Source organism: Corythoichthys intestinalis, chromosome 8, assembly GCF_030265065.1.
Source record: "Corythoichthys intestinalis isolate RoL2023-P3 chromosome 8, ASM3026506v1, whole genome shotgun sequence".
Lineage (NCBI taxonomy): Eukaryota > Metazoa > Chordata > Actinopteri > Syngnathiformes > Syngnathidae > Corythoichthys > Corythoichthys intestinalis.
In genome coordinates, this window is record NC_080402.1 from 22278116 (window position 1) to 22492723 (window position 214608).

General features: G+C 38.9%; 4 protein-coding genes across 14 annotated transcripts; 2 read left to right on the forward strand and 2 right to left on the reverse strand.

The window, feature by feature from the left end:
- Nucleotides 1-9648: 9648 nt before the first annotated feature.
- On the forward strand, nucleotides 9649-71444 carry LOC130920176 (sphingosine kinase 1-like). Its single transcript, XM_057843155.1, has 5 exons — nucleotides 9649-10174; nucleotides 32315-32464; nucleotides 42959-43053; nucleotides 43133-43248; nucleotides 65987-71444. The coding sequence occupies exons 1-5, from the start codon at nucleotides 9661-9663 to the stop codon at nucleotides 66819-66821; spliced, it is 1710 nt and encodes a 569-aa protein (XP_057699138.1). The 5' UTR covers nucleotides 9649-9660; the 3' UTR covers nucleotides 66822-71444.
- A 20626-nt stretch (nucleotides 71445-92070) lies between these two features.
- Nucleotides 92071-137143, reverse strand: ube2o (ubiquitin-conjugating enzyme E2O). 3 transcript variants are annotated; one of them, XM_057842741.1, is made up of 23 exons: nucleotides 136584-137143; nucleotides 123232-123291; nucleotides 123028-123138; nucleotides 122538-122635; nucleotides 122408-122471; nucleotides 122040-122180; nucleotides 121479-121588; nucleotides 116754-116904; nucleotides 116567-116624; nucleotides 113114-113243; nucleotides 112592-112747; nucleotides 110683-110837; nucleotides 110380-110492; nucleotides 110166-110294; nucleotides 108880-108969; nucleotides 108494-108806; nucleotides 107951-108309; nucleotides 105918-106086; nucleotides 104363-104499; nucleotides 104069-104272; nucleotides 103893-103950; nucleotides 97659-98364; nucleotides 92071-93694 (listed from the first exon to the last, which is right to left on the reverse strand). In XM_057842741.1, the coding sequence occupies exons 1-23, from the start codon at nucleotides 137016-137018 to the stop codon at nucleotides 93685-93687; spliced, it is 3957 nt and encodes a 1318-aa protein (XP_057698724.1). In that variant the 5' UTR covers nucleotides 137019-137143; the 3' UTR covers nucleotides 92071-93684. The 3 variants fall into 3 exon arrangements, with proteins under 3 accessions (XP_057698724.1, XP_057698723.1, XP_057698725.1); XM_057842740.1 differs by having other exon boundaries at nucleotides 92075-93694; nucleotides 107951-108312; nucleotides 136584-137142; XM_057842742.1 differs by lacking the exon at nucleotides 92071-93694 and having other exon boundaries at nucleotides 97655-98364; nucleotides 107951-108312; nucleotides 136584-137142.
- Nucleotides 137144-148157: 11014 nt separating this feature from the next.
- On the forward strand, nucleotides 148158-158743 carry aanat1 (arylalkylamine N-acetyltransferase 1). Its single transcript, XM_057842748.1, has 3 exons — nucleotides 148158-148461; nucleotides 155847-156001; nucleotides 157718-158743. The coding sequence occupies exons 1-3, from the start codon at nucleotides 148314-148316 to the stop codon at nucleotides 158021-158023; spliced, it is 609 nt and encodes a 202-aa protein (XP_057698731.1). The 5' UTR covers nucleotides 148158-148313; the 3' UTR covers nucleotides 158024-158743.
- Nucleotides 151159-214288, reverse strand: LOC130920009 (inactive rhomboid protein 2-like). Of its 9 annotated transcripts, XR_009064073.1 has the most exons (20): nucleotides 214126-214288; nucleotides 192201-192350; nucleotides 187796-187947; nucleotides 187523-187706; nucleotides 186514-186714; nucleotides 184769-184897; nucleotides 184511-184620; nucleotides 176952-177170; nucleotides 176721-176832; nucleotides 176505-176579; nucleotides 176262-176423; nucleotides 175922-176007; nucleotides 174599-174662; nucleotides 174395-174489; nucleotides 171961-172036; nucleotides 171774-171874; nucleotides 171263-171416; nucleotides 159392-160389; nucleotides 158473-158513; nucleotides 155397-158390 (listed from the first exon to the last, which is right to left on the reverse strand). XR_009064073.1 is itself a non-coding variant. In XM_057842746.1 (19 exons), the coding sequence occupies exons 2-19, from the start codon at nucleotides 192336-192338 to the stop codon at nucleotides 158387-158389; spliced, it is 2103 nt and encodes a 700-aa protein (XP_057698729.1). In that variant the 5' UTR covers nucleotides 192339-192350; nucleotides 214126-214288; the 3' UTR covers nucleotides 155341-158386. The 9 variants fall into 9 exon arrangements, 4 of the variants coding, with proteins under 4 accessions (XP_057698730.1, XP_057698729.1, XP_057698726.1 ...); XR_009064072.1 differs by adding an exon at nucleotides 151159-152934 and having other exon boundaries at nucleotides 157610-160389; XM_057842746.1 differs by lacking the exon at nucleotides 159392-160389 and having other exon boundaries at nucleotides 155341-158390.
- Nucleotides 214289-214608: the final 320 nt, after the last annotated feature.

Consider the following 214608-nt stretch of genomic DNA (forward strand, 5'->3'; position numbering starts at 1 on the left):
AAGGCTTTGTCAGGCTGTTGCTTACCTTTGCAAAATAGGAAAAAGTACACTAAACCCTAGTAGACAATAGTTGAATAAACCTTCCGCTCTCAAAGGCCAAAATAGTGCTAAATTTGTGAAATTAATAAAACGTGTAATACTAGCCCAACAGTAAGAAAGTAAAAATAAATTCATAATAATAAACTCTGAATGAACTGAATAAACTTTTTTAAACCTCTCAAAGTCCAAACAGTGCAACTTTCATGAAATTGTCACATTCTGCTGCTGGTTAGATTGTGTTTTGTTGCTGGGCGTGGGGGCGTGGCACTTGAATCCAATGCAGGCTCATCAACGCAGCATTTAAGCACGGGTGATCTCAGAGAAGGCTGCCGAGATATTTGCCTTGCTGATCGCTATTTGACATCTGGCACAATAATCTCGCTACATTTGCTTGTTATGCCCCTGCATTGGGTTTTTCTGTTAGTGTGCTGCTCTCGTTTGTAACCGCTGCCTATCGTCTTAGTTTGTCCGTCGACCTGCTGTCACAGACTCCTTTTGTTATTTCTACTGTCCCGCGATCGCGTGTTATTTTTTTGTTTGCAATCATTAAACCCTTTTATGTATCCCCCGCTTGTTGTCTGCTTCGAGATTCAACCTTGTTTCCGCATTTGCGGACGCTAACAATTATAAGTAATAATAATTGACCACAGCATCCCGTCTCTCCTTTTTTTCGGGAGGTGGGAGTCCCTTATTTCTATTTCTGAAAGGTGGCAACAATACTTTGGAAACACTTCCCAAATTACTGCAGCATTTCTTTCAGTAAAAGACAATAAAAGTAAAGTAGACGAAGTGAACTGACCAGAAAGTGTTGCTCCGGTCCAGCGGCCTTCTTCCTCTGGATAGCAGTCCTGCTCTTGCAGGCTCAAACTCGTTGTGTTCGTTCACATTTCGTCTTCAAATCTTTTATCAAGTTCGAGGTATTGAAACTGGCCAATTTAACTCCACATCTCCAAACTTTCAGGCCGCAAATCTTGCATGCAGCCATTGATTTTAATCGACGGGATTTCTATTTGGAAATATTTCCCAACCGCCGCGGCGCCGCCATATTTCCTGGTTTGTTTTTCGTCCATATGAAAAAGCCCCCTTTTGATTGGTCAGGAGTGGCTATTGGCCCGCTCTCATTGGTCTGGAGCAGGCCAATAGCGATAGCTGCTTAGTGTTCACGTGTCATCACACAAAGCAGAGACAGAGTGTAGTGAGCGCCAGGAGGAGAAAAAGGCTGTGGTCAAATGTTATAATAATGGACCGGTAAATGGTATCGGCGCCGTCTTTGTTGGTACTCGCCGATACCGATACCACCATTTCGGGCTGGATCGGCGCCCCCTGCCGATACTAGTATCGGTATCGGTGCATCTTTAATTAGAACCAATGTGTTTTTATGCCATTTTGGTACAGAATAATCATTCGTATATTAATTAGTATTATATTTAGGGCCACACAAGAATGATTTCATGCTTCAAATATCTTACATTTTTTGAAAAAAATAAAGAAAAAAACCGAACAGCAATAGACTTTATCCTTCCTTGTATTTCATCATCAATGATGCTCCCATGCATCTTGTTGGTGGGACAGTGGTGCTAAGCCCTTGTGGAGGCACTGACCGATTTCTGAGGATATTGTGGTTCTGTGTTCTGCCCTGGGTGGGAGGTAACTCTCTCTAGTAAGAGCCCTACCAACTCATTCTGTTGGCCATGATTTGGACACTTTCTTCTTCAGAGGACACATAAGTGGAATCTTATGAGTCAGATTGATCCTGTTCAGTTGGATTTCCAGGTGGACAACAACCACTGCCACCTGAACAATAGTCTGGGTCCTCATCATTAGAAATTTTGGACACTTGAGTCTAACCCCGTCTCTGCCTCTCTATCATCCAACATCTGTAGGACCATTTCAGCTGTAAATCTAGCAGCTATGACATTTTGGATAAGGAAACATAAGAGTAGTGTTTTCAATAGATCAAAATGTAGCTGTATAAATAAATATGCACACACACTATACATATACAGTAATGTTAGCTAACCTAGGCTAGGTTTGAATCCGATTTTTTCGTGTTTTTCCGACTCGACTGAACGGGAAAAGTCGCATAAAAGTGGACCATTTCAAATTCGATCAAAGTCACTTTCGTATGTGGTTAAAATCCCATCCGGGCCACATTTTTACAGAATGTGGCTGCGGTCCGAGCTGTCGAGTCCCCCAAATTGGAATTAATGCAGCAATTAACATCAACAAAGAGCGAGTGAGACCGGGTGTTACGGTAGCGGTGCAGCTGTGCATTAGCGTTAGCGCCTAGCTTGAAGGCAGCTTTTGAGGAAGAAGCGGGCTTGACAACAGTCATAAAAAATAAAATGGGTTGAGGATAAGCCTGACAATGCTCGATTTTCTCTCTGCTCCAATGCTCCTGCGCATGCGGGCCAGTTTGCTCAGCGCAATTTGGACTGCGAACTAGAGCGCATATGTGACACTTGGAACAGGCTCAATGGACAAAGGCAGTCTGAACGGGTACGCTAAAAAAACATATGACAAAAAATTGGAATTGTGCATTAGGACCTGCGGTATGAACCTAGCCTTAGTTAGCTAGCTAGTTATGAAGTAGATTGATTTGTTGATAATAATAAAAAGTCATGAAAGACACACACACAAAATACTATATGGACATAATACTTACAGTACATGCATCAGCTCTTGCTATGTAAAATATTTTTCTTAAGGGATGTCACTTTTTACATACCTAGTCTGTGTGGTCAACGGTAAATTCATTCCTGACAGCCAAAGTTGATAATGAGATTCCCATTGGATTCCATAGAAAATGCATGTGGGTCATTTTTGACCCACTTGTGGAAGCTTAGGGTAGTAATACAAAAATGACAATTTCTCCAAATGTATAAAAAATTCATCGATAATAACAATTTTTCATTCCGAAGATATTTCAAGATAACAACCTCACCGGGTCATTTTTGACCCACTTATGCATCTAAGGGTTAATAAGACCAAACAGATTGGGTGAACAGGGGCCAGGGCTACATTTCTCATGAATATTAGCTTAATTATGGTAATTGATAGGCTAAATAATCCATGCAAAATAAATCTGTATTGACTTATACTAATTTATACGTGTATTGTTTCAGGTGATATACCGTTTGATTTAAACCTTTGTTTTCAAAAACTACTAAATCTACATTTTGAAAACTTCCAGAATAAATGTCTGAATTTTTATAATATAATAGCAAACTTTTTAATCAAATTGAAATTGCAATATTTGAACATAAATTATTTTAACATACACAATAATTACAAACTTCTTAATAATCTCTTAACTATCCAGGAATGCAAAAAAAATAAACATTTGTCTTAAGACCACTCAACAATGTCAGTCTAAATAAATACAGTGGTATGAAAAAGTATCTGAATCTTTAGGAATTTCTCACATTTCTGCACAAAATCATCAAATGTGATCTGATCTTTGGCAGAATCACACAGATGAAAAAAACAGTGTCTGCTTTAACTAAATCCACCCAAACATTTGTAGGTTTTCATATTTTAGCATCAATAACAACCAGACGCTTCCTGTAGCTGCAGATCAGTCTGGCACATCGATCATCAATCACTGTCTTTAGGTCATGCCACAGCATCTCAAAGGGGGTCAAGCCTGGACTTTGACTTGGTCATTCCAGAACGTGTATTTTGTTCTTCTGAAACTATTCTGAAGTTGATTTACTTCTGTGTTTTAGATCATTGTCTTGTTGCAGCATCCATCCTCTTTTTAGTTTCAACTGACTGACAGACGGCCTCAGGTTTTCCTGTAAAACATCCTGATAAACTTTTGAATTAATTCTTCCAATAATGATTGCAAGTTTTCCAGGCCCTGAGGCAGCTAAACAGCCCCAAATCATGATGCTCCCTCCACCATGCTTAACGGTGGGGATGAGGTGTTAATGTTGGTGAGCTGTTCTATTTTTACTCCACACATGACATTGTGTGTTACTCTCAAACAATTCAACTTTGGCTTCATTAGTCCACAAAATATTTTGCCAAAACCTCTGTGAAGTGTCCAGGTGCCTTTTTCCGAACAATAAAGGAGCAACATTGTTTTTTTAGACAGCAGTGGCTTCCTCTGTGAAGTCCTCCCATGAACATCATTCTTGGCCATAGTTTTACATATAGTTGATGTGTGCACAGACTTATTGGACTGTGCCAGTGATTTCTGTAAGTCTTTAGCAGACACTTTAGGGTTCTTTAATTATCTGAGTATTCTGCGCTGAACTCCTGGCGTCATCTTTGGTGGACGGCCACTCCTTGGGAGAGAAGCAGCAGTGCCAAACTCTCCATTTGTAGACAGCTTCTCTGACTGTCGATTGATAAACATCCAGATTTTTAGAGATGGCTTTGTATCCTTTCACAGCATTATACAAATCAACAATCCATGATCACAGGTCTTCAGACAGCTCTTTTGTCTGAGCCAAGATGCACATCAGACAATGCTTCTCATCAAGACAATTCTTACCATGTATGTGTTTTATATTGGGCAGGGCAGCTTTAAACCACTCATCAGTGATTGGGCACACACCTGACTTAAAGAGCGTACGACAGGAGAAAAAAAGTCTTAAATAACATTATTATGTGTATTAGAATCATATTTTGAGACGATTCGACTATATACAACAATTTAGCAAAGCGCAGATGACGATAAATTACTTTTAATCTGCCGGTTAGGCACGCCTACCGTTGTAGGGCTCTAGCGTCCCCAACAGGTGGATGACGTCAGCGAGAGAATGGGCTCATCAGTTTTACTATTCAGCCCATTGAGGGGGAATTATGCAGAACGAGGAAAACGCGACGAAGAGAGCCGCAAAATGTCATTGTTTCAGTCTCTCTGCTCCAATATTTTGACAGGATATTCTTTTTATCCAAGTATTTTTCCCCAATAGCTAAATAAATGGCTTGAGAAGGACCAGTGAGCCCGTCGAGGGGGAACTATTCACAACGAGGAAAACGCGACGAAGAGAGCTGCAAAATGTCATTGTTTCTGTCTCTTTACTTCAATATTTTTACAGGATATTCTTTTTGTCCATGTATTTTCCCCAATTGCTAAATAAATGGCATGGTCACGACAAATAAGTCTTGTGCTAAATGGAATATGAAATAATAAAAATGCACCTATTCAGGACGACATGGCAAAATTACTCCATAATGGTCAAAACTGTCGACTTCACCTTTACTGTCGCACCTCCCGAACGATCTTTTATGACACCTAAATTGGGTTTATGTCATTTTCCTTCCCCGGCTTAGGAGAATGTAAACAAGCCAAGAGGCGTGACAGCTAGCCGACATGCTAACCCGAACCGAGTGATGTTTCAAAGTCTTTGAAGTGGAAAATCACACATAACTAGCCCGGATGTTTTGACATGATGACTGGGTTGTCGATTGTCTTCGCCGGAGAGCAATTTACAGACCGTTCCCCGGTGGAGGGCGGCTGCAGTTGTTGTGCAGCTAACGTGCAGCTAATGTGCATGAGGAGAGCTTTTTACATGCCTATCAATGATCAAACGTAAGTAGTCCTTAATTTAAAGAAAGTTTGTAGTGTTTACTTTGTAATCGCTGTATTCGCGGCTATTTTTAACTCAAAGTTGCAATTTCTGATCGGTCGGAAAATTTGGCAGAACACCAGGCACATGAGCACAATAAGCCCAACATATTGCGCTCCCGGCGGGTGGATGTGCAACAAGCCGCCGGTGTTGTGCCGAAAAATAGCCGTCCCACATGCATGTCAGCCACAAAATGCAAGCCACCTACATATTAATATGATCCCAGTATTTGACATAATACAAAACACAGTGTTTACTCACTTCCTCGTAAGTCCAATGGTCCCACAGTAGTAGGGCTTGTTTTGGCCAATATCAACGTTGAATGGGAACCTTTTGAAACTCCAAAAAGGCGCACATGCCTCTCCCTCATGCAGCAAGATTTTTCTGCAGCCATTTGGCTGGCGTGAGGCGAAAAATAAACATATTAATCCGCAAAATCTACTGAATCCTTAGTCCTCATACACAACAGTACTACTGTAAAGTGAAGAGGACTCCTTCTTTCGTACATGTCACAGCGCCGTCCTCCTCAATGCAAGACCGAAGCCGGAAGTAACTCATTTTCATGGCGTGGGATTTAAAAAACTAAATAAGTATAGCTATCGCTTCCACACACATCCAAGCGGTCAATATCATTCAGGAGCATAAAATACCGCGTGTATTATGAAATAAACATGCTTTTTCACAGGCACTTTAAAATTTTTGGTAAAATTTGGTTTCAATGTCTCTTTAAGTCTCTTTAGGCAGAGGGTTCACTTACTTATTTCCCCCTTCTGTCATTGTTTGCATGCCATCCTCATTAAAATATGAAAACCTATAAATGTTTGAGTGGTTTTAGTTAAAGCAGACACTGTATTTTCATCTGTGTGATTTTGACAAAGATCAGATCATATTTGATGGTGATTTTACGCAGAAATGTGAGAAATTCCAAAAAGTTCAGATAATTTTTCATACCACTGTAAGTTAAATACTGTATTACTGAAACTGGAAAAAAAAAAATCTTAATCAGAGTATAACAAAAATTAAAAAAAATAATGGGGCCTTCCTTCAGGTAAAACACAACTGCTTTTGTCCACAAGCACAGCCAAATTCAACAAAAAATGAAAACCTTTTACTTAGATGATGATTAATGTATGATTATCTGAAAAAAATGTCTGCATTGGCTGCAAATAACATTTTTAAGTAAATAATGTAGAAAATAAATAAATACATTTTAAATAAATATAAGTCATCAGCCAATCAAATGTGCGTTTGAGGGGAAAACAGTAGACCGGCACATTCAGCAAGTTAAAAGAGGTAAATGTAAGTCTGAACATAATGAAAATAATTCACTTAGTAATGGTGGAGTCAATTCTACATATGGGAAGACAATCTAAATTGCCTATCTAACTGAACTCATTATGTAATGCAAATTAGGATGCTTTAAAGTTGGTGGGGACTATTTGATCATTCTGAAAAGTTGGTAGTGTTATGTCCTTGTGCAAACTTACGCCCTTGTGTGCGTTTGAATTTATTGCATTTATGGGGAGCAGAATTTTGTTATATTACAGTCACGATTTTTGTTTGACTTCACAGGGGTTTTAATATGTACTGTTGTTAACTTCTTTTACACTTATATGACAGTTTTAAAATGTTACATAATAGTAGCAGTAGTAGATGTCGTTTTTTTATTTTTTTTATTTTTTTAATTATCATTATTATTATTAAGGGCTAAATAAATAAATGTGACCGATTTCTGTTATTTTTACCTGTACTGCTCCTGTTGAGCATGTAGGGTTTAGTTTATTTTTTACTGTGTGGAAATTGTTTTAATTTCTGAAAATGTGTGTTTTTCAGCTGCTGTCTTGGCCAGGCATCGAGTGAAAAATAGATCTTGTTTAATAATGGAACTAAGCAAGTCAAATAAAGAAAACTAAAGCAACAGTTAAGAAAAACGTTAAATGGTGAACCATAGAACGTAAAGGAATATCAAATTATTGGTCTACTCTCACTTTACCGCCAATCTCCTTTCTAACATTGCCATCTGTCGGTGTGAGAAAATAATACGGTACGCATACGCTATTAAAAAACACCCATTTTTATCAATAGGTCAAATAAAAGAGCGTATGTTTGATCTCTTTGGTAGGGACGATATGACAGCATAACCTGCATGTGCATTTTTTGCTGGGGACGGGACATTAATAAGACTAAATATTAGGTGAATGGGGGTCAGGGCTTCATTTCTCACAAATATGGATATAATTAATTGATAGGCTAAACGATCAATGCAAAAATTGACTTGTACTAATTTTCATGTGTATTGGGTCACCGTTCATTTCAAACCTTTGTTTTCAAAAACTACTAAAGAAACATTTTTTAGAAAACTTCCAGAATAAATGTCTAGATTTTATTAGCAAATTCAAATTGCAATATTTGAACATAAATTATATTAACATACACAATAAATACAAACTTAACTATCCAGGAATGAAAGATGTCCCTACCGTCCCTATGCCCTTGGCCCAATGTATAAGGGAAACACACAATCTGAAATGTCAATAAGTGTTATTCGAAAAATTCTGCGTCCTATGGTATACTGGGGGCGGGATTCAATAATCCTCGGCTTCTCCCGTCTGCCCTTTTCTTTTCAGGTTGAATTATGTGTAAACTAGGGCTGTTAAACGATTAAAATTTTTAATCAAGTTAATCACAGCTTTAAAATTAATTGTAATTAATCGCAATTCAAACCATCTATTAAATATGCCATATTTTTCTGTAAATTATTGTTGGAATGGAGAGATAAGACACAAGATGGATATATACATTCAACATACTGTACATAAGTCAAGTTATGGAAATTTTATATTAAAACCCCTCTTAATGTTTTCGTTTTAATAAAATTTGTAATATTTTCAATCATAAAATAAACTAGTAGCTCGCCATTGTTGATGTCAACCCATAAAATCAGTCGCACCAAAGCGCCAGCAGAGGGAGACAAAAAACACAAGTAACAAGTGGACATGACACTGCTGTCATTTTAATCTGTTTGAGTGGGGCATGTGCGTTAATTGCGTCAAATATTTTAATGTGATTAATTTTTAAAAATAATTAACGGCCGTTAACGCGATTATTTTGACAGCCCTAGTGTAAACAGATATAAATGCTGTATGCTTTGGATCTGTCATGCCTGAAGGGGAAATGAAAGAAAGAAAGAAAGAAAGAAAGAAAGTGCAAGAATGACATAAATAAATGTTGGAATAAGTAAATGAAAATTGAAATGAATAAGTGAATGTTAAAATAAGTAAATATATATTGGAATACATAAATGTTGAAATAAAAAAATATAAGTGGAATATATAAAAATTGAAATAAATATTCAAATAAATATTGAAATAAATCTTGAAACAAATGAATAAATATTGGAATCGAAGCATTTTAATGACACATTTAATAATGGATTTAATTTTGTATTTATTCATTTATTTTTTGCACTCCAGGTCCTCCATATAAAACTACTCTTACAAATAACACCACTGCATTGATCAAAACATGAAGAATTGCTCAAAACAATGAATTTATTACAGAAGCTGTCAAATTGGTTTCAATTTGTTGGATCATAGCCAATGTATCCATCCCTTGCCTCGTATGTATGCATTTAATTGTATTAATTGTCATCTTGGGAAAACGTCGTTTGGCCTAAATGTAATGTTTTATAGAGGGACCATTTGTAGATATCAACCGCAAGAGGACGCCAAATTACCTCTTTTACGCACAACTAGCAACGAAAGTTCCGCGTGGAGCGTGACGAGTGAAGTTCACAAAATTCACCTACTACACTTAAAAATGTTTTTCAAGTCTTCGCGAATAAAAGCACGCTAACCATTGTGTTCTACGAAGAATACGTTGCTATATTTATTAATATATTTGAGGCAACGGTTTTAGTCACAGTTTGATTCTCTTAAAGTACTCTTTTTACACACGTATTACTCGGTTGACTACTGCAAGACTAGTTTGCTTTTATTTTGAAGTATAAGCGGATACAGTTGGTAGTTACTCTAGTGATATGACACAGGTCCGACGAGTGGCTGCTGTCAGACGTCCCAAAGTGTTCCTTCGTCTCGCAGCGATGTTCCCGGACCACCACGTTCAGGTCAGGATGGACATAAAGGAAGCAGAACATCCTGGCTTCAACCTGAACACGAACACGCTATACGGGGAATTCACGACCACCGGTAACCGGAAAGTCAGGTGCGCCGTGAACCTGACTGACAGAGAGCTCGTCGTCCAGCGGCTCAACTCGGTACCTGCGGGTCGGAGCCGAGTGGTCCTCAGTCTCAAAGACTGCGTCGGCTGTCGGGCGTACCGAAAAGATGACAACGCCGACCCGGCAGCTTACCTGGTGGCCTATTTTTACCCGCTCAAGCGGCGCCTGGTGCGCTCCGGGCTCTCGCGCCAAAGAGTGGAGCAGTGCTTCCGTCTCTCCGCGCTCCAAGACCCGCGAGCCAACCTCGACGAGGCGGAGAAGTGGGCTCGGACAGTCCGGGAGCGCTCCAACCGCTGGCACCACCTTCGTGACGGTAAGAGTGGCTGTGTCTCAACGTGTGTCTCAAAGTTTATTTCGATTTGACTTGTAAATATGATTGCAGTCAACTTCTAAGAGGTCACACAGTCTATTTGACTAAGGTTGTAACATCGACCTGGATCAATCAATATATTGATTGGATAAACACGATCGAATGGTTCAGAACTGATCAAAAGCCAGTAATACCTCGATAAAAATCATCGTTTAGATATGAGATATTATTGTTAAAAAGTATTAATGTTCATTCCATGATGTGAAATGTTGCAGCAACACAGTTGTCCAAAACATCACAGTCGCTTTATAGTTTTTAATTGCTTTAGTGCTTTGAAATGTGATTGTGTTGAATGTATGATGATGATGATGACATCATATTTTAATCAAAGGCCTTTGAATCAAATTGACTCAAACCGTGGCAGACTTAGTAATATTGACAAATATCGTTTCAGTGTACCAGAAGTGGGTAAAGTAGCCAAAAATTCTACTCAAGAGTAGCGTTACTTCAAAATAATATTACTCAAGTAATAGTAATAAAAAATGTACTCAAGTACAAGTTTAAAAAAATCCAGTGAAAAGAATACGCAAGTAATGAGTAACATTGTGAGTAACTTTTTTAAACAATAGTTTTTTTTGTTTTTTTTAAAATGTTTTTTCACTGAACTGTTGTTATAATGACACAGTGCAATAACCCATTACACAACCACATTAAGCCAAAAGAGAGAAAAAAAATTAAATCATTGGATTCCGGCTAGAGAGAGAGAGAAAAAAAGAAATAAAACATTATTCGTCCAAAGAGCATGAGTGCCCACTTGTGGAGAAAATAATTCCTAGTTTGAATAGCGTACCGCACGCTACACGTCACTTCCGCTCATCAATATTCATGACGTTAGCAACTGTTGCTGGGGGGGGGCACGCTCGCGTTTGTCCCTCATGCTAGATGCATGTAAATAGTGTACGAACAAGATGTTTACTGAGCTAAACCTACCAATTCTGTCCGAAAATGATGTCCCTGGTGCCACGTTCCCTGTTAAAGATGTGGAAGAACATACAAAGGTTCAGTTAAAGAGATGGCTTGAGTGTCGAGGGCTGAAAAACAACCGACCTGATCCACACCTTTTCCCTTACACAACTGACAATGCCGTTCTCCTGTTTCAACAAGCTATCCTTTTCCACCATATGCCCTGTCTTATATATATATATTAAATCCTTTGCTCTCTCACCGTTCTTGGGGGCAATTTACATTGCTATTTTTGTGTAACGATCGCAAATGCTACTCAGTTACAGTGAACGAACACTTTTAATTTTTTCATTAATAAGAAACATAATTCTATACTTTATTTACACTTCCCCTTTACAAAAGTTGTTTTATTTTCACAACAGAATAGGTAACAGTGGCAGTCAGATACCATTTTAATTTTTTCTGGTCATTCATTGTCAGACCAGCAGCACGGCAAAACGCCACTCTAAAAAATAAGTCAAAATATCAAAATGGCTTACCTCTTTGTCCTCTGAAGGACCATGGCCCCCAACAAAATGTTTACTTTATATGAAATGTGAATGGCTTCACCCTGATGGTGTTAAACTGGTCTTTTGGACATCTGCGCAAGTTGATCCATTCACATTTTTCCCACTGAGTTTTTGGTTTCAGGAAACTTATGAAGAAAACATCCTTCATATGTCGTAATGTCTAGAGTCTTTACTACAAGTTCCATAGCAGCAGTGTTTTATCGGCATGTTCTTTTTTGAAAGATTTCCATAGAAAATAAGCAGAAATATAATGGAATGTATGCAAGGGCGTGTGTATAATGTCCCACTTCGGCGTTACGATGGCGATGTCACGGTCTAAAAATAACATTCGTGTGGTACGCATTGTTCCTTCATAGTTATTATGAAATTAAAAGGACCATATCTCCAGTTTTCCGTGGCCAGTCGGTGCCAGATAAAAATTGGGAGAGAGGTTTAAATCGGTGCGCTTGATGTCAAATACTTTTAATTTTTACGGTGCTTTAAAGACACGTTATGTGATTGAACAGGATGGCGTGATCATAGAACGGCAAGTTTGCGTCTGATTGGTTTAACGGAGTCATGTGATTATTCTTGCAACGTCTCATTGGTGAAATTAGTCAAGCTAAGATTGGCATCGCTGGCAAAATAAATAAATCTAATATATGGACTATAATGACTCTTGTTCAGCCCAAAGTAGCGGAGTAAGCGTTTTTTTCTTCACAAATCCACTTAAGTATAAGTAAAAAGTATGGCTTAGTAAAACTACTCTTAGAAGTACGTTTTTCTCATAACGCGTTACTTCCCACCTCTGCATCGTTGAAATAATCGCTATTGTAGCTAGGAGTGGGAACCTCTTGGTACCTCACGATATGATACGATTTGCGATACAAAGCTCACGATAACGACGATCTGACGATATGGCGATACAACAATTATCGATACATTGGTAAGGAAATCATTATAGGACATTCTACAAAAAACTAACAGAAAAACAGGCTTCTAGTGTAAATTGGAATTAGTTTATCACTAGTAGACGTCCAATCCATTTGAACTAGGAGTGTGGCAGCGAATGAACGAATGCCATCCCTCCCACTTCAAACGGATTGAACGTCTATGGCTGTGAATGGCAGTCAATGCCATTTATGTAATTTTGGGCCATTTAAGGTCTCACTGGAACAGCACCAAACAAAAGTTCCAGCAACATCACCTTGTCCAATGCAGATTCTTGACTCTTGACACCTTTTCCAATGCAGATTCTCTCTTGACTTTTGACAAGGTGATGATGATGGAACTTTAGTTTGATGCTATTCCAGTGAGATTTACAAAGATGACTGCCTGAAGAAGACATCAAAATTCCCTCAGTCCTTGATGATATGGGGCTGCATGTCAGGCAAATGCACTGGGGTTAAATCTTCAATAAATGCACAAATTTACATTGAAATTATATACAGCTTTCTTATCCCTTCAATTGAAAATATGTTTGTCATTTTCCAAGATGACAATGCGTCATGCCACAGAGCTAAAACTGTTAAAGCATTCCTTGGAGAAAGACTCATCAAGTCAATGTCATGGCTTGCAAATAGCCCAGATCCCAACCCTATTGATAACCTGTGGTGGAAATTGAAAAAAAAAAAAAAGGTCCACATCAAGGCTCCAACCTGCATGGATGATCTGGCAACTGCAATCAAAGAGAGTTGGCACCAAATTGATGAAGAATACTGTTTGTCACTCATCAAGTCCATGCCTCAGAGACTGCAAGCTGTCATAAAAGCCAGAGGTGGTGCTACTAAATACTAGAGATGTGTTTTGATTGTTATTTCTTTGTTTCTCATGATTCCATATTTTCCTCAGAATGGAGTGATTCCCATAAATATTTCCCTGCACTTGCTCTATAAAATTAACATTTACTGACCACCACAATGTTTTTTATTCATTTCTTTTAGTGTTTCTGAATGAATTGTACTTTTGAACTAATTCATTATTTTTTCAAGCTTTTTATCTGAGTTTGTTGTACATGATAAAATGTCTGATTGCATACTTTTTGCTAGGGGTTGTATTATGGTGGAAGATTTTGATAACAACTTGTTGGTTCCCTTTTTTTATTATTATTATTATTACTTTTTTTTAAAAAAAAACATTGACACCTTTTTAAAACGATATCTCGATTCTTGGCAGGAGCATATCGATAACCTTTTGGGATACAAAGTATCACGATATATCACCATTTCGATATTTTGTCACACCCCTAATTGTAGCGTAATGTCAGGAAATCGGTGATTTACACCCCTAGTTTTTACCTGTTTCGTATATCAAACAGTGGTGGGAATTATTGAATTTGGCTGAAAAGGACAGTTAAACACATTTTACATGTGTATGAATTTTGAAAAAAAAAAAACAACAACAAAAAACAATGGTAATCCTAAAATTGTATAAAATGCTGTCCGTTTTGCAATGTCTTTGTACATGCATGCACCTTCAAAAATGAGCACCTATGAATAAGTCTCTGGTTATGATTACTGTCCTATGACACACTCTTCGCTTTGATGTACTTTTCTGTTGGCCCAAAGCGTCATTGTCGTCAATTGCTTCTCTATCTTATGATTTGGTAATCTCCAAAGTAAATATAGACTGTCTGGTGACGACAAGTGAGTAACCGGAGGTAATTAGTGTTCTTAAATTCCTGACATACTAACAAGAAGTAGTGCAGAATGCTAAAGATTTGCAAAGATATGCAACTGAAGCCAAAGTCTCTTATAGTAAAACCATGTTTTCTGAAAGCAAAATAAAAGTATCACAGGCACATCACTGGTGACCTAGATAGCATGTCAGTTTGAGTAGATTTTTTTCCCCCAACAAAACATACTGCAACAAAATACAGCTCATCATTGTCAGAGGAGGAAATAGCAAACGTGTGAGACTTAAATGATATGGAGCTGCAGTAATCGGACAGGTTTTGTACCCTGGGAAACTCAAGAGCCTTCAACCGGCTTTGTTGTCAAGTAATGCACTCCACCCACTTAATTCACATTAGGCCTCTTTGAAACTGCAGCTTTAACCTTCTCTGCAGAATTCAGATGAGAGAAGCTGGATACTTGTGAGAATTGATTTTAGCACTGACATCTTTGTGGTATGTAAAAGTGCAAATCATTGATGGGTTTTTTTCTTGCTGGGAAAAGAATTTGATGAGAATATAATTGTATCCACATTATCCATTCTATCTGAGAAATTACAGGCTGAAAAGGAACTAGCTGTTGGTTCAAAGTCATCAAAGTCCACGCATAGTTTAAATTCAGTACACATTGGACACACATTTGTAAACCACCAAACGTGGATCAGAATTTAAAAAGACGTATTCAACATTCCTTACTGATTTTTTTACAAACTTTTCCTAAATTGCAAAGGCATTTAAAATCCATTCACAGTTGGTGAGGTGGAAATCACCTTCAAATTTGAGGAAATTCCAGATCATAATAAATGACAAAATGGCCAGAACAGCCATTAGCTGAACTTGCCTTAGCAAGTATACTTTAGTCAAATAATTGAACTTCTGACCCTCATTTTGTAGGCCTGAACGATATTGGAAAAAACTATCATTGCAATTTTTGGGGAACGTTCGATATATTGCGATATTATATTGCGATATTAAAACTAGAACATTTTTCACCAGATAACTTGAACAACTCAGTTATAGGCCTGAACAATATTGGAAAAAATTAACATTGTGATAATATATTGCCAAGACTCCACGCTCACTCTTTTTTGTACTAGCACAAAATGTAGGTGCACCCACATTTTTCATTGCATCATCTTTAACGCCATACTTTTAATCACTCTTTATAACATTCATATAATTTCTTCATTCATTCATCTTCTGAACCGCATACCCTCACGAGGGTTGCGAGGGCGCTGGAGCTTATCACAGCTAACTCCAGGCAGAAAGTGGGGTACACCCTGAACAGGTTGCCAACCAGTCACAGGGCAAATATAGACACATAACCATTCACGCACACACTTGCACCTACGGACAGTTTGGTGTGTTCAGTCACCTGAATTCTTTATACATATGGACGTAAAACAGTCTCGATTCTTGGTTAAAAGCAAAAAAAAAAAAACACACAAAAAAAAAAAACATGCAGTTAGCATTTATTTTACACAAATATGTCGAAGTACGATGCTAGTCAGTCAACTTGGCGGCAGCCACATGTAATCAGAGCGTTTCTGGGGAAAATTCTTGTGAATAAATGTTTAAATCCCTGAATTCTTTATAGATATGGATGTAAAACAGTCTCGATTCTTGGTTAAAAGCAACAATAAAAAAACACGCAATTAGCATTTATTTTATGTGAATACGTCAAAGTACAATGCTAGTCTGTCAGTCAATGTGGCGGCCGCGATATGTAAACAGAGCTTTTCCGGTGAAAATTCTTGTGAATAAATGCTTAATAGAATAGAATAGAACTTTATCCCTGAATTCTTTACAGATGTGGACGTAAAACAGTCTCGATTCTTGGTTAAAAGCACCAAAAAAACCGTGCAGTTGCATTTATTTTATGTAAATATGTCGAATTACGATGCTAGTCTGTTAGTCAATGTGGCGGCCGCCATATTTAAACAAAGCTTTTCCGTTGAAAATTCTTGTAAATAAATGCTTAAATCCCTGAATTCTTCATAGATATGGACGTAAAACAGTCTCGATTCTTGGTCAAAAGCAAAAAAAACGTGCGGGTAGCATTTATTTTACGCAAAAATTGCGATCTATGAGGCTAGTCAGTAAGGAAATTAGCGGCCGCCATATGTAAACAAAAAGCTTTTTCTGTTGAAAATTCTTTTGAATAAATGCTTAAATCCCTGAATTCTTTATAGATATGGAGGCAAAAGAGTCTCGATTCTTGGTGAAAAGCAAAAAAAACGTGCAGGTAGCATTTATTTTACGTAAATGTTGTGAAGTATAATGCTAGTACTGTAGCGGCTAATTTCTCCCATTGATTTATTCCACAACGTTTCAAAATGCATGCATGGTACGAAAAATATATCCTCGAACTTGAATTCGTGAACAAATCACTCCTGAGACAATCTTTCCTGTTTGTATGCGGTACAGCTTTAGTACTTTTTAACACAAATCCAGTGTTGGATCGCAGCATTTGTCGCTGCAACCGACTGCAAATAACTGAAGCGGATTGTAGGATGGCCCCCTACTTCAAGACGTGGCGCACTGAACGTCGAATCTGACCCGTCAATATGATTATGAAGTCTATGGTTCTCTCAAATTCAATCACGCTGCCAAGAACAGCCTGTCACTTACTGTCAGGGGAGAAAATCGTTCTCCCTTTGTTTTTAAAAGAAAAAGGCTCTCACTCCAGAAGTCCTTTAAAAGTTTACTTATGATCGTAAGAAAAACATACACGGAGTACAAAGATGCTCTGACGTGGCAAATCTCAGAGGAATGTTATAATACTGGAAGGCTGGGTTAACTGGTTAAACAATATTTCCATGATAGGACAAAATACCGTATTGGCCGAATATAAGACGGCCCTGATTGTAAGATGACCCCCTCTTTTTCAAGACTCAAGTTTGAAAAAAGACTTTTTGAACACCATATTAATTTTTATACAGAAAACAATTACAGTACATCTGAAACAAATGATTATAACAATATATTTGAGAGAAAAATCATGTTATTTTGCTTCATTCAAATCTTAATATTTGAACATTTAAATATGTAAACTAAAGTGCAATCACATTTGTAAATGAATGGCTTCTGTTTTTTAAATGCAAACAAACCAATCTATTGTGATAAAACAACAAAATTGCAATAACTGCATTAACCATCAAAGTGAGGTCTAAGTGGGGTAATCTAAAATAGACCGGAAGTGACCCATAAATGTGCCAAAATCAACTCGACGTGACCTGTAAATGGACTAAAATGTACTTTGTGTTTATTTTGGGGCATTTACAGGTCACTTCCTATTTAATTTGAGTCGCTACTTATTCGTTCCCGGGTTACTTCATGATCCGTAACCCAAAATCAACATTAAGGGACCTATAAATGAACCAGAATCAGCAGGAAGTGACTGAAAATGAACAGCAAATTAAGTGAACTGCTCAAAAATAAAATCCTACTGGCTTGTTTTTCTGTTTATTAGTTGTATCGTAGAATAATTTCCTTACCGATGTATCGATAATGGTTGTAGCGCCATATCGTGAGATCATCGTTATCGTGAGCCTTCTATCTCAAATCGCAACCCTACTGCCTATAATGAGACCGTGGAGATGTACGAGGATGAAGCAGAAAAACATTAATATATAGTTTTAAATCAAAAACCTGATCCTTGTCACCTGATTCTTTCGATGAATGCCACAATCAGTCCGATTTCCGATAACGAGATAGGATTGGGGACATCCATAATTTACATAATGCCGTTTAATCCAGGTTTAATGTATAAGAAAGGGATGCAGGATCTGCACACTTGCTGCTTTTATGAAGTAAAACAAAAGTTTAAAAAAAACCAAAAACACTTGCACATCCTGCAATTTGATTATTGTGCATGCACACATTACGATGGCGATGTTTAAACAATATATTGTGCAGGCATACATTGGTGTCACCACCCTTCCATCCAGGGTATTGAATTGAAGACACTAATTGTTGAAGCTTTGTATGTAGCTTTGTTTGTTGTACAGCTTCAGCTGGTCAATAGTCCAGGGTCTCCGTTGCTGTATTTTATTCGCCATAATGCGCCACATTTTTGCAATGGGAGACCGATCTGAATTATTAGCTAATCTAGTAACACGTGCAGAATGTTGTTCGTCATTGTCTTGCTGAAATAGGCAGGGGCGTATATTATAAAGACATCGCTTGAATGGGAGCATATGTTGCTCCAAAACCTTTATGTACCGTTCAGCATTAATAGTGCCTCCACAGATGTGTAAGTTTTCAGTGCCATTGGCTCAACACAGCTCCTTACCATCACAGGTGCTAGCTGTTGAACTCTGGATCCATAACAGTCCAGATGGTTCTTTGTCTTTGGCCCGAAGGACAGGACGTCCCTTTCCAAACTTCCAAATTTGAAATATGGACTTCTTAGAACACAGAACACTTCCCCACTTTGCATCAGCCCATCTTAAGATTAGTTTGGGGCGAGAGAATCTAGCGGCGTTTCTGCATGTAGTTAAGTAACGAGTTTTAGGTTGCACTTATGGATGTAGCACCAAACTGTATTTACTGACATTGGTTTTCTGAAGTGTTTATGTGTGTATATATACAGTGGGGCAAATAAGTATTTAGTCAACCACCAATTGTGCAAGTTCTCCTACTTGAAAAGATTAGGGAGGCCTGTAATATTCAACATTGGTAAACCTCAACAGACAGAATGTGGGGGGAAAAAAAACAGAAAATCACATTGTTTGATTTTTAAAGAGTTTATTTCCAAATTCTAGTGGAAAATAAGTATTTGGTCACCTACAAACAAGCAAGATTTCTGGCTGTCAAAGAGGTTTAACTTCTTACGAGGTCTAACGAGGCTCCACTCGTTACCTGTATTAATGGCACCTATATTAACTCATTATCGGTATAAAAGACACCTGTCCACAATCTCAGTCAGTCACACTCCAAACTCCACTATGGCCAAGACCAAAGAGAAAAAAATTGTAGACCTGCACCAGGCTGGGAAGACTGAATCTGCAATAGGTAAAACGCTTGGTGTAAAGAAATCAACTGTGGGAACAATTATTAGAAAATGGAAGACATACAAGACCACTGATAATCTCCCTCGATCTGGGGCTCCATACAAGATCTCACCCCGTGCCGTCAAAATGATAACAAGCACGGTGAGCAAAAATCCCACAAACACACGGAGGGACCGAGATAATGACCTACAGAGAGCTGGGACCACAGTAACAAAGGCTACTATCAGTAACACAATGCACCGCCAGGGACTCAAATCCTTCACTGCCAGACGTGTCCCCCTGCTGAAGCCAGTACACGTCCAGGCTGCTCTGCGGTCCACTAGAGAGCATTTGGATGATCCAGAAGTGGAATGGGAGAATGTGTTATGGTCAGATGAAACCAAAATAGAACTTTTTGGTAGAAACACGGGTTCTCGTGTTTGGAGGAGAAAGAATACTGAATTGCAACCGAAGAACACCATACCCACTGTGAAGCATGGGGGTGGAAACATCATGCTTTGGGGCTGTTTTTCTGCAAAGGGACCAGGACGACTGATCTGTTTAAAGGAAAGAATGAATGGGGCCCTGTATCGTGAGATTTTGAGTGAAAATCTCCTTCCATCAGCAAGGGCATTGAAGATGAGACGTGGCTGGGTCTTTCAGCATGACAATGATCCCAAACACACAGCCAGGGCAACAAAGGAGTGGCTTCGTAAGAAGCATTTCAAGGTCCTGGAGTACCTAGCCAGTCTCCAGATTTCATCCCCATAGAAAATCTGTGGAGGGAGTTGAAAGTCCGTGTTGCCCAACGATAGCCCCAAACATCACTGCTCTATGGAGGAATGGGCCAAAATACCAACAACAATGTGTGAAAAGCTTGTGAAGAGTTACAGTAAACATTTGGTCTCCGTTATTGCCAACAAAGGGTACATTACAAAGTATTGAGATGAACTTTTGGTATTGACCAAATACTTATTTTCCACCATGATTTGCAAATAAATTCTTTAAAAATCAAACAAAGTGATTTTATGCTGTTTTTTTCACATTCTGTCTCTCATGGTTGAGGTTTACCCATGTTGACAATTACAAGCCTCTCTAATATTTTCAAGTGGGAGAACTTGCACAATTAGTGGTTGACTAAATACTTTTTTGCCCCACTGTATCTTTTACACAGTGATGATGGTATATAATGCAGTGAAGGATCAAATGTTAGGCATTCAACGTTGGTTTTTGGCTTTGCAGTTTTCATTCAGTGATTTCTCCAGATTCTCTGAATTCCCTAAATTCCTTGCAATTGTACGTTGAGAAACATTGTCCTTAAACTGTTTGACTATTTTCTCACGCACTTGTTCACAAAGGGATGGGCCTTGTCTCATCTTTGCTTGTTAATGACTGGGCAATTAAGAAAAGCTCCTTATACCCAGTCATGGCACTAAACTGTACCCAATTAGCCTCTTTACCAATGGGATGTTCCAGACAAGTGTTTCATGAGCATTCCTTCATTTTCTCAATCTGTTTTGTCACCCATCCCAGCTCTTTTGGAACATATTGCAGATATAAAACTCTGAGATTATGTTCTAAAAACAACCAAGTTTATCTATTTGAACATTAAATAGATTTTCTTTGTAGTTTATCCAATTAAATATAGGTTGAACATTGTATTCTTTTGTCAATTATGTTTAACATAACGTATGAACGTCACTGGAGTTGGGGTCCCACATCAATTGGAAAATATGAACAAAAATGTAAAATGTACACATGCCCTTTAGGGTGTCACTGTGAGAAGCATCTGGTTTTAGTGGAACACTTCACCTTTGAGTGACTGATTGAACAACTGCTGCTGCCGCTGCTTTGCCAAATATTGTCTCACTGCAATTGATTCTATTTCGTCAATAGAGGGATTTATCTGTGGACACCATAATCAATCAAACAATTGTTCTGATCCTGACTATAGCAGTGGGCCCAAGATGTTACTGATCAAATCAATTACTGAAGCTGGTGCACTTGACCTATTATGGTCAAAAAGCAAGAAATGAACAGCATGATATCAGCTGATGTGATTCAAGTGGCGGTGTAGTGTGTAAGTGAATACTGATTAGAACATCTTCCTGACAGTTTTGAGGTTGTCATTCCTGTGCCAGAAAAAAAGATAGACAACACCATGAACTGGTCACCAGTAGGGTTGGGCATCGAGCATCGATGGGATCCAGGACTCACACTCCGATTCTCCCGGAACCGTTCGAATTTTTAAATTTCGATTCCATGTTTCGATGCCCTAACCGCCGATCGGAAAAAAATAGCTGCCAAACACCGCGAAGAAGAAGCCACATGAAGCGTGTGTTTGTGCCTTTCAAATTGATTTCAACTATGGACACGGTGCAACAGTGCCCAAAAGTTTGGCTCAACTTCACTAAGAAAAATGACCAGTCAGATCAGTGCAACATTTGCAACACAGCTATAACATGCAAAGGTTGCTGAATGACCAATATGATTAAACACCTCCGGCTTCATGGAATACAAGGGCCAAGTAGTGCATAGCTGAGTGCCGTGTATTTGACATGCGGTGCTGGTCCTCTAACCAGTGAAAACCAGGTAAGTAAAACAATAAATTAGGTCTGTCTTCTGCTGCTCCCACGACCTGACCCTGGATTAAGGGGTAGATGATGGATGGATGGAAGAGTACGAGAATAAGTCGTATTACTGCAAGAGACACTATCCGTCCAGAATGCTCACGCTTACTGCCTGAGAAGGCAGATATGATTATTTTCCTTCACAAAAACTGTTTCTGATCTTATACCCGCTGCAAATCTGGACTGGGTTTTACAAGTTGTTTTTTTTTGTTTGTTTGATTTTCTGCACCCGGTTAGCCCTTTAGCAGGAGCTCAACAACATGTAAAAATGCCTGCAGCATAAGACACTCTAAACATAGGCAAAAGAATATGTGTAAATGTTTTCTCCGTGAGCTTTTGAAAAGTAAACACCTTGTGAAAGTGCACTCCTGTGGAAAGAAACATTGATCATATCAAGTCAAAAATAGACCTTTACAGAAATTCATAACTAATTGAAAGTTCATATAATTTAAAAACTAATCAAGAAGTTAAGAAATTAATATAAACTATGCAATTGTTTTTGACCGTCTATTGTAAAACAATCGGAATCGAGAATCGTTTGGAACCGGAATCGAAATGTGGAACCGGAAACGTTCAAATTCAAACGATGCCCAACCCTAGTCACCAGTCAGTCACTTGGAACATACAGAGATGGACCCGTGCTTCCGCACACATTTGCACCATCATCTAATAAGAACTCAATCCATGTTGCCTGTAATGAAGTGCAGAGATGTACTACTACATCACCAATGTCATGATGCAGACAATATAAATAAAATGAATACAAGCTCATGGTCACCCCCACAACTGCCTTTTCAGAACTTCACCACACACAGGGTAATGTCTGGTTGTGTGTAAAGACTTGTATACTGTATGGTATGTACTGTATGTCTTAGTGTTGTTGTAAAAATAAATTAACATGTAATCATTTGGTTTAAAAAAAAAAAAAACAAAAAAACAATAGAACAAAAACTACATACTTGTGCGAGTAGGGAAAATAGTTTATAGAGGAAAAAGACCATTATTTGTGTGTAGGGCTGCAGCTATCGATTTTTTTAGTAGTCGATTAATCTATCAACTTGTTAGTTCGAATAATCGCATAATCGGATGAGGAATATTTAATGGTTTTCATAATAGATTTAAGGAGATGTGAAACAAAGGCTTGCTAAGATTGCACTTTAAAAAGAGCATTAAATGTGAATAAAAAATAAAATTCCAGAGTGTTTCTTTAAACGATGCACTTTCATTTAAAAATAAATTAAAATACCTGAAGTTAGCCTCAAACGGTATAAAAAAAAATAAAATGAGGATCTAAGTACAACAAAAGAACAATTGGCTAACTTGCATAGCAAACGTCCGCTAGCTTAAATGCTATAAAATTAGGGCTTCAACTAACGATTATTGTCATAATCGATTAATCGGGTGATTAATTAAAAGATTAATCGATTAGTCGGAGAAATGTCACTTATTTCAATTACCTTCACAGTTGATGTTGTTTTAGTCATGTTGTAAGTAACGAAGACAAAATGGATGACTATTTCCTTGAAAAATAATATTTTATTACAGCTTCCTGACTTAATTGTTGTCTACAACTGTATCGATTCTCAAATTCGTTGGCGATTTTAATCGATTAGTTGTTGCAGCCTTATTAAGAAGCTAGTTTATGTCCGAAAATTGGCGAAAATGGGAATTGTGGTTTTCCAAACTAAAAGCAGATTTTTGTTCGTCCAAAATATAACGAAGAAATCTGTTATTTACAACTGAGAACTTATATATATGTCATAATTTCAAGAGTTTAGACAAGTTTAAGGTGAAGAAGGTCCTAAACTATTAATTGGCTAACAAAATTGTTGTCGAGTAATTTGCTAATCGATTAGTTGTTGCACCTCTACTTTATGATGAGAAGGAGTGACATTGCGTTAGACTTCATTTTGACCTGAAAGAGTTCTTCAAAGAAACCTATGAAAAGTACAAAAAAATGTTTTATGAACCTTTTTAAAAGGGCTTACCCCACTTGTAAATAAAAAAGTATACGACAACAGGCTTCTCATATGTTGCAGGATTTTGTTAATTTTAATTTACAGTTGCCTCAAGCTACTCTCATGGTTGCAGGAGTGAAAAGAATTTCTGGCTGCACAGATTCTTCAGTTGACTAATATCTGTCACTTATGTGCCTTCATTCCAGATGCTGCTCTGGGTTGAGCTATCCTAGAATACTGTATGTTTCCCTGTCAAATATGTACTGTATATTGTTGCACACTATAGACTACAGACAGTCAGCTATTCCAGTGTTTCAACAGTGACTAGAATAAGTGGATTTACGCATTTTTTTCTGTTTAAGTAAAAAATGACTACCGTAATTTCCCGAATAGAAGGCGCACCCGTGTATAACGTGCATCCCAAATTTACTTGTAAAATCTAGGGGAAATTATCGTACACGTGTATAACACGCACCCTAATTTTAGCACCAATAAATAGAAGAATACAGGAAAACAGAGCTCGTGTACAAATACAGAAATGTCATTTTACTGACTGGTGAAACACAGCACAAGCATAGCACATCGGTAGTTCAAAACATTACCGTAAACTGACAGTATGTATGGTAATAATATGATTTGACAACTTCTCCAACTTACCAGAATCCAGGAGAAAACTAAACAGATGTGACTTTTCTTTTAGGAGGTGGCGTGGCTCAGTGGTAGAGTAGTTGTCCCCCAACCCAGGGGTTGTGGGTTCAATTCTCCACCCTGATGACCTTGCCTAAGTGTCCTTGAGCAAGATACTGAACCCCACGTTGCTCCTGGTGCTGCGTCACCAGTAGGTAGATGGCGAGATAGTGTAAAGCGCTTTGAGCGCCTTGAAAGGTGGAAAAGCGCTATATAAGTATAACACCATAACACCATTTAAAGGCTGCTGTATAACTTGCTCGTTTTATCATGATGAATAAATGTTTCTTCCATGGATTGATACGGTAAAATAAAAGTGAGGACTAAAGTTGGAAATCGGAAAGAGCGCATCGCTGTACACTGTAACAAGAGGAACTATTGTTATTTGGGTTTGCGTTTCCCGAGGGACAGATATAGTTGACGGACACAGGAAGTCTGTGTTTTGTTAAGTTTGTTATGGTCCGAGTTGCCGAGTTGCAATAAACGTTGACTCAAATGAGTTCAAGAAACTAGATTCTGTGCTTTATGAAGAGTGAAAAAAGCATAATTTAACACGGACAAAATCATTCGACCAATCAGAGTGAAGTATTACCGAAACAAAATGGTGACATCATGTACCGTAATGGTTGGCAACGGATCGCCGCATACGTTTTCTTCAACACAACATGGCCGTGTCAATAAAAAAAAAACTTTCTTCATATATATATATATATATATATAATATATATATTTGTCTCCATCCCTGTACCCGTGTATAATGCGCAACCATGATTTTACAAGTTAGTTTTGGGGGAAAAAAGTGCGCGTTATATTTGGGAAATTATGGTAAGTCCATTATTTTACTCTGATAGAGTTGAATTTTACCACTTGCATTCAATGGGTAAATAAAACCCATCCAAGTTAGAAAAAAAAGCTTTGGGCGTGGGTTGGTGGTTTGGGCTAAAATAACATATATCAATATAATAAATACATCACAACAGTTGTTCATAAATACAATCCAAATCCAATTTCAAAGCACACTCTCTTGTATGACAATTTACAATTTGAATGTGAAATTGTGTTGAAAGGAGGGACTAAGCTATTATATGAATGGTTCCATGAGTGTGGTTTCTTTTATAAAAAGAAATGAGACAACTTTACGATCTAAAAATAACTCATGTGCAAATATGCTTCTCCAAAACACAATACAAACGGACACTTAAGACACTGATCATCATAATTGCTCAGCTGCTAAGTAGTAACAGCTCATCAACAAAGAATGCAAACAACACAATTGGCTTCATTTACTCATCTCTGATAGAGGCACACTGGATCCAACCGCACAAAAGACAATCTAACTCTCGACACTTGGTAATATTATTGATTCAGCAACCCAACTTGAGTGTAGCAGTGAACTCTCTCTCTCTCTCTCGCTCGCTCTATTCACTGGCATGGGCACACAGCCTCACATTACACACAAACAAGAACCCAAATGTGACTGCTCATAGCTGCCACCTTTTTTGTTGCAGTCCTCTCTCATGCTTTCTGGCCGTCTCTTCGATCATTAGTGGTTACATGTCTACTGAACAAAGCCTCGAGTTCGAAAGCAAGAGCTAAACACAACGCTATCGGATTTGGAAACAAACCTCAATGCCGTCAACTCTTAGCCTCTCTTAAAATAGAGCTGCTGCCAGCTAACCACCAGCACCTCCTCCTCTTCTTCCTCCTCCTCCTCCTCCAGCCCCCACTACACACCCTTTGAGGTCTCATTCTCCAGAAATGGTGCCTCCAAAGCGTTCACTTATTTTACAAGTGACATTATGGAAAGGCATATCTATTTGCTACTGTGGTTGGGCCACAAATGGGATTTGTCAATCATTGCAGCCAGCAATAAAACTGTAAATAAAAAAGGGGTGACTGAAATTATATGTTCAGGAAAGAACATTTTAGGAAGCTTTTACAAATGTTGGCTCACCTTCAGTATTTGCAGGTGTTACATAAAGATTATGATGAAATAATGAGAAAGACAAGAGGAACATAATGTAACCTCTTGGAAAAAAAATAAATATTCAGTCCACACAATTTGCAAATTTTCTACTGTGGAATGTGATTTTGGCTTTAATGTTGATGTGTGGTGACGTGCAATGAATTACATTCATGCTTCAGAAGCTCGGAAAGCTGCCCCATTTAGTTTTCAGCAGATTGAAATTGGGTCTATATGTCATATTATAGAAAGGATATATTCGCACCAGGTCAAATTGATGTTAATCCGGTAATCCCTTTAATGTGGAAACTGGATTCCCTCCTAATGGGTGTTTGCTAGGGCTTAAGAGTCCTCATCACCAAAGGTAGGTACAGGCCACACTGAAACACATTAGGGTTTTTAAAAAGTGATTCACATACCGTAATTTTTGGACGATAAACCGCTACTTTTTTCTTTTGTAATCCTGCGGTCTATAGTCCAGTGTGTCTTATTTGTTGATTTATTTGGGTTATAGGTAACACTTTATTTGACACTATCATGGATATTACTGAATGCTTAGGACAGATGTCATGAAGTGTCATCCGGCAAATTATGTCACTAACTCCATTTATGTCCATTTATGTATTTTACTTCCATTCAAAAGTGAGATAATTTGCCGGATAACACTAAATGATATCTGTTATAAGCATTCATTAATGCTCATGACAGTGTCATATCATAATTATGATTGTCTAATGACAGTCTTATGGCACCACTGTCAAATAAAGTGTTACCAAATACCATAACTAGCAATTAATGAAACAACTAGAACATTAACTGAAGAAATAATTAGCACAGAACATGAATTTTGATTGTTTACATCTGTAGCGCTGCAATGCATGCTAGGAGGCATGTCAGACAACAACAGTGTTGACAGCAGGTGGCAGTAGAGGTTGACTGTCTCCCCCAGGGGTGCATTGATGGCTAAATGAAGCTTCTTGAAGCAATGAAGCTTTGCAGCCATTCGGTTCAAGGCTTCATAGTGGTTCATTTTTCTTATGACAGCCGCTGTCAAATCAAGTGTTACCATTTAATATCTTTTGGTGTTAATATCCCATAATACAGCTGCGGCTTATAGCCCGGTGCAGCTTATCTATGGACAAATGTCATTTGCGTGTCAAATTTGGTGGGTGGCGGCATAGGCGGAGTTCAGCAATAAAATAATTTACAAGAATATTTATAATAAGTTGACAATGAGCGTTTTTTTTTTTGGTTTCACCTCATTCTCGAGGGGAATTCTAAATCAGGCTGTTTAGGCAATACGTTTCACCAAGATCATCATCCATTGAATATGGTACACCCCCCGGTGTCGTGCCAATGTAGTTACCCCATTCAAAAATTGTATCCCTTGGGCAGATCAATATGGAGGTAGAATTGTGTCTTTATTATTCAATCAAAAAAAGTTGCATCAATAAAAAAAAAACTTCAATCAAAATATATATATTTTCAACCCCCCCAAAAAAGTTACTTCAGTCAAAAAAAAAATGTGTTTGAATGCAAAAATAAATTTGAAACTCAAATAACTAAAAAAAAATGTGAAAGCTATTTTTCTTTGAATTTTTTTTTTTTTTTTTTGAATGAAGTCGTTTTTTTTTTTTTTTATTGAGGCAACTTTTTTGATTGAAGTAATGTTGATTTGTGTTTGGGCCACACATTGACTAGGACATTTTTGTCTTTATTATTCATTCGAAAAATAAGTTGCTTCAAAAAATACATATTTTCAAAAAGAAAAATCACTTCAATCAAAAAAAGAAACATTTCAATCATAGACAAAGTTTTTGAATGCGAAAAAATACATGAGATTGAAAAAATTGCATTTGCCCACTTAATTTTTCATTGAAAAAGTTTTCTTTGATTGAAGCAATCCTTTTTGTGTTTGGGCCATATTATGGATAGGACACTTGTGTCTAAATCATTCAATCCCCCCCAAAAGTTGCCTAAATCAAAAAAAAAAAAAAATTCTAAGAAAAAAATCATTTGAAAAATACAATTGCCCTCCCCTAATTTTATTTTGAAAATTATATGCAAAGCAAATGACCGTCTAAGGTGGTAGTCACGTGATGTTCGAAAAATCATTTTGACCCATTATTAAAAAAATGTTTTTGTTCATTTCATTCATTTTTATTTCAGTTTTATTGCTTTGCAACTATATATATATATATATATATATAGGAAAGTCAATTACATGCAATTACACTTTTCGGCCACCTGGCCCCCCCTTAAAATCTGCTTATGGGTGGCTGCTTATAATCAGGTGTGCCATATAGTGCGAAAATTACAGTAATTGGAATGTCATAGTGAGATGTTCTTGTCTCAAATGCTAATTTATGACTGGAACTCTTATGTTAAGATCAGGAAACGTTGCTGAATATTGGTAGTCTACTTCAAACTCTGTTTATTCTCAGACTCGCAGACTACTTGCGCCTTAGATTGCTATTATAAGATGGCTTTTCCGGCAGACTCTCGGGTTTCCCCCCACTTTTAATTAGAACATAGGAAATACTATGGTGGTTATCTCAATATAGTGATTACTCCTTTAAGATTTGGGCTACTTTCTATGGTCTTGGTTTGATTCCGAAAGCAGAGTAGACATCTGTAATCACACAACAGAAGTTTGGTTCATAGCTTGAGCACAGCAGTTTGGAATGTTGTGTTCTCCACGCGAAGTGGAGTGAGAACTACCAAAGTTGTAAATAGTGATATTCGAGGTATAACAATTGTATAAGATATAGTTTTGCACATCTCTAGGCAATCAGGGCTACACCCGTTGTCATACAAACAAACAAGGCCCATTATCATCTGCCATAGATTCGTCAGTACATTTCTGGTAATGCATGATGGGTAAATAAATATACAACACGTGTCACAGTTTGGGCCTGTGCCATAGTGCCACTGCTGCTAATGACAAAAGAGGAAACTGGAAGCAGACAGAGGCGAAGAGATAATTCCCTCCGGAATTTCTTGGGGAGGGAGGAATGGCACGCAGGAAGTGGACAGAATTTGAATGCGGCCAGCCAGGACAACCAGGCAGGAGCGTCACAGACTCCGGCGCCAAAGGTCCCGCCCCCTGATTCACATCCACTGTCACTGTTAGTTACATTCCATAGAAGTTGTCATTGTCATTCTCTTAGTCATCTTCATTAAGAAAAATATGTCTACTCAGTCTTCTAAAAATAGATGCGTGTATGTTATTTCTTGTCATTCATCATATATACTGTACTTATTTTTCTGAGAATGTTTGCATTAAATATAGTGATTATTATCAAATTTCTATGATTAAAAACCATAACTATAGTATATGTCGGTAAAAAACAAATTGCACCAGTGTTAGTTGTAAGTAACTCAAACATGAATTATTTAACGATACTAATCCCTTCATTATCATATTTTATATCCAGAAGCAGTATTTCAACATGTCAAAATGAGAAAATTCAGGTTTTTTTTTTTTTTAATGTTGTCTTTAGTGGAGTTTTATTCTTTTTGAAACCTGCACCTAGGAAATACTACACCGGGGGTCATGAATTAAAAATCCTCTGGGTACGAAATTAAAAAATTACATCAGTCTCGGGTCCGGAAATATTTTTAATGCTTCTTTTTTTTTCCCAAAAATACAAATGTATCTTTACGTGGCCATGCTGATAATTACAACATTCAAAAATGTAAATAAAATATAAAAAATAAATTTATAGTAAGTAATAAATAATATTTAATAATAATGAATTAATAGATAATAAAACGATCATATTGAGCCCTTAATTCCGCTATTTTTGAGAACGGATGGCAGAGTTCATAGGGAAACTTTGCGAAAAAGCTGCATGCTTCGTCTCATAGTGCCTTTTCAAATTGCTGCTTTTTACAAGCGCTACCATTGTTCGGCCATTCCTTACTACGCGGCGAAACGTCTACACAACGCTCAGCGCGCTTGCGCAAGCATCCGCACGCATGCACACATCGGTACTCACTATTTTTGTTTTTATTTAGTTTTTTTAGAACCTTTTCATTGCCTCAAAAATACTTTTTGCATGTATTACCTTCTCATACTTTTAACCATTGTGGTTTTTTGTGTTAGCTTTGAAACAGTTAGTGACGAAGCGTATTTAAACTGTCCTTATAATGTATAACTGCATTTAAGTATTTTCTTAAGGCATGTTTAGTACGTTCTGCTTGTATGCATCCAAACAAAACAAGTTTAGCGCGCACGGTAGTACTTTGGGTGTCAAATTCGACTAATGTAGGACGTTTCGCCGATGTAGCAGATTTTGGCAGAACACCGTCTCTGAACAGATGAGGCTTAGCGGTCTTGTGCTGCCACCAGGTAAAATGAACAAAAATGTGTTGGTCTACTCCTCCTTAAACACTGTTTTCTGCATCAATCTTGCGTAGTTATGAGCACGCCATTTGCCGTACCTTTTCGCCTCTTCCTCCAACTTCATTCGGCTCAGTTTTTGGCTGTCACTCCGCGAAGTCTGGAAAGCGAGCGTGAGACATGCTGTTCTAAAAATCACTTTCAAATGCTTCACTCCCATTGGCTGGCTCACACGCGTCACCGCTAAGGTTTTTGTTTGTTGCCCAACTCCGCTCTGCAAACCCGCGGGAAAAAAATGATTTTTGTTGTTGCAACGTGTATTAGTCCGGACAGCTTGAGATCCGGTCCAGATGGCTTGGGGGTCCGGAACCGGACCGAGGTCCGCGGTTCCGTGACCTCTGTACTACACCAAAGTATTATATACTACCGTAATTTTCGGACTACAAGCCACTACTTTTTTCCCCTCATTTTGAATCTTATAGTCCAGTGTGGCTTATTTGTCGATTTATTTGGGTTTATAAATAACATCTAATTTGACAGCAGCCTCATAAGACTGCTGTAAGACCATCATAATTACGAAATGACACTATCATGGGCATTAATGAATGCTTTTGACGGTTGTCATGTAGTGTATCCGGCAAATTATGTCACTTACTCCATTTATGTCCAGCTTGGATCTTTTACATCCATTCAAAAGTGAGATAATTTGCCGAATGACACATTGACATCTATCATAAGCATTCATTATTGCTCATGGCAGTGTCATGTATAGTTATGATGTTCTTATGACAGCCTTATGGTGCCACTGTCAAATAGTGTTACCAAATACCATAACTAGCAATTTATGAAACAACTACAACAATAATTGAAGAAGTAATTAGCACAGAACATGAATTTAGATTGTAATTGACATCTGTAGCACTGTCTAATAAAGTGTTACCGGTTAATATCTTTTGGTTTAAATATCCCATGATACAGTGAGGACAGCTGCAGCTTATATACCAGTGCGGCTAATCTTTGAACAAATACTGTTTTCGTGTCAAATTTGGTCAGTGGCGGCTTATAATCAGGTGCGCCTTATAGTCTGAAAATTACGGTAATACTGAAACCAATCAAAATTCAACTAATACGTTCAATTAAAATGAAATCTAATAAAAACTAGCAAATACAGTCCAAAAACTAATCAATTAAAACTGTTCTAGAGAAAAAAAATAAAAACAAACTTGTTTCATATTCTTCACATTGACAAAAAGCCTGATGACGTGTCTACAAGAGTAGGTTAAAACTCTACTGTACATTGTGTCTGCAGACTGCAATTGACATGTAAGACATGCTTATTTAGTGGCAGTCATCACATGAATGTACTGTATTTCCATCCTTGCAGGGGTTCTGCTTGGTGAGCTGTCCCACCCGAGCCGAATTATGCTGCTGGTGAATCCACAGAGCGGGAAAGGACAGGCGCTCACGCTCTACAACAACCATATCCAGCGCATGCTCAACGAGGCCGGGGTCCTGCACACGCTGGTCATCACCGGTGAGTCAGCAAAATGCCAATACGTCCTTGCTCTGGCATTAAAGACTCCTGTACACCAACCTGCGCCATCACCGTGTCAGTCCAGCAATCTGACTGCCAAGCCAATAGCCCAGGCTGATTTCCGCCAACAGAATGCCTTATTGTGTTTTTAGGAAGTAAGGTGTTCCTAACCTTCTACACACACAGCATGTGAGGTTTTCCTTACTTTCTACACAGATAGCAATTGTTTTTAGTAGCTCAGCCTCAGTGGTAAGCAGACTCAACTGTCAAGATGATGGTGTTGGTTTGAATCCAGGTTGAGAGGTGTAAAATGGGAATAGGAGCACAGTTAAATCACCACCACCATTAAAACTGATTACATATGGATCACAGTACAAATATTTTTTTAAATGTTCTACCGTGATTTTAACCCTTTCAGGGACAGTGCTCACGACAGTGGACAGCTGTTCGAAAGTTGACACACTTAAAGGGGAAGTTCTGGATTTTTTACATGTTGACACACTTAAAGGGGAAGTTCTGGATTTTTTACATCAGGCTTAATCTTAGCGTGGGTTTAATTAGTCGGCCAAATTTATTTCAACAAATTCCGTGTAGTTTGTTAGTTTCAGGGCTCCAGAGTGGCTAAGCTTGTGTGAATCAATTGGGCCGTCTTAGCATGCTAATAACATAACAAAAACAACATACGCACACATGTGAATCATCGATGACCCATGCAATCAATAGTGTTGGCTATGGTGTCAGGATAAAGTTATTAAACCTTACCATTGCATGTCAATAATTGCAGTATGAACAGCAACATTTGTAATACAGAAGCTCTGCAGAGGAGCAGGGCGGATTGGTATCACATCGTTTTTTTTTTTAACCGCTGATTTTTTATGTGATAGCCAGCAGCAAGTAACCAGTTTATATTGTTCCTCGTTCTTCATAGGGAATATGCGGAAACTTTCCTTTGGCCATTTCTTGTTTCCACAGCCTCTAAATCAGTGGTTCTTAACCTGGGTTTAGTCTAAGGGGTTCGGCAAATCTAAAGAAACACAGAGAACTATTTTCATACGCTGATTAAATCTAGGCAAAGTGGCTTTTTAGACTAGGTTTTGGACTGGTTTGCTCCCAATTTACAGGCTTAATCCATTTCTTTTAAATGCTATTCCTCGATCTGATGGGAGAAGGAACTGGTTTGCTCAGTAGAAGGTTGACTCGCACTTGGTACGAGGTAAAACAACAGACCGATGGGCAGCGTGGTCTCAAATTTTGACCCGTTTATTTATATATAATTCGGTGGGACAGTAATGTGTTTAAAACTTATCATAATTACTTATTACATTTGAAGTGCTTAAAAAACAGTTATTAAAACGTATATACATAAAGTAAAAAAAAAACATGTCATATACCGTATGTATTTCTTTTCAATGCTAAAACTGACGAAAAACATTGAAAACACACAAAAACAAACAACTTTTTTTGGGGGGGCTACTTCACGGATTTTCACTTATAGCGGCGGGTTCTGGTCCCCATTAATTGCGAAAAACAAGGGATCAGTGTATTTTTCATTCCGTTGTTATTATAATACCTAACCGCTGTTGGTACTGGTGCGACTTATCTTTTTTTTTTCCTTTTTCCTGATAGTTTTTTTTTTCCTCCACTGGTGTGACTTTTAGTCCGAACAATGCCGTATGTTGATGTAATTTCGTCAGAATCTCAGTGATGTAATTCCTAAAAGCTGTTTTGTACCAACTTGGATCAGGGAAACTCACTGACATACTTGAGCGGCTTGATTCTTTTGTTGTTGAAATCTCACTGATCTTCTCCCTAGTGTCCCGAACCACACCGCTACACACAAAGCGTGCCCCTAAACAACTTTACCAAGTGAAATCCTCATGTTTTCATGCTGTCACTGTGCTGATAAACTGCCTCTCATCCACGTGCGTGCACATGTTATGTAACCCATGTGCATGCACAAATTCATACACATACTGTATGGCTAAAGACACAGGAATGAAAAACACACACATTCTCTGTAAATCCCTTTCACTATGATTTGATTTTCTTATCATCACTAGCATCCATATCGGCTGGTGACGGTTATGCAGCACAAAGATTTATGAAGAGCTAGTGTTTGTAATTTTACTGACAAAAAATAAGATCATGATAAGTCATACATCTGTTTGGGATAGAAAATAGAGCAAAACTGCATTGCAGTTGAGTTACTGTTGGGAAACACACTTTTAGGGGGATGGCAGGGATGTACTTTTTGCCATGTTAATCGTAAAGAAGATGGCAGACAATTAGTCGACTTCAGTCGCAAATTTGACTTGCAACTCGACTCGGACTTGAACGGAAAAAAAACGCAGCCTCGGATTTGACTCGCTTGAGCGGGGGGGGGGGGGTCGAGACTCAACTCGATTAGTCAGGCAATAACTCTCGACTCACGAAACAATGACTTGAGACTCGACAAGCTGACGCAAAAAACTTCATTGATTGTTTACGACTTGTGAATGCTGGTTTATTTCCTGTAGACTTTACGTGCATAGTTTGACACGACTAGACATCTGCCGATTACCGGTTTCAAGGAATGAAAACGTCAAGGTTTCAAAACCGCAAAAAAATTTCCATCATACCGTCCCTACGGTATTAGTTATTTTTTATATCCCAAAAATGCATGGAGAAATCCCTCGCATGCAGCTGCAAGGCTCAACCCTCCCCCACAAGTTGTTGCTCAGTGTCAGTGAGTCAGCTGTGCTACACGATGACAGGAGGAGGTGAAACTCCTGAACTTTTTTCCTCCATCGAAGAAAACGAAATCGCTGGTATGGGTATACTTCGGCTACAGAAAAGTTAGACTGCTGCGACTTAGAGGAGAAGGGCCAACCGAAATGTAAAACATGTTTGCAGAGGGTGGCTGCCGAGGAGGCAATACCTCCAATACGAGTTCGCATTTATAAAAAATTAATAGTAAACACTGTCATGATTAGTACTGGTCTTCATCTTGAAATCTATGACTACAGACAAAATACATGTTTACCTTTAATCCAAGGAAAATATTTGGAGTTAATGAAAAAAATTAGCATTTATTCTCAAACTACTAGGCTGAATTAAATTCACACCATTTGTTCAATTAATGTTATTTTCAGTGGCGGTGGTGACTACTGTAAAGTAGGGGTGTATCGAAATGGTGATATATCGTGATACTTTGTATCCCAAAAGGTTATCGATAGGTTATCGATATGCTCCTGCCAAGAATCGAGATATCGTTTTAAAAAAGGTGTCAATGTCTAAAAAAAAAAAGGAACCAACAAGTTGCTACCAAAATCTTCCACCATAATAGTGTCTCTTAACTCCAAGGCTGCATTGATGGTGCACGACGCCCAATCCATTTAGACTGGGAACTACAGCTGCAGCTATCAATTATTTTAGTCGTCGATTAATCGAACCATTAGTTCGAATAATCGGTTAATCGGATAAGGAACATTAGAAATTAAATTACCTGAGCTGAGCCTCAAACGGTGTAAAAAATAAATAAATGTGGATTATGTTCAACAAAAGAACAATTGGCTAACTTACATGGCAAAAGTCCACTAGTTTAAATGCTATAAAATGCTAACTTTTTTACAATGCTCTTAACAAATGTTTCATACACATATTCCAACAAAAAATAGGCTAAATATACCTAAACTAAATTATGAATGCATGAAAAAAAAAAAAAATCAGCTCAAACAAAAACAAAAACAGCTCATGTTGGTCTGTTTTACGAAATTTCCAGGTCACACTTTTGCGAAAGAAATTTTGTTTACGGGTTCGCAGTGAGTCAGTAACAGGCCCATTTTTGCGAAATATACAATGTTAAATGTAGAAAAAGGAAGAAAGCAAGAACAACAACGCCAGATATAGATTGTCACTTCTAAAATCCCCGCGCTACTGTTAAAGTACACAAGATATTCCTTTGAGCAATCAAAACTCTTACCGTTGACAAGCGGGCGGAGAGCCGACACCCCGGTTGAGCTGCAGAGGAATATTAGCTAGGCGTCCGTATACTAACCGTAGCAGACTCTAACGACTCTAAAGACTCTAACCGAAGAGGGAAATATCCCCAGCTCTTATAGTGGTGCATCACGTGAGGTTTTAGATGTCAGTCCCATATCTCAGATGAGGACGAGCCAATCGCCCCTTGTTACACGTGTTTTGACACATGCTTTGCAATCACACATCACAAAGACGTCGAAGGGCAAGGAAAACAAGGCTACGGTCATAAAAGGGAATCATCTGATTCAAGGTTACAGTCACTAAGGGAATCATCTTCAAGGTTACCGTCACGAAGGGAATCATCACGATATGACGATTCACTCCAGGTCACATTATATTTCTCCCATCATGGTCTTAACAGGCAGCACCTGGATTCAGCCATGTGAAATGAGGCAGACGAGAAGGCAGTGTGTCCACCCAAATCAATAAAACTAAATGCCAACACTTTAAATATAAACCATTAAAACGCCACTTAAATTAAACGAATACTCAAAGCAGCAAAATTTAAATTAGAATCTTTTTTTTCTAATCGAATCCTCGAGTTAATCGATTAATCGTTGCAGCACAACTGGGAATATTCATTCATTCGAAACCAGAGCATTCACATTCATTGTCCGATTTTCAGGGCATTTAGAGGTCACTTGCGGTTCATTTTAGAACATTTATAGGTCATTTCCTGTTGAGTTTGAGTCACTGCCTATAGACCCTACTCACCTACGTCACAAAATGGGCGTGTCGCTGTTTCCGGCCGCCATATTGTACCTCTTTTTCAGACCTATTCTCATTGTTTTCTATTAGTCGAGCAAGTTATAGAGCAATTCATGGAAGCCCCGGTGTTATCTGACGCTGTAAACTCATTGGATCCGTTGCATAAAAGGCGTTACGTGGAAAAGCTTCAGTTTATCCATTCGCCAGATCCGTATTTGATGCCTAAATCGATGTTTTTCGACCCGCTGGCTTCGCCTGACATCTGATACCCACACAAAATCAGCCTATTCTCACGAAAGTTTGAAAAACTTTAAGAGCTTGGAGGCTTATAAATGCTACGTTGCTGGTTAGGTGAAACACGTCCTCGTACACGAAAATTCGGCAGGAATCTTGTGCTCGGAAGGTGAGTTACGAAATTTTCAATTGAAAATCTTTTGTTCTTGCTAACATCCACTGTCAAGTCTAATGTATTTCATGTCATTTGTCAATGGAGCTAGGGCTTTTAATGTTTATATGGTTTAGCGATAGCACTAACTACATACATACGTGTATGTTGTCGGCGATTAGCCTAGCAATGATCTTAATTGTGGTTGTCAGCCCGAAACCCTCTAAATATATATTAAATGCATCTTACCAGATATAAAATGACTACTACATAATCTGTGGTAGTCGTTTGGAGCCCAGTTGTCTCGTCGAATTGCAGCAGTCAATCGCGGCCTCCTCTTCGTGTCTCTCGGAATACGGTAAAAATTCAAGTCTCTCCGTCTATCTTCTCTGTTTTTGCAACCGACCGCCACACACGACTTCACCATTTTGAGTATTAATGTTGACGAGCAGTAAAACGTGCAATAATAGGAAGAATTTACGAAGCGCTAATGCATTTCTATGGCGAGTATGCGGACATCATGGCGCGGGGGCGTGGCTGTGACGTCACGTGAGTAGGGTCTATTCATTTGGGTGATTCCCAGGTCACTTCCTGTTCTGTAACTTCCTGTTCTGTAACTCAAAATTGACAGGAAGTGACCCATAAAATACCCCAAAATCAACAGGAAGTGACTGAAAATCAATAGGTAAATCACCTTCAATGGCTCAAAATTAACCTCATTGCCTGGCACCTATGGCCATAGACGTTCAAACGATTGGACGTCTACTAGTAATAAATGCATTCCAATTCACAGCAGAAGTTTGTTTTCTGTTTATTAGTTGTTTGTAGAATATCCTAGAACGATTTCCTGACCAATGTAACGATAATCGTTGTATCGCCATATCGTCAGGTCATCGTTATCGTGAGCTTTGTATCGCAAATCGTATCGTATCGTGAGGTGACAAGAGTTTCCCACTCCTACAGTAAAGCGTTCAGTACTATACTATGTTCAGTAACGATTATTCCCCAAATAACTCCTTTAAACATTATCCTTAAACTGAGGCTTTATCCTGAGTAAAGTCACTAGAGGTGTTGTTATCTCTGGCTCTGCAAACAGCCAGTGCCTGTCTTCACAATAACCTTTGGGGAATGTATCTTGCAAAAATGATATTCCAGTCACAACTCGAGCATGCCCTGACTTGTCGAGAATAACACAATGAGTTTTTGAATTTATATGAATGCAAATGTGTGCTGCAGCCGTCCCTTGGCATCTGATTAAGATATTAGAGCGGATGGTGTGGTAGTGAGACAGTCATCAGCAGCTGCTGTTATTTGGGAGGTGCATTACTGCAGCTATTAGACAGCTCCTTGCTGCAGAGTGCAAATTCATCCGGAGACTCCAATGATTGATGCGCAATCAGCACCTAAGCACTGAAACGTCTCTGAATGGAAACATTTCACATCTGTTAACGGTGAAGAAAAGAGAAGCCGTTGAGGGATTTTTTTATTTTTTGGGATCTTCTGTTCAATTTGACCACAATTTAAGCCATTTGTATCATCAAAAGTCAGTAGTACAATTTTTTCAACTTTGTCTCTGTGGATGGTAGATATTAAAAATAAGACTTAAAAATTAGTAATTACTATATACATGCTGTTTTTCGCAGTTAATGGGGAACAGAACCCGAAGCGATAAGTGAAAAACTGTGAAATAGTGCAGTTTTTTGCGTGTTCAACGCATTTATTCAGATTTAGCATTGGAAAGATATACATATAAGACATGTTTTTCACTTTTTTTCCTAAAGTATAATTTAAAAATAACTTTTATATGTAAATATGTATTTTAATAAATGTTTTTTAAGCACTTCAAATGTATTAATTATGATAAGTTTTAAACATGTTACTGTCCTATTGATTTATTTTTAAACAAAAATAAAGTAGAAAAATTCTTGTCTTTATTAACTCATTCACTCCCAGCCATTTTCACCAGAGCAAGGCCCTTCGCTCCCAGCCGTTATACTGGATTTTGACTGATTTTGCAAGGCCCACAGAAAATTCTGTTCTATTGCTATATAAACATGGAACCCACCAAAAGAGAAATTAGACTCTTCTTTTAGCAGAAAAAAAGTAAGTTCATATCTTTTTCCATTCTTTAGACATCAGCATTAGAAAATAGCTTAGTTTGAGCAATTTTTCAATTTCTGATTAAAAAAAAAAACGTAGAAATTTAGCTTTTTGTTAAAGCATACATTTCAAACATAACTTTAACACAGCTATGTTTTGCTTTAGTTACATCCCAAACATCTGAATATTTTTTTCCTTTTACAAAATAACAGAAACAACAAGACAAATAGAGCTTTTTTGATAGCAAAGTAACAATTTATTTACACATAACGAACTGAAAGATGACGCTATTGTGGCCGCGACAGCATGTTAAACTTTTACCTCATCATTGCCTGTCTCAAAAAGTTGAATTTTTTTGAGTCTCTGCGGGCTCTGCTCGTGAGCAGCACAGACTCAACGGCATCTAGTGGTCCCGGTCGTTCTGCTCGGCCGTCCAGCGCCTGGCATCCCGGGTGTCCAACCGGTTGTTCTGCTTGGTCGTCCGCTGGCTGGCATCCATTCGGCCGTCTTCCACCGGCGCCCCGGCTTTGCGGCTTGCCGGTTTGTTGCCGTTGAATAGGGTTGCGGGTCTTACCAAATGCGCTACTGCTCTCCAGTGGCCAGTTTTATTGCTTTAAAATGGATTTTCAACTTTGTGCTTTGGGGATAAATTGAGTCACAACCCAGAGATGTTTCTTTTGAAAAACAAGGTAAAAGACGTATAAATAGGTGTTTGGGACACTGAAACAATTAAAAATAGAACGTATTTATACGTTTTTGGGAGCAAATGAGTTAAATGCTTCATTGAATGAGTCCATCCAATGAGCTCAAGCTGCTCACTTACACCCAATGAGTTGCCACAGCAACTGTTTAACAAGTTAAACGATGATTTATGCATGTGGCGCTCTGAAGTTTCACTGGCAAGATCAAACCATAACATCTGTCAATCTTCGTTAACTTTAATTAGCAACTCCAGTGGACTGCCTGACCGAGAAAAGAGCGAGAGTGAGACTCCATGATCGGATCGGGACAGCTCATCTGTGTTTATTTATGTATTTTTTTAATTGATAAAAAAATAAAAATTCCGGAATGGACTGAGGGCACGAAGTTTATTTGTATATCATTTTATATAATTATAAATGCATTTAAAAATGAATACAATGTTAATAAATTCAAAAAACTGAAATGAATAAAGACAGAATTGCCCTCCGGTTAAGGCCCGGAGCTACACTGTAAAGTACATTTCTTTCTTATAATGCAGTATTTAACAAGTGGCATGCTATTGATGGCGCTAGTTGTCCAATTCATTTAAACTGGGAAAATTTAAACTGTATATGGCGGAAAACACGCAGGTGACTTGAAGTTCCCCTCTGAGACTCCCAATTTGTCCAACTTTCAAAATTGTCCGATATGCATGTGTTATACATCGTTGGAAAGCTTAAAATGTCAATTTTCTGGGGGAAGAAAACATTTGAACAGGAGGGCTTTTTTTTTTTTTTTATGTTTTTTAAACAGCAAAACCCTATCTGGAGGTGAGAGCACACGAGAGCAGAATTACAGACGCCATGACTTTAAAGAGACATTATCACGTACTTACCTTGTTTCGATCCAAAAACTCCATGCAGCATGTATAATTGACTGTCAAGACACAGATGTGAATGGCCACAGACGGATTTTATGGGTGAAACACGGTAATATACAGTGCCCTCCATCTCACACAAAAATACACACGGTCCCAGGCTTCAACTGGGACCATGTGCTTTGGTCAGATGAGACCAAGATTGAGCTTTTTGGCATCAAACACTCTAAGTGGGTCTGGCGTGCAACGAAAGATGCGCATGCTGAAAAGCACCTCATACCCACTGTGAAGTATGGAGGGTGGGTCAGTGATGCTGTGGGGCTGTTTCACTTCCAAAGGCCCTGGGAACCTTGTTAGGGTGCATGGCATCATGAATGCTTTGAAATACCAGGACATTTTAAATCAAAATCTGTTGCCCTCTGCCCGAAGCTGAAGATGGGTTGTCACTGGGTCTTTCAGCAAGACAATGACCCTAAACATATGGCCAAATCTACACAGAAATGGTTCACCAGACACAAAATCAAGCTCCTCCCATGGCCATCTCAGTCCCCAGACCTTGTTTTGTTGGCAAAAGGGGGTTGTACAAAGTATTAACACCAGGGGTGCTAATAATTGTGACACACATTATTTGATGTCAAATAATTTTTTCTTATGTGGGATTTTTTTCCCCACTGAATGAATGCACTTGTATTGAAGGTTGGATTTTTCTCTTTTTTTTCCATTAAGGTCCCATATTATTTGAATTAAAAAATATATATTAGAAGCTAAAAAACACATCTTTTTTAGGGGTGCCAATAATTATGGAGGGCACTTTAACAAGGGTCCCGATGCAGAAATCGCAGACATCAAGGAGTGGTCGAGATTCTTTTTCATATATTTACCCTTTTAACCGTTTCTTTTCAATTTTTCTTTGTTTGAAACGATTATTTATCATGTAACATATCAGAGAAAATGTGATAGTAACAAAAAAAATACAATTAAGCGATAGTTATGTGGTAGATAACCGTGACTTTTTTACAGACGCCATTTTTTTCATTGTGACATAATTTGTTTAAAAGTTTAAAATATGTGAGTGAATAATTTTTTAAAAGTCGTTTTTTTTTTGTTTTGTTTTAAATGAAATATGAGACATCAACTAAAGATTCTAAGCTAAAAACAAAAGACATTTTGAATAATAAATATAAATAATTACCTTTGTTTTATGGCTGGGTTGAAACAAAAGCGGTTACGCGACGTCTGTAAACGGGGGTTTCCAGGGTAGAAATAGTTCGGGGGCTTAATGCGCCATGAATCTGCTATGGCAGCATATAGATATGTTGTTCTATCAAACACAACAGTTTTTTTGGCTTAAAATACACCGTTTTCTTTTAAAGAGGAGTGCAAGAGCAGAAACTGCTTTTTCAGTCTTGTCTGTGTTTTCCACCATATGCACATCTTTCAGTAGCATTGACGACGCTCGACGTCCGTTCCATTTTTGACTGGGAGGGACCCCGCTCAGTCAAAAATGGAATGGACGTCTAGCGCCGTCAATGGCAGCCAATGAGTGCCCTTTAGGGGTAAAAAAAAAAAAGTCATAATTTGTGCATAAAAGGATTAAGTACTTGCTTGCTCTTTCCTTGCTTCAGATCTGTATTTCAACCAACTGTGTGAAAATGTGAGATATAATAAGTGCCAACAGCAGTACATAATTTTAGTGTACAAATTGCTACTTATCTTTTTACAGAACGTCAAAACCATGCCCGCGAACTAGTGAGGGAGGCTGACCTATCGCAGTGGGACGCTCTCGTCATCATGTCAGGAGACGGGCTTCTGTTTGAGGTAATGCAAGGCTAAATTCAAATGAAATACCTTATGAGTAAAATAAAAGTGCCTTTTGGTGTATGTGTCTATGTGTTAGGTAATCAACGGTCTACTGGAAAGATCAGACTGGGAGAATGCTATCCGTACACCTCTTGGTATACTTCCTGGTGGCTCAGGCAATGCCTTGGCTGCATCCATACATTATTACGCTGGGTGAGTCATACATGCCGCAACGTTCCTAACCCAGTAATAAATGTATGTTCACGTAAACATAAATTGAGTAAAACGGGACTGTTTTTGAAAGATTTTACTGACAATGAGGTACAAAATTATGTAAAAATCAACTAAAACAACGCTCGCCTTGTCGCCTTTTGTCAATGTGTGTGTAATAATTGTTATCCCCTAAACTGAGTCAATATCCTGTGACCTAAGAGTTCTGAACGGGTGCTGTTGCAAGACCTTCTTAAACTTTCACTTTCTAATACGGCAGCCCATTTTTCTCTAGAATACCTTGATAGTCATTCATTGTATGCTGCAGAAACTCAAAACACCCTGCGCCAGATATAGCAAAGCAGCCCATTACCATAACAGAGCCTCCTGCAAGTTTTACAGTAGGTTTTCACAGTGGGGCACTTACAGTTTTGAACAACTTCACGGGGATTAATTCCAAGGGGATACATTTTTTGATTAGATTTGAACAACCGTCATTTTTAGACTATAATGTGCACCTGACTGAAGGAATCTGACCTTTTAGCCAGATTGCCGGAATCACGCCAGCCGAACCGCCGGAACCGCGCTAGCGCAATTCCAACGACCCCTGCTGGCGGATATCCGACAACCTGGCCAAAAGGCCAAACCCCTTGTACTGACTCGATTTTAAAAGCTGGAAAAATGCTTAGAAACACGATTTGACAATTTATTACAAGTCGGCAGCAATCATACAGCACAGAGACACCCAGGCGAGGAGGCAAATTGGATCCAGGGTCACCATATCACAAGTCAACAAAAGATTCCCGAGAAAAATGACAACGATAAGTTAAACATTCAGTCTTTTAAAGGCTCTGGTGAGGCGGGCTGTGGTCCGGAAGAAGGGTGTGTTTGAGCATTGTTGAGGATTATTGTCTATTGTGGGTTGGACAGGAGAATCCGGGTGTTACTGTTGTCAGGGCAACGATAGTTAAGGATTTTGTTATCCTCAGCGCTGTGTGAGTGCTGAGTGTTCACTTCTCGGTCGCGGGTTCTTCCGTATCAGATGTTCCTTGTGGCAAGACAAGATGTCCCGCCATTTGTTGTTGACTGTCCAGAAGAGCTGATTGCGGGATTTGGTAGTGCAGATGTGGACTTGTAGATGTCTTGCCCATTACCTGCTTGAAAGCGTCAATCTTGCTCAATCAGCTACATGACACGCGCGTTGGTCAGAAGATGTCCTGTGTCTGTTCTGCCCTTACAGTATCTGGCCGTTTGTTTTGACTGCAAATTCTAATCATTTCAAGTCCAACTGCTCATAATATCAAATATATTCTGCTTGTTTTTCTTAAACTATTAGATAAATGTTTATTTTATATTGAGTGTGTTAGAGTAATACAAACAGTCAAACAGTTAATATGAGAAAAAATACTATTCCTTTTTGATTATATTGTGTTGGAGAAATACAAACAGTCAAACAGTAAATACGAGAAAAAATACTATACCCTTCATTACTATAAGCCGCACCGCATAAATTTCATAAAATGTCAAAATAAAAATATATATATACACCGTACCTGACTATAGGCCACAGGTGTCTATGTCATGGGAGAGTTACATAGAGAGATGTTAGACAGAAATATTTGATCATATTTGGTCAAAAATAACTTTATTAGTCAAAAGAAACACACATCAAATCGCTGAGTTTCGTTCTCATTCATGTGCTGCGGCATGTCCCTCGGGAGCCAGACACCAGAAGTCTCATTTATGGTTTCTGCAATGTTAACAAAAAAAAAACTTAACTTAAAAAACAGGCCACTACATTTACCAGAAGAAAGACTTACCTTGCTTTCTGAACTTGAACTGGACAAAGTCCTTTTAAATATCCCTGCCATAGCATCTGATATAGGCCTACTTAGGCCAGGCCTAACAGCTAGAGCTACCACTTAGTGTAGCAGCTTTGTTGTAGAAACACTGTGGCAATCTGTCCTTTTTAAATCAAAACAAGTCAAATCAGGGCTAGCCTTAAACTGCTCTTCTGTAATGGGATCAAGCATCGGACGGAGCCTCCCTGGGCAGTTAAGTCTTTTGAGTGCTGGCTGAAAACGGCTAATCAGCGCGAACATAGCGTCCTCTTGTAGAAAACAGTGGATGGCCATCCTTTTAGAATTGTTCTTCTGTAGAGGAATATAGCATCAGATGGAGCCTTATTATACACAATATTATTATTAGGACCCGAGCACTAAGTGTGCGAAGGTCATGTTCAGGCCTCCAAATGTAAACTATAGAACAAATGGATAAAAATTTCACATTCGATCCAAAATACCCGATTTTCTGTTGGGTTTGGAAAATGGGTGTAAGAGACTTTTTGGAAAAGTTTTGCGTAAGGTATGGACTCCCCGAATTTCATTGCTCTATGTTGAAAAAACCCAATAGGAAAGGCCTGTTTTAAAACTCCTTTCTGTCGCCACTAGTTGGCACTGTAGAGTTGATGCAAATGACCCCTACAATACCTGTAGAGGCCTTGAATTTTTCAAAAAGGCGTTTCCTATTAGGTTTTTTTAACGTAGAGGAATGAAATTTGGGGAGTCGATACCTTGTGCAAAACTGCTTCAAAAAGTCTCTTGAACCCATATTCCAAACCCAACAGGAAATCGGGTATTTTGATCGAATGTGAAATTTGTATCAATTAACAGGGTGCACATTTGAGACTTTGTTACAGAGGGAGTTAGTTGGATCATCTTCAAAATTGGTGAGACTATTCAGGAGACATAGGATATCTAAAATTTTCAAAATGGTGCGTTTTCATTCATGGGTCTGACCTGGGCGTGGTGCCAAAGTCGGCCATTTTTTCGGTAAAATGACAAATTCAGTAAAAGACTAATAGCTCCTTGACACAACGTTCAATCTTTTTCATATCTGACATTTATGTGCGGGATCCCACCCTTAACACGAGTGCATTGAAACATTACCCATTAGGCCTAGCGCCCCCTAGTGGAAACAGGAAATGCCTTTTTTTACTAAACAGGCTCCTCCTCCAAGGAAAAAAATATACTCAGCTGAAACCTGAATCAGGGGAGCCATAAGACATGTGTTCAGGTGCCTGATGAAAAATACTGAGGTTTGGTTAAAGCAGAGGAGTCCAACAGGAGTTCGTCTCACCACAAGTTTTGAACAGTCATAACTTCTACAACATATCTGCGCCAAACATCTCGTGCTTGTTGAGTCATACTCTGAAGGGTCCTGTAGGGGTCATTTGCATCAACCCTACAGCGTCAACTAGTGGCAATAGAAAGTCACTCATTTTTCTATTATATGTCCAGTTCTTTTCAGGTCGGTCATTGTAGTTTCAAGACCTTTTGAAATACTTATTTTGCGGCCCATGTCCACATGTCTCTGTCTGTTGCCGTGACGACCCTTTATTCGCTCCTTTTTTGTAGTACTCTCTCCAATAGGGGTTTTTTTCTCTTAGGTGTGTGAATGTAAAGAGGCGACTTTCGAGCATGTTAGGTTCTAATGAGATTAGAGAGGACGATCTGCCACCACCCTGACCTGCACACTGTCCGAGTTGTGTGACGTCCGAGTTGCGCTAGATTGCGAGGGCCCGTTCAGTCCTGCTTGCAGGCCTAGTTCTTATTTATTCTTTTGACTATTTGCACGCGCAATGGTGCCATTGCAGGACATGCGATTGTACAGACAAAATCAGTCGGCATCAGTGTTGTTTTCGTCAATGATGACGAAAACATTTCATTGGCGAACAATTTTTTCATGACGATAACGTGATGATGATGAGCTAAAAAAACGTGTCTTGGGAGACCAAAACATAACAAGATGAATGCCAGTTTTGCTGCATGATAAATTCTTTCAGCAAACATAAAAAATAATAATGGGAAGCCCGGATTTTGAGGTTTCTTATGTGTCGATTTAACAAACCTTGGCCCCAAAAACTCTGACAAGTAGTATAGCATCCGCAATAAAACCTTTTCGACATTCCTGATAACGCTTATACGTGTAGTCCCCGGGTTACGAACGAATTCCGTTCCTGCGCTGGCGACGTAACCAGAATTTCCGCATCAGTCGGGATTAACTCTTTAAGTACCCAAAAATAACTATCCAAAATGTCCAAAAGTATTGTATTTTGTTTAATGGTGGAGGATACACTGCCCCCTGGTGGCAGCGTTGGGTCTGGCTGGACTGTCGCCTTGTATGAGAGAAGAAGACTCAGATGTCTAACATGGATAAAGGATAGCTGCACTCTCGTTTGGCCCACATAAGGCTATAAGTTGTCTCAGCTAATACATGTTTGTGCATAGACATCATAATTGTATTCATGGGTCACATCTGTCAGCCACTGTGCATCGCCTTCAAGTAGGGGGCTGTCCTGCAGTCCACTTCAGTTATTCGCAGTCAGTCGCAGTTAGTCAACACATGCAGGGATCCAATGCCGGATTTAGGTTGAAAAAGTACGAAAGCTGTACCGCATACAAATAGGCATACCATGCATACCTTTTGAAACGCGAAAGAAATCAGTGGGAGAAATTAGCTGCTATAGCATTAAAATAACTACTAACTGCACGTTTTTGTTTTTTTTTTTTACTTTTAACCAAGAATCAAAAGTGTTTTACGTCCATATCTATAAAGAACTCAGGGATTTAAGCATTCGTCACAAGAATTTTCAATGGAAAAAGGTCATTGTTTACATATGGCGGTGGCTAATTTCCTTACTGACGAGCCTCATAGTTCGCAATATTTATGCAAAATAAATGCTACCTGCACATTTTTTTTGCTTTTAACCAAGGATCAAGACTCTTTTACATCCACATCTATGAAGAATTCAGGGATTTAAGCATTTATTCACAAGAATCTTCACCGGAAAACTCTGTGTATATATATGGCGGCCGACACGTTGACTAACAGACTAGCATCGTACTTCGACATATTTACGTAAAATAAATGCTAACTGCCTTTTTTGCTTTTAACCAAGAATCGCGATTGTTTTGTGTCCATATCTTTAAAGAATTCAGGGATTTAAACATTTATTCACAATAATTTTCACTGGAAAAGCTCTGTTTACATATGGCGGCCGCCACATTTACTGACAGACTAGCATCGTACTTCATGAATGCTTAACTGCACACGTTTTCATTTGCTTTTAACCAAGAATCAAGCCTGTTTTACGTCGATATCTATAAAGAATTCAGGGATTTAAGCATTTATTCAAAAGAATTTTCACCGGAAAAGCTCTGTTTACATATGGCTGCTGCCACAAAATTTTAAAATTAAAATTAACATTAACTGCACGTTTTTTTGCTTTTAACCAAGACTCGAGACTGTTTTACGTCCATATCTATAAAGAATTCATTGATCTAAGCATTTATTCACAAGAATCTTCACCGGAAAAGCTCTGTTTACATATGGCGGCCGCCACATTGACTGACAGACTAGCATCGTACTTCGACATATATGCGTAAAATTAATGCTAATTGCATTTTTTTTTTTTGCTTATAATCAAGAATCGAGACTGTTTACGTCCAAATCTTTAAAGAATTCAGGGATTTAAGCATTTATTCACAAGAATTTTCAACGAAAAAAGCTCTTTGTGTTTCCACTCGGTCAACTTTGACGGCCACGCCAAGAATGCAGGCCCCCTATTAATCGGCCCCGCGCCCCGTGTCCTGTCAATATCAGACTCAATATCAAACAAGATGGACTTTTAAACACCAATTGTTTTGTGTCAAGTGTTTTGTTAAAATGTATGTCGTTTTGACCATAAGTGTATATATGTGTGGTACAGCTTTGCAAATTGTTAAAAGTGAAGGAAGTAAAAAGCTCCAAAAAGTAAAATTGCCTTTTTTGCTATCCGTAAAGCTGAACAACTTCACATTTAGTACAGACAGAACATGTCATATTAATAAAGTAAAGTAAAAAATAAGATACTGTGAGGTACAATAAGGTACTCTTTATGCGAGGTACAATAAGGTACTGTTCATGCAACTAAACAAAAAAAAAAAAAACACGACTGGAGACAAAAGGGCAGACGAGACTCCGGCATTGTAAAGTTGAAATCGCGTGAGTCGAGTACGTTGTAACTTGTGGACTACCTGTAGTTACACTATATAAATAATATTGGAGCGTTTCTATTTAATTTCACATTTAAAAAAATATTTTATCCTTTCAAAAATTCCCTTGCGCAAATGCAAAGTGCCAAACACATGCACAAGCCCTTTAACTGCCAACTCATATAAAAGCAGTGTAGTCAGTAGCCACATTCTTGCCTTGTATCTGCATCACTGGACTGCAGCATAGGACATGTCAAGAATCTTCTCAGAATGATTTAACACAACCAAAGACTACACTGGAAAAAATGGCACTTGAGTTTAAAAAAAAAATTTTTCTTTTATAACATGTGAGAAAATGCCAATGGGACAAGTTGAAATTGTCACATAATAAGCCTTTACATCATACCGAAATTAGGCTTTTCAAAGGATTTCATCTTATTTCAAGTGTGATGAAATATTTTTTTTATACTTGAAACCAGTCACATTTTCTTGATTCTGCTGCAGTGTAGATTTCTTAATGGAACTTGACAGAAACAAGTCTAACCAGCCTGGGAGCATGCTAATTTACATCACGCTGCTGTGCTGTACACATTGCAGGGGAATACAGTTTAGCTCATGATCCATTGTGCAGTTTAGGCAAAACAGCAATTCAACAGAAACTTAACATGAGTTAGATTTAGACCAAAGATACCCTGATAACAATGACTGTACCTTAAAATAGTGGCATTAGAATATGCTTTTAGCGCCAAAACCCTTCTTATTGTCATATTTTTCCATTAGCTCTGATTTGAAATTTAATTTGTTTTCAAATACCGGTACATTTTAGCACCACAAAGATGGTGAATATAGAATTATGATTATGTTTGTGATTACAGTGATCCCTCGTTTTCGCGGTTAATGGGGAAAGCAATAATCGAAATCCGCGAAGTAGAGATGTAACTTATTAGGGCCCAAGCACTAAGCGTGCGAAGGCCATATTGTTTTGCAAAGGATTATTATTTATTTATTTATTTATTTATTCAGGACAAATGAAAACAGCCAATTTGGAGGCCTGATCATGCACGAAAAGTCACCAAAATTTGCACATACATGCGGCTTCGCGTAAATTTTGATAATCTTGCATCGTTACGAAAAAATGTCAAAAAATGGCTCAGTGGCGCCTAGGCATGTGCCGGTATGAGATTTTCACGGTACGATAACCGTGAGCAAAAATACCGCGGTTTCACGGTATCACGGTATTGCAATTATAGCTCCAAAATTTTGAAATGTATGGGTTTAAAAACAAAAAAAATCCATTGAACAGGATTTTTTCAAAACATTTTTGCAAATTGGAACATGACTATAATGTGAAAATAAATAAATTAACAAAAAATAACAAATATTATATAAAATTAAAATAAATAGAACCTAGACTATACCCACAGCCACAGCTCAAGTTGCTCAATATTAGAGTAAGAACAAAATAATTGCTATAAAAAGTAAAAACACTTCTAAATAAAATTAAAAATATATACTGTATGACTTTTTTTTTGAGGGGGGAAGCTCAAGTGAAGTTTCGCCATTTTCAGCCACTGTGTCAACTCTAGTCTACATGATGCCATGCCTTTGTGTTAAAAAGAACAAAGAATTCATATGTTAATAAGTTAGTTAAAAATGTATAAGTTAGTTTTATAAATTAGTTAAAATGTAAATATTGTTGAGGAAAGGTTTCATCTAAAAAAAGTGAGGAGTGGGACCTCCTCTCTCAATTAGCGATCTTTGGCGCTATTCTTTTTCTTTCCCCCCTTCATTCAAGCTTTTCTCTCACTCAGCGGCTGTGAGACATAAACGAAGCTGCTCTCCCAGTTTAGCCAAGGCTAACATTCGTCTTTGTAAGTTTTAGTTAGTTTGTATATTGAATTTGAAAGGAAAATGTGTGTTTTGTTTTTGGCGAACATTTTAATGGTGCTACTGCTATCCTGTTGAACCTAATCACACGTGGAAAAATACAATTGTACAACGTTTCAAATGTATTTATTTGTATATTTCACCACGATTTGAGAGCTCAATAAATTGAAGAAAAGTACGCCTTGTGTTTGGAGGATTTGTTTTTGGGTTTGCTGGCTGTTTAGTGACACTCGCGGCAACAAACGGGAAGGGGTGAGCGGTGCCGCACCAAGCCACTTCGGCTGCATTTTGGCACATGAAAAATAGCGAATACCGTACTAAGGTATGACGGAAAATTTTAGTGGTTTTGAAACCGCGACGTTTTCACACCACGGTAAACCGTGAAACCGGTAACCGGCACATGTCTAGTGGCTCCCCCTTGACCCTTAAAATTTTCAAAAAGGCCTCTCCTCTCAGGTTTTCAACGTAGAGCGATGAAATTTGAGGAGTAGATACCTTATGCCTAACTGCTCAAAAAAGCCTCTTGCACCAATATTCCAAATCCAACAGGAAATCAGGTATTTTGGATCAATTTTTTTTTTTTTTTTACCTCAAACTTATATAGCGCTTTTTTGGACACTCAAAGACGCTTTACATAACATAACACAAAGACAGAATTAAGAATTAAGAGGTGGGAAAAGCTAGTTTGAACAGGTGGGTTTTTAGGAGTGATTTGAAGTTTTGTAATGAGTCCGAGTTCCTGATGGGTTTTGGGAGTGAGTTCCAGAGTGAGGGAGCAGCAGCGGCGAAGGCTCGGTCCCCCAAGGTTCGGAGCTTAGTGCGAGTGATGGGTGTGAGGAGATTAGAGTCGGCAGAACGTAGGCGGCGGGAGGGACAGTGCTGTTGTAGGAGGTCAGTGAGGTAGGAAGGGGCCAGGTTATGGAGGGACTTGTAGGAGAGGAGGAGGAGTTTGTACTGAATCCGGTATGAGATTGGAAGCCAGTGAAGCTGTTTGAGGATGGGGGTGATGTGCTCTCTGGAGCGGGTGTGGGTGAGGAGGCGGGAGGCAGAGTTCTGGACGTATTGCAGCTTTTGGAGATGAGAAGATGGAAGACCATAGAGGAGGCTATTGCAGTAGTCGAGTCTGGATGTGATGAAGGCGTGAATGAGTATTTCAGCTGTGGCTTGGGAGAGGGAGGGACGGATGCGGGCGATGTTGCGGAGATGAAAGAAGGAGATTTTAGTGAGGTGGCTGATGTGTGATTGGTATGACAGTGTTGAGTCCATTATGATGCCAAGATTGCGTATGGAGGTGGAGGGGGTGACAGGGTGACCATCAATGAGGAGAGTGAGGTTCTGTACAGAGGGGAGGAGAGCTTTGGGTCCGGTGATGAGAAGTTCTGTTTTGTTACTGTTGAGTTTGAGAAAGTTATTGTCCATCCAGGTTTTTATGTCGGACAGGCAGTTTGAGATGTGAGAGAGAATGACAGGAGTTATGGATTTAGATGAAATGTAAAGTTGAGTGTCATCTGCATAGCAGTGGAAATTGAGTCCATGGTGGCGAATGATTTGACCGAGGGGAAGCATATAGATTATGAAGAGGAAGGGGCCGAGGACCGAACCTTGGGGGACACCATGGGTGACTGGAGAGGTGTGGGATTTATGGTTATTGATGGAAACGAAGTGGTGACGATCGGAGAGATAGGAGGTGAACCAGAGGAGTGCAGTGCCAGATATCCCTATTGACTGAAGACGGTGGAGGAGGATGTTGTGGTCAATGGTGTCAAATGCGGCAGAAAGGTCGAGGAGGAGGAGGATGGAGATGGAACCAGAGTCTACCCGGGAAATTTCACAAATATGGCCTGTCTGTTTAAATCCCGGGATTTAAACGGTGTTCAGGTGTATGTAAAAGGGGCTAAAGTTTAACAAGTTAAACGAGTCGGCGCCTTTGAAAGGTAGTACTCTCAAGCTTCTCCGGCAAGTTCAAAGCAGCTCCCTTGTCACTCATTGTTAACTTTAACAAGCTGAAGCTGCCTGGTGCGAAAGAAAAGCATCATGTGGGAGAGTGAGAGGCTGTGCGTGATCAGATGAGACATCTCTATAAAATCCTGCATTCATTTATTTATTTTTTAAATTAAAAAAAAAAAATCTGAAATGGACTGAGGGTGCAATGTTTGAAGCGCGAAGTAGCAAGGGATCACTGTATACACTGCTACCCAAAAGTATTGGCACCCCAGCAATTCTGTCAGATATTGCTCAATTTCTCCCAGAAAATGATTGCAATTACAAATGCTTTGGTATTAATATCTTCATTTATTTTGCTTGCAATTAAAAAACACAAAAGAGAATGGGGGGAAAAATCATTATAATTTTACACAAAACTCCAAAAATGGGCCAGACAAAAGTATTGGCACTCTTTGAAAAATCACGAGATGCTTCTCTAATTTGTGTAATTAACAGCACCTGTTACTTACCTGTGGCACATTACAGGTGGTGGCGATAACTAAATCACACTTGCAGACATTTAAAATGAATTAAAGTTGACTCAACCTCTGTCCTGTGTCCTTGTGTATACCACATTGAGCATGGAGAAAATAAAGAAGACCAAAGAACTGTCTGAGGACTTCAGAAGCAAAATTGTGAGGAAGCATGGGCAATCTCAAGGTTACAATTCCATCTCAAAGACCTGAATTTTCCTGTGTCTACCGTGCGCAGTGTCATCAATAAGTGTAAAGCCCATGGCACTGTGGCTAACCTCCTTAGATGTGGACGGAAAAGAAAAATTGACAAGAGATTTCAACGAAAGATTGTGTGGATGGTGGATAAAGAACCTCTGCTAACATCCAAACAAGTTTAAGCTGTCCTGCAGTCCAATGATACAACAGTGTCAACCCGTACCATCCGTCGGCATCTGAATGAAAAGGGACTCAATGGTAGGCAGTGACGTGCGGTCAGGGGAGGCAGGTGAGGCAGAGCCTCACCTGTCATCATGACAAAAAAATAATTATAGCATCAAATTTATATTAATATTTGTCCATTGCTCTTAATGTATGACTCATTTCAAACATTTTTTATAGTCAAAATCGCTGAATTTGCCCATTTCCTGTTCAAATAACGAAATGAAACGAGAGGTGCAGCAGCAACGAGTAAAGCCTCACCTCTGATTGCGCAATCCATAACAAACTGGGTTGATACATGGAATTGGAGCGTGCTGGTTGCCGTACATCTGCATGTCGCCATTATAATGTTTCCAGATACGTTTATTTGACCTGATTTTCCACAGTCTGGCTAATGTCTTTAACCCTTAAAGTTTAATGTTTGTTAGCGACATATTTAGTTTTGCTGATGGGAAATAAAACCGCAGTGAAAAGGCACAGGTTGCGGCAGATAGTACGCTGCCGCACAGAAAGGGGGCGAACGTGAGCCAACAGGTAATGGCGCCAGGCGAATCAAGTGCACTGCGGCGAGCCGTTTTGTATTGTTTACTACGTCGACATCGGACTCCCAAAATGGAAGAGGATTATATATCCAAACTTTAAAAATTCTCAAAACTGGACTTTCAGTCAAAAGTGGACCTGATTAACAGAGGAAGACCAACGCCGGAGCTAAAAGGTTTGCTTCAAACTACGGGACAGTCTAAGATAACTCGCTCTTTTCAAACGGAGTGGTACACCCGTAGAAAAACTACTGGCTGTGTGGCTGTCCTTCGAAAAACTGCCTTTACTGCTTCCCATGCCTTTTGTTCTCAACTTGTGCCAATGTCTGGACTATCACGGGATATTGTGACATGAAAAATTTACCACGAAGTCTCAGCAAACATGAGAGATCGTACACTCACATTCAAAGCCAGACTGCTTTAAAATTTTTTGGAACTCAAGGATCGATTTGGCTTTGAACGAACAGCGGCGGCTCAACGTTAGCACCCACAATGCTAAGGTAAAGGAGAACCGCGAGATTTTGAAAGACCTCATTAATGCAACCTGCTTCTTAGCTAAGCAGGAGTTAGCATTTCGCGGTAATGATGAGAGGGCAAGCTCTACTAATCGTGGCAATTATGTCGAACTTTTATACGCTTTTGCTGAGAAAGATGAGAGGTTAGCTAGACATTTGGACACATCCACTGTGTTTTCTGGCTTGTCAAATAGAATACAGAATGATCTAATTGTAGCAATCGGTGATGTGATACAGTCAGAATAGGACCGATTCAGGACAACTTTCCTCCCTGGCGATCATCTCCATTGAGGCGGAGAGACTTTAAAAACTAAAGGAAAATAAGGAGGACTTTTACAACAAAGTAACTGAGGTTTTTGTGGCGAAGGGCAGGCGCATGGACTTCATCTATAAATAAAGGTAAGACCACAGTTTTCATTTTAATCTTAATATTTTAAAACTAAATTTTGGCCTTAAATAAAATATACTTTTTCTTTTCATGCTTTTTGTTGAGCAATCTGTATTAAATTGATTTAAGTATCAGATTCAAGTTTTAAAAACAACTGAATATTTCACAAAAGGTCAAAATTGAAATCTGTGGTTTTGTACACCACTCTGTACTCATTTATGTTGTATGAACTAAATACTTGCGATGGAAATTCCAACACATGGAGAGTGTAGCGCAAATGCACGTTATTTTCTACCTTTACGTATCTGTAATATGTACCATGTGTGTGTGTTTTGTGAAGAATGCTGATGAGATATGAAATAACCAGTAGTTAACTGAATAAGCTACCCTTTTTGGTTATATATTTGTAAATCTGACACTTAAGGAGTCAGTGCCTCACCAACCACGAACCTCACCGCACGTCACTGATGGTAGGATACCCAGAAAGACCCCATTTCTGACCCAGAGACATAAAAAAGCCAGGCTGGAGTTTGCCAAAACTTAGCTGAGAAAGCCAAAAATGTTTTGGAAGAATGTTCTCTGGTTAGATGAGACAAAAGTAGAGCTTTTTGGGAAAACGCATCAACATAGAGTTTACAGGAAAAAGAACTAGGCCTTTGAAGAAAAGAACACGGTCCCCACAGTCAAACATGGTGGAGGTTCCCTGATGTTTTGGGGTTGCTTTGCTGCCTCTGGCATTGGACTGCTTGCCCATGTACATGGCATAAGTCTGAAGACTACCGACAAAATTTGCAGCATAATGTAGGGCCCAGTGTGAAAAAGCTGGGTCTCCCCCAGAGGTCATTGGTCTTCCAGCATGACAATGACCCAAAACACACTTCAAAAAGAACTAGAATGGTTTGAGAGAAAGCACTGGAAACTTCTAAAATGGCCAGGAATGAGTCCTGACCTTAATCCCATAGGACACCTGTGGAAAGTTCTGAAAGTGGCAGTTTGGGGAAGGCACCCTTCAAATCTCAGAGACCTGGAGCAGTTGGCCGAATAAGAATGGTCCAAAATTTCAGCAAAGCATTGTAAGAAACTCATTGATGGATACCGGAAGCGATTGTGTGCAGTTATTTTGTCTAAAGGTTGTGCTACCAAGTATTAGGCTGAGGGTGCCAATACTTTTGTCCGGCCCATTTTTTGGAGTTTTGTTTAAAATGATAATGATTTAATTTTATTTTCATTCTCTTTTGTGTTTTTTCATTGCAAGCAAAATAAATGAAGATATTACCACCAAAGCATTTGTAATTGCAATCATTTTCGGCGAGAAATTGAGCATTATCTGACAGAATTGCAGGGGTGCCAATACTTTTGGCCATCAGTGTACATGTATGATTTTTTTTAAATAACAAACTTATAAGGAAAAGTATAACTATGAGATAGAAATGAATTTGATTTGTAGAATTTAAACTATAATATTTAAGATGAGAATATTGTAATTACTGTATGTGCCTTTAGAGGTCGATAACTGAAAGGCAAATGTGCGGCTTCTGGTTGCAATTCAGAAGAACAATGCACTTAACACAATTTCATCATTGTTAATGATTAATGATCATCTCGTTGGAATGGATGCGCTTCATTTAGCCAAAAACAAAGACAGAAGGAAACGATGGAACATCTTTCATGTGTCATATTTGCAGTAAGATTACCAGCAAAAGCAGCCGGCCCTTTGTATTTTAAATGCTCCTCACTGAGACTCGCTCATCAGCTGCCATGTATCACCTCAATCTATTTCTCTGACAAACACTCCCATTATATTGTCTTGTGCGCTATTCTTTATGATGAATCCCTCGACCTATGCCTGTCAATCACTTTCACATATGGCAGTGCACTAGCGACGGTAACAATAGAGGAAGGGTCCAGACCCAGTATTGTTAACACTCTTCACACACTCCCGCTGCATCCAGAAGCCCGGCTCGCTGAAGGGCAGGCTGCTCACCAGCAGGCAGTGCGTTTGGGATTATTCCCAGGTGAATAGAGGAAGCTTCACTGATGCTGCGTTCTGTGCTTTCTATGTAATCTGATTGGACACTTGCTTTAACACGCTATGTTACAAACAGAAGAATAACAAACTGAACTAGAAAATGCCATTTCTGCAGGAAATGTGTGGGGATGCTTTTCTCTGTTAGTCGGTGAAATAAACAACAGACATAATAATAGTAGATATAATAATAATCGTGAAGAATCAATCTCATTTAGAGTTATCAGATATTATTGAGTAGCTGATATCGGCCGATAAAAGCATTTTTAAATGAAAATGGAAAATATATATGGTGGAAAACACTCAGGTGACTTGAAGTTGCGCTCGCAGACCCCCAATTTGGCCAAATTTCAAAATTGTCCTATATGCATGTGTGATACATTATTGGAAAGCTTAAAATTTCAATTTTCTCAGGGGGAAGAAATTTTATGAACAGGAGGGCATTTTTAAAGAAAAAAAAAATTAAACAGCAAAACGCTAACTGGACGTGAGAGCACGCGAGAGCATCATTAAAGACACCATGATTTTAAAGAGGTATTATCGTGTACTTACCTCTTTTCAATCCAAAAACTCCGGATTTTGGGGGATTTTATGGGTGAAACGTGGTAATATAACAAGGGTCGCGATGCAGAAATCGCAGACATCAAGGAGTGGTCAAGATTTTCCTTTTCATATATTTGCCCTTTAAAAAAATTTTTTTTTTCAATTTTTCTTTGTTTAGATCCATTATTTATCATCTAAAATATTGGGGAAAATGGGACAGTCACGAAAACAATACAATTAAGTGATAGTTAAGAGGTAAATATCCATGACTTATTTACAGACGCTAATTTTTTCATTTTGACGTAATTTGTTTAAAAGTTTTGAAATACAGTGTGCGAGTGAAGAATTTTTTGAAGTTGTTTTATTTAAAAAATTCTAAATCTAAATGTTAGACATCAATGAATGATTCTAAGCTAAAAATGACAGGCATTTCAAACAACAAATATTTAATTATCTTCTTTTTAGCAGCAGTTTATTTTTAAAAAGGCGTGCAAGAGCAGAAACTGCTTTGTCAGCCTTGTTTGTGTTTTCTGCCATATATAACATATTTTTGGGTTTATTTGTACGTTGCCTTCAAAGTGAATGTAGCAGACCATAAGCATTCATGATGCAAAAATTAAATTAACAATAAATGATTGAAAAATAGTGAATTATAAACTCATTACATATAACTACTGCATTACTAGAAAGAAATAGTCACTAAGAAAACTGGAAAAGTAATTAAAATACAGAAATCTGTGCAAAAGCCCAGCAAAATTGTCAATGCATTGGCATGTCACATAATTGCATGCCTGTATTTGTATTGCTTTGGTCGCCCCCTAGTGCCTCACTCTGGTAACTACTCTGAACTTGATTTAATTGAGAATAATTCCTTTTATTTAATTATGGAAATTTTGGCTCATTTCAATTTATATTACTATTAGTGGACATTTATTCTCTCTTTGTTCTCTTATACTTCACAGAATTTTTATTTTATTGGGAAAACCTTGAAGTTGTTACATTTATCATCATTAAAGCATCCAGTGGGGCATCACAATACAATTAGCAATAACACATTGAGTGCACGACCGCATATATCTGTGTCGAATTTTTGGGGTTGAACAATATGAGGATTAGGAGTGGGAAACTCAGGGCACCTCACGATACGATACGATTCGCGATACAAGGCTCACGATAACGATTATCTCACGATATCACAATACAGCAACTATCAATATATTGGTCAGAAATTTGATACATGATATTCTACGATATAACTGTTGAAACGAAAAAAAGATATTTCAAAATAGAAAGAGTACTGTTTAAGTCATTTATTAAACAGTGACACCTTTTCTGTGCAACATTGCTGTAAAATATGAATCTACTGCAAATTGTGTACCTGCATATATACAGGAAACAAACCACAACCACTGATATCTCTTGGAGAGATCATGATGAATGGCACCCTTCATTTCTTTAAAGTTTTAAATCTTACAAAAAAATGTAAAAAAAAAAAAAAAAAAAAGATGTCGGACTCCGTCACAATTTTCCTCACCTTAAAAACAACAAAATAAAACAAAAAATATTAGTTACTTAATAGCTTTTGAGTTGAAATCCTCATTTTTTTGTGTTGGAAGTATTGAGTGAATTAAAACATTTTGAATTGAATGTGTAGAAATTAAAAATGCAATAATTACCTACTTTTAATATGTAGGCTACATTAACTATCATGCACATCACCTTATATATCTTGGAAGCTAGTCAAACCATTTTTATAGCTTATTGCATCAAATGGCAGTAATAACAGTTTGTGTTGTAAACTAGATGGAAAGTGGTTCTAAAATAATATCAAATAAATCAGTAAGTTCATGTAGGCTTGTTTGATATTCATTTTCATCCAGTTTAGGGTCCTGGTCTATTTTATATCACTCAACACCAAATGTCATCAAAATAAAATAAATGTAAAATAAAAAATCAATTACATTGCAAAGCTTTCTTACCTCAAGTGATGAAAGTGAAGCAGTGAAGAAATCCGTGTCCACTTCGTCACAAGCTGGCAGTGAGCCTTATTTTTGTTAGACAATTCTTGCATACAGCAAAGTCCTTGTTCACCTTACTTCCTTTCTTGTTGGTGTAAAATCTAAAGTGTGTGATTTGTAGCAATATTTTTTCACTTTTTCCTCCACCGTTCGCACGAAGCTTTTTTATTTTTTTCAACCCACTTGGAGCTTCCTTTCTTCTTCGCTAGACGGCTTTTGCGCACTTTACCTTCACCGCCACTCTTGAGCGCCCCTAGCGGACTGTCAAGGAATTGCTCAACAAACAGCAGTTTACAGCATCCAATGGCCAATATGTCAAATAAAAGTATCGATACTTGGCGGGCGCATATCGATAACCAATCGGATTGCAAAATATCGTGATATATCGCTGTATCGAGATATTGTCACACTCTTAATGAGGATATCGGTTAAAAAGTCAGTACCTCTCAGTATCTCATTGCAAAAAATCGAATCTTAATGAAAAAAATCGAAAAATGGTGAAAAAAATAATCATTAAAAAATCGAACAATTTTGAAAAATTCCAATGATTAAAAATAATTTAATAACGGCAAAAAAAAAATTTGAAAAAAAAAGTCACAGAAACTGAACACTTGTGAAAAAATAGTATAATCGCTGAATTTCCAGGCCAGTTCCTGTTGTTTTCAAGTTTGTTCTTAGGGAAATTGCTGCATTTTAATAAAACCAACCCATGTTCTACTGCTGAATATCAAAAAAACAGAAATATAGGTAAAAAAGATGCAGATTTCTCATTTGGTAAATTTGTTGTTTATACTGTATAGTCATAGAGCACAATCAATTTTTGGGTCTTTAAAAATCAGGCCAAAAATGCTCTAAAATAGCTGGCAGTGAAAGGGACAAAAGAGATTGCTGAAAACTATTATTGTCGAATAAATCTTCCTGACGTTTTACTATTTGACTGTAATAGAAAGAAAAACAATTTTGAATTGGTGGTGACCTTTCAAGATGAAAATGATAGAAAAGGATAAGAGCAGTAAAAATGGAGATGAGGCTGTTTGCATGCATCACTAGGGATGCCCTGAAGTTGTGTGTGTGGGTGGGTGCGTGTGTGTTTGTTTGAAAGAGGAAAGATAGATGGAGATTATGACCTTCTACCCTATCCTTGTCTCCCTTTCCCCAGATGGGATTGTCTTTGTTGTCTCACTGGCCTGTCATGTCTGGAATCACTGCCGTAGACACACAGAAACCAAAGCATCATCATCCATCTGTTTTCAAGGCTTTATCAAGCTGCTCTCTCTCAACATTGGGGGCCAAAACAATAAAGATTTATTCAATAATGATTTTTGTTGTACGAACACATTCCCTTAACAGCCTTGACCCACATGCAAATCCCCTAAAATATGAAGGACACCTTCATATTTTCAGCATATTTATTAAGGGGATTTAATAATTTATGCATGTTTAATCCCAGAAGATCGGCACCAATTTGAAAAACATTTCTACTTACATTCATAATTTATTGGAAAAAAATGTGTATGACTGATTTTCCAAATTTCAAGAACTCTTTTGACTCTTTACTGTGAATGTTTGCATATGTTTTCGTCAACAGTGACGGCGGCGAATATATTTTGTCGACAGTTTTTTCATGACGATGGCGAGCTAGAAAATGTGTTTTGGAAGACTAAAATATAACAAGTCGAATGCCAATTTTCGAAAATGTGACAGTTTCTATCAGCGTGCCCATGTGATGTCATCGCCGTGCGACGTCAACAACAATGGCGACTTACCGGAAACTTTGGCCAATTTCCATCTTGTTTTCGTCTCGTCAGACAACTGGCATCCATCTTTTTATGTGTTAGTCTCTCAAGACCCGTTTTTAGTAGGGTTGGGAATCTGGCATGAAGCCAATTCGATACAGGGTGACCCAAAAAAAAGTTTACACTGCCATAATACAACTTAAATGCCATGTTTATTCATCTTAGAATTAGAATTTAATCACAAATTTATACATTATTGTAAAGAACATGTACAGTACACTCTTATTTTTCAATGTGTCTTCCCTTAAGTGTCACAACAGCCTCCAGGCGCCTGCGGAACGCTTGACAGGTCTTCTTTATGTAGGATGCTGTCATCTTTTCCCAAGATCTAACAATGGACCTCTCCAAGGCTGCCACAGAAGGGTGTGGCTTCTTACAGGCACTGTCCTCCACAGTTGCCCATATGCTATAATCCAGGGGATTGAGATCTGGACTCTGGGGTGGCCACATATCACCTTGTCAATCAACTTTTTGGTCCGCACAGATCTTCACTTCCAGACCCAGGTTTTCGTGAGGCTGTTCCAGTATCTTTCAGCTTCTTTTTAATTTTGTAGACTGCACATCTGGATATTCCCAGATTTGCTGCAATTCAGTAGGTGTCAGACCGGCACGCAGCAATTCAGGTACAGCTAAAGTTTTCTTCATTTTCAGCAGAAGCACAGGAATTGTAGAGACGAGAGATTACCAGCTGCATTGAGTGACCTTAATGAATCACTTAAGCATGACAACCTATTTAGATATGTTTCAATGGCTTTTAAACAAGCAGTCAACTGAGTGTAAACTTTTTTTTGGGTCACCCTGTATGTACATTGGGGAGAACAAGTATTTGATACACTGCCGATTTTGCTGGTTTTCCCACATGCAAAGCATGTAGAGGTCTGTCATTTGTATCATAAGTTCTCTTCAACTGTGAGGGACGGAATCTAACACAAAAAAACAGAAAATCACGGTGTATGATTTTTAAATAATAAATTTGCATTTAATTGCATGCAATAAGTATTTGATACATCACAAAAATCGAACTTAATATTTGGTACAGAAACCTTTGTTTGCTATTACAGATACCAAACGTTTCCTGTAGTCCTTGACCAGGTTTGCACACACTGCAGCAGGGATTTTGGCCCACACCTCCATGCAGATCTTCTCCAGAGCCTTCAGGTTTCGGGGCTGCTGCCGGGCAACACAGACTTTCAGCTCCCTCCATAGATTTTCTATCTGGTTCAGATCTGGTGACTGGCTAGGCCACTCCAGGAGCCACTCTTTAGTTGCCTTGGCTGTGTGCTTTGGGTCTTTGTCATGCTGGAAGACCCAGCCACGACCCATCTTCAGGGCTCTCACTGAAGGAAGGAGGTTGTCAGCCAAGCGATACATAGCCCCATCCATCCTCCCTTCAATACGGTGCAGTCGTCCTGTACCCTTGGCAGAGAAGCAGCCCCAAAAAATGATGTTTCCTCCTCCATGTTGCACGGTTGGAATGGTGTTCTTGGGGTTGTACTCATCCTTCTTTTTCCTCCAAACACGACGAGCCGAGTTTAGACCAAAAAGTTCAATTTTGGTCTCATCCGACCACATGACCTTCTCCTATTGCTCCTCTCGATCATCCAGATGGTCAGTGGCAAACTTCAGACGTGTCTGGACATGCACTGGCTTCAGCAGCGGGACCTTGCGTGCACTGTAGGATTTTAATCCATGACGGCGTAATTTGTTTCCGATGGTTTTCTTCGAGACTGTGGTTCCAGCTCTCTTCGGGTCATTGACCAGGTCCTGCCGTGTAGTTCTGGGCTGATCCCTCACATTCCTCATGATCAGTGATGCCCCACGAGGTGAGATCTTGCATGGAGCCCCAGAACGAGGCAGATTGAGCGTCAACTTGAACTTTTTCTAATAATCGCTCCAACAGTTGTTACCTTCATACCAAGCTGCTTGCTTATTTTCCTGTAGCCCATCCCAGCCTTGTGCAGGTCTATTATTTCATCCCTGATGTCCTTACACAGCTCTTTGGTCTTGGCCATTGTGGAGAGGTTGGAGTTTGTTTGAGCATGTGAACAGGTGTCTTTTATACAGGTAACAAGTTCAAACAGGTGAAGTTACTTACGGTAATGAGTGGAGAACAGGAGGGGTTCTTAAAAAAGACCTGAGAGCCGAAATATTTACTAGTTGGTAATGTATCAAATACTTATTTCATGCAGTTAGATACAAAATTATTATATAAAAATTATACAATGATATATTCTGGATTTTTGTATTAGATTCCGTCCCTCACAGTTGAAGAGAACTTATGATACAAATTACAGACCTCTACATGGCTTGCAAGTGGGAAAACTAGCAAAATTGGCACTGTATCAAATACTTGTTTTCTCCATAGTTGTATAGAGTTCATTTTGCCTACACTTATAAATTCGTCAAACCCTTTCTTTTATCCCAGGTAATTGTAGGTCGTTTTATTTACCTGACAAGTGCCCGCCGAAACATGTCAGGTAAATAAAACGACCTACAATTGCCTGGGATAAAAGAAATGGTTTGACGAACTTGTTCTCTCCATTGTATATCTGAAAGTATTTTCATTTGACTTCAACCAGGAGTGACACAAGAGCCAATAAAAAGTTGTTTAACCCTTTAAGGTCTGGGGCCTATTTTGTCTGATTTTGCATGCCTTTGAAGTTGCCTTTATATTTCAAAAAAAGAACTGTTTACGATGGCCTGTTTTGGTCCCTTTTTTTGTGACACCTTGAACTTTATGTCCAAACTGTTGTTTCCTTCACTGACCAATTATAAATCATCATTTGGGGCCCAAAAAGACCAAAAATTCCAAAATCGTTTTGTAAAAATGTTTAATATTGATGACCAATTGACAACCAAACATGCGTAACGAACCGTTTTGAAACTTGTAATATTTATTCAACATGTTAGGATGAACATTCAACCAAAAAAAAATTAGAATAAATAGTCTTATATTTGACAATTCAACATAAACAACAGGTATAGCCATTGGCGTTTTTTGCCTTTATACATGCTCTAGTCAAAACAGGTTATATACAGCAGACCAAACAGTGAAGAACAGTGAAAAAATATATACCATCTAACACAAAAAGTGTTTAGAGGCCATCTCTTTATGAGGTTAGGTATTGCGGCCCATCACCTGATGAAAACTATGTACACACAATCAAGCTTCTTGAACACACATTTATATACACAAATTGAGAAGACTAATTGTGGGGAAAAAATGAGTTGGCTTACCTCTGCTCGTCGATGGCGTCACCCACATGTTCAAATCCGTCACTATCTTCACTCGAGGACTCTCCCGAAGAAGACGATGATGACGAATTTGGACCATCCTCTTCCTCAAGTTGATCAAAAAGCGCAATTGCTTGCGCTAAATTTAGTTTTCCGTTCATTCTCAAAGTCGCTCGCTCGATCCAAACGGCCGTTGCTCGCCACCTCGCTGCTTCAGAACACTCGGTGGAACCTTGCACGGCAGTTATATTTATTAAAAAAAAACGCATTTTGTGCTTCCACTGTGACTTCGAAAGGGTTCGTTTGATTTGTGTTTTTTTCATGGAGCTTCCGTTTTGAAAAAGGACAAGAAATTATGGAAAAATAGACATAAACAAATGATCCATGCAGCGTTTTAATGTTTTTTTGAGAGGACAATAAAACTATAAAACTTAATGACAATATCTCACGTTTTAGTTGGTCGATTGACTTCAAATAATAACGAGAGTAAACCGCAACTTCCGCACTTTAAAACGAGACCAACCAACGGCATGTGGGTGACGTAATTAAAACGTGAGGGCGCTTCAAAGACGATGTGCGCTGAGGACGCGCCGGCGCGTCCTTCGACTCTCAAGGGTTAATGTCTGACCGCTTGTGTTGCCTCATGATTCACGAAAAATATGCTTTGCTTTAGAATTTTAATGAATCCCAGGCTTTAATGCATCGCGATGCATTGCCGAATCGAATCGTGACCCTCTGAATCGAATAGAATCAAATCGCGGCTCCTCCGAATTGTAATCGAATCGAATCGTGTGGGCAGTGCCGATGCACACCTCTAGTATTCGTACCACATTTTGAAAACCACTGCTATTGGCAATTATGAACTTTTTTTTTCTTCCTCATAGTGCTTCGATGGTGTCTGGTGAGGAACTCCTTGTCAGCTGCGGCTTCCTTCTCTGTAAAGGAGTGGTGTCCCGCATGGATCTGGTCTCGGTCCACCTCTCCTCCGGCACTCGTCTCTTCTCCTTTCTTTCCCTGGCATGGGGCTTCGTCGCTGACGTGGACGTCGAAAGTGAGAAGTACCGCCATGTTGGGGCGGCTCGCTTTACCCTGGGCACGTTGGTGAAGTTGGCATCTCTGCGGGTCTACAAGGGAAAGCTTGCCTACCTGCCCGCTACAGGCGAGCACAGCCGAGCTATATCCGGACATATCGACAATCATGAATTGCCCTCGCGGAACTCTTTCCGAAACACCTGTCAGTCCAACAACTCTCTCACGGCGAGGAGAACGGAGCATTTGCGGCGCTCCATCAAATCCCGGAAGAACCCGTTGGAATCGCCGCTCCCCCGAATGGAGGAGCCTCTTCCCGGAAGCTGGGTGCAGGTCCCCGAAGAAGACTTTGTCCTGGTGTTAGCAATGTACCAGTCCCACCTCGCCGAGGATCTGCTGGCCGCACCGGGCGCCAACTTGGACGACGGCATTATTCATCTGTTCTACGTCAAAGCGGGAATATCGCGCGCCGCGTTGCTTAGGCTCTTTCTAGCCATGGAGAAGGGCACCCACGTGGCCTGCAGCTGTCCTCACCTGGTGCACACCAAGGTGCGTGCGCTCCGGATGGAGCCCTATTCACCCAAAGGGATTATAACGGTGGACGGCGAGGTGGTGGAATACGGGCCGGTGCAAGCGGAGGTGCACCGCGGCGTTGCGAGGCTCATCAGCGCGGGAACTTCAAGCTGTTGATATCTATACATGGTCCAAAACACACACTAAGCATCCCCTATGTGTAAAATGGGGACATCATTCTTGAAGCTTTCAATAGCGCTTCATTAATTTATTGACTGGCATTGACAGTGCTTGACGTCCAATCGAACGCTGGCTACGATTTACATGGACACATTTATTTGGATTAAAGTACGGATGCAGCTATCGATGATTTAACTAAGGCTAGGTTCATACTACAGGTCTTAATGCACGAATCCGATTTTTTCGTGGTTTTCCGACTCGAGTCAGGCATTAACTTGACGGTCTGAACGAGACAAGTAGCATAGAAGTGGACCATTTCAAATCCGATCTGAGTCACTTTCGTATGTGGTTCAAATCCGATCTGGGCCACATTTTTTCAGAACGTGACTGGCGGTCTGAACTGTCAACACTCCCGAATCGGAATTCATGCAGCAATTACGTCCTCAAAGAGCAAGAGGCAGGGAGGACGGCAGCCATGTAGGCATTAGCGCCTAGCTTGAACTCTGCTTATAAGAACGAAGTGTGCTTGACCACAGTCATAAAAAAATAAAATAAAGAAAATAATAAGCCTTACAATTTTCGATTTTCATTCTGTGCGCCGAATGAGCAATATTTCATTATTGCACACATGGCCGAGTCGGGGCAAACTGACGCAGCCACGTCATTTCACGCACACACGTGAACCTTGACGTGTGTGCGTGTATGCGTTCTGTCAGTCCATATAAACTTTGAATATAAGACTAAACGGGGATAATTAATGTCATTTGTGTCCTCTTTTTGGAAATCAAAATATGATCAGCCTGGAAAGACATACAGCTAGCATGTGTAATTTGTTTTGATGCTTCTGCGCATGCGGGTCTCTTTGCTGAGCGCATCTCGGACTGCGAATTAGAGCGCATGCGTGATACTTGAACGGTCTCAATGGACAAAGGCAGTCTGAACGGGCACGCCAAAAAAACAGATATGGCAAAAAAATCGGATTTCTGCATTAAGACCTGTAGTATGAACCTAGCCTAATTGATTAATCCATCGATTACTTTGGGGCCGTTTACATGGTGACTGGCCGAGAAGACGAAAAATTTCATGTTTGCATTTATATGGTTCCGTCTCCATTCGAACAATGCCGCAATCCCCCATGAAAACAATGTAGTACTCATGCCAGGCCCTAGGGGGCAGTGCAGATTTACAAGGCGACAGCAAATGATGCACTTTGACCTCCTCAGCCCGGAACATTCCCGCCCACTCCAAACAATGGCATTTTCTTTTGTTCAAAAAGGCACAAAAATGGAAACATTCAACATATATAAATTAAAAATATTATTAAAAACAGTAAATTAAAGCCGACTTTCCGCCATATTTGCTGTTTTTAATGTTTAGTAGCACTGCTGCGCACGCCCAATGTGACGTGTACGAGTGCTGACGTTATTGGCGCGGTCCCGCGTTGCAGGAGCTTTTGATATGCATGCGGAGCAAGCCCCCCTCAAGCCCCGCAATCGAATTCTTCCACTTTGGAGGCAGGATTCCAAGGTTTGCGTCTTTGCCTTCCGTCTCCGCCGACACCATACGAACGCGAGGCCACTCCGCAACATCGTCATTGCGTCTTCGAGTCGCCATGTAAACTGCCCCTTAGTTTGATTAATCGGATAACAAACACTAAATGCTTAGCAGAACTATTTTTGAGACAAAGTTGATGCTTGCAATAACAATAATTTTGACCTGCGCATCCATTGGCGCCAGGATTGCACTTTTAAAAGAGCATTAAATGTGACTGTTTTCTCAAACTCTATAGAATTACCCTTTAATTTCACAAGAGCAATAAATGCATTCAAAAACAAAAAATCCGTCCTCACTAAATGTGACAATATTCATCTAGCCCACATCAAACAAGACAATATGTGGTTCTTTAAAGTTCTTTGACTTTCAATTTTTTTTTTTTTTTTTTTTTGTAAATTTGTAACACAAACACTTGTACAACTATGAGCAAAAAAGACATTTTCACAATAAAGCATTTGGAGTTTAAATGTCCAATTGGTCGAATTGATAGGTTAATTTGATCTCGTAAATTTACATAACTTGCATAGCAACAGTCCGCTAGCTTGAATGCTATTAAATGCTCATGTTTTCTTCATTTTTTTGGTCACAAATCTCTCAACAAATCGTTCAAACACATATTTCCGCCAAAAAAATGCTCGATATACTAGTACTTCTAAACTAAATTACGAATGCATAAAAAACATTTTAGCTCAAACACAGCCTTATTTTGGCCTTAACAGGGAGCTGCTGCTCTTCAGCTAGACAAGAGTTATGTCATATTCACAGTGTATCCTCCCAAAATCAATAAAACTAAATACAACACTTTCAAAACAAACAACTGCAACACCAGTCTAATTAAACGATTAATCGAAGCAGCAAAAATAAATTAGAAGCTTCTTCCACTTCGGAATATGAATGATTCATGTACACACCCTATTTGGAATACAAGAAGTCCCCAAGTAACGACGGACTCGACTTACGCGATTTCGACTTTACGACGCCGAAGTCTCGTCCGCCATTGTTTCAACAGTATTGTACTACACTAATTTTATTAACTTGACGTGTTGTGTCCTCACTAAACGTGACGTCGTTCAGCTTGACAGACAGCAAACAAGGCAATTGTGGTTTTTGAAGCCATTTCCTTTCACTTTTGACAATTTGTAAAGCTGCAACACACATGTCCACTTATGTTCAAAACGACACACATTTTAGCAATAAAACACCCGACATAAAACAATTGGTGTTCAAACGTCCATCCCGTCTGATCAAATAAGCCTATATTGCCTAGCAAAAGTCGGCAAGCTTAAATGCTACAAAACGTATTTACAATTTTCATAGCAAATCGCTCACACGTAACTCCACAAACTGTAGCTCAAAACTTAATTACAGATGCATACACAAACGTTTATTAGCTGAAAAAACTTACCGCCTTATGTGGGCCAAACGAGAGGGCAGCTGTCCCTATATCCATGTCACAAGAGTCATTAAAGCCACCCAACGCTGTCATGGATTGCGGGCAGTCAGGCGGTGTGGACCCAAATGCAGGGAAACAAAAAACTCAAGTCAGGTGACGGTGAACTCAAAAAAACGTTTTGAAAATAACTAACAAAAACACAAAGTACAACCAAAAGGACTGGGGACCAAAAAGACATTGTTCGAACAAAACTAACTTAATCCGAGAGACTGGTACACGAGGGCTTGGACAGGATTTGACATGGACAATGACGCAACAAGGAGTGAACAGAAACTTGGGAGTTTTTATACACACAGAGACAAGGGGTAACGAGACAATGAGGAACAGATGGGTGACCCAGGAGGATGCAGATTGGAGGATACACAAGGAGCAGGCACAACAGGTGAAATCAATGGGCAATCACAGGAACACACTAGGAGGGAACCAACACAAAACCTAACACAACGCTGCCACCAGAGGGCAGTGTATCCTCCATCATTAAAATGAAATACTTTTGGACTTTTTGGATAGTTATTTTTAAAAGGGTTAATTCCGATTTACGCAGGGTTACGTTGCCAGAGTAGGACCGGAACTCGTTCGTAACCCGGGGACTACCTGTATTGTGACCCACATCAAGCCTTATCCGATAAAGATTTGATTCCGAACCAGAGGGTTGGGGCGCTCGTGTCATTCCCGGAAGCTAGTAGAAGCAGTATTGGCATTGGACCAAACTGCCTGTATCGAAGACAGAACACCCTGCTGCAGATAGTAAAATAGATTACAGTTGCTAAATGACCTGACGTTAGAAAAACTGGAAAAATATGTGAAACAACGCTTAAGTTTAAAGTAGAAATGAGCTGAGTCACTACAGCTTCTTCTTCTACGATTTCTGGAATATTTGGTCCATCTGCAAATTTCAAAATAATTTGTTCAGACCAAAAGTGTCTAAAAATGAACACGCAAAGCTCTGTGTTCATTTTTAGTGTCCATGAAAACCGTCCAGCCAAACATAATTTTAATCCGCACTCTAATCGAATTAAAGAAATGTTGTCCATGTAAATGGAGCCACTGTAAATGGCAGTGAATGAGTCAAACTAGAACGAGGCATCACATAAAGCTTTTGTTCATGCTTTGCAGCTTCTTCTCATGTTGCAAAATCAGGCACGTTCAGAAATGGTGTGTTGACATTACTAAGAAGATATGAACAGTTTAGAAGTGTTTCAAAGTCCTTTCTTGTCTCTCATTTATTTATGAACACTTAGTGAGATTCAAGTTCTTATTTGAGTGAATTCAACTCACCAGCATAATTCGGAATGTTTTGCAGAACTACAGTGGTATGAAAAAGTATCGGAACTTTTTGAAATTTCCCACGTTTCTGCATAAAATCACCATCAAATGTGAGCTGATCTTAGTCAAAATCGCACAGATGAAAAAACAGCGTCTGCTTTAACTAAAACTGCCCAGACATTTATAGGTTTTCATATTTTATTGAAGATAGTGTGCAAACAATGACAGAAATAAAATTAAAAATAAAGAAAACAAAATCATAAGAAAATTAAAAAGAAAAATAATATAAAATAGAACAATAATAGGAAAAAAATAACATATGTCAACCATCACATTTAATATTTTGTAGCCCCCCCCCCCCCCCCCCCCCCACTTTGCAGCAATAACTTCAACCAGACACTTTCTGTAGCTGCAGATCAGTCTGGCACATCGATCAGGACTAATCTTGGCCTATTCTTCTCAACAAAATTGCTGTAGTTCCATCAGATTCCTGGGATGTTGAAATGAATCGCTGTCTTTAGGTCAGGTCTGGACTTTTGACGTGGCCACTCAAGAACGTGGATTTTGTTCTTCTGAAACTATTCTGAAGTTGATTTACTTGTGCGTTTTGGATAATTGTCTTGTTGCCGTATCCATCCTCTTTTTAGCTTTAACTGTTTGACGGACGGCCTCAGGTTTTCCTGCAAAACATCCTAATAAACTTTTGAATTCATTCTTCCATTAATGATTGCAAGTTGTCCAGGCTCTGAGGAAGCAAAACAGCCCCAAATCATGATGCTCCCTCCTCCATGCTTCACGGTGGGGATGAGGTGTTGATGTTGGTGAGCTGTTCGAATTTTCCTCCACACATGACGTTGCGTGCTACTCCCAAACAATTCAACTTTGGTTTCATCAGTCCACAAAATTTTTTGACAAAACGTCTGTGGAGTGTCCAAGTGCCTTTTTGCGAACATTAAACGAGCAACAGTGTTGTATTTTTTAGACAGCAGTGGCTTCCTCCGTGGAGTCCTCCCAATAACACCTTTCTTGGCCATAGTTTTACATATAGTTGATGCGTGCACAGAGTTATTGGACTATGCCAGTGATTTCTGTAAGTCTTTAGCAGACAATTTAAGGTTCTTTTTTACCTCTGCGTATTCTGCGCTGAACTCTTGGCGTCATCTTTGGTGGACGGCCACTCCTTAGGAGAGAAGCAACAGTGCCAAATACTCTCCATTTGTAGACAGTTTCTCTGACTGTCAATCGATCAACATCCAGACTTTTAGCGATGTTTTGTATCCTTTCCCAGTTTTATACAAATCAACAATTCTTGATCGCAGGGTTTCAGACAGCTATTTTGACAGAGCCATGATGCTCATGAAACAATGACTCTCCTCAAGACAAATCTTACCAGGTGTGTGTTTTATAGTGGGCAGGGCAGCTTTGAAGCACTCATCAGTGATTTGGCACACACCTGACTTAAAAGACAAGAAATGGCAAATTTATTTATATAGCACAATTCAACACAAGGCAATTCAAAGTGCTTTACATCACATGAAGATAAAAATCACATATCAGTAGAACGTAAAAACAAAGACAATCGAAACAGGAAATAAAATTATACATAAAAATTGCATTTAATCACAAATAGAATTAGATTTTTTTAATTTTTTTTTTAAATACTACTACTACTAATAATAATTAAAATCAGCAATGGAGATAAAGCACAAGAGGAATAGAAAGCAAATAGATTGAAATATACAGATAGTTATGGATATGCTGTGCTAAACAAGAGCGTTTTTAGCCCTGATTTAAAGGAGCTAACAGTTAGAGCATACTTCAGACCTTCAGGTAACCTGTTCCAGAGGTGAGGAGGATAATAACTAAATGCTGCCTCACCCTGCTTGTTTGTTGTTCTTGGAACATACAGGAGACCGGTTCCAGATGACCTTAGGGGTCTAGATGTTTCATAGGAATCTAACAAATCAAGCATGTATTTTAGGCCAAGGCCATTATGCGTTTTGTAGACGAGCAGTAGTATTTTATAGTCTATCCTTTGACTCCCTGGAAGCCAGTGTAACGATTTCAAAACGGGAGTAATGTGGTCCACTTCTTGTATTTGTGAGTCAGGAAACGGGCAGCCAGGTGGTGTGTGGACCCAAATGCAGGGAAAGGAGGCGAGGCAGATTGACGGTGCAAAAATGAAATAATTAAAAAACACGGCAGCAAACAAAACTCAGATTACTAACAAAAGGCTGGGTATCAAAAACTGAGGGGAACACGAGGGCTTAGAGAAAACTGGTGAGAACAGGTTCGGACTTGCACATGGTCATTGACAATGACGCAACAAGGAGTGAAAAGAAACTGGGAGCTTATATACACACACACAGACAAGGGGTAACGACACAACGAGGAACAGGTGAGCACAGGAGGATGCAGGTTGGAGGATACACTCGGAGGAGGTACAACAGGTGAGATCAATGGGCAATCACAGGGACAAGTCACACTAGGAGAAAACCAACACAAAACCTAACAGTGAGGACTCTGGCTGCAGCATTCTGTACTAGCTGCAGCTTCCTGACTGATTTTTTACCAAGACCTGTAAATATACCGTTACAATAGTTCCAATCTGCTAAAAACAAATGTATGCTTAAGTTTTTCCATGTCTTGTGTTTGGTAAAAATTGGTTTGAATTGCTTTTTACGTCTCCTTAGGCAGAGGGTTCACTTATTTTTTCCCCCTATTGTCATTGTTTGCATGCTATCCTCTGTAAAATACGAAAACCCATAAATGTTTGGGTGTATTTAGTTAAAGCAGACACTGTTTTTTAGAGGCGTGCGAAATTTCCGATTCTTGGATTATTCGCGATTCGGCCGTGGAAGATTCGAGAACGATTCACAAACATCCAAATTCCGATTATTGAATTATACCAGGCAAAACAGAAGTAAAACACAGTCAGTGCGGTCTTTGGGACGCAATGAGGAACGGACCGAGAGTAAATATCATGTTCAACTCAAGCCGCTAGATAAAAAAAACAATCATACCTGACTGCGGCCGACAGCCACTACAAACAACGCCCAGTTGCTAGTTGCTACAAACATACAGCTACAGTAGATATCATATATATATGTAGAACTAGATGCAAAATGCCAGACGACAACTTCGGCGTTAGTAAACAGCCGCCATCTTTAAGCAGTACTAAAGCAGTGACTTCTCTAGAAGGCTCTGTTGTAGCGAACCTAATTAACTTTTTATCTAAAATACTCCTAAATCGGCAGAATCTTGTCTTGAATCTAACTTTAAATGATGAAATAGTTTTAAAACTTTGACAAAAGTAGACAGATGGGAAATTATGGAATAACGGGAGCAATTTTAACAACTGTAACAGTTGATTCACAACATTAAATTAATTGAATGTGGTTTAAAGCTGCTGATACAGAATGGGGACTGGAGTATTTTATTTACTGTTATTTTTGTATATTTGTTTACTGTTATATGTTAACTTGATACTGAAATAGTAGTTTGGTATAGCCTGAGAGGATTTTTGAACAATTTTGGAACTAATGTACAAAACATTAAAAAAAAAAAAATCAATAATCGTTTTATAATCGAATCGAAACCTGAATCGTAATCGCAATCGAATCGTTAGGTGCCCAAAGATTCCCAGCTCTACTGTTTTTTCATCTGTGCGATTTTGACAAAGATAACATTTGATGGTGATTTTTAATGCAGAAATGTGAGAAATTCCAAAAGGTTCAGATAATTTTTCATACCACTGTATACTTTCCAGCTTGTTGCTGTCACATTGCTAAATACTTCCTACCGGTTAAGCAGGGTTATTCTCTTTATTGATCTGATTTCAGAATGCTTCTATGTCACTACCCTGCAAACAACTATTAGATGAAGAATAGAAGCACCAAAATAACCCAGAAACACACGTTAACTGTCACCAGGGTGTCCTTAATACTCAACGAATGATTGTCAAACTGACTGTTAATTGTGGCTTTTGCCTGTTTTATTTGATTCCAAAGATTGCATTAGGACACGGTTCATTTCCAGTTGTGTGTTAGGGGTTGTATTGACTTGTTAAATGCTGCATAAAGATAGTGGTTGTCCCAAGAGGCACACTAAACTCATTGCTGCAAGAGGTGCTTTACGAGCACTTGCAAAGGTTCATTAGAAGAGGAGGAGTGTGTCACGTCACCACACTCACACATGCACGCAAATGGAAAGGTGGACTCAACGTGTTTGCCTTCCTCGTAAAACAAAAACATGTCCTCGTGCTGCTGTATTATGGTCCTGTCTTCTGTGCGCAGTGAAAAGCCTGCTTTTACCATAATATTAAAGTGTCAGGAATTTATTAGAATTTAGTACATTATTTTTCTACAGGCAATGTAGGTGTTGGCTCCCTCGAATAGGATGTCACAAAATATGCTACTTATCTCAAAGAAGCTTTACAGGACATACGTTTTTAAATAATTGCAGTTTATAATATTTCAAACTGGATTACATAGGTTGTGTTGCATCCAAATGGCCAAATTCTTTAACACTACAACAGAGCAAAGGCCTTAAAGGGAACCACGGATAGAAAGACTTGTAGTTCCTAAAAGATAAACGTTAAAATAATTTTATATTAAAACCCCTCATGATGTTTTTGCTTTAATACAATTTGTAAAATTAGTTTAACTAGCAGGTCGCCATTGTTGATGTTGCAGTGCGGTGACGTCACTGGGCTATGCCGGGCTTCCAGAGTATGACTAGCGACATAAACATGTCATCTGTTCAGCTCTTTCAATTTGAACCCGAGAGGAACGTTAATGACCACGACAGCACTGTCGATATTTCACAAAACAAGCAGCAAAAGCAAAATAAACAGGAAAGACTAGACGAGAGTAGGACAAAACCGGCTTTCTGCCAAAAGTACTATGCCGGCGAAACGGCTACAAGATGCGAATTTGACACCCAAAGTACATATTACATGTAATTACATGTTATATGCATACATGCAGAACATACTATACATACCTTAAGAAAATACTTAAATGTAGTAATATCAAATAAGGGTGGCCATAGACTTCATAATGTATTGACGTGACACATTCGCCATTCACTGCGTCACACCTTCCCGAAGGGGGCCGTCCCACATTCCGCTTCATTTATTAGCAGTCGGTCACATGCAGCGATCTAACGCCGGATTTAGGTTGAAAAAGTACGAAAGCTGTACTGCATGCAAACAGGAAGGATTGTCTCAGAAGTGATTTGTTCGAGGATTCAAGGTAATATATTTTTCGTACCATGCATGCATTTTGAAACGTTGTGAAAAAAATCAATGGGAGAAATTAGCCATTACAGCATTGGCATTATACTTCGCAATATTTACATAAAATAACTGCTAAATGCCCGTTTTTTGCTTTTAACCAAGAATCGAGACTGTTTTACGTCCATATAAAGAATACAGGAATTTAAGCATTTATTCACAAGAATTTTCAACTGAAAAAGCTCTTTGTTTACATATGGCGGCCGCTAATTTGCTTACGGACAAGCATCTTAGTTCGCAATATTTACGTAAAGTAAATGCTAACTGCACGATTTTTTTTTTGTTTTGTTTTTGCTTTTAACCAAGAATCGAGACTGTTTTACGTCCATATCTATAAAGAATTCAGGAATTAAAATCTTAATTCCCAAGAATTTTCAACAGAAAAAGCTCTTTGTTTACATATGGCGGCTGCTAATTTGCTTACTGACTAGCATCTGAGTTCTTAATATTTACATAAAATAAATTCTAACTGCACGGTTTTTTTTGTTTTTGTTTTTTTGCTTTTAACCAAGAATCGAGACTGTTTTACGTCCATATAAAGAATTCAGGAAATTAGGCATTTATTCACAAGAATTTTCAACGGAAAAAGCTCTTTGTTTACGTATGGCGGCCACTAATTTGCTTACTGACTAGCATCTTAGTTCTTAATATTTACGTAAAATAACTGCTAAATGCCCGTTTTTTGCTTTTAACCAAGAATCGAGACTTGTTTTACGTCCATATAAAGAATACAGGAATTTAAGCATTTATTCACAAGAATTTTCAACTGAAAAAGCTCTTTGTTTACATATGGCGGCCGCTAATTTGCTTACTGACAAGCATCTTAGTTCGCAATATTTACGTAAAGTAAATGCTAACTGCACGCTTTTTTTTTGTTTGTTTGTTTTTGCTTTTAACCAAGAATCGAGACTGTTTTACGTCCATATCTATAAAGAATTCAGGAATTAAAATCTTAATTCCCAAGAATTTTCAACAGAAAAAGCTCTTTGTTTACATATGGCGGCCGCTAATTTGCTTACTGACAAGCATCTTAGTTCGCAATATTTACGTAAAGCAGCGCTTCTCAATTATTTTCTGTTACGCCCCCCCAAGGAAGACGTAAATGTTTCGCGCCCCCCCAAACTCTACCGCCACTGTAAATAATATCATTTGTCTATAATATTACTATTATAAGTACGCCTCTGCCTCACATTGCATCCTTTTTTTCTATTAGAGAAAATAACAGAGATCAACTTAAAAGTATAACTTTATTAACATCGTTTTGTTTGTAACAGAAAAGACTTAACGCGCATCAATTTGCCTGAATTAAAAAAAAAAAGTCACATCCAAACTGTAAAAATACACTCAAGGTACATTTTTGACCATTTGATACTGAAAAATAAAATCAGTAAATAATAACAAATTCAAACTGATAAGAAACATTAACTCCTGAGGACAATATGCCAACAAATTTGACCGAAAAAACAAAACTGAATAGAAGGGGGAAAAAAAGGAGAAAAAAGTGTCTTTGGACAGAAGGACAGTTTTTATTTTCGCTGCTCGCTGCTCACAGTATCACCTCCAGTTTGCAATGGTATGAGGTTATTTTGCACTGAGCATGCTAACAGTGCTCACTGGTTTACTGATATAACATTGACAAACCGGGACGATTGTTGGCAATATTTGTCACGTTTTCGCTGAAAAACAACCAAGTGGCTTATCAATGAGATTGGGGTCTCATGTCTTAAAGTGGCGTCTTAATTGATTTGGCTTCCGGCTGTCCGCTATAATCATTTTTAGACACAGTAAACGGTCTTTCCTCATCTACCACTGTATTAAATGTCAAAGCCAAAAGGCAAACAGCCCGCAAAAAGCGCATTCTCGGCGGCCGAGGGAGAACCGTAGGTGAGGGCGGCCATCGTGACGATCCCAAGCCGAAAATGGCACTTCTCGGGCGGACACGTGAGAACTGGAGAAGACAGTGGGTCGCTGCGTGAGTCCGGCCGGAAAACGGCTTTCGAAAATGGCGCACAGCTCTCCAGCTCCTCATGAGTCTCTTCCGTGTGCTCTTGCTTACTTCAAAAATACTGCGCGCAATTTGAAAATGAGAGCACCACTGCCACCCACTGAGTGGATGTGCAAGTACACTTTATTCTAGTACGGCAAAAAAAAAAAAACATGTTCCCCGAGGTCACACGCGCCACCCCTGGCATCGCCCCACTATTTGAGAAGTACTGCCCTAAGTGAACGTGTACATTCAGACAAGTGTGATAGTTGTAATACAGGGACAGAACTAGTTTAGTCTTGTCATGATTACAAACTACTGTACACCATAGGCGGAGTTTAAGGGGGGGGCCAATATATAAAAGTTGTAAAGCAAGAAAACAAACAACAAAAATGAATGAAATGAACAAAAAATATTTTTATAATGGTCAAAATTTTCAAACAGATCATGTCACTAGCACCTTTGCTTTGCATATCATTTAAAAATAAATAAATAAATAATGGGGAGAGCAATTTTATTTTTTATAAAAAAAAAAATTTCTTTGATTTTTTAAAAAAAATTTTTAATCATTATTTAGCAACTTTTTGGGGATTGAATAATTTAAACACAAATGCCCTACCCATAATATGGCCCAAACACAAAAAGGATTGCTAAAATCAAAGAAAACTTTTTCAATTAAAAATTAAGTGTTCAAATGCAAAATTTTTCAATCTCAAATATTTTTTCGCATTCAAAAACGTTTTTCTATGATTACAATTTTTCTTTTTCTGATTGAAGTGATTTTTCTTTTGAATTTTTTTTTTTTTTTTAATGTATGAAGCAACTTTATTTGATTAATAATGACACAAATGTCCTAGCCAAAATGTGGCCCAAAACAACATTACTTGAATTAAAAAAAATTGACATCAAATAAAAATAGCTTTCAAATGCATTTTTTTTTTATTTCAAATTTATTTTTGCATTCAAATGCTTTTTTTTTTTTTTTTATTGAAGTGACTTTTTTTTTTATTGAAAATATATATTTTGATAGAAGCAACTTTTTTTTTTTAATCGAATAACAAAGACACAAATCTACCTCCATATGGCTCCGCCCAGGGGATACAATTTTTGACTGAGGTAACTACTTTGGCACGACACTGGCGGGCGTACCATATTCAGTGGATGATGATCTTGGTGAAAAGTATAGCTTTCCTGCCAGCAGCCTGATTTACAATTCACCTTAAGAATGATGGGAAACAAAATAACGCTCATTTTCAACTTATTATCATAAATATTCTTGTAAGTTAATTTTATTGCTGACACTGCGTTTCGGTGTCATCAAGATGTTGTGCCCCCCCAGCCCCAAAAGTCAAACTCCGCCTATGCTGTTTTTTGCTCCAAATGGTTTGTTTGCCAGCTAACTGCTCATTCAGGTTTCTTCGCCTTAGCTAATTCGTTAACAAATGGCTTCTTAGGAAGCGCCCGTGAAAGCAATGTGAACTAGTAGCAAACTTTGCCAAGTAGTGCAAAATTGCCCGTTTTGCCCAATTGTTTTTAAGGAGCTTGTAACAGAAGTGGAATAGAGACGATTCTATTCGGCACTTAAAAATACAGCAAGATGTCAGACTGGATTAGCATTGAGGCATCTGGTTTAGGTGAAAACGGAGCGTCTCATTTGAGTGGCGTGGCGGAGCTCTAGCGCCCTCTTGTGAGCATAGCAAACTGACTACTGCTTTTTTTTATTATCTGCTTGTACAGAGTCTAGTACGGTGGCCCTGAAGTGCAAAACACAACGGCAAATCAAAAAACACAACGCCAAATTAAAAAACACAACTGCAAATCAAAAAACAAAAAAACAAATTAAAAAACAAAACGCCAAATTAAAAAACACAACTGCAAATCACAAAACAAAAAAACAAATTAAAAAACAAAACGCCAAATTAAAAAACACAACTGCAAATCACAAAACAAAAAAACAAATTAAAAAACAAAACGCCAAATTAAAAAACACAACTGCAAATCACAAAACAAAAAAACAAATTAAAAAACAAAACGCCAAATTAAAAAACACAACTGCAAATCACAAAACAAAAAAACAAATTAAAAAACAAAACGCCAAATTAAAAAACACAACTGCAAATCACAAAACAAAAAAACAAATTAAAAAACAAAACGCCAAATTAAAAAACACAACTGCAAATCAGATAACAAAATAACATTAAGAAAAACACAACGACATTTCAAGTACCGGAAAAGGTAGGGACCAGTCAAAATGTTAATTCATCGCTGATTAGACGAATCCACCGGAAACAGTACGCTCCAGACGGAAGACTCGACTGCAAGACGGCGCCGACCAGCAGGGATAGTTACTTCTCGCTTTTGGTTCAACATTTGGCCAAAAATACGTAAAACACAACTGAATTCTTGAAGTATAATGTATTGCCAGACCTGTGGAAAGCAGTTGGTGGAATCTTCACCTAATTTTTGCAGCGGCTGTGACAAGAGGCTTCGAGAAGTTTCTAATGTCAATGACGCAGAACGTCCTTCGAGTAAGTAAAACATTGCAGTATGACTTTCTTTACCTCTGTAAAACGATACATACGTTTACCGGAGAAAGCTAACATTATTCATTCGGATACCAGGCCTTAATAAGATTTCCTTGACATGTCCTAATTATATATTTTTATTTTGGGAATGAAAGCATTGCGTAATGCATGCCAATCAAATGATCTACTGCACTGTTGCCATTCTTATTTCAGAGAAAGTTGCAGCCGTTTCCCTGGAAGAAGTTCTGATGTTCACTACAGGGATAGCAGCATTTCCACCAGCCCTTCCACGCATCGAGTTCTTGACACTCACGTTCCACTCGCCAACACTTGTGCCAATACATTGTCAGCTTTATTTTAAGACATATATGGTGTCTTCAAGCAAAACATGGACTTTGGAATCCAGAATTCACCTGGATTTGGGTATTTTTAATGTACTGTATTTACAATGTTTTTTGTATTACGTTTTGAGAAACATCCTATGAAAGTTTTAAAGTAACAATTAACTCAATGCCATTGACGACGCTAGACCACGTGGCTCTTTTCAAACTTCAGCTGTGAATTTAAATATCACCAGCAGACATACAATCCATTTAAAATAGGTGGGGTGACAGAATGAACATCCATTCCTTTGCTAACCCTCCCATTTCAATAGATTTGACATCTAGCGTCGTCAATGGCATTGAGTTAATTGCGATTGTCCCATTTTCCGTTCGAGGTCTGTTCGCATTCTCATTGGGATGGCACAAAGACCCGTGACGCAATTAATATAATCGGTTGTTGTCACCTACGTCATCACGACCACCTGAGCCGCCATCTTTCGTGTATCTCAGTGACCTGGATTACATCCGCCCCGGTCACGTTTGTTTTGTTGACAATTTTGCGGGTAAGCAGCCACGCGAATATCACATCGAAATGGGAAAAAGCCAGAAGAACGACAAGACTCCTTATGTGGAGAAGCTTGAAAAGGAAGCGGGAGATCGGTATTTGTCAGTTATGGTGCCTCTGCTGTGGTCTGGAGACCAAAGATGACATGGTTGCGTGTGATAATGAGATCTGCCCCATTATTATTTAACCTGTGGTCTACACCGCATGAAACAGATAAAGACGTGTTGGTTCTGCTCTCTGTGCTCCACTTAAGTTAGTGGTGGTTGGTAGTTTGTGATTTGTTTTAATTGACAATTTGGCAACATTAAAAGTACCTGGCCAAAATAGTTAACTGTTGTCCTTTGTATAAACATTATTATGCGTGTGTGTGTATATATATATATGTGTATATATATATAATACAGTATTGACACATGCTGTACTTACAAAGAATAGGATTCAAGATGACAATGTTTTATTAAATACAATCAAGTCACAACAAAATACAAAATATCAATAACAGCTAAGTTTGAAAGGCTGAAACGGTTAGCATAGTAAATGGTATAACAGTACAAACTACACAACAGTTGGGCAAAGGTTTGTAAGGGCACCGCATACATAAACAATCTTATCCAACAATGTGCAATCTTCGCCGTCACATGGCAGAACCAAGTTAATAGGTATAGTTCCTGTTGGATCTTGGATACTTCTGGCAAAGATTACCAATTACCTGTTCAACATGGATCCTCAAATGTGCTATATTCCTAGTCTCCTCCACATTTCTACCAGATAACTGACAGCGACCGTTTGTGAAAGCAGGGAGTTTGACCTCTGCACATAACATACCCACATGTTCTTGAATATCAAAGCCTCTGTCAGTCAAGACAATGTCCCCGGGCAAAAGGTTATTAAAAAAAGCACTGTTCAAGGTGATATGTTTGTCACTTGTGCGACCACCCCAACCTTTTGACATAAAAAAAATTCCCCCCTTTGGTGTGATTCCAGTTAGGTATTTCATGGTGTAGTTATGCTTGTAATTAGAAAACATTTGCGCACACGCCTTAAGATTTGATGGTTTCTCTGTAAAAATTTCAAAAAACTCAATAATCACTGCAACTCTGCGTCTGAAGGACTCAACAAACTCGTGAGGCATTGTTTTATAGAGTGTTTCTCTGTTGGGCCAAACAATTGCTCAAGTTAGGATGTAAAAAGGGCACCATGCCACTGAACACTCAATACACAGTCTTACGGGAAACATGGAATATGTGTGCAATGTGTAGTGTAGGCAGGTCCAAACGCAGGCGCATGAAGGTCAGAAGGAGCATCTAAAGGGCGCTGACGGCTCCTCCTGTAGCTCACCAACGTCTTCCTCCATCCTCAATTTCTCACGCCTACTTCGCCTAGAAGAGCGGTCCACGTTGGTGGGCTGAACACATGTGTGTCCCAGGCGTAAGGATGGTGCCCAGTCAGGGTCTGCCTCATTTATTTCATATGCTGGTTTTCCTGAAATTATAAAAGTCATATCAGTCATACAACAGGTTAACATTAGTAACTTAAAATGGATTTTAAAGCTTTGTAGTGTGTCTAAACTGGTGGGACCTGACATCATATGGCACTGATTTGTATGCAACAGACTTTTTTTTTTTTAAGTTTAACTGATCATTAGGCATAACAAACAAGCAGAAGATTCTTCTGGTGATTTAGTAGATCTGTAGTCTCCTCCACAGAGTGCTTGGTCAAGCATATCAGTAGCCTAAGCGGGAGGTAAATATTGCATTTTTTTCTAACACATCTCCCATACTTATAATCATTCATTGTGTGCTGTTACATCTTCATTACTACCCTTACTTTGTTACCTTTGAACTGTTTTTTGTGTACTAGTACCATACGGTGAACGCCTGTTGCTTATGCACAGTTAGCCAGTAGGGCTACAGTTAGCCTCTCTTAGACACTAGCGTGGTTAGCCAAAGTAAACAACACAACCACACGCCATAAGCGTTTAAATGCAGTCAGTATCAGCATCCGAAGAATATTAACACTTCCAGTTACTTACCTTTATGGAAATGTAGGGAACAGACCGACATGTTTTCAGTTGATGAATAAAAAGTGATGGCCTTTCTTCTCACCGCTGCAACCATTCGAAGCCTCTTGGTCAACTCGTCTGAGTTCCATATCTTCTCTTCCAGGCGGGAATGCTAAAAAAAAAAAAACTATCCCATCCTTTTTGCATTCGTTTCTATCATGGGACCTAGAATGGCAGTCTTTCACACAACACGAGTGTACCATTTTCAACGATTACCACGCAGAATGGATGCCTAGCAAAGGATCACGTCGCGGGCTTGTTGTTGTTCTGCAATACACGAAAACCCACAATGCATTGCGCCAGAAACGTCACGAGACAAGAACCGATAGGACTTCATACGTATGCCCCGAATTTAAATATTCTTTTATAGCGGCAGCCATGTTCGCATCTTCGGTAAGGCTCATTTTGAAATTCCACGACAGAAGCGGAGAAACTTTCTTGTTCATCAGTACTACGCTTTCCGGTGGATTCGTCCAATCAGCGATGAGTTAACATTTTGACTGGTCCCTACCTTTTCCGGTACTTGAAATGTCGTTGTGTTTTTCTTAATTTTATTTTGTTATCTGATTTGCAGTTGTGTTTTTTAATTTGGCGTTTTGTTTTTTAATTTGTTTTTTTGTTTTGTGATTTGCAGTTGTGTTTTTTAATTTGGCGTTTTGTTTTTTAATTTGTTTTTTTGTTTTGTGATTTGCAGTTGTGTTTTTTAATTTGGCGTTTTGTTTTTTAATTTGTTTTTTTGTTTTGTGATTTGCAGTTGTGTTTTTTAATTTGGCGTTTTGTTTTTTAATTTGTTTTTTTGTTTTTTGATTTGCAGTTGTGTTTTTTGATTTGGCGTTTTGTTTTTTAATTTGTTTTTTTGTTTTGTGATTTGCAATTGTGTTTTTTAATTTGGCGTTTTGTTTTTTAATTTGTTTTTTTTGTTTTTTTTATTTGCAGTTGTGTTTTTTAATTTGGCGTTTTGTTTTTTAATTTGTTTTTTTGTTTTTTGATTTGCAGTTGTGTTTTTTAATTTGGCGTTTTGTTTTTTAATTTGTTTTTTTGTTTTGTGATTTGCAATTGTGTTTTTTAATTTGGCGTTTTGTTTTTTAATTTGTTTTTTTGTTTTTTTATTTGCAGTTGTGTTTTTTAATTTGGCGTTTTGTTTTTTAATTTGTTTTTTTGTTTTGTGATTTGCAATTGTGTTTTTTAATTTGGCGTTTTGTTTTTTAATTTGTTTTTTTGTTTTTTGATTTGCAGTTGTGTTTTTTAATTTGGCGTTTTGTTTTTTAATTTGTTTTTTTGTTTTGTGATTTGCAGTTGTGTTTTTTAATTTGGCGTTTTGTTTTTTAATTTGTTTTTTTGTTTTTTGATTTGCAGTTGTGTTTTTTGATTTGCCGTTGTGTTTTGCACTTCAGGGCCACCGTAGTCTAGGCATGTGCCGGTATGATATTGTGACGGTATGATAACCTTAAGCCGAAATATCGCGGTTTCGCGCAAGGGCGTAGGTTTGCATAGGGACGGTAGGGACATAACACTACCAACATTTCAGGACACTCAAATTGTCCCCACCAACTTTTAAGCAACCTTATTCAGGGTCCCCCCAGGATTGATCAATCTAAATTCAAGACTTTTAAGACCTTTTTTAATGCCATTTCAACTGAAAATGAATACTTTTCTCGCACCCAAAAAATAGAAATTAAAGAACAAATTCTCAACAAGGCTCATCCCTGTCCTTTGAAACCATTCTCTCTCCCTATATAAAACATACATACATACACACACACATACCGTATTTTTCGGACTATACGTCGCACCTAAGTATAAGTCGCACCAGCCAAAAAAAAGTGCAATGAAAAGGAAAAACTAAAAAATAAATAATAAAATAATAATATATAAAATATGTAATTCGCACCGGCGTATACAGTAAGTCGCATTTTTGGGGGGAAATTTATTTGATAGAATCCAGCACTAAGAACAGACATGTTATCTTGAAAGGCAATTTAAAATACAATAGAGAACAACAGGTTGTATGCTAACATTACATGACGCTAGAAGTTAGATCGGCGCTAAAAAATCCAGCCCGACCCAGCCGGCCCATGGATATTATACCCCGACGCGGCCCGAGCCCGATCAATTAACTTGATTTGCTTGCCTGAGCCCAAGCCCCCCCCCCCCCCCAAATTTTATGTTTTATTTAGGGCTGTCAAACGATTAAATTTTTAATCGAGTTAATTACAGCTTAAAAATTAATTAATCGTAATTAATCACAATTAATCGCAATTCAAACCATCTATAAAATATGCCATATTTTTCTGTAAATTATTGTTGGAATGGAAAGATAAGACAAGATGGATATATACATTCAACATACGGTACATAAGGACTGTATTTGTTTATTATAACAATAAATCAATAAGATGGCATTAACATTATTTACATTCTGTTAAAGTGATCCAAGGATAGAAAGACTTGTAGTTCTTAAAAGATGAATATTAGTACAAGTTATAGAAATGTTGTATTAAAACGCCTCTTAATGTTTTCGTTTTAATAAAATTTGTAAAAATTTCAATCAAAAAAATAAGCTAGTAGCCCTATTCTGTCCTCAATGTGTGTGAGTACACAAATTGACAGATAGCGAACATAAGTTCCAAAAAGAAATCGGACGGTGTGGCAAAGCTGCATGGGCTTTACTGAAGTCATCTCTTTTTGACAGGAGCACGTTTCTTGTATTTTTGTAAAACTAAAAATAACAAGGCAATGTGTCAATAACTTGCATAAATCACAAAATAACATAAAATGTACACACACGTGTCCATTTGAGCAGTAGCACTAGCCAATTAGCTCACAAGCATCTAACAATGTGACTGCATTTCACCATATATGTGAACAAATTTAAATACACATCATCAATAACTATCTAATGTTTATGAATATAAACAAAGGAGGAATATAACTCACAAGCGATGCATGTATTAGACACAAACAGTGTGATGGGGCTATGAGAACTGCCACTGAATACGGGATGCGGACGTTAGCTGGTCTGAATAGCACTGTCTATTAGTGTGAGTTCGCACGTCAGAAAAGCGAGCCGAAACCCAAATAATCAGCTGCACTGAATCGCCAGCAGAGGGCGACATTACGCCACATAACATATGCAAGTCACACCCAAGCGCCAGCAGAGGGCGGAAAAACTCCATAAAACACAATTAACAAGTTGGCCTTTCACTGTACTGACATTTAAATCTGTCTAAGCGGGCCTAGTGCGTTAATTGCGTCAAATATTTTAACGTGATTAATTTAAAAAATTAATTAACGCCCGTTAACGCGATAATTTTGACAGCCCTAGTTTTATTTGTAGGCACGAGCCCGAAAAATACGAAATGTTTTATTTGTGAGGACTCAGGAGAAGGAGGAAATGTGGGGATGCGATGCGCGGTTGGGTTTTGTGTGTTCACGTTTGTGACGATGCCGGTTCTTATATGCAAAATGATAACAAATGAAAGCCTCTTTTGTAACGAATTCTCCCAGCTAAACAAGACTGTAAGATGCATGTTCAATAAACATTTATATCTTTTATAATTGTGTGTCTGTTCTAACAGGCGGATAGTTGATTTGACATTTATTTTAATCTCGAGTTAGCAGAAAATAAACACAAGTTTTCACAATATTTAAATAGTCTACATATTTTTACGATCATTATAAATGCATTTACACAACAAAATAACGCTGGAAAAGTTTGTTACATATATTTCCCATATAAGACCAAAGCGCCACGTTCGTTTACATTCAGCTAAACCGACACAGGCTTCCTATAGCATCTTCAACAATCAATTTGAATCCTTTCCATATCCCACTCCTACCGCAGTCGTTTGCTTTTCAATTCCCCTGTCTTTGGTTTCTTTTTCACTACTATAGCTGCTCCATATCGAAAAGGAAATACCAGGATGCTCGCGGAGAGCGCCAGGGTGCGAAAGGGGAAGATTGAAAAGAGAGCAACTGCGTTCTTGTGCGTAGGCATGCACAGCGCCTTTTCTGTTTTATCCAAATGATTTATTTTATTTAACATCCATACATCGTTTTAGTATAAATATTTGAATATATATTTATTTTTAAAAAGTTAGCAAGAGACAAGTCGGCCCGACCTGACCGTAAATAGTCACACATAAGTCGCTCCAGAGTATAACACACCCTCTGCCAAACTATGAAAAAACTGCGACTTATAGTCTGAAAAATACGGTTTGAAGATATGATATGCGAATTTAATTCGTTCCAGGACCTAGTTTGGATGTCGAAATGGTTGAATGTTGAGATGGATTTCCCCATAGAACATTATAATTCATTTAATTCGTTCCATCATTTCTTTTTTCATTTCAATTAATGTTGTTCCAATACAGACACCAGTATCGGCGGGGGGGTGATACAGCACTAAAATGGTGGTATCGGTATCGGCGAGTACCAACAAATAGGGCGCCTATACAATTTACTGGTATCACTTGAACATAGCCTTCTTTCTCCAGACACTCACTACACTGTGTTGTGAGATGACACATGATCACCTTCCATGCCAAGCAATTATCACTATTGGCCTGCTCCAGACCAATGAGAGCAGGCCCATAGCCACTCTTATCCAATACCGGGACAGCTTTTTCATATGGAGGAAAAACAAACCAGGAGAAGAAATGTCTGTAGACTGGAAATAATTCAGCGTAGAAACTTCATATAGTATAATGGCTGCATACAAGATTTACAGCCTTATTTAGATAATATTGAATTATATTTTAAAAAAAATAAAGCACTGAACATCAAATTTAACCTCAATTACTAAGTGTGTTTGACAAAAGAATGCACATTTATTGAAGATACAATTAAAACACATTTAAATATAAGGTCTTTCAGAATTTTTTCCCCAGGATAAAATGGATTTTACACTATTATTGTAAAGCAACTTCAGAAATTACATTTGCAATGCAACAGGTTTCCCTTTTAAGAGGACCAAGTCAAGGTGGTAGGTAGGTGATTGTCAAGTTGGCCACCTTAACTGTAAAGTGCTTGCAAATGGCAGTGAAAGTTTAAAAAAAACAGCCACTAAATGGCAGTAGTTTACCATTAATTACCACAAAATAAAAAAGCTACACATGACCTTTCCCTTGGTAAATGTTTTTTTCTAATCACATTACAATAAGTATAAAAAACACATGTTAATCCTTTGTTAGCTATTGAAGACATTTCATTTAAATATACTTAATTATAATTAAATTATTATTAAATTATAATTAAACATTTAAATATACCAGGGGCAGAGGTTGCGCTAGACTTTTTCGTTGTCTGTCATTTTGACTGACAGGGTCATAAAAATCCGGTCATAATCTATTTTTACCCGTCACTTAAATTTTTTAAATGATGATAATGACATTGTGGTGACCCTTTGTGTGGCATAATTCACCTTCCGTACTTGTGTGTCCATTTGGCCGAGCGCGTTATCGGCTACGACACCGTCACGTGACAGTTCTGTCCGAACAAGCTTAACAGAGAATCCACACCGTGCCATCACACATCAAGCAGATGAATATGTAACTTTTTCTCCGCAGTGACAAAAACAGCTGACTGTGGCCCCAGTAGGTAAGGCTACATATGGAACAATGAAATTAACAGTTCACCTGCTGTGGCCTGAACGGAGTCTTACATCTTCCTCCTGGTGCGCATGGACTTGAATTGCGTGCCCGCTTGTGCAGTCCCTGTTTTTTCACCTTTTATCAACACCATCGTCGTTTTGGGGCTTTTTGAAGAAACTTCGGACACTCAGTTGCCTTGACATTTTTCAGAGTAAGGCCAACGACGTCATGCATCACGAGAGACAATAGCTAATTAATTAACGGAAATTATTTTTTTCCGTCACCGTTTTTAAAAATCGGTCAACGACGGAAAATATTCGGTTAACGCGACCCCTGACCAGGAGGTGTTTTACTATCACCTACATTATAATTTGCCTATCACCATGCTATGTTATTCAGATTAACGTTAGTACGTTACGCCGCACTCGTTCCAATAATAGACAGTGTCAACCGTGTTGTGTATCTGAGAGTGATGGTGACTCTACGACTCCGGTTTATCCATGCTAAGGCTAGTGCACCTGCCAATACCCCATTGAACATGGCTAACTCGAGTTAAAACTGCGAAATTCACATTCATTCGAAAGGCAAACCCTGCAGAAATACATTATTGCATCTAACACATTTTAATTGGAGAAATTGGCAACTTACTTTGAAATGTTAATCAGGACCAGTGCCTTGGCATGCCCCATAAACTGCGACCCAAAGTATCTGGATGCGACTTGGTCGCCGATCCAATACCTCACATGCTGATCCAACTGTTTGGACTTGGTTGTCTTGTTGAGGCTTTCGTCAAACATAACAACTAAGGCATCTGAGCAGTTCCTTGCGTTAGCACACAGTACTGTGCGATTGCCTGCTGTTGATGCTAATGATGCTAACGGCACAAACGCACAAGGTGCAGCGCATCGTAAAAATTCTACGCGTCATCTTGGATTTAAAAAAAAACAAACTTTGTCACGGATATAATTTAGGTTGCACTGAGATGTTCTTGGAAATTAAAACCACTGTGAAAAAATTCTAGACTTACGACAGCTAATTTGATGCTTTTAATACCTTTAATAATGGAAAACTAAACTCAATGCTTTTTTAAATACTTTTAATAACCCGCGGGTACCCTGTTATTTGCATTATATAATGACTTTAGTTATACAGGTAATTTAGAATGTCTTCCCAAATGTTGTAAGGATAGAGATGACCCTATCATTGTGCATTATGTTCGAAATTACATTTACATCTTTTGATTTACTGATTGTGCCAGTCCACGTTTTTCCCTCAAACGCACGTTTGATTGGCTGATGACATGACCCCCCCACCTCCCAACATACGCACTCACAGCCCTCACAAAAATGCAACATGTCGACAACATGCCACCTCCTCCGCCCCCTTTGATTTTTTTTTTTCGACCACTAGCAGTAGCAGCCACTGTAAGTATTGTAAAAAGAAATCAGTGTTGTGGAGGTGGGCAACACACTACTCATTTTGCTACTAAAAGTCCGACCACAGAGTTAACATTAATTAAAATTACCCAATTACATTTGGGAATGGAAATGTTGAAAAAGTATACGCACACCCACGAGAGTTGTCATATCAGGTCCTAACTGACGGACGGGCGTTACCGAGGGGGGCAGTGCCCAACCACGGACACGCTCTGCCCACCCAAAGAAAACTGGATGTAATACTAACGGCAGTCTGGTATCCAATTCATATAGTACTGATGTGTTCTATGCATAGGCGGAGTTTGACTTTTGGCGCTGGGGGGGCACAATATGTTGATGACCCAAAAATGCAGTGCCAGCAATATTAATTTACAAGAGTATTTGAAATAAGTTGACAATGAGCGTTTTTCGTTTCCCATCATTCTTGAGGGGAATTCTAAATCAGGCTGTTTAGGCAAAACTTTTCACCAAGATCGTCATCCATTGAATTTGATACACCCGCCGGTGTCAATGTAGTTACCCCCGTCAAAATTTGTATCCCCTGGGCAGAGCCATATGGAGGTTGATTTGTGTCTTTATTATTCAATCAAAAAAAGTTGCTTCAATAAAAAAACAAGTTGCTTCAATCAAAAAATATATTTTCAACCCCCCAATTTTTTTTTTTTTTTTTTTTTGATTGAAGTCAAGTTTTTTTTTGATTGAAGTAACTCTTTAATTGAAGAAATGTTGATTTGTGTTTGGGCCACATTTTGGCTAGGACATTTTTCTCTTTATTACTCTCTATTATCTTTATTATTTATTATATATAAAATAAGTTGCTCCAAAAAAAAAAAAAAAAAAAAAAAAAAAAAAAAAAAAAAAAAAACATTTTCAAAAACAAAAATCACTTTAATCAAAAAAAGAAACATTTCGATCATAGAAAAAAGTTTTTGAATGCGAAAAAATATTCGAGATTGAAAAATTTGCATTTGAACACTTAATTTTTCATTGAAAAAGTTTACTTTGACTGAAGCAATCCTTTTTGTGTTTGGGCCATATTATGATAAGGACAAGGAGAAAGCAAAACATGTTTTCAGGTAGCATTGTAGCTTTTTTTTTTTTTTTTTTTTTTTTAAGACTAATGCCCACCCACACCTGGCATCCTGGTAACACCACTGCTGACGGACGAGACTTTACTTGCTGCATGAGAGCAATTTCTAGTTTTATGTGGGTGACAATATATTGAGGGATGATTAACATCATCATTACAGAGATTTTTTTTTTTCATGAGGCAAATGTCTGTATTTTTGTTTTATGCAATAAAAGAGAAATAAAAGCACACTTGAGAAAGTCTTGGTCCCTTTAATGGACTTGCGAGTAGCACAACTGGTACCCAAATAAGACACATCACTACAGTACTGCTTGCAAAGTTTAATACGTTGGTATTATACATCTGTCTCAACACAACAAATGCAATTTGAAAAAGAAAAAAAAGAATTTACTTTATACATATCAGGCTACTAATCATATATATATAATTTGTATATATATATACTGTATATATATATATATATTTATAAATTAAAACAGGCCACTGTGAAAATGAGATGATACAGTCAAGTCTTGCCTCTCCGATAGGCTAAAACGAAAGCAAAACGTTCCATGCTTTGGCTTTGTGGGAGGATAGAAAAAAAAAAATACACCAAATATTTTTCAAAAGCGAAAAGTGCTCTGTCGGGTCTTCGACAGCTTCGCAAGCGACGGCGTCAACTTTAGGCTGGAGCTCGTTTGCTCGTGATAGAAGAGGACTGAAATTTACAGACCGCTTAGTAAGGAAGAAGAGTAGGAAGGGCTAAGCGCTACAGTGACAACTTCTTCCTCTACAGCGTTCAAGGCAGCAAAATAATGACGTGGCGATGTCAAAGATTGCTTCATCCAATGAAGAAAGCGTGTCATAACTAACTCCACGTGGTCCAACAGTACAGGAGAGCCCATGTTACAAGCAAAGCATCCGTTTACTCAGCAAAAAAAAAAGTATTTAAAATTTAAGATGTAAACAAAGACTGCTCTCCCTAGGAAGCACAAGTTTGTCACAGTAGAATACAGCATCACCTGTCGCTAGGCAAAATAAAACCCGGAATGGAGACTTAGTGGAGGAAGGGCTGTACTCATCTTTTTACTTAGTTTTAATATTTTTAAATCAGTCGCTCGAGGCCAGGGAGAAGCAGTCGTGCAGAAGTTGATCTGTAGTTCGTTGCCATTCATGCAATGAGTGGTGAAGAAGCTGCCAAGTGCTAACCAACCAAGCAGCTCTGTACAAGTTTTTTTGTTTTGTTTCAAGTAAGGCAACATTTTGACATGAAGGTGAAATGGACGTGTTTGCGTGTATGCGTGTTGAATTTAAGGTCGACTTAAGTGCAGGTTGAATTTAAATCAAGACCTCACAAGTACCATTTAACAAGCTTTTGGCAGCGTGACGGAATCTTTGAGTGTTGGCGTAAAGTGGCAGAAAACATACAAAAAGTGATTTGGATTAACAAGAGTTCCCGGATGGCTGATCGATGCATTCGAATGAAGTCATCAGTGCGCGGTGTTATCGGCGGTGCTACAAAGTGACAGCAGAACGGGCTAATTCAACAGAGGCCCGTTGGTCCTTCTTCAGTCGAGAGATTTTCAAGCAAAAAGGTGGTCATTGGGGTCCATGGCACGGTTCGTTCCATAATTTCGATCCACACCGCTGACAAAAAATGGGGGTGGTGGACGTTTGCCTGCTTAAAGTGCAGATGGGGGTCTCTGGGACGCATAGCAGCTGAGGTCCTTTTGTCTTTATGGGTCACTGGAGAGGAACAGAGGGGGAAAAAAGATCAGGTAAGCATTACTCAAAGCTTCAACACTTCATATTATTAGACAATGTTGGCAAAATCAGATTGTTGAAAGAGTGGCCATGAATAGAAAAAGATTGCACTCTCTTCAAACTGCAAAATGAATGACCCATCACAACACTTTGTCGAATTCAACATGGCGGTGACATTTACAGATGATTCAGGGACAAAGTGGGGTTTATTAGTTCGGATCCCGCTGCCGCTTGATTATATCCAAAATAAAAATGACTTATTTGGATCCATATTGCAACGTTATTAATAATTATTCATCATGTTGGCATTACCATTAGCATTTTTACTTTTCAACAAACGGTACGTACAATAGGGGTATGACAAAATATCGAAATGGTGATACATTTTGATACTTTGCGTCCCAAAAGGTTATTGATATGCTCATGCCAAGAATTGAGATATCGTTTTAAAAAGGTGCCTATGTTTAAAAAATAATAATAATAATAAGGAACCAACATGTTGCTACCAAAATCATCCACCATAATAGTATCTTAGTTTACTCTACGGCTGGCATTGACGACGCTCGACGCCAGTGGTGTTACCACGATGCCAGTAGTGGGTGGGCTTTAGTCTTACCTGGGAGGGCTTAAAAAAAAAAAAAAAAAAAAGGTAACTTTTTAATAACTATCCATTTTACTAGTTAATAGATCATTAATAAACTGTTGATAAATGATTTATTGTTGATTTGTGAAGTATTTGTTAACAGTTTGTTAGCATTTACAGGGTTTTCTTAACCTGAAAGTTTGTGTAGAAAGGTTTCAAGTTTTTGTGTGTAACGTTTGGCATTTCTATCTTTTCAGGTTAAGAAATGGCGTTCACTTCAAAAGAAAAGGCATTTTGATAAGGGATTTGCAGGCAGCACTCATGTTGCACATTTATGAAAATCTGCCATAGAACCAACAAATATTTGTACTAGTGTTGCACTGATACCATTTTTTAGCCCCGATACCGATACCTGGCTGTGCAGTATCGGCCGATACCGATACCATACCGATACCACCCCATTTATATATATATATATATATATATATATATATATATATATATATATATATATATATATATATATATAATTTTTTTCCCCCAAAGAGCTACATAATTGGATGTGAAATCATTGCTATCAAGGCTTTGTCAGTCTGTTACTTACCTTTGCAAAATAGGAAAAAGACTAGTACAAAGTATAATACTAGCCCAACAGTAAGAAAGTAAAAATAAATTCATAACAATAAACTCTGAATGAACTGAGTAAACTTTTTTAAACCTCTCAAAGGCCAAACAGTGCAACTTTCGTGAAATTATTGTCACATTCTGCTGCTGGTTAGATTGTGTTTTGTTGCTGGGCTGTTAGTGGGGGCGTTCCTGACGTCGCACCTGAATCCAATGCAGGCTCATCAACGCAGCATTAAACACGGGTGATCTCAGAGAAGGCTGCAGAGATACACAACCCTTATTTCTATTTATGAAAGGTGGCAACCCTACTTTGGGAACAGTTCCCAAATTACTGCAGCATTTCTTTAAGTAAAAGACAAAGTAAAGTTGACGTAGTGAACTGACCAGAGATTGTTGCACCGGTCCAGCGCCCTTCCTCTGGATAGCAGTCCTGCTCTTGCAGGCTCAAACTCGTTGTGTTCGTTCACGTTTCATCTTCAAATGTTTTATCAGGTTCGAGGTATTGAAACTGGCCGATTTAACTCCACATCTCGAAACTTTCAGGCCGCAAATCTTGCATGCAGCCATTGATTTTAATCGACAGGATTTGTATTTTGAAATATTTCCCGACCGCCGCCATGTCGGCACCGCCAAGCGGTCTTGTCGTTGGTCAAGAGTGGCTATTGGCCCGTTGTCATTGGTCTGGAGCAGGCCAATAGCGATAGCTGCTTGGTGTTCGCCGTCTTTGTTGGTACTCGCCGATACCGATACCACCATTTCGGGCCGGATCGGCGCCCCCTGCCGATACTAGTATCGGTATCGGTGCATCTTTAATTTGTACTTTACTTTGTATATTTAACCAATAAAACTTATGACCTTCAATATAAAGTGTATATAGTTTTATTAAGATCCATCAACTAGCATGGGCATTGAGAATGGGGTCAACCATATTGGAACATCCTGTAAATGATTAGCAAACTGTCAACAAATACTTCACAAATCAACAATAAATCATTTTCAACAGTTTACTAATGATCTATTAACTAGTAAAACGGATAGTTATTATAAAGTGTTACCAAAAAAAAAAAAATCTACAATGCTCAGATAGGTCGAAATCCAGCATAGGGTTACTGTACCTTAAAACATGTTTTGTTTTCTCCTTGGTCTAAACAAATAAAAGTTGATTTGATTTTATTTGACTTAGAACACATCCATAACTGAACAGTATGGACATGCAGGTGATTTTTTTTTTTTTTAGGTAACCTATTGTGGTTCCTCGGTTTTATTATTATTATTATTATTATTATTGTTATTCTTTGTTCAGCAGCCCCTTTGAGCTCAATTTGACCCCCTTAGAATGCTTCAAAATGCACCAAAATCTGCAGGCAGGTGAAGACAGGTGCAATCGTTGACACCGTGTAATTCCAAATACACTATGTAGCGCCCCCCAGCAGTCATTCCTTGTCCCGCCGACGCTTTGAGCCCTATTTTGACCCCCTCCAGAATGCTTCAAAACTCACCAAACTCAACAGCCAGGTAAACACTGGTGAAAACTTTAATAAAATGTAAAAATAAAAAAATGCGTAAATGTGTGTAGCGCGCCCTAGGAACAAACATTTCATTTCTTCATTCCATTCCATTTCATTCAATACCAAAGCATTCACAGCCACTCTTTCCGATTTTGGGGGCATTTACAGGTGTCTCGTGTTAATTTTAGGGCATTAACTGGTCACTTCCTGTTGAATTTGAGTCACTGCCTATTCATTCCCGGGTCACTTCCTGTTCTGTAACTCATATCAACAGAAAGTGACCCATAAAATGCCCCCAAATCAACAGGAAGTGACTGAAAATCCATCAGGTAATGACCTGAAATGACCGCAAAATGACATTGCCTGGCATTGGCTGCCACTGACGGCCATAGAAGTGGGAGGGGCCCGTTTGAAGTGGGAGGGGTTAATTCGCTGCCACCCTCCCATTTCAAATGGATTGGACGTCTACTAGTGATAAACTTACAGCAGAGGAATGAATATCGCTTGTTTTTGTGTTTATCAGTTTTGTAGAACGATTTCCTGACCAATGCATTGATAATCGTATCACTATATTGTGAGCTTTGTATCGCAAATCGTATCTTATATACCAAGAGGTTCCTACTTCTAACGTACAAGTTTTCAAGTTTTAAGTTTTGCAGCCAGCCGTTGCTCTCTGTGGGGCGTACACACCTCGTACGCTCGCTCCCGAGCAGCAGATTTATTGTCAGTATCTCATTACCTACATAACGTTATACTGCAAGACGACATGTTTATGAAACCCCCAGCACCCGGCCAAGCACCGGGGGAAAACACCACTCAAGAAAGAGAACGTCACTAGAGGAGTTGAGGGAAAGGGAAATCCAATATGAAAAGGGAGAAAACATTTTACTGGAACCTCAGACTTAAAAGACCTGTAGGCTCTAATAAGCCACAATTGTTCTGTTTTACTAAAATGTTATTCGAAACACATAAAATATTGCCATTGATTTAAAAATCTATAATATTTACCTAGTACATGTTGTGACCTACAGAGGTTGCCATGTTTTATGCACGCAATGGACACTCAGGGTGGTGACGTAGTTTGACACATGTGTGCCTTTTTAAAACGATATATCGATTCTTGGAGGGTGCATACCTATAACCTTTTGGGATACAAAGTATCACGACTTATCACCGTAAAGGCTCTTTAGCTGTTCAATGAAAAAAAAGACAGCGAGGAGGCACTTACTTGTCCTCGGCCCGCTCCGGGATGCCGGCGGCCTCCAGCGCGGCTCGATACTGCAGCAAAACGCAGCGGACGCTCTTTACGAAGCCTTTTGAGAGCGGGAAGAGAGGAAAGCCAATGTCCGGGTAGCCGCCGCCCTCGGGCAGGAAGCTCCTATAGCTCTTTCTCCGTTTCTTGGGTCGCACCACTGGCTGGCTGAGTGCTCCGTCGCCAGCTGCGGTGGGTGAAACTGTTTCCGACGTGACTGAAGTGGCGCCTTTGCCATCGCCGCGCCCTCGAGAGCCGTCGCAGTCTGATATGTGTCCGGTCTCTGGCTGTGAGGCGGCCTTGGCAGACGCCCCGAGTCCCGAATCCTCCGGCTCCTCCTCCAAAATACTGTCTCCCACCTTCAGCTTTGCAGCACGCTCGTCCGGAGCCTCGGCACCGGAAGACTTCGCTCGATGAGCCGCAACGCTCCTCTCGGCGGAATCGTGCAGCTCCAGCCAAGCTTCTAATCGGCGGACGAGACGCCAGCCGTTGGTGACAAAGTGGTCCCGGATCTCCTGCTTGAACACCTCCACGGGGTTCTGGAGGAGCTGGGTCATGGACTGGACCATTTTGATGAGGGCCATCTCATTGTAGCAGCGGCTGTTCTCGTAACCCTCCTGGAGGCCGCGGTCGCTGTCGAAGCCCGCCTCGTTGTAGTAAGGCTCATTAACAAGGATCAGACCTGTGCACACACAAGATAGCATTACTTAGCTTTTATCTCAATGAGTTTACATGAGAAATCAATTTTCCCCATATTTAATTTAAATTAGGGCTGCAGCTATCGAATATTTTAGTAATCGAGTAATCGACTGAAAATTCTATCGATTAATCGAGTAATCGGATAAAACAAATATATTTTTAGGTGAAGAGCAATTATAAATATACATGAGAAAACAAGACATTTCATCTAATCTTGATCCATTTTCAATCAATCAATGTTTTTATTTTCGATGTATATTGTTGAAAACGGTCAACAATTGCATCTCAGATGTAACTAGAATAAAAAAGACTAATTCACTGTTTTCACTCAAAAAACTTTTAGATCTTATTAAAGAAAAAATATATATATATATATATCTTACCTAAAAATGCCGTTACGCTTGATAACACACATCACTTAAAAGTTAGGATTTTTTCCCCACGTGTTTCAATTGAATTTCTCTTTGTGTCAAGCCATTTTTAAGTTCTAGTTAAGTTTTAAGTTAGTCTAAACTGTAAGTCCTGATAGGATTTGGAGTTTTTGCAGTGTTCAAAATAAATGTATGATACAGGCTGTATTGGAGAACATTAGGGACCAGTGCTACTTGGTGTTTTATCCAGCAATGACTACTGAGCTAAAATTGATAGTTAGCATGATTAAGTTTTTATTTTACACCCTCATCACTCCACAATGCTATGTTATGTTAAAACCTGAATGTAAGACACGTTAGCCACGCATCGACAGTGGTCATAATTAATTGTAACCTAGCCCTCCCCAGGGGTAACGTTACGTGAGCTAGTAGCGACAGTAACGTTAATCTTATTTATTAGCGCTTAGCGCTCTTTATTAGCGCTTAGCGCTCTACTGCTTTAAGATGGCGGCGGTTTAACTAACGCTGCCCAGACGCGGCCGAGTCTGTCAAATCGCATCTAGTTCAACATACATGTGATCTCTATGAGACTCAGACGCTACCTGTACCAACGTAGCATCGTGCGGGCTAGTATTTAGCAACGTCGGCGTCGTTTGTGTCGGCTGCAGTAAGTTTTTTTCCCCTTCTTCCTCTCCGCACGTGACAGCGCGTTGTCCCGCATTAAAAGTAGTCCGAGCAAAACGTGATGCTTAGAGCTGTCAAAATAAACGATTACTCGAGGTGAATAAAATTACTCGGATCAGTTTTTAAACTCGAGTTACTCGAGTTGCTCGAGTACTCGTTTCAGCTCTAATTTAAATACAGTAGTTTTCAGACTGTATTTTGCAGTTTTGTTTTGTTTTTTGCCCCCCCACCATAATTTGGCTGGGGGTGCGACTTATACTCTGGAGCACCTTATGTGTAAAATTATTAACATATTATTATATAATTTTACATGTTATTTTGGTGTTTTGGAGTGACACTGATGGTTTAGTAAACTTGTTAGCATGTTCTTTATTCTTTAGTTATCTGAATCACTCTTAATAGCTACGTTACATTAACATACAGGGAACATTCTCTGTTCGTTGTTTATATGTCATGTAACATTAACATACCGTACGCTTATTCAGCTTGTTGTTCTCTATTCTATTTTTATTTTAAATTGCCTTTCAAGATGACATGTCTGTTCTTGGTGTTGGATTTTATCAATTAAATTTCCCCCTAAAATATGACTTATACTCCTGTGTGACTTACAGTGCCCTCCATAATTATTGGCAACCCTGAAAAAGATGTGTTTTTTAGCTTCTAATATTTTTTCCTTAATTCAAATAATATGGGACCTTAATGGAAAAAAAGAAAAATCCAACCTTCATTACAAGTGCATTCATTCAGTGGGGAAAAAATCCCACATAAAGAAAAAATTATTTGACATCAAATAATGTTTGTCACAATTATTAGCACCCCTGGTGTTAATACTTTGTACACCCCCCTTTTGCCAACAAAACAAGGTCTGGGGACTGAGATGGCCACTGGAGGAGCTTGATTTTGTGTCTGGTGAACCATTTCTGTGTAGATTTGGCCATACGTTTAGGGTCATTGTCTTGCTGAAAGACCCAGTGATGACCTATCTTCAGCTTTCGGGCAGAAGGCAACAGATTTTGATTCAAAATGTCATGGTATTTCAAAGCATTCATGATGCCATGCACCTTAAGTTTCCCAGGGCCTATGGAAGCGAAACAGCCCCACAGCATCACTGACCCACCCCCATACTTCACAGTGGGTATGAGGTGCTTTTCAGCATGCGCATCTTTCGTGGCACGCCAGACCCACTTAGTGTTTGTTGCCAAAAAGCTCAATCTTGGTCTCATCTGACCAAAGCACAAGGTCCCAGTTGAAGCCTGGGACCGTGTGTATTTTTGTGTGAGTTGTCTACTCAGCTCCCATTTCAGTTTGTGCATAAAAGCATAATTATAAAATAATTAATTGCAATACTATGAAAGCCTACGAGCCCACCAGTCAAAAACACACGTTGCCCTTTTTTAATTCAGAGAAATATCAATAAAAGGAAAAAATAAGGGTATTAGTAATTAATATATACAGTGAGGCAAATAAGTATTTAGTCAACCACCAATTGTGCAAGTTCGCCTACTTGAAAAGATTACAGAGGCCTGTTATTGTCAACATGAGTAAACCTCAACCATGAGAGACAGAATGGAAAAAAAACAGAAAATCACATTGTTTGATTTTTAAAGAATTTTATTTCCAAATTAGAGTGGAAAATAAGTATTTGGTCACCTACAAACAAGCAAGATTTCTGGCTGTCAAAGAGGTTTAACTTCTTCTAACGAGGTCTAACGAGGCTCCACTCGTTACCTGTATCAATGGCACCTGTATTAACTCATTATCGGTATAAAAGACACCTGTCCACAACCTCAATCAGTCACACTCCAAACTCCACTATGGCCGAGACCAAAGAGCTGTCGAAGGACACGAGAGACAAAATTGTAGACCTGCACCAGGCTGGGAAGACAATCTGCAATAGGTAAAACGCTTGGTGTAAAGAAATCAACTGTGGAAGCAATTATTAGAAAATAGAAGACATACAAGACCACTGATAATCTCCCTCGATCTGGGGCTCCATGCAAGATTTCACCCCATGGCGTCAAAATGATAACAAGAACAGTGAGCAAAAATCCCAGAACCACACGGGGGGAGCTAGTGAATGACCTACAGAGAGCTGAGACCACAGTAACAAAGGCTACTATCAGTAAAACAATGCGCCGCCAGGGACTCAAATCCTGCACTGCCAGACGTGTCCCTCTGCTGAAGAAAGTTAACGTCCAGGCCCGTCTGCGGTTCGCTAGAGAGCATTTGGATGATCCAGAAGAAGACTGGGAAAATGTGTTATGGTCAGATGAAACCAAAATAGAACTTTTTGGTAGAAACACAGGTTCTCGTGTTGGAGGAGAAAGAATACTGAATTGCATCCGAAGAACACCGTACCCACTGTGAAGAATGCATGCTGTGAGGCTGTTTTTCTGCAAAGGGACCAGGACGACTGATCTGTGTAAAGGAAAGAATGAATGGGGCCATGTATCGAGAGATTTTGATTGAAAATCTCCTTCCATCAGCAAGGGCATTGAAGACGAGACGTGGCTGGGTCTTTCAGCATTAAAATGATCCCAAACACACAGCCAGAGCAACAAAGGAGTGGCTTCGTAAGAAGCATTTCAAGGTCCTGGAGTGGTTTAGCCAGTCTCCAGATCTCAACCCCATAGAAAATCTGTGGAGGGAGTTGAAAGTCCGTGTTGCCCAACGACAGCCCCAAAACATCACTGCTCTAAAGGAGATCTGCATGGAGGAATGGGCCAAAATACCAGCAACAGTGTGTGAAAAGCTTGTGAAGAGCTCCAGTAAACGTTTAGCCTCCGTTATTGCCAACAAATGGTACATAACAAAGTATTGAGATGAACTTTTGGTATTGACCAAATACTTATTTTCCACCATGATTTGCTAATATTCTCTAAAAAAAAAATTAAAAATCAAACTGTGTGATTTTCTGGGTTTTTTTTTCCCACATTCTGTCTCTCATGGTTGAAGTTTTACACATGTTGACAATTACAGGCCTCTCAAATATTTTCAAGTGGGTGAACTTGCACAATTAGTGGTTGACTAAATACTTATTTACCCCACTGTATGTAGTTAAAAGGCTGTGTGTTTATGTCGTAGTCAGCAGCAAGTATCCACAGTTTGTATTGTTCCTCGTTCTTCATAGAGAATTTGTGAAAACTCTCGTTTCCCGTGTCTTCTGTGTTTCCACAGCCTCTAAATGCACGTTTCACTATGTTGCCATTCTTCAGTTAAGACTCCGGAGACTGATGCTGCATTCGAAGTCAGAGTTTTCCAACCTCAGACCAGGAAAAATATCATTGGAACACCACTCGAACTGGGAGGCACTCGTCGCTAAGTCAGAAAAAAAAGTACCCCGACTTCATGAGTTGCTTCAATCAGACATCAGCCTTAAGAGTTAACTGAGACACTATTATGGTGGAAGATTTTGGTAGCAACTTGTTGGTTCCTTTTTATTTATTTTTTTTTCAGACATTGACACCTTTTTAAAACGGTGTCTCGATTCTTGGCAGGCGCATATCAATAACCTGCTTGGGATACAAAGTATCACGATATATCACCATTTCGATATTTTGTCACACCCCTAGTTTACAATGTGGTCTATTTATCTTAGCTTTCGTTTTTCCTCAACTATTTGATCACATATGAGAAGGAAAGTTTGCTGGATGTCAACATGTCTTTTGATGGCCAAAATAAAAAAAAAAAACGCTTGGAATGCTTTGAGGTCACAACTGGGACCATTCGAGTGGGATACGTCCAACTTCCCACCTTCCTCTAATAAAGCATTAGCACGAGTAGCCGGAGCATTCCTCTCTAATGTGGTCGCATTACGCATCTGATAAAGTAGTCCCGCAGAAATAAATGAATTACGGCGGTTTGATGTGACATTGTTTTGGCCGCATGGGTATTCTGAATTTATTTGTCTGTTTGATCTGTTAATATCGTTTTTTATTGGCATGCTAGGAAGGGACCAATGACTCGCGCTAGCTTAGCCACTACGGTGCCCTGAAAATAATAAATAACTAACAAACTGCAAGCAATATTTTGAAATCAACTCCACCAACTCCGCTTTAACTTGAACATAACTCAAATGTGTAAAGAAATCCAACAAGCAACTCTAAAAACGTGTAAGTTGAGGCACTCTTAGGTCAAGGCACCATGAAATGTAGTCCTTTCAATCATAATTGAGTCATGAGTTATCAAGTACATTCCTAGCTCACATTTAACCTTGAACAGCATGAATGCTTGAAGATGGATCAGGGGTGTCCAAACTGCCCAGTTTTTATTAGCCCACGGCAAATTATGAAAATATCGTTGAATATGGCCTGCACAAGAAGCTTAAATTCAGCCTACATAATGTTGCGCTTTTCAGCTTTATCACTAGATCCTAGATTCAAGTTGGCCCTCGCATCCCTTGATTTTTTTTTTTAAATTTTGGACACGCATAAGATAGATGGATAGATCTGCTAACCTTGTATGGAGATGAGGACTTGCAGCAGACTGGATTTGCTGGTCCATCTCTCATTGCCCTGTCGGTAAAACCAAGGATGAAATTATAACACGGACATACAGCTGAGTATTCGGTCTCCACTTGAACCAGTCCTCGACATATTGGAACGACTACTATTCTAAACTGTAGAGGCCTACCCTGCCAATCCACGTGCCCAGCAGACTGACGCAGACCTTCCCGTTGTTGTACAGGTTGGGATTGAGGCGGCCGCTGCACTGAGAAAGGTAACGAAAGAGGGGCGGCAGCGCCGGGTAGATGTTAGGCAGCTGGATATCGAACAGAAATAGGCCGTCTTCGTAAGGCGTACGAGTTGGCCCCTTGATCAGAGCCGAGAAGAGGTCCTGTGAGAGACAGCCATTTAGATATAATGTAAAACGGGTCACACACAAAGGTGATACATTTTTTGTGACATTTCTTGTTAGCGAACCCACCATCCGGTCTTCAAAAGTTTTGACCATGATGCCGCCTGGCAGTGACGTTGCCAGCAGAGCCATTTCCTTTCTTACGGTGCTGAAGAACTTCTTAGCCTCAGCTGGCTGAAATTCCATTTTGTAAAAAGAGTGTGTCTCTGCAAAAGAAAGAGGGGAGTGGGCAATGGGTTTTTAAAAAAGGCCAAAATTGTATTAATGTGGTTCTGAAAACAGATAAGTGGTAGCATGTCATGGTTAGCATGTTTCGTCCCGATTCAATGACAGCAAATATTAAATAAAGCTAATGCTGTTACGTAGGGGCTGGGAACCTCCGGGTAGCTCACAATTCAATACGATTTGTGATACAAGGTTCACGACAGAAATCTCACGATATGGTGATACAATAATTATTGATACTTGGGTCAGGAATTCATTCTATGATCTGAATAATAAACAGTAAAACAAGGTATTTTCATCCTTTTGATGTGAATTGGACTAAGTTTTTAACTAGTAGACATCCAATCTATTTGAAACGGGTGGGTGGAACATTCGTCCATTCGCTGCCATCCCTCCCACTTCAAACGGATTGTGGCCATCAGTGGCAGCCAATGTGTTCATTTGGGGGTGTTTCACGTCATTTCCTGTTGATATTTGGTCACTCCCTTTTTGTTTTTGGGGCATTTAAAGGTCACTTCCTGCTGATTTTGGGTTGCTGATCAGAAAGTGACTCGAGAATGTCCTCAAATGAACAGGAAGTGACTCAAAATCAACAGTAAGTAACCTGTAAATGCCCTAAAATGAACGAGAAGTGACCTGCAAAAGACTTGAGAATGCTCTGGTTTCAGTGCCATTGACAACCCTACACGTTCAATCGAGTCAAAACGAATTGGATGTCTACCACAGTTTCTGTGTTCTAATGTATTCTAATGCAAGATTTTGGGAGCAACCTGTTGGTTCGTTTTGTTTTTTTTCAACAGCATCACCTTTTTAAAACAATATATCAATTCTTGGCGGGAGCATACTGATAACCTTTTGTGCCACAAAGTATCGCGACCTTTTCGATAAATTGTTACTAGAGTTGGGCATCGAGCATCGATGGAAACCAGTTCTAACACTCCGATGCTCCCAGAATCGTTCGAATTTTAAAATTTATATTCCTCGTTTCGATGCCCTGACCGCTGAGCGGAAAAAAATTGCTTGCTTTCAAAGACTGATATTTATATATAAGTTAAAATTACCCCTGTGAGAAGTTTATTTAATTAAGAAATCCTTGAGAATTTAAGACTAATATAAATTATGCAATTTTTTTTACCCTGCATTTTTTTTACCCTGCCTCTTAAAAGAATCGGAATCGAGAATCGTTCCGAACCTGAATCGAAACGTGGAATCGGAACCGGAATCGCTAAATTTCAAACGATGCCCAACCCTAATTGTTACACTCCTACTGCTATGGCTGTAGGAAGGTTGTTGATCTCTTTCCTGCATTTGAGTGTTGTAAGTGGTAATATAAGTTACGGTCAATATATAAACAGTTCAATTTTCCAATACGATAACAAAAAAGGAAGAAATGATGTACCTGGTGCCCAGTCCAGCACAGAGAACACTTCACCCTTGGCACTTGTAAATGTGACGCCAGGTTTGCCACTACTCTGTTGACACAGTACTGGTGTCTCACTTTGAAAGTCACTGGGCCAATCCTGTCCAGCTACTGGGGTTCGTGGCTCCTCTTCAGAAGGTCTCTCACCCTGAATAGAAAGGAACCAGTGAGGACAAAACACATTTTATAATAAAATGTGTCTTGTCCTCTGAAAAATACGGTAGTTTAGAATAAAAATTTTATTCTAAACTACCGTATTTTTCAGACTGTAAATCGCAACAGTCAAAGAATGCACAATGAAGTGGAAAAAAACATGCAAGTCGCACTGAAGTGAAAGTCATGTTTGGGGGGGCATTTTTTTAAATCGATCAGACACAAGAAGAAACTATACATTAAGGTACTAATAGTGAAATGTAGAGCAACAGGCTAAATAGGCATTTGTCAATGTAACATTAACAGTTTTCGGATAATTACAGAATAATAATATGCTGTCAGCGGTCAGATTAAAAAAAAAATAATAAATTTTTTAAAAAAACATAAGTTGCACTTGTGAAAAATGGGTTTTTCGTACTAGCGTCAGCCCAGTGTGAAGAGCGCAAAATGAGAGGAGCTACGTAGCCTGTCAGGAGGACGTTGTCAGGAAGTAAAATGCGGCAAGCATATTTTCTATAGTCCCAAGCACCAATGCTTTTATTTTTTCATTGTAACACAAGAAAACAGCGAGTTTTCCTATTTAAAGGAGTAGGGGGCATTATAATAGCCGTGTAGCCGTGTAAGTTTTACTAGTTTCGGTAAGAAGGTGAATAGTTTTTTGTTGTTGTTCGTGAACTACATTTCCACACAAATGCACATCGAGGTACCATTTAGCTTCGCGAGTAGAGGTTTGAGAGTAATTTCTAGAGTGTCCCAGAGCTCGCTGAACTTTTAAAAAGCGCATTTATCACGGTTTCGTCGGCCATGGTTTGTGTATATCCATCTGCCGAAAAAGCCTGATAGCACAGATTTATACCGTATTGGCCCGAATATAAGACGGTGTTTTTCGCATTGAAATAAGACTGAAAAAGTCGGGGTCGTCTTATATTCGCGGTCTAGACATTATACCCATTTACGACACTAGATGCCGCCATATATCATTGAAGCGATGTTCTGTCAGATCTCAGATACTCTGAAGTTTAACCAGTTTGCATTATTTTATTGCAATGTTTCTCCTCATTCAGATTTGTTTCAAGACTACAGTTACAGTTAGACTTCACTTTGATGGTAAATGCAGTTATTGCAATTTTGTTGTTTTATCACAATATATTAGTTTATTTATATTTCAAAAACCAGAAGCCATTCATTTACAAATGTGATTGCACTTTAGTTAACATATTTAAATGTTCAGATATTAAGATTTGAATGAGGCAAAATAACATGCTTTTTTTCTCAAATATACTGTTATAATCATTTGTTTCAGGTGTACTGTGATTTCTGAATAAAAATTAACTTTGTGTTCAAAAAGTCTTTTTTCAAACTGGAGTCTTGAAAAAGAGGGGGTCGTCTTATAATCAGGGCCGTCTTATATTCGGGCCAATACGTTAAGTACGCTTGCCCCGTTGTTGCATTGTTGACGTCAGCGCCGTGGCGCTCTGAAAATAAAGCAAGGCTCTATTTTGGGCTCCTCCTCTCAGCGCAAATCCAATTTAACTTGCCTTTCCGCCCAAAATAGCCGCCCTACACTCACTTTCGCCGAGAAGTCCCCTCCCACATACACAATGAATCGGTTGCCGCTGAACCCTTCCCACGAGGCTGCCGCTAGTTTGAAGCGGCCTTAAGTCGCAGGCCCAGCCAAACTATGAAAAAAGAGCAACTTATAGTCCAAAAAATACGGTAGAAAGTTTCCATCAGAGCTGTTATGTTCAATAAATATGTAACAGCTGATCACCAAGATGGACTGAACAACTTGGGGATTTATGATATCAATCCCAAAATTGCCAAGCCCTACTGAAGACTTAAAGATTCTCAGAACGTACCTTTGTCCCTTTACTCGCACCTCCTGCTTCTACTACAGCCTCCATTTTCTCTTCCTCCACAATGGCCACATTATCCAGAGTTTTTCTTAGGTTCTCCTGTAGCTTCTTGAGGTCATCCAAGAAGCGCTTTTCCAGGTCACCCAGGAAGCGCTTTTCCTTATTGGGTTTTTCCGGGGCCGTGGGCGGCGCCGGACTCACAACGTTTGCTGCCGAAGCAGGTGCGACAGAAGTGGGAGATGTCGGCGAGAGGCCGGTCCAAAGCTGCTCCACAGTCATGTTCTTCAGGCTTTCCAGGATCTTTAAGGCCTCCTTTAAATCCCGGAAGCCTTTAGTTGGCTTCTCCGATCCATTAACAGCACCTGCTGGAGTGCTCCAAATGACATAGCTTGTAAGAAAGGCACCAATTTTTGCATTTCTCAAACTAATGATAGGGACAATAGAAGGAATTTGTCAGCTGAATAATTTACTATCATTTCGGTGATATGTATCGCCATATCGCCCTGCATTTTGAGTCATCTCTTAAATGTAAAAATAAGCCCTCACCTCCCCCAGAAGCTGAACTCGCCACAACCGTCGCATCACTTTCATTTCCAACAACTTCTTTCGTGGGACTGCTAACCCCGACTTTGTCCTCTTCTTGAGGAGGAATGATGAATGTGGAGTAGCAAGACGTGGGGGTTACTATCTCAGTGGCGTCCCTGTTGTTAAGGTTAAAGTCCTCCTCTGCGGGGGCGTCATTAACAGTCTCCCAGCTGTCGCTATCGTCCTCCCACTCTTCAGTGGAAAGGATGCTGCTGGTCTCCTCCACAGAGTCGTCGTCGGTCTCCTCGATCTCAGAATCCACGCAGTAAAGATGCTGGAAAAGAAATCAAAGAACTATGATGACAATAGCTTTTTTTCGTCATTTTGGTAATAGGATTGTAAAGCACCTGCGGGAGGACAATGGTCATGGAGTTATCTGCCCATACCACCTCCACCTTGCTGCTAACATCCACCTTGAACACTTGGCCAACTGCTGTCTGAGAATGGGGATAGACTATGTCAAAATTAGGGATGTCCCGAACGCATATTTTCGCACACCAGTCCGAGTAACCTGATTTTGAGAGTCCCGATCCGATAACAGAAAACATTTTTTTAAATTCTTTTCTATTTTTAATTTGAAAAATAGACAATTTGGAGGCCTTAACATGCTCGATAATTCACCAATTTGATGTAATTTTTTAAATAATTTTGTGACCTTGCGATAAACCGTAACAAAATGGCTCAACATCGCCTCCTTGAAGTTTTCAAAAAGGCCTATTAGGTTTTTTAATGCAGAGCGATGAAATTTGGAGAGTTGATCCCTGGTGCAAAATTACACCAAAAAGTCTCCTTGACCCATATCCCAAACCCAACAGGAAATCGGGTATTTTGGATTGAATGAGAAAAAATATGCAATTTTAGTCAATTTTACTGGGTGCACATTTGAGACATTGGCACATAGGAAGTTAGTTGGATCCTGGAAATTGGTGAGAATATTCATGAGACATGAGATCTAAAGTTATCAAAATGGTGAGTTTTCATGGGCCTTCATGGGCCTGACCTGCACACTGCTGCACAGCTCAGTTGCGCCTCCTTTTTTTTCGAACCCTCTTCGATAAGGGTTTTTCCACTTAGGTGTGTGAATGTATTTCTCACCTCCGGATATACTAATACACCTCTGTCAGCCATTTCCACAACACAAAAGAAGTTCCACACACACAAAAAAAAATAAGAGGAGAGTTTCCAGCACTTGTTAGTTTCTCATGAGATGATTAGAGGGGGACGACCTGCCACTACCCTGAGCTGGATTGCAACAAATGAAAAAATAAATGTAATACCACAACACTATACTGTTGCGGGGGTTGAATAATTTTTAACATGACTCTTATGATTTTTTCGTCATTGTGCATTTTTGGCCAATGACTTCTAGTTTGAAAAATATGTTAATTATAATGTATGAGTTCCTATTTAATTAAAACAGTTTGTTTTGCATTGTTTTACGTTCCAAATGTAAATCATATTTTTTGTCACACCATTACGCACCTAGCCATGACAAAACAGTTATAGTTGTACTAACCCACCCCTCTGAAGTTAACCATAACTTGAACCGCTATAAAACAAGTGCAAGAATAACAGAGTCAAAAAAATTCTTCTGATTGCTGAAAAAGCTTGACATAATTTAAATACACCTCACCTCATTTTCACAGTCGTTCTCACCGACCTCGGAGTTCCATAGCCTGATGACAATGTCAGTGATGCGGAAGTGGTAATCTGGGTGATCCGCTATGTCGTACACACTGACATCCTCTTCAACACCAACAACCTGGTGTCGGCGAGAGAGGGGATATATATTACCGGTAGGGCACATTCTCCCCCCCCCCAATCAGGGTACTGTCTTCATGACTGACCTCCACGTCGTCACTGGTGGCGTTAAGTTTGATCCACTTAACTACACACGTCCTGCCCCTGTGGTCACCAGACTGAATCACACCATACAAGCCTGGATCCTGGAGAGCTTGGGCTATTGTAAGTCACATATATATTTTAGAGATTATGGAGAATATTAACCTCCAATTTCCATTATATAATATTACAGAAAATACACCAGCTGAGGTAGAATACAGGAAACATCATGGCTGATGGCCATGTGTTCAAAGGCAAACACAAAATGATGAGCTAAGGAATCGGAATAGAGCCCTTTAATTGCTTACGTCGTTTGTCCACAATAAAATCGCCAGGGTAGAACTCGTGGCCGTCTAGATGCTGGATAGGGACGAGGTCATTTGATCGTATCCCTTTCTCCAAGTGTCCGTCCTTCCACATGACATCAACTGTGGTCTTGGTCAATATAACTTGGACAGCCACACTAAACATTGAAAACATACACACATTGTTTTAACCAAAGAAATACCCTAATAAATGAGAAACTAACTGGATGTATCAATATTTTAAAATAACATGGATATAGTATATACTACTTGCATTAGAACAGGAACCTTAGGTTAAAATGTCTTTACTTTGCACTTCAAAAGAGACATGGTCCCTCTATATTCAAAAGCATTATAGAAAGAAACCAAATCCCACCTGTTTCATATGTTTATCCACCTAATCTTTTGTAATTAGAATTTTTTTAAAATCATAGCAGTTATACATTTTACTGGTACACAAAATGAAGTAGCTATCAGGCACATGGAATTATGTAAATACTAGGCCTGAACGATATTGGAAAAAACTAACGATTTTCAGGGGGGTTGCGCTATCTTGCGATATATATTGCGATATTAAAACTAGATGAATTTGGTTAGATACTTTGGTTGACTCACCATGACCACATTTTATTCATACAATACCGCTTATGATGACAATTGCTGTATATAAACGGCAGAGGTAGGTAGCAAGTTACTAGCAACGCGTTCCATTTACTCAGTTACATTTACTTGAGTAACTTTTTAAGAAAAATGTACTTTTTACTTTTACTTGAGTAAATTCATGAAGAAGAAACACTACTGTTACTCTGCTACTTTGGATTACGCTAGAGTCAATACATTTTTCCTTTTTATTCTACATATTGACTTTATTTTTGTCAGTCATGCCAACAGTAGCTCCACCAGTTTCACCAATGAGATGTCGCAACAATAATCACATGACACCATTATACCAATCAGCCTCAAGCTTGCTGTTCTTCTATCATGCCAGCCTGTTCAATCGCGTCATCTTTAAAGCACCATAAAAATTTAAGTATTTGCTGTATGTGCTGAGAAAAAACACGATATTTAAAAATAATATTAATAAAAAACAAACATTGTAAGCAGTTACTCACAATGTTACTAATTACTTGAGTATAGTTTTCACCAAATACCTCTTTACTTGTACTTGAGTACATTTTTTGTACAATTTTTGCCTACTCTTCCCAGCTCTGATAAAAGGGATCCAGGAGGCCATGTCTCTGTACACGTGCTGCTTTTATGAAGCAAAAAAAAAAATTGCACCTCCTGCGATAGGACTATTGCGCATGTGCTCATTGCAATGGCGATGTTAAACCGATATATTGTGCAGGCCTAGTAAATACAACTACAAGGTGACAATAAAAACGCTTATTTCATTCCGATTTATTATTATTCAGGCATGAAAATGGGTCAGGGGTTAAAAAGGTGAGAAGGGTGTGGAGGAAATACGTTCCGGTACACTGTACAAACCCAACAAAATATTCAGCTCTGTCGACCCGCATTGTGTTTTAGTGATCTGCAGGAGGCACCACACAGTGTGTGCCATCTTAGTCACCCCACGATTCGATTAAATTACGATTCAGGTTGCTACGGTTTGATTATTGAACGATGATATACGTTATTGACGATGATCACGATTATCGATGCATCATCATAGACATCATATGACATATGTAAAGGTACCACCGTATGCATGTTTTGCAAAACGCCTCAACTTCCTTGGAATTGAGTTTGTATAGTGGTCTTTGTGTTTGAATCCATTTTAAAAATAAGTTTTCTACAGTTAGTACACAAACCTTTCAAGTGTGTAATGTATCTTTTAATGCCATGTGCAACAAAAAGAGGTAGATGGAAGTGACCAAACTTGATGAGATTAATGATTTGTCCATCTCACCTGTCTCCTGGTTTGAACACACGGGAGAACATGGTCCTCTTCTTCTTGTGCTTCCTTTTCAGGTTACGTATAGACAGCGGGATGCTCTTCTTGCGGTTAGTCCCCTGACCGCCGCTTTGGGAGGAAGCCGTAGAGCTAGCCGATGATGTAAGAGAGCTACAACACAATTAAAAATAGACTGATTTTATTTCCCTCCCCGTTCTTGCTATTCTATAAAATATTTAACACATGTAACAGGCTAGCCATGTCAGTAGTTGTTGGTAAGTTTGTTATTCTGAGCTGTCTTCATTTTTCTGCAAATGTTAAGTCATTATCTGCCATTGACGGTAATAGAGGAACCATAGCTGCTTTAAAAGTAAGATTCTTCATTGTGTACCAACAAAACTGATACTTTTTTTTAAAACAAATTCATCCATTCAAAATTGAGTACACACTAATAAAAGTACACACCATTATATTTCAGAAAAACTAAATACTCAGGAATTTTAAAACATGTGTAAAATGATAGCGCAGCAGACAGACCTAGTGTCATCTGAATCTTCAGCTGCCTCGTCATCAGCGTCCTGCTCGGCATGTTCGGCAGGAATGTCCTGCTGGTCGTTTGGGCAATTATTGTACTGATGGGAGTCAGTTTGTTCCAAATTATGCTCGCCTGGTGAGCACAAAAAAGGGCATAGTTGAGCAATTCGAAATTAATCTTATATCTGAAAAAGTAAATAACACACCAATAATACGTTCTAAAATACGTGACGGACAATGTGAGGAGAAAGGGTGACATATGTTTTCCTCTAAGCAAACTAAAAAATATCAGTTAAGTTTACACGTTTTCTCGCATTGGAAGTTATCAGTGTTTTTTTATCTAGGGTAAGGGGTATTGAAAATATGATTTTAAAAAAAGTGGTATTAGGTCTCACTTTACTGTAAACCCCAGTTAACGTGTAAACTGAGACAAACGAGAAATGAAAAGGGGAGAGTGTACCAGTTATTTTTTTTCTGAAACAGCTATAACAACAAATATTAGGAAAGTTAAAATCCTGACAGAGACTAACAACCACACACTGCAAAATGAACGTCACACTTGTAACAGAATCTTGAGGTTTAGTCAGTTGAACATTTTTTTTCTGAACACTTGAAATACAACATATTATAATTCTGTCATTTGAATATTAATCAAAATATTTAGAAGAGCCAGTTATACTCGTCTTTTCAAAAAATTAGCATATTGTGATACAGTTCATTATTTTCTGTAATGTACTGTTAAACATTAGACTTCAAGCCTTTTATTGTTTTAATATTGATGATTTGGGCAAAAAAGTCAAGAAAACCCAAAAATCCCTATCTCAAAAAATTAGCATATCATGTAAAGGTACTCTAAAGAAGCTACTAACCTAATCATCTAAATCAACGAATTAATTCAAAATCCCTGCAGAAGATTCCTGAGGCTTTTGCAAACTCCCAGCCTAGTTTATTACTCAAAACCGCAAACATGGGCAAGACTCTCGACCTGACTGCTGTCCAGAAGGCCATCATTGACACCCTCAAGGAAGAGGCTAAGACACAGAAAGAAATTTCTGAGCAAATAGGCTGTTCCCAGAGTGCTGTATCAAGGCACCTCAGTGCCAGTCTTTGGGAAGGAAAAAGTGTGGCATGAAATGCTGCACAACCAGAAGAGGTGACCGCACCCTGAGAAAGATTGTGGAAAAGGGCCAATTCCAGACCTTGGGGAACCTGCAGAAACAGTGGAGTGAGTCTGGAGTAGAAACATCCAGAGCCATCGTGCACAGGCGTGTGCTGGAAATGGGCTACAGGTGCCGCATTCCCCAGGTCAAGCCACTTTTGAACCTGAAACAGCGGCAGAAGCGCCTGACCCGGGCTAGAGAGAAGCAGCACTGCTCAGTGGTCCAAAGTACTTTTTTCAGATGAAAGCGAATTTTGCATGCCATTTAGAAATCAAGGTGCCAGAGTTTGGAGGAAGACTGGGAAGAAGGAAATGCTAAAAAGCCTGAAGTCCAGTGTCAAGTACCCATAGTCAGTGATGGTCTGGGGTGCCATGTCAGCTGCTGGTGTTGGTCTACTGTGTTTTATCAAGGGCAGGGTCAATGCAGCTAGCCATCAAGAGATTTTGGAGCACTTCATGCTTCCATCTGCTGAAAAGCTTTATGAAGATTTCATTTTTCAGCACGACCTGGCACCTGCTCACAGTCCCAAAAACACTTGTAAATGGTTTACTGACCTTGGCATTACTGTATTGGCCTGCCAACTCTCCTGACCTGAACCACATAGAGAATCTGTGGGATATTGTGAAGAGGAAGTTGAGAGACACCAGACCCAACACTGTGGATGAGCGTAAGGCCGCTATCGAAACATCCTGGGCCTCCATAACACCTCAGCAGTGCCACAGGCGGATTGCCTTCATTCCACGCCGCATTGAAGCAATCATTTCTGCAAAAGGATTCCCGACCAAGTATCGAGTGCACAGCTGATATAATTAATTGAAGGCTGACTTTTTTTGTACTAAAAAAAACACTTTTTTGTATTGGTCGGATGAAATATGCAAATTTGAGATTTTTGTTTTTTCTTGATTTTTTTGCCAAAATCATCAATATTAAAACAATAAAAGACTTGAACTACTTCAGTTGTGTGTAATAGGGATGGAAAAAACGAGGCTTTCCGAAACAATGAACCACTTTTTAGACAATTCCCCTAAATTGAATCACTGTTTGGAGGCGTTTGACACACTGCAAGAGCTCCATCTACTGGATAAACAGTGCACGTTTCTTTTTAAAACTAAAGTTGTAAAATTGCCTCAGCATTACATATCTTCAATAGAATTAAGTGGATGTCGTCTATTTCAACCAGGAGATCATGTCGTCATTAAGTGTGATTTACACAATTAAAGTTGACCTTTTTAAGCCCGTGTCATTGCTTTGTCTGTGAAGATGTGTTCAAAGCAGTATTCGTAATACACGACAGTCCTAGTCTTGTAAGTGGCTCGTGCTATATGTCGGGGAGGTAACTATGTATTGTTAGTTTTTTGGTAAATATTACAGTACAGTAAGCACAGTGCTTGGGAACAGGAATATTATTTATTGCATACTGTAAGGATTTCCAAAATCATAAGATGGAAATAATTGAGCCGGATAAAAGAAAGGTTTGTGAAATATATATTTTTTTAGTGAAATATATAGTTTTTTAATTAAGTACAGTTTCTGGAGGGGTGGTTGTGTCGTATTTGTATCTAATCTAAATATATAAACGTATGCCACTATCTAGTGTATAACAATGTGAATGAATTTAATGAAATTCAAGTGATAATGATATTCCCACTCCAGACTTGAAAATGAGCAAATGTTTGTAGGACTTGCGAAAATTCCTCCTCTCTAAAAACCGCCGAATAACTGCGTTATTCTGCCACTTTTTATTGCGTTCCCACCGATTGAGCGGGCGGGCTCCCATTGAGTTTTCATTTTTTTGTGGAAACAGTGTGACTCGCTGACACAACTGACGTTTGAGGTCACGTGACTTTTGGCTTGCTCGACGCAGTTTTCGGAACATTGCTTTGACACGCCTCTACCTCATTTGCTCAAATCAGATTCCAGCAGGAAGGCCTGAGCATCCCATCTCTAGTGTGTAATGAATCTAAAATATAGGAAAGTCTAATGTTTATCAGTACATTACAGAAAATAATGAACTTTATCACAATATGCAAATCCAAATTGTCATCCCTTCCTTGTTACATCAATGGTGCGAGGTAAAGGCCTCCAACTTGCTTGGTTTCTCAACAACTGCAAAAAACATCTCCGTAAACCTTAATCAGTGATAAAAAAATTCTTACTTAATTCTCAGCCTGAGAATAAAGTATCTCACTTTAAAAGTGAAAATCCTGTCAACCCCCCCCCCCCCCCCCCAACTGGCTTTAATCCTATTCCATAGAAATGCCATGTTTGCTCCTCAGAATACAGAGTGTCTCAGCACCTTGTGTACTGACGTTTTCAGTCTTCTTTGCAGAGTCCTTCTTGAAAATTCTTTTTAACTGCAAGACACACACACAAGCGAGGCAAGGATCACATCTTCGACAGTATCACTTCATGTCTCTTGTGATGTGAATGCGTAGAGATGACTTTTCAAGATAATTATCAAAAATGAATCTTGTAATCCGTACCTTTTTGGCTACGGGGTCCATTTGTAGGATAGTGGGCTTTTCAGGTCCTTCAAATGTGATGTGTGTGGCGTCCCCATTTTCAGGCAACACATACAGCCCCCTGTTTCCAAGCTGTGTCTGGGTGTGGTCATAGTAACCCAGGCGCCTCACTCTAAACCCAGTGGGAACAGCAACATAAATCAGCTTGCATTACGCATGGTACAACCCTAATTCCAATTAGGAGAAAATAAGAACACAATGATTTTCAAACCATATTGAACTCATATCTTATTGGACATAAATACAATTTATTTAATGTTCAAACTGATATTTTATTGTTTTCCACCAAATAAGCATTGAATTAGAGTTTCATGGTTGCAACGCATTCCCAAAAAGCTGGGGCGGTTAGCAAAAACACTGAGAAAGCTAAGGAATGCTCACCAATCACCTGTATGGAACATCCCACAGGTGAACTGACTGATGATTGGGTATAAAAGGAGTTTCCGTGAATTGCTTAGTCCGGGGGTCGGCAACCCGTGTTTTAAGAGCCGCATGCGGCTTTATCTCTGCCCTAGTGGCTCCCAAAATGTTTGAAAATGGAAAAAGATGGGGGATGAAAATATATTTCTTGTTTTGATATGGTTCCTGTTGATGTAGGAGGACAAAAATGACACAAACATTCTTAACGTTTTCCAATGCTGTAAAAATGTGTTGAATATTAAATTTCAACATTTCCGTCAACGAAGATTTGCGTCATAGCCTGCGACACACGTTTCTATCAGCAGGGTGACTGTTGTAAACCAACCGGCGGCTGTGTGATGGGCCATGGATCCGAAAGGGAAAAAGAGAAAAATAACTGAGGAGAACAGCTGATTCAACGTTTCTTGGATCGAATCATTTGCATTCATTGCCAATGCGGAAGGACTGCCTGAATGTTTACTCTGTGGCAAGAAGTTGTCAAATAACAGAGTAATGTGGAAAGATTTCCAGGAAAGGCATGCTACATTTGCAGCAGAGTACCAAGTTGGGAGAAAAAGTGCGATTGCATTACTTCTGAAGAACTTAGAGGAGCGCAAAAATAGATTTAAGAAGTGGATCGCATCAGCGAACTCCACTACTGCTGCAAGGTTTGTTGCAACCCGGGAGATAATAAAGCGTGGAAAACCGTTCACAGATGGTGAGTACATGAAGGAGACATTCATCAACATATCAGAACACCTATTTGCAGACTTCTAAAACAAAACTGAGATAACAAAGAAAATCAAAGACCCGTCCAGATAGGGGTATAATATGCGCATTCCATTTTGTTGTTTTTTTTAAACCTCAAATAAAAATCACAACAAAAATCGGATTTCATTATTGCATTTCTTTAATTTTATAAAAGCAATGAACCAATTAGTTAATATTGTAATGAAGTTAAACTTGAGGTGGCATCATACAACAGAGTAGTCACAAGGTGCGTGGGATGCACTGCAGGAAAAATATACATTAAATCATGAAGGATTATTATGTATTTTCAGCCAACTTAGTCATTTTGATAGTAGGCTAATATAGCTAAAACAGATACATATAGCATGTGTTATCTTCATTATAAGGCTTATGTAAGGCTTTTAATTTTTTGCAGCTCCAGACATATTTGTTTTTTGGTCCAATATGTCTCTTTCAACATTTTGGGTTGCCGACCCCTGGTTTAGTCATTCACAACGTAAGATGGAGCGAGGTTCAACATTTTTTGAAAAAGCGCGTGAGAAATTTGTCCAACAGTTAAAGACAATATTCTGTAAAGTATACAGTGGGAAGAACAAGGATTTGATATTCTGCCAATGGGAAAACCCATTGGCAGTGTATCAAATACTTGTTCTCCCCACTGTAATTGCAAGGAATTCAGGGATTTCATCCTCTACGGTCCATAATATCATCAAAAAACAGCAAGGCTGAAACCCAACATTGATCAACAACACCCAGCAGAAACGCCACCAGACTCTCTGGGCTCGAGCTCATTCAAGATGGACTGATGCAAAATGGAAAAGAGTTTTGTGGTACGACGAATACACATTTCAATTTTTTTTTTCTTAAATAATTGTGGACATCATGTCTCCCCCGGGGCAAAGAGGAAAAGAACTATCCCGACAGTTATGGACGCAAAGTTCAAAAGCCAATATCTGGGATGATGTGGCTGTGTTAGTGTCAATGACATGGGTACCTTACACATCTAGTAAGGCAGCATTATTGCTGAAAGCAGTGTTGTTTTCATCAACGATGACTATAACGAAAATATTTCGTCGATGAACAATTTTTTTCACAACGATGACAATACAATAATGAGTTAAAACGTGACTTGGGAGAAAAACGCAAGGACTTGAAGGCCAGTATTCATCTGACAAGGCGAGAACGAGATGAAAATGTGCAAGTTTCCGTCACATGCTCACAATGTGTGACATTTATGTCTAGTTAGCCTGCATCGTAGCAGTGTCTGGCTGTGTCATTCATGTGACGTGCTGTGCAATCAAAGAGAGTTGGTACCAAATTGATGAAGAATACCCATCAAGTCCATGCCTCAGAGACTGCAAGCTGCCATAAAAGCCAGAGGTGGTGCTACTAAATACTAGAGATGTGTTTTGTCATTTCTTTGTTTGTTTCTCAGGATTCCATTTTTTTTCTTCAGAATGGAGTGATTCCATATATATTTCCATGCACTTAATCTATAAAAGTAACATTTACTGACCACCACAATGTTTTTTATTCATTTTATTTAGTGTTACTGAATGCTAAAGAGTTGCACTTTTGAAGTAATTCATTTATTTTTCAAGCTTTTTATCAGAGTTTGTTCTACATGATAAAATGTCCGAGTAAGTGCTCGTCCGAGACTGGAGATTCTATACTTTTTGCTAAGGGTTGTATTCCAGACCTGTCTCCCATTGTTTGGGTAAAACAAAAATGAAAGACCCTGGACTGTTGAACTGCTGAAGGAGTACATCAAACAAGAATACGAAAGAATGCGAAAGCTTTTTTGGAATGTGTTGCAGCCATAAAATTCAAAGTTAATGACTATTTGCTAAAAACAATAGTTATTCAGTTTTATACATTAAATATCTTATCTTTTTTGTGTATGATGATTTGCAAAACATTGTATTCTGTTTTAATTTACAGTGGTGTGAAAAAATATCTGGACCTTTTGGAATTTTTCACATTCCTGCATAAAATCACGATTAAATGTGATCTGATCTTTTTCAATGCTTTAACATTTATAGGTTTTCATAATTTAATGAGGATAACATGTAAACAGTGACAAAGGGGGGGGGGGATAAGTAAGTGAACCCTCTGCCTAAGGAGACTTAAACAGCAATTGAAATTTTTTTTTACCAAACATATTAAGTCAGGTGTGTGCCCAATCACTGATGAGGGGTTTAACGCTGCCCTGCCTACCATAAAACACACACCGGGTAAGAACGGTCTAGATGAGTGACATTGTCTGATTTGCATCATCACTCGGTCAAAAGAGCTGTCTGAAGACCTGTGGGAAAGGATACAAAACCATCTCTAAAAGTCTGGATGTTCATCAATTGACAGTCAGAGAAGTTGTCTATAAATGGAGAGTTTGGCACTGTTGCTTCTCTCCCAAGGAGTGGCCGTCCACCAAAGATGACGCTAAGAGTTCAGAGCAAAATACTCAGAGAGGTAAAAAAAAAGAACCTTAGAGTGTCTGCTAAAGACTTACAGAAATCACTGGCACAGTCCAATATCTCTGTGCTCACATCAACTACATGTAAAACTATGGCCAAGAATGGTGTTCATGGGAGGACTCCATGGAGGAAGCCACTGCTGTCTAAAAAAAAAAATGTTGATCGTTTAATGTTCGCAAAAAGGTTTTGGCAAAATATTTTGTGGACTGATTAAAACCAAAGTTTAATTGTTTGAGAGGAACACGCACCGTCATGTGTAAAGGAAAAATGGAGGAGCTCACCAACATCAACACCTCATCCCACCATGAAGCATGGTGGAGGGAGCATCATGATTTGGGGCTGTTTTGCTACTTCAGGGCCTGGACAACTTGCAATCATTAATGGAAGAATGAATTCATAAGTTTATCAGGATGGTTTGCAGGAAAACCTTTCTGTCCGACAGTTTAAGCTAAAAAGAGGATGGATGCTGCAACAAGACAATGATCCAAAACACAGAAGTAAATCAACTTCAGAATGGTTTCAGGAGAACAAAATACACGTTTTGGAGTGGTCAAGTCAAAGTCCAGGCTTGAACCCCACTGAGATGCTGTGGCATGACCTAAAGATTCATGCCAGACATCCCAGGAATCTGACTGAGCTGCAGCAGATTTGTAGAGAAGAATGGGCCAAGATTAGTCCTGATCGATGTACCAGAATGATCTGCAGCTACAGGAAGCATCTGGTTGAAGTTATTGCTGCCAAAGGGGGTGCCACAAAATATTAAATGTGATGGTTCACTTACCTTTTTTTCCCCCTTATGTTATGGTTTGCATTATCCTCATTAAAATATGAAAACCTATAAAATGTTGGGTGGTTTTAGTTCAAGCAGACCCTGTTTTTCATCTGTGTGATTTTGACAAAGATCAGATAGCATTTGGTGGTGATTTTATGCAGAGATGTGAGAAATTGCAAAAGGTTCTGATACTTTTTCATACCACTGTATGTTTAATTCAATGTCCCAATTTAACTGGAATTGTATAATATGACATATGCACAAGCAGTATCAGTAGGGAGGCAGACCAACCTGCAGAGGTTTTCCTGGGTGATAGTGGAGGATGGAGGACAGATGCTGTCAGATCCCTTTGGGGAGTAGCTTTTCGTGATCCACGTAACCTTCAGCTCAGAAACTTTTAGCTAATTAGATCACATTGACACCAGTGAGAAAGCAGAAAAAGAAAAAAAACTAAAAGCAGAAATAGACAAAGCCAGCTAAATAATTTCTGGTCACTAACATGTATAATTAGTGGAGATGTACCGTAATAATTATGCCATGTTATTAATTAGTTAGTTGCATGTAGAACAACACAACATAATCTAACCACCTTACATCCACATTCACCACATTCCCATTAAAGCCCTGTTATAAATTTACATTATGTCAAGTAGTGTTAGACACAAAGCTGCCAGTGTGTGGTTATACCATATTTTCCAACCTAATGTTGTAATGCCAATGTTTTTTTTTTAAATAACTCATTGGCTGTCAGACATTAAACATGTCATTGTCATGAAAAATAAACATTGTCCAATCTTTCTCGAAAATATAACAAGTGCACAGTCCAAAATAAATGACAAATGATTACTATACCTCTTCCACTACTGCCCTGAACCTAAGCTTCTTGCAGAGGACAGGTTTGACTCCTGACAGCCACTGGACATTAGAGAAGACTTTAGAAGGACCCATCAGGACTTGGCCTGGATAGAACCCACACTCATCAAAGAAAAGGCTCTGGGGAAAAAATAACAACAACAAACGGCTGAGCCAACAGAAGACACGGCTTACATCTACACGTCTTAATGTATTTATGTAAGTTAGACATTGATAGTTTAAGCAACACTTATAAACATGGTAAAATGTCATTATACAAAACCAAAAACACCATCTATTGTCATGTGACCCAAAACCAAAGGCACTGAGCAGCGGTAAATGCAATTAAAGGTACTCAATTTTCATACCGGGTCATTAAAATGAGGACTGACATCGTACAGCTTGGCACCATCCTCTACGCTCATCGAACATCTGGAAAAGCAGAGTACAGGGGTTAGATAGTGACACGCGTGCACAAATGAATACAAATTGGCCTACCTGGCTCCATTGGAGAGTTTGAGGATTATGTGATTGGTGAAATCGTACACTTTGCCCAGCCAAAAGTCGTAGGCTATGTAATCACCATACATGAAAGACTGGGGAAACAAACATTCAAAATTCAACTCAAGGATGACACACCAGACTGGATTAAGAACAGTACATTTATGGGTTTTGTTACAATTTTATTCCTGCTGACCAGCAAATTAAATAATTAAAGTAGAAATACATTTTTAAAAAAACACAAAAAAACATTGAAAACTCAAATTGTATTACTGGGCACTGCTATATTCCAAGTACAGTATCAAAAAAGTGGTGATATCAAGAAGTTGTTGTTCGTAATGTAGTGTTAATTTGATCTTGGCGAGTTCTGGTCTCCAGCAAGTCTCGGTTTCTGATAGTGTAGTCTTTGAGCACAACGCTACTTGATTGTTTCATTTGGTATATTTGACTGTAAATTTATAACTAGGGCATAAATGTGAATAATTACCCAAATAGGCTGTAGTTCTTTGCTGTTGACAGGATATAGTACACAGTTTGTGCCCACTATTTTCACTGTGCACTCGATGTCCACGTTGGTCACAATACCACACTGACTGTCCTGGAATTAAACAAACTGATTAATACAAAATATCGTATTTCTGGAATAATATTTTTAACAAACAAACAAAAAAGCAGTACTTTTCCTTCTTACATTTGAATTATTGCGCCGAACAATATCTCTGATGACGATGGATCGATCTTCGAGCATCAGCTGTGGAGGCATAGAATACAAATGTTAGCTTACTGAGCCTTTTAGTTTAAATTTAAAAAAGCTGGGTGAAAGCAGCATCAAGAATTTTCCATCATCGAGAAACCATACCAGTATTACATGCCAGACTGACCAAAAAATAATGCCACATTTTATTAGAAAATATTTTATCTACAAATATTTTTCCTGTACTGTTAGATTGGTAAATCTACGTAGTTCTGTGGACACTGTGCAAATTTCTACTTTGGATGGAGAAATAAAAACACTTAAAAAGGCAAATATTGAAGCCATTCCAAACAATGTGAAAAAACAGTGATGTGTTGCAATGTTTCCTCTGCAGTGTCTGTATTCTGGAAGACGGAAGTATATTGCGTGGACTGAGTTTTAGCATTGTATCACCCTGTTCCCATTCATCACTATTGCAAAATACATAGTCTAGTGTTGCAGCTATCGATTATTTTAGTAGTTGATTAATCGATTAACTTTTTAGTTCGAATAATCGAGTAATCGGTTAAGGAACATAAAAAAATTACATGAGCTGAGCCTCAAACGGTATAAAAAAAATAAAAATAAAATAAAATATAAATAAAATATAAATATATATATTTAGATAAATAATAAAATATAAATAAAAATAAATGAGGATCCATCTACAACAAAAGAACAGTTGGCTAACTTGCATAGCAAAAGTTCGCTAAATTAAATGCTATAAAATGCTAACTTTTTTTACAGTGCTGTTAACAAACACTTCGGACACATATTCCCACTAAAATGGCTAAATATACCTATAAACTAAATTACGAATGCATTAAAAAATCATTAGCTCAAACAAAAACTAAAATTTAAAAAAAAAAAAATTATTGAAATATTCTAAATAAGATTAAAATAAATGCAGTCCTTTAGGTGAGCCTAAACCCACAGCCACAGCTCAACATTATTACAATCAAAACAAAAGTAATTGAAATATTTTCCATAAAAAGCACGTGTATGACTCGTATCGCGATTACATCACACACACACTCTTTTACAACACAGAGTTACCAGAGAGGAAATAACACGTTTTACCACCGCTAGACACAGTTAACAGTAAACACGCTCTCGTACAGAAGCTGGTGGGAAACGTTCATGACAGCGTTTACTAACCTTTAATTTTGTATCAATGCGAAATCATATTGGAGGTATTGCCTCCCTGGCAGCCACCCTCCGCAAACATGTTTTACATGTCGGTTGGCCTTCCTCTAAGCCGCGGCCGTATGTAACTTTTCTGTAGCCGAAGTATTCCCATGCCAGGGATTTCGTTTTTTTCGATGGGGGAAAAAGTTCAGTAGTTTCACCTCCTCAAGTCCATCGTGTAGCAAAGCTGACTCACTGACACAGAGCAACAACCAGTGGGGGAGGGTTGAGCCTTGCAACTGCAAGCGAGGGATTTCGCCATGCATTTTTGGGACATAAAAAATAGCTGATACCCTAGGGACGGTATGACGGAAAATTTTTGCGGTTTTGAAACCAGTAATCGGCACATTTGTACTTGGCGGTCTAAAAACATGCACATAGAAATACAGTAAACATCTCATTGTGTAAAATACGTGGGCCTATGTCCTCCTTCCCCAGAATGTAAAGTTAAATGAGATGGCAGGCTGTTTTTGCTTGGCTCAATTAAGACACATACTGAGGAACATGAAAAGTGCAAGGATGAAGGTAGTGCACAATAATGCAGTTCACAGCCGCGCCTATTTTCTCTTAACAAGGCTTGAGCACCAAAGCTACACTAAGAAGCTTGCTGAGAAGAAATAATGACAGAAGTGATTACTTAAGTATGAAATGGGTCACTTTTTATGTACAGCTCACGAGCAGTGATGTTTGGTGGGCCTACCTTATTAATTTTATAATCTTCAAATTTAGTCACTCATAACTATATTGGACAAGCCTTACATTTGCCTTTGCCATGACCAAGACAACAGCATGATAAATGAAATGCAGTAAGGCCTTTCTTGACATGCTTTCAGTCTCCCGCCCTCATCCTACACCACTTAAGTCATGTTCAGCCCCCCTCTTCTCCTTTTGCAAGTTCCCACCCGTACACCGGTTCTCACATCAGCTCCCAAGCTGGCCAATGATGGGGAATGTTGACGTAATATGCTCCAGACTGGATGCTTGTCCTGCCTTGAGATAATGGATCTCATTTGATCCCTTGCTTCCATTCTTATCCGCAGTTTCTGCCCTGCCCATTAGGGAGGGAGCAGTCTCTCCGCTTCACACATGGGCACAAATGTATTTACATTTACAATAGTCTTTTACTTTGTTCTGGCGATTTCAATTATTGGAATGGCCAAATATCTGCTCCTTACCACATTTGTGCTCATCTTCATTTTCTTAGCCACCACACCCTTATCCTTCTCATGTTTCTGATTGATGCGCTACTTCCGTTTTTGTATGTGCAATTATATCATCCGTTTGTTGTATTGTTTACAGTGTCTTAAGGAAACGTGATAAACAGGGTTGATGTTAGGCACTAGTGCTGTCAGTCCATTGTTTTCTTGGTGGCTAAGTGGTTCCTAGAACTCTGTGCCAATCAATAGCATGCCGCCACTGTGCGCTGTAATGTGGCAGCTACAAGAAACTATCTGGGTTTTATCGTGATTGATTATGTACTTGCTTCTTGTTAAATCGTCAACTATAGAAGTTCTGCCTTTGTCAACCTTTTTTGGGCAGGGGGCACACAACATTGTATATCAATGGAATAGCAGCATATCCGCCACAAAATATGATGGAATGTCTTCATTATCTAGGCTTTAGATTCATATAAAATATTTTTTCTCAAGTAAAAGCAAACTCCTTCAGAGGATCTGCTTAAGTAGTAGCAAATAGTCATCCTCAGTGGGTGGGTTGTGCATAGACATGTGCCGATTACCGGTTTCAAGGTATACTGAGGTATGAAAACGTCAAAGTTTCCAAACCAAAAACATTTCCGTCATACCGTCCCTAAGGTATTAGCTATTTTTCATGCCCCAAAAACGCATGGAGAAATCCCTCGCTTGCAGCTGCAAGGCTCAACCCTCCACCAACGGTTGTTGCTCAGTGTCAGTGAGTCAGCTGTGCGACACGATGGCTGGAGGAGGTGAAACTCCTGAACTATTTCCCCCCATCGAAGAAAACGAAATCGCTGGTATGGGAATACTTCGGCTACAGAAAAGTTACAGACAGCAGCGGCTTCAAAGAGGACGGCTAACAGACATCTAAAACATGTTTGTGGAGGGTGGCTGCCGAGGAGGCAATACCTCCAATATGATTTCGCATTTATACAAAATGAAACGTTAGTAAACACTGCAGTGCTGCAACGATTAATCGATTAACTCGAGTATTCTAATTAAATTTTATTGCTTCGAGTATTCATTTATTTAAAGTGGCGTTGTAATGGTTTGTTTTGAAAGTGTTTGCATTTAGTTTTATTGATTAGGGTGGCTACACTGCCCTCTGGTCTGCCTCATTTCACATGGCTGAATCCAACTACTCCCCGTTAAGACCAACGTAAGCTAAGTTGTTGTTTAAGCAAATGTTTTTTAATGCATTCATAATTCAGTTTATAGGTATATGTATTTAGCCGTTTTTGCAGGAATATGTGTCTGAACTAGCCTGGTACACCAGACTCACCGCTGTTCCAGCTATAGAGTCTGGCGACCAATGAGCGGATCAAATTTCCAGGGGGGAGCAAGCCACAGCAAACAGGCAGCGGAGTGGACCAATCAGCGTCGGACAGTTGGTAAAGCGACACCTCGCGCGGCGCGAGCGGAGAACGGAGAAGTTTATTTAACATGGCTAGCGCAAGACAGCCTGTTGTCAACGACTTGTCTCTATGTGTTTTTGTTTAGTTAAAATTGATTTCACCGTGGATTGGAACATATTCTCGGCTCTCCTGTTCGTCATATGTGTTGTTGTGGAGACGACTTCCCCACGCGGAAGAGTGACGTTGCGCGTTAAGAACACGTCACGCAAATAAACAAATCTGATTGGACGGTTGATTTTGTTCTTGCTCGAGAGGCTGTTAACAGGCTGGGTCCCAGATTATTCTCACAGTGTTTGAAAAATACAGGGAGAACAGTCTGGCCGTGCCAGGCAATGTCTGAACCTTTTTGTTAAAAGCATTGTTTAAAAAAAAAAAAAAATAGCATTTTATAGCATTTCAACTAGCGGACTTTTGCTATGTAAGTTAGCCAATTGTTTTTTTTGTTGTACATAGATCCTCTTTTTTTTTTTTTTCTTTAAATACCATTTGAGGCTCAGCTCAGGTATTTTAATTTTTCATGTTCCTTATCCGATTACCCGATTATTCGAACTAAATAGTTCATCGATTAATCGACTACTATAATAATCGATAGCTGCAGCCCTAAACACTGTTATGAACGTTTCCAACCAGCTACGAGAATTCACTCCAGCTCAATGTGTCTAGTGGTGGTAAAACGTGGTGTTGTTTTCTCTCTGGCAACGATCTGTGTTGAGAAATAGAGTGTATAATGTAAATATGATACGAGTCATACTCACGTGATTTTTATGGAAAATCAATTATTTTTGTTCTGATTGTAATAATGTTGAGCCGTGGCTGTGTGTTTAGCCTCACCTAAAAGACTGCATTTTATTTTAACTTAACATTATACTTATGTTCAAATTTGCTGATGTTTTGAAAAATAAAAATACTGTTCAATGGATTTTTTTAACGCGAATATTTCAAAGTAACACATTTTAGAGCTGTAATTGCAAAACCGTGATGCCGTGAAATTTTGGCTTAACGTTATGATACCGTCAGAATATCATACAGGCACATGCCTAGTTGTGCATAGCAGTGTCATCCTATCCTGTCCTGTCTGACCACTGTCCAGGGAGTGGCTTCCGTGGCACAACAATCCCTTCGGCCCTGACACAAGCCCTGAAGGAGCAGTGTCTTCATTACAATAAAGACATGGCTGTCTCCCACTACCTGCTGTGTCATGCACAAGCTCAGGGATGACCTCACCACACCCCTCCTGCTGCATTGCATCTCTATCCTTGATTTGAGTCGTATGAGATTCAGGCACTGAGCTGGAGATTTAAGCTTAAACGTTTGCCACCAAAGACACCCATTAGGATGGTAGAAAATGGGATGTGGAGGAGTTTAGTAGTGAGCAGCTCACTTTCTTGCTCTTAGCGTAACTGAATCACTCTTCAGAAGTGCAACATGAATTCACTCCCTTTCGGTTAGACATAGCGACACAATCAACTTTCAGTGTAGGTCCTACTTATAATTCAAACCACTGTACAGATGCTTTGGGAGTGTTTCTATGGTAACATGGATACTGGCAAATTAAACACCTTTTTACCTCGTGGCTCCTAGTCTCCGAGGTTCAATTAGTTGCTTCTATGTGGAAATTATGTGTACTCCTCATTAGAAGTGGGAACCTCATGATATGATACGATTTGCAATACAAAGCTCACGATAAAGATGATCTGGCGATACAACGATTATCGATACATTGGTCAGGAAATCATTCTAGGATATTCTACAAATAACTAATAAACAGAAAAACAAGCTTCTGCTGTGAATTGGAATGAGTTTATCATTAGTAGAGGTGGGAATCTTTGGGCACCTAACGATTCGATTACGATTAAGAGGCTCCGATTCGATTATAAATCGATTATTGATGCACCACAACCCCTCCGCTTTTAATTTTTGTACTCTAGTTCCAAAATTGTTCAAAAATCTTCTCAGGCTAAACAAACTACTATTTCAGTATCAAGTTAACCGTTAAAAACAGTAAATAAAATACTCAAGTCCCCATTCTGTATCGGCAGCTTTAAACTACATTCAATTAATTTAATGTTGTGAATCAACCATTAAAGTTAAAATTGCTCCAGTTATTCCATAATTTCCCTTCTGTCTACTTTCGACGTGAAAGTTTTAAAACCGTTTCATCATTTAAAGATAGATTCAAGTCAAGAATTTGCCGATTTGGGTTATTTTTTTTTCTTAGATAAAAAGTAATTAGGTTCACTACAACAGAGCCTTCTAGAGAAGTCTACTGCTTTAAGATGGCGCCTGTTTACTAGCGCGGGATAGTCTGTCATTTCGCATCTAGTTCTTGGTATATGATCTAACACGGCCGTCGTCTGTCATTTCACATCTAGTTCTAGATATATGTGATATCTACCATAGCCGTATGTTACCGTATGTTTGTGACAACTAGCAACTGGGCGCTGTTTGTAGCGGCTGACGGCCGCAGTCAGGTATTGTTTTTTTTTTTTTTATTTATTGGCATGAGTTGAACATATTTACTCTCGGTCCGTTCCTCATTGCGTCCTGAAGACAGCGCTGACTGTGTTTTATTTCCGCTTTACCTGGTGTAATTCAATAATCGGAATTTGGATGTTTGTGAATCGTTCTCGAATGTTCCACGGCCGAATCGCGAATAATCTAAGAATCGGAAATTTCGCACGCCTCTAATCATTAGTAGACGTCCAATCCATTTGAACTGGGAGGGTGGCTTCGTTCATTCGCTGCCATCCCTCCCACTTCAAACGGATTGAACGTCTATGGCCGGTAGTGGCAGCCAATGCCAGGCAATTAGGCAATTTTGGGCCATGTAAGGTAATTTACCTGTTCATTTTCAGTTACTTCCTGTTGATTTTGGGGTATTTTATTGGTCTCTCCCTGTTTATTTTGAGTTACAGAACTGGAAATGACCTAGGAATCACCCAAATGAATAGGCTGTGAATCAAACTCAACAGAAAATGACCTGTAAAAGCCCTAAAATGAACAGCAAGTGACCTGCAAATGCCCTGAAAATCGGACAGAATGACCGTGAATGCTCTGGTTTTGAATGAACAAACATTCCCAGTCTAAATAGATTGGGCGTCGAGCACCGTCAATGTAGCCTTAGAGTTAACTGAGACACTATTATGATGGAAAATTTTGGTAGCAACTTGTTGGTTCATTTATATATTCTTTTTTAGACATTCATACCTTTCCAAAACGTTATCTCGATTCTTGGCAGGAGCATATCGATAACCTTTTTGGGATACAAAGTATCGCGATATAGCACCTTTTCGATATTTTGTCACACTCCAAAGCCTCATGCTAGTGTGAGTTTTATCTGTGTTATATACCATCTTAAAAACATGTTATGTTTGTTAAAGATTCCGAATTGCTAAATTTTCTACGGTGACTATTTATGCGCTTTGCAACTACCTGACAAATGGCCTTAGAAGTACCCCAGTTCACCGTGACCCTCGTGACAATAGGTGTACAGTATACAAAATTTATGCTTCATTTATCATTTGATGTCATCCACTGTCAAATAAGGGGAAAAAAGGTCAATTCCACCACTTACCTGTAAACACTTACTACAGCAATATTTTCAACAACAGTCGTAAAAGCTGTTTGATTTGTGTGTACATGGCTAGATTTGCTTCAGATGAGGTGGTTAGGGTTCCCTAAAAGTGTGATGCTATACGGCACAGGAGATTTTGGCATATAGAGACTGCCCCATAAGGCCACCCTTGAACAAGCATTTGTGGAAATAAATTCATATGGACAACAACTTGAAATAAATGCCTGGTATGGGCTGGATAGCTAAGTAAACAACGGCAATCTTGTTATGTTGACGTACTTCTCTTAGTCTGAGGCTGGAAATGATCGTTTCCAGCTTTCCTCTTTTTTGAGCAACCAGAACATGGACCGATACTAGTTCATGCTTCACTTAATGTTACCAGACAGCAAAAAGTGATTAAACAAAAAACATTTTACCCAACGAATTCCTAAAAGTCTTCTTTTGGAACAGGCACAGGACTCACAGTCCAACTAATGACTGCAATTTTCTTTGTCTTCATGCCGATCAGTTAAAATACTGCATTAGGTAGCATACAACCAATGAACTGGGCACCGCAGATCAATACAGTTTAAATTCTACTGTATAAATGGGTATGGCAGCCATGTACAGACTTCTACACAAAATGACAAATTGCCCTCCAGGGTAAAATACCCCTAATTTAGACAGAATGCCACAACAAGGCAATGACCTAATAGACTATTTGTTCATCTATAATTTACATTTACAGATTGTTGTTGTCTCAGCAGCTCTCAGCTATTAAAACCCTTGTTTTTCTTTGAAACACTAATTTCATGACTGAACATTTCTAATACAACTGATTACATGCTGAGCAAAACAATTGAGAGCAGCAGTTGCCTAAAGGAACCTCTTGGTAACTCACGATACAATATGCGATACAAAGCTCACGATAATGATCTCATGATGTGGTGATACAACGGCTATCAAGAATTCATTGTAGGATATTCTACAAAACAACTAATAAACAGAAAAACAAGATATCGTCATCCTTCTTCTGTATGTTTAGCTCTAGTAAACGTCCAATCCATTTGAACTAGGAGGGTGGCAGCAAATGAAGCCCTCCCAATTCTATAGCCTTCAGCAGCAGCCAATGGCAGGCAACGAAGTCATTTTGGGCCATTTCCAGTCATTACCTGTTGATTTTCAGTCACTTCCCTGCTGATTTTTGGGCATTTTACAGGTCACTTCCTGTTCTGTAACCCAAAATCAAGACCAAAATAAAAGCAAGTGACTGATAATGGCCCCAAATTAAAGGAAGGAGCTAAAAATCAACAGGAAGTGACCTGAAAATCCCCCAAAATTAAACAAAGTGACCGAAAATTAGCAGAGAGTGACCTGAAATGACTCCAAATTAAAAGAAATGCCTAAAAATCAACAGAAAGTTACCTTAAAATGCCCCCAAATTAAAGAAAATGACATTTAATCAATAGGAAGTGACCTGAAAATACCCCAAAATTAAAGGACGCGACTGATGTGACCTGTTCTATAAACCAAAATCAATAGGGAGTGACCCAGGAATGAATAGGCAGAGACTCAAACTCACCAGGAAGTGACCTGTAAATGCCCTAAAATGAAAAGAACGTCACCTGTAAATGCCCCGAAAATCGGAAAGAATGACTGAATGCTCTGGTTTCGAATAAACGAACGTTTTTTTTTTAACTTTGACATCTTTTCAAAACAATATCTCGATTCTTGACATGAGCTTATCAATAACCTTTTAGGATGCAAAATATCATGATATACCACCATTTCGATATTTTGTCACGCTCTTGATTAAAATTCATTAGGAGTTGTCACCTGTATTTGGATACAAAAACATACCTGTCAAGTTGTACGGTTTTGGCGTAATTTGTACAAGTGAGCACTGATTTTTAAATGTGTACGCCTTACGTTCAAAATCTGTACGTTTTTCGTGCATTATGGGGTTTTTTCTCCGGATTTTGTCACCATTTCGGCAACGAGACAATGTGCGTTATTACATTGGTTGAATGACGCGAGAAAAGTCAGAGACACTGAGAGAAAAGAGTGTTTGTTGTGACGCTGTAGCAAACGCGATGCTAGGCGGCTCCAATATTTCCTGACTATAGCCGACAGCCTACAATCTACGCCTAGATATCACATGCTTATAGAACTACATGCGAAATGATAGACGGCAGCGTTAATAAACAGCCGCTATTTTGAAGCAGTAGAGGTCTCAGAAAGGCTCTGTTGTAGTGAAACTTCCTAACGAATTTCGGTAACTTTTTATCTAAAATACTCCTAAATCGGCAAAATCTTGACTTGAATCTATCTTTAAATGATGAAACCGTCTTAAAACTTTAACATGTCGAAAGTAGACAGAAGGGAACTAATGCAAAAACTGTAGCAATTTTCACAACTTTTACAGTTGATTCACACCATTAAACGATTTCCAAACATAGCCAAGGTTACTATGTCTTTTTTTGTTGTCTTTTTAATTAAAAAAAAAAAAAAAACATGAAAGGTAACACCAGTTACTTTGCCAAGTAACTAATTACTCTCACATTCAGGTAACTGAGTTACTTTTTGGGAGAAGTAATTCGTAACTGTAATTAATTACTTTTTAAAAATAAGTTTAACAACACTGGTCATAAAGATGAAGTCTGCAGAATGAAAAGTGACGAAAGCGGAGATTTTATTCTGCCAATTTTTTGCCGAACACAATTTGCCCGCAACTATTGCTGATCACTTCTCAGAATTAGCAAAAGAAATGTTCCCTGACTCAAAGATTGCATCGGTAAGTTCATTTTATCATCAATAGACCTTTTTAATTCATAATTGGCCACACGAACGAACTACCTTCAAGTCAAACCGAATTGTGAGCTGAAGTGCCATGAAGTGCAGCCATCAAGACATGATAAGAAATTGCAAAAGTGCTACGTATAATTATGACAAACGTCACTGTTAAATTTTTATAATCATCATGTAGCTGAAGATATTGATTGTTCTTTGATTGCACCAGGTTATATGTTACAATATTAGCAATAGAGCTGTCCCGACTAGTCGACGTTGTCGACGTCATCGATGACGTTAATGCGTCGACGGGCAAAACATACCGTCGACAGGTAATGACGGGTTAAAAAAAATTACATGCGGCTAACGTTTAGAATGGCAGGCGCTCGCGATACAAGCGGTTGTTACTGGCACCCCCAGGGGGGCCGTTGTTATTTCAATGTGACTGGCGTTGTCAGATTGAGCAAAGAGGAAGAAAGTGGGCGAGCGAGCGAGAGAGAGGGAGCGAGATCGGCGAGTTGGAAAAGTGCGCGGCTAGCGCCAAGTTGAGTGGCTTCATCCCCCACGTTTTTGTTTTGGTCAATAAAAGTATCCTTAAAGAGCCATCCGACACCTCTCGGTGTTTTTATGCACGCCACCGCCTTCCCGAGGAGGAAGTTGGACGAACCCAGACGAACCGACGACAACGAGCCAAGTGAATCGCCGGTGAGGAGTTGAAAACACCGCCGATTCCAAAAAGGGCAGAGATGGTTACACGTGAAAGCGGCATAAAGCCAAAAAAGCGGACCAGAATAACCAGAGCCTGGAATTATTTCAAGGAAAATATGGAGGGTGCCACTGTGTGCACTCTTTGCTAAGCTGATCTCGCATACCACGGTAGCACGTCGGCTATAAACGAACACTTGAAGCTCCGTCACCCAAGTATAATTTTCGAAGACAACAAGAAACAACAAGCTAGCGGATTGTAAGTCCATACAACTCTCTAATGATTTTTTTAATGGAAGTTGCCTTTATGTGCGTCATATCAATGCGCATTTTTATTTAATAAAATAATTGTATATTTTTTAAAATTTGTTAAATTTATTAGGCTCATGGAAGCTCCCACTTAGGGAAAATATATACCTATAACCTGTATATACATAATATAAAAAATATATATGCTTACTGTAATCCATGACTGCACTAATTATACTAGTTATTTAATATTATAAAGTTTTACATATAGTAGTATACTATAAAATTAATACTATTTACTTGATTTTTGTTACTGTGGGTATGTGTGCCTTTCATTCAAAATAATTGTGGTAATATTTCAGTGTGCCCTCTGCGTTATCGTCAGGTTAAAACAAACAAAAGTTGAACAGTTTTTTCCCTCCCCCAAAAATGCGGAATGCACACCGGAAAGAGCATCTGAACTCACACAAAGTATTCTGAAAATGATTGTCCGGGACATTGCAATTCATTTTAACATTTAGAACAATATAGACAATGACATACCGCAAAAAGAGTAAGAATTGTTTTGACTCCTGTTAAAAAGGTGAAGTCACAGTGTTTCCGTTTACATTTTTTTGCACCAGTTAATGCCAGCAGCATTTGACCTCATTGTTTGTGATTTATTATTGATATTTTTGTTATTTATTTATACGTTAATAAAGAATTTAGGTGTTCCAATTTTTTTTTTTTTTTGTAAGTTAATAAGCTTTAACAAAAATTTCATTATTAAATTGGTAAAAAAAAAAAAAAAAAAAGATTAGTCGACTAATCGTAAAAATAATCGGCTGACTAATCAGGAGGAAATTAGTCGTTTGGGACAGCCCTAATTAACAATAAATTCATATTATTTTTAAAATAAGTTTTATTTTTGTTTCATTTTGCTCGCTATATACAACGTTGTAAGATTAGTCACCAATTTGTACGGGCATACGTCACTATTTGTAAAATTGCCAACGGCCTCGGGTTGACAGGTATGCAAAGATTTGGTCAAAGTAGATACACAATAGAATGTGACACGTTATACAGGCTAAAAAGCCTCACAGGCAAACTAAAAAGACAAAGTGAGACATTGAAATACTTCCAGTCTCATCTCTAAAACAAGCCTCTGTGCGCTCTTTCTAGAGCAGTCCTTGTTTTAGGGCCGTGTCCTTTGACAATAGCTTTACATAAAAGCAATGTGACATACAGGGTACATGCAATGAAGAATGTTCTCCATGACCACTGAAAAAATAGCAAAGCAAGGGTCGAGACCAGGCCAGACCTAAGACGAAGTTGAGTAGAATACAAAATGGTTGCACCTTTCAAAAGCAGGTCAGGGGTTATTGTCTCCCTCTAGTTATTTGACACTGAAGCCATTTCTTTTCCTGGTAAACCGTACATCTGACATTCTGTTGTTTCAAGCAATTTTCTTTGAAGGCTAATTTCTGTTGTTTCAAGCAATTTTCTTTGAAGTCTAAAATAAGAAATTAGGACACTGACGCTATTGCAGTGTTCAGTGGTACGCAGTATATCTGCCTGAGAATTCTAAGGTTAGTGGTTTAAATCTACTCTGGCCTTATTTGTGTAGTGTTAATGTTAGGTGTAGCGGTGTACCTTATCCCTAATAAGGATAAAAGAAAATTTATGTTTACTGAGGAAATGAAAATGCACAGTGAGGACACATTTTTTATGAAGCAACCCATTTCCTACAAAGTGAAAAAAACAATACATGACTTGGTTCTTTAATGAATATAAAGGCTCCATCCATGTCACACCCTACTAGGGAGGGAGCTAGCCCAAGTTTAGAAAGAGACAGTCACTAGGCGACGTTATGCACCTGTCGAAAGACGAGTTTTACACTAGCAGACATAAAAGCCACGACACAACTGACAATATGACACTCAGGCCGAGTGACAAATGTTAATAAGAAGTCTTAGTTGTTTGCAAAGAGGTTTAAAAAGCATCAGCAGCTCAGCAAGGGACGGTTGCTACGTTGCTAGCGAGCATGTGTGCTTGCAATGCTAACTTGTTAGCCATGTATGCTAGCTCACCGTCAAAGCAGATGAAAACGCACACAGTGTGGAAACAAGTCCACGTACTATTTTGTCCACGACCAACAAGGACATTACTAGATAGGTGTCATTCAAAGAAACCGGTCAAGTGTCAAGTGTTGACGCATGAACTGTTGCGTGGTACCTTTGTCTCCCTGATGTCCTGCTTCACTCCATCGGGGTACCACTGGACACGGACAAACCCACGACAGAGAGGCCGATTATGGTTGCCCGTAGCGCTCTCTGTGTCCGAACCGCATGGGACTCGTTCACCTCCTTTTCCTCCTCCTCCTCCTCCACCACCACCGCCGGTGTCTCTCCCTCCACCATCATCAAGGTCCGAGTCGGAGTTAAATTCCTCCTCGCCGTGGATCATCCGTACGAGGCCGAACCGGACAGATTCTTTATACTTCCTGGAGACCAAGTCGTGGGTGAAGAGGAGTCGCTGAGAGCCGTCTGTGATGGGAGAAAGGGCCACGGATAACGGCTCGGAGCCCGGGCTGGCCGCTGGGGAAAGGCCCGGGGCCGGGGATGGAGGCTGTGCGGTGTCTGTCGAATCGTGTGCTGCGGGCTCCGCCATAGCTGCTGTTGTCAGGGAGTGATGCTGCCTCTGCTGCTGCTTCTGGTGCTGCTGCTCACGATCAGAACTGTGGGCACGAGAACGCACGTTTACGTAGTTTTGCGCAAGCTGCGTAACTTCAACGCGAGGGTGTCAACGCGCAATCCCGTCTGTCACCGATAGATGTCAGTCAAGTGCTTGTTTTGCTCAATGATCGACAAGTAGTGAGTAAAACTGGAGGATTGTCAAGATATTTAACCGTGTCATCCACAAATTATGATTTTCAAAACATTAAATCTTGAAAAAAAGATGTAATAAAGTGGGGAAGAGCAGAATAATAACGACATTAAAATATGTGTGGCCTATGTGTATTTTTCACTTGAAATTTGATGTATTTCTTTTGTTTTGCTTTAATAATCTCTTGTGACCTCACAAAGCTTAACTCTTTGGTTGCCATCAGAGGTGGGTAGTTACGCGTTACATGTAATCCAGTAACTTTAAGAAAAATGTACTTCCAAGAGTAGTTTTACAAAGCCATACTTTTTACTTTGAGTAGATTTGTGAAGAAAAAACGCTATTCTTACTCCGCTACTTTGGCCTACACAAGAGTCGTTACATTTTTCCTCTTTATTCTACATACTAGATTTTTTTGCCAGCGATGCCAAGAGCAGCCCTACCAGTTTCACCAATGAAACGTCGCAGCAATAATCACGACTCCATTATACCAATCTGACGCAAGCTTGCCGTTCTATGATCACGCCAGCCTGTTCAATCACGTAGTCTTTAAAGAACCTTAAAAAAAAAAAAAAAGTATTTGACACAGTGCTGCCTTCAACATGACTCCATAGCGCGGATTTAAACCTCCAGTTTTTTTGGGCACTGATTGACCAAGGAAAACCGGAGATATGATCCCTTTAATTTCATAACAGTAACTATAAAGGAACTATTCACTATTCAAACTAGGAACTATTTTTTCCACTAGAGGGCACTCATGCTCTTTGGATGAATGATGCTTCATTTCTGTCTATTTTTTTTTGCCATTATTTTTTTGTATTTTTTTGGCTTCATATTGTTATGTAATGGGTTATTGTACAGTATCATTATAACAACACTTCATATAGATAAGTTTGTGCTGAAAGAAAAAAAATACTATTGTTTTTAAAAAGAAAAAAAAATCAAACAAAAATAAGTAGTTACTCGCAATATGTTACTCATTACTTCAGTATTCGTTTTACTTGTACTTTAGTACATTTTATGGATGACTACTTTTACTTGATTAAAATTATTTTAAAGTAACGCTACTCTTACTTGAGTAAAATGTTTGGCTACTCTATACCCACCTCTGGTTGCCATTGACAGCAACAGACACACAATCCATTTCAAGTGGGAGGGGCTGGAATGATTAGTTCCAGCCCCAACACCAATAGGAGTTTTCAATATCAATTTCCCTCTTTTACTAACTACCACAACACATACTTTGTGACCTGGGTTGGCAGTGGATGAGTTAAGCTCATGATAACTTTGAATTAGTGTCCATTGTACTGTAGTGACCATTGGGCCCGAAAGGGTTAATTACCGTGTTTATTTTTCTGAAGGCTTTTTACATTGACATTACATAGTTGACATTACATTACATAGTTTTGTACGTTGTTCCTTGATTTGCCAAAAATAGCCTCCTTTACTTTTTTAACCTACAAGAATGGTGACGTAAAAATGGTAAAATGCATTTATTAATCATTGACGTATTTTCAACTCATTTATCTCATTAGATGTATTTATTTATTGTAAATATAAGAAATAAAGACATTGAACTATTGATGCACACATTTAAAACATATGAATGAATAACTGTAATAATTTTCTTGACATAATTTGTGAAATCCACTTTGTAAAATGTATGTGAGTTGATGCATATCTGTGTCATGAAAGACATTAGTGATAGGAAGAAAGTCACAAAAGGAAGGAAAGTTGACAAAATAGCTGCTCGAAGTCAAAGGTTTCAAAATAGACTAAAAAGTGAACAATCAGAAAAGTATTGTGCAGAAAATGGATTATGCAAAATTGAAGAACGGAAGAGAATTGGATTCTATTTTAACCACTCCTGAATGTTTGAGCAGCTGGACCACATGTAATTTTACAATTGCGAATGTCTTTGTTGTTTTATTTGTAAAAATATTGGGTTGTAAGGTAAAAATAACAATACATTTTATTTTGAAGCGCCTTTCAAAAATACTCAAGGACACTGTACATGAGATATATTGGTCCGACTATGGTACTGCAGTTTCATTTGTGTGTTATGTTTGAATAAGTACATGTTTATTTTTTGGGCGGTACATGATGAGTGGTACATGCTGTAAAAAAAAAAAAAATGTTTGAGATCCATCCATATGATCATTTGAAAGCACTAAATATTGTTTGGACATTTTACAATTCCTTATATATACAGTAAATATAAGGCTGACCTTTTCAGCTGCTTAGACATGGAGAATGGGAATCTGAGTGCCTTTATAGACTGAACCGTTTTAATGTGCCACATGGTAGTTTAGTGTACTCCCATTGTGGTTGTTCATATCGTTATGTTTATTAGGAGAAAGTAGTGGATAGGAAAGGGTTTTGGGGGGGCTTGGGGGGCAGAGCGAAAGGAAGAAAAAACAGAATAACAAACAGAAAACCAAGAAAAAGACCTCACGAAACACACATGCTGCTTCTTGAACATAACGGTGCTATCACAATTGTATTGTATTTACCAGAGGACACGTGTGTGGGTGTGTGGGTGGGGGTTTGGGGGGGGAGTGGGGCGCTTGTAACCAAAAGATAAGAGATGGAAAGGTCAGATATTGGCATGACAGGGCATCTTATCAATTGCAATGGAATCATCCAACTGAAATATATTTTTATTATTAGGCGTCTTGAAGGTATGAATGAATCACATGAAGTTTAAACACGCAATAGCTTTAATAACAACGTTTGTTCGCATATGTAATAAGTCACAATATTATTGTGTAAACTGGATACAAAGATGACAAATTAAACACATGACATTCATGCACTATAACTTCTTAGAATAGTTCGAGCCTGGAAACGTGATAAACAAGAAACCTATGCATCCCGCTAAGTCTAATCCAACGCACTAATATATCTGAAAAGGAAAGTATGGGAAAACAGAGAGAGTAACTTAAAGGGATAACAAGTAAGTCTCTGGAAAGCTGGTGAAACTCTCAAATATCTAATCTTGTTTATGAAGCAAAAACAGTGGTATTGTTTGTTACACATACTGTAGCATATTTGCACATTTCAGGAGCAAAATACAAGTACTCGTGTAAATTAGATATTTCGTGATGATACAATATCATTTCTTTAAACTGATGCTACATCTGCGAATATTATAAAGTCTGCCATCTGCAATTCGATTCAAGGCCCTTTGATTGATTTAATACGATACTATTGTGTACATATTCAACACAATCAGGCGGCATGGCTGAGTGGTCAGCACGTCAGTCTCACAGTTCTGAGATCAAGGGTTCAATCCCGTTCTCCGGCCTTCCTGTATGGAGTTTGCATATTCTCCGGGGACTCCGGTTTCCTCCCAAAAACATGCATGGTAGGCTGATTGAACACTCTAAATCAGGGGTCCCCAAACTTTTTCCTGTGAGGGCCACATAACCCTTCTCTTCTCTGATGAGGGGCCGGGGTCAGTTTGTAACAGAAAAAGTGTGACGATTGCAGGAGTGCCTAAATGTAAAAATGTATTGTTTTTCAGAAAGCCACAATCAAATAACCCTTTCTGGATTCTTCACGGAACCAAAGTAAATAAAATAAAAATGATATAATATAATATAGTATAATATAATATAATATAATTAGGGCTGTCAAACGATTACAATTTTTAAGCGAGTTAATCACAGCTTAAAAATTAATCGTAATTAATCGCAATTCAAACATCTCTAAAATATGCCTTATTTTTCTGTAAATTATTGTTGGAATGGAAAGATAAGACACAAGACGGATATATACATTCAACATACTGTACATAAGTACTGTATTTCATTCAGCTAAAAAGCCCTTGCAGAGCTGCCTTGGTAACAATTTACAGACCACCGAAGTATAACACAATGTTTTTTGATGAGTTTACCAAAATACTGTCTTCTGTGTGCATGGACTTTGATTGTGTTGTTTTAGTGGGTGACTTTAACATTCATGTTGATAATCCTGAAGAAGGATGTGCTAGAGAGCTTTTAAATATTTTGGATACATTTGGTTTATCTCAGCATGTCACAGTTCCAACACATAACAGAGGGCACATACTGGACTTAATAATATCCAAAGGTCTTAACATCTCTGAGGTCACAGTGAATGATGTTGCTCTGTCTGATCACTACTGCATTATGTTTAAAATGACCACCCCTGTCCATCCTCTGAAAAGGGAAACAGAGTTTATTAGGAAGCGTTACATAAGTGATAACACATGTGCGTTATTCACACAGGCCTATGCCTCATTATTAACCCCTACAATAGCTCCAGTGGAAGAACTTGTAAATAGTTTCAGTTCCGGTGTGATGACTGTAATGGACACTATTGCCCCGATTAAGACAAAAACTTTGTCAAGAAAGAAGAGGTCACCCTGGAGAAATGCCATACTAGCTATAAAACAAAAGCAAGTTTGTAGACGAGCAGAACGCAGATGGCGAAAAAACAAACTCCTAGTTTTTTATGATATCTACAAAGAGAGTCTTCGCAAATACAACCAGGAACTGAAAAATGCTAGACAATCATATTTTTCAGAGATCATTAGTAGAAACACCAACAATACTCGCACACTATTTTCTGTTGTTGACAAACTGACAAACCCACAAGCATCAATACCTCAGGAATTGGCATCTGAGGTGTCCTGTAATAATTTCGCAGCATTTTTTACACACAAAGTACTAATGATTAGACAGACTGTGTGCAACTCCGGATTAACAAATGTTACACTAAATGCCTCCCAACATGTCCCCCACGTCAATCTTAGACAGTTTAGCCTCTTGGACTATGCCACTTTAACAGAAATTGTGTCAAAACTAAAGCCCACAACATGCTGCCTTGACATCCTTCCTTCAAACTTTTTCAAAACTGTTTTTCATTGCATAGCCCCAGACATACTTCAGATTATAAATACTTCCCTCCAAACAGGAGAGTTTCCTCAGACTTTAAAAACTGCAGTAATAAAACCTCTCCTAAAAAAACCTAATCTGGATGCCTCAACCATTAGTAATTACAGGCCAATATCAAATCTGACATTCCTGGGGAAAATTATCGAAAGGGTTGTGTTTGAACAGATCCAGACTTTTATGATCCAAAACAATCTTTTTAACTCATTTCAGTCTGGATTTCGGCCACAACACAGCACCGAGACCGTGCTTATCAAAGTCCTAAATGATATTCGTCGGAATACCGATGCAGGCAAATCATCTGTTCTGCTACTATTGGATCTCAGCGCCGCATTTGACACGGTTGATCACAACATACTACTCAGCAGATTGGAACAGTGGGTAGGGCTTACTGACACTATTCTTCAGTGGTTCACATCCTATTTACATGATAGGGATTTCTTTGTGTCAATCGTAAATTATCAGTCAGAACGAACCAAATTCACGTGTGGAGTCCCTCAAGGGTCAATTCTTGGACCACTCTTATTTAACATCTATATGCTTCCGTTAGCTCAGATAATGGAACAGTATGACATCTCCTATCACGCCTATGCAGATGACACACAACTGTACATTTCTGTGTCCCCACATGATTATAGTCCCTTAGTCTCCCTGAGTAAATGCATTCATCAAATCAATGAATGGATGTGCCGGAATTTTCTCCTGTTAAATGTGGAGAAAACAGAGGTGATCATTTTTGGGCCAAAAAAGGAAAGGTCAAAGATAAGCAGCCAACTTAGCACAATGTCACTTACAGCTACAAATCAAGTCAGAAACCTTGGCGTAATTATTGACTCAGACCTAAAATTTGATAGCCATCTAAAGTCCGTCACTAAATCCGCTTATTACCACCTAAAAAATATAACCAGAATTAAGGGGCTTCTGACTCAACAAGACATGGAAAAACTTATGCATGCATTCGTTTTCAGCAGATTGGACTACTGCAACGGTATATTTACAGGTCTTGATAAAAAATCAGTCAGGAAGCTGCAGCTAGTACAGAATGCTGCAGCCAGAGTCCTCACAAATACAAGGAAGCTGGACCACATTACACCGGTTTTGAAATCGCTACACTGGCTTCCAGTGAGTCAAAGGATAGACTATAAAATACTACTGCTCGTCTACAAAACACTTAATGGCCTTGGACCAAAATACATGCTTGACTTGTTAGATTCCTATGAGACATCTAGACCCCTAAGGTCGTCTGGAACGGGTCTTCTGCATGTTCCAAGAACAAGAACCAAGCAGGGTGAGGCAGCATTTAGTTATTATGCTCCTCACCTCTGGAACAAGTTACCCGAACGTCTGAAGTATGCTCAAACCGTTAGCTCCTTTAAATCAGGGCTAAAAACGCTTTTGTTTAGCACTGCATATCCATAACTGTCTATATATTTCAATCTACCTGCCTTCTATTCCTCTTGTGCTTATCTCCATTGCTGATTTCAATGATTATTATTAGTAGTAGTTTTTGCTTTATTTCTATTTTTGTTTTATTTTCATTTATTTATTTTTATTCTGTGATTAAATGCGATCTTTTGTCTTGGTTTTTACGCTGTGTTGATTTAAATGTGATTTTTATGGTTTTCATGTGATGTAAAGCACTTTGAATTGCCTTGTGTTGAATTGTGCTATATAAATAAATTTGCCTTGCCTTGCCTTGCCTGTATTTGTTTATTATAACAATAAATCAACAAGATGGCATTAACATTAATATTCTGTCAAAGCAATCCCTGGATAGAAAGACGTAGTTCTTAAAAGATAGATTTTAGTACAAATTATAGAAATTTTATGTTAATACCCCTCTTAATGTTTTCGTTTTAATAAAATTGGTAAAATTTTCAATCAAAAAAATTAACTAGTAGCTCACCATTGTTGATGTCAAGAATTACACAATGCTCATGGTGCATAAAATCAGTCGCACCCAAGCGCCAGCAGAGGGAGACAAAAAACACAAGTAACAAGTGGACATGACACTGCTGTCATTTTAATCTGTTTGAGCGGGGCATATGCGTTAATTGCGTCAAATATTTTAACGTGATTAATGAAAAAAATTAATTACCGCCCGTTAACGCGATAACTTTGACAGCCCTTAATATCATATCATATCATATCATATAATATAATATAATATAATATAATCAGGGGTGCACATAATTTTTTTGCCCAGGTTCTCAGAGGAGGACCTGGAGATGTGACTTGGTCCTCATTGAGCTTCAGAGCCGACCCACCTGATGCGATAAATTTATGACAAGCTTTACTTAGAGTCAATTAACTTTGATTAATTATATTAACAGTTAATGCTTGATTAACATCAACTGGCACAACAAAATTGCCATTACTTTGAAGTGAAATGTAAAGAAATAAACATAAAAGCACCAATTCAAAATAAAGGGCATTATGCGGCTCCCACATTAACTCCAAGCCTTTTTAAAAGTGGGATGTCCTCCTCATAAGACCTCATTGAACGTGCATGTTTAGCTTTGTAAAATGCGAGCAAAAACACGTTTGTCAGTGCATGTCGCTGTTCATTACCTTTATTCCGCCCTACTCCGCCACATGTCCATAGGGCGAGTGGGGTCCTGTTTGACATCGATAGTTTGCTTAATTGCCACATGCTCTCTGTTTTTTTCGTGCTTTTCAAAGTTTGGATGGCTGAAATTCTTTGACCCTACATAAAATGCGTTGCTCTAATCGGCGACATTGGGATTCTCACGGCACATTTTGTACCGCATTTCCGTGCGAGCATCATTCGCTTCTAGCCATGGTACCTCCTGTAGCCACTTTTCAGCAAAAGTCCTTTTTTTCGGTAGCTCCGGTGACGTCTCTGTCGTCTGTCTGTCTTTTGACGGGGGTGGGGGAACACGGAAGTAATTTAGTAATGGCCAAATGAAGCCTCATGAAGCAATGAAGCTTTGCAGCCAATTGGTTTGCACATGTAGCAAAGCTTCATGGTGCTTCATTTACCCTATGGCGCCATCAAGTGGTCTAGAAGCCCAAGAGGTCAACATTGTTAGGAATTCAATGGCTATTTGCTTAAGACAAAGATATGAATGTGCTTGTGTTAGTAATTTAGTATGTGAATAAAATACAACAAGTGCTAAGGGTAATTTGTTATTCATTTTTATTTAGAAATAATAGCTTTCCCACAGTGGCTGGCTTTAAACAGTTTCTTTTTTTTTGGGAAAATATTTCACCAGCTTTAGAAAATATTCTTTCACAAGGCACAGATGAAGCTGGGGTGCAGAGAAATGTGAGTGCCAGTTTATATAAATTTGGGTAGGTATTCTTTTGTGCCTCCCAGTGCCGGCCGCCGGCGAGGCTTCCCACGTCATCATTTCCGGGTTTTGCCGAAATGAAGCGCGCCTCGCTACAAGCTTCGTGGAAACCCCCCTCCCATTACTCGACACAAGCTTCGGAACCTCGGCTCATTTCATCCCATCACTAAAGTAATTACTCAGTGTGGCCTGCCTCTTCAAAATTTTGAGAAGTTATTTTCTCGTGTCCGCCGCAAATACAGTGGTCCGCCATCGGTACGCAAAAGCGTATGGAAGCCGTTGAGGGCCAGCGCATTTGTCTACGTCCAGTACGCATGCGTGCATGCGGACCACTTATGTGCACCCCTGTTTATATGTTATTTTTACATTTCTTTTTCACTTATTACTATTTAAAGAATTGTTTTTTCAGTAGCTTATTCATTATCTATGTGTGTGTATACTGTGGGGCAAATAAGTATTTAGTCAACCACCAATTGTGCAAGTTCTTCTACTTGAAAAGATTAGAGAGGCCTGTAATTGTCAACATGGGTAAACCTCAACCTTGAGAGCTAGAATGTGGAAAAAAAACAGAAAATCACATTGTTTGATTTTTAAAGAATTTATTTCCAAACTGGAGTGGAAAATAAGTATTTGGTCACCTACAAACAAGCAAGATTTCTGGCTGTCAAAGAGGTCTAACTTCTTCTAACGAGGCTCCACTCATTACATGTATTAATGACACCTGTTTTAACTCACTATCGGTATAAAAGACACCCGTCCACAATCTCAGTCAGTCACACTCCAAACTGCGAAGACTGAATCTGCAATAGGTAAAACGCTTGGTGTAAAGAAATCAAATGTGGAAGCAATTATTAGAAAATGGAAGACATACAAGACCACTGATAATCTCCCTCGATCTGGGGCTCCAGGTAAGATCTTAACCCGTGGCATCAAAATGATAACAAGAACTGTGAGCAAAACGCCCAGAACCACACGGGGGGACCTAGTGAATGACCTACAGAGAGCTGGGACCACGGTAAAAAAGGCTACTATCAGTAACACAATGCGCCGCCAGGGACTCAAATCCTGCACTGCCAGACGTGTCCCCCTGCTGAAGAAAGTACATGTCCAGGCCTGTCTGCGGTTCGCTAGAGAGCATTTGCATGATCCAGAAGAGGACTGGGAGAATGTGTTATGGTCAGATGAAACCAAAATAGAACCTTTTGGTAGAAACACAGGTTTTCGTGTTTGAAGGACAAAGAATACTGAATTGCATCCGAAGAACTCCATACCCACTGTGAAGCATGGAGGTGGAAACATCATGCTTTGGGGCTGTTTTTCTGCAAAGGGACCAGGACGATTGATCTGTGTAAAGGAAAGAATGAATGGGGCCATGTATCGAGAGATTTTGAGTGAAAATCTATTTCCAACAGCAAGAGCATTGAAGATGAGACATGGTTGGGTCTTTCAGCATGACAATGATCGCAAACACACATCCAGGGCAACAAAGGAGTGGCTTCGTAAGAAGCATTTCAAGATCCTGGAGTGGCCTAGCCAGTCTCCAGATCTCAGCCCCATAGAAAATCTGTGGAGGGAGTTGAAAGTCCGTGTTGCCCGACGACAGCCCCAAAACATCACAGCTCTAGAGGAGATCTGCATTGAGGAATGGGCAGAAATACAAACAAAAGTGTGTGAAAAGCTTGTGAAGAAAACGTTTGGTCTCTGTTATTGCCAACAAAGGGTACATAACAAAGTATTGAGATGAACTTTTAGAATTGACCAAATACTTATTTTCCACCATGATTTGCAAATGACTTCTTTAAAACTCAAACAGTGTGATTTTCAGTTTTTTCTTTCCACATTCTGTGTCTCATGGTTGAGGTTTACCCATGTTGACAATTACAGGCCTCTCTAACATTTTCAAGTGGGAGAACTTGCACAAGTAGTTGTTGACTAAATACTTATTTAACCCCATTGTATATGTATATAATCAGGGGTGCACATAAGTGGTTATTTTGAATTGGTGCTTCTTATTTCTTTACATTTCACTTCAAAGTAATGGCAATTTTGTTGTGCCAGTTGATGTTAATCAAGCATTAATTGTTAATATAATTAATTAAAGTTAATTGGCTCTAAGTAAAGCTTGTCATAAATTTATCGCATCAGGCGGGTCGGCTGCAAGCTCAATGAGGACCAAGTCACATCTCCAGGTCCTCCTCTGAGAACCTGGGCAAAAAAATTATGTGCACCCCTGCATATAAATAAATAATATACAACAAGAAATAAACAATAATAAAAACATAAGATTTTTTTTAAAAACTAAAAAACCATGAGTAATCCAAAATATCAATCTGAATAAACCAACTCTCATGATTATTCGCTGCCACCCCTCCAAGTCAATATAGATTGGACGTCTATCATCGTCACAGGCAATTAAAGATGATCGGTAACTGCCGGCCCCTCCCCAACTTAAAGTCCCTTCACATGTTGTTCACATGCACTGCTCATGTCGTTGGTATGACGAGAACTGATCCTCGTCATGCCACCAACTTATCCTGGATAAGTCATAATACACAAAAACAACCTGACCCCGTCTCAATATGATTATTGTTCAGATTCAGCTCACTCACGTGTTGAAAGGTTTGGTTATCCAGCTGGCAAGAGGGAGATTACCACGCGGTCGAAGGTGCGCTCTGCCGAGGCTATAAAAGCTGCTGGTGCGCAAAATCGGCGCTCAATCTTTACGCACGATCCCAACTTCGACCATCGAAGGAGGAAACAGGAGAGAGAAAAAGAGAGGCAGTTAGTATTCTGTTGCCAGTTGGATTTTGGTCATTTGTTTTCATTTTTTGGGGGGTAGAAATTTTGAAATCATGTCAGCGGTGAGCTCAATGTCATTCCCGAAGCCGCTCCACATACGCTCTCCGGTGGCGCGGGGACGTCGACACACTCTTCCTGCAAGCGAGTTCCGCTCCCTCAGCCCGGAGGACGCCATCAGCGTGTTTGAGATCGAGAGAGAAGGTGAGCACCAATGTCTTGCTTTCATTTTCCATTATTCTCTAATTCTAAATTTGATGGTTGCAACACATTTAAAAAAAAATTTTTTTTAATGGTCGTAAGCGACTTGGAATTTTGAAAAAATATAAAATTAAAGCTGGAACAATCTACAAGGTTAACAGGTTCACTGGATTAAGGCTAATATTTGGGCAGGGGAGGGTAGAGTAGCCAAAGATTTTACTCAAATAAGAGTAGCGTTACCTTAAAATAATATTACTCAAGGAAAAGTAGTCATCCAAAACATGTACTCAAGTACAAGTAAAAATGTATTTGGTAAAGAAAATACTCAAGTAATGAGTAACGTGAGTAACTTACGATGTTTGATTTTTTTTTTAAACAATTTTTTTCAAGCACGAAGTTATCGATCTGAACTGTTATTATTATACTGTACGATGACCTATTATGTAACGACATTAAGCCAAATATATATTAGGGCTGTCAAACGATTAAAATTTTTAATCGAGTAAATCACAGCTTAAAAATTAATTAATCACAATTAATCGCAATTCAAACCATCTAAAATATGCCATATTTTCCTGTAAATTATTGTTGGAATGGAAAGATAAGACACAAGACGGATATATACATTCAACATATTGTACATAAGTACTGTATTTGTTTATTATAACAATAAATCAACAAGATGGCATTAACATTCTTAACATTCTGTTCAAGCGATCCATGGATAGAAAGACTTGTAGTTCTTAAAAGATAAATGTTAGTACAAGTTATAGAAATTTTATTTCAAAACCCCTCTTAGTGTTTTCATTTTAATAAAATTTGTAAAATTTTCTAACAAAAAATAAACTAGTAGCTCGCCATTGTTATGTCAATAATTACACAATGCTCATGGTGCTAAAACCCATAAAAAAGTCGCACCCAAGCGCCGGCAGAGGGTGACAAAACACCAGAAAACACAAGTAACAAGTGGATATGACACTGTGCTGTTATTTTAATCTGTTTGAGCGGGGCATGTGCGTTAAATGCGTCATATTTAAACCTGATTAATTTAAAAAATTAATCATTAATTTAAAAAATTAATCACCGCCCGTTAACGCGATAAATTTGACAGCCCTAATATATATATATTTTTAATTATTGAATTCTGGCGAGAGAAAAAAATTAAAGAGATGAAGCATCATTTTTCCAAAAAGAATGAGTGCCCTCTAGTGGAGAAAACATATTTCCTATGATAAAATTACAGGGATCAAATCTCCGGTTTTCCGTGGTCACTCGGTGCCAAATCAAAACTGGGAGAGAGGTTGCATTCCGCGCTTTCGAGTCATGTTGACGGCAGCGCTCTATGTCAAGTATTTAATTTTTTGCGGTGCTTTAAAGACACCACGTGATTAAACGACGGCGTGATATAAGAACGGCAAGCTTGAGTCTGATAAGTATAAAGGAGTCATGTGATTATTGTTTTAATCTCATTGGTGAAACTGGTAGAGCCATTGTTGGCATCATCTATGGCAAGAAAAAAAAAAACGTAAAATAAAGTACAATAAAGAGGAAAAACGTAACGACTAGTGTAGCCAAAAGTAATGGAGTAAGAGTAGCATTTCTTCACAAATTTACTCAAGTAAAAGGAAAAAGTAAGCCCAAGTAAAACTACTCTTAGAAGTACATTTTTCTCCAAAACTCAAATGTAACAAGATAAATGTAACTCATTACTACCCACCTCTGCATTTGGGTATTTAAAAAATGGTGTCCTAACTTTTTTTCTCCAAGGACCGCTTTAAGAAAAATCACAGAGCAAACTTGAATTACTTGATGTGTTAAAATACTTAATACTTAAAAAATGTTAAGTATCAACTCATTGGATGCCACTGTCAGCCCACCGTCAAATTGGATTGGACATCTATTGCCATCATTGGCAGTGAAACATGATTACTTAATGCCAGCCTTCTCAGTTGGAATGGATTTTAAGACTTTTAAGCCTGTCATAGTGGATGAGTTAAGGGCAGCAAGCAACAAAATGATGTATATGAATACTACAAGATAAAATACATATGACATGTCCAGCAACAACAAAAAAAGAAAATCACTACAAAGATAGCTCAATTGATCATATTCAGTGATACACTGACTTCAACATGTTGTCAGGTTTTGACCCCTAAGCTAATGGAGAGGCACTGTTTAAGTAACTAACAGCCAGTGTTGTTAATCTTACTTTAAAAAAGTAATTAGTTACAAAAAGTAATCGAGTTAGTAAATCAGTTACCTCATTGTAAAAGTCATGAGTTACTCACCAAAGTAAGTGACGTTACTTTTCATGTTCTAGACGTTACTAAATTATACATTCTATAACATCTTTCACATAAAATATTATAAAAGTCGTTTTTTTTTTTTTTTTTTAATATCAGACATCAATTAATGATTCTAAGCTAAAAATGATAGAAATTTCGAATAATAAATATAATTACTTGGCTTCTTTTTATGGCTGGGTTGAAACAAAAGCAGTTCTGCGGTGTCTGTAAACGGGGGTCTCCAGGGTAAAACGAACAAATTTTTAAAAAATAGTTCGGGGGCTTAATGCGCCCTGAAGCTGCTATGGCAGCATATACTAGTAGACATTGTTCTATCAAACACAACTGGTCTTTTGGCTTAAAATACAGCAGTTTATTTTAAAGAGGGGTGCAAGAGCAGAAACTGCTTTTTCAACCTTGTCTGTGTTTTCCGCCAAAAAGATTTTTCAATATGCAGATGAGGCTCTGAATCTCCTGCCTCGTCTAACTGTCAGTTGCGAGACGGAGGAAGCATTTGTGTATCGCAAACACAGGATTTTATTGATGTTGGCAGGAAAAGGAAAACAATCAGGAATCGGAGAAATGGTGTTGTCGGGAAGAGCAGAATAGGCATAGCGGGTGAAGCGCTCATGGGCAGCCGACATGCAGGATTGTGCTGAGTCGCTGACGAACTGACACTGAATGCTCCGAGGCCATGCCTTAAATGCACAGCTGGTAACTGTCATGTCTTTGTTCACATTTGTTCTTTGTGACATGTTTTGTGACACATTGTTCTTTGTGACATTAAGGAGCACACGGTCTTTGTGCCACATTAGTGTAATGGAAGGAATATGCTGACAATTAGTGGAGAAAGGCTAGGCACATGACATCGTCTTTGATCTAGTTGTTTTGATTAAAGGTTCTTGGATATGACGTTCATCAAAAGTTTAGGGCAAGTGACTATTTTTGGTCATAATTAAAAAACATTGTAGCATCTACAAGGACAGCGCCAACTTGGTGATGATAATGCAGACTCGGCAGGAAAACAGGTGAAATAAACATTGAAGATGCTTTGCCACAAGCTTCAAGCACAAACTGCTGGAACTACACTGAAAATGGCAACAAGGATTGCTGTCTGTGGTGGTAATTGTTATTAGCTTCCATTCCTCTTGAACACTTCCGCATCATGAGCAGGCGTCTCAGCATCTAAGGTGTTTCGCCCCTTAACCTGAACACCTCGCCTGAGTGGGGCAGCAAAGACTATTTAGGCTTCACCTGCGGAAGGGTTCCAGGTGTGGGCTCTCCAAAGCCACAGCCATCTTGAACTGGACTCAGCTGCTGCTGCAATGTCTCCACTTGCTTTCTTCAGTTGCTTTGCATCCAACCCCATTCTCTGAAGTAACGAATGGACTTTGCTGGAAACCCTCGACAGCCGACTTCCATGGGGAAGATTTTCTGTGTGCCAGCCTTTTAAAGCTGCTTCGGCTATCAGATCTTGGTATTTAGCTTTCTTCAGGTGATGAGACGTGTCCAGCCGCTCTTCCCAAGGCACTGTGAGCTCAGCCACTATCATGGTTTTTGTGCTTCTGGACAACAGGACCATGTCTGGCCGGAGAGAGGTCGCTACCACATCCTGCGGGAAAACAAGCTTCTTCTTCAGGTCCACTCTCATCTCCCAGTCAGAAGCACGCTGCAAGATGCACAGGAAGCTTTTAGTTGCTATGTTGGTCTTGGGGGGCCTTGCCTCATTCTCTCACGAAATCTATAGTTTTAGGCTGTTGCGTCTGCTTGTTGTTAGCTTTGATTCGCTGTTGTTCGACCCAATTTGCGATTTCAGTGAGGACCTTGTCATGCCTCCACCTGTAGCGCCCCTCTGCCAGTCCCTTCGGGCACCCAGTTAGAATATGGTTCAGTGTGCAGGACATTGCACCACACTGATTGCAAGATGGATTACTCTCCAGGCCCCAGGTTTTCAAATTGCTCAAGGTGGGTAACAGATCTGCCACCGACCGCAACAGAAAAGTCCATTTTCCTTGGTCAGTGTTCCACAGATCCCTCCAGGACAGTGATCGCTCCTGGGCTTGTTCCCATTGTGTCCATCTGCCCTGAGCTGCAAGTCCTATTGCCTTCACCTGGCGATCTTCTTCTGCGGCTTCACGAACTCTTTTTAACACTAGGCTTCAATGAATTGCACCCACCTGGACTGCACGAACTGTATGTAAAAAAAAAAAAAAAAAAAACAACATCATTCAAATTGTAGTAACGCGCCCCTTCACATCCTCAGTAATGGTAACGGCGTTGCAAAGATGTGAAAAAAAATAAATGTCTACTTTAACGGCGTTATTAACACTGCTAACAGCATCTAGTGTTAAAGCTGAAAAGTGCAACAGAATGTTGGGTAAATATAAGCTTCTTGTGCGGGGCACATCCAGTGGATTTTCATAATTTTATGAGGGCCAATAAAAACTGGGGAGCAGGTTACAGTTGCCCCACAGGCCACAGTTTGGATGTCTTTAGTATAAAAACAGCATTTACCAAAAAAAAAAAAAAAAATTGAGAAATCTCTTTATCCAAGTAGCAAGGACGAAAACCCAAATTTAAATTCCTTGAATTTCTTTCCCTCCGACAGTGCTGCACTAATCAACATCATTGTGGAAAGAATTTAGCCATGTGAGCTCCAAAACTCTTTTGAGGACCATTGTCAGTTGAGAAAGTCAATTGGTACAACAGAAAATGCAAGATATAACTCTTATTTTGTGAAGCGAAAGATATGTATGTGTATTTATATTACACACCCAGAAACACTGCCAGCTCATTTTTGATGGACATACACAAAATGGAAAAGTGTGCTATTGTCTAAAAAGTCCAATTTGTTTTCAAAATCAGGAAAAACTGATCCTTTAGGCCAGGGGTGTCCAAACCTTTTGCATAGGGGGCCAGAATCGGTGTGGTAAAAATGTGGGGGGCCGACCTTGGCTGACATCCTTTACGTAGAACAATGTAGTCATGCAAATTTTAGCAAGCCATTCTGTGTCACATTTGCTTTATTATTATTATTATTATTTTTTAAATAATAATTTCCACAAAATCTTGCAACTCGCCTTTGTGGCATTCTCTTTCATCTCTCGAGCTCTTGCGAAATACTGCTGCTGTAAAATTAAACTAGATTTAAGTTGCTTCAATTTCTCGCTATGTATCTTCCCTGTAATCTTGTCGTACATGTCAGCTTGTCTTGTTTAGTAATATCGCCTCACATCGAACTCTTTAAAAACAGTGACTGTGTCTTTGCAAATGAGGCAGACAGTTTTTGCGTATTTTAGTGAAGAAATAGTCCAATTTCCACCTATCCCTGAAGTGTCGGCCGTCACAGTCAACTTTTTTTTTTTTGGTTGATTGTCGCCATTTTAGAAAATTGGGAGTAGAGTCACGTGGGGTAATGTTGCTTAGAGTGCTGCTGCCTTTTAGTGGGTAAATGAGGAGCAGCATTTAGTGTGTAAGCTACTTCATATGCTGGTAGCAGTCACTCAGACCAATTTATTAGGTCTGTGTACGGGCCACACATTATTGATTTAATGACACAGGCTGGGGGCCGGATGAAATTTGACCACGGGCCCCATGTGGCCCCCGGGCCGCACTTTGGACATGCCTGCTTTAGGCCAAAGAGGAAAAGTACAATCCAAAGGCTTATCGGCACAAAATTCAAAAGTCAGCATATTTGGGACAATGTCACAGTAGGGCTAGCAATGCTAGGCCATATTCTGCACACATTATGATAGCTTGGCAGTACTGGACTCCTGTAATTCAAAATGTGTCGCATTATTAAGTGCAAAATATGACAATGGTGATCTTGAACTCTTCAGCAACTTAATATACAAGTTAGAATGAATTTTCAAACTACTGCATTCTTCTTGTTTAGATTTTCCCAAAGTCCCAATTTGAGTTACTTGTGGTGGTTTCCTAAAATTTTTCCTCACACATTTTAAAAATCGTTCTTCCGAGGTTCATGAAAGACTCGTATGTGAATGTTTTTATATGGCGGAAAACACTCAGGTGACTAAGTTCCTCTATGAGACCCCAAATTTGGCCAAATTTCTAAATTGTCCTATATGCATGTGTGATACATCATTGGAAAGCTTAAAATCTCAAATTTTCTGGGGGAAGAAAAAAAAAATCCCTAAACCCTAACTCAAGGTGAGAGCATTAGGGAGCATAATTAAAGACACCATGATTTTAACAAGATATCGTGTACTTACCTTGTTTCGATCCAAAAAGTGTAGCATGTCTCACAGAGTGTTAAGACACAGTTGTGAATGGCCACAGCCGAACTTTTTGGGGATTTTATGGGTGAAACACCGCAATATAACAAGGGTTGCAATGCAGAAATCGCATACATCAAGGACTGGTCGAGATTTTTTTTCAAATACATACTCTTTAAAATGTTTTTTTTTTTTTCAACTTTTGTTTGGATCGATTATCTAAAATATTGAGGAAAATGCGACAGTAAAAAAAAAAAAAAAAAAATACAATTAAGCGATAGTCATGAGGTAGATAACCGTGACTTATTTACAGACACTACTTTTTCATTGTGATGTAATTTGTTTAAGTTTAAAAGATGCGAGTGAATAATTTTATTAAGTCGTTTTTTTAATGAAAAAAAAAACAAAACAATATTAGACATTAATGATTCTAAAAATGACATTTCGAATAATAATTACCTTTTTATGGTTGCATTTAAACAAAAGCGCGGTGTCTGTAAATCGGGGTCCCCAGGGTAAAACAGACAAATTAAAAATACTTCGGAGTCTTAATGCGCCATGAAACTGCTATGGCAGCATATAGACAATATTGTTCTATCAAACACAACAGTTCTTTTGGCTTAAAATACAGCAGTTTATTTTAAGGCGTGCAAGAGCAGAAACTGCTTTTTCAGCCTTGTCTGTTTTCCGCCATATATATGTGGTGATTGGCTGGCAACCTGACTAGGGCCTCTAACCCAAAGTCAGCTGCAGGCACCTGCTGACCTTATTGACCCCAACACGTTGAGCTTTCTTCCATTTTTCAGTGTGTTGTGTAGAGTTGTGAAACAACAAGTTGACATATTAAATTTTTCACGTATTCACACAGCATTCATCTCAGTGTCTGGCGAGTGTCCACTCCTGCTGGACGAGGTGCGTCACTTCCTCACACTGTGTCCCGAGCTGTCACTGGGCTGGTTCGAGGAGGGACGGCTGGTGGCTTTCATTATCGGCTCACTGTGGGACGGTGAGAGACTTACCATGGTACGACACCTGTCCCAATGTTTACACGTCCAATGTGTGCATCTAAATAAATAAGAATAGCTTAGAAAAGTTCTTAATTCAGTTCAATTTCCGAATTCAGTTTTGTTGATTTTGTTAAAAAGTATTAAATTAGGGAATATTTCACGGTTTTCAGAAAAAGTGGAGATTAAAGAATAACACTGGGGAAGAATTTGGAAAACAAGAAGACCAATTCCATTTTGATTTTCATATTGATTAAAACTGGAATTGGCTTGCCGATTCCAAAGTTTCTTCGCCACAGTTCACCCACTTACAAGGTTGTTACTACTTTTACTATAGCCACATTATTTGCAATAACATAAGTGTTGAATAGACATTGCAGTCATTTCCGCTTCATTCATATATCGTTTCATGTCAATATTTTAAAATTTTCATAAAACCAGCGTATTTAAAGCAACACTTGGGACATTTTAGTTATGGTTGATTTTAGCGACGCTGGTGGACAAACAAGTGCTTTGCCTTAAGGAAGGTTGCGTTTCCCGTGAGGACCAGCGCTGCGTTTCCCATGATGATCAGCGCACACCCGCGCAGTGTCGTAAAATCATCAATTAATCAAAAATTAATCTCCCGGTCACCTGCAGATGGATTAAACCTTTGTTTCCAGCGGCTGCGTGAAGGATGAATAGTAACAAGGTAATGAATCTACCGTATTGGCCCGAATATAAGACGGCCCTGATTATAAGACAACCCCATTTTTCAAGACTCAAGTTTGAAAAAAGACTTTTGGAACAACAAATAAATTTTTATACAGAAAATAATTACAGTACATCTGAAACAAATGATGATAACAATATATTTGAGAGAAAAAGCACATTATTTTTCCTCATTCAAATCTTAATATTTGAACATTTAAATATGTAAACTGAAGTGCAATCACATTCGTAAATGAATGGCTTCTTGTTTTTGAAATGTAAATAAACCAATCTATTGAGATAAAACAACAAAATTGCAATAACTGCATTAACCACCAAAGTGAAGTCTAACTGTAACTGTAGTCTTGAAACAAATCTGAATAAGGAAAAGCATTGCAATAAAAACAATGCAAACTGGTTAAACTTGAGAGTAGCTGAGATCTGTCATGACAGAACATTGCTTCAATGATATCTGGCACCTTCTAGCCTCGTGAATATGTATAACGTGTAGACCGCGAATATAAGACGACCCCCACTTTTTCAGTCTTATTTCAATGCAAAAAACACCGTCTTATATTCGGGCCAATACGGTAGTTGTGGTTAAACAATAGCATATGAAGGTTAGCAACCGTGTGGGTTAGTGTAGATAACCCCCCCCCACCTCACCCGAACTCGTCAGCGCTGACGAAAGTGTTCGCATCGACTTCTGTCTTTATAATGAATTCAGGAAAGGAGGAAGTGACATATGACGTAAAGCAGTCAGCACATTTGTAGGTTTTTTGTGTTGAAGTGTTCCTGCTACCCTCCTCAAAGTTAATTCGTGCTGGTGAAAAAAGCGATACATATCCCTTCAAGATATCAAAGTGTCATTCAACTAGTTGTCAGTAGACAAATGATCACAAATGTTAAGAAAATATTTTATAAAGGTTGAAGTTACCTTAGTGTTGCTTTAAAAACTGGTAGCTTGGATTTGCTATTTTCTGACACTTCTCATGAACCATTTCATGTTCATTCCAATCCTAACTGATTTGTGGTCGTCTACCAGGACGCCCTGACTCTCCACAAGCCTCATGGCATGACGGTCCACATCCACGTCTTGGCTGTGCATCGCACATTCCGGCAACAGGGCAAAGGTTCCATCCTAATGTGGCGCTACCTGCAGTATCTCCGCTGTTTGCCGTACGTCCGGCGAGCTGTTCTCATGTGTGAAGACTTCCTGGTTCCCTTCTATCAGAAGTCCGGCTTCAAAGTGCAAGGCCCCAGTGAGATCACCGTGGGGCCGCTCACCTTTATCGAAATGTTCTACCCAGTCAGGGGTCACGCCTATATGCGTCGTAATAGTGGATATTGAGAAAAGAAGGACTTGACTTGGTTTTTCTCAGGATGCATGCCAGTGGCAGGCCCCTGGTTGGAAAAGGGACACTTTGAGCTGACGTCAGGTTGAGTGACAAAGCGATGGAATTGATCACACTGCCTTCAAAGAGGAATGAACATTGGACATCAATGTAATTACAATGAAAAAAACAACCCAAAAAGCTAGTTTAATGCTAATTGGCAACACTGTAAAAGGCTTCATACTGTGTTTTTGCGATGTTCAAGGAGGCTGGTCAGCGGTTTGAATCTCAGCTGTAGCTATCAAAGCGTCCTTGGGCAAGACACCCAATCCAGATATTGCCTCTTGGTTGGCTTAAATCAGAAACTGTTCTCAGTTGCCTCACCTGCTTAAACAAAGGATTTATTGTTTTTATATGGTTTGATAAATGCTGGACATTATCAGTCTTTTACTGTTGACAAACTTACTTCTGTCCATATAGTCTGTGGTCACTAAACTCAAAATGGTGCTGGCAAACACGGTCATTAAAAAAAAAAAAAAAAAAAAAAAAAGCACATTAGTCGACATGAACTCCATCGCTTAATGTAACTTCATTTTCTAATCAACACTTTTGACATCTTGCCTTCTCCGTTAAATATATGAATCACTCGTGCCTGCTGAAGTCTTGAATCAAGACAAATGTGTTTTAAATGCAGTTGTCATGTTTTGCTCTCATGATAATAAAGGATATATTTTCGAGCTTGTTGTTGTTCCCTTTTTCAACAAACGTTGCCGTGTATGAGATAGTACCAACTTAAAAACACCAAATAACAGTAAGCTGACATACATTTAAAGTAGAGTGTCGTTTATTTTTAACGAAGATTGATTTTTGCATAAGTTAAAACGGAAAGTTGAGCTTTAACAACAAATCAATATTCAGGTTGCCTTTCTGTGTTCCTAAAAGAATTTGGTCCCAGTGTAAATACACTTGTTTTCAGCTGCTGTGAAGGCAGGATGTTTTCAGGTTTCAAACTTTCACACAAGCTTCAAGTTACCAAAAAAAAAAAAAAAAAAAAAAAGGGGCACAGTGCAGGGAATTCCTTAAAATAGGCCAAACTGATTGTTTTACAAGTTAATACGCAAAGAGCAGTCTTGGGGCATAAAACAAATAGGACATTTAAAAAATGCTAAAAGAAGTTCAAATGTGTACAAACATATGTACATATATAAAAGATAGACAATAAGTTATTACAAGTGTATACTAATGTTTATCGTGACGTCAGATGACCTGAGAGTCAACTGATAAATCTCATAACTCACTTAACTGGCTAATCCTTTGTCACAACTGCTCACAGCACGGCTTTGCCAATGGCTGTGCTCACAAATTTTAATATCCTATTTAGGTACCTTGAAACTTGATTGATCACCGATGATAAACCTGCGTGACGAACTAGCGTCGGGTAAAATGGCAGCAAATTTAAGGCAACAGGTGGTCCAACATGTTTCCCTCAGTGCAGCGCTGTCACTGCATGTTCCTTTGTTGACCTAAAAATGTTAGCCCAAAATACATACAAAGTCATATTGAAACAACATACTTGTCCATAGTGTTTGGCCTGATGCCACCTGTTAAGTGAGGCATCCGCTTCATCAACTTGATCCCGGTGGTCTCCATTTCAAACGGACCAGACGTCTCTCTAGTGTGCCTTTTGAAGTGCTGAACAAAACCGGTGAAGCATCTTTGGTTTAATCCATCTTTTTGCATTTAAGGTCCTGAGTATTTTTCCTATCCTCAGGGTCTAAAGATCCGTTGGCCCACCAGTAAATGCTGGTAATATGAAAGGTTTTATGGAAGTAGGTGCGTCATCAGGGTAACCAACCACAACAAGAGTCATGATTGCCAGTCTTGAAGGACACTTAGAAGACCTGGATTATCAGCGGGTAACTTGGTCTCAAGGCCATTAGAAAGCTAAAGACTAGTGCACAACGTGGTTAATGTCATGATCAATGTCATACTTTTCACAGAACTTGCTCGTGAAGGGTAGGCAGGTGAAATGCTCCAGCCAGTGCCAGTTAATGGGGTAAATATAAAACCAAACAATGAGCGAAGAGAACAGGCCGACGTATGCCAACAGCGATACGACGATGAGGACGCGTTTACGGTACTTGTCAAAAGTTCCAAAGGTGACGTAGGGCAGAAAGGCGAAGGAGAGCAGCATTCCACTAAGAAAGCCAAAAATGTGAGCGATGTTGTCTATCCATGGCAAAAGACCGCACAAGAAGAGGAAAAAGACAATTCCTAAGAGTTTTAAAAATGCTTTCCATGGTTCCTCCAACATCTGCCAACCTTGAAAGAGTTCAACAAACAGGCACGCCAGGAGGCCAAATTGAGATCCTGCTGGACCCACCTAGGGGGGACAGAAAGACATACTATGATCCACTTATAGTGCTTGTTTAAAACACATGCAAGAAAAAATCATCATGAACTTTCAAATCTTGAGCTAGCTTAGACCTGTGTATGTGTAGAATGTAGTAAAATGTGTAGAGTTTGCAGGTTCTCCATCAAGATTGTTTTTCTGGATATCATGGCTTCCTCAGACATTAAACAAAAAAACACAGATGCTCAATAGGGATTAGGTCTGAAATTCTGAATACATGATTAGCCAGTCTTTGACCTTAACCCTCAGCTTCCATAGCAAGACAGCCAGTCTTTGACCTTTACCCTCAGCTTCCATAGCAAGACAGCAGTCATGTTGTAGATGTGTTTAGAGTTATGTTGAAACTAGGGGTGGGAACCTCTTGGTACCTCACAATACGATACAAAGCTCACGATAACAATCTCATGATACGGCGATATAACGATTATCGATACATTGGTCAGGAAATCATTCTAGCACATTCAACAAAACAGGTAATAAACACAAAACTAGGCCTGCAAGCAGGACTGAACGGGCCCTCGCAATCTAGCGCAACTCGGACGTCATGCAACTCGGACAGTGTGCAGGTCAGGGTGGTGGCAGATCGTCCTCTCTAATCATCTCATTAGAACCTAACATGCGCGAAAGTTGCCTCTCTACATTCACACACCTAAGAGATAAAAACCCCTATTGGACAGAGGACTACAAAAAAGGAGCGAATAAAGGGTCATTACAGCAACAGACAGAGAAATGTGGACATGGGCCGTAAAATAAGTATTTTAAAAGGTCTTGAAACTACAATGACCAACCTGAAAAGAACTGGACACATATTTTAAAAAATGAGTGACTTTCTATTGCCACTAGTTGGCGCTGTAGGGTTGATGCAAATGACCCCTACAGGACCCTTCAGACTATGACTCAACAAGCACGATATGTTTGGCGCAGATATGTTGTAGAAGTTATGACTGTTCAAAACTTGTGGTGAGACGAAATGGCTTCAGTCATTTTTACTTCTCCTGTTGGACCCTTCTGCTTCAACCAAACCTCAGTATTTTTCATCAGGCACCTGAACACATGTCTTCAGGCTCCCCTGATGCAGGTTTGAGGTGAATAGATTTTTTTTCCTTGGAGGAGGAGCCTGTTTCGTAAAAAAGGCATTTCCTGTTCCCACTAGGGGGCGCTAGGCCTAATGAGTAATATTTCAATGCACTCGTGTTAAGGGTGGGATCCCGCACATACATGCCAGATATGAAAAAGATTGAACGTTGTTTCAAGGAGCTATTAGTCCTTTACTGAATTTGTCATTTTTCCGAAAAAATGGCCGACTTTGGCACCACGCCCAGGTCAGACCCATGAATGAAAACGCACCATTTTGAAAAGTTTAGATTTCATAGGTCTCCTGAATTGTCTAACCAATTTTGAAGATGATCCAACTGATTCCCTCTGTGACAAGGTCTCAAATGTGCACCCTGTTAATTGATAAAAATTTCACATTCGATCCAAAATACCCGATTTACCCGATTTCCTGTTGGGTTTGGAATATGGGTGCAAGAGACTTTTTGGAGCAGTTTTGCACAAGGTATCGACTCCCCAAATTTCATTGCTCTACGTTAAAAAACCCTAATAGGAAACGCCTTTTTGAAAAATTCAAGGGGGCGCCACTGAGCCATTTTGTTACATTTTTTTGTAACGTTGCAAGATTATCGAAATCCACACAAAGCCGCATGTATGTGCAAAATTTGGTGAGTTTTCGTGCATGTCCAGGCCTCCAAATGTAAACTGGACTAGAAATGGACAGACATTTCAAATTCGATCCAAAATACCCGATTTTCTGTTGGATTTGGAATATGGGTGCAAGAGGCTTTTTTGAGCAGTTAGGCATAAGGTATCTCCTCCCCAAATTTCATTGCTCTACGTTGAAAAAACCCAATAGGAAAGGCCTTTTTTAAAACTCCTTTCTGTCGCCACTAGTTGGCACTGTAGAGTTGATGCAAATGACCCCTACAGGACCCTTCAGGGTATGACTCTCAACAAGCATGGGAAGTTTGGAGCAGATATGTTGTATATCTGCTGAGTTATGACTGTTCAAAGTATTTTGCGAGACAAATTGTTGATGATCATTTTCACTTTCATGTTTGGACCCCTCCGCTTCAACGAAACCTCAATATTTTTCATCAGGCACCTGAACACAGGTCTTAAGGCTCCCCTGATGCAGGTTTGAGGTCAACAGATTTTTTTCCCTTGGAGGAGGAACCTGTCTCGTAAAAAAAGGGATTTCCTGTTCTCACTAGGGGGCGCTAGGCCTAATGGGTAATATTTCAATGCAGTCGTGTTCAGGCTGGGATACCGCATATACATGGCAGATATGAAAAAGATTGAAAGTTGTGTCAAGGAATTATTAGTCATTTACTGAATTCGGTGTTTTGCCGAAAAAATGGCCGACTCTGGCACCACGCCCAGGTCAGACCCGTGAATGAAAACACACCATTTTAGAAACTTAAGATCTCATATGTCTCCTGAACAGTCTCACCAATTTTGAAGATGATCCAACTAACTCCCTCGGCGAAAAGGTCTCAAATGTGCACCCTGTAAATCGATAAAAATTTCATATTCGATCCAAAATAACAGATTTCCTGTTGGGTTTGGAATATGGGTGCCAATGCTTTTTTGAAGCGGTTTTTAACAAGGTATAGACTCCCCAAATTTCATTGCTCTACGCTGACAAACCCTAATGTTATACGCCAATTTTAAAATTTCAAGGGGGCGCCACTGAGCCATTTTGTTAAATTTTTTTGCAACGTTGTTAAATTATCGAAATTTACAATTTTCCGCACGTATGTGCAAATTTTGGTGACTTTTCGCGCATGTTCAGGCCTCCAAATTGGCTGTTTTCATTTGCCCTGAAAATAAATAAATAAATAAAATAAAATAAAATAAAATAATCCTTTGCAAAACAATAGGGCCTTCGCACGCCTAGTGCTCGGGCCCTAATAAGCTATTTTCATTCTTAAGTTTATTACTAGTCCAATCTAATTGAATAGGGAGGGTGTCGGTGAATGAACCCCTTTTACTTCAAACGGGCCCCTTCCACTTCTACAGCCGTCAGTGGCAGCCAATGTCAGGGAATGGGGTATTTGTGGGCCATTTCAGGTCATCACCTGCTGATTTTCCGTCACTTCCTGTTAAAGTTGGGGCATTTTTGAGTCACGTCCTGTTCATTTTGGGTTACAGAACAGGAAAGTACCCAGAAATCTCCCAAATGTATAGGCAGTGACTAACTCAACAGCCTGTAAATGCGCTAAAATGAACAGAAAGTGACCTGTAAATGCCCCGAAAATCGGAAAGTGACTGAATGCTCTGGTTTCGAATGAACCAATGTTCATTCGCCCTTCCTTGTCTTATTGGATTGGGCTTCGACCGCCGTCAATGGCAGCCATAGAGTTAACCGAGAGACTTTTATGGTGGAAGATTCGGGGAGCAACTTGTTTCTTTTTGTTGTTGTTTTTAAACACTGACACCTTTTTCAAATGATATCTCAATTCTTGGCATGAGAATATCGACAACTTTTTGGGATGCAAAGTATCACAATATATGACCATTTCGATATTTTGTCACACCCTTAGTTGGAACAGAACAGTTTCAATATCATAAGGGGATCCCCAAGACTGCTGACAATCTTACCGTTTAAATGACTTTAGCTTATCTGTAGAGTATAAATATCTGATCAATAACTGTATTGTGAACACGTGTGAACATGCTATGAGCATAAATGTGGCTATACTGAATGTATTTGCTAATCCTATGTCAAAAACCCACTTTTGTTAATTTAGGTCATATGACTAAAATGAATAAAATGAAGAGTTTTAGCACAATAAACTGAGTAAAAGGTCAAGATGAGCTGGGTTAAGACACCTTTTAATTAATGTAATTAAAATGTGAATAATCAAATTTTGATTTGATGAAGTACAAATGGAAGTACATTTTGAAAGCCTTTCAAGAAAATGGCACTGATTTAGTGGAATAGGCCCCATGTTGAGGATCATAGTTTTAACATCTCACCAAAAGGTTTAGAACAGTAGTTCTTAACCTGGGTTTGATCGACCCCAGGGGTTCGGTGAGTAAGGGGGTTTGGCAAAGGACCCGCAGGCCCCTATTTTCGTACGCTGACTAAATAAGCAAAGTGGCATGTTAGATTAGGTTTTTGACTGGCTTGCCCCCCAATTTACATGCTTTATTCCATTTCTTTCAACTGCTTGTCTTCTATCTGATGGGAGGAGAAACAGTTTTGCTCAGTGGAAGGTTGACTCACACTTGGTATAAATAAGTATAGCTGATGGGGAGCATGGACTCAAAATTTTGACCTGTTTAAAAACATGCTGTCAAATTGAGAGAAAAGTTGAATGGGAGTCCGTTCAGATATTAGGTGAGATATATTGGTTTTGCATTATATTTTTTAATAATTATTTAATTACGAATGGTTCCGTGAATTCATATGTGAAACTCGTGGGGTTCGGTACCTTTAACCAGGTTAAGAACCACTGGTTTGGAATGTTAAGTCATTTGACTTGATTCAATGTGCCCAACCTCAGGAGAACTAACCCTGAGAGTGAACATGATTTTCGAACTTTTTTTTTTTTTTTTTTTTTTTACCAGGATAAAAGCAGAGTCGTAGCAATGAAAATACCTTAATGATGCCATTATCGATGTGCACGGGTGAACTTACACACAGACCGTCTGGGTAGGATTACAGTAAAATGACGTCAGGACTGATTTTGGTGTCTTGCTTGGTTGTAAAATGGCAGATGGCTAATCTGTGAATACAACTAATTTCAACAGACAAGCACCACGCACAGCATGACTTCCACACTGCCCAGACGCATGACTGGCACGTTTTAAATACATACAACAATGGTCATGTCTCACTGGATGGGCTCAAAATTATAAAGCGATGTTATAGCGAGGAAGCCATTTCATTTTGGGAAAAAAAAATAAAAACGAAAATAGATCTTGACAAGGAAAACATAAAAAGCAGCTAATAGCTGGGGGGGGGGGGGGGGGGGGGGGTCGCATCAATAATCGATTTATAATCAAATCGTAGCCTCTGAATCGTAATCGAATCGTTAGGTGCCCAAAGATGCTGAAACGATTACTCGAATACTTCGAGCAAGTCAACTTTAAAAACTGAACAAGGAATTTTTTCCGCCCCGAGGAATCGTTTAATTTTGCCAGCTCTAAGCATGACGTTTTGCCCGGACTACTTTTAATGCGGCACAACGCGCTGACGTCAATTGCGTACAGGAAGAAGGAAAAGGGGGCGGATATATTTTATTTCAACCATGCATGAGTATAGAGGTAATGACGAAGACGCCGACCGAATCAAAGAAAAAGGCACCAAGAAAAAGCAGAAAATGTCAAAAGTGTTGGAGCATTTCATGCTAGACACCAAGGCCAACACTGTTTTATGTATTCACTGTAAGACAGCGCCTGCATAACAGTACACAGTTTACTCAGAGAGCGGAGGACTGATACCCCAGACAAGGTAAAATTAAGTTAATGTAGCACTAATAATAAAGATTAACGTTATGTACCTTGCTAACGTGACGTTAGCCCTGCGGAGGTAAAATTAAGTTAATGTAGCACTAATACGTAAGATTAACGTTATGTACCTTGCTAACGTAACGTTAGCCCTGCGGAGGTCTAGGTTTCTATTAATTTTAACTACTGTTGATGTGTTTCTTTCATACAGGCTTTATTTAATCTGTAAAACCACAGCGCTGTAGAGTGATGAAGGTGTAAAATAAAAACATAATAAAGCTAAGTGTTAATTTTAGCTCAGTAGTCATTGATTGATAAAACACCAAGTAGCACTAGTGCTTAATGTGCTCCACTACAGCAGGCATTTATTTTGAACACTGCAAAAGTTCTGACTCCTATCAGGACTTAGAATTTAGACTAACTCAAAACTTAACTAGAACTTAAAAATAGCTTGACACAAATGGATATTCAATTGAAAGACGTGGGGGAAAAACACCCAACTTTGAAGTGATGTGTGTTATCAATAGTAATCACATTTTTAGGTAAGAAATAAGATTTTTTTTTTTTTTTTTTATAAGATCTAAAGTTTTTTGAGTGACAGCAGTGAATTTGGTGCTTTTTTCTAGTCACATCTGAGATGGAATTGTTGGTTTCGTTCAACAATGCACATCAAAAATAAAGGCATCGACTGTCTAAAAATGGTTGAATATTAAGTGAAATGTTTTGTTTGGTCATGTATGTTTATAATTGCCTTTTACTTTAAAAAATAGGTTTTATCCGATTACTCGATGGAATTTTCGAAATATTCGATAGCTGCAACCGTATTGTATCAAATACAAATTGTCATCGAAGCAATTTCTGCTAGAACCACAGGGTCTTCTTAACCCCACACTTACGGGGTAATCCACTTAAAGCACCTCCTTAAGTGGCTTTACTGTCGTGTGTCAGGCTTCCTGTGAGTATTCTTGGTGTGTGAAGACCTGTGAGCTGGTTAGTTTGTAGGCAAGTTGGACAGTGGGATTTCTGACTCATGCCAAGTTGCGTCACACTATAAGCCATCTCACGTCGCAACAAGTTGACGAGGGGAAAAAAAAAACAAGGTTCAAAAATCTATTTGTAATGTAATGTGATGGAGCAAAAATAGATTACAGGTGACTCATGCGTGTTCTGGCTCCATTAATTCCTGAGGAAAGTTTCCAATGTGGAATCTTTTCAAAATTCCACAGCTAATCCTCCAATTGAAAACTTTTTTTTTTTTTTTTTCTTTTAACTGAGGATAATGTTTTTACCCTTGAATTGTCACCATGATCTAAAATTTAACAGTGGCATTTAGTCAGGGCCCTCAAAGTTTCCTCTGCTGGCCGAAACACTACCAAAACCAGTGACCTACATTTAAAACCTTAATGAAATTCTATTACCTTATTTTCTGGACTATAGGTAACTTTTTTCATAGTATATATACGTCTTTTTTTCCACTCTGACAGCCCAGAGTTAGCGATGTTTTGTTCAGGCTCTAGTTATTCGAAAAACTGCTAAAGCTGAAGTATAATGTTTGTTCTTGGTTTCTGATAAATTAAAAAACTGCCTCTAAAAATGTGACTAATACTCCAGTGCGACATGTTTTTTACCTCTTCAATGTGCATTCTTTGGTAGGCAACTTAGGCTCAGGTGTGACTTATAGTCTGAAAAATTCATGAATTTATTTCTTTCTATTGTCTTTATTTAACGGCTCGAGTTCTCCTTGGCTGCCCATCTTCCAGTTGTATATGCGTGTATTTTTTTGTCCAATCAGATTTCAGCTTCATTGTGTTCCATGTCAATAAAATGGCCTTCGTAATTCTGAGCACTGTATAATATTGCTTCTTTTTTCAACCAATCAAAATTCTCCTTCAGGCATGTTCACAATGATAGTGCCATCCTCTGATTGGTTGAGCTAAATAAATTCTTTCAATGGGTACTCCACTGATTTCCTGAAGTAAATATTTGCAACTTATGTGAGAGGACAATGCAGAGCTAGTTTTAAAATCCTGTTCTAAATAATACTTGTTTGGTGGTAATGGAAAATAAAAGTTAAACAATGTTTCTAAATTTAGCGATATTCGTATATTATTCTGAAGTGGAGCTAAAAAGATTATTTGAATAATGCGAGTAACTCGATTTTAAAAATTGATTGAGGCATTTTCTCCGCCTTGAGGAATCGTTTAATTTTGCCAGCTCTAAGCATGATGTTCTGCCCGGACTACTTTTAATGCGGCACAACGTGCTGACGTCAGGTGCGTAAAGAAAGAAGGGAGAGGCGGCGGATAAATTTGATTTCAACCACGCATGAATATAGAGTGAAGGGGATAGTATCTAGTATCCGGCAATTCGGCTGGCGTGATTCCGGAAATCTGGCTAAAAGGTCTGATTTCCTCAAGAGGTGTAACGGCGAAGAAGCCGACGAAAACGAAGAGAAGGGCACCAAGAAAAAAAAACGAGAATGTCAAAAGTGAGAGAGCATTTCAAGCTGCAGACCAAGACGAACACTGTTTCATGAATTCCCTGTAAGACAGCGCTTGCATAACACGACCGCGGCGCTGCCGACGCTTCGGCACGCCCGGCTGGACCCTGCGACCGATGACCAATTTTTTTTTTCAATAAGACCTTACTTTTTGGGAGTAAAAGCAGTGAATTTGTTTTTTTCTAGTCACATCTGAGACGCAATTATTGGCTGTTTTCAACAATGTACATCGAAAATGAAGACATTGTCTAAAAATGGCTCAATATTAGGCGAAAAGCGTCCTTTCCTCATGTATATTTAGAATTGCTCTTAACCTAAAAAAAAAAAAAAAAGTTCTATCCGATTACTCGATGGAATTTTCAGTAGAATACTCTATTACTAAAATATTCGATAGCTGCAGCCCTAATATGGAGTACTGGTTCATCATAGATTTATTTAAATATCATGTGCAAATTGTGTAAATCTTTTCCAACTACTAGTTTGCCTCAAAAGATTTCCAGGTGTGCCAGGATAAACCTCAAATGTTCCAGAAGTTGTGAGAACAAGAAACAATACCAGACACATTTCGGCTGGTCTCGGTGTACAAGAGTGAATAATCCCATTTAGCAATGGCCTTTGTTTGGCCACACAATGGCATTAGACTAATCCCAAAATAGGAAAAAGTGGCCTGTTTCAAACGTGCATACACACAAACAAACACGGGATAACAATTTTCCCAATGAAAAGTAGGTGATTCTGAACATTCACTCAATTTTCAAATCAACACACAACCATTATCGAACGGTCATGTTTCACTTCACTAAATAAGGAATGTAATACATTCCATGTATGTCATCTTTAAATTAGCACATACAATAACTGGACTAAATGTATACTATATATATTAAAAAGAAGAGTAGAAGAGTGACATGCTCAGGATGGAGAATAGTGGTGGCTATGATCTAAACGCTCATTTGACAACTTGTCATATTATGATTAGTGATGCGCCACTCGAGAACGCTGTTGAATAGATTGGAAGGTCAAGTCTGCTTTGATAATCCTGAGAAAGAGAAACCCTCTCCAGTAAGTGAACTAAGCCGTGTTAAACCAATGAGTGGGAACACAAGGATAACCACCAGACAACAACAGTGGATATGAACCAATCAGTGCAGGCATGAACAGGCAAAACACTTGTGACGTGACACATCAACAAGTTGTGATTTTGTACTATTTTTGTCTTGTTTGGTAACAAATTTAGAAGCTCACTATTGTGCGGAAACATAGAATTAACACAGAGACACGGAATGTTTTACATTAAAATGATAATATACAGTGGGGCAAATAAGTATTTAGTCAACCACTAATTGTGCAAGTTCTCTCACTTGAAAATATTAGAGGGGTCTGTGTCAACATGGGTAAACCTCAACCATGAGAGACAGAATGTGGAAAAAAAAACAGAAAATCACATTGTTTGATTTCTAAAGAATTTATTTGCAAATCATGGTGGAAAATAAGTATTTGATCTATACCAAAAGTTCATCTCAATACTTTGTTATGTCCCCTTTGTTGGCAATAACGGAGGCCAAACGTTTTCTGTAACTCTTCACAAGCTTTTCACACACTGTTACTGGTATTTTGGCCCATTCCTCCATGCAGATCTCCTCTAGAGCAGTGATGTTTTGGGGCTGTCGTTGGGCAACACGGACTTTCAACTCCCTCATTACCCCGTGGCGTCAAAATGATAACAAGAATAGGGAGCAAAAATCCCAGAACTACATGGGGGGACCTAATGAATGACCTAGAGAGAGCTGGGACCATAGTAACAAAGGCTACTATCAGTAACACAATGCGCCGTCAGGGACTCAAATCCTGCACTGCCAGACGTGTCCCCCTGCTGAAGAAAGTACACGTCCCATCCCGTCTGCGGTTCGCTAGAGAGCATTTGGATGATCCAGAAGAGGACTGGGAGAATGTGTTATGGTCAGATGAAACCAAAATAGAACTTTTTGGGTTGAAACACAGGTTCTCTTGTTTGGAGGGAAAAAAATACTGAATTGCTTTGGGGCTGTTTTTCTGCAAAGGGACCAGGACGACTGATCTGTGTAAAGGAAAGAATGAATGGGGCCATGTATCGAGAGATTTTGAGTGAAAATCTCCTTCCATCAGCAAGGGCATTAAAGATGAGACGTGGCTAGGTATTTCAGCATGGCAATGATCCCAAACACACAGCCGGGGCAACAAAGGAGTGGCTTCGTAAGAAGCGTTTCAAGGTTCTGCAGTGGCCTAGCCAGTCTCCAGGTCTCAACCCCATAGAAAATCTGCGGAGGGAGTTGAAAGTCCGTGTTGCCCAATGACAGCCCCAAAACATCACTGCTCTAGAGGAGATCTGCGTAGAGGAATGGGCCATAATACCAGCAACAGTGTGTGAAAAGCTTGTGAAGAGTTACAGAAAACGTTTGGCCTCCGTTATTACCAACAAAGGGTACATAACAAAGTATTGAGATGAACTTTTGGTATTGACCAAATACTTATTTTCCACCATGATTTGCAAATAAATTCTATTAAAAATCAAACAATGTGATTTTCTGTTTTTTTTTTTCCACATTCTGTCTCTCATGGTTGAGGTTTACCTATGTTGACAATAACAGGCCTCTCTAATATTTTTAAGTGGGAGAACTTGCACAATAGGTGGTAGACTAAATACTTATTTACCCCACTGTAATATGAATGTTTTGGTTTGGGCAACATTGTTTAAAATAACCTTATATGTGTTTTAATGCAGTTCAGGGACTACAACAACATGCCAAATTTTATGTATCCATGTGTGTAATGATCAGTAAGAAAACTAACCTCGGCTCGATAAGGCAGGAAGAGGGAAGAGGCAAGGTTTCCAGTTATTCCACTAAAGATGTAAATGATGGAGATGCGAACCCAACCTGCTAGCTTCTCCAGGTCTCGCAATATGGTCATTTGAAACACGACTGATACCACGCAGTGTAGCAACCTAAAGACACAAATTTAAGTCTAGGGAGATATCTTCATGAAACAAAGTAAATACAATTTCTTAGGCTAAATAACATTTGAGTCTTGTTAAAATTAAACATCTAAGAATAATTTGAGCAAATATTTTAGGGCAGTGTAGCATTTAAAATAATGCAGAATGTAAATTTGTTGAGCGATGTACACTTCACTGAAAAAAAGAGCGCATTTAATCAGTTCAGCAGATTTAAAACTGCTGTTGACTAGCTAATACAGAATTGCAGCAACATGCCAACCATTGAGGTTAGGAGACTAAAAAAAAAAAAAAAAAAAAAAGCTTATTTGAGACAATATATTTTATATTAGAAACTACAATACATACCCAGCATGGAGGAAAAGGGACAGCCAAAATCGGTAGAACTGATCAGGCACATCCGGGTTTAAGAAAGGAAGCAAGCCACAAACATCATCAAGACAGTGAACCTGCCGGAGGTTGGCACGTGAATCAGAAAAAGCACCAAGCCATTCACAATTGCCAGTGGGTAAATTGAACACCATGTACACACTACCTGTGAACAGAGTGTGGCATCCTCATGGAAGTAGCCATGCATGAAAGAGCAATACTCCCTGGTTGTGATCTCACACCTGAAGGAGGAAATAATGGCAGTTTGACGAGCTCATACTGAACACGTCATACACTGGTACCTCTACATACGAAGTTAAATCATTCCAGGACCTTGTTTGTAAGTCGAATTAGTCGTATGTCGAGCAGGATTTTCCCATAAGAATACATTAAATTCCATTAATTCGTTCAACAGACCGAAAACCTCCACTAAATAATTAATACATACTGCTGGTACTATCTATTGCAAATAGCAATTACGCAGGGCAAAAAAAAAAAAAGAATTATGAATAAATATTGTAATAATATTAATATAAAGATTAGGGGTGTGCCATCTTGGGCACCCCACGATTCAATTCGATTACGATTCAGGGTGCTCTGATTCGATTATTGATCTATGATCACGGTAGTGACAATGATCATGATTATCGATTCATCATACATTACTAATTATTAAAGTAGCCGAACACATTCATCTCCATTATTTATTTAAAATATCCTAATGATTCAACAGGAACAATGGAAACATGCCCATACAACATAAAGTTGCCCTTAAATTACCTTTTTATTTTTATTTATTATTTTTTTTACAAGAAAAGTGCAAAAACATTAACCATTTTAAAGGCTTAAAAGTACTTATTTCTCAACATGCCTATACAACAAAAAGGCCCAAAAACCTAAGCTGTTTCAAAGGCAGTACTTATTTCTCTAAACAATACAATAAAATTTGCACTGGTGGAATGACTCCCACATTTTCTGGAAATAAAGTGTCTTTAGAAATAAGACTTTTTTTTAACAGATATATTTTATTTTCAAAGATTTCCGTAGTACTTACATGTTTGTAGTGTTACCGCTGTACTTAATCCTGGTTTTAAACGTTCTGCATCTGGAGTAACTTTTATACACCACCAAACAACGCGCTAATTAGCATAGCGCTCAGCGCTAACTCGTAACTTCTCAAAAACAACAACAATAAAGGCTAAACAGTACAAGAAGGCTCGTGTTCTCGCCTCTGATAGACGGACACGGGACAAAACACTAGGAACTTTTTCCAATTAACACGACGTGAACCTACTGCTGGACAACTGAAAGACAACGAGCAGCGAACTATCTCTCTTCCCCTCTCGCTCAAAAAAAATAATTTGAGCACAGAAGCACAACCTGCCTGTCTCATACACAAATTTATTTTCCAGTCTTTTGAAAAGGAGTAAATCTCTCGCTAAGTAACCGGCAGAATCCATTATAATGTTGTGCGTGCGTCCTTTAAATGTCTCCAGGCAGCAGAAGCATCTTGAATTTCTTTCCGCTACAAGCGGCTGTAATAACGTTATTAGGGAAAATCATCGTTTTTTAACCTTCACGAATCGTAATCGAATCGTCAAATCGCGATGCACCTAATAATCGATTTTTTGGAACTCCAATAATAATTATAGTAGTAATAATAATAATACTTGTAATAATGTAACGAATCGGGTTTTCATGTGGCAGATGTACTGGACTGTCTCAGGAAATTAGAATACACAATATTCTAATTTTTTGAGACAGTCCTGTGTATATATACAGGACTGTCTCAGGAAATTAGAATACACAATATTCTAATTTCCTGACTGTCTCAGGAAATAATAATTTCCTGATAAATAATAATTTCCTGAGACAGTCAGGAAATTAGAATATTGTGTATTCTAATTTCCTGAGACAGTCCTGTATATATACACAGGACTGTCTCAAAAAATTAGAATATTGTGTATTCTAATTTCCTGAGACAGTCCAGTATATTTGCGTGGTGTACCTGAACGCACCGCGTGGTTGACGTGTCAGAGTGAGGTAGGACGTTTTACTTTCACTTTACATGTTCAGCTGCAACGGACAGTAGGTATGTTGTGTTGTACAAGTTCTGAAATAAATGATCAAAAAACTAAGGAAGCTGGCGATTTATTTGGCAATGTTACAATAATAATAATAGTCACCTTAACTTATAAAGACTGGCGAACGGAGGAGGACTGCAGAGATCATAGAGTCTTCGGCCGTAATGTTGAGCTAGTTCATGGATGCGCACCCCACGCTCATATTTTCCTATCATTTCCATCATCATTTCAATGGTAAGCCTCCAACTGCACTAACATTGTTGGAACCCATGTTAATTTCTCTCAGAAGAAAATCCGCCGTGCATCCATCTTGTGGGAAAACAAACTGCGGCACTGTCATAAATCGTCGTATGTCGAGCATGTAGCTGGATGTAGAAACAAATGGCGAGGCAAATTTTACGTCGGTTGTCGTAAAGATCGTGTGTCGAAGTGATCGTATGTCAAGGTACCAATGTATTATGATTGACACCGGCATGCCCTGAGGTTAGTCAAAAGAACGCTTGGTCAACATCTTACCTGCCCTTAGTGCCTATGCAGCAAGGTCGTCCCTTGATGTTACAGTCCATGTGTCTGTAGCCTGTATGGTTCCACTTTTGGGGATATGTACACACCTGAAACCCCCAAACAACACACAAATACAATTAATCAAATGCAAAATACTGAAAATTGTGTATATTTTTTAATTGAAAAAGAATTTCTGTAATATCAGAATTTTCTTACTGGCCACTGTGTGATGTCATCCGGCCACGTGTGAGGCTCTGCTGATGCAGGCTCTTCGCATATTCTTCATCGCATGCGGCGCCACACAGTGAGAAAGAGATTGGTAAAGTAATTTCTTGAGTAAAACACTTTTGTATATTACTTCCCACAAAAACCGTCCTTCTCACTCGCATGAGGGAGCTTTAGACCCCAAGCTAAACAAGTGTTGTTCTAGTTATTATTTTTTTGTAGTGCTGCATTCGCAATGACTTTAAAACAACTGTGTTTGGTTTTCGATAAACTGAGCTCACTAACATCTCCCATGAGGCAGTAACGTCAGCATAAAAAGCTGATGTCTGAAAACTGATCATTTTTCACCTAAATTTAAGTGGACATCTCCACTTACTAATTATTAATAGTTATTTTTTATGGATTTAATGCAAGTTTTTTCTCTCTAGCACTTAACATTAAAGCAACACTTGGAGGTTTCAGTTTTGGTCGATTTTAGCGACGCCAGTGGTCAAAAACGTTAGTGCTTTGCCTTGAGGAAGACTGCTTTTCCCCATGAAGACCAGCGCTGCATTTCCCATGAGGACCAGCGCACACCTGCAGTCTCGTAAAATTATCAATCGATTAAAAATCAATCTCCTGGTCACCTGCAGATAGATTAAACAACACTTCCGTTTCCAGCGGCTGTGTGAAGGATGAAAAGTAATAAGGTAATTAATCCAGTTGTGGCTTGTGGCTAAACAATAGCATATGACGGTTAGCAACCATGTGGCCTAGTGTGGCTAACCCCACACCCCCCCAACCCAACCCGAATTCATCATTACTAACGAGTTCGGTTGAGGGGGAGGTGGGGGGTTCACCTCAGCGAGTGAAAGCCAGGCCAATGTTTATTCTGTATATCCTCAAAACCTTTTTTTTTTCCTCCTCAGACAAAACTTTGTGTATCTTTTGCTGCTCTGCCATCTTAACAGAATCCATGCGAAAGCGTTCGCAGCCACTTCCGTCTTTATAATGATTGGGGAAATGGGGAAGTGATGTATGCCGTAAAGCAGTCAGCAAATTTGTAGTTTTTTTGTGTGGTTCCTGCCACCCTCCTCAAAGTTAGTGTCAGTGAAAGTGATTCAGATCCCCCTCAAGATATAAAAGAGGTGTCATCCAACTAGTTGTCAGTCGACACATTATCAGAGACGTTCTGAAAATATTTTATAAAGGTTGAAAAGTTACCTAGTGTTGCTTTAAGTCATTTTCCACATAGCATTAAAGACCTATCTTCAGAAACTGTTTTTACCTGCCGGGAGTCAAGTAGCTCCATTCATCTGTACTGTTTGTGCTTACCTAGGATCCTGGTGACAAACAGCACCAGAGGACCTGATGATGTCCACAGGCTCACTGTTCCATTTGATAAATGTGGCCAATGTCTCCTGCAGGGAAAATGTGTTTTAGTATGAAATATGTGTTACAAGAAAATGTGTATTCAAAGGACAGAAAAAGATACATTAAATAATTCATTTGCATACTTTTCAAAGTGTTGTGAAAAATTAGCATTGTAAATGGATTACATTCTTAAAGATTACATGTGCACGTGACAGAATTAGTTTAGTGCGGGCTTTGGTTTCTAGTTTCTAGCCAATTAAAGTTGTTTCACGCTAATGAGTGAATGCGTTCAACAACATACTGAGCAGTCGGAGTTGAAAGTCTGCACACATCCAGAGTTGTCATTTTGAACACAACAGCCAGACTCTTTTTCCAGATCTTTGGCCTTTTGGATCAGCTGGACTATCTGTTTGTCCTGACGGATGCATGGCGAGAACTTGGCTCCCAAATGAATCAGGTCATCCTAATAAAGGAAAAACATTTGTTTTGAATAGGTCTTCAATTGGTATCTGGAGTAGTATACAGCTCCTAAACTGACACTTACAGATCTAGGCCCAATCCAAAAGTTCTGCTGTTGGATGTACTTGACACTTTCATAGATGCCTTTGTTTTTCAGCACCTACAGAGGGCGACAGCGGGCTGCATAAATAATAGTCTACATTATGACCGCAACAGAGAATTCACCAGGTATACTAACTCAGCAGGTTTTAACAGATCACACATATCATTGGAAAAGAAAAATATTTGAATATCCACTTACTAGGGCAGTTTTAGAATGTTGTGCAAACCCGACAGGGGCAAAACCATAAGTACAGCAGGACAGCAATGTGATAACAATATGGACAAATGTGATCCAGTAGGTAAAGTAAGGCCTGAAAACACAAGCAACAACTTAGTGCAAAACATTCATTTAAACATGAACATGTATTGCCCCATCAATACTACTTTAATCTTAGTCAGATTTTACACAAAGTGAGCACTTCTTCACAACCTATGGCTGTGGAAGTCATCTAGCTGCTTCTGGATGGCACTGCTGATGCTCCGTCGATACTGCCGGTTCAGCCACTTGCCCACAACGCCCATTCCATAGTCACGTTTTCTGTTGTCAAAAGCAAAGTGCTTCACTTGGGAAGCAATGCGACGGCCACGTCGAGGATGACTTTTCTCCTGCGCTGCGGTTGGTGTACGTGGTGTTCGAGATGCATCCTTACTGGATATGGAGATGGTGGAGAAAGGAAAGACCAAATAAAAAGATTGAAAAGACATAAATAAGCAGTGTACATTGACACATTTACTGTACAGTGGATATAAATAGTTTACACAAGCCTGTTCAAATGCCAGGTTTTTGTGTGATATATTTCGTGTGACCCAAAATAGAAAATTTCCAAGGGGCTGTGGCTGTGGCCCGGGTGGGCGGGCGGGGGTGGGTGTAGGCGTGGGGTTGGTGATGCGTCCCCTCCTGCCATCCCTGAAGGCCGGTTGATGGGCCCGCGGGTGGCCCGGGGGACCACCCTGGGTCCCGGGGGGGGAGACGATGGCTCCTTTGCTGGGCGGCGGGAGGAGGGATGGGCTGCGCATGGCCCCCCCACCCCCCTGACCGCCCTCCCTCCCCGGGCTGGCTGGGTGGGGGACGTGGCCCTGGGTTGGCGCCCGCGCGGTTTCTCCGCCCGTCTGCGTGGCTGTCACGCGCCCGGTGGGGCTTGCGTGCTGCTGGATGTGGTAGGGCATGCTCGGGTTGGGGGTTCCGGTGCCGGGATTGGCAATGCAGCGGCGTAGGGTTGGTCGCCAACGGGCTTACACTCATAAGAGATTCACACGATTACTGGGTTCTAGATCACAGAACTGATTTGTGTACACTCTACCCCTTTCAATCACTTAGCTTATAGTCTTATAGACACCCCCACCCCCATTCTCCTCTTTCACTGGCCAATAGGCCCCCACATGGTGTAAACCGGAAATACATCTCGCTGACGATAGCACCAGCATATTAATAACTAGTTTAGATGTTCAATGTATTTCTTGTTGTTTGTGTATGTGTTTCTTTTCTTTCTTCTCTTGTATTTCTTTTCTTCTGTCCCCCCATAATCCCTTCCTGTTCGCTGCTTTGTCATAATAAAAAGGTATTTTGAATGATCACAATGGGAGTATGTCAGACTCTCAATGTGAAACATTAAAACTGTTCAGAATCCGGGCACTTAGACTTCCATTCTCTGTGTCAAACAGCTGAACAGGACAGGTTTAAGAAAATTTCCAAGCTTTTTCCACCTATACAACACAAATAAAACCACATTAAAAAGTGTCAAGTAATTTTCAAGCATGCAAACTTGCCACCTTTCGGCGAAATTTCGCCGTTTTCAAATCAAAATGGGTCATTCTTCTGAATCACGTAGATCCGAGGGGGAAAAAAATGGGGGGAGGGGGCATGTCAACGAGCGAGTGAAACCGTTAACTTCAAAACCGAAGTCCATGCTCAAAACTACACTCTAGTCCTATGACCTAGACCTATCACCGCCACTCTCTTCTCGTGAAAACAAATAACTGACAAGAGTGAGAGACGGGAGCACAGTTATCAGCAATGAGGAGGCCGAACCCCTCTCCATCCCAGCTTCTCGCCCAGACCCGTTGGAAATTGCGGCAAGGTAAGGGATTAACGTCAAAAATTGTTAACTTCTTAAAGCTAAAAGTTTGAGTGATGGCCTATAATACTCTTCATAAATCATTCAATCGTGTCGTTCGATCAATTCCTGCGCTTGTAATGGTGTCTTTATTAAATAACTCGTTTTAAAAAAATAACTGGTGACCATTCAGAACTTTACTAACAAAGCCCTGAACATGACTTGTATGGAAGGCACTAGTTCATCACTCTAGTTACCTCATTGCTCATGATTTTTTTTTTTTTTTCATTGTTAACAAGCGCTTTACAAAGAGGCCTTAAATAACTCGTCACAACGCCAACGGGCGACAGTTCAGATCCCAGCTGACGTTCGCTAACTTTACTAGCAAAGCCCTGTGTGAAAGGCGCTAGTTAGTCCCTAGAGCTACTTCGAGTAACTGCGTTCTACGAGGCGGTGAAATATCGAGGACTATCTGAAGTCAGTTATGAAGAAATTAAGCGAATACTTGTGTTATGGCCCCTCTATACTCTCCGATAATTACAGAAAAGGAGGACTTTTGCCTTGTTGTGGAGGTCCTTTCATTTGTTTAGCCATCGAGAGTTTATCAAACCGGAGAACTCCGCTACAGGTCGCATTTGACTGTACCCCCATTCCCGCGCTGTTCGTAGTACACACCCCCGTTCATAATCAGTCTACAGGTGTACTTCTTATTCAGTATGATGCCCTATCAATCGAAGTTAAGGACCATGGGACTAATTGCTTTGGTTGAATGTAAATAAAATTATGATCACTACAGTTAATGCTTTTGAAGACTTGTAATTTTTTTTTCTTTCTATCTATCTATCTATCTATCTATCTATCTATCTATCTAACACATAATAGTTAAGTGAATGGAATTTATACTGTACCTATAAATTCATATTTTATGCTGTACAGCTGTTCTCTGCTTAATGCAAATGGGACATACTGTATATTTTATAATTTAGATTTTGTATAATTTGCTACTTAATGCATTTTATATGTTCTGATTTCAGGATGAGAGATTTAGACTTGTCTATGTTAAATTATTATGTACTGTGTTTAATTCGAGATGTCTCTGGTTGCACTATGAAATGCACTTTTCCGCGCATGCCGTGTGTCCATGTTACTTTGTCACCTTTTTCACCCCTAACCAGTTTGCATGCCTCAATTTTGAAAGAGCAAGCGGCCCCGTCACAGCATTTTCACTTGTCTGCAGGACTATCACACGTCTGATGGGATTCACGCATGACTGGGTCCAATTAGACGCACTCAAGTAGTGAAACAATTGGTGCCAGGATTAGCAATCAGACAGCATAGAATAGGATGTCAATATATTGATTGATTGATTGATTGATTGATTTTATTTTGAGCAATAACAACAAAAAACAACAAGTATGGAAAAAATAAAATACAATAAAATAAAAATTAAACAGTCATGATAAATGTAATAAAAATTATAACAATACATACACGTGTAGCTCGAAAAGGAGTGGGAAGAAGCCGAGCTTTTTGAGGAATGCAGTCACTTCCCTACAACAGCTGTACTAATCATAATGATTACATTGACAATAATAATAATAATAATAATAATAGTTGCAGTAATCATAATAACACCAATATATATATATATATATATATATATATATATGTGTGTGTGTGTGTGCATATGTGCATATATACATATATATACACATACACACATATACATACACATCACTAATAATACATGAGTAACTATTACATATGTACAAAATATTATACATAAAACATGTAATATTTCTGCATACACCCAAGACTATTAAAGACCTCTTTCTGTATATCGTGACCAGACCTGATGTTTATACAGCAATTTGAATTTCTGAATACTTTGACATTGCTTATAATGTAATCCCAAACTGTTCCAGAGTTTTACCCCACATACAGACACGCAGAATCCTTTAAGAGTAGTACGAAATTTTGGTTGTGAAAAGTTGGCAAATCTTCTCAAATTATGAGATTGCTGTTGCACTGTAAAAAGACATTGTAAATTGAGGGGTAATAACTTATGAAATGCTTTAAATAAAAATATTGATGTGTTGTATTTCACAAGATCATTAAATTTCAACAGTTTTGATTGAGTAAATAAATCATGAGTGTGATCTAAAAAACCCACTTTATGTATAATCCGAATTGCTCGCTTCTGTAATGTAATTAATGGATATAATGCACTTTGGTAAGTGTTCCCCCATACTTCGACACAATATGAAAAGTATGGGAGTGCAGTATAAAATCCGAAGTGCATTTACATCAAGGTATTGTTTTGCTTTATTTATGATTGACAGGCATTTGGAGATTTTGTTTTTCGTGTATCTGATATGGGGTCTCCATGACAGCTTGTTATCAATTATAACGCCGAGAAATTTAGCTTCATTTACATTTTCAATTGGTAGACCTTCAATTATTCTTTTCAACTCAGAATTAGCTATTTGATTACCAAATAACATTGCCTTTGTTTTCTTAATATTTAGGGATAATTTATTTATATCCATCCACTTCTTTATGGCTTTTAGTTCCTTATTAACAGTAGGTACTAGCTCGCTATAATTATCACTACTATAGAATATGTTGGTGTCGTCAGCAAATAAAGTAAGTTTTAATGCATTGGATACGTGGAAGATATCGTTCATATACACAATGAAAAGTTTTGGTCCCAACACAGACCCTTGATGGACACCACAGCTAATGTGAAGTGTGCCAGATATGTTCTCGTCCATCTTAACATATTGTACCCTTTCTGATAAATAGCTTTTCACCCAGTCCCCAGCCACACCTCTAATTCCATATTTTTCCAACTTATTTAGTAGAATTGAATGATTTATTGTATCAAACGCCTTTTTAAGGTCAATAAAAACACCGATGGCATGTTTTTTCCTGTCTATAGCAGTCGTGATTTCTTCAAATGCATCAATTATTGCCATTGATGTCGTTCTATTGGCTCTGAAACCATATTGTCCTTCATGTATTATCTGATGTTTGTCAAGAAACTTTTCAAGTCTGGAATTGAAGAGTTTCTCCAAAATTTTTGAAAACTGGGGCAACAGAGAAATTGGTCTGTAATTGGAAAAACAATGCTTGTCATCATCTTTGAATAATGGGATTACTTTGGCAATTTTCATCTTTGCCGGAAAACAACCAGATTGAAATGATAAATTGAATATGTATGTTAGGGGTTTTGCAATGTTTAAAATAACTCTTTTAACCAAATTCATATTGATATCATGGCAGTCAGTAGAAATCTTACTTTTACATTTAAGTACAGTGTTTATGACTTCCTGTTCATTTGTTGCTGAAAGAAAAATAGAGCATGGATTATGCGTAATATTTGAGAAGTGTTTGTCAGAACCTGGGTCAGGAATATCAGCAGCCAAATTTGGGCCAACATTTACAAAAAAATTATTGAATTTAGTCACTATTTCGTTCATTTCATAATTCTCTCCACTTTCATCTAAAAAATAGTTGGGATATGTAGACTTTGGTGGTCCATGTTTAATCAAACTGTTCAGTATGTTCCAAGTTCCCTTCATGTTATTTTTATATTCGTACAATTTGTTTTTGTAATACAACTGTTTGCTCCTTCTTATAACATCAGTTAATTTGTTCTTATATTTCTTATAACGTTCTTCGGCTTCAATTGTTTTGAATTTGATGAACAATTTATAGAGTTTGTTTTTCTTTTTACAAGCGCTCTTTATTCCTTTTGTAAGCCAAGGGCTTTTTATACATTTTTTCTTAATACAACATTCACTTAATGGACAATGCTTGTTTTGCAATGAAGTGAATATATCCAAAAAATTGTTGTAGGCAATGTTCACCTCTGATTTGTTATATACTGCGCCCCAGTTTTGACTTGCTAAACTAGTATTCAAGAATTAATAGTTTCTTCCGTTACTATACGTTTAATCGGTTTTTAAAGGATCTTTGGGTTTTTTAAAACTACAATCATACAGGGAAAAGACAGGCAGATGGTCAGTAATGTCGCAAACAAATAGGCCACTGGTAATTTGATTTTCCATAATGTTTGTAAAAAATATTATCAATTATTGTGACACTATGTGATGTTACTCTGGTAGGTTTTGTAATTGTTGGGTATAAACTCAAACTGTACATCGTATCAAGAAAGTCATCAATGCCTTTTTGTTTCATGGAATTTAACAAATCAATGTTAAAATCACCACAAATAAATAATGTTTTGTGATTCAGAGTAGAAAACAATGTATCCATCCATTCATTAAAAGTTTCTATATTCGAACCTGGCATCCGATATATGCACGATATAATTATATTCTTTTTTTATCATTTATAATCTCTACAGATAAACATTCCATTACGCCATCAATTGCTAACGTCATATTTGCTAGGACAGTAAATTTAATGGATTTATGAATATATAGGCCCACCCCACCCCCTACTTTATTTGCTCTGTTCATATAAACTAACTCATAATCATCAAGAAAAAAATGTATACCCTTCTCCATATTGAACCAAGTTTTGGAAATAGCTATGATCTTGAAAGGATGGGAAAAAGTATTCAAATATTGCTTGATAGATTCAAAATTAGCATACATACTTCTGCTATTAAAGTGTATGATTGACAGTTTGTTCTCAGATTTTACACTGTTCCTGTACTGTTCTTGGGTGAAATAATTGCAGCTTTTAACTATAGCAGAAAAAAAATTCTTATCCGGGTCTCTTTCAACCTCTACTTCATTCATAGTGTCCACATATCTTTTCACAGTTTCCAGTTCCATTTGTCCATGCTGTAGAATTTTTTTAACCATATCCATGTCCTTAATTGCTATCTGTTCGTTTGGAGTGTTTAACATTGAATCAAGGATTCTAGAAGGACATACTACTACTATATTCATAGTTAGTGTAGACGTTGAATGGATTTCTTGTTGCTGTTTGTTCTTATGTTCTGTCTCTCTCCTTTTGTATTTACTAGGGATGTCAAACGATTAAAAATTTTAATCGAGTTAATTACAGCTTAAAATTTAATTATTCATAATTAATCGCAATTTAAACCATCTATAAAATATGACATTTTTCAGTAAATTATTGTTGGAATGGAACGATAAGACACAAGATGGATATATACATTCAACACACGGTACATTAGTACTGTATTTGTTTATTATAACAATAAAACAAGATGGCATTAACAATCCATGGATAGAAAGACTTATAGTTCTTAAAAGATAAATGTTAGTACAAGTTATAGAAATTTTATATCAAAACCCCTCTTAATGTTTTCGTTTTATTAAAATTTGTAAAATTTTCAATCAAAAAATAAACTAGTAGCTCGCCATTGTTGATGTCAATAATTACACCATGCTCACTCATGGTACTAACCCATAAAATCAGTTGGACCCAAACGCCAGCAGAGGGCGCCAAACACCAAACAACAAGTAACAAGCGGACATTACACTGTACTGTCATTTTAGTCTGTTTGAGCGGGGCATGTGCGTTAATTGCGTCAAATATTTTAACGTGATTAATTTAAAAAATTGATTACCGCCCATTAACGCGATAATTTTGACAGCCCCTCGTATTTACCTTTCTGTTCCCCCATAACACCTTCCTTCTCGCTGCATACTCATCAACGGAAAGGATTACTGGTAGTTCATTATGGGTGCAGCCTCAACCTGTCTCATTATAATAACTGATATCTCTACTATTTATATTTACTCCCCCTTTACGATATTTTTTAATTAAATTCGGTTGTACATTTTTAGGTTACATAAAAGGTGAAAAATGCTTTAAAATAATTCTTCAGGGGCTCATTTCTATATGCCTATGTATATATGAAAATGGCATCTGAACAAGGCTTTGTAAAATTCTAATATCCATTGCAGATGATTTGGGGGATTTTACTCACAGGCTTGAGAATTTCTGATCTGGTTGCTCACAGGGGGCAAAGGCAGCTGACAGTGGTGGTGATTCAAATACATCATCAGCCATAGAGTACAATTCATCATGGACATCAACCTAGAAATGACAGTTTTGTCAGCATTGGGAATTATTGGATAACTGCACATCAAGGAAGAGGTGTAAAATGTTAAACAGTTCAGAAAGAAAAGCCATCTGAAATTACTGTATAATAATGACTGAGCATTTACTCTACATTCTGGCTAACCTTGCTAAAAAAGAGTGACTCAGACATGTCTGCAGAGTCTACAGTGTCCTCATCCAGCCAACTCGGCCTGACAAAGCTCCTCCTGGGAAAGCTGCGACCTGTCAAGGAACCAGCTAAGCCGCTTCGGCCCTGGTGAAAAAAAATTATCCAATATTAATCATTATTGTCACCAGATATAGGAAAATCAGTTCTGAGCAATTGTTCTACCACATTACATTCAAAGAAAAACAGTCAACTCTTGTGACTACTAATGCAGTCGTAACTATAAAGATGTAACGATAGTAGTATCAGTATGAATACGGCACTACAGTGACGTCATTGCAGGGTTTCCCCTACCTAGAAAAGATTGTGGCACACCGCCACACCAAAATAAAAGCCGCCACGCATTGCAAATGAGATTTTTTTTTTTAATTTGAAGTGCATATGACACCAGAAACTTTATTTCATATTACCCGCAGTATTTTATGCGCCTGAATGAAATGGACCGCTTGGCTGTGTGTGTAAGCGATAGATATATTTATTCAACTTTTTGAATCCCGCGCCATGAAAATGAGTGACTTCCAACCATAGTCTAGGTTTGAGGAAGAGTCAGACAATGAAATCATCTTCACTATACAGCCATCTATTGTATGCAAAAGGAAAGTAGATTCAGCAGATTTTGCTTATTAATTCGTTTATTTTTTGTGTCACGCCAGCCCAACGTTTTGTTGCTACACCAGGGAGTGGTGTGGAATTCCGACAGTCGAGGGACCATTGGACGGACGAGAAAGTGAGGTAGCTACGTGTTTTATCTTATGTCAAATGCAGGGATCATGGCACACATTTTAATAAGGAGGTGGCATGTATTTTGTGGGTGACATTGCTTGCCGTCGGCCAGTGAAGCACGGCGTGCTCGAATTCATCGGCCGGCGACCATGGCATGTGACAAGCCGCCAGTTGTTGGCCAGTGAAGCAGGACATGCTTGACTTCATCGGCCAGCGATAGTGGCGTGTGACAAGCAGCCCGATGTCGGCCGGTTTGTCCGCCGAGATAGAGATTAAATTTTTTTTTTAAATATATGTTTCATCCTATTACTCCATTAATCCATGGTATTTTCAGTTGAATACTCGATTACTAAAATATTTGATAGCTGCAGCCCTAATATGAAACAATTTCGCCCCCGGCATGCTGTCCGACTCCTATGTAGCCCACCACCACCTCAGCTTAAAAAAATTCTAGGGGAAACCCTGCATCTGGGACCATGAAGAAATGCTATGAAATATGTACTTTTTGAGATCTAGTCTCCAACCGCCGGTCGGCATACCCAAGATGTCTGCCAGCTAAGAAAAAAAGGAGCGTGTGCCACCCTTCCCAGGATAATGACAGCTGTTTAATTGTGTGGTGAACAATCAGCCTCCTGTTGTGAAATTAAAGTTTATCAATAGTAGACGTCCAGCGAATAAACGTTCAGCCCTACCACTGAAAAAAGATGGAATGAACAGATTGGGCATCTATTAATGTCAATGGCAGCCAATGAGTTATAGCAATGTCTAAGGAATTACTTAAGATTCAAGGAAGTATGCAGTAGTTTAGTAAAAAAATGAATGTTTTTTCACAAAACGCAGTACAGTATCGATCCGCATTGGCTTACACGAAAAAGCTAGGTGTTGGTTGGGTGTATAGGGGCCAAAAATGGTATCTGTGCAACTAGTTGTAACATATGCATGGACACACACATACACAGACTTCCTGGCGTCTCACCCACCCTCAGCAGGTTATTTGCAGCACGGATGCTCATGCGGGCGACAGATTCCCTTTTACGTTTGGGCAAGCGACTATACCCTGAGCGTTGGCTGGTAAAAGAGCTGAGCGAGGTGACCCCAGGGGTGATGGGAGCCTTTGGTGAGCGAGTTTCTATGTCCTCTGGGTAACGGAATGCTCGTCCACGTGCCAAGGGGTCGACAATCTAGCAAAAAGGAGAAGATCAGCGATTGGTGTTGAGTTTCTTTTTTAGAGGAAGCTTAACAGAAGGCAAAATAATATTAACTACAGTGACTACAGTGTTTTCAGTACATTACAAAAACAAATATATAGACCGCTTGGGATTGTTTAAATTTCTGTATCAATTGGTCACAAAATATAACCTGATGATGATGATGAAAACCACAAGCACAAACAAATACTACTCAATCCTAAGAAATATAACGAACAATAAAATCATTGGACTTAACCCTTTATTGCCAAATGTATCACATTTGATACAACTAAAATTTCAATATTTTGAGACTAATGTAGAATTTTGACATTTCTTTTTGGGAAAAAAAAAAATAATAGATGCTAGTCAACACATGCATCTGCAGGTTCCATGAGAAAAAAAACAGAATTTAGCTAGGGTTATAGATATTATTACACATTCATTTTGACTTTTCTTTTTACAAATTTGAAAAAAAAAAAAAGTTTCATTAGGACCTTATTTTTCAAATTTTGGGATTCTCCGTTAATTGCTTCATGTTGCAGGTATTTAAGGGTTAATAACTGGTTGATCCTTCTTTGCCAGCAGTTACCTCAAAACAAACATTTCCTGTAGTTGTAAATCAGACATGCAAAAACCAAAATTGAGGCAGCTCAGCAATATTCATGGGCTGTCTGATTCATGTGGTATTTAAGCATAATTCTTGCGATTTTAATAAAGATCTGACCACGTTATGATGAATTAATACAAGAAAATTAAGGAATTCACTTAGTACATTCACATATTTTTGACTACAGATTACCTTTGGCATCTTGTGTGGGGTTGGAGATTCCAGGCTCTGTTCAATGCTTGTGGCTGTGTCAGGTTCCCTGTATTGTGCCTTCAACTTGCCATAGCGATGGCTGCAGTGGCGCAGACTCTTCCTCTGCCACACCTGCTGTTTGGTCTCACAGTCTTCGCCTACCCCAAACCACTGGGCTGTATTCCTACAGGTGCAGAATGAGATCAGAAAGGTTTGATGTTGTGTTGGAAGCCTTTTGCTCAGGAAGAAGAAAGAAAAAAAACATTGTCTTACTTGCGTATACTTTGTGAGAGTGAGGTCTGTCTTCCAAATTTTTCCCTTCTTTCTGAGGCTGACAGGCCTGCATCTCCGGCTCCGCTGATACTTGCAGACACGGAACTGGTTGCTTGGCCACTCATGTTTTTCTTCAACAGCGGCCGAAGGGGCTGCCCAGACCAGAAATAAAGGTGATACATTTGATGTATTTCTTTGGGTAAAACACATGAGAGAAGAGCATTTGAAATTCCATGGCTTGGATTACATGTCAGTTTAAAAAAAAACAAAAAACTTAATTTTCGTAAGAGTACCGTAGTTTGGAGGTTAAAACAATAACAGTTTAGGTCCTTGGACATGATTAGATTTTGCTCAGAATCCAATCGTTTCTTATAACTCAATTCTGTCAGGACTCGGGACATCAAGACAAAAATTACAATTTAACCTTTATTTGACCTGGAACTCTCCCACCGTAATGTAAAAAAAAAAAAAAAAAAAAAAAAAAAAAAAAAAAAAAAAAAAAAAAAAGATTTTCAAGGGAGTCCTGGGCAAGAGGCAGCAAAAAGCTGCAATTACGACACATTTATAAACACAATTAAATTATATTCAAATTGTATAAAAGTCACAGATTAAGGAGTCTGTCTAAAATGCTCTTAGTTTAAATCTTGAAATATTTTACTGAGCTCAGTTGCGTTAGTTTCCAGTCCTTTTGCAACAGGTTCCATGTAAGAGGAGCAGTGAAGGCACAGGCCATTCAAACCAATTCTATGCGGGCAAATTCAGGTTAGCAGCAAAATGTTGTGTGAATGGAAACTGCAAGAGTCATCACTTAGTGATTGAATTGCAAATGTAAAAAAGGCAAGAGACCAAGAATACCTTTGTAAATAAGTACCAGTGTCCTGGTCTCCTGGTGAACAAAGAAGGCCATCCCACTCGAGAATACAGTTCACAATAATAGGTCAAAGCCCTACAGTTGGTAATAAACCTCAGAAAACCGTGATACGGAGTTAATTTTTCTCAGACATTGAGCTGAAGCACTCTTATGCAAATGCACACATTAATATTATTTCAATGGCAAATGGCGGCAAACACAACAAGGCTGAAAATACAGTTTCTGCTCTTACACCCCTCTTTAAAATAAATTGCTGTATTTTAAGCCAAAAGAACTGGTGTGTTTGATAGAGCAATGTGTCTATATGATGCCATAGCAGTTTCATGGTGCATTACGGCCCCGGACTATTTTTAATTTGTCCGTTTTACCCTGGAGACCCCTGTTTACAGACACCGCGCAACCGCTTTTATTTCAACCCAGCCATAAAAAGAAGGGAAGTATTTTTTTTAGCTTAGGATCATTAATTCAGGTCTAATATTTAGTAAAAAAAAAAAAAAAACCTGTCAAATTATTCACTCGCATATTTTATACAAATTATGTCACAATGAAAAAAATAGTGTCTGTAAATGCATTAACTGTATTTTTTTTTTTTGCTACCGTCACATTTTCCCTTGATATTTTAGATGATAAATAATCGATCCAACCAAAGAAAATTGGAAAAAAAAAGAAAGAAAAAAAGAAAATCTCGATCACTCCATGATGTCTGGGATTTCTGTATTGCGACCCTGGTTATATTATCGTGTTTCACCCATAAAATACCCAAAAAGTCCGGCTGTGGCCATCCGTGGCTCTGTCTTGACAGACATCCTAAACAGACTTTTTGGATCGAAACAAAATACCACAATTTTCGCGATATAAGGCGCAGCTGACTATAAGCTTATAACCAAATTTGACACGAAAACAGCATTTGTTCATAGATAAGCCGCACTGGACAATAAGCACAGCTGTCCTCACTGTATTATGGGATATTTACACCTAAAGATATTAACCTGTAACACTTTATTTGACAGCGGCATCATAAGACTGTCATAAGACTAAATGCACCACCATGTAGCTTTGAACCGATTGGCTGCAAAGCTTCATTGCTTCAAGAAGCTTAATTAGGCCGTCACTGTTCTCTTGGGGGAGACAGTCAACCTCTGCTGCCACCTGCTGTCAACACTCTTTCGTCCCACATGCCTCCTAGCATGCATTGCAGCGCTACAGATGGAAATAACAATCAAAATTCATGTTCTGTGATAATTATTTCTTCAGTTACTGTTCCAGTTGTTTCATTAATTGTTAGTTATGATATTTAGTAACACTATATTTTACAGTGGCGCCATAAGACTGTCATAAGACCATAATGTTTATGACATGACAGATTTTTTTCATTTTGTGTCATCCGACAAATTATCTCACTTTTGAATGGATGTAAAAGATCCGAGCTGGACATAAATGGTTTTAGTGACATAATTATTTGTCGGATGATACTGAATGACATATGTCATAAGCATTCATTAATGCGCATGATAGTGTCATGTCATAATTGTGACGGTCTCATGGCAGTCTTATGACGCCACCTTCAAATAAAGTGTTACTTATTTTATACTTATTTTATAATTATTTTTGTATTCCTTGAGAAAGCCCAGTAAACATGGATTCAAGACAATTATACAATACCCAAATAAGTATAGAGATGAGGTTTCAACCAAAAAGTTAAATTAATCATTCAGTTGGTGAAGCTAATATGACCGTAAAGGTAATCACATTGGATGTGAATTAAGAGAAAGTGGACAGGGAAGAAAAAGAATTAAAATGGGAAGAATCTTTATTCTTAAGAGTTGTTAAAGCAATCTAAGTTTATAATACAATCTCAAAATTTATAAAATGAAAGCTAAATGTTCATGTATTATTGTGCATGTTTGTGTAGAGTGAACTGTTTCAGTGTGCATTATTTAGTTATCTATTGTTAATAAGAGGGCAAGCGTAGCAAAAACATTGCAGAAGCCATTATTGCTACATAAATCTTTTAAACAGTGAAATGTACACATGCACTACTCCAACTGTATGTGTCTTTTATCATTTGGATGTATTATTGTTTGCAAAACATTTTATTTAAAATGGGGGCAGTATAATATTTATCTTTTAGATTTGACAAACCCTGGCTTGTTCACAAGTTACCTTAAGTACACCATGGAGCATGGTATTTACAAATTTAATTCCCCTGTAATTCAGGAAAAGAAAGTGCGTTGGTTGGTTGGTACTTGGTGACAAATGTATGCATTGGTTCTACAGTAAATGCTTTTTAGAGCAGTTTAAGAGCGGCAACATGCGCCATTAAAAAAGTTTACTCTCTACTCAGTGGTCCTGAAATGCCGTGTTTGTATTCAGAACAAGGGGCCGGCAGAGGGGGAAGTTTTGGCCTCCTGCCTACAATGTATATAAACAGCTGTCCAACATGCCCCTCTGCCTTGGAAAACCGGGTGATTAACATACTGTTATACAGAATACTGTTATATATAATTTTCTACCAATCTTTTTCTACCAAACTGAGGAACATGTTCAAAAACCTTTTTTTGTAAAAGTCCACAGGTTAACAGGTTGATTAGGAATACAGTGTGAAATGAGCATACTTAAAAAGGCTCAGTTGTGCTTAAATATTCTATTTCCCGCAACATCGGCCGTTGTTGAGTGTAATTATAACATTAAATATTACTTTTTATCATAACGGTCCATTACAAAGTATTAACACCAGGGGTGCTAATAATTGTGACACACATTATTTGATGTCAAATAGTTTTTTCTTTATGTGGGATTTTTTCCCCACTGAATGAATGCACTTGTACTGAAGGTTGGATTTTTCTCTTTTTTTCCATTAAGGTCCCATATTATTTGAATTAAAAAAAATATTAGAAGCTAAAAAACACATCTTTTTCAGGGTTGCCAATAATTATGGAGGGCACTGTATATGAATACAATGTGGTCATGTTGAGTCAACCAAAGCCTTCCTAAACAAAGCTACTCAAGTCGTCTTATATATCGCAATATATCGCAAATCCCCCAAAAAGTCGCAATGTAAATTTTTTCCAGTATCGTTCAGCCAGAGTTCATTGTCATTCTGTCAAAAAACATTTTGAATAAACTATCACAAAAATCGGTTTCACCAGACCATGTCTGTAAATTACTGATTGCATTCTGTGTGCGCGTGGGTTAGTAGTAAAAACAGTCAGTGTTATTTCTTTTTTATGCATAGAATTGTATTTTATTGTTTGATACTTTAAAGTTCCATGCCGATTTTTCTGTATAAGCACACAGTATTGTTGTTTACATCTAATAAAAGAGGGTACGTTTAAGTACCTTGGATTTATTGTTTATTTTTACCGTGGTATCGAAATGGTATTGACAATCGTGGAATTTCAATGGTATCGACATCGACTACTAAATTTTTGGTATCGTGACATCCCTTAACATTGTGTGGAAAATTAAAAATGACAACTGTGCCTGTGTAAGACTGTGAAAAAAAAGTGTTTGAGGTGGAAGTGGTCCACCTACCAGTTTAGTGGGATCATGAGACATCATCTGTTCAGGCGTGGGTATCGCAATGACAAGACTGGGTGGCTTCTTGCTCTTCAGTCGGCTATCAGGCCGGCTCCCATTAGGAGGCGGCTCTTCCCCATCCTGTAGTGGCATCTTGACAAGTTTCTGGAGAAGAGGGAAAAATATAGTAATGATGATAGGTAAAAAAATGACTAAGTGATCTACATCTACAAATTACAGCTGAAATTCAAAGAATTTAGTTTTCACACATAGGTGGACAGTGATTTGCAGAAAATGGTCTTTCTAATGTTTTAGAGACTCTATATGAAAAAAAAAAAGATTATAAATTAACTCAAAAGATGATAGAAAGAAAAGCACTGAAATTGCTCAGTGTTATTTCATTACCATTAAGGTATTGATTGAACTAGTGCTGCAATGATTAATCGATTAACTCGAGTATTTCAATTAGAAAAAAAGCTTTGAATCAAATTTTGCTGCTTCGAGGATTCGTTTAATTAGTGACGTAATGGTTTGTTTTGAAAGTGTTGCTTTTAGTTGTATTGATTTGGGTGGATACACTGCCCTCTAGTGGCAACAGTAAATATGCCATAACTCGTCTAAGATGGCTGAATTATGTTCTGAATTCAGCTGCTTGCTGTTAAAACCAACATACAGTATGTTTTTGGACAATTTATTAAAGGCTTAAAAAAAGTGCATTTTATTTAGCTAGTGGACTTTGGTTATGCAAGTTAATGATTAATTTTTTTTTTTTCATACCGTTTGAGGCTAAGCTCAGGTATTTTAATTTAGTTTTAAATGCATTTATTGCTCTTGTGAAATGAAATTTCGATTCTGCGTAGTTTGAAGACTCAGAAATTTGATTTTGTATTCACATTTAATACTCTTTTGAAAGTGCAATCTTAGCAATCCAAAATAAATGTTAATGCAGGGATAAACACCTGTTTCTAGGGATGTCCCGATCACATATTTTTGCAACCTGAGTCGGAGTCACCCGATTCTCAGAATCTGCCGACAAAAAGTCCTGATCCGATACCTTCGATCTTCTTCTTCTTCGAAAAAGTTTACATGTTACTGTCCCGCCGTGCCGCCTACATAATGTGAATCAACTTTAAACAAGAATAACGTAGAAAAATGCTTGTCTTTATTAAATACTTCATTGAGTGAGTCCACACAAATTCGCTCACGCTGCTGAGAACAGTCACCTACTTACATCCCCCCCACACACACAATGAGTTGCCACACACACTACCGCTAGTGTTTAACAAGCTAAACGATAATTGATGCTTTCGGCGCCTTTGAAGGCAACGCTCCCAAGCTTCTCTGGTAAGATCAAAGCTTCAATGCCTGTCAATCATCATTAACTTTAACAAGCCACCTCCAGCTGCCTGCTTGCCAAGAAAAGCAGCAGGCTGTATAAGCATGAAGCAAAAAAAAAACAACATTTTTTAAAAAAAAATTAAAAACCCGATCCTTTCCACCTGATTCCCATCCTTTGAAAAATGGCGCTACCCGATTTCTGATCACATGATCGAATCAAGACATCCCTACTTGTTTCTTTGTGTGACATGTCCTAAAATCTATTCTGCAACACATTTTTACATGTTTGTAATCAGATTACTCAATTATTTGAACTAACCGATCAATAGATTAATCGTGTACCTAAATAACCGATAGCTGCAGCCCTATTTGAAACATCTGTTTAGCTGTCCTTCTCTCTCCCTCTCTGTCAGCCATAAATACACTGGTGGCTCCCAAAGGAAACTATTCTATTCTGGTTTTCACAAAAACACTACAGACTTTATCCCAAACTGAATAATAACATACTGCAGGAGTGATCAACAGCCACAAGAGAAGTTATCATGGCTTAAACTGTAATTTGATTAGTTTTCATGTTTGGTTTCTATTTTAAGAATGGAATTAAATTAAATATTTACCTGTAATTTGAAATTATCCTACCCTTGCTGCCACAACCTCTCCTCTATTCCGTCCATCACTGGCTTATTGGTTTACCTTAACAGGGCTCGAAATAACTACATATGTGTATAATTGATTTAATTTGATGGTGGAACAACAGCTCAGTCAAGCAGTGATTAGAATTCAGTTGTTGGTATTCAATGAATAGACATCAGCATGTAATGACAATGCAACTGATAGAAAATTCTGTAGCAAAAGTGACAGCAGCGGATGAGTTCAATAATGCTTTCTCCAGCTGGTCAGACATGTACATCTCCTTCCTCTGCAGTGCCCAATTCTAAAATTACATGAAGCTGATCGGTAATGGCTAATCGGTAATCGACTCAATTTAGTAAATATCCTAGACACTGTGTCTACTGACATGGGTTTTCTAAAATGAAATTGAATCAAATGAGTCATATAATGGCATATTTTCTCCACTCAAAGGTGGGAAAATATGGCTACACTTACTTGACACAACCTGTTGACTTCTGCCTTTACAAAAATCAGAACCAAGAATGGAATAATGTAGTATTTTTCTGTGTGCTCAAAATATCTGGAAGCAAGACACAGAATACTTCCACAGTAACCAGAGTCACTTCAGAAGTCATCCGAAAGTGTCCCTAGCTTGTCCATTATGTCATTATGGTCAGGACAGCTTTGACATTGTTGTTGAGTCATAGGCCATGAAATCAATGTGGGGCTTAGGGTGGGTGGGTGTGTCTGGAATGAAAGCAGCAGAGAAACTTGACACCAGCTCAGTCAATAGACTAATTTTCCTCTAGCCAGGCCAACATTAATTCCCCACCACCACCACCCATTTTAATTTTTGATGACAATTGTGGTCTTTTTTTCATTTGCATCCACTTTAAGACAAGTGGATAAACATTTCAAGCTTGATATAAAATCTTAATTCAGCTCCCTTGAGTAGCACAGATGGCACATATCCACCCACCGATCCACTTAATGAAATAGCTTCAGTAATGGACAGAAAGCTCAAGTGGTGGAGAGTGATGCAGAGTGATGGAGAGTTGCAGACCACAGTCTTTATCCTCTTCTTTCTAAGGATATGAGACAAATAGACTGTTCTTGTGATAATTCAATATTATTTCACGGGAAATTTTTTTTTTAATTGTCTAATGAGAAAATGTACTTGTTTCCACTTTGAGGTGAATAGAGTCACTCAGGTGACTTGAAGTTCCGCTCTGAGACCTCCAATTTGGCCAAATTTCAAAATTGTCCTGTATGCATGTGTTGTGTGATACATTTTTGGAAAGCTTAAAATCTCTATTTTCTGGGGGAAGAAAATTTTTGAACAGGAGGACATTTTTTGACACCTTAAAAGTAGGTTAAATCAAGTGACTGAAAAATAGACATCTTTGGGGACCTTTTCTTTAGGTTTCTCAATTAAAAAAAAAAAGTTTTTGGACACCCATCCTGGTACATAATGAATAACGAACACTTCAAGATGATCCCTTTATGTCTACTGAAGTCTTTGATAATTCTTCTGAAGACGGTACACAAGAAAGCCCGCAAACAGTTTGCTGAAGACATGTCAACAAAGCACATGGATTACTGGAACAATGTCCAACGGTCTGATGAGACGGGCGGGCTTTCTTGTGTACCGTCTTCAGAAGAGGCTTCCTCCTAGGGTGACAGCCATGCACACCAATTTGATGCAGAGTGCGGCGTATGGTCTGAGCACTAACAGGCCCCCACCTCTTCAATCTCTGCAGCAATGCAGAGATTGAATAGAGAGGGCTATAATTGTCAACATGGGTAAACCTCAACCATGAGAGAGAATGTGGGAAAAAAACAGAAAATCACATTGTTTGATTTTTAAAGAATTTATTTGCAAATCATGGTGGAAAATAAGTATTTGGTCAATACTAAAAGTTCATCTCAATACTTTGGTAGTTACCCTTTGTTGGCCATAACGGAGGCCAAACGTTTTCTTTAACTTCACAAGCTTTTCACACACTGTTACTGGTATTTTGGCCCATTCCTCCATGCAGATCTCCTCTAGAGCAGTGATGTTTTGGGCTGTCGTTGGGCAACACGGACTTTCAACTCCCTCCACAGATTTTTTTATGGGGTTGAGATCTGGAGACTGGCTAGGCCACTCCAGGACCTTGAAATGCTTCTTACGAAGCCACTCCTTTATTGCCCGGCTGTGTGTTTGCGATTACTGTCATGCTGAAAGTCCCAGCCATGTCTCATCTTCCATGCCCTTGCTGATGGAAGGAGATTTTCACTCAAAATCTCTCGATACATGGCCCCATTCATTCTTTCCTTTACATTGATCAGTCGTCCTGGTCCCTTTGCAGGAAAAACAGCCCCAAAGCATGATGTTTCCACCCCTATGCTTCACAGTGGGTATGGTGTTCTTCGAATCCAATTCAGTATTCTTTCTCCTCCAAACATGAGAACCTGTGTTTCTACCAAAAAGTTCTATTTTGGTTTCATCTGACCTTAACACATTCTCGCAGTCCTCTTCTGGATCATCCAAATGCTCTGTAGCGAACCGCAGACGGGCCTGGACGATATACTTAAATATCTGCAGAAATGCGATGGGTGTACTCACGTTTGTGATACACTGTAATTTAGCCCTGTGTTTTATTTTGTAAAAAAACATGGCTAAACGGGGAGTTAGCTGTATAGTTAATGATAACTTTACTGCATAAATTTTTTGATTTGGCTTGATTTTAATCTGTGGCCCCCCACCCAAAACAGTTCCAGGGGAATTTTAGGGGTCAAATTTCAATACCATAATATTTACATTTTTGTGTTGGGCTTTTGAAATTTTTCAATTATGATTAAAGAATGTGAATGCAAGATACTGAGAATAAAAGCTTCTGCATGAAGGGAACATATAAATGTGAGTATATAACACTATTTATTGTAATATTTATTGTATTTAGCCTTGAAGCATAAGACTTTGGCTTTATGATTTAAGCATCTAATGTATCTAATACATCAATATCACCCCATAATAAGCAATTCAAACACTGCAATGTATGTCTTTTTGTGGCTTTCCGGTTACTCGAGGTGAGAACATGAGAGAGCATAATTAAAGACACCATGATTATAACGCGATATTATCACGTACTTACCATGTTTCGATCTAAAAACTCGTGTAGCATGTATCACCGAGTGTCACGACACAGCTGTGAATGGCCACAGCCGGATTTTTTTTAGGATCTTATGGGTGAAACACGGTAACACAACAAGCGTTGCGATGCAGAAGTCACAGACAACAAAGAGTGGTCCAGATTTTCTTTTTCAAATATTTACCCTTTTAAACGCCCCCCCCCCATTTTTTCTTTGTTTGGCTCAATTATTTATTATCTAAAATATTGGGGGAAAATGAGACAGTAACAAAAAAAATACAACTAAACGATAGTTATACAGTAGATATCAGTGACCTATTTATCGCCACTCTTTTTTTTTTTTTATTTTGACGTAAGTTGCTTAAAAGTTTAAAATATGCGAGTGAAAAATTTGTTAAAGTTGTTTTTTTTTAAAACTAAATATTAGCTGTCAATTAATTATTCTAAGCCATAAATGATAGACATTTCGAATAACATATAATTACTTACCTTCTTTTTATGGCTGGGTTGAAACAAAAGCGGTTGCACAGTGTCTGCAAACGGGGGTCTCCAGGGTAAAACGGAAGAATTAAAAATAGTCCGGGGCATAATGCGTCATGAAACTGCTATGCAGCATATAGACATATATTGTTCTATCACACACAACTGCTCTTTTGGCTTAAAATACAGCAGTTTACTTTAAAGAGGGGTTCAACAGCTGCTTTTTTAAAAAGGGGTTCAACAGCTGCTTTTTCGGCCTATTCTGTGTTTTCCGCTATATACATTTTAAGGGCTAAATAGTAACAAAATAATCCAGAAATACAATGGCATTGCCAAAAGATCCAAAAATATATGCGTACGTGGATTTCACCCTGATCTCCGTGTGGTTTAGACTGAAAAGTGAGCAGGAGGTTCTCAAGGTGTTCGAAAACAATCACATTGCTTCATTTCACATTCAGGGATTTCACCTCTATGCACCGCCAGCATATAGTGTGTCTCGGGTGTAAATATCTCACACTTCGGGTCAAAAAAAATTGTTAGTAGTGCTCAAACTTTTCATTCCAACTCATAACATTTTTGTTGATAAGAAGCCAAGGCAACCCATTGAGATCATAGAATCCATAGTGACATCATGTGAGGCATGTCATTGGCATCATCAATTTCTAATCATGTGACCTTTCCAACAAATGCCCAAGTGGTTCATCCAAACACTTTCACAAGGCAGCATCTGCTGTGCTTATTTATTCACAGCTGTTGCAAATCTACACAGGACAAAGTATACATACCACAAATACGTGCTTCATTAGCTAATGGTCAGCCCCATTGGCTCAAGCAAACCTGATGTTTAACTACAGGCCAGGCTGAACCAAAGTGTGTTCTTAAAAATAGGGGGCAAAATGCCCATTTATCATTTTATAACTCAAAACATTATCTGTGTGGCCAGTGGAGCAGGTGTTTTTATGCAACTTCATGATAAGGGTATCTGGCGGACAAGAAAAACAAAGAAAATATCGCACATGGCTCTTGAAGACATCCACATTTTCACTCAAAGTGTATTTTTGGCATGTTAGTTTCACACTCTGACTCAAGGTTGAGAAACGACACAAGGCGCCTCCACATCATTGTGTTTTTTCTGCTCAGTTCCTATGTTTTACTGAAATACAACTTCCACAGTTGGCAAGATGCACGAGGACATGCAGTCGAGTAAAAATAAGGATTTGAACATCACTCAGAGGTGATTTTCACTTGATGTCCGTGATCTACATAATGTGGACTCGCCAAGTCTTCCAATACTGTAAAGTACCTCTATCCAAATATGATAATTCCATCAATTAATCTTTTGAAAAGCTGAATGGATCCACATGTGGTCACGCAAGTCATGCAAGTAGAAACAAGGGAAACACTTGCCTGTAGCCTAAAAACATCACACCGCGTTAAAAAAGATCCCAAAAGTAGCGTATTCAACAAGACATGGACTCCAAGGTAAAGACATGCTTAGTTTAAAAATCGCCTCCTGTCAAAATTGCACCTTCCTTTTAGGACAAACTTACTCTCTGTAATGGCCTGAAACATTAGCAAGCATCAGTCCCAATCTGTCAAGTATTTCTGACATTCTGACATTTAAAGTGCGCCTGCCTCACTCAGCTGCAAGACGTTTCCGGATCAGAGTGTAACAAACATCACACGAAACATTTACACTTTTGAGAGGCCATATTTATGTATTGTTCCACTTACGAGTCATGAGTGATTTTGGGTGTAATAATCATATACACTTGCGTATTGTATGGCTGTATTAAGTCGCCGGAGCCTTGTGTTAGAACACAGCACAAATTTCCAAAGATCACTCTTAAAATTGTCCCGATTTTAGCCTCTCAACAGTCACATGAACAGACTACAAGAATCCCGCTCACAAACAAGGAGACGATAGACACTATCTGTGAGCTCTACCAGTTACTTGCGATCGATGCACAGTTACCTCTGCACTAGCCTTATTAACTTTGTATTAGTAGTAGTACAGTTCAATATGACAATATAAATCCTCAAACCAATAATACGCTTTCCATCAGAATGTTACATGTCCATCGTCAAAAAAGCGCAAAACACATGGGAGGTGTCGTTGCTCGTGTTCAATACATTCTATGGAACGAGCGAGACGGGGCAAAAATCGCCAACCCTCTTGCGGCAAAGCGACACGCGGCGTTCGTGCACGTGAAATTTCGCGCTCGTACACGTGTACACGCAGACCAGTGACGCAATATAAGAAAATAGGAAATGGTTCGATTTCTGTCTCCTGACACTACAAAAAAATCACCAACGAATTTATTGATCGACAAATCACATGCAAGGACACTGGCCAACCCGGAAATTGACATCTACATGCAAAACTTTGTCAAAGTTATATTCAGTATATGGTTTCTTTCTATAAAAATGTCAAGAGCCTGTTTTTGTTTGTATCTATAATTGTTGTTTTTATTGTAAAAAAAAAAAAAAACTCAATATTAATTTTGACTTTGTTTTATTTGGAATACAAGATGTGCGGTGTGATTTCTTACCTCAACCCGTACAACTTTTTAGGTTTTATTTAAGTTCCGCAACGGTAACGGTTGCCAAAATAAGGATAACATACACACTGCTTTTAACTCACTGATGGCAATGGACATCCTATCCAGGCAGCGCCATCATTGACAGCTATTCTGATGAATATTATGTTAATGTTATGTTATTTATTATTATTATCATTATTATGAATATTTCTGGGAAATAAATAAAATAACACCAGTATGGGAAGTTGTTAGCTTTAAGATGCCCTTCAAAATCATAGCCAATCAGACGAGCGATGACGCACAGGCGGTGCATTGGGGGTCATTGTCACTTGCTACTACAGTTCGCATTTCGCCATCACTCATCGCCTCCCTGTGTTTTGCCCCTTCAGCTTGTTTTATGGTGATTTGCAGTCCACATTGATGGGAATAAATATACAATAGAGCAGGACAGCGGTGGAACAAATGTGAACAGGGCCTGGGTGCGATGAGCATGAATGGGAGCCCTCAAGACGATTGTCCGGTGTGTGTGAGTGGGTGTGTGGGTGGCGGAATGTGTGTGCCGTCGTGTTGTACTTTGCCCGGTCCCCAGCACAACTTTGCATTAATGATCCACATTTGCAGTGTTTCCCACCAATGAACGAGACTGTGGTGGGCCGCCACAGTCTCGTTTGGGCCCGCCACAGTCTCGTTTGCCCCCCCGCCGAAAAAAAAAGAAAAAAAAAAAAAGATAATAATCAGATGCGTCAGTCAGCCGATTACACAGCTGTAGCCCACTCCACTCTACTACCCGCGCGAGCGAGAGCACGCGCGTGCGTGCACACACACACAGACACACGCGCCAACAGGTCGCGCTCATAGACGGGACTACTAGCCTGGTACACCAGACTCATAGCTGTGCTATGCAGGCATGAAAATCTCTCACCTTTCGGCGAAATTCGCCGTTTTGAAGTCAAAAAGGGCGACCTACGTGAATTGCGTAGATCCGAGGAGAAATTCTTTTGGGGGGGTTGGGGGGGGGGTGTCGGGAGGTTTTATTTAATTATTATTATTTTTATCATCATCATGTGATTAACTTAGTACGTAAACTGAGCACTTAAGAACACAGTCAGCAAAACCTTCTAGATGCTTCGCTGACGAGAACCAATCATCGGCCCAAGCTGCGTTCCATTATTCCAAACGCGCGCACTCCTTACTGTACATGGAGTGCTCGGAGAGCCTTTGGTTGCATTGCAAAGCTGCGAAAACAAAAAGCAGGCCTTATCCACACCGGGGCAGACCAGAGCGCAGCATACACACTTGCCTGTATTTGCCAGCAGATTGAATTTGGCGAGTAATGGTTTCAATCGTTTTCACATTTTGCGATATAAAAAAGTTACTGCCATTCGTTGCAGCTTCCGTTGAACACTGCCAGAGCTAGCCAAATCTCCCATGAAAAAAAATAGCTCCCGTTAAATTGGCGTCAAGCTTGTGTATTTAGCGGTAATATAAACGAAGAAACACACTGTTGAGTCAAATTAAGCGGCATGCTCTCGGATGGAGGGGGCGCCTCGCATCGCTCCCGTCGTCCGCCTGAGACGCGTTATTTTCGCCTGGGACTTGAGCTGACGGCCGGTGTCGGCACACAACACCGGACCGACGAGTGGTGGGAATGACTCTTGCGTCTTAAAGCGTTTCAGAAATACAGGGATCCCTCGTTTTTCGCGGTTAATGGGGACCAGAACCCGCCGCAATAAGTGAAAACCGCGAAGTAGCGCCCCCCCCCCCCTTTTTTTTGTGCGTGTTCAATGTATTTATTCAGATTTTACACTGGAAAAAAGATACATATATATAAGACATGTTTTTTCACTTTTTTCCACCAAAGTATCATTTATAAATGGTTTTCAAGCAATTCAAAATGTAAGAATTATGATAGGTTTTAAACATGTTACTGCCCCACCGAATTATTTTTAAACAAGAATAAAGTAGTAAGAAAATGCTTGGCTTTATTAAATGCTTCATAGTGAGTCTACTCAAACCCTCTCAGGCTTTGTTAAACGGTGATTGACACATGTGCAAAGTTTTTCTTTTCATTCTATTCTATTATTATATCTTTTATTTTCTTATTTGATTGAATAATAAAGACACAAATGTCCTAGCCAAAATGTGGCCCAAACGCAAAACAACATTACTTCAATGGAAAAAATTGTTTCAATCAAGAAAAATAGTTTTCAAATGCTTTTTTGTCTCAAATTTATTTTTGCAATCAAAAACAATTTTTTTATTGAAGTGACTTTTTGGGGATTAAAAGTATATACTGTATTTTGATTGAAGCAACTTTGTTTTTGATAGAAGTAACTTTGTTTTTTGATTGAATAATAAAAACACAAATCTACCTCCATCGTAGGGGTGGGCGATATGGCCTTAAACATGTATCACGATAAATGGAGCAGATTTATCTCGATAACGATAAATGACGATAAAGTCATCCAAGCGGACTGTTATATAATTTGAAAATCTGAATCAATGCATGAAATACAGATTAACAGTTTCTTGTTGATTTAGTTACCAGCATTCAATTTGATATATTTAACAAATGTACATGCAGTCTAGACATTAGGTTTATACAAATGAATTGTAAACAATAAGAATTCAAGTATGAGCATTTATAACAGAGTGTATGGCTTGAACAATGTACATTGTCAAAATCGATATGCCTGTGCAAACATGTCATTGTAACACAAATGACTTGCAGCTCGAACAGTACACTTCAAAAAGACAATTTATTGTTAATGGCTGCTGTGACATAATTATTCAATACAAGTGTTTACTTTATGGTTTCAGGGCCCCCCCCCCCCAGTGCATTTTTTAATAAATGCACACATACATGAACCCCCAAACAGACAGACAGACAGACACACATTAAAGCTATATTGATCTTCTGCAAATGAAACACTTAAGATTTTATGATAGCAATAATGACACAGAATTAAACACATACAGAAAAATAGCTGGGGCCATTTGTGCTTTATGCTGAATGCTTTACCATCACAAAAGCTATCAGAGAAATCACACACAGTCAGATACAAAATAACGCGACATAGTAATTGCTAGATGCAGTCCATGCCCAATCCACTCATTAAATTCAGCCGTTTCGACAAGGTTAGAGCCGCTATCCGACTCCATCACGTTCATTTGTAGCGTTAGCCGCTAGCGGCCGCTAGCGTTAGCGGCTAGCGTTAGCCTGTGGCCTGGCTACCGGTAGAAAGCACTGAAAGCACCATCTCCGGAAATTGTGAGAACAAGGGAGGACAGCTGGTGAAAGCCCGTCTGGATGCCACCAAGAGTCTATTAAATGTCGGGTGAAAGTTTGGCGAACCTCCCTTAAGCCACACTCCATCACGTTTTGCTTGTAGCATTAGCTGCTAGCATTAGCTTACCGGGCTTCTGTTTGATTGGCTTCCTGATGATCACGTGACTCCCTACGTAAGTACATTCACTGCTTTCTTAAAGGGGAATGAGCATAGACGAACAACACAGAGTCAAAGCGGGATGAAAAGACTATTTTCTTGTTTTATTAATTTACCGAATTTACCGACATGGTCAAAATTACGTCGGTCATCGTGAAGAATTTCTGTGACGGTAAATTTTCGGTTTACCGCCCAGCTCTACTCCATCGTTATTGAGAGAGAAAGAAATTAAGAAAGCTTTAAAACTAAAAGCCACCGGGGATTCTGTTTTTTTGTTTTTTTAAATATTTATATTTCATTACATAGACATGCCTCGTAGGGAAGGGAGATTGAGGGATAAAAAAAGGAGTTAGATGAGGCTGCTAAAGGCAGTGGATACCTCATCAGCTGGGTGAATAGCAGACCTGGTAAGAACAAGTTTGCAAGGATAGTCGGGTATTAAATACAATTATAAACACAATTACAATGTTATTTTTCTATAAGATTTTATGTCATTGCTTTATTAATCATTAGGTGCTAGAGTTGTTAAGTATGGATAATAATGAAATAATAGTTTTAAGAAAACTGTGCTGTTGGTGGCTCAGTGACCATCTGATGTGGTTTGTTCTCAGATGAATAAGTTGAGGAAGGAAGTTTTGATGCAGAGGTTGAAGGAAGAAAATAGGCAGACTGACCGAGTCACAGCCAGAAAGTGTTGATGACAGTTTTGATTTCTATTCACTGTTGCCCCCTCCCAATTAAAGTATGTCACAGTCGCAGCCAATTATTATCTAAAGCTGATTAAAATTGAAGTTATGTTGTTTTAAGGTGTATTAAATACTTGTTCATGTGCCCCTTTTGATCTACGAGCACCCGCCCCTCCACCGGTCTCTGCACGGCCCTACTGAAACACAGTGTGGGTCGACAGAGCTCAATATTTTGTTGGGGTGTACAGTGTACCGGAACATATTTCCTCCACACCCTTCTCACCTTTTTATGCCTGGCTATGAGAGTATGAGTCTGGCCACCATTAAGCAGAAAAAAATTTCCAGGGCGGAGCCAGCCACAGCAAATAGACAGCGGAGCGGGCCAATCAGCGACGGGCTGACGCTACGTCGGTTAAGCGACAAGAAACTAGCGAGAGACATTTCAACATATTCAACATGGCTAGCGCGAGACAGACTGTTGGTTTTAGCGACTCGATGTGTTTCTGGTCATGTAAAACCGAATTTACCGCGGATTGGAACATATTGCCGCTGAGTCTGGTGTACCAGGCTACGGGACTACTGTCTGCTGCATTCTGCTGCATTTTGCGCGATCCGGCGACACCGCATACAGCAATTTATATTACATTCAGTGGTCTCAAAATGCCCTAAAGAGATACACCAGGCTTGAAAATGTAGACACACACCCTACCCCGAGGGTCAGAGACCCTCCCACCACAGTCTCCTAAAATCCTATGGGAAACACTGATTTGTAGCAATTTTTGGAGAGGTTGCAGCGCAAGCCAGCAACTGAATTTTTTTTTTTTTTTATGATTGAGCAATTTTTAAAATTCATTTTAACTGTCCTGTTTTTTTGTTCGTTTTTTTTTTTTTTTTAGTAAAACGGTGGCGATTTTTTTTTTTGTAATTAATTTTCCATGCCACTTATTCTCACGAGGGTCGGGGAGGTGCTGAAGCCTAACCCACTACCTTTGGGCAGTAGACGGGGTACACCCTGAATAGCGTACAGCATGAATGCTATTTTTAGACTGCAAGACTGCGTGACATCACCAGTGTAAACCGGAAGGGGGTCAACATAGAAGTGCACTCGCATACAATCCATGTTAGTACTGCTTGTTTTCTGTGTGTAATCTTTCAAAAAAGAACATGCCGAGTAAACACTGCTGCTATGGAACTTGTAGAAACGAATTTAGACATTACGACCATCCACATATAAAGGATGTTTTCTTCATACGCTTCCCGAAGCCAAAGACTCAGGAAAAAATGTGAACAATGGATCAACTTGTGCGTACGTCCAAAAGACCAGTATTACGCCAGCAAGGAGAAACAATTCACCTTCATATGCAGTAAACATTTTGTTGGAAGCCACGGTCCAACAGATGACAATCCTGATCCATTGCCTGCCGCGAAGCGGTAAGCCATTTTGATACTTTTACTTATTTTTTGGCGTGGTGTTTTGCCGTGCTGCTTCTGTCTGACAAGGAATGACCTGAAAAAAATTAAAATGGTAGCTGACTGCCACTGTTGTTCTGACCTGTGATACCAACAGTAAGTCTGACTCACATATCAATCATGATATTTATGTTAAAAGTCGCGACACAAAAATAGCAATATAAATTACCCCAAAGAACGGTCAGAGACGTAAGACAACCAGAGGATATAAAACGATAGCTTGTTGAAACAGGAGAATGTCATTGTCAGTGCCGTAAGGCAATGCACACAAGAAAAAGGTGTCAATAAAAAAGCTACCTCTAGATCAGGTCTGCTCTTTTTCCCGTATTTTTCAGCCCTCAACACTCAAGCCATCTCTTTAACTGCACATTTGTATGTTTTTCCACATCTTTACCAGTGAATTTGGCAGCACGGGCATCATTTTCGGACAAAATTGGTAGGTTTAGCTCAGTAAAAAGCTCATTCATACACTATTTACATGCATCTAGCATGAGGGACAAACACGAGTTTGACCCCCTCTAGCAAAAGTTGCTAACATCATGAATATTAATGAGCAAAGGTGACGTGTTACGTGCGGTACGCTATTGGTTGCCAGCCAACGCAGGGCACAATGATTTGGAGTGTTCAATCAGCCTACCATGCATGTTTTTGGAATGTAGAAGAAACCGGAGTCCCCGGAGAAAACCCACACAGGCACGGGGCACAGGGACAACATGCAAACTCCACACACAAAGGCCGGAGCCCGGGATTGAACCCTTCATCTCAGAACTGTGAGGCGGACGTGCTAACCACTCAGCCACCTTTTTTCTTTTTTTTTTTTATGTTTCTAAATTTAGTTTATACAAACTTGTATGCAAATTTTAGTAATCAAATTGTATTTTAAAGTACAATTACTCATATATTAAACATTAATTCATTCTATCTGGCACGGGCCAAATACAGTGGTCAGCTTCAATCAAGTTAATGTGACACCTAAAACACAGCCTGTACAGAACTATTTACAATGGCAACTTGTTTAGCCTACAATGTGATTGATTCGTATCACTTTATGTTTATTTCCTGTGGGAAAACAGTTTTGAACTAAACAACTTGAAAGACTTCACTTTGGAGGTTCCACTGTACTTTGTTCGCCTACAGTACGATGATAGCAATAAGGATCATTTTACATGTTACAAAACTAGCAAATCTGATGTGGGAAAATGTGACTATGTGCTAATCGTGTTTATTGCACAACATCCTTCCTCCTATTACACTTATTCACAGTCTCTTCAAGATGGTTATCAATATTAACCAAAGATCATTGTCTCATACATTCTGATTAACTCAGTTTCACTAGTAATCAAGCTTTGTCCTATTTTTAACCAAATGAGAAACAAAAGCGGTACTTAAAGCAGCCTCGTCATTAGCTCAATGTGGAACTGACCCTCATGACTATTTCTTCAGTTGTCATCACCTTCTGTCAGAGCGCTTTCTCCTTATTAACCCAGTGAATCTATTCACTGTTGATCCAGTCGGTGCTAGATGGCATTTGATCAATGTGTCTCAATATTTGCAATACAAAAACCTCAGCTGAGCTCAGTGGTGGAAGAAAGTGTGACTGACTAAAGACAAACAAAAATACAGCACACATATTTTGAGTTTCAGTGACGAAACAGTAAAGACAGACAAGCATGCCAGCAAAAACAAAAGTAATACTTACAAAGATCTGTGAAACAGTAGTACTGTAATAATTTCTTTAATAATGTTTTTTTTTTTGCCAAGTATGTCCCCCCCCATCCAAATCATCAAAATATTTTTTTCTCTTTCTACGTTTTATACACTCCTCTAATTTGCTTGTATCCATGTTCTTGTCAGTTTTAAAGATTAAATACTATGGAGTTTTTTCTCAAATAACTCGTATCACTTATAAAATTCAAGAAAACCCGACCTGCTAATAAAATTTACACACAGTCCATTAAAATGTGGCTAAAATGTCAGCCCTGATCAGTCCGCATCATGTGTGACCATGACAGCGCAAGCAGTTAACTGGGCCAGCAGGAGCGCTATCGGAATACATCGAAAACCGTGGGTGGGTGTGAGTTTCTGTAGTCTCTTAGCAGTCAAGACAACCCACTCATTCTTCAATTCCAAACAGAAAAATCTCCAGATATCAATGACTCAAAACCTTTGTTTTGTTCTTCAGCTGATTAGCACACAGTAGTGTTGACAATTAAAAAGTCAGTGAACTAATCTAAACAAGTGGTTTCTATCAAAGAATGGAAAAACTCCACTTCAACAAGCCAGAGGCAGCGTAAAACATTGTAACATTCCCAAAAGAATTGGCATGCCCAAACCTGCACACAAGCGAGTGAGTTTACTACCCAAAGCAGCAGCCTTGTTTCTCCTTCAGGAGCACCTTAACATATTAAGGAGACAACACAATGAATGTATCTATTCTTAGGGGTTGAAAATAAAAATTGTGGGTTCTTCCCTGCTTTTTAAATAGGTCATATGCTGTTCAAAAAAAAAAAAAATTGGGAAATAGGGTGGGGGAAAAATCACTTCAATGGATGAAACAAGCACTGTTGTGTTCACTGGGGCAGCTGCTAAAAGACAACCAGTGAGATTCTGCAGTCAGCAATAGTTTCCCTGCCAACAGCAACAGAGCCAAGTTCATATTTCATGGCTTTTTAAGGCCAATGAATAGCAGTGTTCACATGTTACATACACTGGAGGCCAAAAGTATTGGCACCCCAGCAATTCTGTCAGATAATGCTCAATTTCTCCCAGAAAATGATTGCAATTACAAATGCTTTGGTAGTAATATCTTCATTGATTTTGCTTGCAATGAAAAAAACACAAAAGAAAATAGGGGGAAAAAATTAAATCATTATTGTTTTACACAAAACTCCAAAAATGGGCCGGACAAAAGTATTGGCACCCTTTGAAAAATCATGTGAGGCTTCTCCAATTTGTAATTAACAGCACCTGTTACTTACCTGTGGCACATAACAGGTGGTGGCAATAACTAAATCACACCTGCAGCCAGCTGAAATGGATTAAAGTTGACTCAACCTCTGTCCTGTGTCCTTGTGTGTACCACATTAAGCATGGAGAAAAGAAAGAAGACCAAAGAACTGTCTGAGGACTTACTGTAAGAAGCAAAATTATGAGGAAGCATGGGCAATCTCAAGGCTACAAGTCAATCTTCAAAGACCTGAATGTTCCTGTGTCTACCGTGCACAGTGTCATCAATAAGTGTAAAGCCCATGGCACTGTGGCTAACCTACCTAGATGTGGACAGAAAAGAAACATTTACGAGAGATTTTAACGAAAATTGTGCGGATGGTGGATGTGCGGATGGTGGATAAAGGACCTCAACTAACATTCAAACAAGTTCAAGCCGTCCTGCAGTCCGAGGGTACAACAGTGTCAACCCGTACTATCCTTCGGCATCTGAATAAAAAAGGACTCTACGCTAGGATACCCAGGTAGACCCCACTTCTAATCCAGAGACAAAAAAAAAAAAAAAAAAAAACAGGCTGAAGTTTTCCAAAACTTACCTGAGAAAGCCAAAAATGTTTTGGAAGAATGTTCTCTGGTCAGATGAGATAAAAGTAGAGCTTTTTGGGAAAAGGCATCAACATAGTTTACAGAAAAAAAACAAGGCTTTCAAAGAAAAGAACACTGTCCCCACAGTCAAACACGGCTGAGGTTCCCTGATGCTTTGGGGTTGCTTTGCTACCTCTGGCACTGGACTGCTTGACCGTGTGCATGGCATTATGAAGTCTGAAGACTACCAACAAATTTTGCAGCACAATGTAGGGTAAGAAAGCTGGGTCTCTCTCAGAGGTCATGGGTCTTCCAGCAGGACAATGACCCAAAACACACCTCAAAAAGCACTAGAAAATGGTTTGAGAGAAAGCACAGGAGACTTCTAAAGTGGCCAGCAATAAGTCCAGACCTGAATCCCATAGTACACCCGTGGAGAGATCTGAAAATGGCAGTTTGGAGAAGGCACCCTTAAATCTCAGAGACCTGGAACAGTTGGCCAAAGAAGAATGGTCTGAAATTCCAGCAGATTATTGTAAGAAACTCATTGATGGATACTGGAAGCGGTTGTTTGCAGTTACTTTGTGCTACCAAGTATTAGGCTAAGGGTGCAAATACATTTGTCCAGCCTATTTTTGGAGTTTTGTGTAAATGATAATGATTTTTTTTTTTCATTCTCTTTTGTGTTTTTTCATTCCAAGCAAAATAAATGAAGATATTAACACCAAAGTATTTGTAATTGCAATCATTTTCTGGGACAAATTGAGCATTATCTGACAGAAATGCAGGGGTGCCAAGACTTTTGGCCAGCAGTGTACAACAAGACAATAAAAAATAACACAGCTCTTCATTCTTAGGTGTATATAAAGATAACTACTAAGCCAGGGGTCTCCAAACCGGTCCTCGAGGGCCGCTATGGGTCCTGATTTTTGTTCATACCGATCAAGCACACACCTTTTACCAATGTGGTTTCTACTAAAACAAGCAGCACCTGACTGCAATCAACTGATTACACTTATAAAACACCAGATTGGTGAAAAGGTGTGGTATTGTTTTGTTGGAATGAAATCCTGCACCCACTGCGGCCTTATGTGGAATAGTTTGGAGAGCACTGTCCTAGGCCAACATGAAGACTAGGGGTGTGACAAAATATCGAAATGGTGACACATTGTGATACTTTGTATCCCAAAAGGTTATGGATATGCTCCTGCCAAGAATCGATGTATAGTTGGGGCGCTTACACTTCACTTTTTTATTCATTTTAGGGCATTTAGAGGTCACTTTCTGTTGAGTCGGTGGATTCTTGGGTCACATCCTGTTCTGTGACCCAAAATAAGATGGAAGTGACCCGTAAATGCCCTAATATCAACACGGAGTGTCCAAAAATCAACAGCAAATGGCCTGAAATGCACCCAAATTAAACTCATTGGCTGCCATTGACCGCCATAGATGTCCAATTCGTTTGAAGTGGGAGAGATTGCAAAACTCAGACGGATTGGACGTCCCCTAGTGATTAACTCATTCCAATTCACAGCAGAAGGGTAAAAATAGCCTAATATATGCGTGGAAAGTTGGCGGACGCTCGGGATTCAAGCACGGAAAGCGGTACTAAGCCAAAAAAGCGCACCAGAGTGACCAAAGTATGGACTTATTTCAACAAAACAAAGGCGGGTACACTGTCGTGTGCAGTCTCAGCAATGCCAAGCTTTCATATCACGGCAGCACGTCGGCCATGAATAACTTTGGAAGACAACAGGAGACAACAAGCTGGCTGATCGTAAGTCCATATAACAACATTTTATTATTGAAGTTGCCTCTATGTGGGTCATACAACACAGTATTAAGGGCTAATGTCGGGCTAATGTAGCTGAATGAGCAGCTACGTACTTTACGTATTGTGTTGCCGCCACCGTTAAAATCAACAATATTGAAAGCATCTTGTGTTTTAGAATCAGTTTTAAAAAATATGGAAATCCTTTTTGTTGTGCTTCATCAACATCAAATTATAATCAACAGAATAATTTACACTAATGCTTCGTCGTAGCTCCCAGCTAAGGTACATGTACATAAAGTGCGTAGCGGCTCACAGCTACATTACCCCGACGTAATACTGAGACATTTTTTTCTCATAGCAATATTACGACTCTAAAGTCGTTCTTTATTTTTTATTTATTAATTTGGCTCTAATAATCTGTCGTAGTGTCGTATCAACGTGAATCATTAGGGTTTTTTTTCCACATACTTCACTCCAGTGATACGTGACATTTATTTATCTACTCTGCTGGTGCTCACTCTAATGCTGAGAATAATACAGACATACCACAAAAAGAGAAATGAGTGTTTTAAATCCTGTTGGAAAAGTGAAGTCGCAGTGTTTTAAATCTGATTACATTACATTCTTTTGCGCTAGTTAATGCCATTTTTAATTGCAAGCAGTGGCGTTGTTAGGCCTATTTTAGGGGGGCATCAGCCTCCCTAAAATATTCTCAAGCCCCCTGAAATAATATGCTGTTGTTTTATTCAAAAACAAAATGCTGACACATACATTATGGCGTTTCCAGAATATTGGTTTAAATCAATAATCATATAACCTATCATTATTAAATTAAAAATTATTATAAATCTGTCAGTTTCCTCTCACTTCACGGAGTAAGGTAGATAGCCCCTTCAGTGCGTAATTATCCAATCCATTCCACTTGTTCATATGGAGAATGCCCAAATCACTGGAAATCCGTTCCGTGTTTTCCCAGTGACCCTGCTCCAAGTCAGTACCGGGCCAACGTTGGAGTGTAACAGCGTTTTCTTTTTTTCAGTTGTGAGTAATCTAATTAATTACCTTTCCCATCTTTGCAACGCCGTTACCATTACTGAGGATGTGAAAGGGCACGTTTCTACAATTTGGTTGAATGAAAGGGGAGAGTTGTCTGATTTTGACAAATGTCTGAATAGAGCAGAGCGTAAATATATGGATAAAGGAAGGACATAAGAAGGTTTTCCAAGAAAGTGAGTATTAATTACTGCTGGTAGTAACAGTAAACTCCAGCCCCCGACTAACAGCAGAAAGTACCACGTAATTGTTTCTACAATTTGGTTGAATGAAAGGGGAGAGTTGTCTGATTTTGACAAATGTCTGAATAGAGCAGAGCGTAAATATATGGATAAAGGAAGGACATAAGAAGGTTTTCCAAGAAAGTGAGTATTAATTACTGCTGGTAGTAACAGTAAACTCCAGCCCCCGACTAACAGCAGAAAGTACCACGTAATTATTAAACCAACTGCTCCGTGTTAAACAAAAAAAAAAAAACTGGCTTGCACACTACAATCTCTGTGCACGTCTTACCTTTGTTGTTTTGCAGTCAAAATTTACATCCCAGTTCTAAAATAATGCAGCTACTTAGCTGCTGCTGCTGCTGCTAGCTAGCTAGTTAGTCTGAAATACATTGTGAAGGTCCTGGTTGTTTATAGAGTTAAATGTGCAATCTTTTTACCACTATCTTAGGGGTGACTTCCTTCTGAAGTATCAGCTGTGTTTCTCACTGTACGTATAGATGAGTACAGGAGCTGAGCTCATTCTCATATGATTATCAATAGTGGACACTGGATAGTCATAATAATACACTAATAATAATCACTCCACCACCTTTATTGACCTGTAGGAGTAAGAACGATAGATCAATTTGCCACCCTTGAAAACAGATGGCATTCTTTGATGCATCCTTCAACCAAGTAACTTGCAATTGTAGCCATTTTTTCATGTTGTTCTACTGTATTAAAAAAATAGACCGAGACAACAACAACAATAATGAATAAATTGTCAGTCTGTGTTTGCTGTTCGTGAAGTTTTGTGCTTGTACGCTACTTTCACTTACATCCTGGTCATCTCCTGGGGGCTAAGCCCCCTGTTCTTAAAACCTAGTGACGCCCCTGATTGCAAGAGTAGTTTGGGGGGAAAAAAAAGTTTATTAAAAAATTATTAGCCTAGTCGACAAATCGTTAAAAAAGTCTACAGACTAATCGGGAGAAAAATAATCGTTTGGGACAGCCCTAGAGCACACCAAGCTTTTTAGATTTGACATATTTGATGCTGGGTATTTCATAAATGGTTAAGATGAGAAAATGACATTATTTTAGTATTCATAGATTTTTGACCGTGAGATTTATCCGCGTAAAATAGCAATAAAGGTGTAAGCTAAGGGAAAATAATGAGTGAAAATGGACACGAGAGTGTCCACTAGTTCGAGAGGCAAGGGGTCGTGTTTCAACTTTCAGGGAGTTCCGGCAAGAAATTCAAATTTTAGCCACTTTCATCCCTGGCTGTCACACAAATGAAAAGTCTCATCACATAGCAGCTATAATAACGCAATAAATGAGCACCTAAAGAATTGTGTATGACTTTGAAACAAGTATAACACAGGTTTCATGGGGCAGTAAGTGACGATTTTTTAGGAATTATTGAACGTACGTCCATATACAAAGCAAACATTTCTTAATGGAATAAATTGGCGTTATCCGTTTTATTTTATAACTATAAACCAGATGGTTGAGTCTGTTTGGTGGTGATTTCTACGTTACGGCGAGCCACTTTTCCACTTCACGAGTAGCCGGCTACCGACACAAGCAGTGCTAATGAAGCTAACTTTTTTTCGCTTGCGTGAACAATATTAGTACAACTAAATTGTTTAAAGCCATGTTTGACTCACCTGCGATAATGAATGACCAGACTGTTCTTCATGAGCAGGTGGGACTTGGGCGCAAAACAACGTCGCTGTCGGCTAAGCTTCCGCCGGTGTGTAGGCACTTCCCTCTTTGTGTCTTCCAACATCCTTGGCTTGACTCGCAGCCGCAACACACAGTAGCAGGAGGCGGAGTTTCAACTGACCTCATCCCGAGATGAGGCGAGCTGGACGGACTCCAGCTCCGTCAACACCGCCCCCAAACGAAAGTACTGCTTGGGTGTAAATTTTCTCTCAAGAGTTTCCGACAATACTTGTACAGTTTATTCCAAGTTTATTAACACTTTCATTGACGAATTATTATTATTATTTTTAAATGTTTACATAGTGCTCCCTCGTTTTTCGCGGTAGATGGAGACCAGAACCCGCCGCGAAAAGTGAAAAACCACGAAGTAGCACCACCCCCGCCCCCACCATTTTTTTCTATTTATTTATTCAGATCTATCATTG

Excerpts from the sequence above, each read along its gene's own strand:
- LOC130920176 (XM_057843155.1), top strand. The coding sequence starts at position 9,661 with ATGACACAGGTCCGACGAGTGGCTGCTGTCAGACGTCCCAAAGTGTTC. Across the intron at positions 10,175-32,314 it reads CTGGCACCACCTTCGTGACG|GGGTTCTGCTTGGTGAGCTG; the intron begins GTAAGAGTGGCT and ends CCATCCTTGCAG. Across the intron at positions 32,465-42,958 it reads GCACACGCTGGTCATCACCG|AACGTCAAAACCATGCCCGC; the intron begins GTGAGTCAGCAA and ends ATCTTTTTACAG.
- ube2o (XM_057842740.1), bottom strand. The coding sequence starts at position 137,018 with ATGGCGGAGCCCGCAGCACACGATTCGACAGACACCGCACAGCCTCCA. Across the intron at positions 123,292-136,583 it reads AGGACATCAGGGAGACAAAG|CTGATGCTCGAAGATCGATC; the intron begins GTACCACGCAAC and ends ATGCCTCCACAG. Across the intron at positions 108,313-108,493 it reads GAGTTCAGCTTCTGGGGGAG|CAGGTGCTGTTAATGGATCG; the intron begins GTGAGGGCTTAT and ends GGAGCACTCCAG.
- aanat1 (XM_057842748.1), top strand. The coding sequence starts at position 148,314 with ATGTCAGCGGTGAGCTCAATGTCATTCCCGAAGCCGCTCCACATACGC. Across the intron at positions 148,462-155,846 it reads GTTTGAGATCGAGAGAGAAG|CATTCATCTCAGTGTCTGGC; the intron begins GTGAGCACCAAT and ends GTATTCACACAG. Across the intron at positions 156,002-157,717 it reads ACGGTGAGAGACTTACCATG|GACGCCCTGACTCTCCACAA; the intron begins GTACGACACCTG and ends GTCGTCTACCAG.
- LOC130920009 (XM_057842743.1), bottom strand. The coding sequence starts at position 192,338 with ATGCCACTACAGGATGGGGAAGAGCCGCCTCCTAATGGGAGCCGGCCT. Across the intron at positions 174,490-174,598 it reads ATGACATCACACAGTGGCCA|GTGTGTACATATCCCCAAAA; the intron begins GTAAGAAAATTC and ends TGGGGGTTTCAG. Across the intron at positions 171,875-171,960 it reads ATGCCACACTCTGTTCACAG|GTTCACTGTCTTGATGATGT; the intron begins GTAGTGTGTACA and ends AACCTCCGGCAG.